The 240,427-nt window shown below is 39.7% G+C and overlaps 3 protein-coding genes and 2 long non-coding RNA genes across 9 annotated transcripts in view; 1 reads left to right on the top strand and 4 right to left on the bottom strand.

The window, feature by feature from the left end:
- Positions 1-91, bottom strand: part of LOC116417922 — a 1,257-nt gene extending 1,166 nt beyond the window's left edge. The window contains exon 1 of the mRNA XM_031933098.1: positions 1-91. This exon is cut by the window's left edge and continues 1,166 nt beyond it. Within this exon, the coding sequence (XP_031788958.1) occupies positions 1-91 (91 nt within the window).
- Positions 92-14,255: 14,164 nt separating this feature from the next.
- On the top strand, positions 14,256-186,546 carry LOC107981563 (tetraspanin-1). Of its 4 annotated transcripts, XM_031933074.2 has the most exons (6): positions 14,358-14,752; positions 57,611-57,650; positions 63,052-63,300; positions 93,111-93,422; positions 133,642-133,908; positions 185,923-186,546. In XM_031933074.2, the coding sequence occupies exons 4-6, from the start codon at positions 93,147-93,149 to the stop codon at positions 186,073-186,075; spliced, it is 696 nt and encodes a 231-aa protein (XP_031788934.1). In that variant the 5' UTR covers positions 14,358-14,752; positions 57,611-57,650; positions 63,052-63,300; positions 93,111-93,146; the 3' UTR covers positions 186,076-186,546. The 4 variants fall into 4 exon arrangements, with proteins under 4 accessions (XP_031788932.1, XP_031788933.1, XP_031788934.1 ...); XM_031933073.2 differs by lacking the exon at positions 57,611-57,650 and having other exon boundaries at positions 14,321-14,752; XM_031933075.2 differs by lacking the exon at positions 63,052-63,300.
- Positions 14,778-17,528, bottom strand: LOC107981565. Its single transcript, XR_001729472.3, has 4 exons — positions 17,278-17,528; positions 16,847-17,083; positions 16,644-16,750; positions 14,778-16,560 (listed from the first exon to the last, which is right to left on the bottom strand). It is a non-coding gene; the product is annotated as an uncharacterized LOC107981565 (long non-coding RNA).
- On the bottom strand, positions 24,392-29,497 carry LOC107981564. Of its 2 annotated transcripts, none has more exons than XM_031933077.2 (6): positions 26,504-29,497; positions 26,289-26,427; positions 26,047-26,215; positions 25,088-25,984; positions 24,698-24,910; positions 24,392-24,625 (listed from the first exon to the last, which is right to left on the bottom strand). In XM_031933077.2, exons 1-4 carry the CDS (start codon positions 26,506-26,508, stop codon positions 25,545-25,547), a joined length of 753 nt encoding a protein of 250 aa, XP_031788937.1. In that variant the 5' UTR covers positions 26,509-29,497; the 3' UTR covers positions 24,392-24,625; positions 24,698-24,910; positions 25,088-25,544. The 2 variants fall into 2 exon arrangements, with proteins under 2 accessions (XP_031788937.1, XP_031788936.1); XM_031933076.2 differs by having other exon boundaries at positions 24,410-24,622.
- A 29,318-nt stretch (positions 186,547-215,864) lies between the features above and the next one.
- Positions 215,865-219,376, bottom strand: LOC116417931. Its single transcript, XR_004228123.1, has 2 exons — positions 216,896-219,376; positions 215,865-216,815 (listed from the first exon to the last, which is right to left on the bottom strand). It is a non-coding gene; the product is annotated as an uncharacterized LOC116417931 (long non-coding RNA).
- Positions 219,377-240,427: the final 21,051 nt, after the last annotated feature.

Genomic DNA, 240,427 nt, shown 5'->3' with positions numbered 1-240,427 from the left:
TGTTTGAGGTGGAGAGGGCTGTTCGCTTCCACCACACCGCCGCTCCGTACGTCAGCCTGGGTTTGAGAACAGCCTCATATATCCATCTCATGGCCTTTGCCTACAGGTCCCAGTTCCTGCCTATGACTCTTCTCAGTTGCCACAGGTTGGCCGTGACCTTGCCTAAACCTACATATTCCAGATATTGCTTCCAGGACAGCTTACTGTCCAGGATGACTCCCAGGTATTTGACATGACTCTTAAGAGATAGTTTTTGTCCCCCAAGAGTCAAGTTACATTCCCTTTTCCATTTGTATCTTCTGGTGCAGACCAGGATCTCCGTCTTGGCTGGATTGACAGATAGTCCGGTCTTGTTGCACCACTTGTTTACTAACGTTAAGGCTCCTTACATGACTCCCATCAGGGGGTCAAGAAAAGGGCCACGTACAATTATTAGGATATCGTCCGCGTATCCAATAACCGTGCAGCCTGTGTTGTTTAGTTGGGTCAGCAGCTCGTCCACTACCAAGCACCATATTAGTGGCGAAAGGACGCCACCTTGGGGGCATCCTGACCTCACTGTGCCTTTGAGTGTTGTGCTGCCTTAACTCGCTTCTAGGTTCCGGTTTCCCAACATGTGGTCAATCCATCCCGCTATTGCTAGAGGGATCTTGTGGCTATTCATAGCTCTATTGATCACCTCTCGCGATGTGTGGTTGAATGCTCCTTCGATGTCCAGTAGTGCGCCTACGGCGTATCCTTTAGCATTCAACTGTGTTTCGATCGTAGATACTGCTCTATAAAGTGCTGTCTCGGTAGATCTGCCAGTCCTGTAGGCATGTTGCTCCTTATGTAGCCCTTCATCCTTCAAGACCATATCTCGAATGTATCTGTCGACCATTCTTTCAACGGTCTTAAGTACGAAGGATGTCAGGCTGATAGGCCGGAAGTCTTTCGGGGATGTGTACCCGTTTTTTCCCGGTTTCGGTATGAATACTACTCTGGTTCCCTGCCACCCCATGGGAATCGCGCCGAGCGTCAAGCTTGCTCTCGCCATTCGTCTGAGTGGGCCAATGATAACGTCCTCCGCTTGTTGAAGCAAGGTCGGAAAAATACCTTCGGGTCCCGCTGACTTGATTGGCTCAAACGATCTTATAGCCCACCTCACCCGTTCCGGCGTGACGATTCGTCCGGCCAGTAGCAGGTTTTCGCCCAGTTCAGCGTACGTCAGTCTGCGGCCTCGACTGGAACCCCTGCCCGGCGGGTCGCGCGCTTCCCCCACGAAGCTTGGGAAGTGTGTTTGTACGAAGAAATTTAGAGTTTCCGTCTGTAGTGCCGTGCTGTCCATTTGGGAGCTTAAGTGTGCCCAGAACAGCTTCGGGATTCTTGGCCAGGATCTTGTTCATCCTGGCTGCTTCTCTGCCTTTTTGGACGTTCTTGCAGAAATTCCTCCAGCTGTTTCGCTTGGCTTCTTTGACGTTTTTCCGGTATATGTCCCTTTGTGTTCTACAGGGTGGGCCATTTTAATCAAACCAGTCTAATAACTCCTAAATTAAGCCATGAACAGAAAAATTGTTCAGATGAAAGTTGTCCAGGATCAAGGGGGACATCATTTTGTGCAATTAGTTTTGACCTTGAACTCAAATTTCAAGGTCATTTAAAGGTCAATTTTTTTTTTAAATAGGAACCTCTATTTTTAATAGCAGATTCAGAAAGAACAGGAAATTTTACGTCCGAAACGTTTGAAAGTCAACATCCTCTAAAAGCTCTGGCAGTCGATCTCTGAGCAATGCCAAATAGCTATTCTGGTTAACATTTTGACCGAAAAAATATGGCCCAATCAGGTAACCATTAATGATCCCACACCACACCATTAAACTCCATCGGTTTTGATGGTCAATAGCCCTGTACCAGTGGGGATTTACAGGTGACCAGTAGTGACTATTGTGCCTATTTAATTGACCATCACTGCGAAATATAGCCTCGTTAGAAAACATAACGAATCTGAAAAAATCTGGATCATTTTGTAAAACTCCTAAAGCCCACTGGCAAAAGTTAATACGCATTAGAAAGTGGCGTGGCCTCAGCTCATGAACTAATCTTATGTGGTAATCGTGATAGTCGAGATTATTGAGAATTCTCAATGCTGTTCTTCGTGGTATACGGATTTCTCTTTCAATTTGTCGACTACTAATTTGTGGATTGAGATGCACAGATGCTAAGGAGGCATATAACATTAGGATCATTTTCGTTGTATTCGTGGTGTCTGCGTTGACGACGAAGATGTCCATCACGAGCTCTTCGAAGTAATCTGAGTAATGTGTCCTGAGTAGGACGCCTTCTTAGAGGAAAGCGTTCAGCGTAGAGTCGCACCGCGGCTCTGGCATTGTTTTGGGTTTCGCCTCAGATCATTATCATATCAACAATTTCATTGGATTGATAATCGCCCATGTTGAAAATTTTGTTTATAATAAGAAAAACTATTTTATTTACATTCACTCTTTATTGAAATTGAAACTAAACCAAAATAAGAAAGTGACAACAAAAAAGGAGGAATTTTCAAACTGTATAATTTTTAAATCAAATTTGTAACTTCTTATTTTCTTACGTTAAGACATTGTGATTTAAATTGAAGACAGCATGAGAACAATCGTTACAATTCATATTAGATTAAAGAAATTCAACTTTAAAAAAACATCTAAACTGGAAGTGATGCACTTTGGCAAATACAATTATTAAAAATTTTTTTTAATATTACAAAAACAAAATACTGTTTAATATTTTATCTTAAATAATGTATTTTTTAACATCCTACCTTTATTGTTTAACCATTTTTTACGCTTTTGAAACGTTAAACTTTTACTTGACTCTGCTTCGACCGTGAATGAATTGACAACATTGATTTTTAACGTTCCATTTCCCACTCCCATTAAGAACTCAGATATTTAAAATTATCATGTTTACTTCAAAATTTACTTTTGACCACTAAAAATTGGTTAACGAATGTTAAACAAGCATCCTAATGAGAGGCAAGGGGGCTTACAGTAAACAAGCACCCCAGTGAGAGGCAAGGGGACTCACGTTAAAAAAGTACCCCAAAGGGAACATAATCCTAATACGTCCATGTCGTTGTTCCTGGGTAGCGCTGAAATTGTTTTCAAGGTAAATATTTTCATGGTCATTGTCACATTGGGTTTGAATATTCATCATAAAAGTACATTAACTACGATTATTCTTTCAGAAAATGCGATTAAATAGCAATTACAGTATTTCTTAACATATGACCTTGAAATGACCTTGTGAAGGTCATGAAAAAAATTTTGAAATACCGTTTTGGACGTAAAATTTCCTGTTCTTTCCGAATCTGCTATCAAAAATAGAGGTTCCTATTTTTAAAAAAATTTGACCTTTAAATGACCTTGAAATTTGAGTTCAAGGTCAAAACTAATTGCACAAAAAGATATCCCCCTTGATCCTGGACAACTTTCATCTGAACAATTTTTCTGTTCATGGCTTAATTTAGGAGTTATTAGACTGGTTTGATTAAAATGGCTCACCCTGTATATTGGATCCATAGGGAGCGTGTACCGTGTTTCCTTGCTCTGTCAAGGGCTCCTTGTGTTTTAGCTTTTCAGCCTTTGATTCCACCATTTAACTTCACCTTTAGGTCTCGCCTGTTTGGGTTTGCAATTACCCTCGTAGGCTTGGATGATGCCTCTAGCGAATCTGTCAGCTGCCATTTCCAGGGATACGCTGTCCCTGATGTCGAGTGGTATTTCGCGCATGGCTTTCTCCACGTCTTTTTTGTATGTTTCTCAGTTCGTATCCCGGGGGTTTCTCACCCATTTGGGCTGTTCCTTACTGGGAGTACCAACTACGTATGTGATCATCGAGTGGTCCGACAACGATGGTTCGTCGCTCACTCGCCATTCGCCGATCAGATACGCTATCTTGGTGGATGACAGAGTTAGGTCTATCACTTCCTCTCTAGCAGCGTTCCTGAATGTGGGTGTGTTGCCAACGTTCATTATCTCTAGGTCTGTTCCCGCGAGATAATCAAGTAGTCTAACTCCCCTAGCATTGGTGTCCGTGCTTTCCCATACTCTGTGATGTGAGTTGGCGTCGCACCCTATAATCAGTGGAAGGTTGTTAAGCATGCAGTGTTCCACTAACCTTTGGACTTCCCTTGTCGGGTTGTCTGTACTATCGTACGGTAGGTAGGCGGAAGCTATCACGACCCGTCCTACGTCTTATAACTCTGTTTGAACTGCCATTAGGTCCCCTGTGGCGAAGTCCAGTAGCTGCAGCACGTTCACTCCCTTGACTGCGATGCAGGCTCTTGGCCTCTGCTCCTTTGGGTTCCTGAAACAGACTAAGTTACCTAGTCCCCTTATGGCACCCTTCACTACCCAGGGTTCCTGGATAAGTGCTATGCCTGTGTGCGCCACTGTCATATTCCTCAGTAAGATTGCTGAGGCATCTTTACAGTGATGCAAGTTAATTTGTGAGATATAGTAGGAGGATGGAACCATTTATGTTTCCATCACTTCCTCCTCAGCCTCCTCGGCGTGGAATTCGGGGATGGTTAGCACAAGGAGCTGCTTGTCCCCTGCACCCTACTCCCCCTCCTCCCCGATCCTGGAGTCGACGACCCTCCACGCTTGCGTCTTTAGGGAGGGGTTGTAGCCCCTCAGTCTCTCCAGTATCGCCGCCGGCTCCTCTGCAGGACCAGGGAACCGGACAACGACCTTGAGTCTCTGTTGGAGCAGCTCTGCCCCTCCCATTCTGAGCCTGGCGCCATCCCACGGTAAGTCCAGAGTGGCCAGCTTGTTGGCTATCCACTCCTTCGCCTCCGGGTTATTTACAATACTTTTATATAAATAAATATTTACATTTTTTATACTCAATTTATTATTTATCAATACAATATAATAAAAACCAAAATTTGGGGGTTGGCGAGCGGAGCGAGCAGGGGGTATCTCCCTAGTATATATATATATATATATATATATATATATCTTCCTATATTATATAGTCATTTTGGCAAGACTCCCCCCCACCACCCCTCCACCACCCCCCCACCACCCCTCTACCACCCCCCCACCTTGGCCCCCCCACCAAAACACGTAAAATTCTTTCATTTTTCTGTTATTTTCGAAAATCTCAAAATTGAAGCCGATAGGTCGGTAACGTACCGACTGCACGTAGTACAGAAAGTTCGCAAACAGCGCGCGGCACTGCTGCACACGAGTGAAGCAGAGCGCCGAGCGCGAGATGCGCACAGGCACACGGGTTACGTGTCTCACGATGCATGAACGCGGGGAAATTCAAAATGCTCACGCACACTTGCATAACTAGTGTAAGTCTGCTTGCGTACTGCTTCGTTTACGGACACCGCGCAGGTAGGGCTGCTGTTATGCGGGTGAACACTCGCAAAGAAAAGACTTAATAAGTCATTGCATGAATTTGTTTAAAATATAAATTGAACTTCAATTAATTTACATCTTGCTGAACAGTACGTAATGACGACAACCAAATCATGGAGGAAATTAAGGAAAAGATCATCTATAACTACCAACTGGAGGAGTATGAACCATACCAAAATCTATGGCTAAAGCTTCACGAGGGTGACATCTGGATCTTCGCTGGTTCCGAGAATAAGGTCTGCCTGGGTAATGTTGTCTGATATATATACATATATACTTGAAGTCTGGTCAGATTGATTCTGACACACGATTGATGATGTTACGCAGTCTGTGTAAATCTGTGCGAGGTTTAACACGAACCCACGATTGACTAGGTACGTGCGCACGTACAGGCGCTTAGTCAGCGCTACACGAACAAAAACTTGGCCCTCGACGCACAGATTCACCATGCCTGTCCTCGTGCTCGGTGGGTCTCGGACTGTGGGAGCCGTACTTCAGTACATATTCCACAGAAAGAGACTAAGCCGGCTGGGGAGCCTCTGTATATCGGAGGTGCCTCGGCTGATTGTGAGTATGCCCAGTGCTTGTGTACAAAGTGCTGGGAGCCTCGCACGGGCAACCTCTCAATTAACAGACTAACACGATATTATCTCTGTATTTGTTTACAGATAAGAATGTGCTGACGCTTGAGGAGGCATGATGTTTATTGAAGGTCCTCAGCTCAGCACCGCTATCTGTGGCAGGATTGAGAGGACCCACAATCCACCGCAGCGATCAAGAGAGGCCAGGTGTCACGAAGTCTAAGAATACGCCTGCTGTGCAGGAACACGACGAGATGAGTATGAGGACATTGATACGACACGCGAAAGAAAACAGAAAAATGCAGCTCGACCTGTCAGCAGGATTGCTGAGAGGAATAGAGGCAGCAGTAAAAGTTGGTGCGAAAACGACAGAGTCATTGTCCCACATGAGTCGCTCGCTCACCCATGAGTTGTCGAGGCTAAATAGCTCGCTCGACAGACGTGAGTTGAGTCAGTATCAAGATAATGATGACAAACTAAGAGAAGAACAATGGTTTAAACGCTACGAGAACCCCAAAGAGGCGAAGCCTCAAGAAAAGGCGTCGACAGCAGCTTTAATGAAGTTGGATCGGCCATTCAACCTGTTGAAAAATCAACCAGGCTTGAGTAGCAAGGAAGGGGACGGCTCTCCGCCTCTCACACCAGAGACTGGAGGAGCACACGTCCAAGTACAAGCTTCTTCGACAATAAGACCATGGGCAGATAAAACTGTGAACGACGAATGGAATGAAGAAGAGGCTCAGTTGAACCTATCAGGTTCAAAGACTAAAATGACGATATCTCCGTATAAAGATTGGCGCAAAGAGACAGCTGAGAGACTAGGGTTCACCTTCTTGGATAATCCAAATGTAAGTAAAGATAGGTTTAGATTCAACCCTAATAACGCTTCTTTCAGCAAAACAGATAAAACAACGAAGTTGAGTAGTATGCTTGGTAACACAAGCATTAACGACTCTAAGATGAAGCAAGCTAATATTACGAGGACGTATAAACTGAAGTTAAACTCTGAATACGCCACTTTTGAGGATTTCTATTCTCAGAGTTGAAGTCTCGTAAATTGTATTACGTACTTGATCCAAGCCAACACCACTTCATAGACAAGGAAGAATTGGCACATCATAAAAATATCGTTCGGGAGATTATTCTCAATAAGATTGACGAAAAATACCATATGTACACGATGAACGAGAAAAACCCGGGAGAACTCCTTAAAAAACTTAAGAAGATCAAACGAAATGAGTTCAGGTTAAACGCTCACACTGCTCAGAAACGTCTGTTCAATGTGAAGTTTAACAAGACAAAAGAATCGGCATTTGAGTTTTGTCTACGGTTTGAGACGCTTGTACGAGAATACGAAAGTATAAGTGGTATATCCAAGATGTTGGATACTGAAAAGAAAAGCTTATTGTATAACACTGTTTTAAGTGCCTTTCCTGAAGTAGTAGCCGTTGAAAACATATCTGTACACGGTACAGGTAAAGGCTACACGTATAGCCAACTAAAAGATTTTATATTTCAGGTTGATTCATCAAGAACTAAGGACGAAGTAGCCCTACTCGGCGAAGCTAAGAGTAGCCTCAGGGAGACTAGATCCAGAAGCAGAGACAGAGATCACTCTCTGAAACGCTGTGATCGCTGCGGAGAGAAAGGACACATGAAAAACAACTGCACACACAAGACAGTTAAATGTTTTAACAGTAACGAGTTTGGACACATCGCCACAAATTGTCCGGAGCCAAATAAGAAACGAGACGCTTCAAGAAAACGCTTCACGGACAGGGGAAGAAGCCAGTCGCCTCGCAGGAAGCAAGCCAAGAAGGATGGACGGTCTCCTAGGCGTACGGCTTCGAAATCTCCATCATCCCGCTTCAGGCGATCTCCAACTCCAACGAGAGAAAAAAGTAATGTGAATGATAAGATAATAAGTATGTATGTCAGTTTGAGTGAAAATGGTAGTACAGTAGAAAAATTCATTGTCGATTCGGGTGCAACAGAACACTTAACCAATTCCAAGCTGATCCTGACATAGTTAGGTGAGAAATCGAGTTATGTGATTGGATGCGCAAATAAGAATAGCAGGGCTGACATTAAGTCTACAAGTCAAGGCAGGGTCAGGTTTGAATTGGACAACGGAAAAAGCATAGATTTAGATCGAGTCATTTACGCGGACAACCTCAGCAAGAATCTCTTGTCGCTAAAGCGTTTTACAGATCAGGGCTTAAGTGTACATCTTGACAATGAATTGATAGTCGTGTATGATCCCAAGTCTAATGAAAAGATCCTTAAAGGATACTTTGATGATCCATTTTGGTTTATCGATTTAAAGGTTAAAGTAGATAAAAGTCAAGATGTGCACAATAAAGCATTAATTACGTTAAGAAATAAGAAACACGTGAGGTTTGAAAAGAATGAGTCTGGCAAGAATGAGTCCGTTGAAAACAGGGTTATAAAAAATAAGAGCGTAGAACCAGATGTTTGCAAAGTTGAAGACGTATCACAGATTAAAGACACGATGAATCTATGGCATATCAGATTAGGGCATACGTCATTGCAGCAGATTAAGGGCTTGAAGAAATTGTATCCAGACATCAAAGATTTTAAAGATACAGATCATGGCAAATGTCTTGAGGACTGCAAAGTTTGTAAGCTGGCTAAAATGAATCGGCCAAAGTTTCAGAACGATAGAGATATGTCAACAAAGCCTTTACAACGAGTCAGCGCAGACACGATGGGCCCAATATCTCCGATGACGCATCCGAAAGCGAACAGATTCATCGTAATAGTAATAGACAACTATTCAAGATTTGCCATGGCTTACCCAGTGGTGCATAAGTCAGAAGCCGCTAACTGTATCGACGACTTCGTGGTTAGATGTAGGAATACCTGTGGTGTGGATGAGAAATTCTGTTATCTGGACTGCGACCAGGGAACAGAATTCACCAGCAGTAAAACTAAAGAAGTACTAGATAAGTATGGAGCAGAGCTGAGAACAGTCTGTCCATACACTCCTCAACTGAATGGTATAGCTGAGAGATATAATCAGACTATACAGAAGATTGCGAGGGCCTTGATGTTCGACTCCAGATTGCCAGCTAACGCTTGGGACCTTGCACTAAAAGCCGCAGTGTTCATCTACAACTTGACGCCACTCAGTAAGCTGGGATTCGAGTCACCTCTAGTTAAACTGAATCCTGAACTAAGGCAGAGGATAAATCAGTTGAGAAGATTTGGCTGCATAGCTTTTGCAAAGGTACAAGCAAAGCAGGATACCAAATTTGACAAAATGTCAAATAAATCAGTACTTGTAGGGTACACTGACATAGGATATTTGCTCCTATGCCCAGAAGATGGTAAGATCTACGAAAGTCGAAACGTGCAGTTAGAAAGCAAAGTATTCGGAGACGTATACAAGTCGGATGATATAAAGAATTGGACTGTTACAAACGAGACAGTAAATCAAGATACTTGGCTGCTGACTTTTAACAAAGAGGATATTGATGTTGAGAAAGAAGTGCCTGCACCAAATAAGAGGGGTAGACCCAAGAAAGAAAGTCAAAAACCGGTAGCAGAAGAGGTCAAGTATGTCAGAGATAGAGCTGTTACAAGAAAGCTATCCAAAAAACAACAAGAAGCTCAAGCAGATGCTGAAGAGAACAATTTGGACGAAGCTGAAGGTTTGAGTGCAGAAAGTAGATTTGCACTACTAACAGCAATAAACGGAGATCCAAAGTCGTTCAGAGAAGCCATGTCAGCTCCAGATGCTGATAGGTGGCAAGAAGCAGTAAGCAAAGAACGAGAAGCCTTGGAAAAGAATCAGGTTTTCGAAGTAGTCAGCAGATCAGTAAACGACGGTAAAAAGATCAACGTCCTTGATTCCAGGTCGGTGTTTAGAAGGAAAGACAATGGAACTGAATATCTGGACTACAAGGCCATGATCGTGATAAGAGGTTTCAAAGATATGAATCTCTACGATTTGTGCGAGACATACGCTCCGGTTTCAAGACTGGCACTAGTCAGAGCCGTATTGTCTATCACGAATAAGTATGATTTCACAATGTGGCAACTAGATGTAAAGGCAGCATTCTTACACAGCCCTATCAAACGAGATATCTTTATGGAGATACCTTATGGTTTTGAAGAGTACGAAAATCAAAGACAGAACAAGGTTTGGAAGTTATGCAAGTCTTTGTGTGGCTTGAAAACAAGTCCAAAAAACTGGAATTTGCACTTTACAGAGTTTGCAAAGAGACTGGGATTTACTACATGCAACAGAGATCCTTGTCTGTTTGTTTACACGAAAGGTAAAGTATGCATCATCTTGTTGCTGTACGTAGACGACATACTGTTGTCAGGAAACGATGTACCACGCATGAAAGAGATTCAGCAAGAGTTGAGCAGAAAATTTGATATGAAGTTCTTAGGTGAGCCTAGAGAATTTCTAGGGATAACGATCACCAGAGATAGGAAGAAGAGAATCATCAGACTGGATCAGCACAAGTTCATAACGAAGATGTAAGTGAATTTTGGGTACGCTCAAGCTAGAGCTCAACCGACTCCAATGATCACGAATCAAGTTTTGAACAGACAACGAAAGCAAAGAGAAAATGAACCCACAGACAAACGTATGGTAAATCAACGATTGTACAGAGAAGTAGTAGGTTCTTTGTTGTATCTGGTATCAGGAAAGAGACCAGATTGGGCTTATGCTGTAAATGTCTTGAGTAGTCACCAGCTCAATCCAACTGAAAACGAATGGAAGATGGTAACGCGAGTGTTCAAGTATATTGCTCACTCGAAAGAATGGCAGATGACGTATAAAAGTTTAACAGACGGTACGGAAGCTTACTCAGACGCAAGCTTCGCTGATTGCAAGAACTCGTTGACAACGAGTGGTTACGCTGTAATGTTACATGGAGATACGATCGAATGGAAAACCCACAAGCAATCCTACGTAACTCTCTCAACATGCCAGGCCGAATATGTGGCCCTTAGTGAAGCCTGTAGGGAATCGATAGGGATGTGTCTATCGATAAAATTAATTCCAAATGTAATTAGCTTCCCAATCATCTTATGGTGCGATAACAAGGCTGCAATCGCCTGCACAAAAATGGATGGGAGTATTAAGTTGAGGCATATGACAGAGGTACACGAGGATTATGTCAAGCAATGTGCTGAAAAGGGTTTGGTTAATATTAAGTGGATTGAATCAAAGGAGCAAAGAGCGGATATATTTACGAAGCTTTTGCCCTCTGAAAGCTACAACAAATTATATAATCTTTTATTAGGTAATTAACATATTTCTCTATGTTGCAGAATAGCTTAATCATTCCACAGCAGAGGCGCAATGGAAGGCGAAGGAAGATCGAACGAGAGAGTCAGGAGAGAACGATCCAAGGACACCGGAAGACACCGGGAGGGAGTGTTAGAATATACGCTGTCTCCCGATGCCAGCGCCTCCCCTCCACCCTTCTCTCAACGACAGCGCCGAGCTCGGCAGCGTCTCGCGCCGCCGCCTCACTCTTCAGGTAAGATTTTGGCATGAGATCTCAGGTGAGATCTCAGGTGAGATCTCATGTAAGATCTCACGTGAGATTTTGCAATAGGGTTTGAGAAAGTTTTTCGTACATTTTTTTGTTTTGCTATACATGGAGAATTCAAGTTATTTTTACCAAAAGAGATATATATGCCCTATCGAAAATAAATGACGTCATACAGTGACGTCATTAAATGACGTTATTTTCTGTAGGAATTGGCAAAATGACGCTATTTTATGACGTTTTTATTTTCAACAGGTTGTGCGTCATTAAATGATGTCATTATTTTCAACAGGGCTACTAAAAATTTAAAAAATGACGTCATTTCGATGCCTATAAAATTCTTAAAAAAAAATAATAACGTCATATTTCGTTGGTAGGATGTATCAGTGATTGCTTAAAGATATTATGTAACCTTGGATATTTCATTTCATCAGATATTTATGCACTTATAAGTTTATCAACATCATCTGCATTGTTCAGTTTATGATTTTTATGAATAAAAGCCAACAAGTGCATATGTTGTGAGATGTGTCTCAGCTAAGATCTCACGCTACAATCTCATCTAAGTAATTTTTTGTTTCTTACGCGTTTCAACCCATTTTTAGTCAATAAGTGTTTTTTTTTTTTTTTTTTTGAAAAGTCGAACTTAGAAAATTTATCGCAAATTTTGACTTAAAAAAACAGTCCATTTTTCAAAAATTTTTTAAGTTTTTTTTTTAAAGTTACCAATCGATTGAGAATGATTTAAAACGCATAAAAAAACAAAAAATGCTTAAATGAAATTTTGGCATGAGAATCGTGAGATTTCACTCAAGATTTTTCCATAGGGGAACTTATAGAGGATCCCACTAAATGACACAGTGCCACATGCATTTGGACACAGTTTTACGTAGCGTATAAGTAGTTCGGGCGAAAAACCGCAAGGCTACGATAGCTTACGACTGTATGTTGCTTAGCCTATGTAGCACGATTTGATTTAAGACTGTAGAGTGTATACTATAGATAAGAAGGGTCAACGCAATCTTCAAGTCAACAGGGCCTTTCTCTAGTTTCCCTGCCTCGCATTAAAAAGCAATCGGGTCGGAGAGTTGACACTGACAAGCCGTGGAACAGAGGATTATTCCACTGGTCCTACTCTACAAAAAAATCTGTTCTGATAATTCTGGAAATAATGGACTTTTCGCGCTCTTTGCCAGAGATTAGAGGGAAGATTGCCGATGCCGTGTTAAAAATGCGTGGCGAATTCGATCATGACGCCACTTGCGGCCTGCGATCGAACTATACACATCTAGAAAAGGAGCGTAGGGGAAGTATACGCATCAAGCGGCAGTGGAGGAGAAGGGAGAGGCGCTATATATTTTTAGGTCCACCGCGCCTGACGCGGCGGAGGAAAAGTGACAAACGGCGACTGTCGAATTTGCGCATCCACACCTCGCGGTAGTTCAACCAACACCAAATAACTATTTGGGCATATTATTGGACTAAAAAGAATGTTTAAAGAACAACATAAGTGAAAAAAAATTAGAATCTAAAACTTTTGAAAACTCAAGATTGAAAACTTTAATTTTTTAGAGGGATTATGGTTAAACCGACACAAACAAGTTAAGCTTAAACAAAGCTAAATTAAACTAATAAGCCACCCCAGCCTCCCGATAAAAATATGCTACTTTCAGTTTTCATATGCCAATGACGATCGTGGCGGCACGGTCTACGTTGTTGCTTGGTATTCTTATGCACTCGGGTTCGATTCCAAGTCTCAGCAAATTTTTTTTTTCTACTTGCTGATAAAATATATACTATACAATAATAACGCAATATGCCATTCTACTTCTGCAATTATATTTCAATTTAGGTAAGTATACGGTACAGAGGGGACCTGCAATGTAAACTACCATTATTTATAGTTTTTTACGTAAAGAAAAAAATACAATTTTAAATAAATTTAAATTATCTTATTAGTACGATAACGTTTTATTAATTACATTGATATTAAAAAAAAGTATTAATTTGTATTCCTAAAATTCAAGAAGTTTCATTGTATACTTTTCTTTCATAAACGATTAAGAAGTAAATTATACCTATATTTATTGCAGGCCCACCGTATACTTACCTAAATTGAAATATAATTGCAGAAGCAAAATGACATATTGCATTATTATTGTATACTGTATATTTTATCAGCAAGTAGAAAAAAAAAGATTTGCTGGGACTCGGACTCGAACCCGAGTGCATACGAATACCAAGTAACAACGTAGACCGCGCCGCCACAATCATCGTTGATGGAGAAAAACTGAAAGTAGCATATGTTTATCGGGAGGCTGGGGTGGCTTGTTAGTTTAATTTAGCTTTGTTTAAGCTTAAGCTTAACGTATTTGTGTCGGTTAAACCATAATCCGTCTAAAAAATTAAAGTTTTTAATTATGAGGGTTGATTTCATAAAGACGATCATGGCCACTGACATTAAGAGTTTAGTCTGTAATAGAGTTTATCGATGATTGTTTATAAATATATCATTGTTTATGAATTATATTCACCGCATAAGCCCGAATCCTTAACAGTTACCGCCGCTTATGTTATTTCTCCTCTATTCTCTGCCGCGCCGCAATGTGATTGTGTACTCTCTACTTCCCTCTTCGCCGCTGCTGCTGGTGAGGAAGCTATTTGCGTACGGCCGCCCCCCTACTTCTCCTCCGCTGCTTCTAGATGCGTATAGTTTGGAGCGAAAACCGCAGGGCGGCGCTACCTTACGACTGCATATCGCACGGCACACTTTCGCCCATGCTCATCGGCAATCTCTCCTCTAATCTATGTTCTTGCTCTTCTGCTTTTCTGTCCTCTTTTTCCCACTCTATGGATGGAGCACTTATAAATATTTTTATTTTGTATAGAGCAATGAAAACAAGCAAAGATTGTAGGATGGGATAGAAATGATAGAAAAGCGTAAGAGTACCGAACGAAAATTAACATTTTTTTCTATACATAATTTTTAATTATTACTTTAGTCTCCAAAGAATAATTTTTAAGATATAACCTGCTGAAATATTCGCCGGAAAAGTTTATTTATATTTAAAACAAAATTGTTCCCATAATGAAGTCTGAATAGTGTGTAGTTTGGACAATATTCGATTATATTCATTATATTTTGTAAAACTTAAACTTAAAAATGGGTGTTTTTGAATGTTATGGAATAATCAAATTCATGTTAGTTTTTGTAAATCTGGTCTTTTGGGTAAGTATTTTCACCTACTTAATAATTCTGTTTTTATAAACTTGAAATACATAACAAGATATGAATTAAAGCTATCGTTTATTTACTGGTGTGATTTGTGAAAAATTGATATAGCTAATTCAAAAAATGAAATGTTTTTAAAAAATATTAGAATTATAATATGGGAATGAAATATGGTATCTAGATATGCTTATGAAGCAATAAATACATTTTTACAAGATTTGTGTATTACTTACGACCCTTTTGGAGGGAAAATTATCGTTCCGTCTGGTGATTTTAGACAAACACTTCCTATAGTACGCCATGGCAATCGTACAAAAATGATGGAGTAATGTATAAAAAAAAATAAATTATGGTTATCTTTCATGAAATTATCATGAATTAAAATTTGAGATTACAGAATAAAGATCATGATTTTGAAAACTGGGTTCTTGATGTAGGAGAAAATAAAAATGCAATAGAAATTTTTGGACATAGAATTAATTCAAATGATTTATCGTTGAGAAATAAAGTGATTTTATCACCATTAAATGCTTATATATAAAAAATTAATGGAAATATAGTTGAAAAAATTGATGGTAAGAGTTTTGTATTTTATAGTAATGATAGAATTGAAAGTGAAAATGATGACAATTTGGTAGATTCAATACCAACAGAATTTCTAAATTCATTGACACCAAATGGATTACCACCACATAAATTAATATTAAAAAGAGGTACGATAGTTAGTTGTGTAAGAAATTTGGATATCGATGGCGGCCTTTGTAATGGAACAAGAATGATTATAAAGGATATAAAAAAACATATATTAGTTGGACAAATCATTACTGGTAAATATTTTAGTAAAATCGTCTTATTGTCACGACTTGATCTAAGACCATCGTTAGATGAGATTCAGTTTCGAATATATTTGCGCACTACAGTATTGAGTCATGGTCAATTATATGTTTTTTGTCAAGAAACATCGAGAAATAACTCAAAGTTATTTTTCAGTAAGTAGTCTATTTGCTAGCAAGATGAGGATTTATTAAAAGATAAAACGAAGAAAACCGAACACCATAATACAAAAATATATACAAAAAACATAGTATACTCGAAAATCTTTTTAAATTAATTTAATTTTTCGCATAATAAATTATATTTTAATTACTATATTATACTCTGTAATACAATAAATATAAAAATGTATATTATAATCAATCTTTAAAATATTATATAAATAAACACGATTAACTGGTCTAGTTATCGCTAATGTCTACAAATATTACAATCAAAAATAATCAAAAAAATAAATAAATTCTTATATATCCTAGTCATTTTTTGACTTAGTCATTGCCATCATCAGTTCTAAGTATACACTCTAAAGTCTAAAGAACAAAAACGCGCTAGGAAGAATAAATGTTTCGATTTCTTCTTTGGAAAAGTATAAATCATTACTTTTATACTTTTGACTACCCTGATAGCATCTTCTGATTACAGAAGCGATTACCATCATCATCTACAAAATCTAAAATAAGACTACCATCAGCTCTTCCCAAACATGTAACTGCTCGCTGAAAGTGGAATTTGTTATTGTCAATATAATATTGGATCAATTCATGCTTGATTTCTTTGTAAGAATATTTTGCACAATAGTTTAAAGAAATTTTCTTCGTTTTTCCTATAACACCCATATTTTCGAACTTCTTGTTATATTCAATTCTGTGCTTCCATCCTACATGTATCATACGATTTATTATTTCTTTATCATCTGATTTAACTTTAAATTCATCTTCAGATCTGTTTGAGACTTTTTAATTATTAGATGACTTGAAAATATTAACAATTGTTACAAACAAGTATTTATTAGTATAAAAATGTTACTTTGTTTAAATAAATTATTTCAATTTACCATTTTCTTCGAAACTTTAGAGTCTACTTTTTTCGAAAAATGCACTTTATCAATAAGCTCTTTAAAACGAATTTGTCGTTTTTCACATAATTTTGGGACTTGGTGATCTATAGTATAATATAACGTATTCGATTATTATAAAAATATTTTAATAATTATTATAAATACAAGGCTTTTTTAGGGAATAATTTAGGGAATAATACCTTGTAAAGGAGTAAAATAATAAGTTGTAACTCCTGGCTCCAAAATTATGGATTCTTCATTGGTTTCTAATAAGTACATTTTTTCGGAATCATGCTTATACTCTAAAGTACCTTCTCTTCAAAAATAATCTTTTAGCATACTTTTTTTTATAAAAGTATTACTAATCTTTAAGAATTTTTTTCATTTGTGCTTGTATTGATAATGGTGATCTCTTTCCTTTCATTATTCGTCATTTTCTACATACATACATAGTATAAATAAAATGATCTAACCTTAAATTAAACTTCTGATATAAAAAGTAATTGACTTAGTGTTGTAAAAAAAGATGCAATGCTCATATAAAGAATTTATTATGTCTATACGGTTCATACACGATCTCAAGATTTTATACTTATTTCATAAAAAGCGAGGCGATGCTCTAAATACTTACAAGACCGTTAACAAAATTCTAGCGTTCGACAGTTCGACTTTTCATGCTCGGGCTGCGCTGATGCGCAGAAAGGGCAAGGCCTTTCTCTTTCCGTAGCAGAAGATCGCGTATTAGCCTATTTCGTATTGCTGGCGTATAGGCGCTTCCGTAGTGCCTAAAACCATTTAGACATGGCGTCGATGGCCAAAACCGACGTACCAACCTCCAAAAAATTCACTAGCAGCATGGCTCACTAGGACACGCCCAGCGCGGCCGTGTCGGTGCGAACGCTCGGCTGAGTGATGGCCAAGCATGCGCAGTGATTTCGTCCGAGCCAAGGCGCGAATGAAAATTTTTGAATTTTCCAGGTTATGTGTATGGGTTGCAAGACTTGCAGAAAGAATGACTTTCTGTTTAAGAACGGAGCTGAATCTTGCTTTCTTTTTAACCCACAGCTGTTGAAAGACTTTAATTTAATATCGAGTCTAAATGATGTCAAAGAAATTTAAAAAAACTCAATTTATATGAAAGTAGTGTATCCTATTAACTTGAGACTTGACACGCAAAACCATTGCATGTACTTTAACATATTTATAAAGTTAGAGTATTGAAATTGAAGCAGAAGATCCAGTTCGTACCAAGTAGACGCTTTTGGCGGATGTTTTTTGAAACCAACTGGATCTTCTAGTCATCGCTAATTTATCAAACTCAAAAGTGAGCAATGGAGCTCAAAAATTAAATTTTTTTTAACTGTCTTGTTCAACAATACGTCGGCACATTAGAAAAAGGCCCGCGAGAGCGAGCAATGAAGCTCCGAAACGAAAACCCTTTAAAGCAGCTACTCTACGCTCCGAGACTCCTGATACTATTTTTCTTTTTAAAGTACGTCGGCAAATCGTAGGAAGGCGTGCTAGAGCGAGAATCAATGCTCCGAAACGGCAACCCTCAAAACTAGCTGCCTTACGCTCCGAGACATCTTTATCGAGAGTTTATTTTTTAAACAAAAAGTGTACGTTGGCAAATCGAAAGAAGGCAAGCGAGAGCTAGCATCAAAGCTCCGAAATGGAAACTCTTAAATCAGCTACCCTGCTCTGAGACTTCTTATACTATTTTTTTTTCTAAAGAGTACGTCGGCAAATCGGAGGAAGGCTTGCGAGAGCGAGATTCAATGCTCCGAAACGTCAACCCTCAAAACTAGTTGCCTTACGCTCGGAGACACTTTAATCGAGAGTTTTTTTTAAACAAAAAGTGTACGTTGGCAAATCGGAGGAAGGCGAGCGAGAGCGAGATTCTATGCTCCGAAACGGCACCACTTCAAACCAGCAATAGTGCGCTTCGAGACTCCTTATACGAGAGTTTTTAAAATAAAAAGAGTTTGTCGGCAAATCGGAGGAAGCCGAGCGTGAGCGAGCATCTAATCTCCGAAACGATGACCCTTAAAACTAGCTGCCTCACGCTCAAAAACACCTTATACGTGTTGTTTTTTTCAAAAAAGATGTACGTCGGCTAGTCGGAGGAATCCGAGCGACAGTTAGCATTAAAGCTATGAAATGGAAATTCTTAAAATCAGCTATACCCCATACTCTGAGACTCTCATATACTATTTTTTTTAAAGAGTACGTTGGGAAATCTGAGCTGCGATTAAAAATTATGTGGCTCGATAACTTGATTGCATTTTATTCACAGCTGCATCTGACTAGTGCACATCTTATGGAATTGTTTATTGCTCATTATTATACATATTAAAGTATGTACGTATAAAACGCGTATACAAGGGAAAAAACAAAAAATTTTTAAAGTTCACGTCTGGAACATTATTTCCTTTTTTACAAAGCAATTTTAAATACAATTTCGGTCTAATTGACTGAATACATAATAAAAATACCTTTGTTAATGTTAATTCTGAAATAATTTACTTATGCCATTATATGGCTACTAGCATGAGCATGTTAATTCATATCGTTTTTGAATCTATATTTGTACATATTAACTTTAATATTAGGCTGAAATAAAACAAACGGTTTTAATTAAAACCATGCACTTAAACTTAGAACGCACTTAAGTTATGTGCTTTTCACTTAGTCTATACACACTAGACAACACAATATTATTAATAAAAGCTTCTTCCTCGGCCTCGGCCTCTGCCACGTCCTCCTCCTCTGCCGCGTTTACCACGAGAGGATTCGTAAAATGCGAGCGATTGAAGTAGCGATGCCAGTCACTGGTTCATGGCATCGTTTGCTTTCATCCCCTCTCTCGTACCCCGACCTAAAAAATTATTTTTTTTATTGTAACGCACGGACGAAATGAAATAAACAAGAAAAATGTTAAGTACTAACCTCTCCATTTTCTGCGTGGATTGGTCGATGAATGGCAGTCTCACCGTCCGAGTGCTCATTAGCATGATTTTCAGCAGCGGCAACAGCAACACCGTTTTGCTCGCGCAATAACTGGAGCTGATGATTTAAGCATAAAATTTGGTTTTCCAAATTTTGTTGCATCAGCTCAAAACTTTGTTGCGGTGGAGGCAGGTTTTGTTGGTACATAAACTGGCGTTGCTGCTTAAACAAAAATTACTCTTGAAGTTATATGTACATACAAATTGTATAATATACGAGATAAAAAATCGTATTTATTAACGTACCAGCTCTTGTTGTTGCCACTACAGTTGTTGCTGGTAATACAGCCATTGCATATGCTGCACAGATTGCACTTGCACTGTCGGTGCTTGCGCAAATTGCTGCTGTTGCTGAAGCACTTGTGGCAGATGTGGTTGAAACTGGTTTCCTGGAGCTTGCATCGTTGGTTTTCCTAGGACAAAATTATAATTAAATAATTTCTACTTCGATAAATTAAAGATAAAAAATTATGTCACTTAAAGCTTTTAAGCAATTTTGAGAATCAAAATTTAAAAACGTTTGAGGCGAAATTAAGGGGAATTACATTTATTGATTTTACATGTATAGCCATACGATGCAATACATTTCGTCAATCATTTTTATACTATAAAATCAAGTTTCGCATGTTTCGACGACGCAGTTTGCGTTGAAAAGAAATTTTAAAACTGCTCAAAAACGTCTCGAAAAATCGATCTTAAAATCATCCCAAGATCTTAAAGTGACAACTTTTTTACGCGAAAGGAGACAAAGTAGAAAGAGAGAAAGAAAGAGCGTCAATCAACCAGTGATTATACTTTGTACCTGAGCTTGTTGTTGTCCTGGGTCTACTCGAACCCGTCCTGCTCCGATTTCTTCCCGATGTAGACGCGGCTGCTCACGCAATACATCTTGCTGCTGCAGTTCTTGATGCTGCTGCTGTTGTAGTACATGAGGCTGCTGTTGTTGCTGCTGTTGATCTCTACCGGACATGTTTATTCGAGAACCAAAACCTAAATCAACAACAAAAACAATTATCGACTTTTTTGTATATTTGATTTAACAATAATGTGATGTTGCGCTTTTTATAATCGATTCCGGTGACGCAAACAATCAGTTTACACTAGTTTTTACTTCGATCTCCGTACCGACTCTCCCTGCGCGTCCCGAAAAAAACGCATTCGGAACGCCGTCTACATATTATTTCTCTCACGCAAAAGAAGGCGAGTCATAATGAATATTAATGGCGTCCTGCGGCGCCAATTATGAATTGGCACTATTGTCTCATCCTGACACCACCTAACGCGGTGATTCGCGACGATAACGAATAGTACGGAAACTGCTAGTGGCGACGCGCCATATTTTCCAACGACGCTTGCGAGTGTCGACGCGCCTTTACACCTACTGTACGCGAGACAGCTGCGCGGCTTTCCCTCTCTCTCCGAGGCTTACGCGCGCGTTCCCTCTCTCCGCGGCTATACACTATCGTGGCTGCCATATGCTCGCGGCTCGGCGCTTACCTACTCGTACGAATGTTTTTGCGAGCGAGATACGCGGCGAGGATGCGCAACGGTCAGTTGCGGCCTCATGGCTATCGCGCGCGGATCTTCTCCTATTCCCGAGGACGACGCGAAGCCTCCTGGTGCCGTCACGAGCAACAGGCATGACGGTTCTGCCGATATAACAGCGACCCAGGGTTTCTGTTGGGCCCCATTAGCGCTATTTCCGCGAGTGATGCTCTATCAGTACCGGGGAGCCACCTCTGGCTCCGGCGCTGACGGGTGAGGTTAGGAACCCCAGGCGTGCCGGATAACCGGAAATATAATTCAGTGTTGTTGATTCCCCGATGCATTTATCACAAATACATGCGAGAATCAACGGCTCGAAATTATGTGTTGTAATCGCGTGTCGTTATTCTAACGACACGTCGCAATAATTAAAATACATTAATTTAATTCATATAAATACACTTACGTAAAAACAGTTCGTCGATTTCGGCTACCACTTCTGCGCTACTCCTCTCGTGATGATCCATATCGATATGGTAGCACTTATGGCAAAGTAATAACAGTAACTTCACCTATTTTCCTTATAATACAAGTTCCACGCCCAACAATATATGATCCAAGAATAACCGTCAGTGATAGGATAGGACAAAGCGGCATATTTAACGTTTCAGTTTAAACTTTGAAGTGCGAATTCATTGTTATTCAAAATTTAAGCGGTAGAAGAATTAGAAGCGGTTTCAATAGGTGGCGTGACGTCTTGAATTAGCTATAGAATATTTAGTTTGCTTTATTGTTTCGGTCGAAATTCAAATCTCATCTAATTCTAATACATTCTTTTATTGTGAAAACTACACGTTAGTTTACAAGGTAGCAAATAACATTACAAGATATCCACGTATACTAGTTGTTCAACTAATCCCTTTATTCAAATTCGACTTCGATGAACGAATTCGATGTACCGATGTATTTATTCACAAAATAATAATGTTTTATAATAACTATCTTTGCCTGGCTAGTTTAGAGAATTTTAGTTTTCGGAGCTGCTCTTCTCGGATTTGCTTGCCTTTCTCCGATGTTTCATCATATTTTCTTTTATAAAAACATGTTATATACAAACTCTCTTCGCCTGAGGTAGCGCCTGATATATATATATATATATATATATATATATATATATATATATATATAGACACACACACACACACACACACACATATACACACACACACACACACACTGAAGTCTCGGCGCGTACAGGGCAGCTAGTTTTAAGAAATTTGTTTTTGGAGCTGCACATCTCGGTTTGCTTGCTTTTCTCCGGTGTATCATCGTTTTTTTATTTTATTTTATTTATTTATTTTTTTTGAGATATTCTTATACTAAAACTCTACACAAAAATAACCCTGCACCTTACACAAAATAACTGTACACACATATTTGCGACACGAAAAAAACTCTACACTGATATTTACTACACAAAAACTGTAAATAATCAAAAATGCGTGTAGAGTTTTTGTGTGTAGTAAATATCTGTATAGAGTTTTTTCGTGTAGCAAATATCTGTGAAGTGTTATTTTGTGTATGGTGTAGGGTTATTTTTTTGTAGAGTTTGTACGGTGTCACAAGCTCTCTTTGCCTTTTAAATAGTATTTTGAAATTTTAATGTCTTTATACTGAGTCAAAACTTTGATGCCTCTTTTTTTTCGAATTTATTATATAATCCAACGGCATATCGCTTTAGCATTTCGATTGTTGGCTCAAAAAATAATATTTCTCCACAGTCTCTGATATATTGTAATGATAAAAGTATTCCACGTATTGATCCAAATTTTAGAGAGCCTCTTCTTACTTTTTCCATGTTATACGCACTCCATATACGTTCTGAAGTAGCATTCCAATTCGGAAAGGACAAGAATTTTAATGCGAATTTTGCAATATTTCTAAATAAGTACTCTCCCTGGTCGTTCTTGTATTATTATTATTATTATTATTATTATTTGTATTTCTTGTATTCTCTTACGTGGCCCCAAAAATTGTCAACTTCTTCTTGAATACAATAAGGGTGCAATAATAAGTTTGACCATTCTTCGTTTATTTGAATCATAAGAACAGGATCATGATCATTTACACGTTTAGGAAGTTCAAAGAAAAGTTCGTTTAAGTCATTATATTTATTTTTATGAAAATCTAAATTGAGTACATTTTTAGGATGAAAACACCTCAATTACTCGCTAATATTATCTGAAAAATTACATCTTTTTTCAGGCCCCAACATAACTCTATTAAGAAAGCTTGGCAATCTTGGTGAAATTTTAGTTTAATAAAAACATCAGTTACTGCTTCAAGAAACTGTTCAACTGATTGACATATAATTATTTCATTTAATGGTTTAAAATGCTGTTCATCTTTCGGATCAATTGTGTGTATTATCAATATAATCGTCATTCATATAGTTTTAATAAATCAATATATAATTTTCTAACAATTTCTTTATTTTCAAAAATTAGAGGCTTTTCGTACTGTAGCGTTTTGTTGACCAGATATAATTTGAAAAATAATTCTACAATCATAGTATGATATAATTCATTAATAGGATTTTGAAAGTAGAAAAGTAAATCTTTTGCTGCAACTTTTGGATTTTTATCATTTTTAGCACTACTTTCTGTTAGCTCTCCTTCAAAAAATAATTCAAAACAACTCCATCTACGCTCGACTCTATTCATACCCCGACAAAATTGTGCGGACACCGTGCGGTCACGGTACCGTCCAGCGTGCTCCAAAACGCTGTCACGCGTGACTGCCAGGTACCTGTGCAGATACCGGTCATATGACGAGCATGTGCAAGAGCATTTTGACGGCAGGCGAGCTTTGAAATGCTGCATGCGTGCAAGCCTTTTGCGGGCACTGTGGCGAGTATTTGGCGGCATCGTGTTTGCATTCTGGAAAAATTTTGCTTTTAATTGACACGCGTGCCGATAGTGTGCAGGCAATATACGAGGGTTTGTGGGGGTATTGTGCGGGCATTTTCCGGCATTTTTGGGATTCTGTGCCCGCTTGTTGCAGGCATTTTCCGAAATTCCCGGAAACGCGCCTGCCCGCATTTATTGGAGGATATGAGCCTCCAATATAAATGACTTGCAAACAAATAATTTTATTATAAATTTATTAAAATACTTATAATTATTAATACAATAACATTTAACAGTGCAATATTTACAATAACAAATTTAATAAAGATTTAACACTATTTTACAAAACATTGAAAATTTTGTAATTATTAAAAACAAATCTGTACAATACAAAGATAATAAATCTATCGCTATATCTATTATTATATTGTCACAAGCAGCAACGCAAAAATTTTCTCTTCTTCGTTGATGGACTCCTGGGGTAAATCTTCCATCTGCGAGGTGAAAAAACAGCTGCTGCTGGTACTGCTTCTCTCGGTGCTCCGGCCAGCTCTTGATGTTGTGGCTAGATTTGCTGCTGAAAAAGAAATCATTCTATTAATAAACAATGTGAGGCTTGTATAAGGGGGGTGGTGAGAAAGGCCCCGACCTCGCATCTCTCCGTATATGTGCAAAATTTGAACTACCTAACTTCGACAGAAAACAAATGGCATGAGAAAGTGTCTTTAAAGGGTAGTAACTTCTGCTGCCGCTAGGGATTTGACAGATCTCAGTAGTATCTCGAACTCTGGGCAGCAAGATGGAAGGCCACCTGCTATCCATACAGATTGGTTTAGATCCTCTGCAGCTTCTTTACAGCAATCTGTTTAAGCACAATTATTAAATTAGTAAATGCTCAATAAAATAATAGGAATAATAAAGGTATTAAGTGGAAATGTTTAGAGGAAAGATTGTGATTTGAATTGGGAATAGGCAGAATACATTATTTATTAAATATTATAATATAGTTATAAAAGAACATAGGATTAATGCTGCTTACCCTCTATCTGGATTTCCCAGGTACTGCAAGGGCTGACATGCTTGCAGGTTGATCCTGATGATGTTGCAGGATCGACGATGTGCTCAAAAACAGAAAAACGCAGAGATAATTAGCAACGAGTATTATAATATTGAGTAAATTGAATTATAAGAATTTTTAAGGGGGGGTGGTGAGAGAGGCCTCGACCTCGCCGCTCTCCGTGAGGTTCATCCACATGAGCGGCAGCCCTTCCACGTACGGCCCCTGACATTTTTTCTATTTAAATGAATATAAATAAAAAAAAAAAATACAGATAATTTTGAACTAAAATGTCAGAGAACGTAAAAAAGTTCACATGTTTACAAAAAAAAAAACTAAAACAATGTATTATAAAAGGCAACATGTGTACTTTTTAGCTGAAAAGAAATACATTTGTTAAATAGAATAAGAAGTGAGTGAGTGAGTGAAGTGGCTGAAATTATAAAAAATTAAGTATAAAACTAAGTTTCCCCAAATATATCGGTGGCATCGCTGTCGGAGTCTCGTCCATAGTTGTCGTCCTCGGTGCCGCAGCTGTTGTCATCTGTGCTGCTGTCGTCGCTGTTCCTGTTGTCACTTTCGTCGCCGCTGCCATCGTTGTCCTGCTGGCCATTGTTGTCCTCGGCATAGCGCCGTTGTCTTCAGCATTAGCGCCGTTGCCCTCACCATCATCACGGTCGTTGGTCTCTTCTCGTTGATGTTGTTCTTCGAGACGTTGACGCTGAACTTCTGGCTGATCCCAAGGAGCAGGGTTTTGTGCAGGCCTCTTCATCTTGCGACGAAAGCCTTCCTTGGCGCTTTTTAATGCTCTTATCATGGCAATGGTAAAATCGTCGTCCTGTGGCGCGAGTAAGGTCTTCTTATCGGCCGGCATTGCCACTGAAAAAAAATGATTTAATTTTAAGATAAAATGAATAATTAAATAAAAACATTGAACGTACCCCTGCAAGCCTTGGCAAACTTGCTTTCCTTCAAGGCCAGAACACCATCTCTTTTGGAGGAACTCCAAGTGACATGTCGAAAAATGTCCTCGTCTACCTTGCACTCCTTCAGATATCTAGCCGCTGAGTCGATGTAATTAGCACCACCTAGGCTGATCAGATAATTTACCTAAAAAATGTTTTCAAATTTAAAAAGAAGTATAAGAAATTAATTTATACCGATAAAAAATGCCGATACTCACAAGTTTGTCGTACGCCTCATCACCAGCAAAATCAAATGCGACGATATCGGCCGAAGTTTTAAAAGGCAGATATTCAGGACGAACTGCCACCTTTGGCGTCTGCCTGTTGGTAATTCCTTTTACCATTTCGTGCACGGAACTGAAAAAAAAGGAAATATTAGGGTGTTGAAAGCTCTTAAAATACTTGGGATAGAAATAAAATGTGTTCAAAATACTGCATTAATTCCTCCAGCTTGACGAGTCTTTGGTCCACTGATCTGAAAATAAATAAAATTCAATTAATATGATAAATATGTAAATCAGTTTTTGTCCAAATTATCGATTTTTGTGGCTAAAATCTTGGCCATTTGCGCAGTTTCAGAGGCGGTGAGAGAAGCTGTCGAGGAAGATGCTGCAATTCCTACAGCATTCGGTCGACGAAAATCCATCATCTGCGGGCGTGTCGACAATCCTTGCTTCGGTGGTTGCTGTTGCTTCGATGTCGACGCTCGTTGCTCCTGCAACCTATGATTGAGAGTCGGTTGAGGCTGCGACGCAGAGAAACCGTTGTTGTGGGTTTGCCACGACGACGACGATGACGACAACGATGCTTCGGGCTGTGATGATGATGGCGGTGGCACTAATTTAGAGCGCTTGTCCTTCTTCTTCTCATTTTTGTTCTTATGTCCTTTATATTCTTCTCTTTTTTATCTTTCTTATTCTTCTTGTTCTTCTTGGCGTGCGGTTTAGGCGGCGGTGCAACGGCCATTTGGCCAGCGGGCTGAGCGAAGAAGCTCCTTGAAGGGGTGGATGGCATCAACTCCGATATCTTGGAATAGGCTGAGCGAAGAAGCTCCTTGAGGGGGTGGATGGCATCAACTCCGATATCTTGGAATGTGCCTCGGTACTTAAAGCAGAGCATAAAAAAACTCCGATTAATGATGAAGAGCAAGGACGATCAAACAAATTTTCAATTTTTACGAAAGTTTTTAAAACGAGATAGCAGTAATCGTCGGATTTGACGATATTTTGAATTATTCCGATGAATCCGTTTCGAAGATAAACTGTACTATCCGGTCGAAGAAGAGAGAAATGGACGTCTCCGGTAACTACTTTTCTATATTGTTCGTAATCGGTCGAACCATCGATCAATGGTGTAGGACCTCTCGCATGAGCACCGATGAATTTCATCAGATTCGCGTCGATGTGTTTGGAAGAAGCTGTTCCACAGTTTTCCGCTCTACGGTTGGCAATTTGTTGCAAGTGCTGGCTAGGCTTCCTGCATAATTTTCGGCAATACGACATATTGCTTTCGTAAGGAAAAGCTGAAAAAGAATCTAACGCCCCGAAAGCCCTAACATCATCGGCAAGATGCAACAAAGTATGAATATTGTACGACAAAAATTCTATACCATACACGTCAGAGGCTGTTTGAACGAAGAGCTTGATGCAGTTTTCAGCGAAAGCTACAGATTCGGGTGTAAAATGAGGATTGATTAAAATTCTTATGTGAATATTAATCTTAGAACGAATGAAAGAACTCAGAGTGAGTTCCAACAAAAGGAAAGGGTTGAGTGAGTGAAGGGTTCTTTTTAATTAACACACACGATTTCGCGGTACACAAAAAGTACTTGCTTTGGCGTAAAAACCCTCACGGTTTAGAGGGAAAAGCCTCAGCAAGTGTAAGCTTTATTGAAAATAAGGAAAGGGAAACTATACAAATAAAAGAAAGAGAACAGTGACTCTAAAAGAGAAAAAACTCAAGTGAAAGAACGCACGCAAACGGAAAGACGCGAGGTACCTTTTCCGCACGCAGAGAGAGCTCTCTTACCGCAAAGACGAACACAAAAACCGCCGCTGAAGAGGGCGTTGAGCAGGCCTCGTCGTAGTCCGCCGCTGCTTCCGTCCTGGCCTGGAGGTCTGGAAGCCGGGCCTGGGCAGCGAAAGGATGGTCCGCAACCGTGCACCAAGCGCGCCCCGACGTCTCGGGGAGCCAGACGCTTGGCACGAGGGCAACAAGGGGTGTTGCCGCTGTTCGCTCGCCCCGAAGGAGTCACGTACAACACGTGGACATCTTCGCCAACAAACCTTAAGACTATCACCTCGAGGCACACTCACACACTCGCACAAATACACACACGCGAACGACGCGATCGCGAATTTTCCGCTAAACACTACCAACACGGCGCAGAACGAGGTGAACAGTGATAGCTCTGAGAAGAACACGTCACTGGCTCACCGTCAGAAGAAAAAAAATCGAAAAGCGTAAGGAAGCCAAACGTGCGAAGCGCTATGCAGTCCGAACAGGAATCCGCGCGCGCGGGTCCTTCGCGCGCTCGCAAGCAGGGCCGGCGGCGCGCAACTCGACGCATGCGCGCGCGCTCTCAACGTCGCAACGGAGAGCGAGCAGCGGCGCGAAATTCAAAAAGCCTAAATTTACACCTACACTACTTGAACGAATAAAACGAACTGAACATTATGGATGCGTGAAGCAGATGAAAATGCAAATAAAGAGCGGGATTAACTAAACCGTTGAAGATAACAGGAGCGGTATATAGAAGCAACTGTCTCAATTCGGTGGCTTTAAATTTGCCATGGTGGTTGATGTCGACTGGTTTTTGCGCAAAATCTTGCGGGCAGTAATTTTTTACTTGCTCTAGTCGATCATCGAGGATTCGTACAAGATTCGCGTCAGCGATTTTAGCGGTTTTGACGAACCTACCATCTATTAATCCTTGAAAAATTTTCCCCATTACACCCAAACAGACGAGGTGCATATAGTCGAAGACCGTACTCTTGACCAAATTTATATGAAGACTGAGATCGATTAGAGGGCAATCTATACCTACGCTATGGTGATCCGTATCCAATTTTTCAAGGTATTCGTCTTGTGTACGAGGTCTATGATCGACTCCCGTATACACCATCACTCCTGGACGTATATTTTGACCGCGAACCCAACATCTCGAACACGGAGCCCTAGAACTATGCGAACGGTGACCTAACGAAAACGAACGAGCAAGAGCATCGGCGACAAAGCACCTCAAATCAACGGAGAAATATTTACCCATGAAATCTACACCGCTCTGAATAACCTGACGCACATCTCGATTAAACGGTTGAAAAAAATCTTTCGCACTCGTTGGCTTTTTGTTCCCTTTAAATACTCCGACGATCTCTGATGCAAAACGATTACCAAAGTTTGCTATTCTGATTTGAATCGGCCACAAAGCGATTTTACCTACTTTATCAAGAGAAGCACCGTCTGTACTAAAATCTATTTGGATATGCTCTTTCCGCAAATGTGGGGGAGTCGAAGACAATATCTTTAGCAAAGCCTGCTCTACGCCAAAATGAAGGTACTCGCCTCCAGCTACTTGAGTGATAGGGGCAGAGTAGTTTGGAGTTTTTAAAATAGTTCTCGGGTCCACGTGTATACTCGAAAAACAGCCGTGTGTTTTTATCACTTGGATGATAGCCCTGATCTGCGTGTGGGTCACGTTCTGCTCCGCAAAAACTGTAGCCAGCCTATCTTCAAAATCGTGTACGCTCTCTATACCATCGCATAAAACCGATTCACATTCACTCTCACTCTCGTCGCGATCACTCTCATTCGGGCTGTTAATAACCCTATCATTCGCACCATCATCAAGACAGCTCGCCGGACGGGGTTCATCGAGATCCAGCTCGTTCGGGCGATAGACGGGGGGGGGGGGGGGGGGGGGGGGGCTCTACAATGGCGGTGCAACGATTCTGAACCGACGGTACATATTCGGAAGCTCTTTCATATAATCTTAATATTTCGGCTCTATACGCAGGCGAACAATCTTGCAAACGCTTCCTACTGCGCATAGTTAAAATTCGATGCATATTTCAAATCAAAATCGTACTTCCCGATAATCAGCGCAGCTTATTCTTTGAGGCGGTTTACACAATCAGCAGATGATGAACTCTACCTCTTGGCGTAGCCCAGATCTTGCAGTAGTAGCTGGATCTCCTAATAGCAACTTGGATGTTGTGGTCCTCTGCAGCTTCTTTATTTCAGCAAGCTGTGGAAGCAAAATTAAAATTAGAATATAATTTATTTATATTGTATATAAAAAATACATATAAATGCAGCTGTACAGGTAATTTTGACAAAGAGATCCTCTAAAACTCGGTGAAGAAATTACCCTCGCCAAACCAATATGCGGGCATGGATCTCTTTACAAGTTTACAATTAACTTGAATTAGTAAAAATAAGTAATATTTTCAGATTCAACATCATTTTTATATCATCTGTGCAAAATTTCAACTACCTAGCTTCAGCAGAAAGCAAATGGCATGAGAAAGTATCAATATAAAGGGTATATAGTGGCTGGTACGGATAGTCCAAATCTGAAAATCTTATATTTTCATGCTGTGTGCTTTCTACTGCAGCTAGGGACCTGGAATTCTGCATAGATAATATAAAAATTCTGCTAAAACAGATAATCATGGCCATTTAAACTTTATCCAGACCCTTAGACCCATCACTGACATAAGTGGGCACACATTTTGACTTAATGATTCTTTCACACAGTTGTCAATCTCTATATCAAACTGACTTGCTCAGCTGTTTTCCATTATAATTTTACGTGTAGAAAACTATAATTACTTTCCATGTCACCGTAGATAAGCACAACAGACTCAAAGAAAAATAGTATTGCATAATATACTGCACACCTAAATGTGAAGATAAAAAATATATTTTGAGGTGACACGCAAAGTAATTATACTTTTCCACACCTAAAAATAGAATGCAAAACAGTTCTACAAGTCATTTGGATACGAAAATCCACCTCGACAATTTTTTCATGAAATCAGCCACGCCAATTCAAAATACGGGCATGGGCCTCTAGGTCAAGATTACAACTAACGTAGTTGAGTAAAAATTAATATGGTTAGTTGTTTCTGCATGATTTATCAAGTATCTGTGCAAAATTTCAACTACCTAGCTTCAGCAGAAAGCAAATGGCATGAGAAAGTGTCATTACAAGGGAGTAGCTGGTACGGATGGTCCAAATCTGAAAATCTTATATTTTCATGCTGTGTGGCTTCTGCTGCAGCTAGGTAGCTGAAATTTTGCTATTTAAAAAATTATGCTGAAACTAATAATCGTAGCCATCATCACAGGACAGTTTCGCTTAAGCCCTTTGATCACATATGTGGGCACGCAATTTCACTGGTTAGACGTTGAAATCTACCTCTTGGCGTAGCCGAGATCTCAGCAGTAGCTGGAACTCCTTGCAGCAAGTTGAAAGGCCACTTGTTGTTCTTGTAGATTGTGTTGGTCCTCTGCTGCTTCTTTTCAGCAAGCTCTGTAAGCACAATTATAATTATAACATACTTTATAAAATAAGAGGAATAATAAAGGTAAATAAGAGGAAGTTTTTAGAGGAAAGATTGTGATTTGAAGTAGGAATAGGCGGAATACAATATTAATTGAATATATAATATATAATTATACGGGAACATAGGATTAATCCTACTTACCTCTCTGGATTTCCCAGGTACTGCTAGGGCAGCTGCGATGCGTGCAGGTTGATCCTGATGATGTTGCAGGATCGACAATGTGCTCAAAAACAGAAAGTGGCAGAGAGATTTAGCATCAAGTATTATTATATATATATATATATATATATATATATATTGAATATAATGAATAATGAGAATGAGAGGCAGAATGAGATAAAGTATGAGTGATATATGAGATGAAATTATTATGAGAGAATAAAGCGAATTAGAGAGAATGAAAAACGATTAATAAAACTCAATGTCCAGAGAAGTAGTCGCAAATTGTAGGGTGCTTCTCTCTGGACCTGCTGGACGGCTGGACACCGCGATGAAGAATGCAGGTGAGCAGCCTCTTCTGGAATCTGCAAAAAATACGAATGCGTTGAAAAATTCGAAGGAAACCGGAAAGCTAGATTATCACGGAAGAAGCTATGCACACGCGCGCGATTTTTCTAATCTGAAAATCGGCGTGTATAAACAAATTATCCAATTTTCCGAATAAACATATAAAAATAATATATTAAACTTACCCAATTGAGTTGATTAATCGGTAGCACTGGTGATTGTCGAGTGTATGTAACTGATAACTTTGGATAATCAATGATTATTCAGTGTGACAAGATTTTTACTGTTAACGCACGAGTCGCAAAAGCAAAAAGGAACGTTTTTCCGAGAATCCGCTATACTTGATCCCTCCACCGCTCGCTATAGGCGCGAGCCGGGGAAATCACATATATATGTGCGCGTTTCAGAATAATATAGACTCTGCTGCTGTAAAGCTCATCGTGCGAGAGAGGAGAGCAGTCTGTCTCTTTCTAAAATGGGTGGAGCAAACGTGTGGCGCGTGCGCGCAGACGCCCGATTGGAGATGCCGCGAAACCGTTGCAATTCAAAAAGTTTTTTAATTTGTAACATAGTTTTATGCAGTGATTAACAATTATTTATAATAAAAAATTAAACTTGTATCAATTTTAAATCGAAATTTGATGCAGTTGCGCGAAAAAGCCGAATCGTATATGCGTATAAAAATATCACGTATATGCTTATACAATCGTATAAGATGAAAGGGTCGTCATAATAATATAATTAATAAAAATTGGCAAGGAACAAAGTCCGGTGGATACATAATAGCCCAAATTAACAAAATCAACAGCCTTAAAATATAATACATTAAAAAGCCTTATTTTGTGAATTGCGTTTTTCTAAGTTTCGCAGCCAGCATTCTGCGGGAATTTCGTTCCGACAGAATGCTGTCATGGCGAGCAGTACTCCCAGTAGGCATTCTGCTAGCACTCTGACAGCGCCAAATGTTAATAAATTTTGAACCCTGGTCGAAGGCAGAATGCCGTCATGTAGCTCCTCAAAATGTCGTCATAATGCTGCCATGAGTGCCAACACGGCGTGACCGCAAAATTCCGACATTTTGACTTCGTTCGTGCCGGTGTCATACAGCCGGCACTCATGGCCGTCATTCTGACAAAGTTTCGTGCTGTCGCAATGTGAGCACGCGTGCTGGCACGCTGTTCCGCCAAAATGTCAACATTATGACTTCCCGAATGGCAGCAAAAAAAAAAAAATTGTTGAAAATTCCAACGAAAGAAGTTTTGGGGACGTCACAATGACGGCACGAGCGGCCAGCATGCGTGACCCTAAAATCCCCGGAACGCGACGTTATCGGGGCACTGTACCGATAATAATTCTGGTTATTGTTTATTACGATTACTTGCAACTTTATTAATATCAACAGCTACTCGCAGTATATAAGGACACAGTTGTCCATGATTTGTAACAAGTGTTCGTGGTCGAGTGGTAAAGTGCCAGCCTGCTAACCGAAAGGTTCAGGGTTCGATCCCCGCTCGGGTATAATTTTTTTCTTTTTTCTTAATTTAATTGCCGGCACCATGCCGTCATTTCCGTGTCCCGGAGCAGGGGTACCTGGACGTCACGCGTGGCCCATTCCGTGCAGTCTCAGTGCTGTCATTCGGCCGACATCATGTTATCAGGGTATGGAGTAATTTAACCATCTAGTATTATTTGGTTTTATAGGCTGTAAAGGTCTAATTTTGATTTTATTTGCAAAATTTCCCATCGATTACATCGATTTGGACTAACAGAAATATAATTATACAACAAATGAGGGATCTGTTCGTAAATTGGAAGTAGTTTTTTAATTGCATCCTTTACGCATAAATGTTGAATGTGACATCCACATTTAAAAACTTTTAGGCCAGAAATTTTCTTTTTTAATCTTTCAGCTACTGAATTCATTAAATTGCAGGTATCGGAACAAAAAGAAATAATATTTTTTAATGTAAGTTTCGAATGTATTAAGTACTTTGTCACATATGGTCTCAGCATCAGCCTTACGATGTTCATCTGTATCAAAAACAAGGACTATTCCCCACAAACTATCGTGGATACGACCGAGATTTTCATGGAAATATCGGACAACGATACATATTGATTGTTTAACAGTTATATCTGTACTTTCATCAATCAAAACACTGAATTTTGTCTTTTATAACGTTTCTATCAATTTCATTTTATGAATTGGTGCAATAACGTTACATATAATATGAGTAGTTTTTTTCTATCTAATTCAGTATTTTGTAAAATTGCTGAATCAAAAGCTAAAAGTTTAAAAAATGGCAATAGCGTATCAATGAGAAGAAATGATAACATTTGATATACTAGAAGAGCACTAATTTTGATTTCTGTTATCGCTTGTTGAAAATCTATTGTATCTAATACGTCAAGGTTACCGGACTAATTTTGTGTTTTTCAGTAGAAGCGTGCTTTTTTAAAATTGTTGTATTAGCAGTGAGAATGACATCACAAATACTGCATTTAACTTTAAAACAATCATCGTTAACGGGCTTTAACCAATCATAAATTTCTTGCCATTTTGAATTAAATTTATGCCGGTATTTAGAATGTTTCTGTACTTCTTTAGTGCCACAACCTTGCGAATGAGCATTTAAATAACCATTTTCATCATGTTCTGCGGCTAAAGTATCTGTAGTTAAAATAGTTTCTTGCGAACTATTATGTAATTCATCATGATTATTATCTACATTTTGTAATATCGCGGTACATTTTTCGATATTCTTATCAGAATACTCTGACTCTTCTACATTGCTATGTGATTTGTTGACATCGTCCTGTAATTTTTCAACACTGTGTTCTGTCTGATCTACGAGATCAGAAGTAACATTATTAATGACTTGAACTCGATTATTTGCATTCAGAGTTATTTGTTGCGCGAGCTCAATATTATTAATATTATGATGATTAATTATATTATAATATTATGATGATTAATGATATTAATACTCAATAGTATTAATATCATTATTTTGCGTTGTGACGGCCGAGTGCACGTCAAATGTCTAACGGCTAATCATGTACTAATTGTAATAAGATTATTGTTTCAGCAAGCTGCCAACGAGCGCCGAAACGAACGAGAAACGAGGCAAGATAGAGACAGAGAGAGTGAGAGCATAGGTAGCGCGGTTGCCGCCTGGCCGCACAGCGTTGGCGAGATATGACAACGATGTGCCGACGGCCGGGAGAACCGCGACTAGAGTTAGTCTCGCTGCACGATCCACACGAGTAGCTCGCGCTACTATATACGCGGGTTTGTTGTGAGTCCTGCGAGCATCTCGAGAGCGAACGATATTCGTCCGTGCGTTACCGACGAGTTGCTGCGACGCTCGTTCGAACTGTTACATCTCCACGTCCGAGACTGGACCACGTCCGTTGCGTCAAGTACTACTGCCACTACCGAGTTGTAAGTACCTGCACTCTCACTCTCTCACGTCGACAGGGTAATATCTCTCGTCTCTCTTTATCGTTCGTCGAAGTGTGCGGCGTTTGCACCTCCGTGTATAGTTACAATTGAATATACATTTCCTTATCTAAACTTCTCGTGTGTTATTTCCTACGACCCGACCTACGCCGCCTCCGCGGGCTCGTGTATTTTAAAATAATCACGGCAAAAGTTATAAGGAAAATAAGAAAATATGGATTTCAAAAGTGTAAAAAGTTATTTTACGAGGATTGAAAATTGCACTTTTTATATTAATGACTCTAATTAACTATTGCACCGAACATTGAATCGGGACTATTTATAATCATTGAGGGCTTTTTTAGGAACAAATGCACTTTAAATTTTTTTCATTTTTGTTCAACGTAAGTAAATAGTTGCAGTCAAAATAGTTAAAATTATCCATACTGAGGACATGTTTTCGAGATCTCGTAAATTACATTTTTTTGCGTTGAGGTGGATACCTTTTTTTAGTCGCGACTTCGACTGGCGCCCGTCCATTTCCTTGTAGAAAATGGAATAGAGAACGCGTTGAAATTTTGAATTTGAATATTTATCGCGTCGTTTAAACCCAAAATAGCTAAGGGTATCCATACTGGGCACATTTCCCTGAATGTTTAAATTCACATATTATTTTGAAAGTATACTATTGTACTGAAAAATGCCAAAACTGCGTTTTCTTTACTATACTAAAAATCATTTTTTCTTACCAAAAATTTCGTTACAATCTAATGTAGCTATGTAACGAATAAAAACAATTATTTCGTATCATTATAGTTATATGTTAGAAACATTTTTCTGCCACAGCGCTGAAATGGATTCCACCTACTTACTTATAGCGCAATATTACTCAACAGTCCAATTTTTTCCTTCAGTATTTATTAAAATTATTGAATGACAGTTCCTCAAATAAATATGTTCAACTTTTATTTTATATAATAGAATAAAATAAGACATGAGATATTTGAAATGATATAACTTAAATATAAAATATTTTCATGATACAGGATTCATATATAGGAAAATTATGCTGAAAAAAACGAAATTAGTGAATATATATAAAGCTTTATTTCATAAAAAATACAATTGAATGGTTCTTATTGCAATAGGTTTGATAAACCATATCTTATTTTAAAACTATATATACCTAAATAAGTTCTTTAATAATTGTTAAAATAATTTGACATTTATATTCCACAAAAAATTTAACAGGCAGACGTAAAAAACGATCCCCCTAAAACAATCCCAGCGTAAATTGCATTGCTATTATACGGTAAACTGCTTTTAATTAGATTCATTTTCAATAAATTTGAAGGGGTTGCCATATTTTTTATTCATTAGGTATACAAACAGCGTTTAATTTACGCGCGTATTACTATGAAATTGTAAAAATAGCCAGAAGGGTTGCTATCTCTGATGATATGGGGTATGTATACGAGAATATCGCGTATCTCGTAATCGTATCATATAGAATCGCATGAGTTCTCGCTAATAACCCTGAAGTAACCCTTTGGCTAATCTTGTAACTCAATAGATAACAGATTTTATTTTTTTCTATTAGGTATCATTACGCAAAAGCAAGCTAAATAACAATTCTTTGCAAAATCCTGCAAATCAGTTCCTCAAACTACCAAAATAATTAACCGATCGGTTATAACCCCAAACTCCTAATTCAGAAAAACGTAATTTAATAGTATACTGGCAAGAACAATGCGCGCTCTGCTTTATATTAAACATTTTTATAGGTTAGAAACAAACTATCACGCGCGTCCCGCCATCTATCTCGTAATCTTATTAGCCAATCGACGACCAATCAGAGAACGAATAAAATGATGATTCTATTGCAGTAAACTAGTTTTTATCACTTGTGCTCGGACAATGCTGCATAACGCACGATTTGCCTTGGCTAAATGGCGAATTGTGTCATCGGATAAGGTTAGAGGTAAAATCGATAGGTTATAAACAAAAGCATTGTATAATGAAAAATAATGCAACGCAAAAGCGTTGAGTTATGATTAAAAACGCAACGCTTCTCACAGCACCCTCACAGTCTACATAACCTCTCCCATTTTAGCCTCGGCAAAACCGTGCGTTATGCGGCACTTTATCATCGTACTCGTGATAAAAAATAGTGTAGGCAACTAGTGCGATAAGTTGTCAATCACGTACGAGCATCATTGGCAACTTATCGCACTCGTTGCACTAATATACTATAATAAAATTAATCTGATTTATTTGGCTGATGATTATCCTAACCTCGTAACCTCAAATTAAAGTTAGTAAAGTTTGTAAATTATTGTAATCATTTTAAACCTGAAATCTTTGCTCTATGTAAAAGTCCTACCCTAACCTCCCTAACCTCAATTTTTTTTCTAGATCCTAAGTGAAAAATATGTATCTAACAACAAGTTCCATTAGTCGGATTTATAAAGAAACCTTAAGCAGAATCTGTTCTCTTAAAACATCTTAGTACATTTGATCATTATACATTTTTGGGAAATCTACATTTCAGAGGAGCGAATAAATTTAACATTTGTAATATGTTTATATATCTCTACAGATAAAAACTACAGTCACCTTTTAAGGATTCATAATCTTGTGCAAATAATTTTACTCCAAATAAGATAAAAATACGAGTTTTTCTGTATAACCTTTCATTGCGTACAGTCTTTAGTATTAGCTGTATAAACATAACCTCCTTTTTATTTCGCATCAGCTTATTATGTATTACCATGCTAATGCAATGCGTACCTTAATAATGATACGAAACGCTGTAATTTGTCGTTGAAAGAAAAAGATCGTAAACGTCTGTAGCTTAGTGACGCCAGCAGCCGGGTGACGCGACGCCACCAATGGATTACAAAGTATGCTAGCATGACGGACGGCGCACGCGCGCAACAGCGACAGCATGGCCAAATTTAGAAAAATGTCTTAATTTATTACTTTAATAGTAAATATTTATAGATATTTACTATTAAAGTAATAAATAAATATATATTAAAGGCTCTAGAATGCCTGTAAAATTTTTAGAAATTGTTCGATATTGAAATTACAGGACTATAATTTATTATTAAACAACCGAACTACAGGGTTTCAGGTGAGATTAAGGTACATTTCATCGGCACGAAATAGTTTTTATGTAAAACTTAGATTATTGTATACAGTTTTTTCAACGTATTTGCACAGCAGTCTGAAAACATACATTTTCAGTATTGTTCTGAAACTGTCGTGTATGCTACTAAAATTTTTCAAAAGAGAATTTTGTGAACGGTAATCTGCAAAAAACGTAGATTCGCACACTCGTGTCAAAAAAAGTGTACGATACTCGTGCGCGTAGGTGATCATCATACTCGCTTTTTCGTCACCTCGCAACGCTCAGGCGAAGAAATGCGCTCGTGCGAAAATCATGTACTTCACGCACTCGTACCGTAATATACTATTCATATTAAAATTTGCTCTAAAAAAATGTTATACATTATGTTATACACTAAACATATCTCAAAATTGGTGCATGGTTTAGATTTAAAACGAGCTTGGAGTAGCTGGTTTTAAGTGTTGTCGTTACGGATTTTTGAATCTCGCTATCGCTTACCTTCCTCCGATTTACCGACGTCCTCTTTTTTGTTAAACTCACGCATAAGGAGTCTCGGAGCGTATGGTAGCTGGATTTAAGTTTCGCCGTTTTGGAGCTTTGATTCTTGCTCCCGCTCAACTTCCTCTGGTTTGCCAACGTATTCTCATTTTAAAAATACTCGTATAAGAAATCTCGGAGCGTGGAGTAGCTGGTTTTGAGGGTTTTCGTTTTGGTGGCTCACTCTCGCTCGCCTTCCTCCGGTTTACCGAGATACTCTTTTTTAAAAAAAAAATCGTATAAGGAGTCTCGGAGCGTGGTGTAGCTGGTTTTCAGTTTCGCCGTTTCGGGTCTTGGATACGCGGTCATGCTCGCCTTCCTCCGATTTGCCGACGAATTATTTATTTTTTTTTAAACTCTCGTATAAGGAGTCTCGGAGCGTGGGGAAGCTGGTTTTAAGGGTTTCGTTTTGGAGCATTGATTCTCGCTCTCGCTCACTTTCTCCAAATTGCCGACGTACTTAAAAAACAAATTCTATAGGAGTCTCGAAGCATGAGGTAGCTGATTTTAAGAGTTTCCATTTCGGAGCTTTGATGCTAACGCTTGCTTGTCTTCTTTCGATTTGCCAACGCACAGTTTTTGTTTAAAAAAAGCTCTCGATAAAGGTATCTCGGAGCGTAAGGCAGCTAGTTTTGATGGTTGCCGTTTCGGAGCATTGATTCTCGCTCTAGCAAGCCTTCCTCCGATTTGCCGACGTACTTTAAAAAAGAAAATAGTATCAGGAGTCTCGGAGCGTAGAGTAGCTGCTTTAAAGGGTTTTCGTTTCTGAGCTCCATTGCTCAATTTTGAGTTTAATAAATTAGCGATGACTAGAAGATCCAGTTGGTTTCAAAAAATATCCGCCAAAAGCGTCTACTTGGGACGAACTGGATCTTCTGGTAAAACTTTAATGATCCAACTGTATAAATATGTTAAAGTACATGCAATGGGCTTGCGTGTTAAGTTTCAAGTCTATACGATACATCCCTTTTGTACAAATTCAGTTTTTCTCAAAATCTCATGAATAATAATAGCAAAGCTCTTTAGTAGTGCACAGTCTACACTTGAAATTTGAAACAGAAGCCCTTGTAATGTGGTTGAACATATTTCCAAAGTTTGATGAACTAGCGATGACTAGAAGATCCAATTGGTTTCAAAAAACATCCGCCAAAAGCGTCTACTTGGGATGAACTGGATCTTCTGGTTCAACTTCAATGCTCCAACTGTATAAATATGTTAAAGTTCATGCAATAGACTTGCGTGTCAAGTCTCAAGTTAATACGATACACTACTTTCACATAAATTGAGTTTCTTAAATTTCTTTTACTAATAATCGCATAAGAAAATCTTGTGCATCATTTAGACTCGATATTAAATCAAAGTCTTTCAACAGCTGTGGGTTAAAAAGAACGCAAGATTCAGCTCAGTTGTTTAACAGAAAGTCATTCTTTCTGCAAGTCTTGCAACTCATACACATAACATGGAAAATTCAAAAATTTTCATTCGCGCCTTGGCTCGGCCGAATTCACTGCGCATGCTTGGCCACCACTCGGCCGAGCGCTCACACCGACACGGCCGCGCTGGGCGTGTAGTCGTGAGCCATGCTGCTAGTGAATTTTTTGGAGGTTGGTACGTCGGTTTTGGCCATCGACGCCATGTTGAAATGATTCTAGGCACAGGCCTGTACACGCCCAGCGCGACCGTGTCGGTGTGAGCACTTGGCCGAATGATGGCCAAGCATGCACAGTAAGTTGATAAAAACTAAATTTGTTCAAGAAGGATGCATCGTATAGACTTGAAACTTGTCATTTAAGCCATTTATATGTAATTAAACATATTAATGAAGTTTAAACACTTAAGTGGAACCAGAAGAGCCAGTTCGTACCAAGTAGGCGCTTTTGGCGGAGGTTTTTTCAGAACAATTGGATTTTCTAGTCACCGCTCATAAATTAAACTTTGAAAATATCTTCAAATACATTACAAGGGCATGTGTCTGAAATTTCAAGTGTAAAACATGCACCATTATTGAGATTTGTTATATTCAGTTATAACAAATTTGAAGACCATACTTATTTTTTTATTGAAACGCAGAACTCCAAAACGGTAACCCTTGAAACTAGCTACCCCACGCTCCGAAATCCATAATATCAATGTTTTTTTAATATACTGATACGTCCTTAAATCGAAGGGAGGAGAGCGTGAACAAGCAAAAGGACTACTAAACAAAAAACCTCAAAACTAGCTACCCCACACTTCGAGGCTCCTTAAAAGAAACTATTTTTAAAAGCAAGTATGTAGGCAAATCGGAAGAAAGTGAGCCTCTAAAACGCCAAAAGCGTCTACTTGATACGAACTGGCTCTTCTGGTTCCACTTAAGTGTTTAAACTTCATTAATATGTTTAATTACATATAAATGACTTAAATGACAAGTTTCAAGTCTATACGAAGCATCCTTCTTGAAAAAATTTAGTTTTTATCAAAATCCTATGAATAAAAATAGATAATCTCAATTGTGGTGCATGGTTTAAACTTGAAATTTGATACACAAGCCCTTGCAATGTGTTACAACATAAAGTTTGGTCATTTTCAAAGTTTGGTGATTTGAATTTGATGAAAAAACCTGTGCCAAATGCGTCTTCTTTGGACGAACTAGATTTTCTGGTTCAACTTAAGTGTTCAAACTTTATAAATATGTTTGATTACATGCAAATGGCTTAAATGACAAGTTTTAAGTTTATACGATACATCACTTTCACATAAATTGAGTTTTTTAAAGTTTCTTCGACTAAAAACTGCATGAGTCAAATATTGTCTCGATATTTAATTGAAGTCTTTTAACAGATGTGATTTTAAATAAAATAACAAGCTATTCAGCTCAGTTCTCAAACAGAAAGTCATTCTTTCTGCATCTTTTGCAACCCATACTGCACATAACCTGCAAAATATTAGATTGTTCCATTTAAGTACGAAAGCGTTCGATAGTTTGTGTGATTTTTTAAACGGTTTAAAACCTTCAACCCTAAATTACGAGAAGTTGAAGCAAAAGCTAAAAAATCTGTTTGCTCCAAAAACTATCGAAATCGCAGAAAATTTTTAATTCTACAAGCGTAAGCAACTACCGACCAAAGATATTAGTGCGTTTACAAACGCTCTGAACAGTTTAAGTCTACAGTGTAATTTCGGTGAATTCAAAACAAAAGCATTGCTAAATCAATTTGTGGTGGGAGTTCGCAACACACGTTTACATAGACGACTCCTGGAAACGGCTGACCTTACGTACGAAAAAGCCGTTCAAGCAGCAATTGCTATGGAGTTAACGTATAAGGAAGCCAGCACGATCACGCAGAATAAAAACGCAACAGTACATGCCTTACACACCGACAGAAAAAATGTGCTCAACCACCAGAAAAATAAAAATAAAAGCAGTAAAACCTCGACCCCAAATCGAGGAAATCCGCGTGGGAATACGTTCGGTAAACCAAAGTGCTACAGATGCGGTAAAAGCGGACATAGAGCAAATATTTGCAAAATCGACCCGAAAACACTGACGTGTGATGTCTGCAGTAAAAAGGGACATCTAGCCGTCGTATGCCTAGACCGCCGCGCTAATGCGAACCACGTCGACTAATACGACAGTGAATCTGACAGTGATGGAGACATGTTCGATTTTCATGTGATCGATGACATGAATCAGTCGGAGCAGGTTAAAGATAGAGAGAAGTTTTTTAAAACTCTACAAGTCAACAACGTCGCCGTGACCTTCGAGATCGATAGCGGGACGACTGTTTCCATCATATGGGACAAGGACGCACAACGACTCTTCAAGGGCTCTACTGTTCATCACACTAAAACTAAGTTAATCGCATATTGTAAAACAAAAATTCCTGTTACGGGTTACATTAGGGTGAACGCGAAATGCGCGAGTGCTATTTTTGAGGTAAATTTATATTTAACTACGATAGAACGCCCTCCCATCGCAGGCCGCGAGTGGCTAAGTAAATTAATACGAGCGGGAGGCGCTGAACAACTATTCGACAATACACCGCAAATTTGAAGCATCGAATGCGAAAAAGAAAGAAAAAAACAAGTAGATAAGTTACTTTCGACTTACTATAATTACACAAAGAAAGACTTAAGTAAAATCACAGGTATCAAAGCCACATTAACTTTAAAGGAAAATACACGTCCGGTTTTTCTAAAGGCGCGTCCTTTACCTTTCAAACTTACTCCGTTAGTCAATAACGAATTAGACCGTTTAGAAGCAGCAAGTGTTTTAATTAAAGTAAATACGCCAGAACACGCGACTCCCGTTGTTCCGGTTTAAAAAAATAACACGGTATGTCTGTGCGGTGATTGCAGTGTGTCAGTAAACCCTAACCTCATAGTAGATGAACACCCCTTGCCAACGATTTACGAAATATTCGCATCACTTGCTGGATGTAAACATTTTTGCAAAATGGATTTAAAAGAGGCGTATCTCCAACTAGAAGTCGACAAAGAGAGTTCGAAACTTTTAACCATAAATACGCATAAAGGTTTATATCGACCTACTCGTTTAATGTATGGAATCGCGTCGGCTTGTGCGATTTGGCAACGCGTTATGGAGAACCTTCTAAAGGGGATCGAAGGGGTTTTCGTACTAATTGACGATATACGCATCGCTGGCAGAACCATTTCTGAATTACTAAAGAGGTTAGAATTAGTACTAAAAAAATTACATGAACATAATATAAAAATTAACATGAAAAAGTGCGATTTTTTTCATGCTAAGATAGAATTCTGCGGTTATGTATATAGAGATAGTTATAGACCAGTTTGGGTTGCATAAAAATAATAATAAGATAGAGACTATCAAAGACATGCCTCGACCACAAAATGTCAGAGAAGTTCGATCTTTCATCGGCTTCGTAAGCTATTACAGCCATTTCATTCCAAATGTCAGTGAGATCTTGCAGCCGTTACATAATTTATTACAAAAAGAGACCAATTTCATATGGTCGGAAGCATGTGAAAAGGCATTTTAAGAAGTAAAAAATGAATTCATTAATTTTAGCTACCGACGCTAGTCCATCAGAAGTTGGTGCGGTATTATCTCACAAGTTCCCCGACGTAACTGAGAAACCAATCAGGTTTATTTCGAAAAGCTTGAATAATACGCAAACAAAATACGCGCAAATAGACAAAGTGGCGTACGCTATCGTTTTCGCGGTAAAAAATTGCACAAATACCTATATGGCTGTAAATTTACATTAGTGACAGATCACAGACCGTTAACGCAAATTTTCTCTTTGAAGAACGGCTTACCAATATATAGCGCTTTACAAATGCAATATTATGCAATTTTTGCGTGCGTATAATTACGACATTGTATACAAGCGCTCTGAAAACAATAGCAACGCAGATGGTTTGCCGAGACTCCACAGAATGTAAGACTGAACACTTCAAAATGATTGATTTATTCTACCTCCATACCTTACAAACGTTACCAATTACAGCCGAAGTGTTACAGTCCGAAACAAAGAAAGATAAAAACATTTGTAAAATAATTAAAGCGTTGCGAGAAGGTAAACAATGGCGCGCGAAGGATACATGGAATATAGACCCAAAAGAATTCAGTCTAGAAAAAGACACATTAGTCCGAAACCAAAGAATCGTTGTACCACAAACGTTAAGGAACATAGTGCTACAAGAACTACACATAGGACATTTCGGTATTGTACGCATGAAAGCGTTCGCTAGAGGACATTGCTGGTGGCCAAATATTAACTCGGAGATAGAGAATTTAGCAAAAAACTGCACAAGCTGTATAACATTCCAACATCGCCTCCCAGGCGTTGGAAAACACATCTGGCAACCTCCAACAAGGCCTTCCGAGCGCGTTCATATGGACTACGTAGGTCCTTTCCGAGATAACTATCTTCTAATCCTTGTTGACGCGTATACTAAGTGGCCTGAAGTGTATGTCACACGAGGGATGACCAGTAAAGAAACAATTACTGTTTGCAAGAGAATATTCTCGACGTTCGGTTTTCCAGACGTTCTAGTGTCAGATAATTATTCTAGTTTTAAATCGGACGAATTCACTAATTTCATAAAAGAATTAGGAATCATTCAGAAATTTATAGCTCCGTATAACCCATCTACTAACGGGCAAGCAGAACGGTACGTGCAAACGATCAAGGAGGCTTTAACCAAAATGGAAAATAAGGGAGATTTTGAAAGTGACCTCCAGGATATCCTATTGCAGTATAAAATCACGCCACATACCGTCACAGGGGTGTCTCCCGCAAAACTAATGTTTAATAGGGACATCCGGTCCAAACTAGACTTAATAAAATCAAGCGTGCTAAAAACAAAAGATATTAAAATAAAGGATAGAAGCGAGGAACTATGGTGGCAGCAAATTATGGCTTTTCAGAAGAATTACTGAACGCACGGGTAGACTGCATTGTAAAATCAAGTTAGACGACGGCAGAACATGTTGATCAAATACGTCCCATAGGTCAAAATGTTTCATCTACCGTACCTAACGATGACGATGATTACAATGTACCGATTAACAAGCAAATTAACATTTTTCCGACTGCGATGGAACGCGCGGCAGTCAATAGAAATACTTCTCTTGCCCCAAATGCAAGCTCGTCGGTAAACTATCAAAGTGCGAACACATCAACTGACTCCGTACCAGCAGGTAGAGGAAGAGGTCGAGGCAGAGGCATAATTAAGCCAAATCCAGGTAACCCCGATGATCAACCCGGTAGACTGAAAAGACAAACTTCACGGCCTGCGTATTTGAAAGATTATGTACTAGGATAATAAGTAGCAATGTGAGAAAATTTGTTCATTTAGAGAGGAGAGTGTTATGTATGTGTGTGCCTAGCGCTCGCTCCGCAGTACTCGTGTACCTGTGCGATGAGTATGTGTGAGGGAGGAGCAGAGAAAGGGGTGCGCAGAACGAGCGGCGCGAAACGGAGCGAGAAAGTAGAGACGCGGTAGCCGCATGGCGCATGTACAACTACGGAGATACTCGTCGGTGAATCTGAATAAATCTAAAGCATCTTTACGAACACGGCACTCTTTTATTGTGCTTCCAATCCTACGAACCCTTTCCCACGCATATACACAACAAAGATTAAAGTGTGCGCTTTATTCTTTGCAAAAGAATAAACTGTGATATTTATTCTTTTAAAATGGCGGAGTAAAAATTTGTTCTTCATGAAAGATTAAATTGCGAGATTTATTCTTTACAAAAGATTAAAATGCGAGGTTTATTCTTTATAAAGATTAAACTTTACGTTTTATTCTTTACAAAATAATAAACTACCTTTTATTCTTTTTTCCCTAGTCAAAAGTATAAAAGTAATGATTTATACTTTTCCAAAGAAGAAATCGGAACATTTATTCTTCCTAGCGCCTGTTTTTGTTCTTTAGACTTTAGAGTGTAGATGGCCTAATTATAAATAATAATTGTTTGTCTGAGTTATTGCATTATAAAATTTAAATACCCAATATTGATTGTTTAGCTGAGTTATGGCTATTTTTTTATTCCTACAAATAGCAATAACCGCATGATTAAGATATATTCAAAAATGCATTACCTACGATAGTTACAATATTAGCTGTGTTATTATTATCCACATTGATCCTCTTTAACTATAAAAAGATTTAATCTAATCTCTCTGAAGTAAATACTGTATATTATACTGTAAATTTACTTAAGAAAAAGTATGCCAAAATGTACCTATGTGTGCCAAAGTGGTAAAATTCGGACAAGTAAAACAGTATGGTACACTTTGGTACAGTTCGGGACAATTCGACACATTTGGCATACTTTGGCAAACAATAGCAAAGCAAGAGAAAATGAAAAATTCTGTGGCACTTTTACGGCAAAATATGACACAGTAAGGTATAGTATAGCACAGTGCGGAAAACTAAAGGATTAATTTAAAATTAAAAGAAAGTAACGTAAGGTAGCCCCATGCAGCGATGAGCACTCGCGAAAGAAACCCGATGCCCGAAGGATCTCACGCGGTTTCGCCGATGACTCGAACAAAGCAGTCTCCTGATTATGTGCACGTCCGTCCACTTTGGCTGCCCACCGTTCAGTCCCGGGCCGGGCGCCGCGACTCGCGCTCGGACCCGCTGGCTCTCTCCCATCCAATCAGCGCGCTTCTCCCTCCAGCCTCGACGGAATAGACGAGCTTTTCGAGTCTGCTAGGAGTCTGAAAACAGACTCTTTTGAAGCGAGTTTTTCCTTTCTCTCCATGTCCCGCGATTTGCGATCGCTCGATTGACCTGCTGATACTGCGCGCGTCGCCATGCTCTCTCTAAGCTTCTTCTTCTCATGCTTCTTCTCCAGCTCGTTCACAAACAAAACACACGCGTTAATAATTGCAAAACGCTATTATTATTTACTCGGAAAAGGCGGCCTTACGACAGACAACGTACCGTCGCAACCATTGTTCTGAAATTGTCAAGTATCTGAATCTCACCTGAAACTCTATAATTCGATTGTTGAATAATAAATTATAGTTCTAAAATTTTAATATTGAACAATATTTGAAAATTTTACATACATTCTAAAGCCTTTAATTTATACTGATTTATGGCATTATTACTACAATTATTAATTTTTTTTTTCAATTTTCAAATTACCACCAAGAAAATGTACTAAATTCGGCCACGCAGCTCAGTAGTAATGCCAATATTCTGTCCCGCTTAAATCCACAAGTGCTAAAGCTCGAGTTAAAGTACATGCTTAATCATAAGCTAAGTCACATACTAAATTGTACACTAAATCATAAGCACGTGCTTATTATATTCTTCAACACTTGTCATATCACGCACATAATAGTTTTTTTAAATATATGACCTTTAGGACCCACTTTACCGTGTGAATATCACGTACTAAAGCACATGCTTTTTATCATATTTTTACGCTACAACAAAGAATGAAAAATTAAAAAAAAAAATTTTTTCAGCTGGTATTTGAACCTGGTGGTTTGGGTCCAGAGTCCTTTACTTTACCTAGTGAGCCAATAACTTTCTGGTCTCCTTTTGCTACTCAATGGTCTCATATACTCAGAATTCTACGGTGACTACATATAATTTATGAGTCTGTCTAGGGGGCCTCTGACGCGTACGCGAAGGTAAAATTAGCGTACGCGACCATTAAGAAATCCTTCCGGAAAATTGCGACAGCGTACGCGAAGATGAAATAAGCAAATGCGAAATTTTCTAAAAAATGCTTTTACGAGACGCGATTCATTTTTTATTTAGCATACGTAACAACTTTTACGTACGTTAGACCAATTTCAGCGTACGCAACAACGACAGCCTACGCTAGACTCAACATTAGCGTGAGTAAAATAGTACATTACGATACTAGTGGCATAAGTCGTACTTTGCGGCACGGCGAACGGTGTGAAAAAAAAAATTATTTTTGTATTAAAACCTAATATCTCACGATTGAGTGAACGGAATTGGATGAAATTTGGTTAGAGTATAGTTTGAGTTAAGTGGAATAAGAGAAAAATATTGGGAAGGCCCACAATAGTTTTCGGGGGCCCCAAAATCCAAGGAAAAAAGGTCCATTTTGCGATTTTAGCGATAAAATCTTTGCCTTTTTCAATATTTATAATATTTTATGGAAAAAAACTATGCGACTCACAAATTTTTGTCTACTGAACTTAAATCTATCGAAAAAAGTTGTCTTAGCTTTTTCAGTTTTCTAGAGAATCCACTTAAATATGATAAATCGTGTATTTTTTAACCAAATTATTTTTTTGAGACTAATTCAAAAAATAGGGTATACGCTAACCTCTAAATCATTTGTCTTTCCCATGTTGTTTGCTTATTGTATTGCGCATGCGTGTATGTTACTTATTAACATTCTGTCGATTTGACTACCCCATATGCGATTCAGGAGCTACGTATATATGAAAAATGATATAGGTTATATTCTTTTCATGCTTGCGCGAGCATCAGGCAATCAATTAAAACTTTTGAGCCAGATAGGGCGTGTCACACCGAAATCGTTATTCAATTATATGTACCAAAAATCGTTTCTAGGGTTGTTGTTTATGTATAAGCGTTTTAAAAAAATATTTGACACGGTAAAAAGTTGTGTTTTTAGAATATCTACAACTTTTACATTTAAGGTTTTTATGTATAATGTATAGCTTTAAAGTTTTATGATGAATACGGGTTTATTGCTATAAAAAAAATCAATCTTGGCCTGTTAACTCGAATTAAAAGCATTTTCACGCTTAAGTGTAAATAGGAAAAAGTTGTATTTCTTCGAGATCTACAACTGTTCTTTATAACTTTTTTTGTAGAATGCATAGAATTCGAGTTAGAGCCAAAAAACCGTTTTTAGCGATTTTTGGATGTAACCGCATTCTGCGTATACATGCAGGATCGAGCCCAAAATAAATTTGGCACCTTACTATTACGAGGGGAGTTTGCACACAAATGTTTAGCCCGATTGATAAAAGTCGCTTAGAGATAATCGTGTAACACCAAAATTTTTATTCAGAAAACACGTAAAAATTGAACAGATTGTGCCCGCAATTTAAAAAAACGTTGTCGATCGGGATAAAAAAAAAATTAGTTTTTAGGTCTGTGCAAGAGAAGACTCCTCCCAAAATTTCAGCCCGATCAGTCGAAAATTGCGTTAGATATCGCATCTCACACATTTTTCGATGACAAAACTATAAGGCACTTCCGTGTCGTGTAATGTTCTTTATATGTGCAAAAGTTGGGTGCTGTCGGATTATTAGTTTGCTCAAAATCGCGATTCAAAGTTTGGGGTGCGTTTTTTCCGGCAGGTCTGTATGCTGTACCGTAAGTCTGATTGAAATTTCAAAAAAAGGGTCGAAAAGTTGACATCATGCACTACAAAACGTAGATTTCAGTTTTTTAATCAAGCGTCTGGAAGCATGCGAAGAACCGTCGTAAAGTTCACGAAAAAAAAACATCTCAGCATCTACTGTAGCTATTTGAATGCGTTTTTTTTTCATTTCAGGTTAATGGAATCAGAGGAATCACATACTGAGGAGCAGAGCGAGAAACTGAAATCTAGGTTTTGTAGTGAACGATGTCAACTTTTCGACCCTTTTTTTGAAATTTCAATCGGGCTTACGATAGAGCATACAGAGCTGCCGGAAAGAAACGCACCGCAAACTTTGAATCGCGATTTTGAGCAAACTAATAATCCGACAGCACCCAACTTTTGCACATATAAAGAACATTATAATCGCTACTTATTCCTAAAATTTTAGCGCTCTAGCTCAAAAAATGACGGAGCTATGAATTTTCGAAAAAACGCCTAATTTTTTGGTTTTTCCTAATTATCTCAATATAATTATCCGATTGAGGCGTTCGACCTCTTATTTCTTAGATATTTTTATTCTCTACAAATCATCTCGTTTAGGCATACCAATAGCTCCCTTAGTTTTAAAGTTATAAGCAAAAAAAGACAAAAATCGCATTTTTTACAATAAATTGTTAATAACTAACGATAAGGAACGGAAATGCAAGTGAAAAATACCCTTTCATCTGCTCATCATCCTTTACATGATCGCACAATCGGTTTGCTGTAACAAATTATGTCACAATAAGGCAGTTTCAAATCCCTTCAGCCTTGCCTAATAGTGTGCCAAAGTGTGCCAATGTATGCCAAAGTATAGCAAATTTCCAAATTTGAGCACTTTGGCACAGTGCGGCACAGTATGGCACACTTTGTTACACTTTGGCACACTTTGGCACACTTTAGTAGACTTTGGCACACTTTGGCAAACCCAATTATTTTCACCAGGGCTAGTAGAAAATTCCATTGGTTTTTTCGATGGTGTTTCATGGGTGGTATAAGAAGGTAATGAGCAACGCTGTATCCTTAGCGTTGATTGGAGTTCTGCTTGGTTGTTTATGTTATACTGCATGGTCAATCTTTCTGGGCAAAGGCTTTTCTGAATAAGGGGTAGTCTAAAATATTCTCGTACAGCAAACATATGTCTGCAGGGTAGCTTGATTGATGTATATTTATTACATTCACATACTTCTGCACTAACTCAAAATAGCATACCCGTGTCATATCCAACACACTTAAAGAGTGTTATTGATTTCTGTAAATGACATAGGTTTACGTCTAGAGAATTCTACTATAACTTTGTTGAAGAGGTTGGATAAATAATGAATTAAATAAAAACTTGGTACAAATATTCTGGTGAACCTTGCGCATATCCCCGGATGGGATATTTGTAATTATCTTTATCCAGTTGCATTTTTATTGCTGAATTTCTGCAATTATAATACATGGAGAAACATTCTCCAAATTGTACTAGAGTATTGTATGAAGGAATCTCATCTTTCATGCGAGCATTCGTTGATTTCACTGGATTATTTGTATAATTTCTATAGTAATTTTTACTAAGTAAGCATCTTGTCCATAACTAATTGTAAGTAATGTTGCGCCAGTTATTATTATTCTTATTGCAAAATCTCACGTGAGATCTCACTTGAGATCTCATGCCAAAGTGGCATCTGTAATTTTGGCCCGAAAGCTGATGGATCCTCTTATTTGATCAAAATGATTTTTTTTATATTGGGAGTCGCCTATTAGAAGGTGCCTCCGCTTAGATGAGTTTAAGAAACTAGGTTTCGAAGCATTTCAGACATTTTTACGATTTTTAAAAATTTCTCATCTGAAATCTCCCCTGAGATCTCAGGTGGCATCTCAGGTGAGATCTCAAATGAGAAACTTTTAAAAATCGGAAAAACGTTTTAAAACCTAGTTTATTGAACTCATCTGAGCGGAGGCACCGCCTTATAGGCGACTCCCAACATAAACAAAATCATTTTGATTAAATAAGAGAATCTTGCAGCTTCCGGATCAAAATCACAGATGAGATTTTGGCATCAGATCTCATATAAGATCTCAGGTGAGATCTCATGTAAGATCTCACGCGAGATTTAGCAATAGGAATAATAATTACGTACTGCATCTGGAACCACCTTACAAAAAATCTTATAAAGATGATCATATTGATCTCTTGAAGTACTTTCGTCAACTTATCTAACAAGTCAAGTGCTATGTCTCTAGCTTCAGGCGTTATTTCCATAAAGCAGGTAGTAATTGTTCTTGAGAATATTTTGAGCACGTGGAACACACATGTACAAAAAAGTACCTGGAAATACTTCTTTTATGACTGCTCTTTCAACTAAATGTTTATTTGCCATAAAGCACTCGATTTTTCTGCATATGTCACCATTCATATTTTTAAAATTTTTAAACAAACTTCTTAAAGTTGAAGCGATCAACGAAGGATTAATAAGAAGGGGAGAAACACACTCGAAGAACTATGACGGACCTGAGACCACTCCGCATCTGACAGTTGAGTTGTCGCAAACCTTCCCTATCCTCTAAGTGGGAGATCCACTAGAGGAGAGCTGCTCGTGTGTATCGGGAGATGTATAGGGGTGATCTACTACGCCTGCTCCACTTCAGACTGATATGTGAGAAGCTATCTCATTATGAGTCTGTAACAGATAGCCCCACCAACAACGGAGATTTACCCTCCTGATCCGGTGGAGTACCTGATATGGAAGAAAAATGAACAAATAAATTTTTTACTCTCTGGGTGCGAAATTCGATTTCTCCTAGCTGTTTAGTGTGTGCGAAATGCCGGATTTTCACACTAGTGCGCGAAATACAGATTTCACACACTCCGTGCGCAAAATTCTGAATTTCACGCACAGCGTGTGCGAAACTCTGAATTTCGCGCACGCTCGTCTGCTAAGAACGTAGGTTCGCACACTCGCAGACTGATTATCACACTCGTTTTTTTGTCACACTTGCTACGTTCGGGCGACAAAATGTTATCTGTTACTGCTCTCCTATCTACCTGGTTGGGCCGCCGTCTTAAAGTGTCTTTTTGTTAAATGGCCAGCAGATTAACACCAATAATATGAGTGAGTCCTATTGTATCATAAACACGCATCAAAAGCAAAGGCAATTTACGTTTGAACAAGTTATAGATGGTATGGATAAAAATCATTTCAGGCCACGCGGCTAAGTCTTGTTTCATTATTTCTGTAGAAAAAAAAAATAAACTTTGAAAAACCTTCTTTCTCCAAGGTGAACTTACTTCATAGAGAATATCTACTATAGCATCTGCAACACAAAAGTAAAACGTATAGTAAGTACAGACAAAAGTTGAAGGAAACTATTGTATGCTAAACAAATAAAATATTGCTCTTTAATAAAATATGGATAACAAGTACTTTTTTATAAGCAATCGATTAGCTTCATTATTTTAATAAAATAATGACACGTAAATACAATTTATCTCAAGTAAATAACCTAATAATCGGAAACACAACTTAATTGATATTACTTTACATAAAATAGATAGATAACATTTCAATTGCACCCACGATAGTTATTTCGTAATAGCTTTACAAAGCTGTTTAATGCATCATCCAATCAACATCTTTGGCTTTTAAATTTTCATAAAAAATTTGTAGATCTTTGACAGTCAAATGTATTCCTTTTGTATTTAACACTTCATCTTGTATTCGAGGTTTGGGACAGTGAATATTAATCTTGGAACGAGTGAAAGAACTCAGAGTGACTTCCAACAAAAGGAAAGGGTTGAGTGAGTGAAGGGTTCTTTTTAATTAACACACACGATTTCGCGGTACACAAAACCACTTGCTTTGGCGTAAAAACCCTCACGGTTTAGAGGGAAAAGCCTCAGCAAGTGTAAGCTTTATTGAAAATAAGGAAAGGGAAACTATACAAATAAAAGAAAGAGAACAGTGACTCTAAAAGAGAAAAAACTCAAGTGAAAGAACGCACGCAAACGCAAAGACGCGAGGTACCTTTTCCGCACGCAGAGAGAGCTCTCTTACCGCAAAGACGAACACAAAAACCGCCGCTGAAGAGGGCGTTGAGCAGGCCTCGTCGTAGTCCGCCGCTGCTTCCGTCCTGGCCTGGAGGTCTGGAAGCCGGGCCTGGGGAGCGAAAGGATGGTCCGCAACCGTGCACCAAGCGCGCCCCGACGTCTCGGGGAGCCAGACGCTTGGCACGAGGGCAACAAGGGGTGTTGCCGCTGTTCGCTCGCCCCGAAGGAGTCACGTACAACACGTGGACACCTTCGCCAACAAACCTTAAAACTATCGCCTCGAGGCACACTCACACACTCGAACAAATGCACACACGCGAACGACGCGATCGCGAATTTTCCGCTAAACACAACCAACACGGCGCAGAACGAGGTGAACAGTGATAGCTCTGAGAAGAACAAGTCACTGGCTCACCGTCATAAGACAAAACAAAATCGAAAAGCGTAAGAAAGCCAAACATGCGAAGCGTATTGCAAAATTCAGTAATAAACCAGTAAGCACAAAATTGATGAGTGCGTAGAATAAGTAGCTAAGCGGAGTTAATGATTATACCCAAATACGAGGTACGATAAGTCGATATTAATCACTCAAACTGGACTCGGCTACGACGCTCCAGGCTGTCAGGTGACAGAGCTACCAGGATTAAGTCGCGATTTGATTTAAATAAATAGTAAAGTCTATAAATTATAAATGTTCCTTATTAATCCCAATCCTGTAGATGACTGTCTCAGCTACAACAGCAGAGTTTTAGCCAACATCGAGTGTTATCGAGTAAGTACAACTATTCTAAGAAAAAAATAAGAATAGACCGGGTTGTGACTTACTCCAAATCTATTTACCCCATACGCAGAGAGTTGCAAATATAATATTTGTTATCATACGTGCACGAAAAAGGCCACTTTTCATGCATGTAAAATGAATACAAAATCGAGTTTTTCTTAGCAGCGGGAAAAAACTACTCCCTTGGGAGGAAAAGACTTTTTCCTCCCAAAGGAGTAAATTTTTCTGGAAAAAATTACTCCCTTGGTAGGAAAAAGTCTTTTCCTCACAAGAAAGTAGCTTTTTCCTCACTCTGCAGCCTATGCGATGGATGTGTGTGTCTATATAAGTATTTTGAAAATTTCCAAAATTTTCGAAATTTTTAAAATTTTTAACCCTGGTAGAAATTTGGCTGGTTGAACCAGTGAATATCCTAGCGGCTCGGCCGATTCATCCGGTAGAATCCCGACTAGAAATACTCGAGAAATCTCGCCGATAACTCGGATCGACCGCACTAACGTATATTTTATAACCTTTTGCGCATGCGTTTACTTGTCACGACAGACGCTACATAATACCAACGCATATAGTTGTGGCTTATGATATTTGTTATAATTTTATTAAAAGGTGTACCACTGATACACCTATGAATAATATTATAACAAATATAATAAGCCACAATTACAAATAGTTACCAAATAATAGCCTTTATTGCGCCCCGGGTAATTTATTACCTGGCCGAGCAAACATTATTTTTCCGGCATTACTGAATAGCTTAGCCCGAGATCTTAAATTTAAAAAAAAATTGTCGAAAATGACCGTCCCTATAAAAAATGTGAGCAATTTAAAACAGTGAAATTGTTCAAAACGAGAATTTTCGGTATAATATTATTCATAGGTGTATCTGTGATACATGTATATTATGTATACACGCGAATCAAAAGTCGATCGCACATCCAAATTCTACGAACCATAAAAAAAAGCAAGGTTATGTTATGTAGCCGCAACTCTTGCAGACGACTTCTAGCAGATCTGGCTAGAAATATTCCAGAATTCATGTCATTTTAGATGGGATTTCTACCGATGTGTTGAGACTGTAATCTACCCAGTTCATACAAATCTTGACTATTTCTGGAAATATTATCGTCAACATCTCTACCAGCAAAATTTTTTGAAAATTTTCAATATACTATTGTTTTACTTTGAAAAATCCTTGAATTTCCCATTCTTTCATATGCATGGTAAGTGACCTATTCGTGCACTTATCATAAAAAGTACGGTGTGCAACTAGGGGGGAAAACTGGCTTTTTCTAGCGGGGGTGATGTTTTGAGCACTCGCTAGAAAAAGCCAATTTTCCCCCCTAGTTGCACAATGTACTATTAACGTCGGGAATAGAAGCATATTGCGTGTAATTATGCTTGATTTTAGCCAAATTTGACGTCAGGAAAGAAGTCACTATTTCTAAACAAAGCCTAAGGCAGAACAAATCTTTAGGGTGCTCTTCTACTAAGTTTGAGCTTACTTTTAGGTCTGGTTATGTTAAGATTAGTACATGCATAAATGTGCTACAGAGGTGCCGACTTAGAGATTTTTTTAAAAATAGGCTACCTTACAAGTCTTATATATCTAGTTCTAATCTATGGATTTTAACAATCAATTTTTGTATGCAACCGTAGTCTAAAATAAGAATATGCAGATGTACATCATTTTATTAAATGAAAAAATTACATACGTAATAAAAATATGTATTTATTCACAACATGGGTAATTGTTCATACCAGATTTTATACGAAGAAACAAGTTAATACTTTGTTTGATATTTGAAACAAGAAATTTAAAGGTTATTTCACCGAGACCCACTTTTTAAATGTTTGCGACGTGTAGCTGGCACAGCTACACGCACACACTGTGTTGCACTCGTAGATTGTTTGTACTGTCCTGCATTTGTAAATGCAGTAGAGCTCAACACGACTGTTGCCGCGCCAGAGGCTAAGCTATGGGAAGTCTAATGTCTCCTGTCCTTAGTGAAGTTCGGAAGAGCGCACGCGAACATGAGGCGAGTGCGCACACTCTCCACGCATCAAGCATAGCGACAGCCAGCGGCGGGAGAGAGAAAGAGATATACCGCGAGACAAGAGTATCGCGCGCGAGCATCTTTCTTTATAGTGTATCTCAGAGAAAAAAAAAACATTATCATTAAGCCATCAACCCCTATGTTAGGGGTGAGAATAAGGGGTAAGTTGGTAAAAAATCGAAAAATTATCGAAAAATATTGCAAAGTGCTTTTGTTGTAAAATGACGCCCGAGGCGAATCCGAGGGCGTCATAACGCATGCCAGGGAATCCAATATTGTGGCTGCGTATCGTATACTATTTTTCTTTATCCTCAGTCAAAGGTACGCTCTGTAAGTAGTAGCATTGTCGACTGCAAACTCGCGCGCGGCCATCTTCTTTTTCTTGACCTGCGTCCACGCGCTCTTTTGGTCACTTCGGATAACGCGACGGAGAAAGCCCGCACGACTTTTTCAAAATCGAGGCAAAGCCGAAAAACATGATTTAACTTTTGATCATTCTACTTTAAACAATCGTTCCTTTTTAATATTACTTCTTGTAGATATTGAATTCCAATTTTCTTTCACAATTTCATACCAAGAATTTTAATTCTACTATTTTGTTTTCCGAATTCCATTGGTTTCTTTTTTGAAGGATCTTTCGATTGGCATCCACGGACCACTCAACTAAAAAGGTAAGATTCCATTATAAATATTTCAATCTTTTTGAATCTCCTTCTTTTCTTGGTTCCAATTTTGCGATTCTCCCATCGACCATTTTCTCATAGGAAGAATATTCGTATGAGTATTATTAGCAGCCGACCCGTTGGTTAACATTTTATTGTTGGGGGAAGGTCTTTCTCAAAATTGTCCCTAACACTCTCAAATGTAGCAAAAAAACAATCAAGTTACTAAAATTAAAAAAAAGTAAGACTACACGACATTGGTTTAGTATACAATAAATTTATTTAAATAAACTGCGACAAACTATAATTTTTTACTATTATTTCAATGTTTCTCCGGTTTTTAGGCACGACCGCGACACGGAAGTGCCTTATAGTTTTGTGCGCGAAAAATGTGTGAGATGCGATATCTCAGGTAATTTTTTACCAATCGGGCTAAAAATGTGTGTGCCAACTGCCTTTATAACAGTGAGGTGCTAAGTTTATTTTAGGCTTGATTCTGCATGTATACGCAGAATGCGGTCGCCTCCAAAAATCGCTAAAAACGGTTTTTTGGCTCTAACTCGAATTCTAAGCATTCTACAAAAAAAGTTAAAGAGAAAAATTGTAGATCTTTAAAAAATACAACTTTTTTCAATAAATATAAAATCATGAAAATGCTTATAAATAATATTTAAAGAAAAACCATTTATGATCTGCATATTATAAGCACTGCATCTGCAAAAATCTACACTATATTAAAATTTTATATTCGGTCAATTTTGTAAAAACCCTCCAAAACTCTTGATAAGAACAAAATTAAATCTATTTTATAGTAGAAATGTTTTTTTAAACTTTAATCATTCAACTTACAAAAAAAATATATCAAATGTATTAAATTTTAAATATTATTTAGCAGTAAAAGAACTTAAAAAATGTCCGTTCGGATTTTTTTTGCATTTATTCCAGAAAACTTGATGTAATTTATAAATAAAAAACTATTTAATGGTATAGACAGGTACATATGATAAAAATTATTTCCATAAAAATTTACTCCCTTGGGAGGAAAAACTTTTTCCTCCCAAAGGGAGTAGTTTTTTCCCGCTACTAAGAAAAACTCGATTTCCATTCATTTTACATGCATGGAAAGTGGCCTTTTTCGTGCACGTATGATAAAAAAAATATATACACTTATATTTAATCAATAGCTAACACTTAACCATTAAATCAAAATAATTAATATTATTATTAATGTAATAACGTACCCAAGTTACCCTGCCGGATGCTATGCTACCACGCGCTTCACGAAATATGACTTATATTACTACATTAATATACTTTTTCATTTAATATTTTTGGACTTCAGTGTTCTTAACTTAGACATCTTATGCATGAATGCAAAAAAGTCAGACAGATGGACGGACGGACGGACATATTTTAAGTTCTTTTATTGCTGAAAACTAATTGAAATTTGATGCATTGACCTTCTCAAGGTCACCAAAGCAAACTTAAAATATCCTTTGCGACGTAATTTTTTCCGCTCTATCCGATTCCAAGGTCTAAAATAGAGGTTCCTATTTAAAAAAATCACAATTACCCTCAAATGACTTTGAAAATCGAGTTCAAGGTCATAGGTGTTTGTGTCATTCGATGGCCCCCTTTACCCCCTTCAACTTTTGTTAAGGCCATTTTTCGTTAAAATTAGTTTTTCCATGGTTTTTTGACGTAGTCGGATTAAAATGAAACACCCTGTATATATGTTGCATGAGTCTAACAACCAATCGAAGCAGTTCAATTAACATGACATCAACATCTATATCATATTACGCCTTTTTTTAAATTAATTCATCTCATCGTCAGATCTCGATGTAAAGAACATCTAAAAAACTATAACCGTCATCATGACGAACATTTCGCAATTTCCCATTTATCGTCTACAGTGGTATAGTTGTCTTGACGTTAAATTTAGTCCTTTTTCTTTGATGTTTTGTCCGTCGTAAATAAAATCTAATCCCTTCGATATTATGTTTAATACATCACATCGCATCAAAATATATATTTTTTTTTAATAACTACATAATATTACTCAATAAAAATACACTCTTTGAATTTAATTTATACTAGCAAAAAACGCTCGCGATTTACAAATTAATTGTAATGGTATTTAATTATTTGACGTGTCATTATTAAATATACTGTTAAATATTAGATGTACGCTCGATAATAGTTCATTCTTGTGGAACGTTTTTGAAATGCTCCAATCAGGTTGCCAGATTCATAAATTCTAACCAATCAAAAGCACGATTTCAAAAACGTTCCACGAGAATTAATTACCGTCGAGTATAAATTAATATATTCAATACAGCCAATATTCTATAAAAGTAGTTATAACTACTAGTACGCAGGACCGGTTTTAAAATTATAGAATAATATAGAAATAAATTTTCAATATTAAAAAATGTTTTTAAACTCTTTGTAATTATTTGACGACAGTTATAACGGGGTTATTTATTCAACGTTGATGGGAAATCCATCCATCGACGGTGTTGCGAGAGGAAATTATAGCAGCTTGTTGCAGGCCTCTTGTAGGCTGTACGAAGCCTGACCTGTAGCGCAGTTCGCTACACGTACTCGTCCTCGAATACGTGAGCCTGCGGAGGCGTCGTGAGTATTGTGCTACGCAGCTTAGTCGCGAGAGATAAATATGAGAGAAGCGCGGGAAAAGGTAGAGTCAGGGACGAAATGACAAGATCGAATTAGATCTAGAGTTTATATCCTTACATAAAGGTCAATTAATTTCATTATCATTTTGTTTAATACTTTTCTAAATTATTAAATAAGTCAGAATTTAAAATATATTTTAATACCTATGTACAGGTAGCTGTGTCTACCTCTATAGGATGTTTTGGCTGCCTCGGACATATCAATTATGTCCGGAGGTTAGCAAACATGTATTACATGTATAACTTATGTATTACTTGTATTACCCTGGTAAATAAATAAATATAGTGTACGTAAAATGCACTATTACGCACGCTCCGTGTGCGTTCAAGCACATTTTCTACCCCCTGTATCGGAAATTAACGTGCAATACACATGGAAAAAGTTGATTTTTTAAATTTCATAAGTAGATAATATTCAGTTGTCAATAATCGAATGACACTTTATTGATTGTGGAATCAATATGAGTTACTCACCTGAAATGTTTATGTCTAATATTTTAAAATCAAAATATTACTCAGAATGCTTCAATGCGTCTATTTTTGAATACGGTTTTACTACTAAAAAAATAATTTTCAATTATAACAAACTTTATAAGAGTATTTTAGAAGTAAACCTAATAGAGCAGTATACCTAATAGTAGAGATCTCAATTAAGATTTATCAATAAGGATGACTATAGATAATTGATGAAAACGTTAAAATATTAAAAATTCACATCTATTTTATTATAAGTTACGGTTTATTTAACAAAATTTATATTGTTTAATCTTAATTTATATTTCCCTACGGATAAACTCATTTAAATGCTCTTTATAAAAAAAAAAATGATTACATTACAATTTTTGTCATTCTATATTTACAAACATATAGTTTAAAAAAAGTGCATGCCTGCACAAATAACTATTTGCAGCATCCCTTTCATCTGGACCAAATCTGCAAATTACATCTTGTAATATGCATGAATATATACAACATTCATCATTTGATATTCACAATCCCAGAGCTCTGAAAAAAAGATCATATCTGCACAAATATATAATCGCAGCATCCCTCTTATCTGGATCAAATCTACTGATTACATCTTATGATATGCATGAATGCAAAAAATCCAGACAGGTGGACGGACGGACATACATTTTTGAAGTTCTTTAATTGCTAAAAACTAATTGAAATTTAATGCATTTTGGCACCTTTTTTCGGTAACCTGAATGATTTAAGTTCAAAGAACATTTCTACCGTAAGATAGATTTAATTTTTTTTTAAAGATTTTTGGAAGGATTTTACAAAATCGACCCAATATAAAATTTTAATATAGTGTAGAAGATTTATATAATAAGTATTATGTTTTAAGGAGGTTCGGTGGTTATGCGAGAAATAACAGAATAAAATGAAACACTAAGATTATGTTCGTCATAAAGTGTAGGAACTATTCCGATTTTTTCCGATATTTGTTACAGACCTTAATTTGATAATATTTGGGTTCAAAGTTAGGAGGTTAAACACGGGTTCTTATGGAAGTCGATGAGAATAGTCAGTTAACATAGAGTGCGTTTTCTTTTACAATAAGAGAACAAAATAACAAACTGCGGGACATATTGGTAAAAATCTTAAGTATCTGTACGCGAAATTTCAAATTGTGTTACCGAATTTGTTTTTGAGAAATTAAGAGTGACACAAACATAACGTCAAGCTTATAGGCTGCGCGAGGAAGTGCGCGGAAAGAGGGGGTCTGGTGCGCGGTGCCGGGCGCTTTCCCCACTCTTCGGCAGCTAAAAGGACCGAACTACCTTAATGTTATGATGTTATTACTTCTGATTTTAAAATGAAATTATATTTTAATAATGATATATTATTTTATTATTGTTTTTGATTCATATTTCTATTGTTATAAATTTGTGTAATATATATGTTTAAAAGTTGAATCAATGTTTGAATATAACGAGCGAGCGTAAGCGAATGAGTTTAAAGCTAGCATACTATTAGTTTTTAATTTATTTACTTTGCATTGTTTGTGTACATAACCCGCTCACGCTTCTAACTGTTTGTGCTAAGCAGGTGGCAAAATTTAAAATCTTTTTGAACAACATTTTTTAATTTAAGAAGTCTAGCCTGGGTTAAATCCTGCAAAAAAACAAAAGAATATTCGTCTGATATAAATTTTTTCTTTTTGTGTAAATTAAACATATATCTAAAAACATATGTCTACTGAAAATATTTACAATATACACTATTCCTACTGAAAAATATCATATATGTATACCATACAAAATCAGTGACCAAAATTTATGACATTTTACTATATAAATAAGTGTTTTTAGTTGCTTTCCACGGCTTGGTAAAAGATCTGGACCGTCTTCTTTACTCTACCTGGGCTTAAAATGTACCTTAAACGTGACCTCTCAGACCTTATAAAATACATTTCTAAAAAATATTAATGCAATTTTGTTGTCCATACGTTGTATATGTAGCTAATAATTTGAATTAATATTTTTCACATTGTACTTGTTGTAAATTTATATTAGACGAGTATTTTTTTGTTGTTTTTTTCTGCAGGATTTAACCCAAGCTGGACCCCTTAAAAAATAAGTTTTTAATACGTGTTGTTTTAAAACTTTCAAAATATTGTTTGTGTAATCATTAACCCATAAATTTATTAAATTAGACTATTTTTGAATGTTTTTATTGTTTAATAAATTTTTGATTAATTTCAGATGAACGATGAGAGTTCTGAAGAAAAAAATGTATACTTCTGCTTAGTAGAGGTCTAAATGCATGTCCAAATCTTCATTATTGATTTAGCCTAAGCTGTGTACGCATGATACTTTTTCAAAGGCCTTGATTTTTAATTGGTTTTTATCAATAACTTTAGTAAATGTGAATGCAAATCGTTCAGAATTATTATGTAAACTTCTCTTATCATCAAAATGAAGCTGAAAATTTGATAATGTATATTGCAAAAGGTAAGAAAAATAAAAAATCAGTTTCAGCTTTACATGAATACAAACCTTCATCAAATATGATTTATTTTCAGCGACCGCGAAAACTTTTTACAATATCTATTGGCGATTTTTCGATTTGTTAATGTCTTACTCTCATTTCCTTCCCTAGAGTCGGGGATAATAAGGGTAAGCCATACCTTAGGTGAGAAGTAATAGTTGTCAAAATTATTTTCAGCGACCACGAAAACCCTTTACAATATTTATCGTCGATTTTTCACCGACTTACCCCTTATTTGCACCCCTTACATAGGGGTTAATGGCTTGATAATGTTTCCTTTATATATTTATACATATTTCTGGCAAGTATAAAAAGATTGTATCAATATCTCTATTCTTCTTTGAGATACACCATAAGGAGGAGACAAAAAAAATCGATTTTTGAAAGGTGTATTACTTTACCCCTTTTATCACCCCCAAAAATAGTGGACGATGACATTTATAACAATTTTCTTATAATCCCTTATAACCTAAACTTTAAAAATACTATTTGGATCGATATATTGATTTGTTGCAAAATTATTAGATTATTAACAAAAAATTTCTATTTAACTCATAATGGGCCGGCTGGGTCGACACGCGTAGTGGAAAGCGCTCGCGTACACCACTAGCGCGCACCACTACTGTCTTCATTTTGAGGCGCGAGGAAGGCGCGTTCACACGCGACGCGCCGAGTAGAGTCCCGTGTAACGTGACTCCACGGTGACGCTAGTATAACGTCGCTCCTAACGAAAAGTAGTACATTTCAGATTTGACACGAAGACTAGTACATTTTATTTTTGCCGCGAAGACTAGTTACATTACAGATCTGTCCACATGAAAATATCTAACTGTTTTGAAGAAAAACAAATATAAATATTTTAATGCGTATATTATAGCAAAAAGAAAACGTAGCTTCCTCCAACTAAATTTATAGTTCCAATTGATAAAATATTGTTCAAATATACAATATATTAAACTTTTTTTGAATATTTTCAATCTTAATTATTTTACCGAAGAAGTACTTTTCTTAGTAAAAGACTGTGGTCATCAGAAAGATTCGTTTAAAATCTTTAAAGTAGGGAAATGGTAACACTTTAAAGAGTGGACTGCAATCGCTCCGACTAGCTGTTAGACGGTCGCTGTTCTCGTCCACTAGTCATAGTATCAAATCATATAATTTTCATGATAAAATTTAAACCTCAATATTTTAAATACTATAGGATCCTCATAACCTTATAAAACCATGAATTTTCTTCAACAAGTCTGATTTTTAGTTAGCAAGTCATAAAATTGTAATAATATAGTAATTTTCAGTCGCGCAGGGCATACAGGTTGAGAGACAAAGAACTTGAGTCTTAATATCTTTTGAACTGATCGGTTTATAAACTGCGAAAAGAAATTAGCCTAGATAAGCAAAAGATCTATCCTTTTTCAAAATTTAAACTTAATTAGTCTTTTTATTCCTGTAATCGTACGACATAATAAACCCATTTTTGGTTTTCGATTTTTAGCTTGAAAACTAGTGGCCAAAATGGCTTCAAATTATTACAGCGAATAGATATCATCGTTTTTTACTGTCATAAATTTTTTCAAAACGTTTGAACATTTATTTTTGGGAATATTAATTTTTTTTTTAAATCACCTTTTTTATCATAACAATCGAACGGAACGGTCAATCTTGTAAATCTTGCAATATATATCCTACTCTAAAAAAGAGAGGAATCATCATTCTATTCGTTCTCAATAAGATTACAAGATAGATGGCGGGACGCGCGTGATAGTTTGTTTCTAACCTATAAAAATGTTTAGTATAAAGCAGAGCGCGTAGAGCGCGCATTAATCTTGCTAGTGCACGTAAAATTTTTTGACGATCGGTCACGCACTTCCAGAATTATGCCGGCATACATATATGCACACACACAAGCGCACCGACATTTTCTAAAAACGTATGATTCGAACTCCAAATACCTCATATACGTTTCTATGAAGTTTCAGCGAAAAAAATTTTACTATTACAAAGCTTCCTCTAAGAGAAAGCAAAAACACTCGGCATTTTTAAACTTAGAGATTTCACTACTTGTATTAGTCTTTTTCTTGACAAGGATTTTACTTTTAGAAAAAGTTTTTTTAGAGCGTATAATTTCTTGAAAATTTTTTTCAAAATTAGATTTGAATTTTTCCATTTTGGACCATATGTAACGGTTATGAATAAATCTGGTCCGCTATAAAATTTTCTCATAATAGCCATTGCATCTTGATAGCGTTGTTGCATATACCTGTGACATCTAATATATGTTGATGATAGATTTTCGTGTGTTTATGTATTAGAAAAAAATGTTTATCAAATGATAAAAGTAAATCAGTAAAAGTAAATAATATTTTTTATATTTTCACCGCGGATAATTTAGGTTACATTGTATAATAAATTATTAATTTTTAGAACATCATTGTTTTTCTGCACTAAAATTACTCTTTTGCAAAGTTTATTGGCATTATTATCAATGGGCTGGGCTGCACAGAACAGGCTAAAACTCAATGTCAACAAAACCAAAGCAATTGTCCTGGGCTCCCCCTACTACATAAATGCAATACCTTCAATATCAACCTATATCAACATTGGGGGTGCCCAATTCAGCTTTGAATCTTCTGTGCGTAATCTGGGATTGGTGCTTGACTCTAAACTCATGTGGAAGGAGCACGTTACACAAGTGTGTAAGTGTGTAATAAACTCGCTAATGTACAGGCTGTACTTTTTCAGAAAAAGTACCAATCTCAGATTGCGCAAGCACTTAGTGAAAACGCTCCTGTTTCCCCTTATAGACTACTGTTCTCTTGTATACTGTGACCTAACGCACGAACTCAACTTAAAACTACAGAGGCTCGTGAACACGGGGATTCGGTACATCTTTGGTGTAACGAGAGATGAGCACATCTCCCCATACAGGCGGGAGCTGCAGTGGCTTACCACTGCCGGACGCAGGAAGTATTTCACTGCTTGTTTCTTACGAAAAATGTTTAACACTGCCGTACCATCATACGTATTGGCCTACTTCGACTTTCGCGTAGCACTCCGGCCTGTTAGGGGGGAGGTGACACCTCTGGATATCCTTACTTTCGCGACGGAGACGCTGAGGAACTCGTTTCATATCAGCCCTCATACCTATGGAACAACCTGCCATCACACCTCCGTAACACTACATCCATCGCAGTATTCAAGAAACTAGCTAAAGATTACTTTTTCGAACTCGAAAACGCATAAACACATAAACATCGTGTACACAGTCACGCACATGCACACACTTGCTCACTCTCGCTTAACCCATCTTCACCTCAGCATACTTTTACACTACACACCTACTAAAACAGATACCTCAAACTTTTTTGTACTTTTACTACTCTGCTGTACATATTGAATCGTACAACATAATGTACGCCAATAAAATTAATTAATCTAATCTAGTCTAATCTCTCTCTCTCTCTCTTTCTCTCTCTCTCTCTCTCTCTCTCTCTCTCTCTTTCTCTAGCGATTATGTTTAAAGTGAAGCGTAACCATCCGCGTTCCATATTCGAATGGTATTCACACTCCGTGCTGATCTCTTATATCTATAACAATCGAGCAAAAACTGTGATGTAAAAGTGGAATATAACGAGCAGGTGCAAAATGTCCCACGATATTACTGCCGAATTTGTACGTTGCACTATCCACGGAAACTATACGCAGTAGAACAGCTTGAGTGTCGCCTACAGTGTGTGGCTGGCATATATCAGTGTACACGTAGAGCTGATCGGGAATAGCTCGGAAAAGCGATGCTGGTCTGCTTCCTAGCGTGACAACACTGCCCATTGACGATGTGACAAAGGTACCGTTTTTTCACCGAGTCTCGAAATCTTCGAAACCGAAAATACGGCAAATTTTTTCGTTAAACGTTGTCTGATGCTGATCAACGCAGACACACTTGCGCTGTAGCATGTAGTAGCCCTTTTAAAAGGGTGCAACTTCGAGACGCAGATGATCGTGAAAGGCGGCTGATTTATTTATTTCGTTGGCTAGTTGCTCGATCTTGTCGTAAATACCGTGCGGAAAAAATGCGTTTCCTGCTTTGCGTTTTCCGACTGTTTAAACGTGTAAAAGGCGTCCAATTCTTGAATGTGCGTGGCAGTGCTCGGCACGTGAATTTCGACGAGCGCAACGGACCAATTCCCGCTGAGTCTAAGCTCGCGCGAGAGCTGCGTTGAAAAGCAGCTGGTGGCGTTTTGGTTGTAGTACATTATACAGCTGTTGCTAGGCAGAACTAGGTAAAAATTGTTTTGGTTCATTTTTACATTTTTTGTACTTCAGAAGTATGTACATATAAGTACATATTTTGTACTTCCTTGATCCACGAGTTGAATTTGTCCGAATAGCCAGCCCACTTAACGAGTAGCTGCTTTTTCGAGCTACGACCCTTTGTACGAATTACGCGTTCTGTTTTCAATTGCTCAGCAGCGTCCGACATGCGTTTCGTGCCAACGTGTGCGAGTTCCTCGTGATAAAAAAAGTCGTCAATCCCTTCGCCGTTCAAATCTTCCAGGCTAATCGTTGGTAAATTTTGTCTGTTGGATATGCGCTTAATCTTGAAAACGTCCTCGCTAAAGTTTTTCTCGTACCCCTTCTCGAAAGTATTTTTCGTGCGACTAATGCGTACGTAAGATCCGGGCAGTATTTATTCATTACACCTCACGCCATCTTTTCGCGGTTTTTATAAGTCGATTGCAGACGAGCTCTTTCGCTAAATTTTCGCGCGCTTTCGCAGCATTGTAGATGCTTACGTCACAGGGTCGCATCTTCGTACCGCTGCGTTGCATATGATAAGCGTCGATGATTTTCTGCACCACGTCGATGTAACGCTGCATGTTATTGTGAGAAAAGTATAGCCACATGCGCTTACGTTTAGTCTTTCCACCACAGCCGCTTTGATATTGGGATTTTGAGCTATACGGAATTTGATGTCGCGTTTTTTCAAAAATTCCTGAAACGTCTAGCCTACAAACTCCTTACCCTTATCGGATTGTAAGAGTATCGAGAGGCGTCTGTCGCTGCGTTCGAGTATTCGTCCGAAGGCTGCGGTAAAGTTGGCGGCTGTTTTATCGCGTAGATGCTCCAGCCACGCGTGTTTACTCAATACATCCACCACTACAATTAGGTAATAGTATCCGTCATTGTGCTCTTTGATCGTGGTTAATTGAAGCAAATCGCATTCCCACACGCATCGATGTTGCTGACATTGTAACTAGCGAAAATTTATGCTTAACGGGTCTGTGAAGAGTATAGGCGTCTTGATTACTAAGCGACTCGTATATTCGTTTTTTCTCACGCTTGTCAGACGCGCTAAATAATTTGCCTTTTCGATTTACGCGCACGAGGTTTCTCGCACCCGCGTAACCAGCCTCGTGCGAGACATTGTAGTATTGCATCTCGTACGACGACAACGACATGCTTAAAAGTTTGCGAGACGTAGCCACTTGTTCTTTGCTCGATTTCTCGTCAAAGCAGGCGATGGCGGTGATTCGCTGCTGCTGCTGCTAGCGTTGTGCATTTCCATCAACGCGTCGATACTCTGTTTACTAGGCAGTCGTCGTTTCGCTGTATTATTCGGCTCTGTCAAATTTTTACCGATTTTCACTATTTCAAGGTTTCCAATCAGCTTTATCGGTGTATCGACTGTCTTGATGAATTTGGCGAAAGGTAAACGTCCGATGGGCACTTCCGTCTGATTCAGTGTTTTTTCCTGCGTGCGACAACGTCGTTAATCAGCTCTATAATGTCGGAATCTTGTATGGGTGACTTTGAATTGAATAACTTCGAGACAAGAGCCCCGATAATAGGCGCGAGTAGAAGCGGCAAAAAGCACCCGTTCTGTACAAGAACTCGTTTCTTTTTCTGCCAATCGCTGACAGATTTCTTATTATTGCAAATCGTCAATTTTCTCAGCACGTTTTTGTGCTTTTTGAGTCGTCGTTTATGCGAGTCTTTGATTTTGATTACACCTTGCAAGATATTCAAAGGGCACTTGCATATGCAACGCACGAGTCTCTTGTCGGCTGTGCGTAAAAGATCCGTACGTTGTTGACCGTCCGTGTGACAAAGAGCGTTCAGTACAGCAACTCGTTTTCTGTTGAAATGCTTGGTGTCCACTGCAGCCACGGGTATACAATAGCCAGCCTGTTTCTTCGATGTTGTTGACGCCATACTTCTTGTCTACTACTTATGCGTAGAGGTCAGCACACCTATTTTGTATTTTTAATTTTTACCAAATTTCGGCACGTAGGCGTACTGAATATCGTCGCTTGGGAATATACACGTGCGAACCCTATACTCATCCACGGCCGCTTGAGTTAGATCAAGAAGAGGATACGAGTGAGGTCCGCGCGTAGCATTTATGTAAGCCTCCTGCAAAAACCTCAGATCTTCCGGATAAATTTTTAAATATAACAAGATACTTTGAATTTAAACTTATGTCGCGCTGAGACTTTCCCTGGTGAAAATATTCTACGTCACCAGAAGGACCGACAAATTCAAATGATAAGACGAACGCGAGAACAAATCCAGAACTATATCGTTCGATGATTCTCGCATCAAGTCGTTGAGAATCAGTAATTTTTTTCTTTCCCGTATCCACAGAGTAATCGCTTCGCTGCGAAAGTCCCTCTCGAAACTCGATAGGTACAGCAGCACTCCCGCCAACTTTGAATTCGCTGCGGTACGTCTCTTGCCACTCGGTATAGTAGAACAGAACCCTGTCGAAGCAAGCATCGCACATCTCCGGCAGATGCTCGAAAATTTTTACAGAAACCAACTTTTTCCAGCTCCTGTCTGTCCTACTATGCACGCCGTAAAAGGATGCTTCCAACGCGTATCCATCTTTTCGACTAAAGCGCTCTCTTCCCGAAAAGCTTTCTATTAATATTATTCCTCTACCGTGGGGGGCGGCGGCGGTCACGCGCGCGGACCGCGATTACGCGTGTACTCTCGCGGGCCGCGATAATACGATTTAAAACAACAAGGAAAAGAGGCACATTAAAAAAGCCTCCAGAATCAGCCGATACCACAGACAAAGAAAGAATATCGACAGAATCTGAAAACTCCGGAAACCCAAGGGAAAGAGAGAAATAGAGAGAGAGAGAGAGAGAGAGAGAGAGAGAGAGAGAGAGAGAGAGAGATTTATTAGATTTATTTGGCGTACAATATGTTGTACGATAAATTGTATACAGCAGGAGTAGTAGTACAGCAAAAATGTGTATTGTGATAGTATGATAATGTGAAGATGGGTTAAGCGAAAGTGTGTGAGTGTGTGCGTTTGCGTGAATGTGTACAAGAGATTCAAGTGTTTGTATTTTCAAGCTCGAGAAAGTGCTCTTTAGTTAGTCTCTTGAAACCTGAGACAGATGTAGTGTTACGAATGTGAGATGGTAGGTTGTTCCATAGGTATGAGGCGCTGATATGAAACGAGTTCCTCAGCGTCTCCGTCGCGAATGTCGGAATATCCAGAGGTATCACCTCCCCCCTAACAGGCCGAAGTGTCACGCGGAAGTCAAAGTATGCCAGTACGTATGATGGTACAGCTGTGTTAAACATTTTTCTTAGGAAACAAGCAGTGAAATACTTCCTGCGTCCGGCAGTGGTTAGCCACTGCAACTCCCGCCTCTATGGGGAGATGTGCTCATCTCTTCTTACACCATGGATGTACCGAATTCCTGTATTCACGAGCCTCGGACGTTTTAGGTCGAGCTCCTGCGTCAGGTCACAGTATACGAGAGAACAATAGTCTATAAGAGGAAACAGGAGGGCCTGCACTAAGTGCTTGCGCAACCTGAGATTGGTGCTTTTCCTGAAAAAGTAAAGCCTGTACATTAGCGTGTGAGCACGCTTACACACTTGTGTAATATCCTCCCTCCATGTAAGCTTAGAGTCGAGCACCAATCCCAGATTACGCACGGAAGATTCAAACCTGACCTGGGCACCCCCTATGTTAATGAAAGTGTTAGCTGTTGAGGGTAATGCGTTTATGTAGTAGGGAGAGCCCAGGACAATTGCTTTAGTTTTAGCAACATTAAGTTTTAGCTTATTCTGTGCAGCCCAACCAGTAATCCTCTCAGCATTGGCACTCATCTTGTTTGATAAAGAATCGAGCTCTTCGAGGTGGCATTGACTGTAAATTTGCAAGTCAGCCGCGTAGATGAGTTGGGAAACATCGGTATCAAGGCAGAAACCGATGTCATTGATGTACAATGCAAACAGCAGGGGACCCAGAACGGACCCCTGCGGGATGCCGATGTTGAGACGCCGAGGAGAAGAACGTTCGTTATTGTCACCAACGACGGCCTGCTCTCTACCAGAGAGGTAGGAGGCAAACCAGCGGATGACTTGCTTTGAGAAGCCAAAGGTGGATAGCTTTCTCAGGAGCCTGACGTGACACACAGTGTCAAACGCCTTGCTAAAGTCAAAGAGAAGGAGTAGTGTTACTTTCTTTTTGTTTATCCCAGCTCTGGCATCATCAATTAGCTTAATTAGGCCAGACTGAGTGCTGTGACCAGTGCGGAAGCCTGTTTGAAGGTTATCTAGTAAGAGCCTTGATTCAAGGTATTCTGAGACTTGCCTGTGCACTAGCCACTCCAGAGCCTTGGAAAGAAAGCAGAGAAGTGAAATCGGACGGTAATCAGTCAGGGCTATTGGTGAACTGATTTTGTTGAGTGCGCGCACAAGTGACAATTTCCAGGCAAATGGGAAGCAGGGACGCTAAGGGACAGGTTGAAAATATGACTTAGTGAGGGAGCAAGAACCGGCAATGCTTTTGAGATGACAACCTGTGGGATGCCGTCGCTCCCCCTGGCTTGAGTGTCAAAGTGCGACACCGCAGCCAACACGTCCGATTCCGTTATAGGTTTGAATTCGAAATGTTCCGGGAGGTCAAGACTTTCCAGGGTAACAAGATAATCCTCAACAGCAGGAGCCAGCGGATCATTTGAGATCGCGCTGAAATGCGTGTTGAGTTCATCTGTGGTAAATCTAGATGGTAAGGGGGCCTTGGTGGCAGAAATTCCAAGTTTCTCCAGCTCTTTCCAGATCTCAGCAATATCGGTCAAGGTGGACAGGCGTGAATAGTAATAATTCAGCCTGGCCTCCTCGACTTGTTTGTGAGCATAGTCTCTAGCTAATCTGTAAACGCGTCGATCTGATTCGAGCCTGGAGTCCCTGAAACGCCTGTAAAGTCTATTGCTCTCGGATACAAGGCCATGAAGAGCCGCAGTGTACCACGGGTGACGTTGTCGTCCTGGTGTCACAGTCCGCAATGGAGCGAGGTGGTTGATGGCGTTAGTGAGGTTAGCGTTAAGTAAAGATATGCAGTCGTCAAGTGATGAAGTGGTGAGAGATGACCAGTCACATTCGCTAAGAAAGTCTCTTAGCTTCTCAGTGCTGATTCCCTTAAAGTTTCTGTATGAGTATGTATTTGGTACGTAGCGTGAAATCTGTACGTCGAGAATGGCCGTGATAAGGTCGTGTCCGTTGATGAAAGGTGCGTCTGTCTTCCAGTATGACTGCAGGCGATCCTGCTCGTCGATTAGGCACGGATCAAGCCAGGTGTCAGAACCCTGTTTATGGTGCGTGGCACCATAGGGAACGGACGAAAGAGTGTTCTCATCAATGAAGGCCCTGATGAAATTGGCATCTTCAGATGAGGATAGTTGGTCAGAGTTAAAGTCCCCCATTATAACCTTCGTGGAGTAGTTGTGCATGTGAGTTGTTAGTTCGTTAATAAATTTAGAGCCTTGGAAAAAAGGAGCATGAGGTGGACGATACACAACCCCCACGAAGATGGGAGAAACTCCCTTGGCCGATATCTCACAAAAGAGGTATTCAGGCTTGCCTGGCTTGCCGGACCATTCACCGTCGGATGATGAAATAACACTAACCGTCAGAGATTTGTGTATATAGAGGGCCACACCTCCACCGTTTCTGTTTCTGTCTCGTCTGTAGAGAAGGTAATCATCCAGTGAAGGGCTGGATGTCACCTTCTCGCTTAGCCAGGTCTCAGTAACAGCTATTACGTGGAATAAAGAGCGAGTGGATAAAAAGAGCCTGATCATCTCAATGTGACCCGTGAGAGAGTTCGCATTAAAATGACAGACCCTTAGACCTTCAGACAGAGATACCTTAGAACCCGATGAAGACACGGCGGATGAGCTTGATGGCGGACGTGATGGGATGAAATGTATGTGTGGCAGCTTCATTGTGGAGTGATTTTTACGGCGAGCGGAATCCGAGCTAAAAAATCATCTAGCTCGGCGTCGGCGGTGATGACGGTGGCACGCTCGTTGTCATCGTTGCAGCGCATGAACAATCTCCCGTCCTGACGAACGTTCGGCAGCCCTGCCTCCTCTTGGCTTCCAGCCTAGCCCGTGAACGCAGCTTGTGGACGTCGGTAGGGAGTAGCTCATTGATGTTTATGAGCCCTTGGTGGTCAGGGCTCAGAGCTTTGGCCTCCTCCATCACGGTTGCGTCCAGCTCGTTGGTGTGGAGCTTGCGTTTACGAGCTTTGGCAACGACGATTGCTCGTGCTAGTGCACTCGTCGAGAGGGTGACGGCCAGTGGTGGCAGTCTGCCATCACTCCTGGCGGTGTTCCGGCGGAGAGAGAGATTAGATTAGATTAGATTTATTTGCTGTACAATGTGTTGTACAATACTTGTATATATCGATACATAATTTAAAGTTTAATTGGATTGAGGATTGTGTGTAGGTGTGCTTGAAGGTGTGTGTGTGTGTTTGTAGTTTTGTTTAATGATGGTGATGTATGAGACTGTATGAGAAGTAAGTGCTTGGTTTGCTATGAGGATGATTACGAATTACGAATTTTCAAGGCTAAAAAAGTATTTTTTAGCCTCACTTTTGAAATGATTGATGGGTATGATGTCTCGTAATCGTGAGGGTAATGAATTCCAAACGTATGCGGCGATTATGTGAAATGAATTCCTCAGCGCCTCCGACGAGAAAGGAGGTATGTCTAGCGGTATCACTTCACCCCTCACAGGACGGAGTGCGACGTGGAAGTCAAAGTAGGCAATTAAATAAGATGGTTTAGCATTGTTAAAGAGCTTTCGCAAGAAGCAGGCCGCAAAGTACTTCCTACGTCCGGCAGTGGTGAGCCATTGCAGCTCGCGCCTGTAAGGCGAGATGTGCTCGCCCCTCTTAAGACCATAGATGTAACGTATACCTGTGTTAACCAGTCTTAGTAGTTTAATGTCGAGTTCTTGTGTCAAGTTGCAGTAAACCAGTGAGCAGTAGTCTATGATCGGGAACAGTAGGGCCTGGACGAGGTGTTTACGCAGACCGAGATTCGTGCTTTTCCTGAAAAAGTATAGCCTATACATAAGAGAGTGAGCACGCTTACACATTTGTGTTACGTGTTCTTTCCAGGTTAGTTTGGAGTCAAGCACGACCCCCAGGCTGCGCACAGAAGATTCAAAATCAACCCGGGCTCCCCCTATATTGATGTACGTGTTAGCCATTGTAGGTAGAGCATTGATATAGTAGGGCGAGCCCAGGACGATCGCCTTAGTTTTGAGGACATTGAGTTTTAGGTTGTTATGCCCAGCCCAGCACCTTATCCTCTCGGCATCAGCTCTCATTCTGTCGGAACAGGAGTCAAGATCCTCGAGGTGGCACTGGGTGTAGATCTGCAGGTCATCCGCATAGATCAGATGTGCAATATCCACGTCCAGACAGAGGCTTATGTCATTGACGTACAGTGCAAAAAGTAGAGGGCCCAGTACGGATCCTTGTGGGACTCCCGTATTGAGCGGAAGGTAAGAGGATAGTTGATTGTCGTCACCAATGACGGCCTGCCGTCTGCCCGTGAGATAAGATGCAATCCATCGGATGACCTGCTTAGAAAAGCCGAAAGAGGTTAGCTTTCTAAGGAGCTTGGCGTGACACACAGTGTCAAACGCCTTGCTAAAATCAAAAAGAAGAAGAAGTGTGACCTTCTTTTTGTCTATTCCAAGCCTGACATCATCAGTCAGCTTTATTAAGCCGGACTGTGTGCTGTGACCGGTACGAAAACCTGTCTGTAGGTCATCAAGCAAGAGCCTAGTTTCCAGGTAATGAGAAAGCTGCCTATGTACCAGCCACTCCAGCGCCTTGGATAGAAAACATAAGAGTGAGATTGGACGATAGTCAGTAGTGGATTTTGGAGAACTGACTTTGTTGAGTACACGCACCAGTGACCTTTTCCAGTCCGAGGGGAAGCATGACTCGCTCAAGGACAGGTTAAAGATGCGACATAATATGGGCGCCAGTACTGGCATGGCCTTGGAGACAACAACCTGTGGGATGCCATCAGTTCCCCTGGCCTGAGAGGTGAAATGCTGAACTGCGGCCAACACGTCCGATTCCGTAAGAGAGAGAGAGAGAGAGAGAGAGAGAGAGAGAGAGAGAGAGAGAGAGAGAGAGAGAGAGAGAGAGAGAGAGGAGAGAGAGAGAGAGAGAGAGAGAGAGAGAGAGAGAGAGAGAGAGAGAGAGAGAGAAAGAAGAGGATGTTATAATTACAAGAAAAATTTTAAAATACTTTTTTTTATTATAAATATATTAAACATAACGCAGAACAATTTATATTACTTAAAAACTAATACAAAAATGAGATTCTTTAAATTTTTTTATTCACAAACAACTTACATACTATACTTAACTTTTATAACCGTACGAGAGCGATAACCCAGAAGTGACATACATACGCTTTTCTAGAACTATGCTACACGATTTGACCTCTTCTCGCGTGACGGCAGTGTGGTCTGGCAGTCTTTTAATAGAATTAAACTTAAGAATAATGCATTCATTTCCTTCAACAGACTTAAAATAATTTTCAATCATACTCTTAATGCTAGGATAATTTATTCTCAAAGAATTAGAGAAATTTAGCGAGATAGATCTGTAGCCGTAAAATTTCGGACCGCCTGAGAGGAAGCTCGTAATTAAAGTCCCTTCGTCGATGTTGTCGGTCATATCGCCGAGCAACGAGCCTAACGGGGGCTTGTATTCTTGTGCGTTTTCATTGCTTACAAATATGCACGAATCAGTGTCGCAGTACAGCGTTTGCTTGCCGAGCTTCTCCAAATACGAAAATAGTTTCAAGCGGGCCAAAGTTGACGTGTATGCTGCTATAACTACGTTCGTATATGGAGTAGACTCCACGGCATCATTCGATGTACTGTCAATTCGCGTACATCACCTCCTCGTTGACCAGCAGAGATTTTGGATCTGCGCGATTTTAGCGCGTGTACTTTCGAGCAACGCATCGAGAGTACGACCCCAGGCATTCGGCTTGTTGCGATTGTTTTTAAAACACTCAGGGTAGCCATGCGTATAGCAGCCCTGGTATTCAAAAACAATGGGATTTTCGGCTGGATTGGCAGTTGGTAAAAATCCATCGACCAAAAATCCCTCGCGACCTTTCGCGACCGATGTCTCGCTCGCACTGCAGCAGCTACTCGACGGATTTTTGGGAGTGCTTGTCGGCGCGCCTATACCCGCCCCTGGGGACTATTCCTATAGTATGTGACTCTAAGAAATTTTTTCTATAGAGATGAGAGTACGCGGATGCGATTATAGTAGCCACTACAAACGGGTCCGTGTCTCCGACCTCGAGAAAAAATTTTCTCAAAGCCACACACGCGAGACGCAGAATCGTCACATCCATGGGACAGTGGTCAACGATTTCCTTGCTGAAATCGAATACTACGTTCGCTGCACGCATCGTACCCTCGTGCGTTGTGCGCGATACATATTATATTTTCAAAGTCCATTTTGTCGCGTGCAACGCAGATATTCGGGACATGCATCTTTATGCTTTCATCGCCTCGATACGATGCTTCTTGCATCGTTTCCAGATCTTAGAAAACATAAAGATACTTTTTCGCTGAAGCCTCATTTTTTTAGCTGTATAAAACAGTGTTGATTATAGCCGTGTGTTGACCTGCAATGTCAACACCAATTTTTGCCGCACTTGTGCTTACCGCGCTGCCGGTTCACGCTTTTGCAGCAGGTACGACAAATCTGCAGCACATCGCACAACCGCTTGTGCTTATAAAAAACAAATAAGTATTATTAAAACTATTTTTTTTTTAACTGATTGTAGGGAACACTGTAAACCCTTACCATGTTCCTCGATGATATGCCTCGGGCAGTACACATCGCGTGCACCGCGATCCACCAGGAAACTGCCGACGATTTTTATCACAACGATAGAATGTCTAAATTATTTGTGATAAAAACTGGCGATCCAGCGGTACGCGCAATGCGTCAGCAAGCAGCGCAGCTCCCATCGCAGCCTCTCCTCACACATGCGATGAACACGCACGTACCACTCGCGGGTGCACTTCCTCTGCACAGGCAGGTGACAACCTTTGAGCGCATTGGCTACGCGCAGGATTGCATCGCGAACTTTGTTCGTAGCACTGGATATTTCTGCGAGACTGGGTAATCTGGCTCTCTCAATGACACGCATTTTGAGAGACTGATGACTGCGCTGGCGTACGGAGGAGTTTTGTAGACGGCTCAGGGCTGATATGAAAATATCAGGCCCGCCTTAGGGGTGATTTCAACGAATAAGAAGAATCGCAAAGCAGAGAAAGTGTTCAAAAGGGGGATTTGTTTGGAAACAAAGTGCAGCGCATATTACAGCCATTGCTGAGAAATCCGGGCTGCCACCAGTGATCGACAGAAATAAATCTGAGACCGTAGTCGGTGTTTGCGATTTAGGCACGTAGCATTCATAAACCTTAGGCAGATAGCGGACGTCTCAGAGAACGGATCGTCACCACCGATAGATCCGGTGACGCGGCCCGAACAGTTTTTTTATGACTCTACGGCTGACCGTTTTTAATTTCATCTATCGACCACCTGTAATCTTTGTAGAGCGAACAGTTTTCACTTATTCTCGAGTGTCTGCCGGAGATCCGATGATTCGTTCTCTACTTAGTTTTGAAAACTAATCCGTTGGCGATAATAAAACAAAGCCCGAGTCCATGATCACACGGTATTTCCTGGAGCTGATTCGCGAGACATTGAGAACCTTTCTTTCGCTCTTACCCGTCTCTGATTTTTTCTGATAAGCCCTCGCTAAAGCTCAAGTGTATACAAATAATCGAGTCTGAGTATAGCATTACCAACGGTTTCGCATTATTAAGACAAAGAACGTTGTTAAGATGCAAAAAGTGGAGAGGTGCGGTCTCCCTCTACCCACGTGCAGAAATTTTTGCCATCGGCTTACGTTTATGAAACGGCTCGCACCGATCAGTCCGCTCTGAGTCCCTACAGAGAGCACGCACGTGGCCACCATCATGGCAGAATTGAAAAAATTAGCAGCCCAACGCGATGCGCTTCTCGCAAGTATCGAAGCTAAAAAACGTGAAATAGAGAAGCTGGACGGTCAGCTCGAGCGCTACCAGCAAAGAATGCTGGACATGTCAGCGCTGTTGCACCAAAAGCAGCAAGAAGCCGAGCGAAAGGCTTCTCTCGTGGTACAGTTTGTGCCGATCAACGTGGGGTAAAAAGTGTGCATCACCAACAGTTCAGAGCACGACATGCGGCAGCAGTGCTGGAGGTGCCTTCTCTTTCGCTGCTGGAAGTGCAACGGACAGCCCTGCTTGTGCTTCCTGGGTATGGATTCGACGAGATCGCCTTCGCCTCCACCATCATCAGCAGGCGACGACAACAACTTCCAAGCAACCGCAGCGTACCTTACAACTTTCACCGGATGCCTACTCCGCCGAAAGAGTTGGTGCCCGGTTTACTACGAGGAGGGCTCACACGTCAAGTTTAGAGTAGGCTTTGCGGCACCGTGTAGTAAAGTTATATATGCACGCGTTCATTTCGATGCGAATCATTCGTCAAGCGACCGGCAAAGCAGCAATTCGACCATGGAGCAGAAGCAGAGCAAAAAGCAGAAAAAAGGTTCTACGCGGGAAGAGAGACAGCCTCTCATGAGAAGCAAGGAGCCAAGAAAGCAGAACAATCAGTCGTTATATTCAACCAACACTTTCTCGTTTCCAGAGAAAAGCGGTTATAATAATCTGTCCAAAAAATCCTCCTCCTCGTCACAGAATCAAAAATCCTTTTCCACGCACACCTTTTTGTGCCCCGAAACAGACGGCTACAGCAAGCTGATACGCTAATTACAATAATACATATTTTGAAAAACAATCGGCCCTTTTCAGGGCCACCATATAAATTTTACACGTAAAACAATCTCTCTCTTTACAGCGCAGGAAGGATCAGAGTCGGCGCTAGGGCAATAAAAGCCAAACAGCAGTTATACGCGAGCGACAGGTAGATGGCGGCTTTGGAAGATGCGCGCGCGCGAGCGAGAGAGAGTATGGCGTAGAGAGGGGCGAGAGAGATTTAGATTTAGATTTATATCATTTTTCTGTACATTATATTGTACAATATTTACATTTTAGTAATTGATGTATATAGAGTGTTTTCAATTTAGTTTGGGTGATAGATGTTGTGTGTGAGATGGAATGTGCAATGGAATGTGATGTGATGAGGGCGAGATGGGAAGATGTGAGCTGTATGTGGAGAGTGAAAGAGTATTGACTAGGGCTCGATGTTGTCCTGTGCCAAGAAGTGGCATTTGGCCAGTATCTTAAAATGTGTGACAGAGTTTGTGTTCCGCAGATGAGGTGGTAGAGCGTTCCAAAGATATGGGGCGCTGACATGAAATGACTTTCGCAGCGTCTCTGTGGCGAAGGGGGATATGTCCAGGAGGGTCACCTCCCCCCTCACAGGGCAGAGTGCAATGTGGAATTCGGCAAAGGCCATGATATATGCTGGAGTGGCAGTGTGAAAGAGCTTCCTTAAGAAGCAGGCCATGAAGTATTTTCTACGTCTAGCGGTGGTGAGCCATTGCACCTCACGCTTGTAGAGGGAGATGTGCTCGTCCCTTGTTACACCATAGATGTAACGGATTCCCATGTTCACCAGTCTCTGTAGCTTGTTGTCTAGTTCTTGAGTCAGATCGCAGTACACTAGTGAGCAGTAGTCAATGATAGGGAATAATAATGCTTGCACAAGGTGCTTGCGAAGTCGTTGATCAGTGCTCTCTCTAAAAACATTGAGTCTGTACATTAGTGAGTGGGTACGTTTACACAATTGTGTGACGTGTTCTTTCCAGGTTAACTTATTGTTAGAGTCGAGCACCAACCCTAGACTGCGCACAGATGATTGGTATCCGACCCAGGCTGCTCGTATATTGATATAGGTATTAGCAAAAGTTGGCAAAGCATTAATGTAGTAGGGAGAGCCCAGGACGATTGCCTGAGTTTTGCGAACGTTTAGTTTTAGATGATTCTGTGCAGCCTAGCCTGAAATCCTGTCAGCGTTAGCAGTCATCCTCTCGGAACAGGAGTCGAACTCCTCCAGGTGGCATTGGCTATAAATCTGCAAGTCATCCGCGTATATGAGATGAGATATATCAGAGTCGAGGCAGAAGCTGATATCATTGATATACAGCGAGAACAACAGAGGACCCGGAACAGATCCCTGCGGTACCCCGGTGTTGAGTGGGCGAAAGGTGGAAAGTTCCCCATTGTCACCAATGACAGCCTGTTCTCTGCCGGTTACATACGACGCGAACCAGCGGATGACTTGCTGAGCGAAGCCGAAAGAGGTTAGCTTGCTGAGTAGCTTGACGTAACACACAGTGTCAAACGCCTTACTAAAATCGAAAAGAAAAAGGAGTGTTACCATCTTTTTGTTGATCCTAAGCCTGACATCGTCGGTCAGCTTGATAGGGCCTGATTGTGCACTATGTCCGGAGCGGAAACCAATTTGGAGATTATCAAGGCAGAGTCTCAATTCAAGATGTTCAGAGATTTGCCTGTGAACTAGCCACTCCAGTGCTTTAAACAGAAAGCATAGTAGGGAGATCGGACGATAGTCAGTTAATGCTGTTGGAAAACTGACTTTGTTTAGCGCGAGCACTAGTGACTTTTTCCAGTCAGAGGGGAAGCATGACTCGCTCAACGACAGGTTGAAAATACGACAGAGAATGGGAGCGAGTACTGGCAGTGCCTTATGTATTACAACCTGTGAGATGCCATCGCTGCCCCTTGCCTGGGAGTCAAAGTGCATGATCGCGGCTGCTACGTCCGATTCCGTTATCTCCCTAAAATTGAAATGTTTGGGGGTGTTCTGACCCTCGAGCTTGCGCAGATAATCCACAACAGCAGGGGTTAGTGGATCGGTGGACACACCGCTGAAATGCTTGTTGAGGTCTTCGATGGAGAAGCGAGAACGTGGTTTTTCTTCTAGTCGGTCCCGTTCTTTCAAGAGGTCACGAAGAGCCGTGGTAAACCACGGGTGTCGTTTTGGTCTTGGGGTCACTGTACGTAATGGGGGGAGATGATTTATAGCGTTTGTTAGGTTAGTGTTTAGTAGTGTGATGCAGTCGTTTAGTGATGACGTGGCGAGAAATGACCAGTCGCACGCACCGAGGAAGTCCCTTAGCTTCTCGGCGCAGATGCCTTTGTAGTTTCTGTAAGTATAAGTTAGAGACACGTGTCGTGGCAGCTGTACGTCAAGTGTGGCCGTTATAAGATCGTGTCTAATTTCCTATCTAATTTCTATCTAATTTCTTTAATAGCATTAAGGAACACGACACATTAGTTTGTGATCGTGATTACGAGGCGATTTCATTATCAATGATGTATAGTTGCCATATCTTCTGGTTTCGTTTTCGTCTGGATGTAAGGTATAAATATTGTGGAAAATTTAACCACTTATTCGAATAACTTGAGGGCCTTTCCCGAAAAGAGTGTTAAATCTAGTTCCAAAACTTGCGAAAGCAAGTGTAAAATTATATTGTCTAATATTATTTAAAAAGTGTTTACTTTAGTCAGTGTTTCAAGAAACTAATTTTTTTAAACGTTAAGGATAAGTGATATTGTCAGATAATACAACGTTTTCTAAATTGCAACAATTAGAAAACTTCTTATCACATAATATTTTAAATTTGAAATGTTTAGCATTACAGAATTCATATATTTCACTCATGCTACCTAAATCATTCTCCATAATTGCTGATTCGTCGAAATCGAAATCGAACATGGCATCCAATTTTGTTATTGACCTAACGTTTTAATATTGAAGTAACCAAAACCACGTAAACAAAAGACTAGTTTTCGAAATGCTACACATGCACTTACAAGAAAACGGAATTAATAAGAAGGGCGATACACAAAATTTAAATACAGTATACCCACACGTTATAAACCAGCTGAAAAGAAAACAAACGTGAGTCATCCTCTGACGTCAATAGCGGAAGAAATTGTCAACACGGCCGCTCGACTCTCTTCTCACTGCTCTGCGCTATAAAAACACGACGAAAATTTCGACTCGCACGAATTAGAATCGAACAGCTACGAAAGACACACTGTTCAACCACGTTCCCCCCGCCACTCGGCGGGAAAGCGCTTTCTCGGGAATTTTGTACCGAGTAATTCTCCATAATTGTAAGTTTTTGTTACACTGTATATACATTATATATTAACAATCAGTCTCCTGATGAGGGCGGCATTGTCCGTTGAAACGTTGAGAAAAGATAAGGAAATGTTATAAAAAAAGTTTTTTCTTTTTTTAGGACATTATCACCACACCACCTGCCTTGGGAAGACCAATACAGCCAAATCAATATTTTGAACACAACCGAGAGATATCATCAGATAGAGAAAAAACCCATCCTCTCTTTAAAAAATGATGGCCTTTGTTGTGAAGCATTCAATACGTGATTCTGATTGGTTGCTGATTGGTTGCCTAGGCAATTAAATCAGGACCGCGCTTTAAACCCATAACCCTCAAAACTGTCATCATAACTCATAAACCTGGTAGAAATATTTGAGGTGTTTAAAATGAAATTTATAAACCTTGATAATATATGTAATATAACTAGCAAGAAACCTTAGTAAAAATTAATCATTACCAAGAGTGTGTAGTATTAAAACATGTGTATTGAAAAGTGGCACCCTAACCCTATTTAAAGTAATACAGTGTGTGAATATTATTTAGTTTTTTTTTTTTTTGAAAATATAGCCAGAAGTACAATTGAAAATAGTTTAAAGATGTATCTGTGTATCTTTGCCCACAGTAGCCCTCGGTGAGGTTTGAGAGGTGAATTTAAAGAAAATTTCAGTATCCGAGTCAGTACGTTTAAGTCTATCCTTATACAATACCCTTAGAATTGTAAAAAGGCTACTAGACAACTGAAATTTTACACAGATACTTATACGCTGTTTTCATTCCTATTTTCACATCAAGGCCCATATGAATTTTTTAATTTAGCGTTTCAAATTTTACTTATAGGCAGTTACACAGAAACTACCATCTCTATTACATTGTATTTCTAGTTTCCAGTGTATTTTTACGTAAAGAAAGTGATAAGTATTTTTGCCTTTTTGTCAAGGTATTAATTAGAATTTTGACTTTTAACAGTTGTGAGAGATTTTGAGACCGATACCTGTTTTTCCATTTTTAGGAACTCGCCCCGTATAAAGAGTTTCGAAGAAATGTCTTATACCCAGGGCGAACGCCTATTGGATTTGACCAAAAATGTGTTTTTTTTTATTCTTTCAGAGCCATTTTTTACAAAAAGGTTTTTTTATAAAAGTATTCTGGCTATTTTGTAGAAAATTAAATTCTGAACAAATTCACAGTATTTAAAAATTCTAAATACCCAACTGAAAAAAGTCTTCTACTAGCGAAGCCTCATTCTCCAAAAATTGACTTTCCGTCCGTGCGCAGGACCTGATGTTCATAAGAAGTGACCTTATATTACAACTTGCTCAAAACAACTTTTTTTAATCAAATTCACTATGTATATTAAATATACTATATTATACATGATCACCATGTATATGCATCTTTTTAGACATACTTTTGTAAACCAATAAAGGTAGAAACTGACATTTCTTTACCATACCCATACTAAATTCTTGAAAAACTAAACTTTTTACACTTGCTTCTATGAAATACTTGTACAATGACTATATATGTTCAATATACTATATTCTAAGCCATCACTGAGCATATGTATCTATATATACGTATATTTGATATTTTATCCCTCTGCATAACCTTAAATCTTAAGAAAATATGAATTGTTTTCACTCTAACTATATTGAACACCTGCACTGTAACTGTATATTATCATACTCATCACCATGTATATATACGCATACTTTAACTAATTTTTATACGAAGTGACCTTATATTACATGTCATGCTTGCTTGAATCATCTTTTTTCACGCAAACTCACTATATATATATATATATATATATATATATATATATATATATATATATATATATATATATATATAATTTTACACTACGCCTAGTCTAAATTTTTTTAAAAAACTTATATTACATCTCATACTTACTCATACTTGCTTGAACTAACTTTTTTCACTTAAACTCTACACCATGCCTAGACTAAATTTTAAGGATGTTTTTACCCTTCTTCCTTTTACCTTTTTTCTGACTAAACCTGCTCTTTCTTCTGTCTTCGTGAATCTTGTAATCCTGTTACTTTCTTATCTCTCCTTTTTTTTAAAAGCACGCGTATCATCACAATATATTATTGCACAGCCCGTATCCTGTAAGCCTATAAACAGTAGAGGCTTTTCTTTGTCAACCACTACTTTGTCATATCGTAGACAAAATTTGTGCTGCCCTGCTATGGCTGACAGCAGCAAGTTACTTATATAAAGATTGCTTTTATCACCATGTGTGGGTGTGTGTGTGTGTGTATATATATATATAGCACCTACTTTTAAACCTATCTTATGAGGCCGTAGGCCATTTGGCGTAAGTGAATTTCAAAATTCTATTGGTAACATCTCTTTATTATCATCTTCCCATAAATCTACACTTAGATACTCTCTTACATCGCCTTGCATCCTATTTGAAATGTTATTATTAATTTTTAGTACATCATTGTTTTTTGGCGCGAAAATTACTCTTTTGCAAAGTTTATTGACATTATTATTAAAACTATCTCCATAAATATCCATGGTTATATAATTGGTTGATAATAATTATGTTGGAAGTGAAGTTATATCATTGTCCATTTCAAATTTGTTGGAATATTTTCCATCTCCAATTTTCAATAGCCATCATTTTAACTTTTTGTCACAATAACTAACCCTGATTTTATCTTTTAAAGTCAGTATTTAGAATTCACTCCATAAATAATTTTTGTTCGATTCCCATGTTTGACAACAAGTAGTGTTTGTCAGAAGTCACCTAATACAATCTTTACTTTGCTACCAAATTCAAAGTCATTATTACATAAGTCTTTGTATAATTTATCCACTGCCGAAAAATCATGTCTGATGTCATTGTCATTTCATCTCAAATTATGACTTCTATATTTTGCAGATTTTTTTTATATATTGAATTGGAAGTAATGTTGCACGTTAAATCTTCATTTATATGTAATGGCAATTTAAAAATTTCATGTGCAGTTCTTTCATTTATTAATAAATTTACTGCTATACGAGTCCATGCTACAAGTGAAACACTTATTTTTTCTTTATTTAAATGAGTGATAATTGTATTTAGTAAGTAGCTTTTTCCACTACCTTCTGGTCCAGCAAAAAAGAAACCTTTCACTTGATAAACGTTATAAATTACACTATTTATTACTGCATCGAAAATTTCACGTTGTTTATTCGTTAAAGAGCTTATATTGTATAATTGATCATTTTCAATTTTATTTGTTGTATAAAATTCTTCATAATTGGTTTCGTTAACATCCTCTCTAAATTAAGTTAAATTGAAATCAGTCAATGTATACTTGTTAAAATAGAAACCGTGACTTGTTAAAATAGAAACCGTGACTTGTTAAAATAGAATTAATATGTTTCAGTGAGATATTTTTACCTATTTTTTTAGTTAACAATGGACTTTAAAAATATACTTCATATTTTTCAAATAATTCTTTAACATTTACTGGGTGATAAAATGCGCATATATAATCAAACAGGTTACACAGAGCTTTAGGAAATTCAACCTTGATTGCTTCTTCCAAACATTTGTCCCATTTTTCATCAGTGGTTATTAATTTTCTAGCTACAACTACTTCATGAAATGTTGCGTATGTAACATTTTCCAATGTTAGTAATTCTTTATAAGATTGAGCCCCTTTTACATGTAATAATAATATAATTTAAAAAAATCTTTCACGATCCTTCGGATTTACAAAGTACATTCTACCTATAATTGGCTTCCAAACTCTTCTTGGTGTCCATTTCTTAATTTTTCATTGAAAACGAAAAAATATGGTATATTAACATTCAAGTACTGTCTAGCTTGTGGATCGTTTGCATTAAGTTCTAACCATGCAGTCAAAGTTGTGTTTAAGTTATTATTTATTATTCATTCTTCTGATGTTTCCTTAAAGAATACAAACTATTCATTTTTTAAATGTACAGCTTATCGGTAAATTACGTGTAATAAATCGTACATTGCATAATGTAGTAGACAATATCGAAAATAGGCAAAAAATTGCTTGAAATCCCAATTTGACCAACTATAACTTTAAGCCAAGTGAAGGAATCGCGCTGAAATTTTTTTTGGCAAAATACAACATTTAGAACATATATTTACAGTTTGACATACGCGCGCGCGCGGGTAAACCTGACACTTGTATATGGCGCGTCCCCTGGGTGGCGGATGGAGAGCTCGCTGGGGTATATACCTCGGAGGGTAGAACAGAAATAAAATATGCTCTGCGGACAAAATCAGACCGCCGCGTTTGCCGTGAGGTGCGACCCGTAAGCTGCCAAAAGAAGATCCTGGATGGGGAGGCAATCTGAGGTTGCGAGCCAAAGTGACCTGAACCACCTTTGGCTACCGCTGACGGCAAGACAAGAGGCCGGTCACATAGCCAGTACCGATCAATCGGCTAAGGCGAGTGCGTGATATTGCTTGATGTCTGCCACAAACTCTCCAAGAGCCAAGCACTTTGTTCTGGGTGGGAGGTTCGAGAGAGTGGAGGTGGGCTAGGGCAGTATCGCGTGCTATACTCTGGTATGATGTTCCCAGTCTGGCACCACTTACAGTCATGTGTTGGGGCCATGTCAGCTGCCTCCATAGACGGGGGGATCGACGGTAGTCGAACACATACCGGAATGAAGACTATTATCGAGCATGGAAATTTTAACCAAGCAAGGAGAGAAAGCAGGAAAAAGGAGCTCTTGAGATCTGGAATACAATCCGGGATGCTAAGCGAGAACGAGAAAGCATATGGGAGAAGATCCGAGACAGGCTGGACTCTATGGATAATGTTGTGTCAAACTCATCCAACATTCATAAGCCTGTTAAAAGCGATCTATCGGCGATTATGATCCAGGTTAAGCGGCTTGAAAGAGGACAAGTGGCGCTAGAAAAGAGCAAGAAGAGCCTTGGATTGATGCTAAAAAAGCGGAAATGTCACCGAACCAGCAGCGTATTCAGAAGGAGGACAAGGCATCACAGACGATAGAAGCATCAAACGCGGTGACGACAAGAACGCTAAATAAGCGTAAGGCAATGTCATCAAGCCAGGTAGAAGAGCGACAATAAAACTACGATAAAAGAACAAGGAAAAATAAGGAAGTAGCCTCTGTGAAAGTCGCATCAAAAATCCAATCACAGGTGTCTTCGAAAGAAAAGGCAGACCCACCCTGACAGGAGGTTATTACCAGAAAGGAGAAAAAGAAAGAAAAGAAGAGGAAAGAGGAGATACGCGAAAGCACCGGTGCCAAGAACAAAAATGGCACTATACAACCACGAGAGAGACTCACCAGGCTGGATGCACTTGTTATAGAAGCTGCTGAAGGAAGTTCGTACGCTAATATTTTGAGGAAAATAAAAGCGGACCCTAATCTGATGGTGCTTGGTAACAGCCACAAAAATATATGCAAAACGGTGGCAGAAGATCTTCTTTTGGAGCTACGATGCACCAAAGAAGTGAAAACGCAGGAACTTCAAGAAGCGGTTAAAGCGATGCTGGTAAAAGAAACCACAATCAAGAGGCTTCAGCATGAAGTGGTCTTTGAATTAAAATACCTGAATATGCCTACCTCTAAGCAGGATATTCTAGAAGCCCTGAGTAGAGAGTTTCCAGAAGAGAAAGAAGTAGTAGAGGAGACGTCCGTAAAGACTCTTCGGAAAACTTATAGAGATACGCAGACTGCCTTCGTACAGCTGCCTGCCCAGATTGCACTAAAAGCGATCGCACGGGAAAAGCTTGAAGTAGGTTGAGTAAATTACAGAATCAGGAAGATTAGTCAAGAGACACGACCACCTAGATGCTATAAATGCCTGGGTTTTGGCCATATCGCAAAAAAGTGTAAAGAGACGTACGACAGAAGTAAATGCTGTTCTAAGTGCGGAATGGAATGACATGCAGCGAAAAGTTGCACAAACACGCTGAGTTGCATTATCTGCCGGGAAAAGGATGGAGAATCAAAGAGTGACCATGCAGCTGGTAGCTATACATGCCCAGCCTACTGATCTGCATTAAAAGTACTGAAGAACCAACGAAAATGAAGATAGTGCAGATAAATCTAAACCACTGTGAGACAGCACAGGACCTACTCAATCAGTATGTTCGCGAGAAAGAGATAGACGTAGCTATTGTGTGTGAGCAATACAAGGATCTAGACGAATTATCGTGGGAAATGGACACTACGAGTAAAGCAGCAATCTGGGCATGTGGAAACGTTGCTTTCTGTGAAAATATGAAGATTCGTTAAGAAGGATTTATACGGGCTAAGGTAGCAGGTGTTACTGTTTACAGCCCTCTGTTCGAACAACTGCTACATTGGCTCATACAAGACGTAGTAGGGAGGAAACCAATACTGATTGCAGGCGACTTTAATGCGTGGGCTGTGGAGTGGGGCAGCATAAAGACTAACTACAGAGGAGGGGTACTTCTGGAAGCATTTGCTCTTCTGGATTTGATCCTAGTTAACCAAGGATGCACCCACACATTTAGAAGAGGAGACGCAGGGTCTATTGTCGACCTGATGTTTGTTAGTAGCAGCCTTATTGGCTCAGTTGATTCGTGGACAGTAAGTGAACATGACACACATAGTGATCATCAGGCCATAATAATAAACGTAGGAATACCAAAAAGGGGGCCCAGCGCGAGCACAACGACAAATAGAGTTAGTTGGGAAACGAAGGATTATGATAAAGAGATGTTCCTGTTAGCACTAAAAGAAATGCAACTGTCTGAAACGACGAACAGCAAGGCGGAACAGGTGACGGTAAACATCATCCAAGCATGTGACACTGCAATGCCACGAAGAGTGGCATACAGTAGACGACCACCAGTATACTGGTGGGACAAGGAGATTGCGAATGCATGTAGCAAGTGCCACTGGACCTGAAGACAAAAACAACGGGCGAGGAAAAAATACTATAAAATAAGCCAGGAAATAGTAGATGCTCGCGGACAAGAAATGAAGGACGCTAAAAGGAGTCTTAAGGAGAAAATCTGCGAAAACAAACGACGGTACCTTAAGGAATTACAGGATGAGGTCGAACAAGACCCTTGAGGTCGACCATACAAAATAGTAATGAAAAAGATTAAAGAAAGCTACGTGCTCCCTCCAAAATGCCCGGAGCTATTACACCAGGTAGTGACCACGCTGTTTCCCAGGCAACTGGAAGAGCCGAGTGTCATCGAAAGAGGTTTAAATGAAGAGGCTATCCCACCGATCACGATTAAGGAATTGTTAGCCGCCTGCAAAAGGTAGGAAACAACAAGGCCCCAGGGCCGGATAGCATTCCAAATATTGCGTTGAAGTATGACATTCATGCTCATCCAGAGGTCTTCGTAGACTTGTACAATACATGTCTAGAAGAGGGAACATTGCCCACAAACTGGAAAAAACAGTGACTAGTGCTTCTGCCAAAAGGAAAGAAACCACCCAAGGAGTCCTCATTATACGGACCACTCTGCATACTGGATACTCCAGAGAAGATTCTGAAACGCATTATCTGCGTCAGTATGGATCATTTTATAGAAGGAAAAGGTGGATTAGTGGAACACCAATATGGCTCCAGAAAGAAGCATACAACCCTGAACGCAGTTAGTCTAGTGATTGACACTGCACAAACAGCGATAGAGGGGAAAAGATGGAAGGGAGAAAAAAAGCAGTATTGCGCTATAGTTACATTGGATGTCAAAAGTACATTCAATTCGGCCAGATAGAGATAATACACGAGGCACTCCGGGAGCAGGATGTGCCCTTATATATAAGAAGGATGATGTCCGACTACTTGAAGGACAGAATTCTATTATATGACACTGAGGACGGTACCAAGACATATAAAGTTACAGAAGGCGTCCCCCAAGGGTCAGTACGTGGCCCACCGAGTTGGAACTTCATGTATGACGGGGTACTAAAGCTACAATTACCTGAAGGAGCAACAGTCGTAGGATTCCGTGACGACATCACGGTAGTGATAGTAGCGAAACATAAGGAAGAGTTGACAGACATAGCTGAAGAGTCAACCCGTACAATACACGAATGGCTAACAGAGACGGGACTTGAACTAGCCAGTCACAAAACGGAAATTATCCTCATTTTCAGTAGGAAGAAGATGGAAGAAATCATACTGACGGTGGATGGACATGAGATCGTTTCTCCACCAACCATCAAATACTTGGGCATCACCATCGATGAAAGACTAACTTTTAAACAGCATCTGAAAATAGTCAGTGATAAAGCAACAAAAGTTGGAACTGCTCTATCACGATTGATGCCAAATGTAGGAGGGCCATCTCAGAAGCGAAGTTTACTCTTAGCCAGTGTAACCACATCGATTACGCTATACGGAGCCCCAATATGGGCAGATTCGATGCGAGTGAAATCGTATGCACGAAAGTTGACTACCGTGTATAGGCGAAGTGCACTAAGAGTGGCGTCCGCTTACCGTACGGTATTAGACGATGCTGCCTGCATTATAGCAGGTGTGCCACCCATTGACCTCTTAGCGTTGGAAAGAAAGGACGTATTCGAAGCTAGGAGACGATTGAGTTACAAGAGCCAGAAGGAGATCTAGGATGCTGCAAGAAAGAAGACGATGGCTGAATGGCAAACAAGATAGGGCGCTAGTGGCAAAGGACGATGGACTCATCGCATTATACCAAGGATAGAAGACTGGATTGAAAGAAGACATGGGACAGTTAACTACTACCTCACGCAGTTTAAGATCGGGCACGGATGTTTTCGAACGTACTTGCATCGGTTCAAACTAGACGACCATCCCAACTACCCAATATGTTCGAATGCAACAGATGATGTTTAGCGCGTCTTTTGCGAGTGCTTACGATATCATCAGGAGCGAGAGGAACTTTAGAGTTATTTTCAGATCAGAGTAACTCCTGAGTCGATTATGACGGCCATGCTGACCTCAGAGGATGTATAGTGCGCAGTCAGCAACTATGCAGCAGACATTCTTATGAAAGTCAGGAAAGACGAAGAAGACAGAAGAAGACGAAGAGGCTAAGTATGTAAGTGTGTATGTGTGACGCAGAAAATGAAGGATGACTATAGTGATGACGACCACATCAACCAGAAGCGGGCGAAAGCCTCCCCCCCCCCCTTTACTGAGGGTTGATAAAGGCAAAAAGAGCGTTCCTTTTTACGGCTGGGTGTTTTTTCACCTAACTATAGAGGGGATGGGTTTAGTCACTGGGAATCCGACACACGGCTGACATTGTGGATGGGGCTGTTTCGACGACCCCATAACTAAGGTCATGCTATAGTCTTTCTAAGATTTTCCCTATATCTCACTCTCCGAAAGAGAAAAAAAAATATATATATATATATATATATATATATATATATATATATATGTGGTCCTCCGTAAAATCGAAAATCAAAAGTTTTGTTCTTCTTTTACCCACGGTAAATATGTTCCAAAAACAGCTCCATTGTTATACCTATCTTATAAGCCATTTAAACCTTAATATTGGTGAAAGTAAGAGTTCGATCCAGACTACGACCACCAAAAAATTCATGGAGATACCTTTTTATAGTGCAAAAGTTTCTGTATGGGTCCCAGAATACCGGAGACCCTGTATCTTTGGCTAAAAATAAAGATATCCATAAATTTGTGCTAAAATGATTAAAATACATATTTAAAGCCTGTAGCAAAGCTTATGGATTGCTTCAAGCATTTCTAAAAAAGTCGCAGAGGTAGCAAACATCAAAATAAAGAAAGTCTATGTGGGAGAAAATTGTTTCTTAATGTTCATCATTGACTAAAAATTAAAAGCTTAGTGATAAATTATTTAAAGACATGTTTGCTTATAGAAATAAATTGCGTCACTTGGATTATCGCAAAAAAAATTATAAAACTTGATTTTATTGTTACAAATATTCCTACCGGAGTCGAGGAATCGTGTGTATATGTATGTGTGTGTATATACATATATGTGTGTGTGTATGTATGTATGTATATTATATACTTATATATCTATCAATTAATATTTGATAATCTTCCTGCAATATTTTTGAATCTGCCGATGCAACTTTCAGTAAATATTGCCGAAAGATTGGGTGCTATTTGGGTTAGTAACTGAAAGGTGTGATATAAGATTAAGTGGCCTAAGTAAAACAATTAATGACTCGAGCAAAGCAATATCTAATTAGAAATATCCTCACAACTTATTTTGCATACAAATAACTATGTTCTAGGCATTTGGATCATTAGCAGTATCTCTTTCAATTTGGATGTTGGTGGACCAAGCATTTTTGATTACACTCTCTCAAGACCAACCAAACTTTTATGCTGGACTTTATATTTTACTTGCTGCTGGGACATTAATGTTTATAATATCATTTCTTGGATGTTGTGGAGCGTATAAAGAGTCACAATGTATGCTTGTAAGCTTTTTTAGCTGTATGCTTATAGTTATTGTTGCCCAAATTGCTACAGCAGCTTGGTTGTACGCCAATAGCAATAGACTTGAAGAGCTCGTAAAATCTAGCATTCAAGCAAGCATTAAGGTAAGATATATTAAGTACAAAAAGATCAAGCTATTTTCTTATGACTATTTTGAAATAAATAAAGTGTAAATGTCCGATGTAAAAACCTTTATGAAGTAACATAAACGTAAAGTATATAGTCCTTCTTTGCTTTATATCTAACTAACTTAGATTCCTTCTGTGATGATTGACGTGCTTGATCTTCCTAGCATTATTAAGACTTATTCACACTCAGATTTTACAATCTTTGCAGTATAATTTGAAGCTCCTCTTAAACACTAAGATATAATAATGAGAATTAACCTAAGTAAAAAATCCCTAATAAAACACAAAGCTTCCTTTAACATAATGTATTGCTTGTAACGAGGTAAGAAATCGGGTAGATTCGCGCACCGTTGAGACACACGACGTTGCGCAAGCACGAGGTGAGATTCGGGGCCTCGCATATGAGTCGCGGTCCGTCGGATAGATAGATAGCTTCCGAACATAGTTGCAAATGCGTAAGCTTTCGTGTGTAAGACTCCTGCTACCATAGGGAAGAACAACCCAGCCTGTCGATCAGCGACCGAACTAGAGGACGTCGGTTTCTGCAAGTGAATTAAATTATATAAATACTTATAACATTGTAAAAAAGAAGAGTGCCATATTGGATTGATTTATGATAAGGGCGTGTAGAGCGGTGTATGATTTAAGGGAGTGTAGGGAATGGGAACGGAATAGAGGAGAATGAAGGAAGGAGAAGGCGGGAGCAGGTAGAGAAAGAGACTTAAAGGGTAAGGGACAGAAAATTCGGGAAAGAGAGAGTCAGAGAAAAGCGATAAAAGGACGTAAAAGTGAGCGTCAGAAAGTAGAGATTAGGAAATAGATTGAAGGACAGAGATAGTGGGAAAGAAATGATGAACCTGACGAACACGGAGGTACAAGAGATAATACACGGAGCGGAATAAAGGAACAGGGATTTAGAACGCCGCAATCGAGTATAGTGAAATTGATAAAAGAGGCAGAAAATCCAAAAAGTGCAGGAACACCAAGAGGAAAAAAAGGGGAGGATGTAGAAAAGGAAGTAGAATAGAGAATACTCTAAAAAAAAGAAAGCTAGAGGACAGTTTGAAGTCGATTTTATTGTAAAATAAGAAAAATGGAGCAGAGGGAACAGGGGAAAACGTAGAAGAAAGGGACGCGTTTGCAAGAGGAGGGGACGTGAAAAAGTTACCTCAAGAGAAAGTGAAAATGAAAGAAGATATAGTCGGGACACTTAAGAATACAATGAATATGATCGTATATAAATCAAAGGCTCAATGCGACCCCGAAAACCGCAAGCCTATTTTCAGCAAAACGTTAAGGAGATGAACACAAAAATGGATAAGGGAAAAGAAGAGAGAGACAAAATGATAGAAAACTGGGAACAAAGGTATATAGGCCTGGAGGAAAAAATGAACAGGAAAGTAGAGAAAGGGCTAAAAATGATAAAGGGTAAAATAAAAGAAGAAGGCGAAGAAAGGATAAAAAATGGAAAAGAACGGAAGGAGGCGTGGAAAAGGGAGGAAGGAGATACGGAAGCAGATAATCGGGATGGGAATGCAGAATTAGAGAAGGAAAGAGGAAATCCAAGGAATTTTAGGGAAGATAGAAATAATTGAAAAAAGGGAAGAGAAAAACAAAAGTAGGGAAACACAAGCAGGGAAGATCGAGGAAAACAGAACGGGAGTCGAGAAGGAAAGGGATAGAAAACAGATAGAAGAATTAAAATGGAGAATTAAGGACGGGGAAAAAATAGAAAAATTATCATTATAATGATATCAGGTTGAAAGGAAGAACAGTGGGATAAGAAGACGGTGGAAAACTGGATGAAAAAAATAGAGATAGAGATAATGTTAAGAAGGATGTGGATACAGAATGGGAGAATCCGCAGAATAGGAGCAGAATGCAGAAACTGGAAAGAAAAAGGATTAATTATAAGAGGAAAAGCAAGGTTACGAGTATGAGACATATTTATAGACCATGATCTAACATGGAAAGAGAGACAAAACAAGGAGAAACTAAGAGAATACGCGGCAAGGGAAAAGAAAAAGGGAAAAGAGGTCAAGGTAGGGTACAACAAATTATGGATTGAAGGGAAAGAATATATATGGAAGGAAAGGGAACAGGAACTTTTTCGGAGGAAAAAAGGACAGGAGAGGAAGATAAGAAGAGATCACAGAAAGGCTTAAGGATAATTAGTTCGAATGTAGCGGGAATAAAGGGAGCAGATGAGAGGACCTAGGACTACCTAAGAGAGTTTGATGTAATTTGTCTACAGGAAACATGGCTAGAAGATAAAGAGAGAAATTTCTGGAAAAGAAATTAGGAGGTTATAAGGTCAGTATTAGGAATGCAAAAAAGGGGGAATGGTGATGGCGGTAAGATTAGGGTAGAAAACAGAGAATAGAGTGGATAGAAGAAAATACAAATGAATTCAAAGGAGCAAGAATACAAAAAAGGGGAGATATATGGTGAAAAGGTACGGCATACACGAGAGAGGAAAAACAAAAACACTTTAAGGAGAAGGGTTAGCGGAGAACGGCAGAGGTGAGAAGATGATATGGAATGGTTAAAACTTTTCAAAGAGCAACTGGGAGAAGAGAAAGAGAAAGAGGTGGGAACAGGCATTCGAGGGAAGAAGGAGGAAAGAGAGAGCTCGGGAGAAGAAGAACACATTACCGCAAACGAGATGAGGAAGGTAATTAGAAAAATGAAGAAGGGAAAAGCGCCAGGAGCAGACGGACTACAAAATGAGCTATGGATACACGGGGAGGAACAGATAATAGGAAAAATAACTAAAATACTAAATAGCATATGGGAAGGGGAATAAGCACCAGAGGAATAGAAAATGGGACTAATAACCCCGCTATTCAAGGAAGGAAAGAAGGAGGAAACAAAAAATTACAGAGGGATAACTCTCATGGACACAGGGTATAAATTATACGCAGTAATAATAAGGGAAAAGATGGAAAGGGAGTTGGAGAGAAAAGAGATGACGATACCTAAATGGGTTTCAGAATAGGGAGAAGTTTGGCGGATGCAATTTATATTCTAAGTAAAGCAATAGAAACTGAACTGGATAAGAAGAAAGGTAAAGTCTACACGTTTTTTGCGGATATGAGAGCGGCGTTTAACAAGGTGAATAGAAGAGAGATGTGGGTAATGATGGAGAAACTAGGGCTAGGAGTCAAAATAGGGAATAGTGTCAAAGAGTTATATAGAGGGACAAGGAGTGTAATCAGGATAGGGGAGGATAAGATAGATGGGTTTGAGCTACACAAAGGGGTTAGGCAAGGGTGCCCGCTAAGCCCGACACTTTTTAACGTAGCAATGGCAGACACGAAAAAGAATTGAGTAAGGTACAGGAAGGAGGGATAGTTCTAGGATGACATTTTTGTCAATTTCATACGCGGACGACGTAGTAATGTTGGCAAACAATGCGACAGATGCTAAGAAAATTTAAGAAAATAATAGGAAGGAAAGGGCTAGAATCGAACACAGAAAAATCAAAGATAATGGTAATTAAAAATGAGGGAAGGAGAAAAAAGGAGGATAGTTTTTTCTAGAATGAGAAAGAGATAGAGGTAGTAAAAAATTTCGAATACTTAGGATACATGTTAAAGGAAAATGGGAAGGAAGAGGCACAAATTAAGAAGTTAAAGAAAAAGGCAAGTACGGTAATGAGATCGATGTGGGGGTTAGGAGAAGAACTCTTTAAAGATAACTGGGAATTAAGTATGAGATTATTTGACACAATGGTTAAAAGTGTAATGGAATATGGCGCAGAGGTGTGGGGATAGAAAGATATGGAAGAACTGTGGAAGATACAGTAAAAATATATAAAATGGGTAATGAAACTAGACAGAATCACGTCGGAGCACGTACTGCATTTGGAGATGAAGAGATACAAGCTTAAAACAAGGACGAGGAGAAGAGCAATAACATATAAGGTAAAACTAAGCAAGGCAAAGGAAGGCACCCTGTGGAGGGAATGCTGGAGAATCCTAGAAAAAGAAGAGAAAAAAGAAAGAAGAAGAAGGAGGAGGCGCAGTACTAGAGATCAGGAACTAAACAAAAAAGGCTGGGCACTATCAGAATATCACAGAAGACAGAGAGTGGAGGAGCAGATGCGGGCGGAGATGGAAAAAGTAGAGAAGGACATCCAGTGGCAGAAATGGGTAAGCCAAATGAGAGATTAAAGACAGGCAAGAGACGCAAGAGAACCAATAAAACCACAGGGTGAGACGCCAGAATATTTGAGAAGAATAGGGAATACAGGAAATAAAGGGCTGGATATGACAGCAAGATTAAGAATGGGCAACGAAGCAAGAGGCTACAAGTATTGGATAAAAGAGGAAGAAAGAATATGCAGATTATGCAGAGGAAGAAGAGACTTTCGAACATATACTTGTGAGATGCAGCAGAACAGGTAGTAGAGAGAACATCTGGAAAAACATTTTAAACGGGGAAAGGAAGAACCTGGTGAAATTATACAGAGTAGTATGGGTGAGGGAGGAGAAGGAGAAGGAATTTAAAGGAAAGAAAAATAGGCGAATAGGGAAAGAGCAATCAAAAGAACGAAAAGAGCAATCGAAAGGCAACAAGAGCAAAAGGGAAGAAGAGGAAAATCCAGAAAAAAGAAACAAGGAGAGAAAGAAAGAAACCGGACGAAGGAACGAGAATAGTGCACTGGGATTTTTCAAGAACAGGGGAGCCGAGAGGAACAGTCGGAGAAGTAAAAGTCACTAGGAAAGGACAAGAAAACCATACAGATGGAATGAGAAACGTGGACAGGAAAGAGGGAAACGAAACAGAGCAGATAAGAAAAACACGTGATGCGACACAGAAGTAAAGAGGTTAGTCAATATAAAAATAAGTATAGAAAGGAGAAAATAAATAGAAAAGGAGAAGATGTACGGAGAAAGGAAAAAAGAAAGAGAGATGAAGGAATTGAAGGAGGAGGTAGAAGGATGGAAGATAAAGGCAAGATTTGAGAGAGTAAGAAGAGAAGCACTGGGAAAAAATGCAGGAATTGAGAGAGGACGTGGAGTTGATGAAGATGAAAAACATGCAGAAAGAGATGAATGAGATGAGAGAAGGGCTTACAGGAAAGAAAAGTAGAGTTGAGACAGTAAAAAAGAGGCAGGAGATGAGAAAAGAGAGAAGAATAATAGAAAGAAGAGAAGAGAGAGTTTCGAGAGAGAAAAGGGCGGATGCTGCAGGAAATAGAAAAGGGTACATGCAGGTGCAAGGTGTGGGAAAGAGGCCTGAAAGTACACCTAAACAATTGGATGAAGGAGGACTCCATAAAGGACTGGCTGGAGGATATAATGGAAGGAGTGGAATGGGAGCTGGAAGACACAATGACAGAGGATACGAAAAAGGTAATTTTTAAGAAAAAGGCATGGAATTGGTATGAGAGAAGAGGGCAGAGATTAGAGAAGGAGGCAAAATCAGGCTAAAGCAATGGCTATCCTTCGATGACAGAAGGGCCAAAACTCTCATAATGAGAGGAAAGAGAAGGAGAGAGGAAAATGAGATTGAGGAGGGAGAAGTCTCATTCAAAAAAGAATGGATTGTTGAAATAGAAGGCGAACTTTACAAGTGGGACGAAATGAAGGAGAGAATTGTCAAAAAAGGAAAAGGGATTGAACAGGCAAAAGAGGACAATTATAAGAAGTGGAGATCGGGGGAGTCAGAAAAGGAGGAGGAGGATTGAAGAGAAAGGAAAAGATAATAAAATGAATATACACACACACACACATATATAAGTACAACAGAGGAGCACTCACACACGCATGCGCAAAAACAAGAAGAGAAGTAAAGCACACATACACATACACACAAACGCACACGAACATAACCTACAGACAGCAAAGCTCAAATACACAACATTAGGCAAATAATTAAATCAAGAGGCTGTAAATTATGTAAAGAAAGTATTGTAAGCACTAAGATAGTGAAATAATAAAGTTATTATTATTATTGTAAAAAATAAACCTTATCAGTTTTCATAGATTAGGGTGTATAATATTTTCTTGGAATTTGATGAAAATCAATATCTACATTTCAAGCACAACAATAATAATTTAACTCAAACTAACATGGTTACACCAAGAGCATACGGTCTTCCTAAAATTCATAAAGCTTTCTACTTAGACTAATTATATCTACTATCAATAGCCTCACACATTTCCTAGCATAAATAATTGACAAGAATTTAAGGCACTGTTTGAAGAAACCATTGTCACATATAGACAATAATTTTGTTTTAAAAGAAAAATTGTCTGATATTATAATAATTGTTTTATCGGGTTTTATTTTATTTTCTCTTGACGTCGTTTTATTGTTCATAAATATTCCAGTTGATCTAGTCTCGCAAATTATGGATAAAAGATTTAATGAAATTCACAATATTTCTAAGATTCCGTTTCCAGTTATTATTGAAACCGTACATTTCTGTTTGGCAATATATGTTTTCTTTTTGATGGCGTAATTAACAAATATTTAGGAAGATTTAGAGACAGTGGTACTCAATGATTTACGTGATGATTTTAATTGTAATCCGTTAAAACTTTTAATAGTCGTCAAAATTTCTTGTTTATTAAACGTAGATTTAGTATTAAAATTATGACCCATTGACACGTCTATAACCTCCGACGGGAGGTCAATGTCAGACAAATTCTTCACCCATTTTTCGTTATTGTGTATAAGAGTATTATTTGAACTATTATTTTTCTTTTTTAAGTTTTGTAAATTTATTATTGAGTTTTTTGATGTTTTTTAATCTTGGAACATTTCCTAGCGGAAATACAAAAGTGTACATAAATGTACATAAGTTTATACAAATGTATACAAATTTACAAAAGTATATAAAAGTTTGTATTGTACACTTTAGTACACATTTTTTTAACCATGCTGACTACTGAAAAATGATAATTGAATAATTTGTCTTAGGGTTATTTAAGTTTTTTTTTTTATCATTTGGACTTAAGTATCTTTAAGGTTCAACTTCGCATGTAAAAATCCGTTTTGTCTCTTGTGCCACCTCTCAGAAGAGACGTAGACTATTATTTTTCCGAAAAAATTTATAAAAGTGTACAAAAGAATATATTTTTGTTGTATCACTGTCAAAATTCTTGCCGAAATATAATAAAAAACACACTTTCCTATACATTTATATACATTTTTCATTTCTACTTGGGTTTTTCTTCGGTATGATTAAAAAATGAGTCACGTAACTTAACTTCAATATTCAAAGTGTGTAAAACATTAGCTAGAGTATTTAAGCGTTTTTCAACAAATTCAGTATGTACAAATAAGTATTTAATCTCTAATTTAAGCAACATAAAGCACTGAGACTTAACTATCGAATAAAACTTTTGTTGGTAATAAAACTTTTAAAGGTAAAAACATGTTTTTGACTACTATAAATATGTAGAGGTACGAAGTCATGTATTACGTGATAAAACGTCGTCAAATGTTTCTTGTAGGGCTTAAGAGCAGGCGAGCGTCTGGACAGCGCAAATAGGCCGTCCGAAGAAATAGCAATTAAGAGCCAGCGCAGGTATAGCGATTGGGATCGGTATATAGCCGGCAGCGGCCCTATCGTAAAATTTGTGCGCAGCCGGGAAAAACCCAAGCGTCTGGGGAAACTGCGTGCGACAATCTAGCGCCTTGAACTTTGTTTGTGTTTGTATTGTAATTTAAATAATAATAATAGTAATGAAGTTTTGAAATTTTAAAATATTGAGTTACAATAAGTTTAAATTGATTGCAATTTTTTTTTTTTTTTCGTGGCATTTGGAACTCGAAAGTTCATCGCCTCATCTACGCAAGCCTTCCACGCTGCCCTATCTTGTGTCAACCCCACCCAAGATGCACCTCTCCGATCGACACCCACCCGTCCTATTTTTACTAGATCCGCTTTTACGTTGTCCTTCCATCTACGTCTAGGTCTACCTAGAGGTCGCGTTACCATCGGCCTGCCCTTCATGACACGCGCTGCCGTACGTTCGTCTCCCATTCTCGCTACGTGTCCTGCCCATCTCAATCTGCGCGATTTTATTATTCTGTTAATATTTGGTGACGCGTACAGATTGTGTAACTCATAATTGTGTAGTCTCCTCCATTCCCCGGTTTTATAGCTTATCCACAATCATGTACATTGTTTTTGATTCACACATCTAACCCTGTATACTCCACCGCTTTCATGAGGGTTTCCGCGTTTCTTGCTACCGTTTCCCTACAATCCCCCAGTATATCCAAATCATCTGCGTAGCCTAGTATCTACGTTGTTCCATTAAGGGGTCAAGCCTGGGTTAAATCCTGCAAAAAAACAAAAAGATATTCTTCTTACCAAAAAATGTTTGATTTGATGTAATTTGAAAAAAAAAATTCTATTGAAAATATATAAAATATACACCATTTTTATCGAAAAAAAATCAAATCAAAAATTTTTTGGTAAGAAGAATATCTTTTTGTTTTTTTGCAGGATTTAACCCAGGCTTGACCCCTTCAGCGTTGCGCCCAGCTGGCTAACCTACATTTTTCTAACGGCATGCTCTAACGTTAAGTTGAACAGCACCGTAAATAGCCCATCCCCTTGTTTTAAACCATCGCGTATCATGAAGGGTTCTGATACACTACGGCCTACTCGGACCTTTCCCGTGCTTCCGTTCAGACATATTTGAATTAATCGCACGAGTTTTTTCGGTACACCGAGAAGTACTAAAATTTGATACATTTTGCTTCGCTTAATAGCGTCGTACGCTTTTTTCAAATCTATAAATAGTTGGAGTATGGTTTCGCAAAATTTCCACTTTTTCTCTAACAACTGTCTTATGGTAAACATTTGATCGCTCGTCGATCTGTTGCACCGAAATCCGCACTGATAATCTCCTACTATATCTTCCGCGAATGGAGTGAGTCTAGCTTGTATTACGATTGACAGAACTTTGTAGCACGTTGCTAAAAGTGAGATACCCCTATAGTTATTGCAGTCTGTCTTATCCCCCTTTTTAAAAATCGGTATAATGATAGATTCCTTCCAATTTTCGGGTATTGTTTCATTTTTCCAGATGGCACATACTAGTTTATAGATTTTGAAAGTGAGTTCGACGCCCCCATATTTGAGTAACTCAGCTGGTATAGAGTCATTTCCCGCGGGTTTGTTGTTTTTTAGTTTTTTAATCGCGGCCTCTACTTCTTGGTAGCTCGGTTCCTCCACGTGGAGTTCAGCAGTGTGAATTTCGTCCCCTAATTCTTCGCTATTTTTGTACACGTTTAATAATTTATCGAAATAATTTTTCCACCGCGACAGTAATTCGTTGTCATTTGTTACGAGGTCCCCGTTTTCGTCCATCATCAATTGCTCTCTACTCCTAAAACCCTTTCTGATGGCGTTAATCCCTCTGTACATTTCGCGGGGGTTTCCTTACTATTATTTTCCTTACTATTAGCTTCTATTCTCCTAATAAGATTCTTTTGATACTCCCGCTTCTTATTTCTGTAGATCGCTCTCGTCTGTTTCCTTACGTTAGAATACTCTTCTACGGTCCTATCGCTTCTATTTTGTAAGCTCTAATTTAGCCTTTTTGCGCCTTTCAAACTAGAGTTCGCACTCTTCGTCAAACCATGGTTTGCTCTTTGGCTTTTTCTTTTTACCCAGTACTTTGTTCGCGGCCTCTTTTACCGTTTTTTCGATGTCCCCCCATAAGCTATTCGGTTCGTCATTCCCCTCCGGCGATGTGTTTGCTTCTTCAAGTGCCTGAAACCTGTTATTAATTTCTATCTGGTACCTAATTCGCTCTGTTCTATTTCGTAGCTTCTCAATATCGAAGCTTTCTACCTTGTTTGCTCGCTTACTATTTTGATTCGCTACTAGTCTAGCTCTTAATTTGGCTATTACTAGGAAGTGATCCGAGTCGCTATCTGCCCCTCTGTAAGCCCTTACGTCGAGAACGTTAGTATGACGTCTTTTTTCAATGAGGAAATTATCAATTTGGTTCTGTGTGGCCCCGTCCGGCGATGTCCACATTGCCTTGTGTATGTCCTTGTGCTTAAAACACGTAGTTTTGATTATAAGATCTTTTGATGTCGCGAAATTTATGATCCTAATACCGTTATCATTGCTGGCTTCGTGCAGGCTTTCCTTCCCTATAGTAGGCCTAAACATTTCCTCCCTACCTATTTTAGCATTGAAATCGCCTAATACTATTCTTGTGTCGTAAGACGCGAACTGGTCGATTACCTGATCTAAAGTTTCGTAATAGAGATCCTTAGCTTCTTCTTCTTTGTCCTCCGTAGGACAGTGTACATTAATGAATACATATCTATACCATTCACCTTCGATAATGATGTACGAGAGCCTATCATTGACGGATTTGAAACTTTTAACCGAATGTATGATGCTTTTGCTGACGAGAAATCCGGTGCCTAGAGATTCCCCACTCCCGGCCCCATACAGGTACGTGAAGTTACCCGATGCTAGTACTCCGTCACCTGGCCACCGCGATTCCTGTATTGCTACCAAATGTAGATTGTACCTATCAGCTTCCTTTATGAGTTCTTTAAACGCACCTGCTCTGTATAGACTGCGAACATTCCAAGTTCCGACCCTTAAGTCCCTTTTAGTTCGGATTTGATTTTTTTAAGCCATGATAGTATTTTAAACCCGCGTGCTTCGGATCCTGTTCCGATCGCAGGTGAGTCCACCGTTCTAGAGGTGATAACCCCCATACCTCTCTAGAACTAAGTATGAGAGCTTTCCGACTTTGACGAGGACAGTGTCAACTCGTCGTCAGACACACTACGGTTTCATTCTCGCATCCTAACGCCCCCCTGCAAGGCAGCGCGCCTTCGCTGGCATCGTTACCGCGTAAGACCAGGTGACGAATCATTCTACACATCCCCTTTCGGGGCAGTTGTCATCGTTCCCGCATCCTCCTCATCACACCCACGCTTGTTCCTATCGGCTGTCCGCGGCTGCTTATTCAATTTATTCGCAGCTAACCTCTTTCTCAGGAGCTGTTCCTCTATCCGCAACCTAAGGACGCGCTGTGTAGTGGTGATAGGCACCCACCTGTCCGATCTGGACGACAACGCCCAAGACCCGCTTAGGGTAGCGGCATTGTAACAGAAATTGATTGCAATAGTAAAATAAAATCATAGTTGACAAATATTATTTTATATAAGCAAAAATGTGAAATCTACAAATTATTATAAAATAACAAATAGGAAAGTCAAAAATCGTACAGGGAGGGCCATCTAACGAGAAATCGGCAAGGCTAGGAAAATAGCGTGGGTGGGACCGAAGGTGGAACGGAAGAAGATCGGAAGAGGCGGTAGCCAAGCGGAAAGGAGCGACGCAATAGGTCAATGATCGATAAAGAGGGCGCTGATGCAGACCCAAAGGGATGGGCCAGTAGGAAAAATCGGGTTGCAAAGGGAAAAGATGCGACGCGGGGGTGAAAGTAGGAATAGCGTGCGAAGAATTTCAAAATATACATTACTAAAACATACTTAGAGAAGTTTCGTTTAATTATTTTTCGGACATATATCAATTACTAAAAATTTTATTATTTATCAAAAACAAGAAGGAAGGAGTTTACATTCCAGTAAACTTTGAATTTGCTGCAATTTAACAAGAAAAGTAAGTGAAAATTATATAAGATAATTAATAAATATTTAAAGGTTTGGGAATTTGTAAAGTGAGCAGGCTTTGAACGCTACCCCTTATTTTACAAATATATTTTGGGAGAACTTGTCGAATTGTCTGGAGGATTGATTGGTCTTACAGTTCAACGAGACCTGTTCATTAGTTTGGGAAGGGTTTTGAATCACGCGGAATATTAAAATAAATAAGGGAGCGACTCCATCCCGAGTTCAGCGGAAGCTGACTCAAAACGGAGAATATTACAGAGTGCGCCGACGTTCGGACGTAACACATGCTTTTTGCATCTAAAAAGTTGTTAATTGACAATAGTTATCCAATAAATTTTTTTGATGGCTGTGTTCGTTATTATATGAGATATGTAAAGTATGGAGTCAAAAAAGCTAAAAATAAAATCCGGAGTATAATGGTATTATTTCGATTCCTTTTCAAGAAAAATTCCTTTTTACTTGTAAATCCTTATTTAAAAAATGTAATACTGAATGGGTTCCTTTATTTACTCGTAAATTGAGTAATGCTGTTGAATTAAGCAAGGGCATATTTGATAAGTGGGATGAGACGAATGTTGTATATGACATTTTTTGTAATAATTGTACTGCTACTTATGTCGAACAGACGAAACGAAAACTGAAAAAAAAAATTGACGAACATAGTGCTCACAATTAAAACTCATAGTGCTCACAGTTTTTATTTTGATAAAGTAAACATTTTAAATCGTAAAAGTAATAGATATAGAAGAATAATTTCTGAAAGTTTATTCATTAATATGAATAAACATACTATTAATAAGCAGGAAGAGTTTCAATTATTAGTAAACAGTAAAATTAAAAAGTTTTATAATAATAATTCGTATAATTCTGAATGTAAATAATGTTCACGTTTTTTACACTTTATAATTTGGTAAACAATAATTTTAATTTTTAATGTTGAATTTTAAACGTAATGTATCGTGCTCGATATGAGTAGTTTGACACAGTTACCGACATCTAGTCAGTGCTGCCTTGTTTATCTCTATAGGTGCGTGTTATGTTTCTGCTGTTTTCGTCGTATCTCGGCTACTGTTATATATTTTTAGCTTTATATATTTGTGAGACATGTGACTGATACTTGGTTAGTTGCGTCTAATCGTTGACAATAAAATTAAATATGTAAATTTCTAAAGTTAATTTTACTAACAAATGGTAAATATTTAATCTATTTTTGTTTCACATTGCTCATGTAATGACTTTATATATTTGTTGATTAAAGGCTTGAGATATTCCAAAACCATGGACGAAACGTCGCAAGATAGAAGATAGTTGTTTATGTTTATAATTTCCACCAGGGATGACTTTTACTTTTGAATTTACTATAAATATTTACTTAAACTAGGAAATGTCTACACAAAATTATTCTAAAAAAACTTGTAACAATAAAAAGGTTAGGTGCGTTAAATCTTTTGCGTATCATAATGCACGTCAATAATTTTGTTGGCAATGTAATGACAGATTAAAAAACAATTAAGATCAGTCAAAAAAAGTCAAGTTTACAACCATAATATTTGTTCATATTACGGTCAACAAAAAATCATTGCGTTAAATTGAAGGCTGAGTCAAATAATTGGTAATTTAAACTTAAGTAATATTATGATCAAGTATAAAAAACTCTTAAGATACTTACTACGTAACTCACCGTGCCTGTTTCATTTTATTTATGGTATATAGTTTATGCACACAAATAAAATATGTAGAAGTTACACTTACAATTAGACAACACTGTTTAAATTAATAATCATTCAACACAGTCCTTATTTAGACACAATGATTTTTTGTTTGCCGTCAGCTATCCGTAATAGATTATCGATCGACATCGGCCGTGAATAGTGTCTAGATGTCTAGATGCCTAGAGATGTCCCAGTTCAATTAGTACTAAGAAGTACAGTGTACTGCCTGCACTCCGTTATCAGTCACCTATGGTACCGTATTTATGGCTGATATTGACACTTGGATACATACTCATCAAAGACCCTGAGCACCCAGACACCATGCATGACCGTCGACCGCAGGACGATATTATTATATATGCACGGAACGTCACGTAATGCACTTCGTGAGCCCCAATATTAGTGACCACGAATACTCGAAAAGTTTGTGCAACGGCAGTGCAGCAACTGTTCAAAAACATAACCTTAAATACAAACATCCAATTTAAATAATTTTTTTCTGAATTCTGTCGATAATGTATGTGTATTATATTCCTTTATCATTTCTATTCGACTCCTGATACGCTTTATGTTGTGATCCTATCTCAAAATAATTGCTATGAACATTGAGTTAGGATTGTCTAAAAGAAATGCATTGATGCTACTTAGTTTCCAAATTCGTATTCCATTTTTGAGAATTTATACGCATTCTTATGTTACTTTTTGCGTTATCTCCAGATTAGAGTGACACCTGAATCAATGATGACAGCTATGTTGACGTCGGAAGATGGTTGGTGAGCAGTAAACAAATTCTGACCTTCTTGAGAATTATTCTCAAGAAGGTCAGAATTGACGAAAAGAAAAAGGGGAAAGACAAGGTGACACAGCAAAATAAGCCCAAGTGGATTAAATTTCGTCAACTTATTCGATTTTTATAAATAAAAAACCGTTGATTTGTTTTTTTTTTTTTATATTTTGAATAATTCAGATAATTTCGCATCTTGATAATTTTAGTGTAGCATTTAATGCAGGTCTTCGTGTACTTTATTAGTAGTAAAAACTTTGGCTTTAAATCTTAATAACTTTTTGTTTAATTCTATTTGTTATCTAAAAAGGTATCTTACAAAATTCTTTAATTATTCGTGTAATGAGAGTAGAGTATCAGATTCCTCATATTCAGTTATCCTGAAATAAAAAAAAATATCCAAAAAGCTGCAGTAGTCGCCGAGGAAAGCGAGTGAAAAGATGCGACGCTGCGCGCAGCGCGTCCGTATATCTACGTAGGCGCACTTCCCCTCATTCCCCCACTCCTCGGACGCTCGCGCGCTCTCGGCCGCTTTTGCCGATTTTCAACTGCATGTTTTGACCATTTCAATGCGTTTCAGTAAAAACTTGGAATATACATCTTTTAGTATTTTACTTATACTTTTGAATGCTGGTATTAGAATTAAAATCCGACCATTTGTAGAGCAAGAAGGCTCCCGACAAAAAACACATTTAAAAAATTGAAATTGCAATTGCGCAAAACCTATTGGTCCGATAGTGCCTGCCTTTTGCACACTTGAAGTTGATATAACTATCTACTTCTGTGCCAGATTTCAGCTCTTAATCTTCATAAAAACAAAGTTATGAATTTTCGAAAAACTGCCAACTTTTCCAGCTCTTCCAGAATTTTTCTGATTCTAATCAACTGATCGGATTGTTCGATGTCTTTTTCTCTTCGTAATCAAGGGGCGCGACAGCGCCGCGCTGGCAAGAAAAAGTACGATTTGTCGACGGCGTAACCCTATATACTTTGAAATTGTGTTTTCTTAACCTTAACAAAAATCTCGAGAACATTAAAATCATTGCTATTGCGCGTATGCGCAATCTGTTGGTATCTACTTGAATATATTAACCTAATCTTTCATGATTAAAAAGATTTATCCAAAAATATTAAGTTATCAACTTAATATTGCAAGTTGAAAATTTGCTCGGTATATTTCTTTTCGTTCAGAGTTTCCATCCTCTCCCGAGTTTTTTCGTCTCCTCCGGTCACGTGGCTTCTGGTGAGTATTATATTAGGTATTATACACCAGTGTTTAAAGTGGTTCATCTACTTGACCGACATTCGTCTGCTACTCGGCGACATACGCGATTATATGCATATAATAAAGCTATACGATTATATGCGCGATGCGATCAATGTCTAAAGCAATAGTAGCTTATTGTCTATCGAATAGATCAAGATTTCATGGAGTGCAATAGCAAGGAGAATATGCTTTGTAAAAGATGTGGAATCTCCCAAAAAAACTTTTTTCAAAAGTAAAAACCTTGACAAGAAAAAACTAATAAACGTAGTGAAATCTCTAAATATTAAAATGTCAAGTAAATGTTTTTTGCTATACGCATTAAGATATAATATTAAAGTTTTCCGAAAAAATGATATCTTAATGCGTATAGCAAAAAACGTTTACTTGACATTTTAATATTTAGAGATTTCACTACGTTTATTAGTCTTTTTCTTGCCAAGGTTTTCACTTTTGAAAAAAGTTTTTTTGGGAGATTTAATATTCTACAACTTTTCTATTTACACAATTCATATTGATTCATTAGTTTTCGTTTTATAAGCAAAAAACTAAAAAAAAACGCGTTTTTTCACTAAATTGTTAATAACAAATTTAGCAATTCGAGTTGCAGGTTGGAAACACATCAACAAACATTTACGGACTGTATTTTAAATGATCGCACAGGCGAATTGCTGTACGTATTTTTGTCAAATCTATTTTATTTTGCTCTATTGACTGGCCTATTGCTGAAGTAGGCATGCCTTTCATTTCAAATGCTTTCCGGATATAATCGCTGCTGCTAACGTAAGGTGTTTTCATGTTGGATATTCCGTGAGTGCCGTCTTTAAGGCAGGGCCCGCAGGGCCCTGGCCCGAGGCCCCGAGGTAGGCAGGGGCCCCACAATTCTGAAAATTTTCGATATACAACAACAAATTTTATAACATAATAAGAAAAATATCAAATCACACACTTGGTAAAATAGAAACAAGATTTAGAAAATTTGTTTAAAAATTTATTTTTGCACTAAAATAACAGTAATTATATACAGCTTAAAAAACTTTTTTTCTCGATTTCTTCGCAGCAAAATTAGATATGAGTTCATCAAAATCAATCGATTTTAATAAGTCCGATTCTATACTCATTAAACTTAGATGATTCAATCGTGACTGTGACATTGTGCTTCGATGATCGGATTTTATCAACTTTAATCTAGAAAATGATCGTTCACCAGCACAATTGGTGATCATTAGGGTAAGGAATATTCGGAGACTTATTTCAATATTTGGGAATGTAGAAGTCAGAAATTCTTTCTTCAGTTGCAAGTATAGATCAGGAATAAATAATTCTTCGTTCTTTCGTGTATCACGAAGATAATGTTTATAATGTAAACATTCTGATATTAAATTTTCTGCAGAAATGTCTTGATCATATTTTCTGGCAAGCTTTTCGCAGCATTCTTTTATTCCTTCGTATGTCATGTTTGGTAGAGCAGTAAAAAACTTGAAGTTATCATTCACCGTTTCGTAAGCAGTTTTTCTGGTTTTCAAATTGGAACAAAGTGAATCGATTATAGGATAAAAAATCTCTATTTTGAGCTTTTTATCTCCAGTAAATTGTGTATGTTCACTCTCTCCTTCAAAGCGAGTAAGTTTTACGCTTCTTCTTCGATTTCTTGGCTCAGATGTAGATTCACTTTCGCAGATATCAGTAAAGCTTTTTGCTTTTTCTAAAAACTCATCGAATTTATCCCTGATATCCAATAAATACAATTCTAAGGAATTTAGAAGACTGCATGCTATATACAAATCCATATTTTCTTTTTGTAAATTTTTAGATGTATCATTAATACGTGTCAAGATTTCGTGCCATACCACAGTTATAAAGACATTTTCAAATTTTGTAATTTGCTTTAAAATGGTCTTAGCTTCAAGTCTAGTCTCGTTAGACTGCGTATCATCCTTTGATAAATCATCTAGAGCTTTCGTAATATCTGTATGACCTGTGAAAAGAGCGATGATTGCATCAGCTCGGGCTGACCATCGAGTAGCGGATAAAGATTTAACGACTTTTTTTTTCGTTCCTAAATATGACAATAGTTTTTGCCATCTATAAGTCGATCCTGATAAAAATGTGTACAAATTTTGTACGATATAGAAATACTTAACGACTGCATTAACACATTCAGCTGCCTTAACGCCGACTAAATTTAACGAGTGCCCGGCACAAGGAATATAATCAGCATACTTATTGATTTCCCTTATCCTGGTTTGCAGTCCTGAATAGCGTCCAGACATATTCGATGCGTTGTCATAAGATTGACCTCTACAGTCATTTATATCAATATCATTATCTTTAAAAAATTTGACTACAACCTCTGTTAAATATTCGGCATTATGACCTTCTATAGGAACGAACATTAAAAAACGTTCGATAGGCCCCTGATCCGTAACGTAGCGCACGGTGAACGTTAATTGATCTAGATGAGTGATGTCCGGCGTAGAATCCACAGAAAAAGAATAATATTTTGCCTTCTTCAACTCACTTATAATGCAAGCAAGAACTTTTTCCCCCATAAGGCCTATAAATTCCTCACAAATATTAGCTGATAAGTATGATGTTACTCCATGTCCTTTATTTCCGTAGGTATTAATGTGCTCTTTAAGGAAAGGGTCATATTCGCTCAGTAATTCTAAAATACCTAAGTAATTGCCATTTTGACTAGATCCGAATCGTTCGTTCTCCCCTCGAAAAGCGAGACCTCGTGAAGCAAGAAACTTTATAGTGTCAGTTATTCGACGTAATACTTGAATCCAATAATTTTTCTCATTTTTTTGTTGAATCGTTAATGCATTTTCTAAACTACCAGTTTCTCTTCTCCGTTTAGAATAAATAGTTAAAGTTTGTTTATGAGCTTTGCTTTGCTCATGCTCCGTAATTCGCTCTGGGTGTTTCCAATCATTAAATCCGTAAAATGTAAATTGATCTTTTTCAGATGAAAAAAGTCGACATACAAAGCAATATATACGTCCAGTTGATGGCGAATACGATAACCACTCACGCTCTACTATTTCATTATTTTGTAGTTTCAATTGAAATAATGATTTGTTTAGAGTTCTCACTTTTTGTTTATCTCCTTCTTGGTAAATCCGTGCAGATTTTGAGAAATCTTTATCCTTATTGCTGCATAAACCTGGATTTTTTTGCAACCAGTATAATCGTAACTTCTCGTTGATTTCGCCCCATAACGCAATATCAGTCGAATAACTTTCAATTTTTTCTGACGTGCTTCTCAATGCTGCCTCCTCTATTAAAATAAAATATATTTTTGTAAATCGCTTTTAATTGAAAAAAATATTTAAAATTATTCAGCTTTTTTAGAATCTAAATATTTACAATTTGAAACTCTTTATTTACCTTCTGTTCTATGATTTATAAGAACTTGTGTAGCTACTGATAATTCCGACTGTTCTGAAGGATTCAAATCGACTGATTCGTTTTGAATAACATTTTCCTGTAAATCAGCGGTACCTTTTGGCGTTTCATCATTTTTGCCTAATAAATAAAATGCAATGATCTTATTATCATACTGTTAGCACGGTTTGTTTCATAAATTAATTTCATAAAAATGATATTAAATCGACTTTTCATAAAAAAACTTTTGCTACATGCGAACAACAATGAGGTTATAGGACTCAATTAATGAACTAATCACTCTTAATTCAAATAATATATAGTATTACTTACTAGTAATGTCATCTTGTTTTAAAAATCCAGTAATTTTTGGTAACTTGTCTATTTTCTTTTGTTCTTCTTTCGCTTTTCGTTTTTTTGCAGCACCACTTTCATAAACACGATTCATGATTTTGATGTACTTCAAATGATTCGATAAACAATACTAAATTAACTGTTGCTACATCGCGTGAAAATCTGGTAATGAACCTGCTGGCTGTTTCACGTGTCGAAACACGGACGTTGACTATTCATTTTCTCACCAAAAACAAAAGCAAGCTTAAACAAGTTTCTTTCAAAACAATCGCGCTTCTGCTTGCGCGCAAGAGCGCGCATGCGTAAGAATCCGAATGAAGATTTTGGCGCGTTAGTTTGAATATTGTAATTGAGAAAACGTTTACATGGCATTATAAACATTACATTTAATCGTTTGTTTAAAGAAATTAAAATATACGAAAATTGTAAATTGTAAGAAATTAAATGTATGCATGGCTAAAATTACGGGTATTTAAAACAAAGCAAATGGTTTTCATTCAATTTTATTTAAATTAGAATTGGTGGGGTATTAGTTTTTTAGATTCAAAAAATTTATTTATTGAACTCTCATATGTGGGGTGTTAAGAGACGGGGTTACGATTTAGCCTATTGCGTTATTGTAAACTGAAAAATGATAAAGTTAAAATTTAAGGATTTTCCATCCCTTACATAGGCCCCAGCCAGTACCTTGGCCCATAGCCTCGTTGATCCTAAAGACGGCACTATTCCGTCCAAAAAGGAGATGAAATTAAATTTATATTTGGTTTAAAATGTATCAATTCTGAAATTCTCATTTCACTAAATAATGAAAAACATGCTTGAGCCAATACGGTACTAATAAAACTCCTATAGCGCAGTTGTTTTTTATTTTCCTTAAAATTTTCAAAATTAATAAAAAAGGTGGAAAGCGAAAAATAAAGTTTTTCCCATGATACAATGGGGGGGGGGGGGATTTTAGGGTCAGGCAGCCACGAGTAAAACCTTTTGCATTTAGCATTGAAATAGATATCAAAAAGTCCAAAGGTTATTAAGATTTTCTTAAAAGCGTAATTTCCTATTCTGTTTCTTCAGATATTATTCTTGATTGCTCGTCGGCTTCTATATTATCCGATGATTTTATATATGATGCGAACAAATATAAATCCCTTTTTCACACCACTGCCATATTTCTCTAGCTAATTTAGATAATTTTGTTAATTGAACGCTTCCGAATTTATTGATATAGCTGATAGCGGTTGTATTATCTATACGTAATAAAATTCTACAGGAACGTAAGTTTTTTGCAAAGCATTGTAACCCGTAAAAAACAACTTTTAATTCCAAATAATTTATGTGATTACTTTTATCGTTTTCGTCCTAAAATCTGCGAGATTTTTTGTGATTACAAAAGATGCCCCAGCCAGTTAAAGACGCATCACTAAAAATTTCAATAGCATAATTTTTGTTATTTATATTGTCCGTAGCTAACGGTAACTTTCTAATCCACCAATCAATATCGTTATAAATATCCTTGTTTAAATATAAATTGCCATCCTAATTATCATGTGCATTGATCAGACTTAAATATTTGCATCGTTTTAATTGCTTTACGTACAAAGGGCTGTATTTAATAGCAGGGCTAGCAGCTACCAACGAACCCATAAATTGTGCCCATTCCCTACTTTTACATTTCTTTTTCAATCTGTAAGAGTTAGCTAGCTGTAGCAGTTTCTCGCGTTTTTTATTCGCCAATGAAATACGGTAGTTTTTCGAATCAAATGTTTACACCCTAAATAATCACAAACTTGTGAAGGATTTAAGTAGCATTTATCTTTGTTGAGTATATAACCTAACGACTTTAAAAGTTTTTTCGTTTTCTGAACATTTATTTCACATTCGTGTTTGGATTTTCCAATCAGAATAATGATCTAAGGGAGTACCCTCGGTACGGAGTTAATCATTTGAGAGAACGCCTCGACTCTCTGTTGACTCACTCGGTTACGGTCGTAAGTTTGGCAACGTCGCGATTCTACCCCACTCTCCTTCGCTCTCCACCTCAGTCCCCGTGTCGCGCAGTCGTTGTCTGCTTGATTATACGCATTGGGTTTCTAACCTATGACGAGCCACGTGAGTTTTGTAAAACTAATAAAATGAGTAAAAAGAATGAAAAATGGTTTTGGAAAAGAAAGAGAGTCACAGAAAAAGTGTACAAGCAAAGGTGTAAGCAAGTAGATGTAAGCAAGTAGATATTGGAAAAAACATCAAAAAACTACAGAAAAGTAACCTCGAAGTGGGCTCTGCATCAACTACACAGAAGATGACTTTAGAAGGTCGCAGAATAATTCATCTTGATACAATGGCAAAACAACTAGTTTGTATCAAATGTGATTCACGTCTATCTTTGCTAGATTGTGTCAATGAAAAAAGGATTGGTATAGTTTCAATTTTTTTCGTGAAATGCCAATTGTGTCAAACTATCCGTACAGTAGAGACTGACAAACAACACGAAGTACCTGGACTAAAAATGCATTACGATCAAAACACGAAAGCTGTAGTAGGTTTGTATAGAGATTCCTAATACGTAAAATATATGGTAAACTGTTTGGCGTCAACAATGTACTGAATAATATTTATTATCACAGGTGGCTTGAATGCTAGAACGGGTCACACGCACATAAATAAATTCTTGACAGAATTAAATGTCCCAGAGTACCACTGGAATTCATATAAAACTCACGAAAAAGAAGTTGGACTAGCCGCTGAGAAGATGGCTCGTGATAGTTGTTTAGATGCAGTTGCCAAAGAGAGGCAGTTAACGATTGAAAATGTAGAAACCTTCGAAAAGATGTTGTAGGTTTATAATTATTTACAGTACTTGGAAGTTAATATCATTTAAATCTACTGTTATGTATATAATGTTTTGTAAGGTATTATCGATAAAGTGGATGAAGTGAAATGAACGTATAATTAAGAAATTAACTAATTATAAAATTGATTTTTCTGCACTGATGAATTATTTGAAATAATCATGCATATCGTTGAAATGATGATTTTTTTTTGTTTGATGGATGTTATTCGAATCTAATATTATTTTTACTCCAAAAATTGTACATAATTGTTTTTATTTCTATAAAATGAAATTGTAGATCTTTTTAATCAACTGTCAATTAATTTTTTCATTTCATATTATGAGATATAACTTATATGGCGTAGTAAATTTATATCTTTTATATCACATTATATTTACATAAAAGTAGAATTGAATTTTTTTCTTCTATTGTACATTTTTTTACATAATATTTTTTAATAAATGAAATGAAAAGTATGTATTATATATATATATATATATATATATATATATATATATATATATATATATATATATATATATATATATATATATATATATATATATATATATATATATATATATATATATATATATATATATATATATATATATATACTAGTGGGGCTCCGCCCCCCTGCTCGCTTCGCTCGCCAACCCCCTATTGTAGTTTCTGTGTGATTTTATCTTCAAAATTTTATTTTCATGAACTGATAATTATGTTCTGGATGGTTGAAAATGATCGATCTTATTGTATAAGAAAACCTGTTACTGGAAGTAAAAGTATTGTTTAACATTGAACTTCTACTATTAATGGCATTTAAAATAGTTTTAGCTAGTTTTTGAAGTTTTCTGACGCTTGAAATTCATCATTTGAATTTATATATATATATTTTTTTAAAATTAATTTTAATTTTTTTTAATGTTCTTAATGTTTAAATCTTTGTGCCGCAAAAGGCATCTATAAAATGATAGACTTTTCGAGTTGCGCGCCATTGGGAGACGTGAGGTGATCCTGAAAATTAAATTATTTGGAAAACTGTCTCTTTATTCTGTCTCTCTAGTTCTGTCTGACTACTCATATTACCTGAAAATTCATCGAGGTCTTTGATCTCGCTTATCTTGTCCATTTTGTTGTTTATTCAATCAGTGAATCATCTATAATGATTATACTTTATGATGGTTCTTTGAGTTCTTTGAACTCAATTATTCCCTAACTTATTTACACGTTATTAATAATTAACTTTAATCTTATAACTTAAATAAAATTAGAGATCTTCAATATCTGGTTCTCTTGGAACTGATACTTCTTACCTTAACCTAAACCTTAATTCTATTTAATATTATCCAATTTAAATCTATTTAATCATAATATGTTATAAATTTGTATTTAATTGGACTGTTAATGCGGCCTTATTTTACTACGCAATAGCGTTGTGAAAGTATGACGGTCTCAAGCCCGATAACGCAGAGAGCAGTCATGTTATTTGGTGGGGGGGTGGTGGGGGGGCCAGGCGGGGGGGTGGTGGGGGGGGGGCGATGGGGGGGGGCGGTGGGGGGGTTTTTGAGATTTTCGAAAAAAACAGAAAAATGAAAGAATTTTACGTGTTTTGGTGGGGGGGCCAAGGTGGGGGGGTGGTGGAGGGGTGGTGGGGGGGTAGTGGGGGGGGGGAGTCTTGCCAAAATGACTATATAATATAGGAAGATATATAGCTTTCAGGCCTTCACACCTTGACAAATCATTTATTTTTCCTGACTTTTCTACTTCTGTTCCTATTTATACAATTAATAACTCGCATAGAGTTCGCATAGATGCATCTATGGATATGGGTTGGTTTACGAAAGGCTCAGGCAGATCATATGATAGTTTATCCGGAACAGGAACGCTTATGGGCAATTTTTCGAAAAAAGTTATTTCTTATGTGACGTTTAATAGGAAATGTAAAAAATGTGATATGGGGCAAAAGAAAGATAGTCATGATTGTAGATGCAATTTTAGCGGTACAGCCAAAGGCATGGAGCCGCACGCTGCAGTAAAGCTTACCAAAGATAATAGTATTTTATCTAGTTGTAATGTAGACATAGGTGTTATCATAGCTGATAATGATAGTAGTGCAATTGCAGCTATGCGAAATTCTCAAGAGCATGAGATAGTTAAACAATCTGACAAAAATCACACAAGTAAGGGCGTAGTCAGTGCATTATACAAATTACAAAAAAGTTATAAGGAACTTAATACTGACGCTATTAAATACCTTCAAAAATGCTTCAATTATTGCATTTCACAAAATATTGGTAATTCTGAAAGTATGGCTGATGCTATACGTAATATTCCTCATCACAGTTTCAACATGCATACAAATTGCGGCTCTTGGTGTCAATATAGCAAAGATCCAGATACGTATCAACATAAAATAATAGGTGTAGGTTTCACTGATCCAAATCTATTTAATGCACTTGAAGAGCTTTTTAATAGTTTATCTGATAAGGCTGAACAGTTCTCTGCAGGTGCTTCTAGCAACCCGAACGAAAGTATGAATGCTACAATTGTCAGTAAGGCCCCTAAATCTCGAATGTATGGAGTCTCTTCATCTGCTGACACAAGAGTAGCATGTGCAGTACTCCAAAGAAATGAGGGAGAAATTTACGCGCGATATTATAACTAAAAACAGATATGTCAAGACGAAGAGTGTAGAATTTAAAAGGAGACGTTTATTTTTAAAAAAAAGGAAGGTAGAGCTAAAAAAACAGAACTCACTGAAGGATCTAGTTACGAAACCGATTCTCAGCTTCTCAATAATCTTGATGTATATCTCCCAATCGCCAGTATTTCTGATGATACAGACAAGATAATAGTTTTTTTTGATCTCGAAACAAACGGCTTTAGTAAAACTGCGGATATATTAGAAATTGCTGCAAGATTCGGCGATATTGAATTTTCTACATACATAAAACCAACGAAAGTTTTGAAAGAAGAAGCCAGTGCTGTGCATGGATTGCGCTTCATGTATGGTCAATTGGAGCTGAATGATCAGATTGTCGATACAGTATCACTCACAAAAGGCATGATTGGTTTTTATGAATTTTTATATCGCTTCAGCAAAAAATATATTTTGACAGCACATAATTGTAAATTTGATTATGAAAGACTGGTTCTAGCGATAAACAAAGTTTTCATGATGGATCGTTTTAAATCAGTTGTCGAGGGATTTTGCGACACATTGCCAATAATTTCTAAATGCAATAATCAGAAGGGGAGAGGTGCAAATAAGTTAGAAAACCTTGCAAGTGCTTGTCGAATAAATTGTCAAAACGCACATAATGCAGTGGCAGATGTTAAAATGTTACAGGATATTTTATCATATTTCAACGTACCTGAGGAAACGTTAAAAAATGCAGTCATTACTTGGAGTATGATAGCCGAAAAAAAGAAGAAAAGGAAAAACAGAAAGCTAATAAAGAAAACATTTCTCATGAATTAAAAAAGTTTAAAAAATTCGATAACTGTTTGTCTCTTTGTATGAAGAAAAAAATAATAGCTGCTAACATTTCTTGTGAAATGATTGAAACAGCTCATAAGAAAGATAATTTCGATGGATTATATCATCTTCTAGCCAACGGCTGTGTTCAAGTTACTAAAAATAAGAAAGTTATTCGCAAAATAAGCGAATATCTAGATTTAAACTATAATAATAATAATATATGATCAAAATATATCGTTTCATACATCAAGTATTTTCAACGTTATTGTTCTTAATTTATTTACGTTCGAATTGTTACAATAAATAAAGATTTTATGTTATTCACGTATATACATTTTTTTTATTAATTATTGATTTATTCAAATTGTTGTTAACATTATTATATATCCCATATGATTTTAAGTCTGAAAGCGACGGCAGTCAAATATTTTAAAATCTCGAACTCGCGCGTAAACGGAGCCAGGTGGAGAAGATGCGACGTTGCCATATCATCGATTCGCTTCTGCTGGTCATTCATTTATGAAGGAAATTGTCTAATTTTTATACGTATAGGCTCTTAATGATATTTTTGGACGCGGCTATAGATCCGAAATACATTTTTACGTCTCTCAGAATTTTTTCAGAATTTATTCATTTTGCAATCTTTTAGTATACTAGAAAAAGTGCATTTTCCCATAAGAGCACATGTTATTTTCAATCGTTAATTTCTCGCGTTTGAAGCTCTTAAGGGTAACCAAATTTTACTCAGTGGCTTTAGTACAGTTTAATTAAGCTGTCCCCTAAATTTCAAGCGATTCTCACTTTTAAATCAGTTACCGGATGTACTCCCTTAAATCCTTATGACCGAAGGACTTGAGCTACGGGTTTCAGAAGCTTTGTAAAAATGTAAGGCGATACATTGAGACCGAAAGGTAAGCATTTAAATTCATATAAAGTTTCATCGAAAATAAATCATAAATATTTGCGACTATCTTTGTCAACCGAAATCAAGAAGAAGGCATCGTGTAAATCTATAGTTGCCATGAAATCATTTTTCTCAAACTATAACATAACAGTTTTCTTATCTTCCATTTTAAAATGTTCATTTTTTTTGTATAAATTTAAGCCTTTAAGATTTAAAATGAAACGTTTGCTTCCATCTGGTTTGTCGCGCAAAAGATACGGAGAGAGAAACTGATTTTTAAGTTGTGAACATTTACTGATCGCGCCTTTTACCGAAAAGCGTTCCAATAGCTTTTTAACAATGTTCGAATTCTGTGAGTGAAAATTTTGGCATTTTCGGAACACACGTTTGAATCAATTCACGTCCGATATGTATTTTATAACCTTTTACATAGCCAAGAATCACATCATAATTCGTGATTGATTTCCACGCATCAAAAATGAGTTGTTTAATATTGGTAGTCGCCTATAAGGAGGAGCCTCCCCCCAAATAAGTTCAAAAAACTAGGTTTCAAAGCATTTTAGACATTTTTTCAATTTTTAAAAATATCTCATCTAAAATCTCACCTGAGATTTCAGGTGGCATCTAAGGTGAGATCTCAGATGACAAATTTTTAAAAATCGAAAAAACATCTTAAATGCTTCGAAACCTAGTTTTTGAACTCTTCAGAGTAGGAGCACCACCTTATAGGCGACTTCCAATATTAAAAACCTTATTTTTTATTAAATAAGAGGATCCAGCAGCTTCCGGACCAAAATTACAGATGAGATTTTGGCATGAGATCTCAGTTGAGATCTCAGGTGAGATCTTATGTAAGATCGTCGGGTCAAGTCGTAAGTGATCTAAGCATTTTTGGCATTTTTAAAAGGTAAAAGGTAAATATCAACTAAAACAGAACGGCTTTCGTCAAAATGTCTTAATACTTTTACAAGTAGATATTATCTATTTTATATTATCAATTTTTCAAAACTCTTGACTATTTATAGTTTTTTAAAAATCGAAAAATGGACATAAAATGCCCATAAAATGGTCATGCAGTGATGTTAAGTGACGAAGTTACTGGATGAATATTCAGAAACATTAAATTAAATGAAACAAAGACAGCAGGAAAAATCCAGAAACTTCGATGCTTAACGAGCGCAAGAAGTAACCCTAAACCAAAACAAACTTCTCCTCCCTCGGCTGAAAGCGCGCGTGCACAGTAGACGCTGCAGTTTAGCCGTTGACCGTACTTAGGCCCATAAGGCCTAATGAGTAAGAAAGAGAGCGCAGCTAAAGTGAAGTGCGAAGGAGAAGTAAAGACCCTGCGTGGGAGAAAGCCATGACGCTTTCTTCAAGCTTAGCCTCCCCCGATTTTTCATTCCTGTGTGTGCGATCCAAGAGTAAGGACGCTATTCAAGAGTTCGATTTTATAGTTATATTTCTGAGTTTTTAAGTTGGAGTTTAATCTTAATTGTGTTTCCGTCTTGATCATCATTTACCGAAATTGTGTCTTATTCCATTTCAAAGTTATTTGAAGTCTCCAGAAACAAATAAAGGAATTTTTGAAATAATTGAGTCTAAGAAATTGTTTGATTTGAGAGTTTTGATCGTCAACCTTTCGGCGCAACAATCAGTGCGAAGTACTGATCTCTCCCGTATGGGAGAGTAAGCTATCATCCGCATAATCACACAACGTTACTTTGTTAGTTCGGTAAATTTATTACTACCCTAACAAATTCAAAATCAGTAAACATAAATGTATGTCCTATTTTATTACAATCGGTCGCGTGGTTCCAGAATTATGACGGTATATGTAAATACACACACACACACACACACACATATATATACAAAGCCATCTACACGGACATTTTTTACCTCATAAAACAATAAACGTTCTCAAAACATTCTGAGCTGTAGATAACGAGTTATAAAAATTAACAAAAATAATTATGTTCAGTCATACAGGGTATACAGGGTAAAGGACAAAAAATTTGAATACTTATATCTTTTAAACTAAACGATTTTATAAGCTGCAAAAAGAACTCGAGGTCATCAAAAGATCGATATTTTCCCAAAATTTTAACTTAATTAAGGCCTTTTTACTCCCTTAATCGTACGACAAATAAAACCTATTTTTTTAGGATAAATAATAACCTCACAGTGTTATTATTTATCCACACACTCCATCAAATATGGCCATGAAATGGTCAGAATCATAAAAAAAAAATTTTTTTCCCAAATTCAGAATTAGAAAACATATATGCATGCCAAATTTTATTACGATCGGTTACGTTGTTCCAGAATTATAACGCTGTACGTACATACACACGCAACTATCCGCACGGACATTTTCTTAAAGCGCAGGATTCAAACTCTAAACACCTTCAAATGGATTTCTACGAAGTTTTAACGAAACTGTAAATTGAACTATTACAAAGCTTCCTCTAGGAGAAAGCAATAAATGTTTATAAAATAAAAAAATTAAATTACCATAAAACTAAATCGTCCAACTTCTTAAATTTAACAGAATTATTGTTAGATTTGTAATCTGATTTTAATTTTTTAAATAAAGGTTTTGATGAACTCGATATATCTAAATTTTAAAGTTTTTAATGACAAGTATGGGACAGTTTACGAATTTACTTAGGTAAATATATCTCTAGCTGTGTAAACATCAATAAATAGGAGCACATGTAAAAAGGAATGGGTCGAATAATAATAAGAAATGGAAGAAATATTGATAACGAAGTTCCGCATTGTTCCTTCGTATTGCTATTTCTTTCATTCCTTTTACGTATAATATAATATGATATAATAGGCCAAGGAAGAAAAACCTTAATGTTCCTTATAGCTATAGATATATTAATCTATTTATAAAAGCGATAAATTCAATCTTCTTGAAATTTAATCGATTTCTTTTGTAATTGTTCATGTAGAGTTTTGCCGACTTATATCAATCTTATCCCGTCTGATAAAATTCTAAGGCAAAAAATGTTATCGAAAGTTAAACCTAAAGTCGATGGAAAATGTTATTGATTTCAATCACCTTTTTTAGCAGGTTTGCTCTTTTTAAAATACAAAATCAAAAATATCTTTAACATTAACAAATATAGAATAATGACATTAAAAAACCTTATCAACGGAAATTTTATGTGCGCATATAGAATAGTACATTGTGCATAAGCTATGTCAAGCGAGGGTGAGGTGTTCAGCACGAGACGTAGACGAGTGCTGAAAACACCTCACCCGAGTCTGACATAGCTTTTATTCCCATGTTACACACCGTCTTTTTTCCAACAAGGGCATGAAAGGGACTTTTTTTATGCGTGAAAGTTGGGTAGAAGATCGTGAATTTAAAGGTCGTGCACGTAAATTTGAGAAATTTGAAAAAATTAAAAAATATTTTAGATATTTGAAAAACGGGTATTAACAGAGATACCTTGGGTTAATTTTTTGTCCCCGCTTGAGCTCAAACTTTTTCTAACACGCTTGGAATTGACGATTTTCTACACTACTTTAAGGCATGAAAAAAGGCCCATTTCATGCGCGTGTTGAGAAAAATTATAAGTTGATTATACATAATGATCTTTGAAAAAATAGATACAAACATTAATTTGTACAAGTGCGTTATTTTCTTAAAATCCCTGATGAAAATATTTTTAAATCCCATTGCAACTTGGTAATGTCGTGGGCTACCAATATATGTTGCCGGTTATTTAAAAAGATTACCCTACCTTTTTTTCAAAACTTTTCGAGATATTTTATTTATTTATTTATTTGTTATCAAACGGGCGGAGCGCCTTTTACAGAAAAAAAAGGAATACAAATGATACTAATGCATTAAACGCTTCGGGGAAGTGAATTCCCCTGACGCTTCATACGGTTGATAGAGCTGAGAAAGCCAAGGTTCGAAGTAAAGGTGCTTTCATTTAAAATTAGTTCTTTAAAATTTCTAATTGGATACGCGGCTGTCCTACTGACGAAAAGATTGCTCAGGTAATCACAGTCGGTGATACCACGAACAATCTTGTACGTCATAACACAGTCAAATTGATAAAAGGTCGAGTCCACCGTTGGGATGTCACATACTCCTCTGAATTGCTGAATAATTATGACAAACTTTATGTAAAGGTTTACCAAATTTATAAGCCATGTATCTAAGGATAGAATAACGCACGGATTCAAGTTTGTTGATAATATAATTGCAATGAGGACGTCAAATTTAAGGACAGTATAACAAGTGAAGTTGAACCAAAGATTTAAATAGGTAGAGTTGTTCAGTTCGTTTTATTCGTTCAAGTAGTGTAGGTAAATTTAGGCTTTTTGAATTTCGCGCCGCTGCGCGCTCTCCGTTGCGACGTTGAGAGCGCGCGCGCATGCGTCGAGTTGCGCGCCGCCGGCCCCGCGAGCGAGCGAGCGAAGGGCCCGCGCGCGCTGATTCCTATTCGGACTGCCTAGCGCTTCGCACGTTTGGCTTCCTTACGCTTTTCGATTTTTTTTCTTTGTACGGTGAGCCAGTGACTTGTTCTTCTCAGAGCTATCACTGTTCACCTCGTTCTGCGCCGTGTTTGTAGTGTTTAGCGGAAAATTCGCGATCGCGTCGTTCGCGTGTGTGTATTTGTGCGAGTGTGTGAGTGTGCCTCGAGGCGATAGTCTTAAGGTTTGTTGGCGAAGGTGTCCACGTGTTGTACGTGACTCCTTCGGGGCGAGCAAACAGCGGCAACACCCCTTGTTGCCCTCGTGCCAAGCGTCTGGCTCCCCGAGACGTCGGGGCGCGCTTGGTGCACGGTTGCGGACCATCCTTTCGCTCCCCAGGCCCGGCTTCCAGACCTCCAGGACCAGGACGGAAGCAGCGGCGGACTACGACGAGGCCTGCTCAACGCCCTCTTCAGCGGCGGTTTTTGATTTCGCCTTTGCGGTAAGAGAGCTCTCTCTGCGTGCGGAAAAGGTACCTCGCGTCTTTGCGTTTGCGTGCGTTCTTTCACATGAGTTTTTTCTCTTTTAGAGTCACTGTTCTCTTTCTTTTATTTGTATAGTTTCCCTTTCCTTATTTTCAATAAAGCTTACACTTGCTGAGGCTTTTCCCTCTAAACCGTGAGGGTTTTTACGCCAAAGCAAGTGCTTTTTGTGTACCGTGAAATCGTGTGTGTTAATTAAAAGGAACCCTTCACTCACTCAACCGTTTCCTTTTGTCGGAACTCACTCTGAGTTCTTTCACTCGTTCTAAGATTATTAAACAAGAGTATTGCAGAGAGGTCTGAGAAGTCAATAGTGGATCGCTTGACAAAATAGAGCATACGAAGGGACCTGGAGACTACAGCATCTACCTGCAGGGAAAATGTCAGTGCAGAGTCAAAGACCACACCTAAGTCTTTAATCGATTCCACTCTAGACAGTCCGACGCCGTCTATGCGGTAGTCAAACGACAACGAGGGTCTGCTTTTGCAGAACGAAATAACCGAGCACTTACTGACATTGAGAGATAGGCCATTGTCAATCGACCACGCAGAGAGAGAACCCAGGTCCCTCTGAAGTCTGAAAGCGTCCTCAGCTGAAATTACACGCACCAAAATTTTTACATCCTCGGCATACATTAAGACTTCCGCAGATTCAATTTTCGGTATTAGGTCATCAATATATATACAGACAAAAGTGCCCCCAGGTGAGAGCTCTGAGGAATACCAGACGTAACACGCTCAGGACGTGATACCACTCCATTGACCCTGACCGCCTGTGATCGGTCAGTTAGATAAGAACATAAAAGATCAGAGAGTTTGCCGCGCAATCCGAAATTCCACAGTTTCGATGAAAGTCGCTTGTGGTTGACTAAGTCGAACGCTTTGGACATGTCTGTATAAATTGCATCGGTTTGTACATGGCTACGGAGAGATTCAGACACAAAATCATTAAACACTAAGCGGACTTCCTGAAAATTTTCAAGCTAATATAACCATTTTTCCAATTTTGACGTTCTCATCGTTACTTTTATTTTTTAAGGGGTCAAGCCTGGGTTAATTCCTGCAAAAAACAAAAAGATATTCTTCTTACCAAAAAATGTTTGATTTGATGTAATTTGAAAAAAAAATTCTATTGAAAATATATAAAATATACACCATTTTTATCGAAAAAAACATGTATATATCTTGTAAAATCATTGACCAAAATTCATGACATTTCACTATATAAATAAGTGTTTTTAGTCACTTGCCACGGCTTTTTGAAAGATCCGGACCGTCTTCTTTACTCTATCCGGGCTTATAATGTACCTTAAACATGCCCCCTCGGACCGATCGAGAGACATTGCTAAAAAATATAAATCAAATACTGCTAGCAACAAATTTTGTTTATATTTTTTTGTTTATATATAACCCAGGCTTGACCCCTTAAGTTATCCATGACACCTTTGTATAAATCTGTCCTTAATTGGTGTTAATTTTTATTTTAAAAAAATAATCGTGAACCTTCAACTTTTACCCAAGCATCAACAATGTATTTTCCTAAATTTAAGTAAGGATTAAAATCGTTTCTAATGCTGGATTTATGACAATAAAATTGTAGCATCGAAATATTGTTTTTGTTATTTTAATTTTTCATATTAGGCATCCATCAATAACCTCCATTAGGATACATAAGTGGATATGACATAGGATCTACATGTTTACTAATGTACAGTACCTACTAATATATTAGTAGGTGCTCTATGTTTTGAATATATACATACATCTCGATCTTCTGGTGGTTGACAATTTTCACCTAAAAATACCACAGCTACTTCATCACATTTAGCTGCGTTATATCTACGTTTATCATAATGAAAATCGCGTGTTAAATACATTATAATTTCTTTACTATTAAACGCAACGTTGTTGTTTTTTAAACGATTTTGTTCTTCCATTCGACTTTGTGCATCGTTTTGTATGATTTAGCGTACATGTTTACATGTCGAAAAAAATTATCAAATTCCTTTAATAGCATTAAAGAACATGTTTGTAACATAAGTTTGTAATCGTGATTCATTATCAATGATGTATAATTGCCAATATCTTCTGTGGTAAATTTGACCACTTATTCGTATAACTTGAGGGACTTTTACGTCAAATCTAGCTCCAAAACTTGTGAAAGGAAGTGTATTATTATATTGGTTTATATCATTTATTTTATAATATATTTTATTATTTTAAAAGTGTTTACTTTCGTCAGTATTTTCAGAAACTAATTCTTTTAAACGTTAAAAATAAGTGATATGTCAGATAATACAACGTTTTCTCTATTGCAACAATTAGAAAACTTCTTATCACATAATATTTCAAATTTGAAATGTTTAGCAATAGAGAATTCACATATTTTACTTATGCTACCTTTTAATTGTTTGTAGTTATTATGATAATCTCATTACTTTTTAATTCTCTTCGGAGCTGTAAATATATATATATATATATATACGTAATCAACCGAACGACGTTAGGAGTGTGGTGACCCTGCTAGTATCTAATTAAATGCCTAAAATTTTTATCATGCAATAATAAATCTTTTAACTATTCATTATATGTACTCATTGGAGATAAATAATTTGTTCATAATGTCAACAATAAAAAAAAAACGGCTGCCAAGTCCTAGGCACTTAGCTTCCTCTTATTTCGCTTTTTGTAATTGTATTAAATGTAATAGTATATTGTGCAATTGCCACACGAGTTGCACATACTGTTTTTATATAAGTGTGAGGTATAATGCAGTTTGGTGCACGCATTTTAATTTATTCATAACTAATAGTAAAATTTAAAATAATTTTATTTTATAAAATCTTTAATGTTAGATATGTTAGATATTAGTACTTCCGTATAATTTATTTGCATCTATTATAAGTACCTACACGGAGAAAAATGATGTAACAAAAGTTGCTATAAGTTTAGACGAAATTACTGTAATACCTAGCAATGGTAGAATATACTTACATTCTGAAGATTTTTACTATGTTAGTAGTAATTTTTATTGTGAAAAAATTGAACGTTGGATATAAAACAATTCGAAAACTGCATTTCTTCAGTATTTGAATTGTTACTGAAAAACTTTGTGGTCAAATTAATTGAAATTTTTGTTGTACACAGTTTGACTCATAAGCTATCATCAAATTTTTTTGCGAGTTTTTGATATTTCATTTAGCGGAAAAAAGTAGACAATTTTATTAGCTTTCAAATGAGTTATAGCTAAATTATTTGTAACAATGAGATGATATAAAAACCGAAAAAAATAGTTTTTTAGAATTCAAAAAATGGCTCTATAGCAAAAATACGTTAATCAATCGAAATAAGGTTACTTTTCCCAAATTTAGAATCAAAAAACAAAAGTTCATGCCAAACTTAGATAACATCGCCTGCATAGTTCCAGAGATATGACGGTATACATACACAAACACACACCCACCCACCCACACACACACACTTAAGAGAAGTCAAAACTTCGGACTTACACGAAGCAGTTACACCAGTACTAGTGGAAGGCGCCACAATAAAAGCACTCCAGCAAGAAGAAACTATTGAAGTAAAAGATCGTAGAAGACTCTACGATAAGATCTCTACGAAAGACATACGGTGACACGCAGATTGCAGTGATACAGGTAGCAGCACAGATAGCGGCTAAGATCACTAAGCTACAGAAGATCAGAAGAGGATTGGTCTAATCCGGGTGGCTAACCGCAAAAACAGGCCGCTTAGGTGACAGACACATTCATACAGCAATTTTCTAAAAACACTTAATTTGAATTTTTAACGCACCAAAACGTATTTTGACGGTGGAAATATGTCCGCAGAACCCTATGGCCGGTGATGCTGGGCGAAAAATAAAAAAAGAAAAAGAAGATGTCCGCCTGGACTGCAGTGTCCTTTTCCGGAGGTTGTTGCGCAGCGTCTAGATGTCGTTGGCCTGAGGGGTGAGAAATTTACCCCCAGGGCTGCCCTTGGCGAAGTTGTCGATGCTGAGGCCGATTACCCGGAGTCCTGGGATGTCGGCGTTGAAAGGCGTCCTTCGCTGAGCATCCTCGAGTACCGGGATGTACCAGGATGTCGGTGCCAAGGATGCGGTTGAAGGTGCCGCTGCGTGGTGGACTGCTGCTGCCAGATCGACGATCAGCTACGGGGACCGCCACATATCTATTAGTATAAAAGTGCCCTTCGAAGCCCAAATCTTAAGTAAGTCTGCAGTAGCTGAAAAATAGAAATTCTGAATTTTGGCCTTCCAAGAAATGTCTGATAATATGGCTCATATAAACATGGTTTTATGTTTCTTACATTATACCTGAATATATTTAATAATTTAATTCATTTTTTAAACAATTTAGGAAAAATATAAACAAAAAATTGAATTTTCCAATTTTTGACTATTTAAGGTGTATTAGTCCCCTTAAACAGGAAAAATTGGATCACTGATGCGATGATTAAATCGTGCGAAACCAAAGCATTCTTATATAACTTATGGAAGTTATATATCAATAATAAACAACTTAAAGCTGAATACAGAACCTATTCTAAAATCTCAGGGAAAGTTATTAAAGAAGCCAAATTTAGATATGATAAAAAACTAGTCGAAAAAAATGCAAATAACCCTAAAAAACTTTAGGAAATCATAAACAATAAACTTGACAAGAAAAAGATCTAATGAAACCATAAGTTCTATAAAGATAAATGATAAAGTAAAAAACATAATCAATACATTGAAAATAAAAAATGGTCGAGTGGACAAAATAAATGTCCTTAAAAGTAATTTCTAATTAAATTGCGGTGCCCTTAACGCATATTTTTAATTTGTGCATTAAAAAAGCTATATAGCCAGATACTCTATAAAAGGCCGAAATAGTTCCATATAAAGCAGGGAAAAACATAACATTACCAATTATAGGCCCATCTCACTCACATCTAATGTTGCTAGCATTTTCGAAAGAATTATTTATAACAGGCAATATGATTTTATCCAAAATAATTACATAATCTCTAAACACCAATTTGGTTTTATGAAAAATTTTGGTTCAAAAAATACCTTAAACTATATCACTCAAATATTGTACAGTCACTTTTCTCGACTTGGCTTTTGATACAGTCGACCATAAGTTGTTATCAGATAAACTGTATTGTATTGATATTATAGGACAGGCGTTGGATCTGCTTCGAAGCTATTTAGATAACAGATATCAAACTGTTGAAATTGACGGTGTAGAAAGTGATAGTTTACTAATAAGTATGGGTATTCCACAGGGTACGATACTGGGTCCACTCCTATTTATTTTATATATAAATGATGTTCTAAAGGAGATTCCACTAGAATCAATTCTATCGTACGCAGATGATACTGCGAAAATAACAACAGGCAATACGTGGATAGAGGCGCAATAAAATATGAATGATTTTCTTACTGTGATATACAAATGGTTGACGGTAAATAAGTTATCTCTAAACGTGGATAAAACAGTTTGTATGACATTTGGAAGCTATTGCGACAGTGTTCCGAAGCATATTGATGTAAAAATTCAGAATAAAAAGATAGCTAGAGTTGAGAATTACAAAGACTAGGGGATTGTCATAGATTTCAATCTAAAATGGGATAAACACATGCAATATATAATAAAAAAAACAAAGTATCTAGTCTATATTTTTGACAAATTATCACACACTATGTCAACAGAATCTTTAAGAATGATATACTATGCATTCTTTCATATCATAATCAGCTATGGAATAGTAGCCTGGGGTGGTGCCTATAGAAATAACCGTAATTTGTTGCAAAGTTTACAGAGAAAAATTCTTAAGATTATGAATAAAAATACTTTTAATATACAAGATAGTCCATTAAACCTAGAGCGAATTTTTAATTTTAAATCCCTTAAAATCCATTTTAATGATCTCAAAACTCAATTCCAAATGTGTACAAGTGTTACTAGGAAAAAAAGCTCAATTGTACCAAAGAGCAAAAAACGAGTAAGTGATAAAAACAGTTATAATAATGCCATTATAACTTATAATTCACTACCAAATGAGCTCAAGGAATTAGATGTAAGCAATACCGCGGCAAAAAGTAAACTCAAGTTTTGGATTAAAAACAAAACTTAGTTTTTCATATAGTTTTAAATTTGTTAAATTAGTTAACGTTTAATTTGTTAAAGTTTAAAAAAAGAAAATGTAAATAGTGTTGTTGTAAGGATCTGATAAGGAAATTATCTTTTAGTTTTAAGTACTAGTTTTAAGTTTTTTTTTTTTTTTGTTACATACAAAGCTTGTGCACAGGTAACTTAGTTTACCTCTACAAGGCTTAATAGTATGCGTAGTGTTAACGTATACTATGTAAGCTATTATCTTGGTTTAATAAATAAATAAAATAAAAATAAAATATATATTAGCAACATGTGAAGCCTCTCATATCTTTTTCGTGCAAATAATATAATAGTGCGTATTAATCTAATCACGCGCCGCGAGCTTACGTCACTGACGTAACTGATTGAGGCGGAACCCGCAAACTGAAAATTGGAGAATTTTCTGCAGTTGCATTATATAAAAATAACTTAATAAGAAACTTCATTTAATGTAATTTTTTTTTTTTTCATTAATCGAACTACAATTTTTACTTAGTTCGATCACATGAAATAAATTATGATTCAAAAATTGTCAATGTCGAGTCTATTAACTAAGTTTTGTTTGTAATTAAAATTGTTTATAAAACATACATTTTATTTCTAGACCATATTTTAGATACTTCTAAAAAGTTTGATTAAAAATAAATGTAATGTCTCATAAATATTAATTTTTAACAAAAGTAAACGGTTAGCCGAGTTTGATTTATTTTTTACAGTGCATGTCAATAATAGTATGTAACATTATCATTTCGATTGAAACAAAATTACAGATCTAAAAAGAAATATGATCAATCGAATAAAGTAAATTATAGTATATTAAATGTGTTATATAATATTATAGTAATATTACAATATTATTTTATTCATAATATAACAAACACAGAATTGTTGGGATCAATTAAGTTCTGAATCAAATAATTGCTAAACTTAAATAATACAGGGTGAGTCATTTTAATCTTTAATCTCAATTATCTCGTTGGCAAAGCATGCCAGCGAAAAAAGTTTCGGGTAAAAGTTTTAGGATTTTTCCCTGGCTATCTGATGATGACCTTGACAATGTCATTGAGCATAACCTTCAAGGTCATTTGAAGGTCAAGTCGATTTTTTCAAATAGAAACCCCTACTTTTGGCACCAGAAATGGAAAGAGCGGGAAATTTTACGTTCGAACATGTGATTTTGGAAACAAATCATCTTTTGTGCGGAAATTACCTTTGACATCAGCCGAACCCAGGATGCACCTTCGAGGAGGTTGTCAAAAGGATTTAGCATCCCATTTTTTGTTTTTTGTTTTATTTTTTTGTATTTTTTTTGTATTTTTTTTCCCTTCTTGTTATGTGATAAGGATGATATCTTCTCGCTCTCAATATTCGGGATGCTGTTGATTGAGGTATACCTATTTCTCTTTCTATTTGTCGAGTACTAATGTGAGGATCAAGATGAATAATCGCTAGAATGGTAATAACACGAGGATCGTTTTCTTCGTATTCATGATGACGGCGTTGACGAACAAAAGCTCCATTTCGAGCTCTCTGAGTTAAGGTTTGAATAGTAACATTACTTGGGTGTCTCCTATTGGGATAGCGTTCAGCATAAAGTCTGGCAGCTGCTGCATAATTATTTCGACTTTCTCCCAAAATCATGATCATATCAACGATTTCGTTGGGACCATAATCAGCCATGATCAAAATCAAAATAATTTGTTACAGACCAGTAAACAGGGAAACAGATTTTTTTCAATAATAATTATCGATTTACAAGAAGTAAAAAACACGATTAAGCTTTTCTGCACTAATTTGCTATCTACATAACTGTTAAGAGTAGTTCACTCTCAAAAATTGACACTAATACAAAATAATGGAATGACTTAACTACATCAAGAATTTTGAAAATTGACACTAATACAAAATAATGGAATGACTTTGAAAATTTTTGAAAACTGAAAAAATTACGAAAATTTTAGAAAACTGAAAAAATTACGAAAATTTTAGAAAATATTGAAAATTTCTGGAAATATTGACAATTTTTTCATTTTTGAACGCATGTCACTCTCTTTTCATTTATGGGGCTAAAAGTAGGGGTTTCCATTTCAAAAAATCAACTTGACCTTGAAATGCCCTTGAAGATCCTGTTTAACGACAGGGTCAAGATGACCATTCGTCAGCCGGGGAGAAAACTGAAAACTTTTGTGGGTAACATTTTCTCCTTGAATGCATTCGAGTTCAGCTAACCAGTTGTACTGTTATCGGCATGACCAATGACCTTGACTATTGAATTCAAGGTCAAGGCCATATTCAAACGTAAAATTTCCCGCTCTTTCCATTTCTGGTGCCAAAAGTAGGGGTTTCTATTTGAAAAAATCGACTTGACCTTCAAATGACCTTGTAGGTCACGCTCAATGACATTGTCAAGGTCATCATCAGATAGCCAGGGAAAAATCCTAAAACTTTTATCCGAAACTTTTTTCGCTGGCATGCTTTGTCAACGAGATAATTGAGATTAAAGATTAAAATGACTCACCCTGTATATATATATACACGCGCGCGCGCGCGCGCTTCTGGGGCTTCGCTCCTTTGCTTGCCTTGGTATGTGAAAACTCATTTGATGTATGAAAAATATTATTGTTTTACCAACTTTAATTTGATATTTTATAAATTTTAACAGTGACCAGTAAAAAAATTATTGCATTAATTTTTCCAGTATGAATATAGCATTATTCCAACTCGAACTCAAATAGTTGATTCATTTCAACAAAACCTTGGTTGCTGTGGAGCTACAAGTCCTAATGACTGGGCAGGTAGTAAATTTTCGTCTTCAGATGGATCTTCTGAAATACTTCTAACTGTGAGCCAAGGAACTATATTCAAAGTTCCAAAAAGCTGTTGCAAAAATGAGACTTCCTTTGATTGTGATATGTCCCGAAAAATTCGTATTGCTGATATATTACCTTCAGCTATTTATGATGTTGTAAGTATATGTTTTTAGTTTTCAAGTAATCAATTTATTTAATAAGAACAGAAATAAGTTCAATACTAAATAAAATAACTTAAGCATGAAAAAATTTAAGAGGCACATCTATAAAAAAATATTTAAATTTTTTATCAAAAATTTTTTAATTATGAAAATAAACTACATTTTTCCTACTTTTAGTATACATATTTCCTACTTTTAGTATACACATTTTCACCGGTGTTTAACCTCTTTACACCTTCATGATCCATACTTATCATTGGGAATGTCTTCACAACCCATAGTTCACTGATTTAGTTATGGTATGAATAGAGGGATTTAGTTTTAAATATGTAGAACCATTTTTTAAGATTTTGACTGATTTTTTAATCAATTTTTTATAAAGTTATGCATATTTTTTATGTGACTTTCCTTTAGCATATTTAAATTAAAATCCCTTTATTCATACCATAACTAATGTGCTTTTTACATTTCCTGCATGAAAAAGGCCCTCTTCCGTACATGAAAAACGAATGGAAAATCGAGTTTTTCATAGCAGAAGGTGGAAAGTTTTCCTTCCTAGGGTGGAAAGTTTTTTCTTCCATTGCTTGGATATAGTCAAAATTTTGTAAATTATAAAACATTTTAAAAACTTCAAAAACCTTATAAAATTTTCAAAATTTTATAAAATTTTTTTTATTGACCATATACACTGTAATATCCTCAATTTCCTATTCGTTTTCGATGAACGGTAAAGGGCCAATTCATGCCCTCATTGAAAAAAGCATGGTAAGCAACAAGGGGGAATTGGATTTTTAAGACTCAGATAATGTTTTGAGCACTTGTGTTCGTCTCAGGCGCCTACGGTGGCCCCGACTTCCACTCGTGCTCAAACATCATCCTCGCTTGAAAAATCTAATTTTCCCCCCTTGTTGCACAATGTACTATTTAAATAACATATTTGAGTTTGAGAACATTTGGTCCATTTGTTCACTTGGAATATTACGGTAAAGCACCTGGAAAAAAAAAAAACATATTTAAGAAAAAATCAGCATTATAGGGAGCACAACATCAATAAATAAACAATCGAAATTTTTCATTACATTTTTTTTAATAATTTTGGGGACAAAATAAATTGTTTCTACTATTAGTAGACATATTTATTTACATTTTTACCGGTGTAGAACCTCTTTCCCACACTTGACCGAGTAAGGAGTTTGCAGTTCGAGCCGCAGACTAGTTAAAAACTACAAAAACCACAAGAGGTCAAAAAGCTCACTAAGCCCTTGCTACACACCATATTTTTCGTAACACAAGTATCGATTTTCGCGTTTATTTTTGACATATTGATTGGGACTGATGCAATTTTTTTCAAATGTGGCAACAAATGTCTTAATGTAAGAAAAACGGGGGATTGAAATGAAAAGGAAAAAGGGGCAAGTTCACGACTAGATAAAACGGCACAGAGTGTAATTAATCTAGTAAAAGAAGGAGTAGAGTTAAAAAGGAAAAGGAAAGAGACAGGAGAAGAAACGGAAGATAGAATTTAAAAAATCAAATGGGAGAATACGCCGGATAACAATAAAATAAAACACCATGCAGATAGGAAACAAAGAAGGAAACAACTGGACTGGATGACAGAAAAAAGAGAAAAGATAAGGAATAACATAGTTATAAGTGGGCTGGAAACGGAAAATGGAGTGAAGGCCGAAGAAGTAAAACATTAGATAAAAACAAAATTGGAAACGGAGATAGAAGTCAGAAAATGCTGGATAATTAAAGGAACATATGCAAAAATAGGTGCAAAGCTAGGATCCAAAGAAGAAAAAGAAAATGTAATGGAGAACAAAAGAAAATTAACAGGGTATAATTAGTGTGTACTTAGTCGATGATTTGTGTGTTTTCTATGTTGAAGTTGTGTCCTGTGTTAATGTGATGAATTGCAAGAGGCGAATTCTCATCTTTATTTTTGATGCAACGTACATGCTGTTTTATCTTTCTAGTTTTATTTCCAATGATACTGGCAAGGCCTTGTAAATATAAAAAGCCTTTCCTCCGGGAGCCATCGCTAAACAGTATATTGTGTACCAAGGGCGTAAAGTGGGCTTTCTTAGACCGAGAGTGGAGTTTGCAGGACGAGTCGAAGGCAAGTGCGTTTGCGAGCTGAAGATGAGTTACAACTACATAAGGCCAAAAAGCTTTTTAGCCCACTTAGCTTTTGGTGCACACCATGTTTTTTTAGTGGTGAATCTTCAGGCGAATAAAACAACCGCATACATATGAAGCATGATTGACACAGGTCTGCAACCCAGAGGTAAATCAGGTAACTGCGTTAGATAATAGTAGCAAAAAAAGCAGGACAATTAAATTTGATTCTAGATAGCGGTTGTACAGACCACATTGTGAATAACGATAAATTTTTTGATAAATTCATGTATTTGATCCTAATGAAGTAAAATTACCTGACGGTAAAAATTTGAAAGCAACAAAAATAGGAACTGTAAAGTTATATTTCAAAAATTATTACAATGAAAAACAAGTAGATGTTAAAAACGTTTATTACATAGAGGGAATTAGACAAAATATATTGAGTTTATCTAAAGTCACTAAAAATGATACAGTAGTAGTCAAAGGGCTGATGTTAAAATTTACAATAAATATAGAGAACTAATAGCAGTGGCACACAAAAAAGATAATCTGTACTTCATAAAACGTTTGTATTACAGAAAGATAGTAAAACGATGTATGTAAATTTAATAAAACTGACTGGTAAAGAATAATGGCATAGGCCATGTAAATTTTCAATATTTGTCAAAAATAGTAAAAGAAGAGAACTCATTCATACAGATTTAAATGGTCTACATAATACAATCGGTTATAGTGAAGAGTAATTCATTGATCATTACAGTAAATGTAGGGGAATTTTTAGCATTAGAAATAAATCAAAGACAGCGGGTTGTCTAACAAAATTCGTAAATTTAGTTGAAAATAAATTTAATAAAAAGGTAAAGAAAATACGATGTGATAATGACAAAGAATATTTAAATCGTGAGATTTGTGATTTTGTAAAGTCTAAAGGAATAGAATTAGTAACTTGTCCACTGTAAGTCCATGAATTAAATGGAGTAGCGGAATGATACAACAGGTCAGCTATGGACATAGGTCGATGCTCAATGCGTGAAGCTAAAATAGACAGGTATATTGGCCTGCAATTATGGAAACCGTAGCGTACCTGAAGAATCGTACAATTACAAATATAACAGAGAATAAAACTTCATACGAAATATTTTTTGGCAAAAAACCGAACGTAGAAAATTTAAAAATTGATTGAAGTCGAGTCTTTGTAAGAGATTTGATAAGCGAATTTAAACTTGATCAAAATGATACTGATGTGGATCAAAACAAACTCAATCATTTACCTTCTACTTTGACTTTCGAGTCAAGTAGAGGTAACGAAACTTATGTTAATAATATTTCAAGTAACCTTGAAAATGATGGTTATTCAAATGATACGCAAAATCAAAGTAGAGATAGTTTAGAGGTAAAAAGAAAATTTGAAAGAAAGAAAAGTCCTGTAAATAGGTATGGAAATCCTGTAACACATTTTATTTATGTGAATCACATTGATGCAAATGTACCAAATACATTTGAGGAGGCATTAGATTCAAACGAATGTAAAAATTGGAATAGTGCGATGGACTCTAAAATTAATAGTTTAAAGAAACATAATACTTGGGAAATTGTTACTAGGCCAAAAGATAAAAAGGTTATCGATGTAAAATGGGTTTAAAAAAGGAAAAAGATAATGTATTTAAAGCGAGATTAGTTGCTAGATGTTTCCAACAGAAAGAATATGTTGATAATGTTTATTCACCAGTAGGCAGAATGCAAACATTGAACATTTTATTGTCTTATTGTTGTAAAAATAATTTATTCATAGAACAAATGAATGTTGAAACAGCTTTTCTGAATGGTTATGTCAAAATAGAAGTATACATTAATGAACCAAAAGGTTATGAAACTGGTGACAATAAAGTTTGCAAATTGCAAAAGGCACTTTATGGTCTCAGAGAAAGTCCAGGAGCTTGGTACGATTGTTTCAACAAATCTATGGAAAGTATTAACTTTGTAAGAAGAAATTATGATTATTGTTTATACTGAAACGGTCCGCGAAGGGTTAGAGCGCAAACGCGATGAATTCGTGACCCGAGGTTAGTAAATCAGGAGACAAGCACATACGTAGAACGATGACGAACTCTGATCCACCCGGTAATATCTGTTGAGTGGACAAAAGCTTTCCCTATGCTCTGAAGTGGAAGACCCACCAGAGGAGAGCTGCTCGCGTGTTGAAGGAGGTGAGTAGGATCTATCCACTACGCACACCCCACACGCTTAGGTAAACTACGCAGCTATTAGACTGATGTGTGAGGTCCTACCATCTCACCATGAATCTACGACCAGATGAGCCACCTAAGAACAGGGTACTACCATCCTGCATCGATGACACAATTGATGGGGAGATGGGAGAGGATGTTCTAATAAAGGGTCAAAATTGATTATATTTTGCAAAGAGTTATTCATTTATTCTTTTAATAAATATTTGTGAGCGATGCTGGATCTCAGCCTACAGGAGATGGAGTGGACTACACACATACTTTTCGAAAGCCTGGGGCTCATGGACTACTAGGTATGGTGGAGACCGGAGCAAGCAGTGAGTACTACCATTCGCACGTTAGTCAGTTGAGAGCCAGATCATTAATATGCTCTGCTGTTGGCTCCGGGGCTCCTTATATACCCGAGTTGCTCCCTCTCTCCTGTGTTACATGCGCGTACGCCATCTACCCGCGCATAGGTAGACTATTTACATTTGGCTAATAGCGCCACTCGGTCAGTAACTTGCCTACGCCAGGCAAGTTATCTGTTGCTGTTCTCTTATCCCTGCCGTCACAATACAGTATAGTAGGTAAGCTGTGCGGGTATCAGCTCATGCGGGTCCCAGCTCACCCCCACTCTTTGCGGCTACCAGCTCACCCAGCCCGAGCGGCTACCAGCTCACTCAGGGTACCTCCTCTTTTTTCCAGCCGCGTAATAAAGAGCGCGCTCTCGCGTCAGAGTGTCAGTCGGCGAGCCAATGCGAGTGCCAGCTCTGTCAATCAGTAATAAAGAGCGCGCGCTCGTAGTCGGTGCGGGTCCCAGCGGAATATCACAAAAAATTTATCTGCGGCCGAGATTTAAACCCGGTACCCCCAGTACAGCAGGCCATGATCTTACTCTCGACCCACTGCCGCACTTTTCGGTCGCTCGCACATTAAGCGTACTCCTCAGTCTCCGAAACGTCTTCCCACTCCATGTGAACGTTGGTGAGATAGTAGAGTTTCATGATTTTGACATTTTGCAGAGCGCAGGTAGACTTGTAGGCTCCATTGTGATTGGTACATACAGTTATGATTTTCCTTTGGCTCTTTGGCGAATCGCCGACGACTGATCTCGCTGCGTCTCGTCGGCTTGCTTATATAGCCAGCTTCGACTTTGCTGCTGCTGCTGCTGTTGTAAACGATACCCATTATATATGTTTTAGGTGTAATCTGATGGTGATTATCTCTCCGCGAAAATTAACCAAGCGATTGTCTTGATCGACTATGCGCACTTGAAGCTCATCTATGCTTCTCACAATGATTGGCAGATAGATGACTTGCTAGGAAATTTAGATGACTTGTATCCTGAAGGTACAGCAGGAAAGAACTCGTGAATAGTGTGCACGTACTGCCCGTTTATATAGGCACCCGAGGTGATGTTACACTCGACTCGCAGAGCGTTGACTTTTAGAATAGCTACAGGTCTATCCGAATTGTGGCTCACGTTCTCCGGTAAGATGCGCTCGGTGAAGCCCAGCAGAGAGCCGATCGAGTCTTGTAGACGAAAGTCGATCGGATGACTGCACTTTATCACGCTACGAAGCGTATTATTGTTGGGCTTGAGACTGAACGATATACCCTTGGGAGTCAAAGCTTCGCGAAGGTAAACGTCGATATGCTCGATTTCGTAGCTCCTCGTAGATAAGATAATTTCTTCCCCACCGATGTAGAACTTGTTATTATCCGTGTCGATATTGGGAATGGAGTTGAACGTGAGCAGTTCAACTAGACCGAGAACGTAGATCTTTTGCTTCGAGAGCTCAATCGGTGGAAAGTACTGAGCTTCGAGTACAGATGAAGTTCCGGAGAGACTCAGAGTGAGTGAGCTATTCATACTGACTGTCGAATGCTGAATGAATGTGCATTCGCGGCAGTCGCCTCTTATATAGCTTATTATTCAAGAACTGCAGAGATGTCCGGAGTTGAAGGTGTTGTAATCTTGATATCTCTCGTGATTGTATTAGATCTCGTTCACTCTCAAATACAGCATCAAATCCAAGGAAGGCTGTAGATTTCCAAAGCTATCGAAGTAAACGACGTGTCGTGTCGTTTGCGATATGCTACCCAGTGAGTTCCAGGCCCGCTCGCATCGTCCAAGTTCACAACGGCTGATTCGCGCTTTCGTGGACCACTCGCAGACATCGCGTTACGCATGAATACACCTTGAAAATATGGAATTTTCAAGATTTCAGCGTACTTCACGATGTCCACGTCTGTTAGCGCCCTCTCGGGCAAGCTTATCTCGAAGAAGTTTTTTTTTTTTTAAACTGCTTCCGCGATAGGGCTTGAGATAAATGCCTAATCCAGTCTTGCTGGCTTTCAGACAGAATCCCTTATCCACGCTGATATTTTCCATCGCTCTGTTATGTCGACGAGTCTCCCCTAGCTGCTCTTTCGCAGCCTTGGAGTCGTTGACCGCCTTGGCAATGCCAGCAGCTCCTCCAGCCAAAGCACCCGCCACACTCAGTCCAGCGAAGACTTCGTAACTATTAGTGCCCTTGATCATCGCTCTCGAGATTTCCTTCATTATAGCGTTCAGCCTCGTGGATGGTCTCCTCCTCCTTCTCCTACTACTCTTCATACCCATTCCCAATTTCGATTTTATTTTCATCGCTTTCGATACGGCGTAAGCGGAAATTTTCTCACCTAATTTCGCGTCTTTCGCGCTGACTCTCTGCCAAGCTTTGTCGGCTAATACTCTATCGGCCAGATTTATAGCCTCTACTTTCTCGCGATTCTGCGAGTACGCTATATCGTACTCTTTGCAAGCTCGAGAGGATTTATGCCTCGATCTCCTCTAGCTAGACGTTTAGCTAACTTTGTTCCTGGTCCGCAGTACTGATAGCCCGGCAAATGAAGTTCAACAGGAATTTTGTTCAACACTTTGTTCACCAAACCACGTCCGCTCTCAATGTGTACGATCATTACTCCACGAAGGTCCAATGATAACTGATGCAGGCGGCTATAAAAGCAGCCTATTTATAGGAAATCGATCAGTCTTAGCCGAGATTTGAGAGAATGAACTTCAGAGAGCAGGCTGTGAAGCTCCCCGTGGTCAACTTTGACACTATCACTGAGCACAGGGAGAGACGCGTGAAACGTCACGGAGCTCTGCTTCCCGACAGTATACGCGCAGTCATTTGCGGACCATCGAACTGCGGCAAAATAACATACGCGCATTTTTCTATATGGGTCGACACAAGAGCGTCGACTGCTTCTACCTCTGTCAGTCGTACGCTCAAGTGCCGAAGCACTTGGTGAGAGATAATGTCGATAATGTCAATTTGCTGGTTATATTTCGACAAGATGACGTGAATTTACGCCACTTGTATGCAGATCACGTCAATTGCGACATGACATTCGCGCAGTTCAAGGAGTTATGCTCGAGCTGCTGGGCCGACGATAAGCACTCCTTTCTCATGATCGACAAAGATAGTCCGATCAACGAGGGTCGTTATCGAAAGGGTTGCGACTGCTTTGCTATAAATATAGGACGATGTTAGCGATTTATAACAGTCTATCACTAACCGTTGATATGTCAACATGTCTGATAGTAATAGTCAGCAGAAGCATATACTCGAGCAGCTCGTGAAAGCGCGAAGCGCAGTTAAGCGAAAGTTTGATCTGTTGAAGTACGGTGTTGGGTGGGACTTTCAAGCCGATCGTCGATCCCTTGCAACAGTTAGTGGTCAATTCTTATAGAGAGGAAACTGCTGCTGCTGCAGCAAATGAACGAATAATAAAATCTGACGATGACTTGTATACCGATTCTACTGCTGGGGAGAATGAGACTTCTCAAGCGAATAAAACTATACAAGCTGCTGCTGATACGACGTTCAAATCGGCAAACAGCGACAGCGATGACGACGACGGAGCAAAATCGCTTTCGCTTCTTCTGCGTCGTAAAAATGTGGATAAGGTTTACGGCGTGCGGTATAAACTCGGCAAATCAAGAATAGAGTACGATGGAGATATCATTGCAGTCGATGATAGAACTTTCCCGAAAACCGACGGTATTATCTCGGCTGCAGATCTAAAAAATTATCAAGAAATACTCGAATTGTCGAGCGTGCACAGGAGGAATTTCCGCCCCGATGAGATTTTGCGTTATCACAATAGTAAAAAATACGATGACTTTATCGCTCCTCTCTTTCTACCCAACACGTCGTCCTCACCCTCGAAGAGGAAGAAGATGAAAAGTGGCGGTACACTCTTCCGCCGTACAAAATCGCCAGGAGAGATACGAAAATAGATTACCTTTACTGGGACGATCCGAATAAACTGGTTGAACGGCTTCGTCTTCTCATAGCTGAGATTTCAGCTGGAAATCCTAGTCACACCAACGAGATTCATTTGATTATCGAGAAGCTTACCTTGGCTGGCTATATATATTGAGACGTACTCACTCTAGTTCTGCCATTCAAATCGTGAGCGTCGACGTGTTCGGACGTAACTTGAAGCGTGGCGAGGGCAGTCGATGACTTCCTGGCCACGGCTTCAAAGTCAGCGTCAATTTGATTTGGAAAATAAACGCTTGTGCAACGTCGCTGCAGCACTGCAGCCAAACGATACCGTTAATCTTCGTGCCGTGCAGGACGAATCGAAAAAAGTCATCGATCGGCTGCTAGAGGCGTATCGAGATGAAATCTATAAGAAATTTAGACGCATTAACAGCGAGATCAAGAATATAAAAGCCGTGATCATGCAAATCAATCGAAACATTCACTCTCTGAATGACGAGCTGTGAACATGTCGAAGAGAGCTGTCGTTGAGGAGCTACATAGGCCAGCTCGTCGTACGAGCGTACACGCGTCGAAAATTCGATGTTCGTGGATTAGGCGAGACTTGGCAAGCTGATTTGGTTGAGATGCAACCTTATTCGCGAGAGAACAAAGGCTACAGATATATGCTCACTGTCATAGACACGTTTTCGAAATTCGCTTAGGCCATTCCCGTGAAGAGAAAAACCGGCGAAGACGTAGGCAGCTGCTATGAAAAGCATACTGCTGGGAGGTCGAGTGCCTAAAAACTTGCATACGGATCGTGGCAAAGAATTTTACAACTCCACCTTTCGGAATATCATGAAACAGTACAAGATTAATCTGTACTCGACGTATAGTAATCTGAAGGCTGCGATTTGCGAACGCTTCAATCGTACATTAAAAAATGCCATGTGGAAGCAATTTAGTTCACACGGCAGCTTCAAATGGTACGATGTGTTAAGTAAACTCCTGACTGCCTACAACAGTCGCAAGCATCGTACTATCGGTATGAAGCCTAAGGATGTGACGGCTGCCAATGTCGAGCTAGTCATGAAAAAGTTTGCACACGAGGCAGCAGCAGCAGAAACTAAAGTTCAAAGTCAATGACAAAGTCGGAGTGAGCAAAGCGAAAAATTTGTTCGAAAAAGGCTATACGACTAACTGGTCGGCCGAGATATTTACTATCTCTCAAGTCAGACGCACGAAGCCAGTGACTTATGAACTAAGAGACTTTCGCGATAAGCCTATCGCTGGCTGCTTTTACGAGCAAGAACTCTCGAAGACCACCCATCCGGACGTCTATCTCGTCGAGAGGCTCTTGAAGAGACGAGGTAAGGAGGTATTCGTAAAGTGGCTTGGATTTGACAACACTCATAATACGTGGATCGACAAATCTCAGTCAGTGTGAAAATATTTTTTTCCTCGTTATTTCTCTTTGTATTCGTCGTGAAAAAGACACATAGTTTATTCACAATAAATACAAATGCAGAAAAGAAAATTCAAGGCTATCGTTCTGCTTCTTAGTGACGAATAGTCTGTAGGTATTAGCTGCAGCTGTTAGCATGTAGAAGTATTCCTTCTTCTCGAAGGCTACGGTGAAACGTTGTGGTAGAAGAAGCTGAGATGAGTCGTTCAGACGAGGCACAGCTTGCGTTCCTGACTCGGTGCTGATGAGTTGGAGCTCCGTAACCATGTACGTTACAATTTTATCAATTTTATTTTTATTTCAAACAATTTTATTGTTACGATGTTCAGGGAGGAGAATGCAATGTTGCTGCTGCCTGCGTTCTTGGTTAGGAATAGCTTGGAGCTGCTAGCTTCTTCCGCCGTTCTGTTGAAGAACTCCTTATCCTTGTCGAAAGCCAAGGCGAAGCGTTGGGGTAGAAACACCTGCACAGCATTTTCGAGCTCTGCCACGGTTCTCCTACCAAATTTCGTGTTGACCATCCAGAGCTTGGTGACTTTGTAGACTCGGCCTTCCTCGAGCTCGGCGATCTTCTTCGTCGGGAGAAACTCCTTAGTCTTGGCGACTTCGTTCAGCTTTTGTAGATCCATTTTACTGCTGCTGCAATTGATCTTTACTTCTTACTTGCTGGTATATGTAGCTTACTACTGCTGCTAGTGCTGCGAAGCGAATGAATTCTCACCGGCGACTTCTCGACTTATATTCGCTCCATCGCTGCCCTCCACTCGCGAGTCCCCCTTCACTCGCGCTCTCTTGCTGGCGCCCTCTACCTCGTCAGAAGCCGCTCTTTTGCGAGCGTTTTCGGGGATTTTGTAATGACTCCAATGAAGCGTATCGGTGTTTTCCCTTTCGAGCAAATATCGCTTGTCGTCGTTGGGACTTAGAGCCACCTTGCTCTCTTTCTCCGACCTGAGAACGTGAAGTCACGCCTTTAGCCTTCTTGATAGACATCTGCTGACCTTGAATCCGAACGGCGTACATCTTGCCGCGCAAGCCGACGAATCCTGTCATCATCTTCCCGTTGCATTCGTCCTTCATCAGGCCGACGATCTTCTTATTGGCGCGCGGCATCTCGAACGGATTGTCTTGCGGATAGTCCGACGTGTCCAACTCGTGGAGATCCTCCTTCATGATCTCGTAGACGTCACGGCCACCGATCTCGTACACCAAGCTATCCGTATCGGTATAGAGCAGCTTGCAGTTGTCACCGAATCGACTCCTTATGTAGTCGTAGTGGAATCTGTACACGAGCAACTTGGAGAGATCGAGAACGCTGAGTCCTACGTAGATTGGCTTGGTGATGCTGATCTCGGTGCGAGCCAGTTGAATCGCTACGAGATTCTCGTCGAACACGGAGCAGCTGTGGAAATTCGGCTTAGCTATGAAAGCCTCAGCGCCGTAGCGACCTTTCCACTTATTCACAAGCTTCACATTGACGCGCTTCCGCTTGTTTTCCATCGTTTTGCCGTAGACCGCGTTGTTCATGAGTTTGAACGAATTCTTCTCGAACTCGTTCTCGGCTCTCTTGCGCATCTCGCTGTTGAGATTGATGTAGTCCTTGAGCCAAGCCTTCTGATTGAAACTCAGGGCTCTGAATTTTCTTCAAGCGGGGACTATTCTTGAGCGCCTGCTTGAAACTTCTGTAGTGAATGACGTAACGCTCTTTGTCGTAGAGCGTAGTCATCAGCTTCTCTTGCTTCGACTCTGCCGCTACCCTGTGCTCCGAACACATTGGCAAATCCTTGTGAGAGTCGTGGAGTTCCTCCGGGTATTCCAGATCCACCTCGAGGATGTAGCCGATGGGACTGTCGTCGGCCACGTCGTAGAAGCTCGCGTTCTCGATGTCCTCGATCCACATGAAGCCGGAGCAAGGTAGGGATTGCGTCATGGCCCACCCGTAGAGGTTATTAACGTCAAAGTACATCAAGTACTTGGGCTTTGTCGGATCGTAGTTCTCGGCCATATACTTATTGTTGGCCTTTGCGTAGCGATTACAGCACTGACTCACACCTCCGCGAATGCCTCGCTCGATAAAGAGTAGCATCTCGATATCGGTGAGCAGCTCGAGTTTTACGCCCGTAAACTTGAGCATCGCGTCCCACGAGAGACCGGGTGTCGTGTAGTAGTGAGCCGCATCCAGACCGTAAGCCTTCATGCAGTTGTCTCGGAAATTCTCAAAGATCTCGGTGAGTAGTAGCACATCTGTCTTGAGATACAGATCCGAGTACTCGCCGAGCGTCCGAATGTCGAAAGCCTGCCATACCGCCTTCGCGTGCTCGTAGTCGTCGCTGGAGATGTCGCTGTCAGTCAGGCATTTTAAAATAGGAAACACTCCGTTTCAGCAGATCGATCTGTTGCGCGCTGTAAGCGTCGTCCTTCTCGAACACCGCCTCGACAGTCTTCAGCTCTTGCAAATAGGATGCCAGCTTATCCAAGGAGGAGGCAATGAAGCGAATAGAGTTCATGAATCGAAAGTTCACCTCGCTCTTTCGCATGTATTTGCTGAAAGAGATGTAACGCTACGGCATACGATACGGCCCGGAAAGGCGTTGGAGATCTCCATGATGAAGAGATGCGAGTCGTAGCCGCCCAAGTTGTTATAAATAACTGGAATCGTCCGCGAGTCCTTGTAATTTATATTGCAGTCGGTGTGAGCCGGACCGCGATACTTTCTCGTGAAGTGGCAATGATTCACTTTCTTGTCCTGCTCGCTGAAAGGTCGAGCGCAGACGTGACAAACTCTAGCCCAGGTGTATTCGCGTTTTTCTTCCGAGCTCATCTCATCCATGGGCACTGGATGCTCGTAGAGCTGCTCGAGTTCTTGTCCGAGCTCGTGAAGACTCGTAGCAAACCATTTTGCTGCCTCCTGTTCACCAACGGCCGTCTTCCTGTAGCTCTTGTACGTCGACTTGGATTCGTCGAAGCTGGACTTTACGTAGTAGCCGACGCTGAACGCTTCGTGCTCCCGATAAGCGCGCTTGTCTTCCTCGACAGGTTTGAGCAGGCATTCAAAGTCATCGTACACTACGAATGGCGAACGCTCCTTGTAGCAATAATTTTTAAATTTCAGCCTATTATTCATCTCGTTCGGTAGTTTGACTTTGAAGCTGTTGAGCCTCGTGCAGTCTCTCTCGTGCTCCGCTAGTTTGTCGGCAGTCGAAAAATAGTGCAGACAACGATCGCAAATGAATTACTTCGCTTTGCGAGAGCTCAGCTAAGACGAGACCAATCGCGATAAATATTTTATCCACACATGCCAACGCGGCTCGAATATTTCTCAGCCGGATGCAAGGCTGAGAGTATGGCCCACTTGAAACTCCTCCATGTTTCTTTCGATTGATTGACTCACGTTGCTTGAGAATCACATATCGAGATTCGTAGTCTGGAAAATCGACTGTGATTTTGTATTAAAATACTTGATCGCAGTCGTCTCCGCCTCGGTGGCGGTGATGACGTACTTGGCGGCGAGCTCGGTATTGACCTTGATCGACTTGTGTTCGGCCAAAGCGAGCTCGATCTGCTCTTTGAAGAGGCTAGCAGCGTCCTTCATGAAGCTCTTGATGGCGATGTGCTGCACGTTCACAGCTGCATACTGTCATTCGCTTTTTGACTGCCAACATGTGCTATCCAAGACGATTGAGTGTCAGAGAGCGAAAGGAACGTCAAGAGCTTGCTAGTCTCAAACTCGCGATGATTATGGAAATTGTGAGAATTTACTCGAAAGCTGCTGCACTGCTAGCTCGACATCGAGCCTCGCCAAACTCGAGTCGAGTTAGAACATTCTGGGACGTCGTCGACCAGAGATTTTTCCAGTAGGAGACAATCGGCCCTTTTCAGGGCCACCAAATTCTCACAACGTAGAATACGACTATATGCCCCCATCACCAATACCTTAAAGTATAAGTATCTGCGCAAGCTCGAGAGAGAGCTCATTCTTCGCAGACATGTCGAGACGAAGCACAGTGGGAGAAAATGCACAAAATTCGAGCTACGCGTCATTTTTAATCGTAGAGCCATGATTTTTTTAAAACTCTTTAAAAAAGCATCAAGTTTAAGATACAGGTGCGGAAATTATTGTATCACCTTCCCCTAAACCCATGCGATCCTTAGAAGCCACCTCTACCAAACCACAAGCAGTCTAACTAGCCTAACCCTGGGAACAGCGAGTTAAATCGCGAGTTAATGGGTTGTCCATCGCTCAAGCATTTCCCCAAGACAGGTGACTGCGAGAATCATCCTCTGCTCTCCTCCGATCTTCAATGTGCTGGACGAAATGTTCACGCATTGAGATCGTGAATGCAGACGTATCGCGGTGTCTTTGGAGAAGATGTGTGTTACTAATATGTACTTTCTTTTGTAATAAAATTACAATGACGTTCCGGGCATTCTTGAGACTTTTCTCGAGAATCTTCACTACGTCGTCGTAGCCGAATGTTCCAGCGGATCAAGGGATTCCAATCAACTCCTTGTGGATGAAATGGCTACCGACCTTGAAGCTCTGCAGATCCAGAACGTAGTCGACGTCGTTGTCCTTGTAGTAGTGGTAGAAGTTTCGCAACTTTTCAGAGATGCTGCTCGCCACGGCTGTTGTCGGCGTACAGAGATCGGGGACACTCTGAGGTAGCGAGAACACGCTGTAGGCCCACATGCTGCTGCTGCTTGTTTGAGAGCTATACGAATAATGACTAGCTCTCGTTCGCGATGTCCTTCTTATAGCGAGAAGGAGATGCGCGAGAAAGGTGCGCGCGCAAACAGTTATTCCGTACGTTTTTACTAATATTTTTGTCGTGAAAACGACAGATTTTTTTCAAAATTTTATTATATTATATACATATATCTACATCCAATATTTTTCGAGCCATTCTACGAGGACTTTTACATTCAACTTAGCGCAAACCGGGTTTGAGCAATTCTTGTGGTCCGGGCAGTCAACGAAGTGGCCTGAATATAATTCTCGGAGTGGTGGACAGCCATAGTCGGTCAGGTCGACAACGTTGACGTTCGGGTATAGCAACTTCATAATTCCTTTCTTTTCCGCACCCTTGACGTATACTTTGTTGGCATGTGCCACACGATCGATGAGCTCCTCTTCCACCCGCAAGAAGGGGACCCATCCATCGTCCCAGCTGATGCCGTGGAAGTTCTTGGTCAACCACTGGTTTGTTGGCAGATACTCTGCCGCAATGTGCTTCGTGCAGCATATCGGTGGAGTCAGCAAAATACATTGCGGTTCGGCATTTTCGTCGCTAAAGCGACTTGGCATTATGCCGATTTCTTTAACGAAATAACCTTTGAAAGACTAAAAGCCTTGTGGATCAATAATAAGCTCCATTTTCCAATTGCGTTTATCTCTCGATGTTCTCTCTCGAGAAGTTGAGAATAGTTTGACTTTTTCGCGCTGCCGCTCCGACTTTTACACATTAAATTTCAAAAAATGGCGAACAGTCTAACGATTGGTGGAGGTAATTATTCTATGATCCACAGACCATGAGAGGGAGGGGAGAGCGGCAGCACCGGCACCTTCCGCGATTCCTTCTCTTTTACTTGACGAGAAGGAGGTCTGAGAGAATTCGTTGGAAGTTTCTTAGGTCTCGTGGGATTTCGTATCCACGGCTTTGCACTACCAACATATTCTTCTTCAAGCATTTTCAAGGTCACGCAGATGGTTAAAAAAAATAATAATAATAATCACTGTCTTACGTTAAAATAGATTTGTAGTCCTTAAAAGGACAGATTTTTTCAAATATTATAGAGACTCTATGAAGAGGATGACGACGATGACGCCGAAGACGATAATGACGCCGATGAGCCAGTCGGCGGCGGTGACTCTACTCTTGGCGTACCAAGCCAAGAAGCCGCTAGGAACGGTGGATGAGGCCTCTCGATCTCCACTGACGCCTCCCGATTATATGTCATGAAGAGTCGTCGTCTCGTCGAATCTTGCTCTCATCGCGGTCGTGCTCTTGGAGAGTCGCAGGGTCTGATGACGCGTCGTCGCACAGTGGGAGAAAATGGACAAAATTCGAGCCACGCGTCATTTGTAATCATAGAGCCATGATTTTTTTAAACTCTTTAAAAAAGCATCAAGTTTAAGCTACAGGTGTGGAAATTATTGTATCACCTTCCCCTAAACCCATGCGCCCCCTAGAAGCCACCCCTACCAAACCACAAGCAGTCTAACTCATCTATCCCAGGGAACAACGAGTTAAATCGCTTTATTTTTTCTTAAAATAATTAAGCCACACACCATAAGCCAGCTAATAACCTAAATACCTACCCCTAACCCGCTTAACTCCTAGAAACCACCCCTCCCAAACCACAAGCAAAAAAACATGGTTTAAAAAAAAATCTTTATTCATGTCGATTTTTCACATTGAAATCATTTAAGATTTAATATTTAGAGCGAAGAAATCGTATCCTCGAGACTTAAACTTCAGTATCACAGTTTAAATTTTGAAAAAAAAAAGGTAAAAGCACATAAAATGGCGGCTAACACGGGAAAATCGTGAAAAATTTCCAGAATTTTTTACTTGAGAATGATAGACATTAGAAAAAAATTTACTGAAGAAAAAGTTCTTAGATTAAATAAAAAAATACGTTGAATTCATTATGGCTTAGTTTTATCAGATCCAGTCATAAGCAGCTTGCGAGATGTTGAAGAAAAAAAAACTAAAGAATTAACTTCACAAGCTCAAACATTTCTGATGAAATGATAATTCAGTAATTATAATCCTCAATAAATGTCTCAACTTTGCTATGTAAAAATTATAAAACATTACAGATATAAAAACTAAAAAAAATTAAAAACAAAAACAAAAAAGAACAACAAAAAAACCTCTTTGAAGACTGCAACCTTGACGTGGTAAAGGGGCTTAAATCTGTTTCAACGCAGATGACTAATAGCAGTTCATTCAACAATTACAGCTAACAAATAATGTGACTAATTTACTTGTAATAATGTCTTGAATTACGTGGTTGTACGATTCTGCGTGTTTCCGGTCTGGCCTGTGGAGTGGGTTTTTATTATTTTGAGAAAAAATAAAGCGATTTAACTCGCTGTTCCCAGGGTTAGGGTAGTTAGCCTGCTTGTGGTTTGGTAGGGGTGGTTTCTAGGGGTTAAGCGTGTTAGGGGTAGGTATTTAGGTGATTTGTTGGCTTCTGGCGTGTGGCTTAATTATTTTGAGAAAAAATAAAGCGATTTAACTCGCTGTTCCCTGGGATAGATGAGTTAGACTGCTTGTGGTTTGGTAGGGGTGGTTTCTAGGGGTTAAGCGTGTTAGGGGTAGGTATTTAGGTGATTTGTTAGCTTCTGGCGTGTGGCTTAATTATTTTCAGAAAAAATAAAGCGATTTAACTCGCTGTTCCCTGGGATAGATGAGTTAGACTGCTTGTGGTTTGGTAGGGGTGGTTTTTAGGGGTAGGGGGGTGAGTGGTTAGGTGGTTAGCTGGCTTATGGTGTGTGGCTTTATTATTTTAAGAAAAAATTAAGCGATTTAACTCGCTGTTCCCAGGGTTAGGCTAGTTAGACTGCTTGTGGTTTGGTAGAGGTGGCTTCTAAGGATCGCATGGGTTTAGGGGAAGGTGATACAATAATTTCCGCACCTGTATCTTAAACTTGATGCTTTTTTAAAGAGTTTTAAAAAAATCATGGCTCTACGATTAAAAATGACGCGTAGCTCGAATTTTGTGCATTTTCTCCCACTGTGCTTCGTCTCGACATGTCTGCGAAGAATGAGCTCTCTCTCGAGCTTGCGCAGATACTTATACTTTAAGGTATTGGTGATGGGGGCATATAGTCGTATTCTACGTTGTGAGAATTTGGTGGCCCTGAAAAGGGCCGATTGTCTCCTACTGGAAAAATCTCTGGTCGACGACGTCCCAGAATGTTCTAACTCGACTCGAGTTTGGCGAGGCTCGATGTCGAGCTAGCAGTGCAGCAGCTTTCGAGTAAATTCTCACAATTTCCATAATCATCGCGAGTTTGAGACTAGCAAGCTCTTGACGTTCCTTTCGCTCTCTGACACTCAATCGTCTTGGATAGCACATGTTGGCAGTCAAAAAGCGAATGACAGTATGCAGCTGTCATCGCTGAATATAAGTGTGAGCTTGTAGAAGAGTGGAGGGGGAATAGAATATTCTACGTTTAATAATTTTGGTGGCCCCGAAATGGGCCGATTTGCTTTCTTACTGCTGCTGCTAACTGTCGTTGTCGTCGTCGTCCTCGTTCATTTCGTGATAGAAAGTTTGGATGTAGTACAACACCTCCAACATTTCCTCACGAATACGAATGTCGTCTCGTTCAATGTGAGCTTCCAAATGAATTTGCATCATCGCTAAGATGCAGATGATTTGAAATTCTCACTTAATCTCACTCGTCGTTCTTTCGACTGCGCTTATGGCTCGTGGACAGCACAACTCGAACGTTGACGATCGAATGAGCCTTATTTTTCTAGAGCCATTCTTAACTATCTAGAGAGAGGGAGAGGAGAAGGGGAAACAGTTTATTTTCTACGTTTTGAAAAATGTTGGTGGCCCTGAAAAGAGCCGATTGTGCATCGTTGCCGTCCGCTGTCGAGAATGCGACTCTTGCAATAGCAATTGCACATGAGTTATCCTCGAACATGTTTATAGATTTATAGAATTTTACATTGAACATTTCGTGTAAAAGATTTATTATAAACAGTACTTTTGTTACTGCTTCTGACATAGCAGTATATTCTGCGAAAGTAGGACATTTTGTTACGGTAGTCTGTTTATGTGTTTTCCAAAAAATTACATCACCATAAAGTCTTATTACAAAACCTGTTGTAGATTTTCTATCTACACTATCTCCCGCGTAATCAGAATCTACCATACAATCTAATATTTCGCTATTTACATTATCACAGTACGTTAATTTGAGATCTTTAGTTTTATATAAATACTTTAAAATTCGCATTGCATATTTATAATGTGTTTGGTCGTAGCAATTTTGGTAGTGACTTAAGTAATTGTCTGTACTTATATATAATAATTCGCCAATCAAATTTCTGTATTTTATATTTTCATCAATATCACTAGCTTGTTCTAGTTTTAAGTTAGTCTCCGTTGAAGTATCATACAGTTTGGCATTTTCTAAAGTGTATTTTATAGCTAAAGATTCAATATATTTAGTTTGACTTAAGGTCATTTTAGTTCTATCATTACTATAATCTATATCAATTCCAATGTATTGGTTGATTTTGCCCGTATCTTTCATTGCGAATCTTTTCATTAGACTAACTTTTACTTCGTTTATTTCAATTTTATCTTTGCAACAAATTAAGAGATCATCTACAAAGAATAGTATATATATTGAATCTTTGCTTGTATTATTTACATATAAACAGTAATCATAATTGCTTCTTACGAAATTTAAACTTTCCATAAATTTATTAAAGCATTCATACCAAGCTCTTGGGCTTTCTCTGAGACCATATAGTGCTTTTTGCAATTTACAAACTTTATTGTCACCTGTTTCATAACCTTTCGGTTCATTTATGTATACTTCTGATCTTACATGACCATTTAAGAATGCTGTCTCTACATCCATTTGTTCAATAGACAAGTTATTTTTACAATTATATGACAATAAAATTTTCAAAGTTTGCATTTTACCTACTGGCGAATAAACATTTTCAATGTATTCTCTTTGCTGAAAACCTCTTACAACTAATGTAGCTTTATAAACATTATTATTCTTCATTAAAATATTAATTTCAGAATCTAATGCAATTTTCCATTGCTTGTGTTCGCTAGAGTTTATTGCCTCCTCGAATGTATTTGGTACATTTACATCAATATGATTTACATAAATAAAATGAGTTACAGGATTTCCATATCTACTTACAGGACTTTTCTTTCTATTGGACGTTCTTTTTACAGTTAAATTTTCTGTATTTTTATTTTCGTTTTCAACAATGTAAGGATTTGATTCGTTATCTGTACTTTCCCCTAAGGTCTGAGTAGAGATGTTGGTTTATTTGAATGTACGTCGTATTCATTTTCCTGTATTTAATTTTCTACATTATTGGATTTGTTATTTTCCAAGTCTCGATCTTTTTCATCATCAAGTTTTTCTAAACAAATGATTTGGGTGTTTTCTTCAACTATTTGAACATGTCTAGCATTAATTATTTTACCGTTAACTAAAACTCTATAACCGTTTTCAATGTAGCCTACAAGTATGCCTAATTGGGCTTTATCGTCCCATTTACTTTTTCTCAATGCTTCAGGTACTCTTACAAAAACTCTACTTCCATAAATTTTTAAGTGTTCGACATTTGATCTTTTTCCTAAAAATATTTTGTACGGTGTTTTATTTTCCGCTGTATTTGCAATTGTACAATTTTTTAAATACGCGACCGTTTTCATGATTTCGGGCTAGTAACGCCTGTGAATTTTAGCTTCTCGCATTAAGTATCTACCCATATCCATTGCGGATTTGTTGTATCTTTCCGCTACTCTATTTAATTCATGGACGTATGGTGGGCATGGCAGCAATTCAATTCCTTTAGATTTTATAAAATCATAATCATAATAAAACAACAAAATTTGTTTTGGTCAAAAAAGGGCTTACTTAACTTAAAGTTAAATTATATACTAATCAATTAAGAAGAACTCTCAAGATACTTACTACGTAACTTGCCATATCCGTTTCATTGTACTTATAGTGTTTTTATGACGTTTAAATACGTAAAGAGAAAATTTGAGTTGTTCACCAATAAACAAAATGAAAGGGTCATACACGGAGAAAAATAAAACGTTGCGATTACTGAAGGCAGTTCAGTAACGCCTGTTCGATAAGAGCTACTACTGAGTTTAGTAGATACTACCTGACTGTTCAGTTGCGGTCTTAAAGGCAAACTGATGTAGTGCTCCACATGCAAAAGCGATTGTTTTCATATTTATAATATGTTTTATTTTTATGTGCGATGTTTCTTAAAACAACATAAATAGTGGATTATTTTGTACGAGACATTTTGCAAGCGTGGAAATTTGGAGATTTCATCGAAAGACTCTTATGATCATAAGCCTAACCTCAAATTTTGAGTATTGGTAGACTGAATTGTCAGTTCAGTTGCAACTACTTGACGAAGTTCAGTTGGGTTTACTTGAACTCCCTTACTTGAAGATTTAGGTTGTAGTTACTTAAGTTTTACGTAAGCGCAACGTTTTTTTTCTCCGTGTAGCAAGTTACGTAGTAAGTATCTTGAGAGTTTTGAAGTAAATTTTGAAATAAATAGGCTTGACGGGTACACATTTTACTGGGAAGTGAATCGGCGAGCGGCGACCGTCATGGCGGCGCGACAGACCAATCATTACGAAAGCAGCGGCAGCTCTTTTCCCCCACTACGCACTTTGCTAAGCACGCTGCAAGCGGCTATCAGATTTTTTCGGATTTCAGACGCGCTAATATAGCGATACCTTTTCATGGTACTTCCATTTTTTTGCGTCAACTAGACGACTGACTTTTTTAATATGCGCAAAATGTTTACAGGTAAACATTATTGACTTATTGCGGTAAACATTATCACTGTATGACACGCCCTGGCGTAAACCTTGATTTACCGCACGCTTGTGCAAAAATGCACTTTCTAAATCTCAGATTACGCACGTTGTGTCATACAATATCGTACGATACTATTATTCTTATTATATTTTCTTTATTCGTATTATATTTTGCCTATCCTAAATTTACTAGTTGATAAATTTTTACTTCATCTAATATTTTTTAACTCTCTGTCAAAGTTGCGATTAAGTTAGAAAAATAAGAAAACGGCGGCGATTTAAGCATCAAAATCACTAAATCAAAAAATTATAAAAATTTATCAAAAAAGTCACAATTAAATGTATCTTTGTAGATTCGTACTTTGCACTCAACGAAGACGCATTTGCATTTGCGTCGAAGACTAATTCATTTCAGTTTTGCCGCGAAGACTTGTATTTTGAACTCTTGCGTCGAAGAGTTATATAACTCTTAAGTAGTTTATATAAAGTACATTTGCAGTCCGCTGCGAAGACTAGTACATTTCTCACTTCGTATAAGTTTGATTCTCTGACAAGGAAACTATTCAAAAATTCCAAAATTCCACACCATTTATTTAAGTATTCACTTCTATCGGCTGTTCCGGAAATAGCCACATTTTTCTCATTGATCGGTATATAACTTAAGTTAAGTAAGCCATTTATTAACCAAAAAAATGTTGTTGCTTTATTATGATTAAATATAATATACTGGACTTTGGTTGATTGATCTCATTTCTTTTTATCTGTCATTTCCTTGCGGAATATATCTAACTCGCCTAACCTTTTACTTCTTTAAAAGTTAATTTTTTAAGATTTTAGTCCTTTTTAGTAAATTTGTTTAGGTATCTCATATTTCTCCTAAAAATAAAATAAAAGCATCTTTTGCACCTTTTGACCCTGGTTTTATTGTACCATTTTTATCACTAACATGAAATCACTGATTATTCTGATACACTACCCTCGAATGATTTCTACACCTAGACACCAAAACCAAGTGCGAACTACCTAGACCTCGTAATCGGCCACCCTGTACACCGAGATACCGCCCTCGAATGATGTATTTACCTAGACATAAAAAATTACGGACTGCACCACCTAGACCTCGTCATCAGCCACCCCGTTCACCTAGACAGCGTCTTTGAATATCCATTTATCGTCTCTTTTTATCTCGATCAAAATTGCAGATTTTATCTTGTGATATGAATGAATACACACTTACAGCATTCGTCACTATATGTCACGAACACAAAACTGCGACGTTGCAAACGTCGCAGCCGCGTCGATACGAGGAATCTCGTTCGATGCGGCCAAGCTCTGAGTGCGCGGAAGAAACAAGCGAGTTGGATTGTTGTTGTCAGTGCCAGCCTGACCTCGAGTTCGAGGAACGGGCCGGCTAACCGTCCACGTTAGCGCGAGAGTGAGCATCGTTGGCGCGAGAGTGAGCCTCGACGGCGCGCGTGCTGATTGGTCCTCCGCATGTCGCGAGCCAATCAGTGGGCGCCGATGTGCGACTCGCTATCCGCGCGGACTGCCAGCCAATCAGACGCGAGGAAGATGCGCGGGCCCGACGAGCGCGAGTGGAGAGTGAGCGCGAGAACGAGCGGGAAATCGAGGAGTTCTCTCACGACTGTCGACGGAGTACGTCGACGTGCGAGAGAGATACGTGGCCTCCTCTGTTGCGAGGAGAATCGGGAGAGTCTCCCGAGGTTGTGCGAGTGTGTGAGAGTGTGAGAGTGTGAGAGAGTCATAGGTGCAGCGCGTTGGCACGAGCAAGTGCCGACACCCGGACGAGCCAGCAACCATCCGCACGAGAGGAAGGAAGCTAGCCAGTCCGCCATCATTGTCCGGAGGACCAGAGCAACCAGCAGCCTTGGCGTGGGAGAGCCGAGGAAGCTAGCCGTCACCAGGTCCACGAGAGTCAGGGAGGCGCCGGCGGGAGCACCGACGGACGTCCACCAGGGAGAGAGCGAGTAAGAAAGTATTAGAGAGAGAGAGAGAGAGAGAGATCCGAGAGTGAGACGAGTGTGGTGCGGGCACACTAGAGAGAGAGAGAGAGAGAACTCGAGAGACCAGGGTGTTGGTGTACAGTGCGGGCGCACACCAAGACGTCTTCTGCGCGAGGCGTCTGGCCAGCGCACGCGAGAGAGAGAGAGAGAGAGAGAGAGAGAGAGAGAGAGAGAGAGAGAGAGAACAGTGCGAGGAGACGCGTGTGCGTGAGATAGAGACAGCGCAAGACCCTATAGCTGCGCGGCTGCAGCAGGTCGGGCTTGCCACAAGCGGGCGGCATAGCCCGCGCGCGCGAGAGAGAGAGAGAGAGAGAGAGAGAGAGAGAGAGAGAGAGAGAGAGTCAGCCGTCAGCGGACTGGACCTGGGCCTGTGGCCAGCCGTCTGCTGCACGAGCGTGGCTCGTGTTTAACCGTCCCAGTGTAAGCCCTGCATGGCTAAACTGTGCGCGGGAGGCACTACAGCCACCGTATTGTAGGAAAGGGCTGGGCGAAATACATGTGCAATAAAACTTAACCATTGTGTGTGATCATTTTCCCCTCTCCCTAGCGTTCTCCCAAACGTGATGATCGCGGTCAAATCCTACGTTTAGAAAAATCCTAGTGCATGCGAGGCTCTAGGTGTTGCGCACCTGTGTTGGGAGGCACAGCGTCGCAAAACTTAAAAAAAAAAACGATTATATCTGCACGAGTAATTATTTGTAGCATCCCTTTTATGTAAATCGAATCTGCAAATAACATTATGTGATATGCATGAATACATAAAGCATTCGTCATTTCATATTCACAAATAGATGGCTTTAAAAAAAAAAACAGCATATCTGCACAAATATTTAATCGCAGCATCCCTTTCATCTGGACCAATTTTAAAATAATCTTTATTTATTCATGTGTATATATATATTTTTTTTTTTTCATCATATGTACCTGTCTATACCATTAAATAGTTTTTTATTTATAAAATACATGAAGTTTTGTGGAATAAATGCAAAAAAAAAATCCGGACAGATGGACAAACGGACAGACGGACATTTTTTAAGTTCTTTTATTGCTAAAAACTAATTGAAATTTGATACATTTGACATTTTTTTTGGCAACCTAAATGTTTTACGTTCAAAGAACATTTCTACCGTAAAATAGATTTAATATGTTTGTTTTTACGAGTTTTAGAAGGTTTTTACAAAAAAGACCAAATATAATTTGTTTTTTCTAATTGTGTTTACAGCTATTAATCTACCTGGACCAAATCTTGAAAATGTTTTTTGGTAGAAATGCATGTATTCATTATATGTACCTGTCTTCTCCAATCAAAAGTTTTTTGTTTATAAAATACATTAAGTTTTGTGGAATAAATGCAGAAAAAAATCCGGACGGACGGACGGACATTTAAATTCGTTCACTGCTAAAAACTAATTAAAATTTAATACATTTGATATTTTTATTCGGTAACTTAATATGGTCTGTACCAAGGGCTAAGCGGACTTTTTGGCCTCGCGTGGTCGCAGTACTCGTCTGCGGCTCGTAAACGCCCTCGCCTTCGGCTCGGGCTAACTTGCCTTGACTTGTACTGCAAACTTCATACATGGCCTAAATAAACCCACTTTACGCCCTTGGTACATAATATACTATATCCACTGCCTGAAAAGCATGATTTGATGTCATTGTTATTTCATCCCAAATTATGACTTCTACATTTTTCCGATTTTTTCTATGTATTGAATTAGGAGTAATGTTGCACGTTAAATCATTATTTATATTAAATCGTAATTTAAAAATTACATTTAAACTTCTTCTAGTTATTAAGGTGGGGTTCTGGTGTTTTCACTTTTTTTTCCCCCTTTAGATCTAGTCAGCTAAGATTTTTACCTCATTATGTATATAAAAAAATATGATTTTATGTAAATTTTCAGCCCAATTTATCTAATATTTAGTTGGATAATACAGATGAAGCAGAATTTGTTATTATAATTTAGCTATATTGCTAAGGTATCCTGCGCAACCCATTTGCATCACATGATTCCAGAAAATTTGAGTGTAATCTTTAAGCCGATGTGAATGAATTATAGTGATTAGATTTTCAAATAAATTTTTTTATTTTTATAAATAAATGCCATTTGAATGCATAGAATTAATAATAAAGTGAGTTAAATTACAATAAATTTTGATGTACCTGGATTTGCCATTAATATCATATGGGCTATAATAAAAATATAATCACTATGATTTGCTGTTAAAATAACAAAGAATTCACCGTAGTTTGCTGGAATCATGAAATGGAAATGCATTGCGCAGGATGTATTTTGATTATTTCAAAACTTAAAGCTGAAAAATGAGGTTTTTGTAAAAAAGTACTGATATTCATAATATTTTATAAATAATCTATTTCACTGTACATAAATCTTTACAAACTGATTTCATGATCATCCGTACTTTGGTTTTTAATGTTAACATTAATATTTTCTTATTTTATATTTACATAACCTCACTAACAAGGAAAGGTACCCAACCCGAACTCACCGATTTTGATGATTTTCATATATGTTGTAGAACATAAAAAAATAAGAGACACGTATTTTTTTTTATCGGCTAATTTTCACTTTTAAGGGGTAAAAACCTCCCCTAAAGTTAACCCCCAAAAAGCGTTTTTTTTAAATATCTCGGCTTAAAATTAATATTTTTCAATGAAACAAATTGGAGGTTATTTCTTACAAAAAGAGCAAGTATTTCATGGTGATTTGAAGAGTAAGGGTAGCATCCCCTATTGTTTAGGGGTTGAAAACATATATTTTTTGGCATAATTTTATAATAAAAATGTTTAAACCGACTAAAAAAAATTGGAAAAAATGTTTAAACATCCTTAATAACAAAATTTAGTTGACGTCTTTCGGTGTTTTCATAAATATTACCCCTAAGGGGGTAAACCACCCCTAACACAAAATAACTGTAAATATGTAATTCAATACATAATATTTCGTAGAAAGTTTGTATATAGAGGTTTTCGAGGTCGCTGATTACAAATCGGTATCAGATTTTGAAAATTCAAAATGGCGGATCCAATATGGCGGACGGAAATATCGAAAAAAAATTTTATATAATAAAAAAGTTTTAAACGACTAAAAAATTTGTAAACATCTATAATAAACAAATTAAGTTTTTCGGTTTTTTCATAGATACTTCCCCTTAGGGGGGTAAACCACCCCTAACACAAAATAACTATAAGTATACTTCAATCCATAATATTTTGTAGAAGGTTTGTATATAGAGGTTTTCGAGGTCGCTGATTACAAATCTGTTATCAGATTTTGAAAATTCAAAATGGCGGATCCAATATGGTGGACGGAAATATCGAAAAAAAAATTTAACTTTCAAAAAAACTTGTTTACAAATGTGTGATCTTTGTAGCCTGTACATGTGAACTAAAGAGCCTTAAACCCTAAACCCCTAAAGAACAAATAGGCTAAATGGTTGTGCATTTTAACCAAACGACTCCAAACCCCTAACCTCCAGACAAGCCGAAGGCCTATGCTTTACCGTAGACACGAGTATAGACATATTACCGATATTTTATTCTATCATTTTGTATGTAACAAATAACGTCTCGTTTTATGTTTCAATCAAAGATTATTTATTTTTCTGCTTTTATAAATTAGCATAATTTCAAAAGTAATTTCATAAATTATAAAGTATTTCATAAATTGCATAATTATATAATTTTATAAATTCAGAAAGTCCACACTTTTTTGCAAATGAAAAAACATAGGTTAATAAAATTAGTTTATCAAACTCTTTTGCGTTTTGTAATAAAATTTAATGTTGTCAAACTTGGGAGTTTTTCATTGTTACAATTATTTCGTAAGCCGAAAGTTTTTTAGATGAATTCTCGAAGTAATGATTATTGTATCTATAGTAAAATATTTACAGTCTGGAATTCCATAATAATACTATTTGCTACGATTTAATGAATTTATCAAAAAATCTAAATTTAATAATAAATATTATTCTAATTATTATTATTATTTTTCATTATCATTGCTATTATCAGTATTACTGTTATTATTGCTATTGCAATTATGCTTATGCTTCTTCTTATTATTATTATTATTATATTACTATGATAATTTTTGTTATTGGTAAAAATACATAAAAGAATATTAATACTCGAACTTCATTTGCAATTAAAGAACACGTTGTTATTGAAAGGGAATTTTATGTGCCTTCATTAGTTTAATGAACGTTATCGTACATTCAATGATAATTCCACAGATAAATGTCTTTCACTCATAAAAGTTGTTGATAATATGTGCGAATCAGTATGTTCTTTTTTTAGATTGTTTTCATCGAGTGTTTACCTCAGCTGCCTGTGTTATTTTTTAGGCAGTGAGTGAGTTTTGTGGGTATTCTAGTTCGATGCCGGAAAGCACGAATAGTACGTCTTTTTGTTTGTCAGTGGTATCATACAGTTGTAGAAAATTTTCTTTAGTGATTTTATATAGATTTACATTATTCAATTTCAAAGTGAATAAAAGTTGAATAAAACCAAAAATAGAGTTTTCCGAACATCACAAAGTGGAACGAGAATTCTTCTCCAATGCATAAATTAATGATTTGATTCAATTTACATTCACTCGTTTTATTCTGGTAGAAATGTAGCAGTCGTGCCTTACATGCAAAAACACAGCTTGTATAAATTTTACCGCTTGTTTTCATTTTAGATTGAAAAATGAAAATTAATCCGTTAAACGTTCTAAACTTATTATTAGCATACTTTCAAGCGTTAAACATACCAGATAGTGTCACGAATTATCACGAAACAGAGTTGGCCGAAAAAATAAAAGAAATTTTAATAGATGCAACACATGATTTCAACGATGTAGAAATGATTACTGATGACTCTTTGGATTTTCAAGAAGAGCATAAAGACCATAATGCGGAAATAATTGAAGATGAAGTGCAACATCATTTTCCTGATCCGGATATAGCACCAACAAATCAATGTACAGCAGATAATGAAGAACTAGATTTTGAATACAAAAAAAGAGCTGTAGAATTTTGGAGAAGTAGCAAAACGAAGCAAAATTTAAGTCTCAAAACAGTGCAAAACAGATTCAAAAAAGTATCATCTATTAGTCAGCTACGTCGTTGGGCTCATTCAATTAATAAAGGTGGCATGTATAGAGAAAAAGTAGCACAAATTTGTCAGTATACCCTGGATAATTTTCAAGCAGCTCTCGACAGTGGTTCAATTATCCATGATGAAGATATTATATATAATTCGATGGGCCTTACAAGCTAAAAAAGAAATTGGTTTTGATGATATTAGATTCAAAGCTTCTAAACATTGGTTACTCAAATTTAAGCAAGCACACCGAATAGTTTCTAGGAAAATAAATAAGTTCATAACAAGAAAAACACTAGAAAGTAGTGCAGAACTTACGGCTAAAGCTGAAGCATTTATCGATGACGTTAAATCGTGTATACCAAGGATTGGACTCGAAAATTTGTATAATACAGATCAGAGCGGATTTCAGCTAGAAATGCATTCTGGAAGAACATTAGCAGTAGAAGGAGAAAAGCAAGTGCAATGTCTGGTACAGTCAATTTCAGCAACAACGCATAGTTATACTATACAGCCACTAATATCAGCTACTGGACAACTGTTGTCACCGCTATTTCTTGTTTTAAAGGAACCAAGTGGCAAGTTTGGCCCTATTGTAGAACAAAACATATTTAGACCAGAAAACGTGTACGTGGAAGCATCCAAATCTGGAAAATTAACAACAAGTAAGGGAACTAATAACAATTTTTACATTGTAATATCGTTGATCAGTTAATTAGTAAGTCGTTTAATTGCAGATCACTTCAAAATCTGGTTGGAAAAAATATTTTATCCCTATGTAGGCCATCACTCAATACTATTACTTGATTCTTGGAGTGGTCATTGTGACAAAGTTATAGAAGAAACAATGCCACAAAATGAAATTATTAACATAAAAAAAATTCCAACTGGAACCACAGGAAAAATACAACCACATGATGTCTATGGATTCCGTATTTGGAAAAACTTTGTCCGAACATTTTCTGATAATGTAATGTTAATGGATCATGATATGAATTTACATGTGAGAAATAATATAATTAAACTTCAATCATTGGTTCACAACCAACTGTCTTCACCGAGATATATAGATTTGTTTAAATATTCCTGGTATAAAAGCGGTTACGTCAATGAAAAACCAGATAAATTTGATAATCCTATAGATTTCAGTTTTGGAAAGTCTTGTGCAACACATTGTGAAATAGAAGGGTGCACAAACATTGCAATTGTACGATGTGGTTGGTGCAAAAAAGCATTGTGCTTTAAACACTTTTATGAGGACTACCATTATTGTAAAAACATCGTAAAATAATATATTTTATGCTCAATACAAAAAATGCACTATGGCAAAAGATAAAAGATTGTAGATTATTATTATACTCTAATATTATAAACAAAAATACATTATAAGTTGAATTTACAATAAAGGAATTTCAATAACATTCTGATAACAATTTCTACGGAAATTATAAAACTGCTTCACACACAGAATTTTCTTGTTTACAAATTTAGGAATTTGAGGTGGTTTGGTTAAAAAGCACAACCATTTAGCCTATTTGTTCTTTAGGGGTTTAGGGTTTAAGGCTCTTTAGTTCACATGTACAGGCTACAAAGATCACACATTTATAACAAGTTTTTATGAAAGTTAAAATTTTTTTTCGACATTTTCGTCCACCACATTGGTTCCGCCATTTTGAATTTTCAAAATCTGATATCAGATTTGCAAAGAGCGATCTCGAAAACCCTTATATACAAACCTTCTACAAAATATTATGGATTGAAGTATACTTATAGTTATTTTGTGTTAGGGGTGGTTTACCCCCTAAAGGGTAGTATCTATGAAAAAATCGAAAAACTTAATTTGTTTATTATAGATGTTTACAAATTTTTTCCAATTTTTTTAGTCGTTTAAAACTTTTTTATTATATAAATTTTTTTTTCGATATTTCCGTCCGCCCTATTGGATCCGCCATTTTGAATTTTCAAAATCTGATAACAGATTTGTAATCAGCGACCTCGAAAACCTCTATATACAAACTTTCTACGAAATATTATGTATTGAATTACATATTTACAGTTATTTTGTGTTAGGGGTGGTTTACCCCCTTAGGGATAATATTTATGAAAACACCGAAAGACGTCAACTAAATTTTGTTATTAAGGATGTTTAAACATTTTTTCCAATTTTTTTTAGTCGGTTTAAACATTTTTATTATAAAATTATGCCAAAAAATATATGTTTTCAACCCCTAAAAAATAGGGGATGCTACCCTTACTCTTCAAATCACCATGAAATACTTGCTCTTTTTGTAAGAAATAACCTCCAATTTGTTTCATTGAAAAATATTAATTTTAAGTCGAGATATTTAAAAAAAACGCTTTTTGGGGGTTAACTTTAGGGGAGGTTTTTACCCCTTAAAAGTGAAAATTAGCCGATAAAAAAAAATACGTGTCTCTTATTTTTTTATGTTCTACAACATATATGAAAATCATCAAAATCGGTGAGTTCGGGTTGGGTACCTTTCCTTGTAAGCATCAGTCTGATCTCAATCATCAGACAATAATAATCTCAAATCCTGTAATCCTGTAAAACTATATAAAATTATTAATTCTCTTGATTAATATTTATACTATTATCATAAAATTTATATAAAATTTTAGAACTCACTTAGAAACATCCGGCACCATAAGTAACACCTTCTGATTGTACTTTTAATGACTCTTATCGTTTACTGCCATGTTTTTTTGAAATTCTTGCAGCTTTAGACTCTGGTTCATGTTTCTTGTCACTTGAGAGTTTCCTTTTTTTATCCTTCTGATTTTTTCTGCGTGACTTGTCATCTTACTGTTTGTAATTGATGCAAGTATCGCATTTCTTTGACGACCCAGGTTGTACTCAGAAACTGCATGAGCTGCAGCAATTTCTACTCTAGTTTTTGATGAAGAATTATTTTTGGAGCATTTTCTCCACAGCACTGAATGTATAGCCTCGTTGGCATTTTAAGTAAGTCCTTGGGTGCACCGAGCTAATAATTCTTCATTCGACAATCTTTCATATATTGGTAGAATATTTTCTACAACAATCTGATTCAAAAACAATTGCATACTTGTATGACTATGCGGCTTTTTTTATGCTACAGCACGCTTGTAAAAGCACCAAGACTGCTTTCCTTGAGGACACAGTGAATGATTGTGCTTTTTATCTGTGGAACTACAATGATATAAAGTAGCCATAATTTGTTTTTGCATGCCCCGTACATTTTTTTTATTGCGAACGCTATTGCTAGCATTCCTATAATATCCAGCAAGCGTGCCAATCACTTTGTTGGTCAGCGCTCCAGCTGATTTTCCACCAAGTGTTATCCCCTTTGCTTTAGCACTTTTTACTATTTCTCTTAAAGCTGTAGACAAGCGCTTAGCCATATGATTGATGCACTTTTCTTTCGCTAATGGATCCGAATAAAAATTAAGTGAGGATAAATGATTGTATGTCTTAGCGTCACCATCAGATAGCATTGTCATATATCTCATTTCACAATCACTCACAGTTCTTCGCCATAGAATTTCAGCTATGGCTAACTCCATGGAGCCGGAAGAGCCATCATAATTTTTATTACAATTGCCTGAAGTTTTGTGTAATTTGTACCAAATATCAAACTCTGGAGAGTCAGATCCTAAATCCTTTTCAATAATCATGCACATGTGGCAATATTTACTAAGCACTTCATAGTCGACAACAAGACCAGTCATCACATCAATAACGCAACCAAATCCATAAAGAGAGGTGAACCCACGCTTATGCCAAGATCCATCGTACGAAGAAAGAATGTCAATCACTTTTTCAGATAATAAATCTGGATTCAAACTTTTATCAACTTGATGCACAATTTTTCTGCTCTTTGAAAGAACTTCTCTTTTTAGCTGCATAGCTTAACTTTTCTCTGTTTCCATGGGACGGTAAAAGGACGAAGTGGATATGTAGTGCATATTTACAGAAGCACAAACATCCTGAAGAGCAGCGATTCCTAATCCTACTTTTGTAAAAGACTGCACTACGATCTCATTGATCACGAAAAAAGAGTTGTTCTTATTAGGATCTGTACGTGAGCTTGAAAATGTATCCACACATACTTCACCACAAACTTTGCAAATAAACAATAAATTCACAGCAAAACCATTTCGTTGTCCTAATTCAAAATTCACTGAATTTGTTTTACTAAATTCACATGTCATCTTGTCAGCTATAACTTTAAAAACATTTATGTTAATAAACATGTTTTTTTCCTGATCAACAACATCACTTGAACTTTTTAACATATCAGTAAACGCCAATTTTCTTTTTGTTGCTGACTCTTGCAGTTTAGCTTGCACAGCATTTACTGTATTATTAGAAACACTTCTAGTGCAAGATTTTTAACTGAGAGAATTACGATTTGGAACACTAGTTTTTGTTGCATTTTTATTTTGATCAGTCTTGTTTACATTTGCTCGAGCTTTTATTGGGTTAGCTGCACTCGTAGCACTTTTACGATATATTTTTGGCTTCGGTTTACGCCACTTTGAATGTATAGCATCCATTGTTGTAATTTATAAATTAATAAATTATAAATTATATATTATATATCAGGTATTTCTGCACTTATAAGTTCATCAACATCATCTGCATTGTTCAGTTTATAATTTTTATGAATAAAAGTCAACAAGTGCATATGTGGTAAACCTCCTTTCTGAAACTTAATTACATAAGTATATCCAATACATTTTCCGAAAATGTTTTTCTTTCAAGATTTTCATTTAATAATTTATAACTTGTTGCAATAAAAACATTTGATAATAAATCAGGTCTATCAATAGCTGATACATTTGTTCTCAAATGTTGTTTAATTTCCTTTCATTTTGGGTTACATGTCATAGTAATAAAAAGATCTGGTTTAACATACTGCGACGCTGTGCCTCCCAGTACAGGTGCGCAACACTTGACGCCTCGTACGCGCCAAGATTTTTCATTAATCGCGGGATTTAACGTAATCGCCGACGTTTGGGAGAACGTGGGGAAAGAAGGAAGAAGTAATCACACAAGTTATTAAGTTGTATTGCACGTATATTTGGCCCAGCCCTTCCCTACAACGTAGTGGCCGTAGCCGCCCACGCACAGTAGCCACGCAGGGCTCGCCGTCACACCTCTACTCTCATATACACGCGCGCGCCTCGAAGCTCTCGCCTCTGACGTCGCGCAGTCTGACCCGTCTGCTCTCTCTCACACACACCCGAATTTCGGCTCGGCGCAACCCGCTCGAGTAGCTACGCGGCCGGCGCGCTCTCTCGCTCTCTCTCTCTCTCTATCTCCAGTACGTATAATCGCGAGCACCGCGCGCGCTCACCGCGGCGTCGTCGGCCGAACCAACGCGGTCCCCTCTCTCTACTCTCGGACACGCACACACGTAGCTGCGCGCTCACCAACAGCTCGCGCCAGCGGTCCCGGCCCGGCGATGCCTGAACCGACGCCGGCGTAGCTATCTGCTCCCCCCCCTCTCTACTCTCTCTCGCTCTTCTCGGAGCTCGCGCGCACAGGCTTTGGCTCGCGTTGGCAGCAAGCCGGACCTGCTGCTACCGAGCAGCGAGGATTTCTCGGACGCCCCGATGCCTCTCTCTCTCCCTCTCTCACTCACACACTCTCCCGCGTTTCTTCTACGCTGCGCTTCTCTCACTCTTTCTCGCTCTCGCGCACGCTGTCCCGATGCCTCGCGTGGATGACGTCGAGGTGTGCGCCCGCACCGCACACCGCTCTCTCGTCTCGCTCACTCTTTCTCGCACACACCCGCGGCTTTCTCTCTCTCTCTCTCTCTCTCTCTCTCTCTCTCTCTCTCTCTCTCTCTCTCTTCTCTCGGCGGCCTAATGGCTCGCACCGAGAGTATCCCGAGAAACCCAAAGGTTCTTACCTGATGTAGGAGAGACGAACACTAGTCTCCCGTCCCCCAGTGGAAGCCTCGCTAGCCTAGGAGGTGCTGGCTTCCCGTACTCTTTCTCTCTCTCTCTCTCTCTCTTCCCCTCTCTCTCTCTCTCTCTCTCTCTCTCTCTCTCTCTCTCTCTCTCTCTCTCTCTCTCTCTGCAGACTGGGGAATGAAGGCCTGGCTCCCGTTCCGGCTTCCTTCCTCTGGCTGAACGGCTGGATGGTCGTCTCCGGGGAGGGATCTCTTCGTCGGGGCGGCGGTCCAGGTCGTGGCGCTGCTGCTCTTTCACTCTCACTCTTTTCTCGCAATTCACTTTCGCGCGCTCTCGTCACGTTGAAGTGTTATCGACAGGGCTCGGAAAGGAACTGCCTGCCTGCACGAATTCACGGGACGTAGCTCGCGTCCGAGAAAACGCGGGCCTCGCTGGAACCGATCGCCTTTTCTTCCTCGCATCGAGTGAGGTTGCCGCGCAAACAACAACGCGCGATTTGCTCGGCTGCGACATACAACGTCGCAATCCCCCTCCCTTCACTTTGCTACCCCCAAGAGAGACGGACCCCATCGTAGGGTCAGGAAAAGGACCGTCCAACTCATTCCCATTGGAGTGGGTTTTAAGTTGGGCGGGGGCGCCACCCTACATCCTCCCACTCGCCCCGGAGTTGCGTTTGGAGCACAACCGCAACCCCGACTTCTCTTCCCTCTTGTCTCTCTCGTGGCTCTCTTCTCTCTCCTCTCTCTCTATTCTGCTCGATCCTCGCAACGTCCTCCGTAAATGCGCCGAAGGACGAGCTCTCTCGTCTCAGGTGATACTCCTTCTAAGCCTCGCAAGATTTGAAGGAGGATGTTTCTCTCCTCTTGCTGGCTATAGTTAGGGACCTCCCTGACGACGTGGATCTGGCGATTCTGGGTGTCTACTTCTGGGCGGAGACAGCGGAGACGCTCCTTCTCCTGCTGTTGGTATAGCTGTTGATACAGCTCTCGTGTCACCAGCTCTTAGACCTCGTTCCGATACATCGCTTCCTGCTGCTGCCTTTCCTCTCGCATGCGGCGATCGTTCGCTTCTCGTTCCTCTCTCTCATCTCTCTCTTGACGCTCGCGGGCCTCTCGCTCTTCTCGCTGGCGATGGTCCCGTCTCTCCGGCTCCTCTCGCTGCCGGTCATCGGGTTCGTCCCAGCTCTCTTCGGCGATGTCGACGCCACTGGCCGTTTCGATGGGAACGTAACCTCCTCCTCGCTGCTGGCGGCTCCGAAAGGCCTCGGCGCTTCGCGGGCAGCTGGTCACCTGGACTCCGTGTCTGCCGCAATTGCCGCAGAAGTCACGGGTGATCCCCTTGTTACATGTGGTAACACCATGGCCCGGCTGCCAACAGTTAAAACAACTGTACGGGTCCGGGTCGATCGTCGGGTTTGTCGGAATCGGTCGGAGTCCTCCGAACCACGCTCCCCTTTCCTTTACGGGCAGGGTTCTGCGGTTGGAGGTGCGACTCCTTGTTCGATCCGCCGAACGATCTTCGATGACGTTCCTCGCGTCTCTTCTCTCTCTCTCTCTATGGTGAGTCGCTTTGACAGCTTTTCATTCTGCTCCTACTTTCGCACTGCTTTTCTGCCGCTTCTTGCCTTCGGGCCCTCTTTTGTTGTAGATTGTTGCACGCTCTTTTTTGCAACCTTTACGACGACATATAAATCGCTGAAGGTTGCAATTTATTTTCAACATCTTTTCTGCACAAACTTTCTGCACGGCTTCTAACCTCAAAATCTACTCGGCTCGGCTTGGCTTGGTTTCCCGCTCGCACGGCATCTCTCTCCGCTCCTAATCAACATCGAGGAGACATCTACCGCATCGAGGGAGAACTTCTAAGGCGTCTGCACATTGTTTGAGGTCGGTACTTTCTTGCTCTTTACACTAACGCTCCATCTAGCCGTAAGAGTTATAATACCGACTCTACCACTCCGTCGATAACTTAACATCACACCACGAATTTCTGCTCTACCGACTGTCAGTAAGTTATCGACGAAAATGAGTGAGAGCGGCGAAAAGAGCGGGGAAGTGCCTTTTCGGCAATGCGGCAGCTGTAAACAGCCTATTCAGCACAAGGAGCCGAAAAGGTGTGCTTTTTGCAAGCTCCATTACCACGTCAAATGTCTGAACACCATCAACATCAAGACAGTCGTGGTAAACGATAGGCAGTTTATAGCCTGTCCTCCCTGTGCGGACGCCAAGGGTGCCAAAGCGGGACTCAGGTCAACATCAGCGGCGGGGTGACTGCGACAACAGCGGCTAACAAGACCACCCCAAAACAACCGGGGACGAAGAAGACGAGATCGGCACCACCATCAGCCAACACTTCACGAAGTACATGACCAGCACGCTCATCACCAACCATCGAAGCTGCATTGAAGGAAATTCGTGAAGCTCTCGATGACATCCGCAATGCTCATGCGGAAGCCATCCAGACACAAAACATCGTGTCGGAGAGGATCTCGAGAATTGAGCAACGTCTTAGCCCCCTGGAGAAGCGTCTAAAGGCCCTCGATGAGCTGCCTGCACTCAAGACTCGCATACTTAATGCTGAGTCCACCATCACCGAATTGCAGGCACAAGTCCAAGATCTCTCATCGAGGAGCCCAGCACTGCAGCAAGGCAACAACAACAACAGCAGCAACAGCAGCAGCGCTGCGGAAATTAGCAGCCTCCGCAGTGAGCTGGCTGAGGTCAAACGACGGCAGGAGCAGACCTCAAATAGTGTTGTTGTCATCACGGGCTTGCACTACACCCGTGAGACCTCGCTGCATCTTCTCGCGTTTGCAGTCATAAACGCACTTGACCCAACGGTCCTGCGGAGAGATGTTGCATCCGTCAGGGTCATGGGTAGGCTCGATGCACCCCGGAACACCGCCAGGAGTGATGGCAGATTGCCACCACTGGCCGTCACCCTCTCGTCGAGTGCACTAGCACGAGCAATCGTCGTTGCCAACGCTCGTAAACGCAAGCTCCACACCAACGAGCTGGACGCAACCGTGATGGAGGAGGCCAAAGCTCTGAGCCCTGACCACCAAGGGCTCATAAACATCAATGAGCTACTCCCCACCGATGTCCACAAGCTGCGTTCACGGGCTAGGCTGGAAGCCAAGAGGAGGCAGGGCTGCCGAACGTTCGTCAGGGACGGGAGATTGTTCGTACGCTGCAACGATGACATCGAGCGTGCCACTGTCATCACCACCGACGCCGAGCTGGATAATTTTTTAGCTCGGATCCCGCTCGCCGTAAAACGTCACTCCACAATGAAGCTGCCACACATACATTTCATCCCTTCACGTCCGCCATCAAGCTCATCCGCCGTGTCTTCATCGGGTTCTAAGGTATCTCTGTCTGAAGGTCTAAGGGTCTGTCATTTTAATGCGAACTCTCTCACGGGTCACATTGAGATGATCAGGCACTTTTTATCCACTCGCTCTTTATTCCACGTAATAGCTGTTACTGAGACCTGGCTAAGCGAGAAGGTGACATCCAGCCCTTCACTGGATGATTACCTTCTCTACAGACGAGACAGAAACAGAAACGGTGGAGGTGTGGCCCTCTATATACACAAATCTCTGACGGTTAGTGTTATTTCATCATCCGACGGTGAATGGTCCGGCAAGCCAGGCAAGCCTGAATACCTCTTTTGTGAGATATCGGCCAAGGGAGTTTCTCCCATCTTCGTGGGGGTTGTGTATCGTCCACCTCATGCTCCTTTTTTCCAAGGCTCTAACTTTATTAACGAACTAACAACTCACATGCACAACTACTCCACGAAGGTTATAATGGGGGACTTTAACTCTGACCAACTATCCTCATCTGAAGATGCCAATTTCATCATGGCCTTCATTGATGAGAACTCTCTTTCGTCCGTTCCCTATGGTGCCACGCACCATAAACAGGGTTCTGACACCTGGCTTGATCTGTGCCTAATCGACGAGCAGGATCGCCTGCAGTCATACTGGAAGACAGACGCACCTTTCATCAACGGACACGACCTTATCACGGCCACTCTCGACGTACAGATTCCACGCTACGTACCAAATACATACTCATACAGAAACTTTAAAGGAATCAGCGCTGAGAAGCTGAGAGACTTTCTTAGCGAATGTGACTGGTCATCTCTCACCACTTCATCACTTGACGACTGCATATCTTTACTTAACGCTAACCTCACTAACGCCATCAACTACCTCGCTCCATTGAGGACTGTGACACCAGGACGACAACGTCACCCGTGGTACACTGCGGCTCTTCGTGGCCTTGTATCCGAGAGCAATAGACTTTACAGGCGTTTCAGGGACTCCAGGCTCGAATCAGATCGACGCGTTTACAGATTAGCTAGAGACTATGCTCACAAACAAGTCGAGGAGGCCAGGTTGAATTATTACTATTCACGCCTGTCCACCTTGACCGATATTGCTGAGATCTGGAAAGAGCTGGAGAAACTTGGAATTTTTGCCACCAATACCCTTACCATCTAGATTTACCACAGATGAACTCAACACTCATTTCAGCGCGATCTCAAATGATCCGCTGGCTCCTGCTGTTGAGGATTATCTTGTTACCCTGGAAAGTCTTGACCTCCCGGAACATTTCGAATTCAAACCTATAACGGAATCGGACGTGTTGGCTGTGGTGTTGCACTTTGACACTCAGGCCAGGGGGAGCGACGGCATCCCACAGGTTGTCATCTCAAAAGCTTTGCCGGTTCTTGCTCCCTCACTAAGTCATATTTTCAACCTGTCCCTTAGCGAACCCTGCTTCCCATCTGCCCGGAAAATGTCACTTGTGCGCGCACTCAACAAAGTCAGTTCACCAACAGCCCTGACTGAATACCGTCCGATTTCACTTCTCTGCTTTCTTTCCAAGGCTCTGGAGTGGCTAGTGCACAGGCAAGTCTCAGAATACCTTGAATCAAGGCTATTACTAGATAACCTTCAAACAGGCTTCCGCACTGGTCACAGCACTCAGTCTGGCCTAATTAAGCTAATTGATGATGCCAGAGCTGGGATAAACAAAAAGAAAGTAACACTACTCCTTCTCTTTGACTTTAGCAAGGCGTTTGACACTGTGTGTCACGTCAGGCTCCTGAGAAAGCTATCCACCTTTGGCTTCTCAAAGCAAGTCATCCGCTGGTTTGCCTCCTACCTCTCTGGTAGAGAGCAGGCCGTCGTTGGTGAGAATAACGAACGTTCTTCTCCTCGGCGTCTCAACATCGGCGTCCCGCAGGGGTCCGTTCTGGGTCCCCTGCTGTTTGCATTGTACATCAATGACATCGGTTTCTGCCATGATACCGATGTTTTCCATCTCATCTACGCGGATGACTTGCAAATTTACAGTCAATGCCACCTCGAAGAGCTCGATTCTTTATCAAACAAGATGAGTGCCAATGCTGACAGGATTACTGGTTGGGCTGCACAGAATAAGCTAAAACTTAATGTTGCTAAAACTAAAGCAATTGTCCTGGGCTCTCCCTACTACATAAACGCATTACCCTCAACAGCTAACACTTTCATTAACATAGGGGGTGCCCAGGTCAGCTTTGAATCTTCCGTGCGTAATCTGGGATTGGTGCTCGATTCTAAGCTTACGTGGAGGGAGCATATTACACAAGTGTGTAAGCGTGCTCACACACTAATGTACAGGCTTTACTTTTTCAGGAAAAGCACCAATCTCAGGTTGCGCAAGCACTTAGTGCAGGCCCTCCTGTTTCCTCTTATAGACTATTGTTCTCTCGTATACTGTGACCTGACGCAGGAACTCGACCTAAAACTTCAGAGGCTCGTGAATACAGGAATTCGGTACATCTATGGTGTAAGAAGAGATGAGCACATCTCCCCATACAGGCGGGATTTGCAGTGGCTAACCACTGCCGGACGCAGGAAGTATTTCACTGCTTGTTTCCTAAGAAAAATGTTTAACACAGCCGTACCATCATACGTACTGGCATACTTTGACTTCCGCGTGACACTTCGGCCTGTTAGGGGGGAGGTGATACCTCTGGATATTCCGACATTCGCGACGAAGACGCTGAGGAACTCGTTTCATATCAGCGCCTCATACCTATGGAACAACCTACCATCTCACATTCATAACACTACATCTGTCTCAGGTTTTAAGAGACTAGCTAAAGAGCACTTTCTTGAGCTTGAAAATACAAACACTTGAATCGCTTGTACACATTCACGCAAACGCACACACACACGCTTGTACACATTCACGCAAACGCACACACTCACACACTCTCGCTTAACCCATCTTCACATTATCATACTATCACAATACACATTTTTGCTGTACTACTATTCCTGCTGTATACAATTTATCGTACAACATATTGTACGCCAAATAAATAATAAATCTAAATCTAAATCTAAATCTAAATCTCTCTCTCTCTCTCTACCTCTCTCGTCGGAGCCGTTGGCCGCTGTCCTCGCCACAGGGACTGGTTGGTCTTGGACTGGTAGGCAGGCGTCGGTCTCCTCTCTCGTCTCTCTCTCTGGATACGCCTCGCTTCTCTTCTCCGGGCGGCTCTGGTTGCGTTGCGCCGTGCGTTCCACGATGCTACAGCCTCCTCAACAACGCGCGATTTGCTCGGCTGCGACGTACAACGTCGCAATACTTTTAAACTATTGTCATTAGATCTAAAAAGTTTTGTCGTAACGATCATGAACTTTCTGAAAATGTTGAAGATAATATAACCATTTTTCTAATTTTTACTTTGTCATCGTTACTTTTATTTTTTAAGTGATCCATGACATCTTTGTATAAATCTTTTCTTAATTGGTGTTAATTTTTATTTAAAAAAAATAATCGCGAATCTTCAACTTTTATCCAAGCATCAACAGTGTATTGTTGAGGTTATTTTCCTAAATTTAAGTAAGAATTAAAATCGTTTCTAATGCTGAATTTATGACAATAAAATTGTAGCATTGAAATATTGAATTTTTCTTCTTATTTTCTATATCGGGCATCCATCCAAAACCTCTATTAGGATACATAAGTGGATATGACATAAGTTCTACATGTTTACTAATGTACGGTGTATTTTTAGGTGCTCTACGTTTTGAATATATACATCTCATACATCTTGACCTTCTGGTGGTTGACCATTTTCACCTACAAATACCACAGTTACTTCATCACATTTAGCTGCGTTATATCTACGCTTATTAGGATTAGAATTGCGTGTTAAATGTATAATAATTTCTTTACTATTAAACTCAACGTTGTTGTTTTTTAAACGATTTTGTTCTTCCATTTCGATTTCGTGCATCATTTTGTGTTTATAATTTTGTCAATCATATATGTATCAAAATTAGATCAAGCAGATAGTATGTAAATCGGCTTTGTCGAGAGCAGACTGAAATCCTACTCCACACAAATCTTAACAACGCTCCTCAAATCCACGCTCATAAATCCCGCATATTCCTCCCGAAGAACCGAGCCCCAATTAGAGTCCCTTTTTTATGACAGCCCGTAACCGACGCGACGAATAGCGCAGCTTAGGACGACCCATAGCCGACGCGACGAAGAGCGCAGCTCAGCAGCACATCTGCACAACTTCTATACTCCGGACGGTTCGGATTTTGGCCAGTTTCTGGACTAGACCCTCTTTTTGCGAACATCTCGAGTCCCGCGCGGTTCAAGCCCGCATCTGGACACGTTTTCTTCAGGCCCAAAAACTACTCCTCCGAAACCGTTCCACCAATTTAAATGCATTTTCCCCCAATACTCTCGTAAGCAAAACTTTCCCTCTCCAAAACTATCCCCACCAGACCGAGGACAAGCAAAGTTTCGGAGAATCAGTCTCTCTCGAACGCTCGACAGCTACAGATCGCCTTTAATACCTAACAGAATACACAAATACTTTACTCCACACTAAGTGTTATTATTATTTCACCTTACTGGCCTATCGAATTTAGTTTCGATAGACCGTGCTTCACCAAAGCACATTTCTAGGGTGTTCGTTGTATGATTGGAGGTGTACGAAGGGAGGGGGCTCCTGGCCTTCTGGGGTGGCCCAGGGTGGTGTTTCGCGCGGCGGCCTGGCTCCCGCTAGGGGGTATCACTTTAATTTTTCGTCTTTTCGCACTGCCTCCATCATTGCACCCGTGGTGTCGCCTGTGGGAGCGATGCGCTCGTTATAAGTGCTGACGCCGCTCTCGTCTGTCAGAGCATCGGCCTCGGCTCGCGGTCGAGTTCGCGTTGGCTGATGTGCTGCTGACCCGCTATGAATTTCGGTTGCGGCTATATTTTCTCCCACAAAGGATGCTACGGTGCTGTTACTTGTATCGGGTGGTATTTGTGGACTTATATTCGCGCTTTGAGGGTGGGCATTGTATGAGCGTTGGAATTTCGTAAATCGCGGAGTTCCGCTTCTATCAGGGCCCGAGGGCTCCGCCGGATTCACGATTATTGAAGAGTTTTTCAAGGTTTCGTGATCGTCGCTCGTCGCTCATTGCATTGGGTGGACGCTTGAACCGCTGCTGGCTGCGATTGGCGCTGACGCTTCGCTTACGGCGTCTGAATTCTGCGCGATATGACCCTTCGCTTTAAGTCATCATATTGTATGCAGATGTTTATCCCGTATTCATGCGCGAATAGAAACGCGGAATCAACTGTGCCGTAGTCCGTATCTGAAGCTAGGATTTTCTCTGTTTCGCCTGACTCGCCGCAGTGCTGCAGCATTGACAAAACTCGCAAATGCTGTCGAAGCTCGGTGTCCGAAATGTCAAGTTTTGCTATTTTGATTAGTGAGAAAAAGAGGCAGTCTCCTGGTGGGAAACTAGGATTATTGCTTGAACGTCTTAGCTTTGTATACGGTTCGGCACAGCGTTTTTTTCTTATATACGCTTGCATTAATACATTGCCCGAGCTGAATGATGAGTTCTCATCGGATGGCTCTGGCCTTCGATCATAATTCCTTGGGATGCCGCTAAAATCCTCGGCTGGTTTCTTTCGGCTCGGGCTCTGTCGCGTTCGCGGCTGGCGGTGGTTTCCGTGAGTCTAGTATTACTTTTCCGCTTCTCGAGTCTAATTTCTGTGCGTCTTGCTGAATTATTTCTGCCTGCGGGCTCGGGTAGCGAATTTGTGCGTTTCTTACGTCTACGTGCGCGTTTTCGGCCCGCGCGTGCCGATTCGGTTCTGTGGCGATTATTTGCTGCGCGTTTCCTCTTTCCGATCCGTCAGTCAATTTTCTTTCTCATACATTAATTTGTAGCCCCCCTTTACTACCGAATTCTTTTGCTTTCATGTCGACTGCCAGCTTCTTCTTTTAGACTTGCTCGGACCACGGCCACGACGGACTGGGCAGCGGTATTAGGTTATCGTTCGCTCGATTTTTCGCGTCTGATTTCATGGGCTTGCTGTTTGGCCGTGAATGATTTCCTTTGGACCCGTTTCGTGCGACAGCGATGGTACCTTGGAAGCTGGTGATTTGTTTGCGCTCATGCTACTTACGGAGCTAGCGCTATGTGGCAAGAGTATGTTGCGCGGGTTAACTCTTTCTATCGGGAATTTGAACGTTTGCAAAGGCTCCTGGCTCATTATTTTTTCCGACGGAGGTATTAGGCCTTCTGATTCGCTGCTAGACAAGCTGTTCGGGCTGTACACTTTCAGGGTTTTGCGGCTTTGGCTGCTTTTTGCGCCACGCGTAGCGATTGCTGGGCCTACATATATAACGTAATTCCACGCTCTGGGCGGAAAAATTACGTCATGGATGCTGTCTGATACTGCAGTTTTTACCGTTATCATTGACTCGTCGGAATCTGACGCCGGGTTAAGGGCCGTTCCGGCTCCCACCCCGCGAGATCACTGGCGCAGGTAGAGTTCAATTGCCTCGTGTAGTATTTTAAATATACGCGCCTTCTCGTCTTTGCTTAGTACGTATCTGTTTCCCGTTGTTCTTTTTAGCGTTGTACTAGTTATCACCGTCTTGAATCTTATCGCGTCGCGGTAGTCTAGCGCGTACACGTTCGGTGCGTACACGGTTGATTTTTTGCTTCTGTGAACCAACGTATTTGAATTAACTTTTCACTGTGGTGTACGTCGTGCAGCGCTCGGCATCGTCGGCATCGTCGGGGCTCGATAACGATTGTCGTGCTTTCTCTCCTGCCACCCCTTTGACTGCGCGTGTGCGAAAAATTCTGCCCGGTGGGGTGTTTGCATCTTCGTCCGGGTTTTCTTTTATTTGCTTGTCTGCTAGCGCGTATAGTTTGACTCGCGTCAGCTCTGGATTATCATCACCTTCGCTTATCATCGGATTTCGTGATAGCGCGTCGGCGTTCGCGTTTTTCTTGTCCGGGCGATATATAATATCGAAATCGTACCCGATCAGCGCCGCTTTTAATAGGTTAAATCTTAGATCCGGTTTCTTGGCTGTATGAAAATGCTTAAGCGCCTCGTGGTCTGTACATATTGTGAATTTACGTTCGAATAAGTAGTAGCGGAATTGATCTTTGGCAAATACTATCGCGAGGAGTTCCTTGTCGTATGTCGGATATTTTTATTTGCTGCCTTTCAGGCAGCGCAAAGCGTACGCGCAGGGCTGATCCGCTGCCAGCTTCCCTTGAATTAAAATCGCACCCAGCGCCCAGTCACTCGCATCGGTTGTCACGCTGAATGCTTGGTATAAATCCGGAGCTTTTAAAACGGGTTCTTTAGACATCATTTCTCTCAACGTATTAAACACTACTGTTTGCTGCGGGCCCCATATATACTCTGCCTCTTTTTGCAGGAGTTTAAATAGCGGTCGCACTATCCCCGAGAAATTTTTTATGAATCGCCGATAATAACTGAATAGGCCGAGTGCTTGTTTTAGTTTTTTTCCGGTCGGTTGGCACTGGGTATTTTGCCATTGCCCTAGTTTTGGTCGGGTCAGTTTTAATGCTACCGCCTCCGACGATTTTTCCGAGAACGTGCGCCTCCTTTTTCAGGAACTGGCATTTCCTCGGTTTAACTGTTAAATTCGCTTCTAGCAGTCTTTTTAACACGCGTCGCAAGCAGACCATATGTTGGTCTAACGTTTCGCTAAATACCATGAGGTCGACTTAGTCGAGTAGATCTCGACTTCCTCCCCCTGCAGACCGGCCGTAGCTAGGGACATAGCTCGCGTAAAAGTAATTGTGGCTTCTTTAAGGCCCATCGCCATGCGATTGAATTGCAAAAGTTGATTTCCGTAATTACAGATTCTGGGTGCATCTCGATTTGATAGTACCCTTGTTTAAGGTCCATCACCGTAATGTAATTCGCGGCCGCGAGATGTTCAACTATGTCTTTAGTAAACGGTAACGGGTGGCAACTTCCTTCCGCTTCCTCGTTGAGGGCACGAAAATCTGTCACCAGGCGAAACTTTTTGTTGCCTTGCGCATCGGGTTTTTTTGGGACTATCCAAATTGATGATGAATAATTCGAGTTTGACGGTACTACAATGTTCTGCTAGCGGAGCTTGGCTAGCTCTCAGAGCATGTGCTCCTTTAAAGCCGGTGGAAATTTGAATCGCCCATTTCTTATGACTTTATCAGATTTCAATATGATTTTATGTTGCAGTAAGTGCGTTGCCGGAAGTGGCTCACCTTCGAGACCGAAAACTCCGGCGTAATCATTGACAACCGCCCGAATTAATTCGATTTCTTCCGCGTTACAGCCTTCCGTGTCTGCTAACTGCAATATTTGTTCGACTCACTCGCGTCTGGCTTTGGCGTCTGCCATTGGTTTATTATTTAATGCACTTACTTCTTTATATTTTTCTTGCTGCTTTCCGCAGCTAATCATACGCCGCGAAACTCACTGTAAAATTCGCGTTATTTTCAGCTGAGCCGTTCTCATTGGCTGAGTACAACGTATTATCCACGATTGTTTCGCAATCAAGTAATTCTACAACGGGGCTAAGTATTGTTATTTCGGACTCGCATATGTTAATGCATTCCGCGTAGACTCGGCCATTATTATTTTCAGCTACAAAATTGCCGAATAGTAGGTTAGGGTGTAGGTCCATTAGTGGAACCCACCCGATTTTTGCATTATTATTTAGTACGCGCGCGCTTATAACCATCCTGACTCTAGGGGGAATTGTAATTTGTTTGTCTGCCTTGAACGGCAGAATTACTTCGCCGAGCCTTAGGTTCTTATTAGCGGCATCTACACAACCCTTATGTGCGTTTATTATATCCCAGCCCATGACTCCTGATTCGCTTATCGGGAATTCATTTGGCATCACGTGAATGTCACATTGCAGCCCTTATAGGTGTATGACCGCCCTAGTGTAAACGATGTACCGGGGGTAACTCCGAGTACTTTTATTATATTACGCGCGTCGTACGGATATCCAGGGGCTAGTTTCCTTACTTTTGTAACTGAAATGTCTGCTCCCGAGTCTGTGTAAAATTTGCCCGTTCTAGCAATCAACTGAGGGCTCTCTATTTTTACAATCGGCGGTTGTCTACCAGCTGTCAAAAATCTAATCGCGGCTGAGTTTTCGTGCTGTCCGCCCATAATACTTTCTTCTTTTTTTCCCCGTGCTTCTTCGCAACGCTCGGCGCTTGAGGAACGCGGCGAGCATGCTTCTAGTTTAAATTTTGATTATTAGTTTCGTTATTTGTTTGAACGTTATCGCGGCTATTATCACGGTTATTATTGCGATTGTTATTGTGGTTATCATTGTGATTATCATTGCGATTATAGTTACGGTGATTATAGTGATTGTTATTGCGATTGTTGCCGTAATTATTTCGGTTATTTTGGCCGTAATTGCGATTATTTTGGTAATTGTTAAACCGGAAATTACGGTTAATCGGATTCCTGCCGCGGTATCCGTCGTTGTTGCTATCGCCCCCGTTGTTATAATTCTGGTTGCCGTTTAGATTACTCACAGAGCCGTTGCTCGCGTTGCGATTTTCTGGATTTGTGCCATTATTGTTGCCGTTTCTATTATTATTATCATAGCGGAAATTTCTGCCTCTATTTGCAATCGGATTTTGAATTATTTTTTTCCGAGGCGTGTCTTATTATTGTGCGGCATTTATCAAGTAGGTGGCCTGGCATCTTGCAGTACGTGCAATATGTTTTTTCGGTTTGGCGGTCCGACTGTGCGTTGGATTTTTCCGGCCTTGCGTCTCTATCCGCGGCGTGGCTAGATCTTCAGCGGTCACTAGACGCACCTGTGCTGATGCCCTTGCAGCGCTGGTTTCGCTGGGTATGGCTGATCTTGTGCTTTGCTGCCATTTGTATCCGATCGCTACCGTTATAGCGGCACCAAGGGAATTTGGCCTTTTACTTCGAACCAAGTGGTCTAGCGGGGGATTGAGTCCAAGCAAGAATTGCTCAAACACGTCCTTGTCCGTCTGTCGCCGCCGCGCCTTCCTATCGGCGTTCGATAACGCTGGGGCTGAGTTTAGAATAGTTTTTAACCGATTATATAATTTACTGACGCGCAAACTGTAGTCGCCTGCCGTTTCGCTTTCGCCTTGCCTTGCCGTGCGTATCTGGGAGTGAATTTGCTCCGCAATACCTATATTCGCGTGGTGGAGAGTTAGATCGCTCAATAGTTCCTCGACGGACGAATAATCGGCGGTTCTGGCTCGGTAGCCATCAGCAGCCTTTCCTCTTAATCGATTCGCGATTTGCATCAGTAGAAATTTCTCGTGCGCCGGTCCGAATGTATCTGCCACTTCGCATACGGCATTGCAAAATAAATTAAAGTTGTCGGGATCGCCGTCAAAATATGGTATGTAACTGGCCGCTTGGTGGAATGACATTTTCTGTCGCGGCGCTTCGTCGCTATCATGGCATAACGAGCTTTCATTTATCGGGGGGCGGGTGCGTACGGAGTATAAGGATATTCGTGATTGGTGGGTGTGTGCTCGATTTCAGTCCCCGGGCCTCCCGCTTTGATCATTTTGAGCCTCGCTTGCCCTGGCAGATCCTGTCGCTGCAGGTGCCCTTCGCGTTCACCTGGAAAGTTGGGGGGCTCGTCTTGTCTCCAGTTCGTCGTTTGTCTCTGTTTCAAAATCGTCTTCGCTGTCCGATTCCGTATCCGCGTAATACCCATTACGTGTGCGCCTCGGTGTTGCGTGGACGTTATTATCATTTCATCGCATAAATCTCCGGCTGGGCGAGCTGTGCGTTTTCCGGTTTCTATCCGATTTTGCGGCAGCTTCGCGGTACGCTGAGCGTCGGATGCTATGGGGCTCGTACTTGTTTCTACAAATTTCTCGCGAGATATTCTGACTACGCGCATCGTCTCTGATTTTCTCAGACTGTCGCGTGCAACCGCATCTTTCCCTGTCTCGCGGCTCTCCGATTGCCGCCTTATCCTTTCTCGTCTGTCGAGTGTCTTTTCCTCGCGTCTCAGTGTTTTTTCCGCGTACGTCCTTCCGCGTTGTTTGGTGTTACCTTCGCGGACCAGATATCGTCGGGTTGCCTTACTACCGAGTACTAAGCCCTCTTCTTCACTATATTGCCGGATCGACTCTTTAATTATTTTTTGAAGTTGTTCCCTGGACAATCAAAGCTCCCACGAGCCCGCCGCGTTCACTATAGCTGGTTCCGCGCGTACCATTCCCCTGTCTGTCTCCTTTTACTCTAAGTCGTCTATCGGTAACACGGGTGGGAGACGATTGTGTACTATCGGTGGCCGTGGGTAAACCGTAGTCCTGAGGCTTGAGACCGTCAGTGATTAGGTCATTATTGCCCCGTACTATATTTTTCATGCCGCACAAATTCGCGATATTTTGCTGGCATCTAGCATTTATCGCCAGGTGTTCGGGTGTTTCTAGTGGCTGTCCGATTGGTTCCCATGGGTTATCTACGCACACGGGCTGATCTAAACGCAATTCCTCCAATCTACTCTCAAGATTTTTCATGTCAATCTGAGTAGATTGGGGGCTCTGCGGTAATCCCACATATGATAATGCCGGGCTGTTTGCCCTCATGTCGATTGATTCGCGACTTTCTACATCCGTCTGATTGGATTGTTCAGTTCTTCGCGGAACCATGCTGCTATTTTCGAGTAGCTGTTTTTGAGCCGTGCTCCAATTTCGCGTCATTCTTGTGCGGTGAATCTCGTTTTTTGAATCGCTTGACTCTAATACAGCGGAGCTTAACGTCCGCGTTACTCCTCTTTGATAATTCGGCGACATTTTCTGGTGTATCTTAAATATCCGATCGCTCTCTGCACCTGATGTTCTTTCCTTGCGGCGTGCGCCAAGTTCCGCTCCTTGCCGCGCTAATTATTTTCGGTGGTGCCATATAATTTTTTTTTCTTTGATTTATGGTGCGCGGATTTTACACTATAGCTATTTTGGCGCTCGCGAAAATATGTTTATGTATTTCAATACATTCCCGGAAGCTAAGCTGTGTAGATATTTAATAAGAAGGACTTACAGAAAGCTAAGCGCGACTGTGATTACTCTGTCCATGCTGGTTGCTGGTAACGCTGCTGGGGCTGGCTGGTTTATCGCGCATGTCGGCGGCTGGTTCACGCCGATAACTGTACTGCGCGTGAAGGTTGGTGCTGGCTCCGGTTGTTTGAATGTAGCGACGGCTGCTGAGCTGCTTGGCTTGTCGACGGCTGGTCCGCGCCGACGGGTATTGCTGCTTGTGCGTTGGTCCAGGTGGGCTTCGTTGGTCCAGATGGACTTTCAGGGCTAAAGATCAACTTTGTGGGCCTAGATGTACTTTATGGATTTTTTGAGACTTGTTTTGCAGTCGAGGCCTTCCTTGTTCGATCAGCCGCACAATGGGAGAAAATGGACAAAATTCGAGCCACGCGTCATTTTTAATCGTAGAGCCATGATTTTTTTTAAACTCTTTAGAAAAGCATCAAGTTTAAGCTACAGGTGCGGAAATTATTGTATCACCTTCCCCTAAACCCATGCGACCCCTAGAAGCCACCCTTACCAAACCACAAGCAGTCTAACTCATCTATCCCAGGGAACAGCGAGTTAAATCGCTTTATTTTTTCTTAAAATAATTAAGCCACACACCATAAGCCAGCTAATAACCTAAATACCTACCCCTAACCTGCTTAACCCCTAGAAACCACCCCTACCAAACCCAAGCAGGCTAACTAGCCTAACCCTGGGAACAGTGAGTTAAATCGCTTAATTTTTTCTTAAAATAATAAAGCCACACACCATAAGCCAGCTAACCACCTAACCACTCACCCCCTACCCCTAGAAACCACCCCTACCATACCACAAGCAGGCTAACTAACATAACCCTGGGAACAGAAAGTTAAAATGCTTTATTTTTTCTAAAAATAATAAAAACCCACTCCACAGGCCAGACCGGAAACACGCAGAATCGTATAACCACGTAATTCAAGACATTATTACAAGTAAATTAGTCACATTATTTGTTAGTTGTAATTGTTGAATGAACTGCTATTAGTCATCTGCGTTGAAACAGATTTAAGCCCCTTTACCACGTCAAGGTTGCAGTCTTCAAAGAGGTTTTTTTGTTGTTTTTTTGTTTTTAATTTTTTTTTTAGTTTTTATATCTGTAATGTTTTATAATTTTTACATAGCAAAGTTGATACATTTATTGAGGATTAGAATTACTGAATTATCATTTCATCAGAAATGTTTGAGAAAATCGACATGAATAAAGATTTTTTTTTTAAACCATGTTTTATTGCTTGTGGTTTGGTAGGGGTGGTTTCTAGGGGTTAAGCAGGTTAGGGGTAGGTATTTAGGTGATAGCTGGCTTATGGTATGTGACTTTATTATTTTAAGAAAAAATTAAGCGATTTAACTCGCTGTTCCCAAGGTTAGGTTAGTTAGCCTGCTTGTGTTTTGGTAGTGGTGGAGCCTTAATAAGATACGGTAAATGTACGTTTCAAACATAAGGCAGTTATAAAGCAAAACTGGAACAGACCCTCTTTTATTAAAAAAAGTTGTACCACCAAAATTAACACATTTCCTAATCTTTTATTTATTTATTTAATTATTTTTTTTATAGGACCGTACGCTTCTTTCGTGATGCGAAGAGGTCCTAAACAAATCATGGGAACGAATAAAGTAAGAGGATCTAAAAGAGAGTCGAGTAAAATTATAATTTTTACTAGGCCTACATGCAAGAATTGTACAAGCAGAGACCGCATTTCAAAATTACATAGGGGAATGGGATAAAAAATAAAATCTTATATTATTCGAGAAAATAGCCTCCTTGCTAATAGAAAATTTTGTAAAATATTTTAAAGCACTTGCGTAGATCAGTTGTGTTTAGAAATTCACTGTCTACTTTATTTTAAAACAGATTTTTTGTTTCAGGGATGTACTGATCAAATTATAAGAGAATTCAAGAAACAAAGCGGCATTTTGTTTGGAGTCATTATAAGCCTTGGCCTTCTTGAAGTGATAGCTTCTGTCTTTTCATTGATTCTCTGCTGTGCAATCGGCTCAAACGATAGATATAAAGCATAATGAGGACTGCTTATTCCAGCGTTTTTATATCTGTGTGATTCATGGCATGTAATAAAAAAAGCTGCGACTAATTGTAAAATCAGCAAGTTTTGTCTGTGTATGCTTGTGCATGTTTTTTAGTGTAAAACAATGACCATGTCTGGACTATACGTGGTTGAATAAGAAAGATAGCTATATAATTTTGTAACTATTTTTAAACAAGTTAAAAAAACTATTGAATATTTATACGACTACACAATTTAAAAGTATTCTCAATTCTATAAATATTTTCTTTGTATTTTTTTGTTTAGCTTAATCCTGATAGAAACGATAATCATCAGTTGGGTAATTAATACAGAATTTTCAAAGTTAAAACGTCACACTGCGTTTGTATACTTGTTATTTACAAAAAACATTAACTAAAAATGTAAGCATGTATATTACGTATGATTGAGTATATTTATAATAACAGGATTAAATAATTTTATATTCAATTTGATTGAAAATAGTATATTGTTTACCTAGGGCGTAAAGTGGACTTTTTTATACCGAGTGTGGGAACGTGTTTTATAACGCATGTAAGATTTCTGCGTTTTTGTGACTACAAGCGGCATTAAGGTGACCTTTTTGAAAGTGCTTCTCCCAGTATTATATACATATATACGTATGTATGTATGTATAAGTACATGTTCATTTTTTAAAAATTTTCAATAAGTGGGCAAAAATAGTATATTACGATACGTGTGACTTAAATGGTTCTTTTTTGCACGGCGCAGTTAGCACCCGAGCGTAGCGAGGGCGCTAGGCGCCGTGTAAAACTGAACCATTTAAGTCAAGAGTATCGTATAAAATTTTATAGCGCAGACTGCTAAAGTCCGCAAGTCTCGCCTATTCGTGACTAAAGTAGTCCTTATTTGCACCGTGAGGTTAGCGCACGAGCGTAGCGAGTTAAGTCACGCCCAGATAGGTGACCCAATTTAAACGGGCACCGCTCATAACTCGTCAGGGACAGCCACAATCGAAAAAATGGTAGAGACCAAAGTTGTAGGATATCGAGGGGACAACCCGATGGTGACCTTGGATTTGACCTTGAACGCGTTTTTTCAAGGTCATTTGAAGGTCAACTTTGGATTTTTAAATAGGAACCCCATTCTTTTATTGCGGGAATGGAAAGAGCGGTAAATTTTACGTTCAGAATGGTATGTTCGGTTGCGGCACTGAAGGTCATCTCAATGTCCTGCAGCCAGAATGAAACCCCGCCTACGTAATTCCTCTAGCAACGCCAAATTAAAAAAAAGTGGTAGAGACCAAAGTTGTTGTATAGGGGGGGGGCGGGGGGGGGGGGGAGAATTGTGACCTCGAATTTGAGCCAGTCCTACAAGGTCATTTCAAGGTCAAATTATTTTTTTTCAAACTTTACTTTTACTTTGTATCCGAGATGAAATCCCTTCTTAGATGTTCTCTGTCCAGCGGCCAAGACGCAAATGAGCCCTTGCTAGCGTCCAAACATAAGTCTCGCTATTCCCCGAATGATCCCTTCCGACGGTTAACTTGCGAATGGCTCTTCTAGGTGGTCGCCACCTACCTACCCGAACTCCTGATGTGCGAAAAATAAAAATGGCTCCCGAAATAAGCCTTTTAAAATAAGTCCCGCGCTCAGTCTTGCCACCGCGACTCCGTCGAACCTTCCCCTACGACGCTTAACTCACGAATGATTTTCAAGCAGGCGCCCCGGCCCCGCGCCGTACCTGCCGCCCGAACTTTCGATTTGCAAAAATAAAAATAGCCTCCGAAAATTGTCGAAAGAGTCTCACACTCGGCCTTCCGCCAAAAATATTAACGAAAATTTTTATTAAAAAGCCAATCATCGATACAGAAAAAGATTAAGTAAAACATCGAAGTATTGTAGAAAAACGTCAAAGTTTGATAAAAACGTAAAAAAAATATTAAATGTTTTATTTTTAAAAAATCATAAATTGATAAACCGTAATGCCAAAATATGAATAGAATTTTACAATAAAAAGCCATCGATACAGAAAAAGAAAAAGTAAAACATCGAAGTATAAAGTAAAAAAGTTTTTATATTTATTTTACACACATTTATTATTTGAATCAGAAATAAATTGCATTACGTTTTTTTAAATAACGTTGTTGTTTTTCCATTTAATTTATTCATAAATTATTATTGTTTTAAGTATACATAGATATACATACATACGTATGTTTGTATACATATGCTATACACACATACATGTAAACACGCATGTTGAAAATACATATGTATAAGCAGAATTATAAAGTTTGTAATACATACCATGTCGTCACACAGATTATACATACAATTACTGGCAACAGTTAATATAATTATTTAGTGATAATTCCACTGTATAAATATTTTAATTCTATTAGAAATATTTTTGCAGCAGAAATTGGTAGGTACTTACATTTTTTGCACTTTTCTATTAGATAAGTAATAATAAACAACCAACAACACTAAAAAATGTATGTTCATTATTTAAACTTGTACAATATGTAAGCTGTAAAATATTGTATTTAACACGATAATAATTAATTAATAACATACATATTAATATAAAATATTGCATCTAAAGTTATGTTAATGTAAAAAAATTTTTATCTAACGTAACAGAATATTTATTATTGTTAACAAATGAAGATTGTACTTTTTACATCATTTCATTTAATATTAAAAATAATACGAATATACATTTTCTATTAAAATTTTTGTATTAATGTCTTGTATAAAAAAAGTTCTGCAATACGTAATGAAGGTATTTCTTGAAGAATCAATTTACTTAAAATTAAAAAATGTTTGATATAATTTCAAGTCATAGCGATTATTCTAGAAAATATTGTTTAAGAGCTAAATATTCCGATTAATTACCCATATTTTAAATGTATGTATAAGTTTGATTTCACTTCATAAAATTTAATAAGTTAAAATAAATCTTTTACTAAAATACAATTTTAACTATTTTATAAGTTATCTATTAAAATTTACTTTTAACACTTTTGGAATTACAAAATATTTATTTATTATCATTTCATAAAAGCTTCCTAATCAATAAATTATTTTATAATAAAAAATTAATAATTACTATTTGCAATTAAATAATTGTTTAAGTAGTTTTTTATTTATTATTTTTTGCAGAAAACAGTCTAAGTTCTAGTAATGCAGTAGAATTTTTAAATTTATTTAGATATTTATCGACTTCAAATACTAATTTAATAATTGAAAATATGTGATTTGAGTCATTTTTTTTATTTTTGTAATATTTATAATCTAAGTAAATATGCCGGACTATAGTCGAAGCGAAATTGTTGATATTTTATTGATTTTGGGAGAGTGTCGAAGAAATTATAATGCAGCAGCACAATTATATCGGAGGCGTTTCCCAAACAGAAATCATCATCCATCTCGAAGTACGATCCAGAGAATTGAACAGCGAGAGAGGCGAGGACCTCAAAGATGGTACGCTAAATGATGAAAATCTTTTCTTCTATTTTAAATTTACTACTTCGTTTAAAGTGCAACATTTTACACGCTTTCAGGATCCGGAGTCGAAAAAGTGGGTGCTGTTTGAAAAAAAATAATTTGACCTTGAAATGACCTTGTAGGACTGGCTCAAATTCGAGGTCACAATTCTCCCCCCCCCCCCCCCCCTATACAACAACTTTGGTCTCTACCACTTTTTTTTAATTTGGCGTTGCTAGAGGAATTACGTAGGCGGGGTTTCATTCTGGCTGCAAGACATTGAGATGACCTTCAGTGCCGCAACCGAACATACCATTCTGAACGTAAAATTTACCGCTCTTTCCATTCCCGCAATAAAAGAATGGGGTTCCTATTTAAAAATCCAAAGTTGACCTTCAAATGACCTTGAAAAACGCGTTCAAGGTCAAATCCAAGGTCACCATCGGGTTGCCCGGGTGCTTCGATATTCTACAACTTTAGTCTCTACCATTTTTTCGATTGTGGCTGTCCCTGACGAGTTATGAGCGGTGCCCGTTTAAATTGGGTCACCCTGTACATTGTTTACATCGCGCGCCGCGAACCGAGAGCTCGAATTCTTACAGTGTCGCCCGTTAGGCAGGGAATTTTTGGCTGAGTGCGAGTGAGACGGATGAACTATAGTCAGTATAGGAATTCAAACTATTGTATGGATTTTTGAGAATTCTTTTTGCACTCTGATGCAATTTTTATACTTGACTACTGTTTAAGCCGTAATCTCGCAGTTCAACAAATTGTTGTGTTATTAGGAGTGTTAAGGCATAAATCGCGATAATAATTTAGAAAAATTTCACGAGATCTTGAGCCTGGTTTTGTGGAAAAAATAGCTGTATAGTTGAGTACAGAAACGTACGAATAAATATACATATACAATCAACACACAGCCGCTCCGGCGTATAATTGCTTTTTCGAATTCGCGTAGAAAAAATTTTTTGCATGATAGAGGGAGTTAGTAACATGTAAATTCACAAATAATTTATTAAAGTGGAATTGTTTTTTTTACAAATTAGTAAGTTTTTTTCACCTTTCTCAGATTTTAAAACTTGTAGCACAAAACGTGCGTAATTACTTGCTCTGTCAGGCCATTTATCGCGGTTCAAAAACAAATTAGTGTTACCGTTATATAAAATTAATTGAGTGATTAAAATTAAATCACACGTATTAATCGAAAAAGCAAACGTGTGTTCCAGTGTCGACAACTAAGTATTAAATTCACTTCGAGAGTAACTTGGATTGTTGAATCCTGAGTTTTTTTAGGTTGTGCTGAATTTGACTCGGCTCTGCTTCTATTAAATGTAAGAATACTCAACGAGCACAATGTCTTTAACTGGCTCGTACATAGACTTAAGCAGATCGCATGTAGCGATACAAGACCACGTAAGATCGATGGACACGAATACGTTAGGTCAAGCGTTAGATTTCTTAGGTTTGCAGGATAGGGGGACTGATGAAGACAGAATGCGTCGATTGTTTAGGTGCCTAGCAGGTGACTACGCGCCAGAAGACTTGCGTCCGTCGCTAACCCTGTTAAATTCGGAGGAGTTATTTAGGTCGCGGGCGACACGACGCGCGTCGTACATAACAAATTATATCCCTCAGGAAGTCAGCGGCATATTTGAAGAAGAAGAGCGGAACGCGAATCAAATAAGTCTAAGAATTTTGCACCAAAGACATGCAATCCTGATGCCGAAAGTCAGGAGCAACAGGCGTATCAGCCTACGGATTGCAGCAATCCAAGCGGCACCACACAACCATACGCCTGGCCAACTACGGCCGATTCAGCCTCCGTATACGTTACCACAGTCGAGTTACGAGAGGAATATCTTTTCACAGAACAGACTGGCACAACAGGCACAAGTACTGACATGTCATCAACACCAGTGTTGCCAGACGTGCGATCAGCATAGAATAAACCAACCACAAAATACTGGTGATTCCCAGCAAAGGAGTGGGAATGCTTGGAGAGAGGGGGACCAGCCAATACGTCCGAATCGCCTGGTTTCAGAACGAGGGCCAAGCAACCTACAGACTAATACGTCTGGGTATTATGACTCTAACCTCCAAAATACGCTGAGAGAAAATTCCGCCGATATTAACGACAAAATACGGAAATGGAATGTAAAATTCAGGGATTTCAGAGGAAGAATTGTTAGACGCGTTATCACACACCACCTACGGTGCATGGTGATGACTACTACGTTAGCATGGTCATGATATTCAACCGTATGCCGGATGCCCTACCAGTTCGACAACAGCTGGATATTTTATATGTCCCAATTGTGCGGGAAAAGCCAAAGGGGAACAGTAAGCGAGATCCGTACTGACCCCGAGGTTAATTCAGGGATCTCGGCATCACAGTCGACTGAACAACTAAATCCGACTGCAATAGCACACTGTGCAGCGACCAGTAGTAATGCTGTTTTATCCGACCAGCGCTGGTGGCTGCAGGTGCAGGTAGGTGAATTCAGGGTCAGGGCCCTTTACGACCCAGGAGCCACTCAAACTTGCATCAGGGCTACGTCCGTACAACTAGCCAGTGCATGTAACGCAGAAATAAAACCATGTGACGGAATAGTCGCCTGCATGGCGGACGGTAAAACCTCAATGGTGACTGGAACAGTCGACTTGCCCTTCACGATCGGTGGACAAACCAGGACGCTTACTACGCTAGTAGTACCTGACTTACGTGAAGGATGCAATTTAGGCGCTAACTTCGTTCTACAATTCGACGCCAGGCTTAACCCTCGTGAACGAACGTTAACGGTTGAAAATTCAACCGAAGTCATAAACGCCTGTGAAGCGGTAACAGACGGAACCACTCGTCCGGTCTTAGCTTCGATTGGCCTGCAGGATTTGCATGAAGGCCAGAAACGAATGTTAGAAGAATTACTCGATCGGTTAATTCCTTAAGATGATGGGCCGCTCGGCTTTACGATCTTGGTGGAGTTCGATCTAGAGGTAGAGACATGTCGTCCGATCAAGCAGAAATTCTATCCGGTTTCGAAGAAACTCGAAGAAATGCTCTTTTCTCAAGTAAGAGAGTTACTAACAGCAGATACCATCGAGCCTTCGTTCAGCGACTGGGCTAGTCCCGTCGTGATGGTGAAAAAGGGGAACAGTGGAAAGCGTGGATTGTGCATCGACTTCCGCAAATTAAATAAAGTTTCCAAATTAAGCGCTTACCCCCTACCTTTCATGGATACTATCTTGAGTAAGCTTCAATGTGCTCGTTACATATCTACGATAGATTTGAGCAACGCTTACCATCAGATAAAAATAAAAAAGGAAAGTCGACCGTATACAGCATTCAAGGTCCCGGGAATGGGGTTGTTCCAATGGAAACGTCTCCCGTTTGGCTTAGCTGGTGCTCCTGCCTGCTTCCAGCGTATGATCGATTCCTTGATTACGCCCGATCTCGAACCACACTGTTACAGCTATTTGGACGATATTATCGTCTGTACCGAAACGTTCGAAGACCATTTAAAAGTCTTAGAGATCGTGTTGACGAAGCTAGCCAAAGCACGATTGACTATAAATCGCGAGAAAAGTCATTTTTGTCAATCGGAAGTGCGGTATCTTGGCGTGCTCGTCAACAGGGACGGTTTTCATCCGGATCCGGATAAAATCGCTCCGATTATAGAGTACCCGACTCCGAAGACATTAAAACAACTGCGCAGGTTTTTGGGAATGTCGTCGTGGTACAGGAAGTTCCTCAAAGATTTTGCAACGATAGTTGAACCTTTACATCGACTGCTTAAGAAAGGAATAAGCTACGTTTGGGGGGAGGACCAAGAACGCGCGTTCGAGCAAACTAAAATGCTGATAGCATCCGCTCCGGCTCTCCACCGACCAGACTTTAATAAAACCTTCTGTCTACAATGCGACGCTTCTGGCACATGCCTTGGTGCTGTTTTAACGCAGGTGATAGAAGGGGAAGAACGTGTGTTATCGTTCGCGAGTCGCACTATGACTCCCGCGGAACGGAATTACTCAGCGAGCGAGCGTGAATGTTTAGCAGTTCTCTGGGCAATACAAAAATTCCGTCCGTACGTTGAAGGTTACCATTTTCTGGTAATTACCGATCATAGCAGTCTCAAGTGGCTAAGTAATTTACGAAATCCAACTGGACGTTTAGCCAGATGGGCACTTGAATTGCAGGAATATGATTACACGATCGAACATCGCAAAGGCTCAATGAATGTGGTTCCCGATGCGCTGTCGAGACTTTACGAAGGAGACGACGCAGAAGAGACACGTCCGATTATTGCGAGTATTACACCAGAGGACGAAACAACTGACAAATGGTACACCGAATTAAAGAAGGAAGTAACTGATAACCCGCTAGAATTTCCTGGCTGGAAGTTATTAGGTCGAAAATTATATACCTACCGGCCTGACGCATTCGTCGATGATGTTTTCGAAGATGAGAATGCTTGGAAATTAGTACTTCCGAAAAGAGAAAAGAGCTCAAGTTTTGAATGAGTGTCATGACGAAGCGACGTCAGGTCATTTTGGCCGCAAGAAAACGCAAGAAAGAGTCGCCCTGTCATACTATTGGCCATCGATGAAAAAAGATGTGACAAATTACGTCCGAAGCTGCTTGATCTGTCAACAATGCAAAGTTGAACAAAGAAAACCAGCTGGTCAGATGGGCAGTCGCAACTTCTCGCGTCCATGGGAAACAGTTGCTGGTGACGTAATGGGTCCGTTACCAAAGTCTACTCACGGTTATGAATATTTACTGGTGTTTCAAGACATGTTTACCAGGTGGGTAGAATGCATACCTATACGAATAGCTAACGCTCAGACCATCATTAAAAACTTGAATGAACGGGTTTTTCTACGGTTCGGAACGCCAAAAGTCTTCTTTTCCGACAACGGAACAGAGTTCCGAAATAAGGCTATGGATAAATTCCTAGAGGAACGGGGAGTACACCATACGTACGCACCACCGTATCACCCTCAGCCTAACACCGTAGAACGTGCGAACCGCACGATTAAAACGCTGATCCGCGAATATATCGAGGGTCATCATAAAAACTGGGACGAACATATAGCAGAGTTCGCATTCAGTATGAACACGGCTACACAAGACTCACTCCAGACTTCTCCGGCGATGTTGAATTTTGGTAGACAGCCGAGCCACCCCAAATCTCTGCTTCGACAAGAGGAGATTGAAGCTATAGCCAACGAAGATCAGATCGCTATATCTGAATGGAAGGCTAGGATGGAGAAGCTGAGAGAACTCCAAGACGCGGCTAACGATAACACTCAAGAAGCGCAAGCGCGCCAGGCCAAAAATTTCAACAGCCGACGCCGAAACGTGGAGTACTCAGTAGGCGACGAAGTCTGGAAGAAGAATAGAGTACTGTCATCAGCAGCGGAGGGAGTGTCAGCTAAATTAGCTCCACCGTTTATCGGCCCCTTCAAAATCAGCCGTATACTGAGCCCAGGTATTTACGAACTAGTTGACCGAAACGGAACGGTTGATGGACCGACTGCTGTCGAATATCTGAAAAAGTATCCCAATAGAGAAGAAAACGACGGTGAACCTGTCGCAGCAGCAGACGGCTTGAAGTTACTGATCAAGTAGACGACATCAGGACTACGTCCGTCAACAATGAAGAAATTGAAGAAGCGAAAGAATCTAACGCAAGTAGCGAGCGACCGAAAAAGCGAGGTAGGCCGAGGAAAACGCGGTTACTTGTAAAATGCAAAACACTACCGGCGAAAATTGTAAACCCGACAAACACCGTAAGCGTCGAGGTAGACAAAGCGAAACGCGGAAGACCGAATGGTTCGAAAAATAAACCGCGTGACGTTCCGAATAGTTTGTCTCCTAGGAAAACGCGAGCGCAAAAGGCGGCGGGTACGGTTGACAATTAAAATCATGCGATTAGGGAGCTTCATTCTTCTGTATACCGTCCCATTCTCCACTCATAATTCCCTTCTTCCCACATAGACGGCTGAACGCAAGATGGACAACATCAGGGAGCTAGCAGAGGAGATTGTGCAACAAATCGTCGAAGAGTCGATGAGTCACACGGTCAACGACACGCCAGCAGTACCGGCCAACGTCCCATCCGGATTAGAGGTGGGAAGCGAACTGTTCAACCAGTCGATCTTTGCTATCCCGGAATCACCGACCGAGATCGAACTGAGGAAGCAAGCTCTGCTGAAAGAACTGCGGGTGATAGAAGACGCACAGTTCGCTCAGGCTCTAGTCAGAAGACAGCAAGCGAGAAACCGAGCGACGCAGCTCAGAACCGAGCTGATCGCTGCGCTGGAAGAAGCCATCGCTATTGGGTCGGAAATTAAGGAAAAGTATGGCCACCGGCTGATTTACCTAAGGGAGACACAACCCTAGTAGAAACCGTGGCATTTCTAAAGGCCAAATGCAAAGCGAAGCCGCAACCTTTGCCAGCGCCACCGGTTGTCCCGAAGACGGCTCCAACAGCCGTAAGGCCAGATTCGACCAGCCATCAGCCCGACACGACGTCGAAAATCACGGCCGCTCCAGCAGCAACAGCCGTAAAGAAACGGCCGACTCTAACCAACGAACAGTTGAACAAAGAGTTCGACCGTAACCGTGAATTGAAGCGTCGAGCGAAAAACAGGCTGCCGACTTACACCGAACCTGGACTGCAATGCCCCATTTGCGGATACCGAGGTATTGCTCGATTGGACGAGTGCCCCAATTTCAACGTCCATGGAATGGACTTAACGTACGGCGACAAGTACAAGAAGAAGTAGAAGAAGAAGCTCAGGCTAACGGCCGAACCACTTCATTTCCTCCTGTACCTTACCTCAATCCCGTGCAATGAAGCATTTTGTTTTTTCTTATTTCTCTTCTTTCTCTCTTAATGTTTTTTTTTTTAGAGGCAAAAGACTGCCGTACTGGCCAACGGCCGTATGTAACAAGAGAGGCGAGAGACTAAAAATGAACTATTTTTTTTACTTCTTTCATTATATGTATTATCTAATTAATGATGATAATAAAAAGTCAAGTTTTCCTTGTAAAAATTGATATTTATTACAAGTTCTTATTACCCAGTTAGACATGACTGAGTGCGAGCTGGTACACCTGGCAGGGTACACAGCGTCTGGGGGAGGGTGTTGTGACGGCCTCAAATGTCTGACGGCTAATCATGTACTAATTGTAATAAGATTATTGTTTCAGCAAGCTGCCAACGAGCGCCGAAACGAGCGAGAACGAGAAACGAGGCAAGATAGAGACAGAGAGAGTGAGAGCATAAGTAGCGCGGTTGCCGCCTGGCCGCATAGCGTTGGCGAGATATGATAACGATGTGCCGACGGCCGGGAGAACCGCGACTAGAGTTAGTCTCGCTGCGCTATCCACACGAGTAGCTCGCGCTACTATATATGCGGATTTGTTGTGAGTCCTGCGAGCATCCCGAGAGCGAACGATATTCGTCCGTGCGTTACCGACGAGTTGCTGCGACGCCCGTCCGAACTGTTACATCCCCACATCCGAGACTGGACCACGTCCGTTGCGTCAAGTACTACTGCCACTACTGAGTTGTAAGTACCTGCACTCTCACTCTCTCACGTCGACAGGGTAATATCTCTCGTCTCTCTTTATCGTTCGTCGAAGTGTGCGGCGTTTGCACCTCCGTGTATAGTTACAATTGAATATACATTTCCTTATCTAAACTTCTCGTGTGTTATTTCCTACGACCCGACCTACGCCGCCTCCGCGGGCTCGTGTAAAAACACGTGCATGAGCTGAGTCGGCCGAGCCGTGCCTTCTGCACGCCCGACGTTAATTTACAATAAACAGGGCACTTCTGGCCCTGGTTATAACACGGCAGGAAAGTATTAACCGAGTGTTATAACAGCCTTAAACCTTATCACGACCGTTTTTAGATAGCCGGCTCTTGGACTATACTTATGATATCGAAAAGAGATGACTTCCTTACATGCATATATTATTTTTTTAGATAAAAATAATAAAATCAGAATTCCTGAACGAGTTGATGAAATTATAAGTGCAGAAATTCCAAATGAAGATATTTATCCAAAATAACATAATATTGTAAAACAAGGCATATTTCATGGTATTTGTGGAGAACAAAACATGTGTTCTCCCTGTATAAATAAAGATACAAAAAAAAATGTACAAAATATTTCCAAAAAGTTATAATAAAAAAAAACAACTTTTAATTTTTCTAGATATCCATCATATATGCGAAGAAATGATGACAAAAAGTCACTTATAAAGGTAGGAATTGTAATAAAATTGCTGATAACCGATTTTTCGTTTCATATAACGCTTTGTTGTTAAAATTTAATTCTCATATTAACGTAGAAATGTGTTTCACGGTACAATCTATCAAATACTTGTTTAAATACTGTAATAGAGGACACGACTGTGCATATATTGAAATATGCAATGCAGGAATGAATTCTAAAGAAAATTGTGACAGTCTAAATGAAAATAAAAACATTGTTAACGCTGAATACGAATATGATGAAATTGAGCAGTATATTGAATCAAGGTATTTAATACCACAAAAAACAATGCGTAGATTATCACCGGCACACCAAAAAACAAAAATATCTAACCCCGGCACATGACACATGTATTCCTATGGGTTTTGGCTCGCTAAATACGAATCTGGTACGAGAATTGTTCCATCCCTGGTAAAAATGTTCCCGACTTTCGGGCCAGTTTTGAGCGAAAAATCACCATACTGGTCGGAAAAAAAAAACAACTCAAAAGCGTGTATTTTAGGCTATTTTACTGCCCTGAAACTGGGCAAAACTGGCGTATTTTTAAAGTAAAAATGAACATTATCTTCAGACTAAGTTCACAATTGTTCTCGTAAGAACTGATTATTATGTCCCTCTTTTTGAGCTCCCTCTGGGTGGAGCTGTCGGAGTGTTGTCTTTTGGTCGCACCCGCAAGGGTCTCAACCTGGGACCCCCCAGGAGCGTCCTCCAGGCGCATCGTCCCCGAGGCTAGCTTCCTATAAATGTGTCTGTTTCTTTTCTTTACCTTACTGTTTTCAGTTCCTGAGGAGGCACCGGTATTTGCCGCTGGGGCGGACCTCGCAGCTGCCCGGTGACTCTCTTGGGAACTTGCACCGGTATGTGCCGTCTTGACGACAAAGTTAAAAACTAACTTATTTCTAAATAATTTTACAAATATCAGGACAAAAACATCAGATATTCAGCTTTAATACAATGCAGATAAGAATAATGGATTTGAGCATTGGCTAATAAGAATATACAGCTTCCATTTACTTACTCACTAACTTAAGTTATTATTATAACATTAAAGGGTGTAAATTAATAATAATTAAATAAAAAAATAATTAATAAAAATACTAGCTTCATTCATGAATTATTTTCATCTTATATTGAATAAGTGTTATTATCCTGTATGATAACCTCAAAAGGTTATGTACATATAAAGCGCTCTGTATATATATGAGCGAATCTGACAAGTTTTGCCCAGTTTCCATCGCGAAAAATACGCGAAGGAAACTGGCCATCGCATAGCGACCAGGCCAGCTGGACGGGTAAAAATGCTATCAGGGATCACCCTCCAGTTTTATTTAAATTGGAAGTATTGATCGGTAAATTCGAGAAATGGATATTTTTGCCAATTTTTTGGTATTTATTAAGTTTACTTGTATAGAAAAAAAATATATATATTTTTTTTTTGGAGTGCCATATTGGATTGATTTGTGAGAGGAAGTGTGTAGAGTAGTGTGTGAAATAAGGGAGTGTAGGGAACGGAATAGATGGGTAGGAAGGAAAGAGAAGGCAGGAGCAGATAGAGAAAGGGTCTAAAAGAGCAAGGGGTAATAAATTTGGGAAAAAGTGAGTCAGAGTATAAAGATAGAAGAGCGGGAAATTCAAAAAGTGCGAGTGCACCGAGAGGAGGAAAAAGGAGAGGGGGTAGAGGAGGAGGTAGAATAGGGAATACTCTGAAACAGAGAAGACTAGAGGACAGTCTATAGTCAAAAGAAGGCGCAGGGTTAAACATTATATCGAGAAGAATAAGAAAGAAAGAGCAGAGGGAACTGAAGAAGACTTAGAGGAAAGGAACGTGTTTGCAAAAGGAGGAAACGTGAAAAGATAACCCCAAGAAAAAGAAAAAATGGGAGAAGAGATAGTCGGGACACTAAAGAATACAATGGACATGATCCTACAAAAGGTAGAGGAGATGAACAAGAAAATGGATAAGGAAAAGAAGAGAGAGAAAAATTGATAGAAAACTGAGAACAAAGGTACATATGGCTGACGGAAAAGATGAACAGGAAAGTGAAGGAAGGACTAAAACGGATGAAGGGAAAAATATAGGAACAGGTAGAAGAAAGGAAAAGAAATAGAAAAAAATGTAAGGGGGCGAGGGAAAGGGAGAAAGATAGGAAAGAATAGGAGGCAAGATTCGAACAGGAAAGAAAAGAAAGGAAAGAGGAAATAAAAGGGATATTAGGGAAGATAGAAAAAATTGCAGGAAGGGAAGAGAAAAACAGAAGTAGGGATACACAAGCGAGGGAGAGCGAAGAAAACAAAACAGGAGTTGAAATGGTAAGGGATAGAAAACATATGGAAGAAATAGAATGGAGGATTGAGAAAGGAGAAAGGGATAGGAAAAATAACAATATAATGATTTCAGGTTGAAAGGAAGAACAGTGGGATAAGAAGACAGTGGAAAATTGGATAAAAAGGAAACTTAAGATAAAGATAACGTTAAGGAGGACGCGGACACAAAATGGGAGGATCCATAGAAAAGGAGCAGAATGCAGAAACTGGGAAGACAAAGATTTAATTATGAGAGAAAAGGCAAGGTTACAAGGGTCAGGCATTCTCATAGACCATGATCTAACATGGAAAGAGAGACGAAACAAAGAGAACATAAGAGAATACGTGGCAAGGGAAAGGAAAGAGGGAAAAGGGGTTAAAAAATATGTTGTTATACCCTATATTAAAAAATATAGGGTATAACAAACTACGGATTGATGGGGTATAATATATATGGAAGGAAAGGGAACAGGAGCTTTTTCGGAGAAGGAAAAAGACAGGAGAGGGAAAAAATAGGAGAGCAGAAGGGCTCAAGGATAATTATTTGGAATGTTGCGGGAATAAAGGGAGCAGATGAGAGGACCTAGGGCTAAGAGGGTTTGATGTAATCTGTCTGCAGTGCGACGCTGTGCCTCCCAACACAGGTGCGCAACACCTAGAGCCTCGCATGCACTATGATTTTTCTACACGTAGGATTTGACCGCGATCATCACGTTTGGGAGAACGCTAGGGAGAGGGGAAAATCATCACACACAATGGTTAAGTTTTATTGCACATGTATTTCGCCCAGCCCTTCCCTACAACACGGTGGCTGTAGTGCCTCCCGCGCACAGTTTAGCCACGCAGGGCTTACGCTGGGACGCTCAAATACGAGCCATGCTCGTGCAGCAGACGGCTGGCCACAGGCCCAGGTCCAGTCCGCTGACCGCTGACGGCTGACTATCTCTCTCTTTCTCTCTCTCTCTCTCTCTCTCTCTCTTTCTCTCTCTCTCTCGCTCTCTCTCTCTTTCTCTCTCTCTCTCTCTCTCTCTCTCTCTCTCTCTCTCTCTCTCTCTCTCTCTCTCTCTCTCTCTCTCTCTCTCTCTCTCTCTCTCTCTCTCTCTCTCTCTCTCTCTCTCTCTCTCTCTCTCTCTCTCTCTCTCTCTCTCTTTCTCTCTCTCTCTCTTTCTCTCTCTCTCTCTCTCTCTCTCTCTCTATCTCTCTCTCTAATACATTCTTACTCGCTCTCTCCATTCGAGGCTCCTGGTGGACGTCCGTCGGTGCTCCCGCCGGCGTCTCCCTGACTCTCGTGGACCTGGTGACGGCTAGCTTCCTCGGCTCTCCCACGCCAAGGCTGCTGGCTGCTCTGGTCCTCTGAACGATGATGGCGGACTGGCTAGCTTCCTTCCTCTCGTGCGGATGGTTGCTGGCTCGTCCGGGCGTCGGCACTTGCTCGTGCCAACGCGCTGTACCTGTTACTCTCTCACACTCTCGCACACTCGCACAACCTCGGGGGACTCTCCCAATTCTCCTCGTAACAGAGGAGGCCACGTATCTCTCTCGCACGTCGACGTACTCCGTCGACAGTCGTGAGAGAACTCGCGGATTTCCCGCTCGTTCTCGCGCTCGTCGGGCCCGCGCATCTTCCTCGCGCCTGATTGGCTGGCAATCCGCGCGGATAGCGAGTCGCACATCGGCGCCCGCTGATTGGCTCGCGACATGCGGAGGACCAATCAGCGCGCGCGCCGACGAGGCTCACTCTCGCGCCAACGATGCTCACTCTCGCGCCAACGTGGACGGTTAGCCGGCCCGTTCCTCGAACTCGAGGTCAGGCTGGCGCCGACAACAACAAGCCAACCCGCTTGTTTCTTCCGCGCACTCAGGGCTTGGCCGCATCAAACGACGAGATTCCTCGTATCGACGCGGCTGCGACGTTGCGGAAACATGGCTGGAAGATAAGGAAGGAAATTTCTGGTATAAGAAATTAGAAGGTTACGAAGTAGATTTAGAAACGCAAAATAAGGGAGAGAAAGAGGGAGAGTGAAAGGGGGAATACTGATGGCGGTAAGGCTAGGAGAGAAAATAGAGAGAATAGAGTGGATAGAAGAAAATACAAATGAATCTTTGGGAGCAAGAATAATAGGAAGGGGAGATACATGGTGGATAGGTACGGCATACATGAGAGAGGAAAAGCAAGAAAACTTTGAGGAGATAGAAGGGATGACGGAGAACACTAGAGGTGAGTAGCTGATATGGTGCGGAGACATGAACGCAAGAACGGGATATGAAGGAGCAGGAATAGACGATGAAGGAAACGAAGAGAAAAGAGAATCGAAAGCTGAAAAGAAAAACAGAGAATGGGAAGAACTACTTGAAAAGATAAGAGAGATGGGCCTAAGTATAATGAATAGAAATACTGAAGGGGACGAAACAGGAGAATACACGTACATAGGAGGGGCAGGATGCTCAGTCATAGATTATGCGATTGCCAATGAGGAAGGAAAAACAGGGGTGAGTAAAATAAATATTAGTTACAGGTTGAAATCAGATTACAATGCAATGCGTGGAAATACAGGTGGGTAAAACGAACTGAGGAAACGAAGAAGAGGAGAAAAAACACAGAAAGGGCTATATGGACAGAAAGGGCCAATTCCGAGAATCAGAAAGAAAAAGGGAAGAGGCAGGAAAAGAAAGAAAAACTCATGGTGGGATGAAGAATGCAGAATCAAGAAAGCAGAGGTATGGAAGCTAGGTAAGGCGATTAATAAAGGAGCAGGAAGATAAGAATACGTCAAAGCGAAAAGAGAATGGGGAATCCTAGTAGAAAAGAAAAAGGAGGCGGAAGTGGAAAAAAGGATAAAAAAGTGATGAAGGCAATTAGAGAAATGAAAAAGGTAAAAGCGCCAGGAGTAGACGGACTACAAAATGAGGTATGAATACACGAGGAAAAATGTAACCACATATGGAAAGGGGGAGAAGTACCAGAGGAATGGAAAACGGGATTGATAACCCCGCTTTTCAAGAAAGGGAAGAAGGAGGAAGCAAATAACTACCGAGGGATAACTCTCATGGACACAGGGTATAAATTATATTTCGAAAAAAAATTTTCGAATACTTAGGATATATGATAAAGGAAAATGGGAAGGAAGAGGCACAAGTTAAGAAATTAAAGGAAAAGGCAAGCACGGTAATGAGCTCGATGTGGGGTTTAGGGGAAGAACTCTTTAGAGATAATTGGGAACTAAGGATGGGATTATTCGACACGATGGTAAAACGTATAATGAAATAGGGTACAGAGGTGTGGGGATGGAAAGGTAAGGAAGAACTGGAGAAGATATAGAGAAAATACATGAAATGGGTAATGAAACTAGACAAAACGACGCCGGATCATGTACTACACTTAGAGACAAAGAGGCACAAGCTTGAAACAAGGACGAAGAAAAGAGCAATAAAATATGAGGTGAATCTAAGTAAGGCAAAGGAAGGCACCTTATAGAGAGAATGCTGGAGAACCCTAGAAAAAGAAAAGGAAAAAGAGAGGGAAAGAGGAAGGAGGCGCAGTACTAGAGGAGAGGAGCTGAACAAAAGAGGCTGGGCACTATCAGAATACCACAGAAGACTGAGAGCAGAAGAGCAGGTGTGGTCGAAGCTGGAAAGAGTAGAGAAGGACATCCAGTGGCTAAAATAGAAAAGTGAAATAAGAGATTCAAGACAGGCGAGAGACGTAAAAGAACTAATAAAACCATAGGGTAAGATACCAGAATATTTAAGGAAAACAGGAAACACGGGTAAAAGAGGGCTGGCTATAACAGCAAGATTCTGAATGGGCAACAAAGCAAGAGGCTACAAATATTGGTATTATTATATATTACAATATATACATACTCTATATATCTATTGATTCATTACTCTTTTGTCTACGTAATTTACGTACTTCAAAATCTACACAGAAATGTCTTTGTCTTTGGCACACATGTGAAACTCTCTATCTCTTCTTCTTGTAACCCTATACTCTTCAGCAGCTAAGTTGCCAACCAATAGAGAGCTACGGTCGCTAGATGAGGACAACTGCGCTGGGCCCGCTTTTCCACCCTGACAAGCCGCCGATACTGGGTCTCCTTATACCTGCATCGTAAGTAAATCTTTTTTTGTGTACCTGCACATCTGCAACGCAAGCTGGGAGATGAGTTAGTGATAAGAGTCCGTCGAGTCGTACTACGATGCATAGCGTCGGAATGCATCGTAGACGTTAGCTCTATAGTTAGAGCTCCGCTTGTTAATCTCGGGGTCTACGGTTTAAGCCTGCTTCTACTCTTTTTCGCTTTCCAACTCGTCTCCTCTCCGTCAGTTACACTGCCATAACTTTCAAGAGTCTTGTTGTTGTAAGTATCTCCGTGTTAGAAAAGTTGCCAACAGATAGAGAGCTAAAATCGCTTGAAAACAAAATGTAGTATAACCCGTTATTTATAAGATTTTCTAGTATTTGGTTTATTTTACGCTTTTAAAGAAGACCGTTTGGGCCTTGAATCAAACTTACTCAGATTTATATTCAGTGACTCAAATTAAATTAAAAATGTCTATTAAATGAAAAGTTCAACTTCAAGCATGATAAACAGCGCAAAAATCATAAAAAAGATGATTTTTTCTATTTTTTTTTTTGACTAATTTTCGTGATTAAAAAAAAAGAAGGGTAATGTATTAAATCTGACATCAGATTCATATTTTGCGGGTCAAAATAAAAAACTGCTGCCAATACTTTGGCACGTATCTTCCTTCAACATTATGTATTGCTTATTATCAGAATTGTTTTACTTCATATATAATTCTATCAAGTTTTATGTTTTTGTTTGATGGATAAAATTATTTCGAATCAATTACACACACACATATATATATATATATATATATATATATAAAATTAAATCTCTCTCTCTCCCTACCTACGGCTACCTCAGACATACTGCCATAAGGCAGTAAGTCTAAAGCACTAAGTTTACTGGATTTATCCAGTAAACTTAGTAAATATCGAAAAATTCGCAAAAATATTCATTTCTCGAATTTACCCATCAATACTTAAAATTTAAATAAAACTGGAGGGTGATGAAGCAATTCTCGTACCAGATTCGTATTTAGCGAGCCAAAACACATAGGAATACATGTGTCATGTGCCAGGGTCAGATATTTTTTTTTTTTTGTGCCGGTGTTATTAGAATATGTTTTACATTAAATTTCACATGTTATAAAGTGATTGGCTATCCATGATAAAGATGAGCAAGAAGTTTACTTTGAAAAAGGAAGGAAATCAAAAAATTTTTTTTTTTCATGGTATTTGGAACTCGAAAGTTCATCGCCTCATCTATGCAAGCCTTCCACGCTGCCCTATCTTGTGTCAACCCCACCCAAGATGCACCTCTCCGATCGACACCCACCCGTCCTATTTCTACTAGATCCGCTTTTACGTTGTCCTCCCATCTACGTCTAGGTCTACCTAGAGGTCGCCTGCCCTTCATGACACGCGCTGCTGTACGTTCGTCTCCCATTCTCGCTACGTGCCCTGCCCATCTCAATCTGCGCGATTTTATTATTCTGTTAATATTTGGTGACGCGTACAGATTGTGTAACTCATCATTGTGTAGTCTCCTCCATTCCCCGGTTTCCTCATCTTTCTGCGGCCCGTATATTTTTCGCAAGACTTTATTTTCAAATACCCTAAAACGGTTGTCCGCCTGCTTAGTGAGAGCCCACGTTTCGCACCCGTACAGAACCACCGGCAGTATTATTGTCCTGTATATTCTTATTTTAACGTTTTTAGACAACAGCCTCGACTTAAGTAAATTACCCACGGCGTAGAAGCAAGCATTACCCGAATGGAGTCTCTTATTTATTTCGACATTAATCTCGTTTCTATCATTTATGGTCGTACCCAGATACCTGAATTCGCTAACCTTTTCAAAAGTAAAATTCCCAACTCTGAGATCTTCCTCCCCTCTGCAGATGCCTAGCTTATCCACAATCATGTACTTTGTTTTTGATTCACTCACTTCTAACCCTGTATACTCCACCGCTTTTATGAAGATTTCCGCGTTTCTTGCTACCGTTTCCCTACAATCCCCCAGTATATCCAAATCATCTGCGTAGCCTAGTATCTGCGTTGTTCCATTAAGCGTTGCGCCCAGCTGGCTAACCTGCATTTTTCTAACGGCATACTCTAACGTTAAGTTGAACAGCACCGTGGAGAGCCCATCCCCTTGTTTTAAACCATCGCGTATCATGAAGGGTTCTGATACATTACCGCCTACTCGGACCTTTCCCGTGCTTCCGTACAGACATATTTGAATTAATCTCACGAGTTTTTTCGGTACACCGAGAAGTACTAGAATTTGATACATTTTGCTTCGCTTAATAGAGTCGTACGCTTTTTTAAAATCTATAAATAGTTGGTGTATGGTTTCGCAAAATTACCACTTTTTCTCTAACAACTGTTTTATGGTAAACATTTGATCGCTCGTCGATCTGTTGCGCCGAAATCCGCACTGATAATCTCTTACTATATCTTCCGCGAATGGAGTGAGTCTAGCTTGTATTACGTTTGACAGAACTTTGTAGTACGTTGCTAAAAGTGAAATACCCCTATAGTTATTGCAGTCTGTCTTATCCCCCTTTTTAAAAATCGGTATAATGATAGATTCCTTCCAATTTTCGGGTATTGTTTCATTTTTCCAGATGGCACATACTAGTTTATAGATTTTGAAAGTGAGCTCGACGCCCCCATATTTGAGTAACTCAGCTGGTATAGAGTCATTTCCCGCGGCTTTATTGTTTTTTAGTTTTTTAATCGCGGCCTCTACTTCTTGGTAGCTCGATTCCTCCACGTGGGGTTCAGCAGTGTGAATTTCGTCCCCTAATTCTTCGCTATTTTCATGCACGTTTAATAATTTATCGAAATAATTTTTCCACAGCGACAGTAATTCGTTGTCATTTGTTACGAGGTCCCCGTTTGCGTCCTTCATCAATTGCGCTCTACTCCTAAAACCCTTTCTGATGGCGTTAATCCATATGTACATTTCGCGGGGGTTATTTTCCTTACTGTTAGTTTCTATTCTCCTAATAAGATTCTTTTGATACTCCCGCTTCTTATTTCTGTAGATCGCGCTCGTCTGTTTCCTTACGTTAGAATACTCTTTTACGGTCCTATCGCTTCTATTTTGTAAGCTATCTAATTTAGCCTTTTTGCGCCTTTCAAACCAGAGTTCGCACTCTTCGTCAAACCATGGTTTGCTCTTTGGCTTTTTCTTTTTACCCAGTACTTTGTTGGCGGCCTCTTTTACCGTTTTTTCGATGTCCCCCCATAAGCTATTCGGTTCGTCATTCCCCTCCGGCGATGTGTTTGCTTATTCAAGTGCCTGAAACCTGTTATTAATTTCTATCTGGTACCTAATTCGCTCTGTTCTATCTCGTAGTTTCTCAATATCGAAGCTTTCTACCTTGTTTGCTCGCTTACTATTTTGATTCGCTACTAGTCTAGCTCTTAATTTGGCTACTACTAGGAAGTGGTCCGAGTCGCTATCTGCCCCTCTGTAAGCCCTTACGTCAAGAACATTAGTATGACGTCTTTTTTCAATGAGGAAATGATCAATTTGGTTCTGTGTGGCCCCATCCGGCGATGTCCACGTTGCCTTGTGTATGTTCTGGTGCTTAAAACACGTAGTTTTGATTATAAGATCTTTTGCCGCCGCGAAATTTATGACCCTAATACCGTTATCATTGCTGGCTTCGTGCAGGCTTTCCTTACCTATAGTAGGCCTAAACATTTCCTCCCTACCTATTTTAGCATTGAAATCGCCTAATACTATTCTTGTGTCGTAAGACGCGAACTGGTCGATTACCTGCTCTAAAGTTTCGTAATAGAGATCCTTAGCTTCTTCTTCTTTGTCCTCCGTAGGACAGTGTACATTAATAAATACATATCTATACCATTCCTCTTCGATAATGATGTACGAGAGCCTATCATTGACGGATTTGAAACTTTTAACCGAATGTATGATGCTTTTGCTTACGAGAAATCCGGTGCCTAGAGATCCCCCACTCTCGGCCCCATACAGGTATGTGAAGTTACCCGATGCTAGTACTCCGCCATCTGGCCACCGCGATTCCTGTATTGCTACCAAATCTAGATTGTACCTATCAGCTTCCTTTACGAGTTCTTTAAACGCACCTGCTCTGTATAGACTGCGAACATTCCACGTTCCGACCCTTAAGTCCCTTTTGTTTCGGATTTGATTTTTTTGAGCCATGATGTTATGTTAAACCCGCGCGCTTCGGATCCTGTTCCGATCGCAGGTGAGTCCACCGTTCTAGAGGTGATAACCCCCATACCTCTCTAGAACTAAGTATGAGAGCTTTCCGACTTTGACGAGGACAGTGTCAATTCGTCGTCAGACACACTACGGTTTCATTCTCGCATCCTAACGCCCCCCTGCAAGGCAGCGCGCCTTCGCTGGCATCGTTACCGCGTAAGACCAGGTGACGAATCATTCTACACATCCCCTTTCGGGGCAGTTGTCATCGCTCCCTCATCCTCCTCGGCAGCAGGATTTTTGCCCATTTTTGTAATATGTGATGAAAGAGATAGATTGAGAGATAAGAGATAATGTGAAGTGTTTTTGTTGTTGTGGTGCTTGCGTAGTGTTTCTAGATGAATGCGTTCGGCAGTGTGGGCTCATCACACCCACGCCTGTTCCTATCGGCTATCCGCGGCTGCTTATTCAATTTATTCGCAGCTAACCTCTTTCTCAGGGGCTGTTCCTCTATCTGCAACCTAAGGACGCGCTGTGTAGTGGTGATAGGCACCCACCCATCCGATCTGGACGACAACGCCCAAGACCCGCTTAGGATAGCGGCATTGTAACAGAAGGAAATCAGAAATACTAAGAAAAAATACTGAGAATAAAGAATGGGATAGATGTTTTAAAGAAGCAATTCAAATACAGTTGCCTACTGCACTTTGTGAATTATTCGCATTTATTTGTATTTTTCATAATCCTATTAATGCAAGAATTTGGTATAAAAAATACAAACATTTGTTTTAACACCAAAAATATGAAAAAAGTTTAGTGGAAAATTACATTACAAATAATTGACAGAAAGGACCCCGGCGAAACTGATGGAGAAATTGGGTCCCGATAAATTTAGCTTAAAGTATAACCAAGTCGTAGCCATTGATTCCGTGAGAAAAAGTCCCCAGGGCCCTAAGTTTCAGAAACCCATCGTTTCTGAGAAAATAATGATTTAATGCACCGATTTTATCAAAGATTAGAAAGGCCGAGCGCACAACTTCAGATGGTCTCTGGGCGCAACAGGTTATTCTTGTTGTTTACTTAACCCCCTATTAATGTGCATTATTTTCCATCGTCAGCAAAGAGTTAGTGTGCAGTCGCCGGGAGTGATCGAGCAGCCGTGAGGAGTAATCGGGTAGCCGCGAGGAGTTATCGGGCAGCTGCGTAGAGTCGTCATGGAGTCGCGAGAAGTGATGAAAAGTAATGTCGACGTTTGCAGTGCGAGAATATCAAGAGTTGCAGTGCGGATGATGGATGTAGGATGCAAGCAGTCGCGTGTTAGCAAGTATATTAAAATCTTTTACTTAATTGCTCGCTCACATACACACGCTCCTGCATATCCCCGTATTCGTTCACATACAGGGGCTCATGCACACCCCCCTAATACACGCTCGTGCACTCATTATTTAATTGCTCGCTTATTTGTTGGCTCGCGCATCACGTGCAGGAGTTTCTCGCGTTGAGTCTGCCCGGTGTCTAATACAATGGCTTGGGCGAGCAGCGCAAGCTCTGCGAGGTGCACAAGAACATGCTGACCGATCAGCAGCAGCTCATCCTGGTGGTACTCTTGGAGGAGGGCCTTGACCTTTCGATCACTGAGTAGATCAACGCCCAGACCAACCTGCACAATGGGAGCTTCGCCCGCATCATGGAGAGGCACTGCGCAGACCGCCTCTCCGCCTGGGAGCGCTTCAAGTTCGAGCGAAGCAAACTGCTCTCCCAATTTGAAGGATGTCGACCGAGACAGGGCTAGGTTGCACCAGCTCTGGCTCGACAAGATCCTCCAGAGAATCAAGGCGCTGATCGAGAGTATGCCGGAGAGCCTGCTTGCCAACTGCAACGAGGCCCTCGCCGTCTACGGTTGAGCCTGGGCTACGGGGACGATGGACAGACGACCGCCGTCTCTTAGAAGTCGAGCAAGTCCATCGGCCAGCCAGCCAGCCATCAAGAGCCGGTTGGCTTTGAACGCTGCATCAAGGGATTTGACATTATCTGCCTGCAGGAGACCTGGACGGAAAAGAGAGAGGAGGAGAAAGTAAGAAAGAGGCTAAAAGGATTTGAGACACAGGTAAGAGAAGCGAAAAAGGGGGAAGTAGGGGGAGGCTCAAAGGGGGGATGGCAATGGCAAATTAGGGAATAAAATGGACAAAGTAGAATGGATGGAAAAAAAGACAGGGGAGTTCATAGGTAAGATACAGATAAAAGGGGAGAAATGGTGGATAGGATCTACGTATATGAGAGAGGAAAGAGAGAAAAACTATGAGAAGATAGAAGATCTGGTAGAGAGAGCTGGAAGGGGGGGGGGGGAGTTCTCTGGTGCGAAGATCTAAATGCAAGAACCGGAAGAGAAGGAGAAGGTTTAGATGAGGAGAAAAACGAAGAGGACAGGGCCTTAAAAGATGTGGTAATAAATAAGGAAGGGGAAGAACTAATAAACAGATTGAAGGATATGGGGCTGAGAATTTTAAATAGCAACATAGAGGGAAATAAGGAAGGGGAGCTCACATATGTAGGGGGAATGGGCTGCTCGGTGATAGACTATGAGATCGCAAACAAAGAAGGGAGGAGGAAAGTGGAAGGCATGAGAATTCAAAATAGTGAGAATAGTGAGAAATAGTGAGAATTCAAAGAGAGCTAAGGATTAAGATAGGAAATGCGATAGAAACGAAGAGGACGAAGTAAAAGCGCAGCAGGTGGTGGGACGCGGAATGTAGGAAAAAGAAGACTGAAATGAGAAGGCTGAAGTACATTAAATGTGTAATGAAACTGGAGAGGGCGACACCAGCGCACATCATACATTGGGAAACGAAAAGGGCAAAGCTGGAGACGAGGGTAAGAAAAAGGGCGATAAGATATGAGGAGAAACTAAGAAGGTCAAAAGAAGACTCGATACTAGGGGAATGCTGGAGACTGCTTGAGAAAGAGGGAGAGCTGGGGGCACCGAAGAGAAGGTGAAAAGATGTGAGGAAGATAGAGCTGGAAAGATGTGGTATCTCAACGGAGAATATATCAGAACGATGGAGGAAGGTGAAGGGGTTGAAAAGGAAATAGAAAGGATAAACAGGGACATGCAGTGGCAGGAGTGGAGGGAAAAAATCAGGGAATCAAGATACGCAAGGGAGATAAACGGAATAATGAGAGAGCTGGGAGATACTCCAGAGTATCTGACAAAAAGAGGCCGGCACAAAAGAAGGACGCTGGAATAATAGTAAGATTTAGGCTATGCAGCGAGATCAGGGGAAATAAGTACTGGAGAAAAGAAGAGGAAAGGATTTGCAGAATGTGCGGTAAAGAGGAGGAAACTCTACAGTACGTAATAGAAAAGTGAGGAAACGAGGATAGAAAGAGCGAAATGGGAAGAGATATGTGGAGGAGGAAAAAACCAAATAGGAAAGCTAAGTGGAATTTTATGGAAAAGGATGAAAAAAGAAGAGACAGGTAATCCAGAGGTAGAATGGTCAGAAGAGAACAGATAGAGAAGAAACGGAATTTGAAAAGAGTGCGCAAGTTCAAAATAGGGTGTTTTGTGAAAAGTCAACAGGAGAACAATCAGGAGTAGAACTAGGAAAGGCACTAGGGAACAGAGAAAAGAAACAGGTGTAACAAATGGAGAAATGTGGTAAGAGCGGAATAGGAAACGAGAAGAACGGAACCACACGTGGAGAGATATGAGTCGAGAAGTTAGGGATCACAATCACAGAAAAAAGACCAGACAAATAAGGGGAACAGGAAAGTACAGAGAGGAAAAAGGTGAAAATGTTAAGCATGGAAAGAAGATTGGAGAGAGTTAAGAGAGCTCAAAGAGGAGGTGAAAGAGTGGAAGGTAAAGTCAAAGCTGGAAAGAGGAAAAAGAGAGGCAGCGAACAGGAAAATCCTGGACCTGAAAGGAGACATGGAGGTGATAAGGGAAAAGCTGAAGGAAAAAAGAAGAGAAAGGGAGAAAATGCAGAGAACGATAGGTGAGATAAGGGAACGGGTTAAAAAGGCGGACGAAAAAGCAAGAGGAGAGAAGGGAAGAAGGGAGGAGCAAAGTGTGGGAGAGAGGAATCATACCGTACAAAGAAGTGAACTGGGATGACAGCAAGGACCTGCACGGCTGGAAAATTTCCTGAAAGGTACTACGTGGGAGATAGAAGAAACAAAGAACAATGAGACGAAGATAATAATATTTGCAAGCGTAGAAGAAATGGAAGAGATATGGAAAAGGACGAGAGAGGCCAACGTGAGAGGAGAGATAAGGCTGGAGCAGTGGATGAATGCTGAAGTGAGAAGGGCTAAACGGAAGGTTATGGTCGATACGTATGATACTGAATAAAAATCTTTGAGCATCTGACAATCACAATAATTTTAAACAATGGTTATTAGATGTAGGCGAAGAAAAACATTCAAATTCATATAAAATAGAAAATGAATTGCTTGAAATCTCTGATGATAATGAAAGATAATAATACGCAATTTTTTAAAACAGCTGCAGTATTAAAATGAATGCATTCGCTGAAAATTATAATAGAAAATTACAGAAAACGGATGCATTAAGGCAGTCTGCAAAATTATTTGAAAAATTTGAGTTGAAAATGATTTAGCATTTTGTGTATATTATTTCTCATTTGAACTTTTTAACTACAACCTTGTTGTGCCTATATTGCCTTTATGGGTTTCAATGGATTCAATGAATCATTTACTGATATATTAGAACCATACATTTTTTTATAAATGTCATTACTTTTCCATGTATCGGGGATTTTGAAATCATCCATTTCTCCATCACCAATTTTCAATAAAAATGATTAAAAATCATCATTTTCAGATCTTATATTTGTTTTCAATCTTAATACTTTAAAATTTATCCATAAATTTGAATTTTTAATAGATTCTTGTATAACATTAAATTTCGTGCCATATTTTATAACAGGAAAAGTTTGTCTAAAATCTCCGCCTAGATTTACCAATTCACCCGCAAAAGGAATGTTTTCTAATTTACAACAATCACGTATGGTATTGTCAACAATTTTCAAAGCTTTTTTAGGAATTATAGAAGCTTCGTCGCAAATTATAATTTCGTATTCTCTAATTTTTTTATCAGATGGATGTTTTAAATTTGCTATATTTATGTCTTGTAAATCTAATGGTACTTTAAAAGTCTTATGACTTGTCATTCCTCCGGGTAATAAAATTGAAGAGATTCCAGTCCAAGGCATTGACAAAATTTGTTTTCGTTGACTCAAATAATAATAAATTAAAGTATTGTATACAAATGTTTTTCCTGTACCACCAGGTCCATCAATGAATATCATTTTTCCATTTTCTGGAGATTGAGTTACATAATCAAAAATATATTTTTTATCATTATTGAGTTTTGTATATAATTCAGTGAATGTTTTTTTCTAATCATCTATAGTAGATTCCAATGGTTCGTTCGTTTTGTTTAAGTTCAATACAGGTTCTGGTTGTCCAAAATCTGAACATTAATAGTTTTCGCCATCTAAAATTTCTTGAATATGTTGTAAAGCTTGATTTTCTACGTTGTCGACAAAGTCTACACAAAAAAAAATTTTTGTATTTTTCCCAAACAGTTTTTGCCAATGGTAATTTGTTAACAAGTAAAAACTTAAGCAAAAAATAAACGTAATTGCTTAGGTAACATAAGTGTACATGCTTCATCAAATATGTGGAAAATTTCTTTATCATTTTCTATTAATCCCATAGCTATCGCTGTTTCAGTAAAGGTTGAATATGTTTTATTTTCGAATTTTTTCTAATCATCGAATGATGTTGCGCCTCTAACTCTGTGTAATATTAATTTCAAATGAAACAACTCACGTTCGTTAGGAATCACACAAACCAATCTTCCTAAGGTATTCGAATAATTTTTACGTTCAATCCACTTTTTTTTCGTGAAACTGTAATGCTCTGGTATATCAAAATGTAATAATTTTTTAGCATAATCATCTGTTCTATTTAGTTTAAACCATGCTGTTAAAGTTGTCTCATGATTAAGAGAATCAATATCGATATGATTTTCATCAAAAATTACTTTTTGTTGATTCTCTAAATGAACAGCCAATTTAATTACACTATAAGAACAAGCGCAAATAGCTAATCCTACGATACGCCAAGCAGCTTACATTGGACTTACGTATCTACAGTCCATGTATTCTGTGATTTGATCATATATTATTGTTTTCATTATTTTTATTCATTTTAATATAAGCTCGATCGTATCCTTTGTGTAAATATTTGATACTTATAATGGATGCACAGTATTCAACATTAATATGGCAATTTTTCTAAGCAAGTAGGCAGCATTTTCTAAGCAAAATTGGATTATACGGACTATAGAATTATCAACTTTTACAGTTTTTCCATAAAGTCTCTTGTTATAAACGTAGTTTTTGATTTTATTATTTCGACGCCGATATCTAGGGAAACCATTCTTTTCGAATTGTGTTGAATCACAAAAAGATTTTGGAAAATTTTTTGAACAAGTTTTTGACAAGAAACTGAAACAGCAGCAGCAAGAAATCAAAGAACCATCATCATAATCTACGACTTGAATTTTCCAGTTCTTTTTCCAGGAAAACGATGAAAATTTTTATGTTGATCAAACAATATTTTGAAATGATGACACTGCACTACACTCTCACTTAACAATTTCGTTTAATTTACCTGAATTTCGAGTTGATTTGTCTTGAAAATCTATAACGGAAGATGCGACAGATTTGACGTTTACAATCGAACTAAATAACATAAACAAAAGTTAACTGTTTATATCGTAATAGTATAGAAATGAACATTGCTGCGCATAAAAATAGAACGTTCCTTTTACGCTAGAAAGAAAAATCCAATAACAGCAACCCTTACTAAACACACGGCAAATTTACACACTTGCGCTGCGGCACTCGTAAACATTACTTGTATATAATTATTTTCGACAAAGCTAGAGGAGCCGCACGCCGAAGCATGTTTTTTTTAAATAAATTTTATTATAAAAATAACTAATAGCAGATACAGCTGATAACGTTATGAAGAAAAGTTTTGATATCATCTTGCTGCAGCAGACCCGCTCCTGCAACTTGGACATAGGGTGGAGCTGGGCATGAGCAGGAGCAGAAGCTTCGCTATCAAAGGGTCGTCGCTGATGTCCATCACGTTATTTTAGTGCCTCGGCTTTTCGTTACTTCCATCCTTTACAAAAGCTCGCCGATAACACAAATGCCGTTCGAACCGATGTTACATCAAGTAGAAAAAAATTAAATAAGAAAAAGCATTAAAAGAGCTTTATTTTCGGAGATAAGTACGAACGGAAAAAATAACACTTCGCAGTCTTTGCAAATAGATGGCATAATTTAAAAAATGCTAACGAAGTAAAATATATAATCTGACGACGCAGCGCTTGTGGCCGAGAGAACAGTTAGACAGGATTTTCGGCGCGCATCTTATCAACAAACAATATTGTTTTAAAATTAAAAAAAACAGACAGCTGCTCGTAGGCGTCTTCGTCTTCTTCTTCTCCGGCACCACCAGCTTCTCCTCCATCAGCCGGGCTCTCAGCTTCTCCTTGCCCTCTTTCTCAAAGTCCAAAGCAGCCGTAGCAGCGCTGTCCTCGGAAGTGGCAGCGATGGCAGTGGCAGGACAGTGGTGGTGGTGATTTTGGAATCGTCGACGAGGCCAGCGTAGAGACTTTCGGGGTCGGGTTTGACCTCCATTTCGCTGGCCTCGGCTGCCTGGTTGTCAGGCTCGGTCTCGATCGCGGACGAGATAGGCAACTTTACGACTTTCGTCACCTCGAGGCTCTTCTTGTCGGGGTCGTCTGCGCGCTCGGTCTTGACCACCACAGCCGGCGGCGGTTGATGCGGAGCTTCCGCGGGCTTGGACGACACAGTCTCGTCACTCGCCTGCGGATGTTGCACTGACAGGACTGGCAGTTCTGCTGCAGAGCGTCACCGTAGAAATCGGCTTTGCAGACCTGGCAGTTGGAACCGTCGGTGTTCCAAAGGCACTGCAGGCACTTGCCGGTCTGTGCGTCGCAGTTGCCTGGTCGGTTAAGATCGGTGTTGTCGCTATACTCGCAGGGCTGGCACTTGCCGCCGGGAGTTTCGGGATTGCCGTAGAAATTATCAGTGCAAGTGTCGCACCACAGACCGGCGTAGCCCTGGTAGCACTAGCAGATGACATCGTGGCTAAAGGTGTCGAAGGAGCAGCTGTCTGCATAGGCGTGGCCGCTCTTTAAGGTTCCGGGACAAAGACAGGATCTGCAGGGGATGTTGACGCCGAAATCTCTCGTACTTCTGAAGGCGAATCTCGCCAGGGCCGACGGTGAATAACGGTATATTCTCCAGCCTTAGGCTCAGAACGATCTGTAATCCCAGACGCATAAGAGATTAATTTTTTTTCTACTTTCTTTAGCATTTTTGTATACAACTGAAATAGTACTAACCGAATCAATAAGGATCGAGGCAGTGGGTGTATCAAGCTGTCAAGCGAACTTCCTTAGTTGTAATATGACAGTGTAGACCTTTCCAGCTTCCAGACAAACTGGCGACGAAGCAACGGAGCTTCTCTGGTTGGTAGGCAGTTGTACCTAGAGTCGATCTTCCTCGGGTTGCCATTTACTACAAGGTCCTTCGCTGGCGGGTAGACCATCGCGCTTGATAATGATCTCGGCATCGTCCCAGGTACCGGAGTACTTGGGCTCGTAGCGAACAACGATGTCGTACCACATGGATCGGCGCACACCGTCTACCGTGAAGTTCAGCACCGAGTCCTTGATCGCGCTCATAAAGCCCAGACCCGTCCAGCTGTTTTTGCGACCGTCGCGGTACGGCTCACGAATAACCACTTGGCAGTTCTGGGAAGAATCGACAGCGCACGAGTTATTACAATGGCGGCAAAAAGTGCGTCAGCGAGAGATCGGAGTAAGAAGTGTCTTGTATGCAAATTCAAATGCGCAGTTCATAGACACATAGTATGGCACATTGTTCGAAATTTTTCACCGTTCATTAAATCTCTGCAGTATATAATGAAAGCAAATTAAATTCGATGTATGCTAAATCTTTTACAAAGCGCGCGCTAACTACAGGTCGTACGTATAATCAGCGGTATTGATAATGCGAGTAATTTGCACGAAAACTCGAGAAAATTATGAAACCGCACCGATGAACACGTATTTGTAGTTAGTAGGCGAGTCAGGGTAGTCGAGATTGGGCTCGATAACGCTCTCGACCTACTCGATGGGAAAGTTTCTCGACAAGGAGTGTTTCGACGCAGTGGTGGCCAGATACTCAGCGGCTTTGTTAACAGTAGGGAAACAAACCGAGCCCTAAGTCATCGTACACTTGCGGTTGTCAATCTCTAAGTAGGCGACGATACCGGTCTGTTTGTCCGTATAGATGCTGGTGGGGCTGCCGAAGAAGTTTGAATAGGAGGCTCCCTATCCCTTTTCCAAGGGAAGTATTTACCAGCAAATTCCTTAATAGGCGTCAGCAGTGATTCAGGCACAACCCAAGCAAAAACATTTAAAAAAAAAACAAAACGATTAAAAATTAAAAAAGAAAATTTTCCGATGTCATTAATCGAATAGGAGTCGTGAGTTAAAGGCTTCAATCCACTCCTAGAAAGAAAAAAGGAAAATCTTTAAACTTAATTTTACATTTCATCGAAAGAAAAAACCTCCTGTCCTACTATACGAATCAGAGCAGCAGAATCCATGGTATTGTAGAATTCCGGACATATTATACGATAGCGAAGCTATAAGACAGCTATATAAAAAAAATTTTAAACGATTAAAAAGAAATCAAAAAATAGAAACAAATAAATAACACAAGAAAAAATCACTTACAGAAACACTATGTGGAGTTCAACAAACTTTCACATAAGCGGGAGATGTCGGGGGCTATAGACAAAATAAAACACAACCCATTAATATAAATGCTTGATCCAGAAATTCCATGACATGGATATTCCACAAATTCTTCAGCGGCCCCAACAACTTCTTCCCCATCAGAATTGTAGCCGTCGTCTTCGAACTCGCTTGACTCCTAAGTAAATACAAAAAACGCGTTAAAAATATAACTCTTACGATAATCTATACAAAACTCACCACCTCCTCCATCTCTTGACCCACCACAAGTCTCCAAAATTCAACAGCCATCGTAGGATCGAAACAGGTAAACGGATGTTTATTGTTGATAACGAGATGTTCGTTGTTGGTTAGAAAAATCATAATAACCGTCTTTTGTTCATGGAAATAAAGTAAGGAACGTAAGCAACGTATGTATTGCATTCACTCGAGATAGCGGAAGAGACAGGGAGAGAAAGAGAGTAATCACGAGCATGCGTTTTTGTCGCTACTACTAAGCTCGCGCTGATCCAATAATCCGAACGTGCACCAACTTCGCATCCGCTTCGGTAATCAGTCTGTAAACTCATCTGCTCAAATCATTTTGCGTGTGTACGATTCATTGGATTCAATTAAGAAAACGTGCATTGCTGAATTGTAGGAATAATATAGATTAGCGCCACTGAAAAAGGCACGAGTTTCCGCACCTTTGAGCTTTGGTGCCAAAAAAGCCTCTTTGGATGCAACTTACTTTTGCTCTATGCTTATCTTAATATCGTAGCACTACATATTATGAAATTGTTTAACTGCTTATATGATTATGCTATATTGTGTATACTCGTATAATATGTCACATCCGTACATCGTAGCGCTTGATATGCAACATTATACTAAACTTTGTGTAGCCACAGAGCACCTGTTATAGGCTTTTCACGAGCTGTTAAGTATTATCAATTCGGTGCTGTAGATTTTTTTTCTGTACTCCATTGACTTTTTGAGAGACCTTCGATGTCCATCTCTCTCGGTCATATTGAATGCTTACGGTTGCCGTGTAGCCAGTGGCCGCCAGTCGTAGAACCACCCTGTAATTCAAAGTCTAGAAAAACCAAAATACTACGCAAGCGATTGCCACGTTGTTTATTCATTTCGTTCGCAAAGTTTATAAGCTTTGAATTCTCGGAAAATCGCGCGTGTTTATCGGACGAGATACGCCTGCCTGAAGATTGGCCTGTGAATTATTTAACTGCGACTACACCCGGCCACAGTGAGCACAGAGCAGCCTCTAACTTATCCGTAGTTCTTCCACAGTATTTTACTATACTTGACTGCTTTTGTATGTTGCTTCGTACTCAGCCCTACTTATTCGCAGTCGCCGTTCTCAGTAGGCGCACACCACACACTAACACACACTCTGCGCCGGTGGTGTTGTTGGCTCACTCGCAGGAGCCGACGTCCTCTCGTTCGGTCGCTGATCGACAGGCCAGGTCGTCCTTCCCTATGGTAGCAGAAGTTGGCAGGGACGTCTCCTTCTCACGATCACACACACTCTCACTCTCTCGCACGCTATCAGTCGTCGCTCGATTTGGTCAGTCTCATACACGAGAGCTGACGCGTTCGCTACTCTAGCTGAAAGCTATCTGATTGTCCGATAGACGGCGACTTATACACGAGGCCCCGAATCTTGCCTCGCGGTTGCGCAACGTCGCGTTTCAACGATGCACGAATCTACTCGATTTCGCACCTCGTTACACCATATACTTGAATTTAACACCAATCTGCAGTTAATTTTCAAAGATTTTCTAATATTTAACCTATTAATAGACATAAAGAATATATTCAAATACTTTTTTCTGGTTCAATTACAAACAGACACTGGATTTGTTTGTGGTACAAAGACAATGTGTTGGATTTACTCAAATGAAGGATCGTGATGTGTGATTGAATAAATAATTTATTTAACACTGTATTGATAACACATTGTATATAAAAAAAATGAGTACATACTACTTTAGGTCTAAGGTGCGCACCGCTTGCCTGATGCTTTCGGAATGACGCTTGGGCCCTTCCGACGCCATGCTGCTGCCTTCTGACGCCACGCCATGCTATTCTGCGGATAGCGGAAAATTCCTTCCACTTTCCCCTTCGCGGAGGCGGCAGGGAACGTTGTCTAAAGGTGACGGGAAGCGGGTCCGCGGAAATAACCGACGCCGAACACAATCGTTGAGTTGAGAAGAAATCAGATGTATTATCTGTACTCCAAAATATAATACACGAGCACACGCGCGGGTGTGCTAGACGCAGATGGACGGCGTAGCTAGAGATCGGGAGAGAGCTAGTGAGAGAGAGAGAGAGAGAGAGAGAGAGAGAGAGAGAGAGAGAGAGAGAGAAGTAGAGAGCTGACACTTACGGTTCGTAGATCTCGCTCGCTTTTGGGAATGCTCAAGCCCAGGACGTTTCCTTCGCAGGCGAGGTGGCGTAGTTGCAAGTTGAACGGAATCAAGGCAATGTCGCATAAACAAACGGCCTCGAGGTAGCCGTGGTCTCGGAGTAGGTAACACACAGGTCACGCATACGATCGGAGTAAGTTGCTTTCGAATCACAACCGGAGTCACAACAGGTAACGCGTTCTAGCGAAAACCCGTGTATCTAGTTAGCTAGCTCGAACGGATCTGTCTCGCGTATTCTAAGTCTCGCGTACGAAGCCCTCGCTCTCTCTCCCCCACTCACCGTCGGTCGCGGTGTTCTCTCTCTCTCTCTCTCTCTCTCTCTCTCTCTCTCTCTCTCTCTCGTTGCTCTGCCGCTGCTTACCTGTAACATGTAACTAATTTACAGTGAATAATACAATTATTGTATGCTGGGGAGGTTATGACGAGTTAATAACGTTCCTCATCACAATATATTCATAACAACATCATCAGCTTCGCTTATTCTACTTTCGTTGTAGTAAACTTTATATTCAGGTAATCGACAGAATTAATAGCATTCTAGATTCCAGGTTTCTAAACATATTATAAGGCTAGGCTTGTTACTCAGACTCTCAATAAAGACTTCCAACTTATTAAAATTTGTTTTCAAACCTCGAATATTTTCGTTAAGTAATAATAAACCAACATTTTTAAGATCTTTATTGAGCGCCTGCGCATCGCTGAATACGTATTCGCTTTGTGCAACGTCTTCAAAATAATACATAAGAGGCATCAAGCTTTATTAATATATTAATATATACAACATCTACGTTGTTTATATTAGTATAAATACGTTATTTCGCAGTAATCAGGATAATTAAACCGTGTAAATTGGTCTCGGAATGTACATTATCTTTTGGGTTTTTCTTTTCTTTTACTCCCCTAAACCCTTCTTCGTATGTCTTTCCACACCCCCTCGCTCTCACTTCACAACCCCTCAGGGTTTCACGGCACCTGCTCGACATGCCCAGCCGCTTCTCTAACGTATGTCTTTTTGTGTTCTTATACAAATTATTTATGATATTAAAAACTTAAAAATCTTGTTCAATACTTTGTAAATTGTAAATTATTTTAGACAGGTTTCCATTCCACTCAGGTAACAGTCATAAGCTTGTTTTACTTTTACTATAACCTTAAGGTACTTTGGTTTTTAATTCTCAAATAATTCTCAACCTTTATTCTTAATTAATTATAATTTTATGATATGAAAAAATTATAAAAATTACGGTTTTTGCAAAATCAAATATTTGTTGATAGTCACGTATAACGAAGATATGAAAATAAAATATTGATAATTGTACATTTTTTAAATAATTTGAATTATTATGCAAATCGAAGAAAATAAGATTATCGAGCCATATAACCATAGTTGTAGTCCTCTTTTCCTATGGCTGTACCTAATACTATACTCCAACAAGCCATCGTACTGCCACGAAGAGCATCGTTTTATCGCGTCCAGCTATCTGTCGGTGATGGCTGGGTAACAGCGAGCGGGCGTTAGCCACTGAGTGCAGCGATTTTTTCTTGTAGTGCTGCTGATTTTTTGCTACAAACGAGCAGTGTGCTGGGCCTCTGGAGCCGTACCGTAAGTCTTGTAACGTGGTAAAACCTGTTGGCCACACTGCTCTCTCCTGTCATCGCGGCTTGTCACGTCTGGCGGCAGTTTTAAAAATCGGGTATCGACATGAAGTTACCGGCAAAAACACCTGTTTGCTCGGAATGTGGAGACACCTAAACCACTCCAACGAGCATCTGCCCAAGGTGCCGTCTTCCCTGCCATACTCGCTGCTCAAATCGGAAAATGGATGCGCCCTGTGACAACTGCCGAGGCAGCACCATAACACCAGCGACGTCGGCCCAGCAGAGCGAGATAGCGACACAACAGCAGACGCAAAGACGGGCTCTAAGGAGCAGCAGTACAACAGGCCGGTGCGTCCCGCGACCCTCCACCTACTGCCTAAGCCGAAGGCTATCAATCCGGCTCGAGAAGAGCTGTCGCGACACTAGAGCGACCAACAGCTCACAACGAAAGCCGACACTACCAGGTTGCCAACATCAGCTGAGCGGAGCGACAGCAGCAGCTGAGTAGAGCGGCCGTTGAGTGGGCTACAGACTTCCAGGCGTCTGACCAGCCACACTGTACGCTGGAAACTGCAGCAACTGATTCTGATGACTCTCTTCAAGATGATTCAATTACTAGAGACTCCTTGGACTTGTCGAAGAGCAAACCATCAGACTCGCCGCTTGGTAACGCTAGTCTTATGGGAGTAACTAATATTTTAACCCCGGTAAGCACGATGGAACTATTTTTTCAAAGATTTGACATACTCCAGCAGCAGCTTGATGAATTTAAGTCTTTAGTGAGCAGGAATTTGACATCGAACAGTGTCCCTCCCCTGGCGGAGGTGAGCTCTGCAATCGATGTCGAGGAATTGAATTCGCTCTCGAGAGTCAACTGGAATGCAATATTAAAGCATCTAGTTAGACACTTGAAGCAAACAGGCAGCTGCTATACGAAAATATTTCTCTTAAAGACAAATTGCCAAAAACGCAAAAAATAATTAAGGACTTCCATCCTGCTTGCTGGAACTCCAACAACATCTCGGAGACGTTGGACACCGGCTCTGGTTCCTCTGGCTCTCGGGCGTTCAACACTGACAAACCAGGTTCCTCGCTCGCTCGACCTAGCTCCGCAGAATTTGAGGCAGGCTTGGGTGGCGGTGCGGTGGAGCATAGCGAAGTTTTTATCAGCGGTCTAATTAAGCAAGGGTCTGGTAATAAGAAAATTTCAAGTAATGCCGCCTTCGCGTTGCTCAACATCGTGCTTCCCACCCTAAGCGAAAATGATATCCTGAGCAATCGTATAATGAGCCTCCGAGGTTCGAGCGAGGTGACGACTGGAGGATCAACAGGCGGAAAATCGCGCTTGACGGCTACGCCGTCCCTGGTTGTTCGACTTGCTAGGCCAGCCCTAGTCAAGTATGTAACGCGAACTAAGGGTTCAGTCAACAATAAATATTTGTCAACTACTAACGTCAAACCCGACCTGTTGAACACGGAGACTGCCGCCTGCATGTCAGGGCATAAAGTTTTCATTAACGAGATGTTACCCCGAGACAAATTTCTACAGTTTGAAAGCTTGAGGCACATGGCTCAGGGACAGCACCGTGAAGTACGAAAATAACTTGCGTGTATCGCAATAAAAAAAATTTCATTAATTGCGGAATTGTTAACAACATTAGCAACTGCAATTAAAAAACTGCGGGTGCTCACAATTTTTTATAAAAAATAAAAAACTTTTTAGCTAGCGGAAAAACGTAGATATACCGTTTTCCCAGCTCGAGCTACTTATATAGCTACTAGATCAATGCAAATCGATCGCAATTTAACTGCGGGTTATGAAAATAATTGCGGTTTTACCTAACTCGCAGTAATTGTTGAGTAATTTGTTGCACAATTATTTCAATCAGGCCCCAAATCCGCGGGGCATTTCATATGTTCTGCATTTGCGCAGTCTGTACCTGCGACTGCAGTCAGCACCATAACCTAAAATTCTTCAGATCAAACTTCAAAGTTTGGATAATTTAAGGGATAATTCAACTCTAAAACGATCAAATCCTTATCATCCTTCATAAAATCAGTAAAGTGCTTATAGCATCCTGCATCACGAGTACCTTATCAAGAGGAAATAGTCAAGAACTTAGAAATGTTGAGATTGCAATTGATAATACTAAGACTTCTGCAAATTTCGTGTGATTGAAGCCTGTTTAAGAGCTCAAAAGATTGATTGCCAGCTTATATTAATTGTTGGATTGGCCGTGCAGAACAGTGTCATAAAAAGATGCGATGGATTTGTTCCAACATGCTACTCAACTTGGCTATCATCATAAGGTGCCGTTCTTGCTTATACACATTAAGTAATTAAAACTATAATGGATTCTGGAGCCTGACAAGACCCACTTTATACTTGTGTAATTGAAAATGTACGTGCTGTTGTGAAATTCATCAAAAAGACAGATTTATTGAGTATAAATTCAGCTTGTATCTTGGTACAACAAGGACAGTATAAAGAAGCAGTAAAATTAGTTTATCGATAAAAGAATCAAGATTTGTAATTGTCAGTTGTCTTTGTATTTCATTCTCAACGGTGGAACTGGTAAGATCTTTTTTTGAATAACTTAATTTATAACAAATAATCATAAGTAAGGAGTGCTTTTACTAATATGTATTTTTACCGTCAGCTTTAATTCATATTTATAATTAAGATACTCTGCGTTCAGAAAAAAGTGGTCCTACTGTTTTAGTAATGACATCAACGCATGAATTAGCTTTCGAAAACGCAAACAGTCTCCAAAGGAGTAGAAATTTAATAGCAATTGTCATGCCAGGAAGACTGAATGATTTTATACAGACTAAAGTACTGGATGTAAAGTGCATTTCATCTCTCAGTCATTCCAGTAGTTATCAAAAAACAACAGAAACTGCATTGCACAGGGACTGGGCTTCAAATATGCCTGGCATGCGGGTGACAGGTTCCTGGCTAGGCGTATGGGGGGGGGGGGGGCGAGCGCGCACACGTGTTTGCATCTCTGCCGATTTGCAGGCTATTCTCACGGCGTGTGAGGCAGGCTCGAAACAACCTCGATGACCGAACACACGCATGACTGTCACTGAAAAGGACGAAAACTCTGACGCTACTTCAAGTAACAGACCTGAGTCGGACCAGGCAAGCAAATCGGCTGCAACTTTGCCAGCATCGATGCCATCATTGACGACTGTATCATCTGCATCAACATCCATACAGTCGTCATCATCCGCGCCCTCTATATGACTCGCAAGGCCCCCTGACAATGCGTCAGGTGCTGGGAGTGGCTTGAGGGCGGGCTTTCTCAATGTGAACTCGCTCAAGGCTCGCATTGGGATAGTCCGTAATTTTTTGGCAGAGCGCCCCTCATTTGACATCTTTGGCTATGCGGAAACATCGCTGGGTCCGATTGTGGATGATAGCCTAGTTGGCATCGGGGGATTTTCCGTCATTAGGCAGGATCGAAATGTAAACGGAGGTGGCGTCGCCTTGTTTGTACGCAATGGATTAAAGATTAAAAAGCTTTTTTCGTCTGATACCATGGGTCTAGGAAAACCTGGAATCCCAGAGTACCTTTTCTACAGCGTACAAAGGGGCGACTCACCTCCGGTACTACTCAGAGTTATTTACAGTCCCCCGACTTATGCGGCGAATTTAGTCATAAAATCATAATGGGTGATCTGAACTCGGATTTACTATCTCAGACGACGCTGCTACTAGTTATCTCTTCAGATCATCCGGCATGGTCCCACACATCATACCATATCGTCTCACACGTGGATTGATCTTATCATGACCGACGAAAACGACACGATCTTGGACTCTAAGAATGAGTGGCTGCCTAGTTTCGACAAGCATTGTGTCATAGATGTCTCACTAGACATCTCCGCTCCCACTCCCGCGAGTGACACTTTCTCTTACCGGGATTACAAGTGCATAGACACAACTAGTCTTGTAGACCTCTTTTCTTGTTGTGACTGGACAGCCATGAATTCCATCGAAATTGATCTGGAAGGCGCTTTATACATTCTTAATAATAATAAAATTAGCAATTGATGAATTGGCGCATTTGAAAACGGTTTGCCCACGTGGGAAATATGCTCCTTGGTCTGGATCAGAGCTGAGGCTCCTCATCGATAAACGCAATGCTACACTCAGGCGCTATGAGAGCACGGGGAGAGCGGAGCTTTTCGATGAGGTTCTTCGATTCACCAACGAGGTCGACATGCGTTCTGCTCAAGAGCGTGAGTCCTTCCTTCGCCAACAATTATCGGACGCCCTTGACGAAAATAGAAATATCTGGAAGGTCATGCGTCATCGCGGCCTCCTGCCTGGGCGTAAGGAGGAGGAGTTTTTTGGTTTTACCCCGGGGGAGCTGAACGAGCACTTCGCGGGAGTATCGGTGTCACCCCTCGAAAATATAGACAATGTAACGGACACTATTTTACTTGCAAGCGAGGGGGCTTTGCTTTTAGCCCTGTTAGTATGAGCGACGTCGTCCTTGCTATATCACATTTTTCCTCGCAAGCGAGGGGTGTCGATGGTATTCCATGAGGGGTAGTCGTCAAGGCCCTCCCAATTATTGGCGAATTTATTCTTAATCTATTTAACTGCTCCTTCGCTCAGGGAATCTTTCCGAGTATCTGGAAGCAAGCACAGTTAATCACTTCATCTAACGAACAACGATTACGGATACAGAGACTGAGCAATTCGTGTGAGATTCATCTTCGGGGTTAGGAGGGATGAACACATCAGTCCTTACTGGAAGCGTCTAGAATGGCTTCGCATCGATTCCAGAAGGCTTTACTTTGAGGCCATTCTATTATACAGAATAATCCGGATCGGTGAACCTTCGTATCTGGCCTCATTGTTCAGTAAACACAAGCAAAGTCATTCCAGTAGGGGAGTTCCCCCGGAACTGAGCATCCCTACCGTGAGTACTGAAACCGGGGCTAGGGCCTTCCAGGTCCAGGGTGCTCGGTTCTGGAACTCTCTCTCTCTCTTCTACTCTGCGAAACCTGCCATCTCTCGCCTCCATCAAGGGGGCACTACGGCGGCACCTGCTGGCCACTGAATCGTGACGACTCTGAGCCCTCTGGCGCTGCATTCTTAATGTTAATCTAGTTTCAATCTAGTCAGACTCGGTCCTTAGGCCGTAAAAATTCTTCAGTATCACGTATTTTAGATTTCAAACGTGCAATACAGATAGGTCTATGACCAAACCTTAAATGTACATCGTAATATTAGAAAAGTTTAATGTGATAATTAAATATGACGAAATGTGATTCTATGTGATCTTATGTGACTGTTTTTTTTATATTATATTTTCTCTTTTTGTTAGACTGTATGCGACACAGTCTTATGTGATCCAAATTGTATTGTTTTTTGCTTTTAGCAAATAAAGACCTATCTCTCTCGCTCTCTCTCTCTCTCTCTCTCTCTCTCCCTCTCTCTTTCTCTCTCTCTTAATCACCTCGCGTATAATCGCTCGCCGATCTCTCTATTATTCCTTCAAGGAACAATCTCTCCACTTCCTCGACCGCGGCTTGCTGTTTTGCTGGGGATTCACGCCGAGGCTTATGCCGAATCGGCGTGAAGTCCATCAGCTCGATATGGTGCTTCGTAAGATGCGTGAGCCCTATCGATGAGCCTTGCTCTTTGAGGATCCCTTCTACTAACTCTCTCACCTTTCTCCACCGTTTCAACTGCAGCGACCTTTAGCTTAGTCACACCTCCTGTATATGCCACACCGGGAACGAGCAACTTCTCGGCTGGCAATGGCGGCGCATATCGACTGTCTAAGTCTCGCTGTTTCTCCCACCGGCGACCATACTTCCGACCATACTCGAGATCTTCCAGGCTATCAATGAGCTTATCACCGATAGGCTTCCGATACTCGGGTAGAATGTTGCGATACGCTATCTGCAACAATCCTCTCTTTAATGGAGGTCGGTGGAAGTGCGACACAATGTACTCAAATTTGGCAAGAAACATTGTGATTTTCTCACCTTTGTGTTGCGTCCTCCGCCTCAAATCCTCCATCAAATCTTCCCTGTTATATTCAGTGACGTAGCGGTGCCTGAATTCTCGGTAGAACTCCGTCCATATTGGAATTTTCTCTCTCTTTGCTCGGAACCAACGGCCCGCCTCGCCCTGGAAAATACAAGGCAAGACGTTTATCCAATCGATATCCGAAGCTCGAGTGCCTCTTCGAAACCCCAGCCCATGAGTTTTTTCGTGATATCCCGGGCGCTGTCCGGCCTCTCATTCCGAGAACCTCACACCGAGAGTCTCTCCGTCGACGCTACGCTCGAATGCGCTGTCACTACCACTCAAGAGACTCAAGCTTCCTCTTGAACTCTGTATCCTCACGGCATCTTCTCTCCTTCCCCCTTTCCTCCGCTCACTTATCTCGGTCATCTTCACGCGGCTCTCGCTCGCGTGAGGGACATCCGACTGGGTTCTCCGAACTCCTGTCTGTCGGCCTCGTTCTGTCGAAGAACAGTTTTCTCTCATCTCTCTCGTTCTCCGAGCAACTAATGGGCTCGCAACCCTTTCCCTCCTCCCTCTCTGACACTGCGATGTTGGCCGATTTACAGTTTGCGTCGAGGTTCGCCGGAGACTCCTGTCTCAGCTCTTCCTCTCTACGCAAAATGTTTTGCTGGCGAATCACTTGGCACGCTTCGTTCAGCGCCTCTTCACGCACCTGTTGTAGATTGCGCTGATGCCGTCGCCGAACCTCCTCTTCCTCCAACTCCATATCTAACTCTTCTATCGCCTGATTACAAACGCGCTGGCCCTCAAGTTCGAGCTCTTCTTCAAGGGCTCTTCCCCTCTCTCTCTCTCTCTCTCTCTGGCTTGCTCGTAGGTCATTCTGTTAGCGTGAAGTTCCCCTATACGAGTCACGCGTTCATTCAGGCGTTCGGTTGTTTCCCGATACCGATTTTCATTCTCTCTCTCTCTCTCTCTCTCTCTCTTTCTCTCTCTCTCTCTCTCTCTCTCTCTCTCTCTCTCTCTCTCTCTTTCTCTCTCTCTCTCTCTCTCTCTCTCTCTCTCTCTCTCTCTCTCTCTCTCTCTCTCGCGATAGCCCGAACTCCTTTTCGCTACTGAGCTTACTGACGAGTTTTCGTCACTTCTCTGTCCGTCGTGGTGGACTGTTGCAGGAAAATTCCCTCCCGCTAGAGTGGTCAATGGTGTAAACCATCTCTCTTCTCCTAGCGGGGGTCGGTTTTCTGCGACAGGAAGCCGACCCGAAGCTCTCGCTCCTAAACCCAGCCGACTTTCTCTCACCTACACGCGCGCGCCTTGAAGCTCTCGCCTCTGACGTCACGCGGTCTGACTCGTATACGCTCTCTCTCACACACACGTATATCGGCTCGGCACAGCTCGCTCTAGTAGCTACGCGGCCCACTCGCTCTCTCTCTCTCTTTCTCGCACACACATGTATACCCACTAGCGCTGCACGCTCGTCGCGGCACCGTCGTCTTAACCAACGCGGTCGCCGCTCCCTACTCTCGTGCCCATACACACGTAGCCGCGCACTCACCGATAGCTCGCGCAAGCGATCCCGGCACGGCGATGCCTGAACCGACGCCAGTGCAGCGATGCTCTCTCTCCCTCCCTCCTTCTCTCTCTCTCGCTCTCGTTCTTCTCAGAACGCGCGCGCACAGGCTTTGCCTCGCGTTGGCGGCAAGCCCGACCTGCTGCTGTCGAGCAGCGAGGATTTCTCGGACGCATAAAAGACGATATCTCGCCCTCTCTCACTCTCATTCTCGCACTCTCGCGTTTTTCTCGTGTTTCGCTTATCTCTCTCTTTCTCGCTCTCGCCGCACGCTGGTCCGACACCTTGCGTGGATGACGTCGAGGTGTGCGCCCGCACCGCACACCGCTCTCTCACACACCCGCGACTTTCTCTCTCTGTATGGGACAAGACTACATTAAGGTTCACAAATAAACTGTGAAATCATTGTTGATCAGATATTATGACTTTATTGAAATCTCCTAACGATCAGGTCCTGGTGTGACCTTCTCTTACAAGTTATCGCCGAGAACTGACGCTCTACTCATTAAACGCCGCCGAAAACTCGGGCCCGCCAGAACAAAGACGCTTTCCCGAGGACTACCGAAGGGGCTCGAAGCAGCGCGCGCGCTCCTCTATATCTATAGCTATACACACCCAGTCATGTGCCCGCGCGAACGCCTCTCGCCACTCGTCTCTCTGGCCTGGCAGTCACAGATCGGCCCTTTAGCCTCTCCGCACTGAAAGTGACCCTCAAATCCGCGGAGTAAAACTCCTAGAGGGGATCGTGGCAGTCTAGGAATGATTATAAAATCACTCCTAACCGTATTGGCCTAAAGCCATGAATCGCCTTGTCGATTCGCGCATATGAGAGCCAAACTCCGCGTTATGTCCGCTTAACTCGTCTCGTGTGTGGATGCTGATGGTTAGTCCACAAGTAAAGTATGTTTCCCAGCAGAGTACTCTCTCCCACAGAGAGAAATTACACGGCCAGCAAACGAGAATGCTTGGCCATGCTTTTTGCTGTACGCAAGTTTCACCAGTATATCGAAGATTATAAATTCAAAGTCATAACAGATCACAAGAGCCTAAGGTGGCTATGCAATCTCTATCAGCTAAGCAAAGTAGAACAGCGCGCGCCTCCAGGTTTCATAGGAAAACGTGTGGTGCAAAGGCCTTGGCAATGGGTAGCCAGAGATATCATGGGCCCCTTGCCAAAGTCTGCTAAAGGCCGCGAGTACGCAATCATCTTTCAAGGTTTGTTTACTTGATGGATAGGGAGCGTGTCACTTTGCAAAGCTAACGGTAAAGCAATACTTGCCGCACTCAAGAAGAGAGTGATTTTGAGATTCAGTGCACCCGAGGTGTTTCACTCGGATAATGGTACCGAATTAAAAAACAAGACAATAAACGAGTAATTGTCAGAGCAAGGAATCCACCACTCGTTTTCGCCGCCATATCACCCGCAGGCGAATCCAGTAAAGCGAATAAACTGGTCAAGAGAGAAATTTCCACGTTTACTCAAGATAATCATCGAACATGGGACGAGTACCTCAACGAGATAGCGTTCTCCCTCAACACCGCAGTGCATGAATCTACGGGGGCTACGCCCGCAATGATGAATTTTAGCCGAAAATGCCGACATCTTTTAGAGGGAAGAAGATCAAGAGGCTGCACAGTAGTAGGCCGTGACAGCGTGGCGAAACCGCCTCGCCAAGCTGCCAGCTGTGCACGAGCGTGCAAAGGCCCTGTCCGGCGAGTCACAAGATCGCCAGGCGGCATTTTTTTATGCCCGCCGACTAACGACAACTTTCAAGGTTGGCGACGTCGCTAATAGGAGAAACGTATTGTCGTCTGCGAAATAAGGCATCACGGCAAAATTGGCCTTTCTGTACATAGGCCCATATACGATTACGGCCTAAGCCGGCTCAAATACATTCGAGCTGATCGATAAAAAACAGAGTGGAAAAGTTAGTGCCGGTCGAAGAAATAAAGATCTTTTATGACAAAGACGTCGAAGAGGGAGACGACGATGAGTCTCGACCACCGGGGGATGCTTGCGAGGTGAAGGCGATGAGCGACCTGCTAGAAGCGTGCGAACTCGAGCCTAAGCTCAAACGACGGATGTAGTAGCGGGAAGGAAGCTCAAGCGCAATGGCGCCGACGAAAAATTAGCAGGATGGAGATCGTAAGCCCAGCCGATCTAAGGGCTCGATTAAAGCAAATCAGCCGAAACAGCCGAAGCTGACGGCGTTATCACCTCGAAAGACGTAAGCGAGGCGCCGCGCCGAACAATTGACATCATCATAATATATTACATTGACACGGGCGTGCCACGAGGATGAATGCGCGCGGATAAAGGAGCAGCAGCGCGCCGAGTACCTCCCGAAGAAGAGGGAAAAAGAGCCGCTATGCTACGTCTGCGGCCACCCGGGCGTAAAGCGGTCGCACCAATGCCCAGAGCGAGCTGCACACAAGATCTTCAAGGAAAGAAGATGAAGAAGAAATGGTCGCTGGTGGGAATAACGAGTACCTCGTTTCCCCTATATCCTGTGTGTACTTAATTGACTACCTGAATCTCATTCTTTCGCATGATCACGCGACAGCGATACACAGTTCTTTTGAAATTTTTATGTACTAATATAATTTCGAATAAAAATGATGAAAGTATTAAATATTTACAAACAAAATACATAATTCAAACATTGTCAAATTTCTATGAGATAATTATTGTAAATTTAAAATTTTAAATCAAGTTAAATAAATCATAACATATTGTAAACCGAGTAAAAACGCGCCTTTTTGTTCACCTCATGGGTGATGTGGAAAAAATAGATGTATAAATAATTCATTACCTACTTTGTTATTCAGATAAATATCAAATTAATTGTAATGAGGGTTGGCGAGCGGAGCGAGCAGGGGGAACCCTCTAGTGTGTGAATATATATATATATATATATATATATCTTTAATTTAATGTAAATCACATAAAATTAAATAATTACATTAATTAAATTAATACACATATAGAATTTACCATATTCTTTTATTTTATATTTGATCAATTTGAATTTAAATATCCCTATTGTTCATCTTTATCTTAATCGAAATCTCTGCATTATATCGACCTTGTTTCTCTACGTTTATTCCTGACCAGTCGTTCTGGTCAGATGCTTGTTAGCTCGTCTGCCTCGGAGATGTTGGTGGTATCCGTGTCTGCTCGGTAGGCATGTTAGATAAAGTGGCAGTGTGTTTTAGCCTGTCGATCGAAACCGTCGTGTCTTTGCCGTGTACGTTCACAATACATGTTTTGTCACTGCGGCTAATGATTTGTTACGGTCCGTCGTATGGCACCCGGAGCAAATTTTTACAGCGTCTTGACGTATCAAAACATACTCCGATGTTGCCAGGTCCTTCAAAACGAAAGTTTTCGCTGTGCCATGTCGCGAGACGGCTGCTGGTCTTAGCTGTTGTAAGTATTCTCGCAGCTGCCTGATAAGAAACGCCGGATCTTTGTTCTAGCATTTGTCGGAGGCGAATAACTCTTCAGGTAAACGCAGAGGTTCACCGTAAACGAGTTCTGCTGAGGTAGCTGTAAGGTCGTCTTCGCACGCTGCCCGTATGCCTAGGAGGACGGTGGGCAGAACCTGCGTCTACGCCTTGATAGCATCAGATGGCGGCGAAGTTGTTCACCGTGCCGTTTGCTTGCGGATGATAAGCAGTCATTCGCAGGTGAGTCCTACCGGTTAATCGGCTAAGCAATTAAAAAAGGTATGACTCGAATTGCCGACCTTGATCGGTGGTGATGCGCTGCGATATGCTAAAGCGGCAGATCCAGCCGGCGTAGAAAGCACAAGCGAATGTCTCCACTACCTGGTTCGGTATCGGAAAAGCTTCTGGCTAGCGCGTGTAACGATCCACGCACGTGAGACGGTATTTCTAACCTTCAGATGGTGGCAGAATGATGATGACAATGTGCACGTGCTAGAATCTCGCAAATAGTGGCGTGAAATCTTCGATCGGCGATGTAACGTATCGGGAGGTCTTTGACTATTGGCACTGGATGCAGGCTTGCACCTATGTCCAACAGTCCGCCTTGATGGACGGCCACACGTAGCGTTGTATCATGAGCTTGGCGGTGGCTTTAACACCTGGATGAGTGAGATTGTGCACTGCGTCGAATGCTGCTTTGCGGAAAGTCTCCGTGATGAAGAGTCGCGAAGTATTCGTCGATACATCGCACAGGATTTTCACCAGCTTAAGTTGGAGGCCGTGATCTGTCGATTTGATGTTTTGGATCTCAGCGTCGCCTTGTTGTGCATCTGCCACTCGCTGTAGTCGATCGGCGTGGTCACTGCTTTGATGCGTGATAAGGCATCTGCGACGACATTGTCTTTGCCGGAGATATGTCGTATGTCCGTCAAGTATTGGCCGATGAAGTCTAGGTGTCGGACCTGCCTCGGTGATGATTGGTTTTTGCTTAAAAGCAAAAATCAGTGTCTTATGGTCCGTGTGAACGACGAACGCGCAAGCTTCTACCGTGTAGCAGAAATGTATGATCGCCAGGTAGATAGCGAGTAGTTTGCGGTCAAAGGCGCTATAATGGGCTTGCGTCGGGCTCAGTTTCTTTGACAAAAATCCTAACGGCTCCTGATAATCGTCTACTCGCTGCTGCAGGGCTGAGTCTGAGGTGTCGCGAACCAACGCTGTTACGTCCGAACGTCGGCGCACAATGTAATATTCTCCGTTTTGAATCAGCTTCCGCTGAACTCGGGATGAAGTCGCTCCCTTATTTATTTTAATATTCCGCGTGGATTTATTCAAAACCCTTCCTAAACTAATGAACAGGTCTCGTGAACTGTAGGTCTAAAGGCCTCCGACAAGCGAAGTCCAGTCAACCCTCTTGGCAAGTTATCCCAAAATATATTTGTAAAATAAGCGGCAGCGTTCAAAGCCTGCTTACTTTACAATTTCCCAAACCTTTAAATATTTATTAATTAACTTATATAATTTGTACTTACTTTTCTTTTTGAAGATTGCAGCAAATTCAGAATTTACTGGATTGTAACTCCTTCCTTCTTTTTGGACTTGAACTTTGGTTAAAATGAATGAAATTTTACTATGTTGATTTGATTGCTCTTCAATATTCTGTTTGTTTTTAAAAAGAAAAACTTGAACAAATTCTTATTCTGAACACAGCCACCACGTCTTTGAAATACAAAATTTTAAAACTTATATGTTGCTTGGAAGCAGCCACCTCGGCTGAACTCCTCGACGAGACTCTCATATAGACTGAACTTTTCCCCACCCGTGCTATTTTCCTAGCCTAGCCGATTTCCTGTCAGATGGTCCTTCCTGTACCATTTTCAACTTTTCTATTTGTTTTTTTTTTTTATAATAATTTGTAGATTTTACATTTTTCGCTTATATAATATAATAATTATCAACTATTATTTTATTTTACTATTGCTATCAATTATTTCAAATCTCCATTACAATATTTTATTATTATTTAAACTTGAAATTATTACTATTATAACAAATGTGCTATTTCTAACTAGTTTTTTATAAACTATTCATTTAACTGAAAACATCGTAAAACCTGTGCGAGTATAAATTTCTTTCTACGCCACGAATAGGAATTCTACTCTATCTTTGAAATAAATAAAATATGCATAGTTGCAAATTAATACTTCTCAACTGTCTATACTTCATATGAATCTAATTTTCTATTTTATTTTGTAAAAATATTCTACTTTTAAAATTTAAAATTTGCTTTGCACGGCTTGGTATTCTGTGACGCAGACTCTAAAACTTGAGGCGCCAGATTGTCGCTCGCAATTTCCCCAGATACTTTGGTTTTTCGCGGCTGCGCAAAAATTCTACGATAGGGCCGCTGCCCACCGTATACCGATCCCGATCGCTGTACCTGCGCGCGCTCTTAATGGCTATTTCTTCGGACTACCTAATTGTGCTGTCCGGACGCTCGCCTGCTCTTAAGCTCTACGGAAAATATAATTTTTTTGTCACGCAGCTGCATCGTTATTTTATTTTATTTAAATTTTTATTATTTTCTTATTTAACCTATGACGTAACAACGCGAGGTATGTGCCTTCTTTTGGATGCGCGAGGAGCGTGGCTTGCTCGAGGTTGGCCATGGTCGTCTCAAAGGCCGCCGTTACTGCATCCGTCCAGCTGACCGACTGGTTGCCATTGATCTTGCCCTTTAGAAGCTCGTTCATCGGCGCTTGCGTCCTTGCTGCGTCTAGGAGCAGATCACGGTAGAAGTTGACCTCTTCGAGGAAACGCCAAAGCTGCTTCGCAGTTTCGTATACTTGCTGATGGCTTTGGTTTTCCGGGACGTTGGACGTATGTTGTTGCTCGTCACGGCGTAACTGAGGAATTCGACTTCCGGCTGTCCGAAGACGCACATGGGAGGATTGACCACAATGCCGTACTGCTGCAGGCACAGGAACAGCTGCTTTAGGTGGTCGTGGTATTGTTCCTCGCTGTCTGATGCCACAAGGATGTTGCCAATGTACGCGTAGCAAAAATGTAGGCCACAGAGCATCTCGTCGACGAAGCGTTAGAACGTCTGCGCCGTGTTGCACAATTCGAACCTCATGAACGGGAATTCGAATATTCCGAATGGCTTTATGATGGAACTCTTGGCGGTGTCTTCCTCGGTGACCAGGATTTGGTTGTTCGCTCAAACTAAGTAAATCTTGGAGAAGATCTGCTTACATCGAAGCGCTTGGGCGAAATCGCGGATGTTCAGCACGGGGTGACGGTTCGATTGGTTATAGTGAGCGTCTTAAGTTCCCGGTAATCGTCTTACGGTCGTTGGTTGTCCTCGCCTTTCGGTGCCATGTGCAGAGGCGCCGCATATTTGTCTTTGCCTCGTCTCGCCATGCTTAGCTACACCATAAAGTTGAACTTTTGTCGTGCTAGGCGCAGGTGATCTGGTGCTAGTCGGCGAGGCTTGCATGCCACTAGAGGTCCTGGTTTTTCTTAATGTGATGTCTCGTCACGAGTGCTCGTCCGTCGGGTCATCCAGGTACTAGGCTTACAACTGGTAGTAGCTTGAAGTTCCAGTGATCACTTTGATGCTGAAGCCTTCATCGGCCCGAAGTGGTCCGCACGAGGTACGCTGAGACTCGCGAATACAATAAAATAAAGGAAAAAAAAAAACAAAAAAGAATCCACGCGCCCTAAGTATATTGTATTATGACTCTAATATAATGTGCTTCTGACAGTACCTCTTGGGTGGCGTGGTAAACTGTCATCTTAAACTTTAAATTTTAAACCGATGTATCGATTACAAAATTAGTGAGGTTTTTATCTTTACACTTATGATGTTAATAACCATTAGGCGCTTTAATATAACTTTTATCATAACGTTACACTTTGTTTTATTTAATACCTTCTAATTTAATTCCATCCAATCATAGAATGTTATAAATTTGTATTTAATTGTTACATTCTTCTTTCTTACAAAAAATCATCAAAATGTTTTACTTCTCAAAGTGTATTGGCAAGTAAAATTACATACTCCAAGATGTACCTGTCTTTATATAATGCGATAAAAGTGTATGAGCAAGTTAAATTATATACTACAAAATTTACCTTTTATCATACGATATGATGACATTGACAATTGCAAAAAGGGTATTTCTGTGATCTTTTAAACCTTAATTCATTGTTTTGAACTGCTAATGACTTATTATATTACAATTTGAAATATCAACGTAATAAATATATGTCGGTTTCAAGTCGGATCAGCCGTGACAGAACTTTAAATTCAATATAAGAATAAAGAAGAAAGAAAGAAAGTAGAGAAGACAAAGAGAAAAAGTGGAGGGAAGGTGGAGGGGAAGTGCAGGAGCGCGAAAAAATTATAAAAATAAAGTGGAGGGAAGTGGAGGAGATTCGAGTCTTAAAATAACGTAAGTTTTGAAATAATTTTGCGTTATTTAGTGGAGGCGATTTCAAATTAAAATCACGCTTACGACTATATAATATACACACACATACACACACACATACACACACACACACATATATATATATATATATATATATATATTCTTGATTTGTGGGGCTTCTACGACAGAAAAAGCTAAGTCCTCACGAATGTAGCAAGCAGTGCCGTCACCGCTAACATACCGCATAGGCATATCATTGGAATTTGCATGTTTATTGGCAACTTGTAGTCCACGGTCATTACGTACAAGGTTATAACTATTTATACAAAACAAAGTAGACTCGTGCGCAGGCGTTAGCCAGGATTCGGAAACAATGAGAATGTCAATGTGTTTAGTGACGAGAAAAGTTTCAATTTATGTTAAGTGTTTTTTAATAGAACAGGCATTAATATGAGCTACACGTAATCCTGTACAAGATTGCACCGAACGTACATGTGCATTAGTAACGTTTCCGGATTTATCGCTAATTTCATCGCTATTCGCATCATGTGACAAATTTCGAATGCACGGGCCTACGTTAGTTTGTCAAGAGAGATGCTCGAGATCGCTTTCGGTGAAAACATTTATAGTCTTAGCGCTTTCATCTTTATGCACTATGACTGTGTCACGCACCTATACAAATTTGTAGCCTGAGGCACGAGCGCGTTCTTTAGCTGATTGACAAAGATTGTGAGCGTATGGTGTAAGCATTTCGTAAAAGTTGATGATCGAGTCCGATACGCTAGTATATAAGTCACTAAATATAAGTATTCCACGAGAACGTTTAGTTTTTAGAACCTTATTCCGTACAAAGGCTGTTTTAAATTGGATTACATAAGAAAATGTCTGCTCAGGCGCTCGGACTTGAGACGAATGCGCTCCTCAACTAGTGTGTTTATCCCTAGTTTTGATCTCGCGAACTTCAAAAATATCTGAAAGCTCGTTTTGAAGGCCAAGCTTTGCAAAGAGCACACAAGTCAGATCGACGAGAGTAATTTGGCAATTTTGAGGTATACCAGTAACCTTAATTTCCGGCTTGTAGCCTATCGTGGTACATATACGCTGCTTCAACTCTGCATTTTTAGTACGCAATAAAAAAATTTTCCTGCTCAAGGCCCTCGATACTTTTGCCCTGATTTTTAACCTCCTCTGCTAGTGAGTCTATTTTATTAGTCAACAAGTCGGTCTTTTTGATGTTCGTGCTCACGAGACTAAAAATTTTAGTTAATATGTCATCGAGTAACAAAGTTTGCCAGTTTTGAGGTATATCAGCCATGTTTGTGGAAAAATTGGGCTGCGGTGTCGACGACGGCGAAAATCTGCTATCCAAATGCGAGTGCGAAAGAGTTTGTTGATCAGACGGTGGTATGGGCGTTGTCCCGCTATCACTAAAAATGATAAATTCGCGAGGTCTCGGGCAGTATCGAACAATGAGTTTCGTTGCGTATATGGCTCAGAGGTTATTTTACTCTGATTTGAGCTAGAAGTGAAATTCTCGTGTGTTTTTAGGGAACACGGTTTACAGCTTTTTGTGTTGATAAATCTCGCTAGGCAACTTTCGTGAAACACGTTACGACACGTCTCGCAAGCTATAAACTGCTTTACCGCATTATTGCCACATTTCTTACACTTAAACATCTAGAAACTATGTACGAGGTAGCACAGAAATTTTAACACTAATTAAAACTAAATAAAATTTAAATAAAATTTAAGCTGGAATTTTACAGCGACAGTGCAGGGTGAATACAGCGAGAAAATGCGCAAAAATAATGTTTGAAATCGATCAGTGAACAAAGTCTACGTAATATCAGAAATCGGCACTGCAGTGGCCTTTTACACCCCTATACTCAGTAATATAGGCGTACGTGTTGTCAGACACAACAAATTTTTTGTAAGCGGCTTTTTGAGAGTGTAAGTGTAAAGAACAAAATTTTTTAACACTGACACGACTAAATGAGCACAATACACAAGCCTTGGCACAACCACACTCAATTTCAAAAATTTCTCACCACGTGGCCGGGTAACTTGACCTATAAAATTTCTGCAAAATAGACTGCGAGCACTCACATAAAATTCGCTGTCAGAAAATACGTACTAGATTAGCTTTAGAGATAAGTTTCGCATAATCTACACTAGTACTAACTGAATTCCAACTAATACACTAATAACTAACACTAAAATTTTTGAGTATAAGCTGAGGTGAAAGTCAGCACATATTTTGCGCACTGTCAATATTTATTCACTTTACGGCACTCAAATTGGAGATTTGGCGTTCCAAACGAAGTCCATGATAATAATTTTCGATAATATTCGACCAAGTTTTATCTTTACATGAAAGCCGCATTTTCAACTTCAATTTAAAAAAAGTTAAATATTTAAGTAATAGAAAGTAAACCGATCAATACAGTCTTTTTGCCGTGAATGATTCATATAAAATTATTGGCATAGCGTCTACACTAAATTTAAAAATACACTTTAATTTCTAAATGGCTTTATTTGTACAATCCATTAATAAGCTATAAACGAAAATTTAGCAATTATTTCAATTACTTTCAATACGTACAAAATACAAAATATTAACAGAATAATAAAATCGCG

Source organism: Nasonia vitripennis (assembly GCF_009193385.2).
Source record: "Nasonia vitripennis strain AsymCx chromosome 5 unlocalized genomic scaffold, Nvit_psr_1.1 chr5_random0006, whole genome shotgun sequence".
In the NCBI taxonomy this organism is placed as follows: Eukaryota; Metazoa; Arthropoda; class Insecta; order Hymenoptera; family Pteromalidae; genus Nasonia; species Nasonia vitripennis.
The sequence above is the reverse complement of the archived record's forward strand: the minus strand, read 5'-3'. Positions and strand labels throughout refer to the sequence as shown.

Bases quoted from the DNA above. Each gene is read 5' to 3' on its own strand.
- LOC107981564 (XM_031933077.2), bottom strand. The intron at 26,216-26,288 runs GTGAGTATCGGC...AACATTTTTTAG, and splicing joins ATGAGGCGTACGACAAACTT to GTAAATTATCTGATCAGCCT. The intron at 25,985-26,046 runs GTACGTTCAATG...ATTTTTTTTCAG, and splicing joins GTTTGCCAAGGCTTGCAGGG to TGGCAATGCCGGCCGATAAG.
- LOC107981563 (XM_031933072.2), top strand. From the start codon at position 14,687: ATGGGTGTTTTTGAATGTTATGGAATAATCAAATTCATGTTAGTTTTT. The intron at 14,753-93,110 runs GTAAGTATTTTC...ACTATGTTCTAG, and splicing joins TTGTAAATCTGGTCTTTTGG to GCATTTGGATCATTAGCAGT. The intron at 133,909-185,922 runs GTAAGTATATGT...TTTTTGTTTCAG, and splicing joins CTTCAGCTATTTATGATGTT to GGATGTACTGATCAAATTAT.